At 36.9% G+C, this 288358-nt stretch overlaps 1 long non-coding RNA gene across 1 annotated transcript; it reads right to left on the bottom strand.

Annotated features, from left to right (window-relative positions):
• Nucleotides 1–234130: 234130 nt before the first annotated feature.
• Nucleotides 234131–234985, bottom strand: LOC149140415 (uncharacterized). The gene is made up of 2 exons (XR_016264636.1): nucleotides 234634–234985; nucleotides 234131–234561 (listed from the first exon to the last, which is right to left on the bottom strand). It is a non-coding gene; the product is annotated as an uncharacterized LOC149140415 (long non-coding RNA).
• Between the last annotated feature and the right edge of the window lie 53373 nt (nucleotides 234986–288358).

Raw genomic sequence — 288358 nt, 5'->3', positions numbered from 1 at the left:
ACAAGAAACAGATCTAAAACATACAAAATAGCATATAAAAATATGTCTAAACAAGAAATAAAGGTACATATGCATATATAAGACATAAGTATAGGAGAAACAATGCACTTTTCTATTAATAAAGACAAGAAAATATTATCTAACTTTGTAACTGGAGAACCCACAGTAAAAACCATTTTTCTGTCAATGTTTCAAATCCCAACAGGGATCCATCATCAAGACTCTTATTGAATGTTGATAGTAGAAGAGCTCAATTGCGAGATAGAAATAGTTATGAGGTAAGTTGTTTTGAAGAAAATATTACTTCAACCCTCTTAGGCCTTGACCTTGTAAATCTCTCCCAGCTATATTTTCCTTCCTTTGCCACAATGGTAAGGCTTCAATCACACCTAAAGCACATGGATGGATTATGGACCTCTAGACACAAATGAGAAACATAAGGGCATAATTCAGAGTCTGTGAAAGCCAACCAAGACTCCATGGTAGGTGTTGGATTTATAGGGTAAATGAGGTGGTTTGGGTTTTACCATCCCAACGCCTAGATCCACTTTAGAGGGATGTAAGTTCTAGGATATAAGAGATAAGACCTCAATAGTAGGATTTCGAGATATGATCCAACAGTGAATAGTTAAAACCACCTTCGAAGCTTCTAGAGAGAGAAACTTCAAATTTTTTTTTTTACTCATTTCTACCTATCATTGCACTTTTTGTGAAAGAAACCTACAATGATTACCGCAGGTTGTATGTATGCCAACTACGCCATCACAATTTGTCTTGAAGGTAAGTGTGATGATCCATAAAATTAGGTTCTTTTTCCAATGCATTCCATAATTCTTGTAACTTCTGGAAAGAAGATGCTTTTGTCTCTGTAGGGGATTGATGCAAGGTATTAATGGATGATGATAGATACAGGTTCAAGGCCATTTGTTTGAATGCGAAAAAATGATTTGTAACACCCCAATTTCTAATATATTCCATTGCTTGATTCAAAGTTTTAATTCGTTTAACTTAAGCTACATTAAATACATTTGGGAGTTTCCTATGACTTCTATCTCATTCCACTAACCTTCCAGTTTCTCCAGAAATATAGGGTGTTGAAGATAGAAGCTTTTGAATCAGAATGGGTGATTGTGAGGGGATATTTTCAAATCAATCTCCAAGTAGATATGACAGTAATACGAACCCTCTCTAGTTGTTCCAAGTATGCTTTCCATTTATTATATCAATATCCACTAGTTTTATATCTTGGATAAAATATTGGAGGAGGAAGGATGTTAGTTCTAAGTGTCATATCCTGCCCTTATTCTCTTCCAGGCTTGTAATCATGTTGAAATAACCACCTAAAACCAACTTTCGCTTCTGGTTTTTTGATGCAGCATCCTGATATCATTGAAGAACCCCTCCTTCCCATTTGGAACCACTAGTGAGTAAACTATAGAAATCCAGAGCTCTTCCCCAGATCCCAAGCATCTAAATCTTCCTATTAGGGTGCTATGTCTGGCCCACCAATCGCCAAATGTGATTCCCTATGACTAACAGGTGATGGCTAACCCTCCTGCACTCGCACTCGCCCTCTCTAGCACCTATCTAGGATCTCCTCTAGCTTGAAACTAGATACCTTTGTTTCTTGCAAGAGGATTATCTCTGTTTTCTTTTTTGTAATTTGGGCCTTTAAATATTGTTGCTTGCCTTTATTATTTAGGCCATGAATATTCCATGATACGTTCTTCATAGCTTAACTGATTCTTGGTGAAGAATATAATCCAATATCTTGTTAACCTATCCTAAGTTTAGGAGAAATTCCCCTGCTTCTCTAATGACTTCTCGGGTCATCTTCCTTCCTTTAATCCTTGCAGGTAGTTTATTCTTTGGCCTTAAATGGTTTCGAAGATCCTTTATGTCCAACTCTAGAGCTCTAGGGACCTCCCTCTTGGCTCAGGTGAGATTTCCTCCAAGACCCATAAAGATGTATGTAGGTTTTAACCCCACACAGAAATTACCTGCCCCGATTCTAAAAACAGAAAATAAACAATGGCGAGAGCATAGCACATAAAAAAAATATACACAGAGATTTTCCCCTGGATCCCAAAATCAGGACTACCAGATTGATTTTTCATTATGTTCCTTTCAATGTTACAATACATATATATACATGCTGAAGCATCCATAAACCCCAATCCATTAACCTTGGATTAGAACATAACCATAGTTCCCTTGATCAGATCTACGAAAGAACATGGACCGAAAACCATCGCACCCAAAACTATGTGAAAAATCCATGCACAAAACCATAGGTAGGTCCTCCCACCTAATATAGGGTTCAAAAAAAAAAATCCCTAGGGCGCTGCCCCGGACCCCATAGAGGGGGGTTACCACCCCCCTAAAACCCCTCGACAAGGGGGCCTGCCGCCCCCCCATTGCACATCAGAAAGAATATAACACAACCCAACAATGTAGAAACATATGAAGTTGAACCTTTGGAATCGCTTGGGCCTTTGCGCGAGCCCAAGTCCTTATGAAATATAGCATGGTTCTCTCATCACTATTGAGGTTATCCTAAGAGTCCCCTTCCTCCAGGATCGAAGAGGTATTGACAAGTAGTTCTTTCAAATCTACATGGACCACAAGATCCACTGTAGGTTTTCATTTTGGTTGTTTTTCCCCACTATCCTTCCTAATCTTCTACCTCCATCCTTTATTCCTCGCTTGCTATTTCCTCAACCATGATTGTTCCTTTTGGAGTATCTCCTTGATTCAAGATTGAAAATGGGTTCTTGTCTTCATTTTCTATTGGCAGTTCTTCCTTTGATCCCTATGACGACCTCTCATGTTGAGATTTATTGTTGCCCCCTCTTCTCCTAGAAACTTCCTGGAAACCCTTAGAGTCGTCTTGCCCTTGAATGGCTTTCTGCTTTACAATAGCTAAAGGGAAATCCCTAAGAAAATGCTCGTACTCGTGGCATCGACGACACTTGAAGGGAATGTGTTCATAATTGATAGGTTGTATCCATGTTTCATTTTGACAATCCAACACAATAGATTTTGGTAGTAGATTGGATATGTTCATGTAGACACAGATCCTTGCATATGATTCATGCCTCCACCATTTTGTGATCTAGTAAATTTTGACAAAATCCCCTATGGAAAATTCCCTATGCCTTCCAAGATGTTTGGTTCCCAAAAGTCATCAGGGAGGGAGAAGAGACAAACCCAAACCAAAGCTACTATTGTTCCTTATCTGGATTGTAGCATTCCTCCTAGAAACACATGTATCATGTCCCCAATAAATAATTTTCTATGTGAAATACTCAATTTTTCAATTTTGGCATTACAAATTATTTTTACAAATAAAACTTAGGAAAAGTGGTTTGAGGAGCCACTCACTTTATTTTTGGAGGAAAGAAGAAAAGAAACTTTAAAGAAAAAGGAAATATTTTTGGTTGAGTGGAATATGGGGACCATCAAAATGGGAAATCAACCCCCCTTGAGAAATTCACACTAGGAGGAAGAGAAAAAGAGGAAGGGTTTGAAATTTTGGAGAAAAGGGGACCGACCAAGGAGAAAGGAACCAACATCTATAAATAGCACATGGGGGATCCATTTTGGCACTTTTTTCATCTATTTCTAGAGATTGAACTCTCTTGGAGGTTGTTCAACACAAGAGGAGTAGAGTTGTTTAGCTCAAGGGTTTCAAGCGAAACTCAACCTCATTTCAAAGAACTTCAAGTGTCTCCATAGTGAGGCTTAGGGGAATATTTTATAGGACTTACATTGGGGTTTATTGCAGATATTTCATTCAAAATTTCACTCTTCTTGGGCACAGAAGGAGAACCACAAAGTATATTTGGAGCAACTTCCTTTTATTACAGCTTCTGAGCTTTTGTAGAAAATTTTCTCTTAGTAGGAGGAAGATTTTGGAACAAAATTTCAAAACTCGGATTGTGACCATTTTCTAGGCCAAAATTGTCTTTTCCAGGGCTTGCACAAGGGTTGATAGGTCCGAATTTTGCTGGGGTTTGGAGATGGTGTTTCGTTGGGATTTTTAGGTGGGAATAGATTCCCAATTATGGAAGAAATTTACTAAATAATTTCTTAGTTAAATGCAAGAGGAATGAGCCAACATTCCAACAATTTCTCTATATCTGGACGTAGAATTGGTTTACTGGGAAATTTACACTTTTTAGGGAACTACAGGTCAGCTAGAATTAGCCCAAAAATTTCTAGGTTTTGTTGGATTGGGTGTGAGGATCCTTCAATTATTTTTTCAGATTTTTTGGATAAAATTTGAGGGCCAAAACTATAGTTCACCTCTAGTAGCAATAACGTTTGGTCAAAGTGTATTATTAGATTGATCCATTTGTAGATGGGGTTTTCTCACTATTCATCTAGGTGTTTGCATGCTTGTATTTGCAAGCCTAGGTTCCCTTTTCTAGTTGCAATGTACTCATATTTCCAAATTAATGCAATTTCTCATATCCTTGGCTCCCATTTTTGTGTTTTCTAATTGTGGTTGTGTTAACAGAATTTTAATTTTTGTTGTAGCTATTACATATATTTGATATTCCCTATTATTTCTAATTAGGAACATTACAATGGTATCAGAGCAAGTTCTTGGCTAGTTATGGTCACAAGATTAGGTAATGTCATGGCCTTTTGGTGGAGCAGTCTATCATTACAAAGGCAGAAGTAGAGGTAGAGGAAGAGGATGTGGTAGAGAATAAGAAGCACTTGACCCCTTTTCTGACACATAGCTTGACAATGTCAGAGAAAATGTGGATAACAGAGAGGGATATGAGTATCTTTTAAGGCATAATGTTAGAGACCCATTTTCGGAGTTAGTGAGATCAAACCAGCAAATGATGGTGCAAAACCAACAGGTCATAAATATGATGAGGCAAATGATTGGGTTGAAACTAAAAAACATGCAAGGAGGGCTACAAGGAGGGGCCAATAATGGAGAAGGGGGGTGTTGTACTAGAGAGGGAATTCATGTGCATGCACACCAAAACCAATAGAGTACCCATACCTATGGCTAGATAGTGAGACCCACCATGCCTCACTTCCTTGAAGATACAAAGAGAGAGAGTGAATCGGATGCATTTGCTGAGCTAATGAGATATTTTAATAATGGCGTTAATGAGTACTAGGCATTGGATCCCAAGGTCTAGAGGGTTTTATCCTTTGGGGACTATTTCCACCTAAAGGAAAAGCATATATCTGGGGTAGGGATTCCTTTTAGAGGAGGACAACACCAATAGAACCAGGACACTCAGAATATGGTAGGGAAGATAATTCTCCCCTATTTTGATGGATTAACTAGGAGCTCAACCAGGGTGTGAATTTAGAATTTAGAGACACATTTCCACCTAAATCCCATGGATGAGACATACGCGATTAGACTTTCCACAATTCACTTGGAGGTAGATGCGTAGGAGGGGTGGTATCATGGGTTGGTCACATCGATCAAATCATACATTGAGTTCATGAGGATATTGGTGGAGAGTTTTGACAAGAAGGACCCTGAGCTGCACTTTAGGGAGTTGTCCAACCTGCAGAAGATAGGCAACACTGAGGCATGGAGTTCCAGAGACTAGCTTTTATGGTCTCTGACATCTTAGAGACAAGGTTGATCATGTTGTTCATTGAGGGGTTGGAAAAGCCACTACATGGTTGGGTGTGAGCTTATAATCGGATATCATTGCAGGATGCTAGTGAATGGACTAGGGACATGCTTGCTGTGATTCTGAAGACCATGACACCTATACCTTCCAGGCCTACCTTTCCCCAAAAAGGTAAGGACATTATACCTCATTAGAAGGACTGATTAGGGTGAGGATAGTTGGATGATGAAACTAGGAGAGACCTTTGGAGTAGGAAGCTATGGTTTACTTGCTAAGATCCATCGGAACTGGGGCATCATTGCACCAATTGAAAGGCCCATTACATAGAGGTGTTATCTGACAATGAGATGGAGGACATGGATGAGCTAGAGACAAATGGAGGTGATTGTGGTCCAAAGACTATGGGAGGGGGCTCACCCCTACCACCACTTGGAGGATGAGGAGAACCATTACCAGTAGGAGGAGTTATTACTTCACTCGAGGAGTTTCAAAGTATCTTACATTGAGGATAAGGGGCACAATGCAAGGGCATCGAGTGTCAGTGTTAGTGGACAATGGGGTTACCCACAATTTCATCATGCACAGTTGGTGGAGTGTATAGGCATACACATAGTGTCTTTCGAGGGATTTTCACTACTAGTGCCAGGATATAGTACCATGCAATGCACGAGATATGTCCCCAGTATGACTCTAACCATGGGGAATTACGCTATGGCAGACCATTTCTTTATTATTGATGTTCTAGACACCAATGTGGTGATGGGTGTCCAATGGTTATATTCTTTAGGGTGTATCACTATAGATTAGAAGAAACTGGTGATGAATTTCATTAGGCTATATGGGAAGCCGGTGGTACTGAGAGGAATGCATTCATACCCACCACAAACTGTGTTAGCTTACAAGATGGAGGTTGATTTGATATATGGAGATATAACATGGGAAATAGAGTTATGCATTTCAGAATTGAGGAAATAGGGGAAGCCACCACACTGGTATATTTAGGAATTATTGGAGAAGAATTAGGAAATGTTTGGAGACCTCCCACCAGGTCATCGACTAGATAGGGGTTTTGAGCATACTATAAATTTAGAGGAGGGAGTGAATGCAGTAATTAACACTCTCTAGAGACATCCCAATCCATATCGAGATGAGATTTAGAGGGACATTCAATATTTTTTAGCATTGTGGAACATTAGGCCCAGTTCCAATCCCTTTTCTTCTTCAGTTGTGTTGATCAAGAACTAGGATGGGACATTATGCATGTGCATTGACTACAAGGCACTAAACAAGAAGACACTAAAGAACCAATACTCAATCAAACACATTGAGGAGTTAATGAATGATCTCAGAGGATCCAAATACTTCTCTAAGATAGAATTTCACTTGGGATACCATCAAATTCAGGTGAGAGAGCAGGATGTCGTGAAGACTACATTTTGATGCCACTATCGACACTTTGAGTTCTTGGTGATTCCCTTTGGGCTAACCAATGGACCAACGACCTTTCAGTATTGCATGAACCATGTGTTATGTAGGAAGTTGTGCATATTTGTTTTAGTATTCTTCGATGACATCCTCATATATAGCAAGACTTGGGAGAATCATTTGTAGCACTTGGAGGAAGCCTTGCACATCTTGGGGGAGCAATAATTCTATGCCAATATTTCTAATGCGACTTTGGGCTGATGTAGATGTTGTATCTTGGGCATGTGATTAGGGAGGATGAAGTTAGAGTTCATCAAGAGAAGATTAGGGCTATCCTGGATTGGCCTAAGCCTAGGAATGTGACAGAGTTATGGGGATTCCTAGGTATATGCACCTATTACAGGTAGTTTGTGAAGGAGTTTTCCCAGCTAGTAGCACCCTTGTTTTCATTGTGACAAACAACCTCCAAAATGTTTCCTACACTTGAATTTTGGAGGAGCCTTTTGATCTTATGATCTTCCATTTGAAGTTGTCCATTGTCATTTTATGGTCGGTTGTTGTTTTCCTAAGTGATTAAGTCTCCTTCTCAGAATCTGAGTGTCGAAGCCACTTGCTTACATATGCTTAGAATTTTGATGCATTCTCAAGTGCACCCTCTTCCAGCAAGCTCAGTATTGAATGTTTATCTGTGATGATAGGCATTGTGCAGTCCTTGAGAGTAGTGCTTGTGCAGTCTCTAGAATTATTTCCTATGCAATCCCTAGATAAAATGATTGCACAATGCCCAATGCCAATGACTACACAACTCCCAATGATAGTGATTATGTAACCCTTTCTAACAATGATTGCACAGTTCATAAAGATAGTGACTAAGCAATCTATGAGGACAATCAGTGTGCAAATTTAGGCAGCAGTCTCCCTAACTCTTAGTTGCAAGTGTACCATCATCCTAGTGAGTTTTCTCAATTGTCATTTTTGCGCGCTTTTGCTTCCATAAGTGTTGCTTTCACTTTTGCAACTACCATTTTTTCTTGATTTCACTTTGACAAGTGTTGCTTTTACTTCTTTTAACTTTTGAATGTGTCTCTTTCACTTTATTTAGCTTTTTCAAGTGTCGTTTTCACTTATTCTTGTTGTTGCAAGTGTCATTTTCTATTGTTTCCAGTCCTACATGTGTCACAGACTGGAACACCACTAAAGGTAGCTCTCAAACACTATTCTACATAATTTGATCTTATATATCATAAGAATATGTGTTAGACACTCTCCCACATCTTAGTGCACTTCTTGGCTGTAGTTGACACTTGTGTCTCAATTGTCGTAAAGTTACGTTTCAAGTGTTGAACTTGGAGGTAAGTGTTGTTTTGTTGTTGTCTCAATGGATGCATGTTAGTTTTGGGTGCTAAGTGTTTCATCGTCATGTGGTTTATCATTTAGGAGTGTGTGATCATGTTTAAGCCTTGTTCATGTTCTAGGCTCATCATTATGCTTTTTTAATCCCACACTTAGTCAATTCTTGAGTTTTCTTGCCTTTACAACTTTCCCAACCAACCACCCATCTCCTTGTATTATTGAACTATGCACTGTGAAGTAATAAGACCCAGTAAGTAATCTTTGCCTCTTGGAACAATGCACTGTGCAATCACTGCCTCCAATAACTACGCATTACACAATTTGAGTTTCCAATCCCTACCTCTTGCACTTTCTCATTGCACAATCTTTGCATAGTTAGGCCTCCATCGTGTACAACGCATTATTAGTTAGCATTCAAGCTCTGTATGAGTCCTTGAATTGCTCAACTATGCTATCAACTCTTTCAATCCTTCTAGAATTTCCCATTATGCAATCACTACGAGAAAAACTACCTAATTACATCCCTGACTTCCTCAATTGTGTAATATTTCCTTCTTGTCACTACACATTGTGCAGTATTAATGATTAGATATTCATCACTACCTCATTTTTATGCACACTACGCAATCCCTAAGCCTTATATTTAATCCTACACTTTTTCCTAAATCAATCAGTGAGTTGCGTAATAAGCAAGTTAGATTAGAAGATTTTCAGATCGGCCTTGCCTTTTCATGATTTAACTTCAATTGCAGTTGTACCATCTCAATGTGGCAAGGTGACGCTAAATGAATATGCCAAGTAGGAGTTACAAGAGAGAAATTGCGAAGGAGTAAAAGGAAGAAATATCATGAAGGACACGAAGGAGTATTGGCCCAAGACAAAAGGATGGAAACTCATGTTGACTTGGAAGGTTCCAACGCTTATCTAGACCCTTTGGTGGGTGAATATGAAGAAAAAACAAAGATCGATCAAGGAGAAGTCAAAGTCATAGCAGCAAAGAGAGGAGCTTGGCATTGATGAAATGATGTCTTATGTCATTATCGCCAAGTCATGGCTTCTCAAAATGTCATTAGAAATTCATATGTGTCAATGTGTTTTTCCACATAATTTGTGGGATGTAATTATGTAATTTCCAAAATGAGAAAATGTAAAATGTGTGGGAGCCCAAGGGTCCATCATGGAATGTTAAAAGTCACTAGTAAGTTCTAAAGTCATGTAGAAGCTCAAAGGTCATTCCGAAATTTGAAAAGTCGTAATAAAAGATCAATAGTCATGAGGTAGGTGAAGATTCACATGGGCGGGGGAGAATCACCTCATTTGTTATAAATACACCCTCATAGCTCAAGAATAGGGACTTTTCACCTTGGATTCTATAGCTTAGCATAGGAGAGAAGATATTCCTTTAGAGGAGAAAGTAGTGACTTAATGTTCCACTATTGGGGCTAGTGTGGCACCATTGTAATTGTGTATTTTGGGGTTTTCACTTAATATATGAAGCTCTTAGATTCAACACACTTTCATGCATATGTCGTGAATAATTGTGAGACTATTCTTTCATTGTTTGTGGTGTATGTTTATGTTAACACATACAATGAAAATAAACTTTTTTGTTGGCTTTGGTACACATGTGATTGAATGTGTTGTTACTTGATTTTATGATCATTGTTATCTTGTGAACTAATTTTCAGGTTAACTAATGATCCTCTCATACTCTTTTGTGTCTCTTTTAGGATATTAATATTATGTTTCTTCTAGATGCTCACTCTCTCTTTCCTTACCATGAAAACACCTTATATACATTCTAATTATATGCCTCATAGTGTCAACTAACTTTCTTATTTCAAAGATTGTTGTTATAATATCTTATGTTGATGATTGTAGCCAAAGAAAATTCCTAAGGATAATGGCAACCAACCTTGTTTTCTGGTTTGGGCCCCTACTCCAAAAAATGTCAATTCAGTTGGGACTTCATACTGGGGACACGGGGGCTTCACTAGGGGAGAAATATCATATCACATGCATTCATATTGGGGGATATATATTGAGGAAAAAATGACATAATATATTGAGCATATAATAGGGGGTAAAGGGTTTTATATAGGAAGGTATAAAAAATGGACCTCAGAATTAATAAAAAAATATAAAGGGGTATAAAAAATGTTAATGAAAAAATGGATGCTTACAATATCTAATTAAAGTAGGGGGTTCTTAAATTGGGAAGGTGTATTGGGTTCGTATTGGTATGGGGTTAAATAAAATTATTTTTAGAGGTATTTTTCAATATGTAGTCAAATTAGGGGTATTGTTTAGTATGCCACGAACGCACATGATATGTCAGAGGTTGTTGAACTTCCAACACCATCAACAGTTGGTGCTAGAAGGAGGGTCATATGAAAATCGTAGCTCGTTGAGTCTGTTTGAATCTATTATGTGGAATGGCTCATTCCTAAATCATAATCCTAGGATGCTTTTCTAATAGAGGAAATATTTCGATCCCCATGTAACTTATTTATAACTTGTATAAATTAAAGTTTGATGGTGAGAGTGGAATATCCATAACTGAGCATACATCTCAATTTCTTAAGTTTTGTGAATTTTATGAAGTGGATTGCGAAGATATTGCTTGTAAATTATTCACCCTCACACTCCTAGGTCGAGTTAAACTATGGTGTCATACCTTACCATTTGCTTCTATTCATTCATTTAAACAAATTTTCAAGGAGCTTCTGTTATGAAACCAGCTCAAGAAAAGATAGAAAAGATAGATCAATGCCTTAGAATTTAGCCTCTTCGAGGGAGCAACCTCCTTTACATTACATAAATGAACAATTCTTGGATGATTCAAATGACAAAACCTCCTTTCTATATATAGGAGTCTAAGGAGTCACAATATAACCCAGCCGACCTAACAATAATAATATAAAGCCACAAAAATAACAATAGAGGGATTCTAAGTGGCACAGTAATAACAATATGGGGATAATAGGGGCACAACAATATTAATAAGGGATGCAACTACAATAGTAATGGGGTAATTACTAGTATTATAGGGACCCAACATGCCCCTCTCCTTCAAAAAAAGTGTTGTCCTCAACACTTGAGTAGTTCTGGATGCTTCTGTATAAAATTCTCATCCTCCCATGTGGAATCTTCAGCGGATAAGTTCTTCAACTTGATAAGATACTCTGAAATTGATCGATTTCGTAGCTGTTGAGTTCTTATTTCTGTGACTGCTTCCGGTTCCCATATAATTTTTCCTTCCTCGTCAAGTTCTGGCAATATTGCTTGAACTGGGAGCTTGTCGCCTATAACCTTCTTTAAACATGAAACATGGAAAATTGGGTGCAATCGAGAAGCTGCAGGAAGCTCCAATTTGTATGCCATAGTACCAATCTTTTGCAACACCTTGTATGGACCATAATACTTTGGTGATAATTTATTATCCTTCTTAGCTTGCTTGAGGGACATTTTCTTATATGGTTGTAGCCGTAGGAATACCCAATCACCTACATCAAAACTTCTTTCACTGCGATGTTGATCTGCCTGTTGCTTCATTCTATTCTGTGCCAACACGAGGTTATCCTTTAAGAGTTGGAGGACTTGTTGTTGATGTTCGATGTGATGTTCCACTGCTTGAACCTTAGAATTTTCTCTTAAATATGATGTGATGGATGGTGGCTGATATCCATAAAGTGCCATAAATGGGGTCATTTTTGTAGCTGTATGGAAGGAAGTGTTATACCACCATTCAGCCAGAGACAACCATTTGACCCATTGTGTCTGTTTATCAGATACAAAGCAACGGAGATATCCTTCCAAACATTTGTTTACTATCTCAGCTTTTCCATCAGATTGAGGATGATAAGATGAGCTATGAGCTAACTGAGTACCAAGACAAGAAAATAATTATGTCGAAAAATTTCCAGTGAAAATGGGATCTCTGTCACTTACAATAATCTTTGGGTTTCCATGTAGCTTTTGAATTGTTTCCATAAATGCAGTAGAAACCGTACTAGCTTTAAATGGATATGATAATGCACAAAAGTGTGCATACTTGGTAAGTCTATCAACTACCACCATGATGACACTCTTTCCCTCAGACTTGGGTAAACCTGTGATAAAATCCATTGGAACCTCCTCCCAACATTGGCTTGGAATGGATAAAGGTTGTAATAGACCCGGTGTCTTAATTGTTTCAACTTTATTTTGTTCGCAAACCAAACATTCCGCCACAAATTTTTGAATATCTGATTTAAGGCCATCCAAAAAAAATTCCTTCTTAACCCTGTGGTAAGTTTTTAAAAATCCTGAGTGCCCTCCTAAGGGAGAAGTGTGCAATTCCATAAGAATCTTTTGTTTTAGTTGGGAATTCTTACAGAGGTATAAGCGATCTTTGTACCATAAAGAATAATTTTGCCAGCTAAATGTATCAGACGTACTGGAATCTTGTTGTAACTTTCGAATAAGTGCCCATACTTCTTCGTCATTCTTCCATTCCTCCCTTGCTTCGTTTATCCAATCTGGTTGGATAATAGAAATGGCGCACAACAATGTTTCCACATCCTCATCCTTTCTTGAGAGTGCATCTGTCACCACATTTTGCTTCCCTTTTTTGTAGATGATTTCAAAGTCATAACCCAACATCTTTGTGACCCACTTTTGTTGCTCTTCAGAGGATAATCTTTGTTCTAAAAAGTATTTAAGGCTATCATGATCCGTTTTTACCTTGAAGTGTCTTCCCATTAGGTAGGGTCACCATTTCTTAAGTGCATGGAGTATTGCCAAACATTTCCTTCTCATAAATAGCTTTGTGTAAAAACTTTCCCTTGATTGGAGGACTTTCAAAAGCAATGGGTCTTTCATCTTGCATTAAAACAACACCAATTCCATTTCCTGAAGCATCGCATTCCACAATAAAGGTTTTTGTGAAGTGCGGTGTAGCTAAGACCGGTGCTTGGCACATTGCCTCTTTAAGATGTTCGAAGGCCTTTGTTGCTTCTGGAGTCCATGAAAATGCATCTTTCTTCAATAATGTTGTTAGAGGTGCTGCTATTCTCCCATAATTCTTAACAAACTTGCGATAATACCCTGTCAACCTGAGAAATCCTCGCAGATGCTTTATGGATGTGGGGATTTTCCATTCCTTAATGGCTTTAATTTTGCTATGGTCTACCTTAACTCCTTCATGAGATACAATATGACCCAGATATTCCACCTCTTGTACTCCAAAGAAACATTTGGATCTTTTTGCATATAATTGTTTGTCCTCCAATAGTTGTAGCACCCTGTCAACATGTTCAACATGATCCTTCCAAGACTTGCTGTAGATGGCATTCATCAAACCTTGAAATGTTGAAGGTGCATTGGTAAGGCCAAAAGGCATGACCAAAAATTCATAATGACCATCATGAGTTCTAAATGTTGTTTTCGAAATGTCTTCAATCTTCATTCTCATTTGATGATATCCTGAACGAAGATCCAACTTGGTGAAGTAAATTGATCCATGTAATTCATCCAGTAATTCATCAATGATGGGAATGGGAAACTTATCTTTAATAGTGAGCTTGTTGAGCTCCCTATAATCCGGACACATGTGCCATGATCCATCCTTCTTGTGCACTAATACTAATGGAGCAGAGAAATAACTTTGACTCGGTTGAATTATACCAGCCTCTAGCATTTCTGCAACCATACGTTCAATTTCACTCTTTTGGGCATAGGGATATCTGTACGGCCTGATGTTTGGAGGAACACTTCCTGGAATCAAATGAATAGCATGATCATGATCCCGAATAGGTGGGAGACCTTTGGGAGTCTCAAATACCTTGGAATGATTTTCCAAGACTTTTTGAAGATCTGGAGAAATAGATGATTGCAATGTGGAAACATCTAGCGAACATAATTGTGCAGTTACACCCCTTTGTTCCTTTTTTAGAAGCTTTGTCATACCATTAGAGCTAATTATCTTTCCTGGTTTCCCTGCAATACCCCTTAATTCAACTTCCTTTCCTTCCACGGAAAATTTCATGAAAATTTCTTGAAAATTGAAAGCTATTGTACCCAAGGATTGTAGCCATTGTACCCAAGGATTGTAGCCATTGTACTCCTAGTACAACATCAGCACCTCCCATTGGAATGGAAAGCATTAGGCTAGTCAATACATATTCTCCCATCGATAGCTTGATATTATGGCACTTTCCAGAGCAATTTATTGTTCCTCCATTTTCAACCATCACTTGACACTCTGGTGCTGGGTATAAGAAGCAATTCAATTCTTTTGCTACCTTACAATGAATAAAATTGTGGGTACTTCCTTAATCAATCAATACTAGTACCTTTTTCTTCTTGATTTGTCCTTCTATCTTGATGGTTTGAGGAGTGGTAATTCCCGCCAATGCATTACAAGATATGGTCGGATTCATTGCTTCTTTATCTAGGCTTTGTTCCTGGATTATATCCTCTTCTTTTGACCTTTCTTGCTCCTTCTCTTCTTCCTCTTCACAATCTATGTAGAATAATTTCTTCTCAGCACACTTATGACCTTTAGTGTATTTGCTATCACAACTATAACAAAGCCCTTTTGCTCTTTTTTCTTCCAATTGTTGTGGTGTCAACCTTATAGGTTGTGGAAGACTAGGAGCAACCACACTTCCATATTTATAGTTGTGAGTGGTATGCTTCCTGGTTGCCATAATTTTTCTTTCCATTTTTCTTGCTAGCCTGAATGCCTTCTCTAATGAATCAGGTTCCCAAAGGCGAACATCATGTTGGATATTATCCTTTAAAGTCCCTATGAACACATCAATCCTATGCTCCTCTGGAATATCTTTTACCCTTATGTTCAATTTTTGGAACTCCTCAATGTGCTCCATTATTGAACCCTTTTGTTTGAGACTTATCAATTGGCTAAAAAAAGTGTTGCTTTTTGTATCCTCATAATGTGCTATCAATTCTTCCGTAAAAATTGCCCAAGTGATAATTTGTTTACGAGAGCAAAGCCATTGATACCATACAAATTGATTTGGTTCCAAATATAAAGTTGCAATACATACCTTTTGTGTGTTTTGCACATTAATGAGATTGAAAAATTGCTCCATTTGTAATATCCATGTTGCCGGATCCTTGCCATCAAACTTCCTCATATCGATTTTTGGAATATGGTGGGTTTTCAATCCCACATTAGAGTCTAAGAAATCATGATTAACATTTCTTTTGTTCGCATCATGAGTTTCCTTTACTACCTTTTCACAATTGGTAAGTATTTCTTGTAGAAAATTTGTCAAATATGTCTTCAAATCTGCCATGCCTATCTTCAAATTTGTGTTCAAATCTATCTTCAAGTTGTCCATCTTAGCTTCCATGCCATTCATCTTAGCTTCCATGCCATTTATCTTAGCTTCTGTTAGCTTTTGTGACAGTGACATTTGTTGCACTTGTTCTTGTAATTTTGATATATCATGTAGCATTTCTTCCTCTTCTTCATGAGTCATGCTAGAGCTTTCAGGTTCCTTACTAGGTGTTTTCATTTTCTTTCCTCGGGGATCAGTTACCGATAATAATTCTCTACTATGCCCTTCGAATTCCTTCAAAATAAATTTTCAAACCAAGCTTAAGCAAAAATTTAAGAAAATCTACACACCTTTTTCCACTTTGTAGGAGTTCGATATTGCCTCTGATGTATCTCTGTACTTTCCAATCATCTAGTCCTAAATTTGTGACCTGCAGTAGACCCCTACGTCCTCTTTCCAATGCCACAAGTCTGACCCAAATTGGATTCTCCAAGGAAGAGTTATGCGAAATCTCCCACAGTGACTTGATTATAGACTAGTTCAGTAGAGCGAAATTGTACGACGTGCCACGAGTCACTGTTTCGACCTTTGGATCTGAAAAATGCATACAAAAAACTAAAGTCCATCCTCTTTCTGTACCTTCTTATGAAATTTCAATCCTATCCCCAAAGATAAAGTTATGACGATTTTCCCCAGGTCACCTGTTCGGAATGTAATTCAGGAGTCTGCAAAAAGACCAACTTCCTCAGATCATATCTCTGCAAATATAGCGCAAAAATCTCTGAAATTCAGACCCAAGGTTCAGTGCGATTTCTTCTCAAATGGGTTTTTTTGCAACTTCTGAAACATCACAGAAAAAAAATTATAGCGAAAATTCCATGATGACCTATTTGGAGCAGCGAAACCCTAGAATCCAAAGCTCTGATACCAAATGTTATGAAACCAGCTCAAGAAAAGATATAAAAGATAGATCAACGCCTTAGAATTTAGCCTCTTCGATGATCCAGGTGGATTTTGGTGGCCACCCACCTATCCCATTTGGACCCCCACAACTGTCTCTTTTAGTTTTTTCTGTTTCCTTAATTATAGCATAGTTTACTATTTTTAGCAGTTTTCGGGTCCTAAACTTCCGGAGCCGTTTTGAGGCCCTAAACGACGTTTTTTTGGAAATCCACCGCCAAAGATTTTTTTGTTTAAAAATTGTCTTTTCCGTCATAGTTCTCGGAGAGATCTTTCCAACGGGCTATCATGCCCGTCAAACAGAGATAGTACGACCAATTCGCGACCCCGGGAAGTTGATGTACCAACTTACCCAAAAACGGGGCCCACAATTTGGCGTTTCATCTTCTAGGGTTAGGTTTTGGAATGTGAAGGGTTTTCCATTGTTTCTCAACAATAAATAGGCCCTCGAGCCTCATTGTAACACAGTTCGAAACAGTTCAGAGGCATGTAGCCGACACATCTCTTCTCAGAGATAAGCTACCATCGCCTTAGCTGGGTTATTTCTATTTGTAAGCATATTTCAGTATTTTACATCAATGAAATGAAGTATTATTTCCGCTGCATCTCTGTTTTTATGGTTATCGCATCTCTGTATTTATGGTTATCTCTGTAATCTATTGCGTTCTTGCTTAAATCCGGATCATTCGAGGGAGCAACCTCCTTTACATTACATAAATGAATAATTCTTGGATGATTCAAATGACAAAACCTCCTTTCTATATATAGGAGTCTAAGGAGTCACAATATAACCCAGCCGACCTAACAATAATAATATAAAGCCACAAAAATAACAATAGAGGGATTCTAAGGGGCACAGTAATAACAATATGGGGATAATAGGGGCACAACAATATTAATAAGGGATGCAACTACAATATTAATGGGGTAATTACTAGTATTATAGGGACCCAACAGCTTCATCAAGCCTTTAATAGGTATGTCATTACCAATATGTTTATAAAAGGATCAATCAACATAGAATGAAACCTGATGAATCAATACGGGATTTTTCCAATATATCTCTTCACCTATGTTATGAGTTTCCTAAAGAATATGTGGATTGGGTTTTCGTAAAGGAAAATTTTCAGCGTTTGGTTCAAATCTCTTTGAAACATTGTGAATTTGAATCCTTAGTTGATTGTGCTCTCCCAACTTTGATTAATCGCGAGAAACCTCTAATTTTAGATGTGGAACCTACTATCCCTTTTGTCCCTTGTCCTTCTCCCTTTTCATTTCCTAACAAGGTAGTCTCTAGTGCTATTGTTGAAGTTGGGAAATATGAAAATCAAATTTTTGATCCTCCTCTTCCACCTTCTTTTTCTTCCGACGGTCAAGATCTTATTCAAGAAAAATTTCAATGTTCTAATAAATCCATGGAGCCTAAGGTGAAGATTGATCCTTTGCTTCTTAAAGATCAGTGAAATCTTGAATCAGATTGTTGGGCATGGAATCCCCCCACAATAGGTTTTGGGGCTCAAAGCCCAAGTTTTGGTCAAAGGTTTTGTAAGACTTCGCAAATTGTGGGTGCAGAGTGCGAAGACGAGGTTAAGTCATAGGGTTGTTTGCCCTAAAGTAATGTAATGTAATGTAAAGTCATGTCGGCCTACCCATGGTCTGCGGACCATGCGATTTTTTAAACAAAGCGAGGCTCTAATTTGTAAAGATAGTTGATGATAAAGTAAGTAGCGAAGGAATCGATCGAGCTTAGAGTAGGATTTGAAGTGTATTGGGTCGTAGTAGTAGGAAGAAGCTCTGCAGCTAAGTGCGCAGAGGCCTAGTAGAGTCCGCAGCTGAGTGCGCGGACCCCTGCAGCTGAGTGCGCAGGGCGGAGCTGAGATTGTAATTGAAGGAAGAATTAATAAAGATAAGATTGATTCTAAATACCGTGTATCTAGGTTTCCTCTTACTTTTATGCATTTATATTGCTTGATGATTGTGTGCACTTATATGAATGTTGAATGATAAATAAGAATACTGGGCTCACATAGATAAGTTAATTACTATAATAAATAATGTAGTAAGTATAAGGAATCAGTGTAATACCTTCTTCGTACTGCAAACAGAGCTGTGCAAAGGCAGCTTCATGGTTGAGAGGGATAGATAGTTCCGCGAAGCAGCATGTGTAAAGGGTCGAATCGCGAACCTCCCAAAAATCATCAAGAAATCCCTAGGGTGCAGAAACCTAGTTCCAGTACCCCCCCATGCTACCTCGGGTGAGACCTCAGTCCATGCACCGTGGACTGTTGCTGAAAGGGCCATCCCATACAAGCCAACAAATGGTTCCATTTCCGGGACCGGGATCTACATAAGGGATGTCTGATGTCGTGCCACTGGAACCCAATAAAGAAAGAAATTGAAGAGTGGTTGGACAAGAAGATTCACGAGTTCGCGACACAGGAAAACAGAACTCCATGAGTATCTAAGGAATAGTGGTTGGAGCACTACTTGTATACAGAAATCCACAAAATTTTCTTTGCATCCTTTCCTTCTGAGCTGTATGAGTGGATTGCGAAGTTAGCATACAACCAGGGAAGGTGTAGGCTCGACAAACCAATAGTGTGGACTCCGAATTAGTGCGCAGACTAAAAGCGTCAGAAGATAAGATCACACAAGCTGTGGACCATTGGCTCGACCGAATAATAGGAGGATTTATCACTGAGTTTGCGATAGACATGACCGTTAGCTATAGTGAGGCAGAACGATGTTTTCTCAAAGGACCGCAAGGTAAGTATATTAAATCTTTGAACACTTGGATTAAGATGCTATTGTGTGAAAAGCGAGTTATGCGAATAAATTAATGTTTGGGACTACGCGGAGCGAGAAGATCTACAAAAGCAGAAGTAGTGAGGAGTTGGAAAACATTCCCTTAATTTCACCCTCGCGGGAGAGCGAGGAGGAGTTCACGAAAGTCTCTTCGAGAAGCGTGGTCAGTTTGATAAGATAAAGAATTCCACATTTACCACCCCCACCCACACCGCCACCCGTTTCACCCTCCTCACCTCCATCTCCACCCACTCCACCTCTGCCACCACCGCAGCTCAGTATGGAAAGTGCGATCAAACTTCTGGTGTTCAGAGGAGTAGGAAATGAAGATCCGGACCAATTCTGGTTCATGGTAAGAGCAGTATGGGAAGTGTTAGGATTCCAAGAAACTCTCCTAGGTTGTAGCTTGGAGATTCCTGGTAACATATAAATTCAACTATTGTTGCAGGTTTAATGGAAGGACTGATGGTTTAGTTCAAGCCAGATAACCACTTCTACTTTGTTTCACTCCAGACATGCGTGAACACCCCCAGACTACAAGGCTTTAGACCACCAATGCTCACAGTTTTAGATATATGATGAGTATGGAGAATACTAACCACACCAGCAAATGCACTGTTACATAGTAATTTGTCACCGTCCCTATTACCCCTTCTCCCGCACCTTGGAGGACTTATTCCGGGACCTGTGAGAAGTGACATAACCTGAAAACACTTGCATTGTATCCCCTTGAGTATGTACTTCATATGCCCTGAAGACACCTTCTGCAAAATACCCATAAAAATAGCCCTTTTTCCATTTGTGCGGTTCCACTGTGTATCACTCGCGCCAATGGGGGAAATCCTCCAAAGAGGGCGCACCAGCTGGCGCTCTGTCTCAGAGTTGCACTCGCGCCAACCCAGTTGGGTAAAGTTTTTAACAAACAAACTTACGAAGGTTCTTCCTAACCTATTCATGAACTGATTCCGTCTTGAGTTAGTTCAGTTGGGCTTCGAATCTCCATAGAAGGGAAGTAGTTCTCCACCTCTCATGGAAGCTTCTTAGTGATAAAGCCAATCCCATGAATCTTGTGGATGACCCTAACTCCTTCTCCTCTATCTATAAAAGCTTGTCCTTTTGCCTTTGACAAGTTAGAGTCTCCAAGTTCCAAATTCTAAGTCTCAAAGTCTGAGAATTGCCAAGTTCATGCTACAAGGAGCCTTATTCATTCCCATGAGGCTAAATCTAAAGTGAGGAGATTCTTGTCCAAGTAACCAAGGAGAGAGAGGCTTGTTCCCCATTCCCAACAAGCTTTGCAAGGCATGTGCTGCTGATCACCCAGCCAAAGGAGGATTTGACGTCAGAACTATGGTTGTATTCTTCTTTGTTTATCAATAATAGACGACTATCATTATGGTTCCACTCTTATTGTCTTTGTAATGATGTTGAGTTATATCCTTTCTAACTGATATATAGTTGCATCTATTGGATTTTATGCTTGTGTTTGTGTCGTTATTTGCATGTGCAGGTGTCCGTTCACGAGGATCGTGGGGATTGTGACCAGCCGGAGCAAAGGAATGGGAGCGACGACTCTTCTACAAGTACTAGCATTGGAATCCAGGTAGGCCTTCGTAATCGGTCTTTAAGTTGCAATTAGGAACCTGCGTGTTAGCGTTGTTTGATTGTTGCTAGACCCCATTTGGGCTAGTAGGGATCGCCTCTGTCCGCAGAGGGGATTTACCTCCACAACAATTTGGCGACTCATCCTAGAGGAACGAGTGGTATAAAGGGTAGCAACTGGTTCCGGCAATGGTGGAACTGCTCAAAACATGTAATGGTCAAGAGGCTGGCTAAGAAAACCACTCATCGCTGCTGTCCCTCAGGAAAGGAAAAACAACCAAGTGAAAGCATATGATCGGCCAAAGAGATGGTGGCGATGGAATGAAACAACCAAGGCTCATCTAGCAGAATTTAGCGGATAGGTGGCAATCACAAGATGTGAATTAGGTATGGGTTCATTTTTACACAAGCTTGAACCATGGAGAACTCTGCTTGGATTCTGTTTCATGTTTACACAAGCTTGAAACAAAAACTATGCTTGTTATGAGTTCGCATGCCCCCAGCATAATGACGCAAAACGAGGTACATGCCCCCCAAGATTCATTGCATTCAACGAGGTGGATGGAATGAAGGTTCACTTTCGAGATCTTGGAAAGACTCAACTTGGATTTTACGAGATCTTAATCAAAGACTCGATTTGGAAAGGGAGTTGTTTCATTTTTTAATGAGGTTGACACAGTAAAAGAACTATCCTCATAACCCTTGTTTCATTTTTTTAACGAGCTTGACACAAGATTAGGAACTATGCTCGACCAGACCTAGTTTCATTTTTTAAGGAGCTTGACCTAGGAAAGCAAACTATGCTCCGGACGAACTTCATCATAATGAACAGGAAGTCATCGCTTCTAAGAATGGCACTCCCAGTGGAAGGACAACATCTTGGAAGTCAGGACCCAATGCCCCCAGGACATTATGCACGACGGCATCATCATGGGATACAGGCACGGGGTAGGTAGCCACGTAGTTGACCTGCGGTGGGGCAGACACAACCGGTGGATAAAAACCAGGAGGGGTGGCAGCTGCGCAGGAGGCACCGGGGGACTAAAGAACGATAATTGATCTATAGTCACGATTCTTCCATTGTGTGGAAAGCAAACCACACGGAAAAGCGAAGAGACAAGGGCCCCCATGGCATAAACATAGTCACGGCCAAGGAGAAGACTGAAATCTAAAGCACCTTGGACAACCAGCACGTCCATATAGACGGTTTTGCCTCCCAAAGTAATAGGAAATTTCGGGAGGACCCCTAGAGGTTGACTGGTTCCCCTATCAAATGCTAACAGATTCTGTGCGACCGGCCCAAGCTGCGGGGAACCTAAAGCTTGCCAAGTAGTGGACGGCATAAGACTGACAGACGCACCTTCATCCAAAACAGTGCCAGGTACTGCCTTATCATAGGAAAGTACTGTAATCTGGAAAGGCACATGGGATGGAAGGCGGAAAGTAGTCAAGTGACTCCAGTCGAAGGAGATGGCCAAACTACTTGGTGGGGGAATCGTATGATTGCCCCCATGCTCTATAGGAACTGAAGAAGGACTTTTGGGAGCAGCTGGGATAGGAGAGTCATTTCTGGACTCAGGAGAATCTGAGGAGACGAGAAGAACATGGGCATGATGCTCTTCCGAAACAGAGTGATCGACGGGTGGTGAGCTCGAGTTGACACTCTTTTCGACCAATGGTTGGTCTGGAACAGGCTTGGCACAGCCTGGTTCGGGAAGAGGAGCCTGGACAAGAGAAGAATCTAAGTCAATCTCTTTGTCAACAGGGAGAGGGTCTGAAGAGAGCCTCTGATAACCAACAGGAAGTTGGGGTGAAGAAGCTGTAAGACTTTCCAAAACAGCGGAAGCTTTATCCATGAGCGGACAAAGGTGAAGGGGATGATTGCCCTCACATAGTCTACAGGGGATTCGAATCTTCCCTTTCTTCTGAATGTTGTTAGTTGATAGGGTGGCATCACCATGAGCTTTAGAGGACGATGAGGGACGAGCCAGATCGCGAGACCATACTTCTAAGATCCTGGGAATGCCAGGACAATCACGAAGAAGGTGGTCATCCTTGCACAATCTACAAGGAAATTTGACCTTCCGCGGAGGAGCAGAAGGTGGCTCGACTTGAGTTGTACTTTTAACCTCTCGCTTAGAAGACTTCTTCTTCTTCGTATTCTTCTTCTTCTTCTTAGCCACCTGGTTACTTGAATCCAGACTTTCACGAGGTGAAGTAGAAGATGAGGATGCAGAAACAGGCAAAGAAGGGGAGAGGTCCACCTTAGAATCAACATGATGTTGTTCGGGTGGAGGAATTGATTGAACAGCAGTTGAGACGATAGGGACCAGAGAGGTTGAGAACAACCAAACAGGCACCCAACATTTAACCCAGGAAGGGACAACGTTGCCATGTAATGAGCACCAACATTTCCGAAAGGAAGGAAATGACCAGGATTCCCATCAGAGGGGATGCCTGGGTTGGTAAACTCCAGAAAAGTTGCCATCACAAACGAGAAAGAACCCTACTCAAACTAACGCAAACAAGATCTAACCGGGTAGATGTGAACGTAGTCGAATAAATTTTAGGACGCAAGGACATAACTTGACCTTTTCATCTTTCAAGAGTCGAGAAAAGGACAAAAAGATGACTCTAGTCGCCTTCAAATGTTTAGTAAGCCTGAAGTGACAAGTGCTCAAATGAGCCTTTTCTTTTAGGAAGTCCGAAAAGGATCAAAACTGACTACTCTGGAGAACTAGGCAAAGGGTTTACCAGACAATCCGTAAAACTGCATATACACCTTGGCAATCATATGAAAACCAAGGACTTTCCGTACGGCAGTCAATCTTCCCGAATGCTGTGTTCGGTGCATTACGGCTTGTAAGGCGGCAGACACGGCTTCCTATGGATAAAGGATGATAACCTAGTGGGGTCTCCCCATATACTCGATGATACGTGGGAGCTCAAATCCGTGCTAGACCACTATTGAGTCACGGAAGGAGGAATCACCCAACCTTGAGTGAAACAAAAGTGACTAGGTTTAACGACGCCGGAGCACGTCTCTAGCCTAGACCTCTAAATGTGTGCGTTATGTTCCAATGCGTTGTTAGATTCATTCAGTTCATTTTAAAGTTGATCTTGTATTAGGTTTCAGTTTTCAGGCCTTACTGTATGTAATCTCTCAAAAATTCCTAAATGCAAACTATATGCCAAAATATGTCATTTCATTCGATGAATGCTAATTACGAGAGGGTTTGAGGGCTTTCACGCAAACAAAATGATCACAAAACAACAAAGAACTTCCCTAATGCAGCTAATGGAAATTAACAAACTTTTCTTTAAGATCACTAATCACTAATCAAAATGAAAAGTTCTAATTCTCATTAACTAATACAAAGCAAAAGAGATTTTTTCTTTTGTGTTGATGGCAAAATGCACTAAACAAACTTTGAGAAATGATAACAAACAAATTCTATTCAATACAAGCACATTCAGTTCCCTAAATCACCAAGCAAACCTCCAAAGAACAAGAAAAGTCCCAAAGAGACCAATGAGCCGTGTAATCTAGGCTCAAAGTGAGACGAAGCAGAATTCAAGTGAAAGCGAAGCAAGTCACCCAAATAACGCAATAAAACGATTTACAACCACCAAACAAGTGCAAGGGAGTAATCAAAGAATCGACTGGACCACTAGAAGATCAAAACACCTGAGGAAGGCTCGACACACAAAGCCACTAGATGCCCTAGGGCTAGAAATGTGAAATCGATAGAAAAAAGCAAACACCCAAAGGGTAACGATCAAAGCCAGTCAAATCACACTCAAACACACTCAAGTAGTCTAAAAAAGGTACCTAGAACAAAAACCAAGCTCAGAGGGCTCACAGCCAAGCAAACTTCAAAAGTTCCCAGGCCTGGCGCGACTGTCAGGCCGAAAAAAGCGCCTTTCTGGTATTGGCGCGGGTTGTCAATGTGCAACATGCGCCAACTGGCGCGACTGTAACGCTATAAAACAGCACCAGCCAAGTTTGCTATGGAAAAATAAAAACAAACGAGCCAAAGCTAAGTCAACAGTACCCAGGTACACCAAGGGGCAAGAAGCAATACAGGGATTCAACCCAGAAAGCTAATCAAGTAGGAGAACCCAAGAAACAACCAAGAAACAAGGCAAGTTCCAAGTTGTTCAGCTTGTAAACCAAACCGGAGATGGACTGAAGTGGCGTTGATCTACTTTGCTAATGCGGAGCAATAGCGTTTCGAAGGCTATCTGGCCGTACTTCAGACTCCATCCAAAGTTTACAAATCAAACAACAAGACAAAACAAACAACAAGGCAAAAAGCCAAGTCCCCAGCGGAGTCGCCAAATTGTTGTGGAGGTAAATCCCCTCTGCGGACAGAGGCGATCCCTACTAGCCCAAATGGGGTCTAGCAACAATCAAACAACGCTAACACGCAGGTTCCTAATTGCAACTTAAAGACCAATTATGAAGGCCTACCTGGATTCCAACGCTAGTACTTTTAGAAGAGTCGTTGCTCCCGTTCCTTTGCTCCGACTGGTCACAATCCCCACGATCCTCGTGTACAGACACCTGCACATGCAAAGAACGACACAAACACAAGCATAAAATCCAATAGATGCAACTATATATCAGTCAGAAAGGATATAACTCAACATCATTACAAAGACAATAAGAGTGTAACCATAATGATAGTCGTCTATTATTGATAAACAAAGAAGAATACAACCATAGTTCTAACGTCAAATCCTCCTTTGGCTGGGTGATCAGTAGCACATGCCTTGCAAATCTTGTTGGGAATGGGGAACAAGCCTCTCTCTCCTTGGTTACTTGGACACGAATCTCCTCACTTTAGATTTAGCCTCATGGGAATGAATAAGGCTCCTTGTAGCATGAACTTGGCAATTCTCAGACTTTGAGACTTAGAATTTGGAACTTGGAGACTCTAACTTGTCAAAGGCAAAAGGACAAGCTTTTATAGATAGAGGAGAAGGAGTTAGGGTCATCCACAAGATTCATGGGATTAGCTTTATCACTAAGAAGCTTCCATGAGAGGTGGAGAACTACTTCCCTTCTATGGAGATTCGAAGCCCAACTGAACTAACTCAAGACGGAATCAGTTCATGAATAGGTTAGGAAGAACCTTCGTAAGTTTGTTTGTTAAAAACTTTACCCAACTGGGTTGGCGCGAGTGCGACTTTGAGATAGAGCGCCAGCTGGCGCGCCCTCTTTGGAGGATTTCCCCCATTGGTGCGAGTGATACACAGTGGAACCGCGCCAATGGAAAAAGGGCTATTTTTATGGGTATTTTGCATAAGGTGTCTTCAGGGCATATGAAGTACATACTCAAGGGGATATAATGCAAGTGTTTTCAGGTTATGTCACTTCTCACAGGTCCCAGAATAAGTCCTCCAAGGTGCGGGAGAAGGGGTAATAGGGACAGTGACAAATTACTGTGTAACATATGATCTTTGGCCGATCATATGCTTTCACTTGGTTGTTTTTCCTTTCCTGAGGGACCGCAGCGATGAGTGGTTTTCTTAGCCAGCCTCTTGACCATTACATGTTTTGAGCAGTTCCACCATTGCTGGAACCAGTTGCTACCCTTTATACCACTCGTTCCTCTAGGACGAGTCGCCTTTAAGCTCTTTTCTGACTCGTAAAAGATGAAAATATTGCCGAGTATTTTTTCCTTTTTGACTCGTTAAAGAGAATAAAAATGGAGGTCTTCTTTCAGCTCTTTTCTGACCGTTTAAAGATGAAAAGATTGTCGAGTTATTCCTCTTGACTCGTTAAATGTAAATAAGAGGTGGTGTGCCTTTAAGCTCTTTTCTGACCATGTAAAGATGAAAATATCGTCGGGCCCTTGTCGTTTCAGGCTCGTTAACGGTTACGAAACGACGTGTTTTCGATCACTTTTTTACTTTTTCAGGTCGAAGTCACTAATTATGAAAAGTACCCCTCGATCGTCATGGTCGGGTGGTTCTTTCGAGCATTGTTTTATACTTTTTCGGGCTCGAGAGACACAACTTTACGAAAAAGGACCCCCGTGGAGTTTACTTTTCTGCTGTCTTTTCAGACTCTCTAAACATGAAAAGATGCCGAGTTTTTCCTTTGTCAGGCTCGTTAAAACTTGATGGCATTGGATTCTGTCGAAATGACGCTCACAAGCATATGTTATCCCCGTCAAGCTTGTTGATAAAAATAACTAGGGTACTCGCTAGCAATGGTGGGGAAAATGGAACCACAATTATTGTCGTGTCGGCAATATGTCGCTCTTGAACATGGCACTTGTCTGCATTCGTGTCTGGGTGGGGAGATCTCATCTTGTTTTTACACTTGCCTCCATGGGTTTGGGTTATCCTATTTGACCTCGCATCTGCTCAATACCTCGTCACCATGACCCTTGATCATTTGATGTCAAATACTGCCAAGTCCACTGTCGTGCCGCCAATATGTTCAACAGAAGTTGACCTCTGCAGAATGCTCAACCTCCCTCTGATACCTCACACAAAACATCTTATCCTTCTCTGTCTCGTGTCGATGATGTGGGAAACATTATGGCCCACCTTCGATCAAGGTCACTTCCTATCGACTTCAGCTCATTATCCAGGAAGTTGACCTAGAGACTCCCTTCAGGTGCCTTGGAGCCTGCATGCCTCAATGGTAGGTTCTTCGTGTTCGACACGAGGTTTTCATCATTGGCCTCCGATCGAATGATTCTACGGGTGTTCGATGCCGACTCACTGATTCGCACGTCGTAGATTGTACCTATAGTGCCTTGAGGACCATTGTCATTATTGGTGGTACCTCTCGCGTCTGTTAACAGTTTTCATCATTGACTGGTAATCAGACGTTGTTCTTGCATGTTCGACTTCGACTCCCATATTCGCATGCTTCAACTTGTACTTTGTTTGGGTCGATATGGAGCGCAAGACCCTGGATTTTGTCTGTTGGGATCCAGGTTGCGATTTTGTGGATTATTATGATCATTACATGACTCATTCACTGGATGGCTGTGACCATGCCTGAGTCTGTTTATCGATCCTCACTGGATGGCTACGTCCATACCTTGGATCCAGATTTCTATGTACTCTGCTATGGATGGCTGCGCCCATACCACATATATCATGTACTTGAGATATTAGTTTTACTTCTTCATGCAGGTTCTCCGGCGGCAGTGTTTTTCAGTTGGCCATGTTCTTGTAAAGCATTTCACCCCTCTCTCTCTCTCGGGCCTCATGCTTTACAGGGCATCTGTTACACAGTAATTTGTCACCGTCCCTATTACCCCTTCTCCTGCACCTTGGAGGACTTATTCCGGGACCTGTGAGAAGTGACATAACCTGAAAACACTTGCATTGTATCCCCTTGAGTATGTACTTCATATGCCCTGAAGACACCTTCTGCAAAATACCCATAAAAATAGCCCTTTTTCCATTGGCGTGGTTCCACTGTGTATCACTCGCACCAATGGGGGAAATCCTCCAAAGAGGGTGCGCCAACTGGTGCTCTGTCTCAGAGTCGCACTCGCGCCAACCCAGTTGAGTAAAGTTTTTAACAAACAAACTTACGAAGGTTCTTCCTAACCTATTCATGAACTGATTCCGTCTTGAGTTAGTTCAGTTGGGCTTCGAATCTCCATAGAAGGGAAGTAGTTCTCCACCTCTCATGGAAGCTTCTTAGTGATAAATCCAATCCCATGAATCTTGTGGATGACCCTAACTCCTTCTCCTCTATCTATAAAATCTTGTCCTTTTGCCTTTGACAAGTTAGAGTCTCCAAGTTCCAAATTCTAAGTCTCAGAGTCTGAGAATTGCCAAGTTCATGCTACAAGGAGCCTTATTCATTCCCATGAGGCTAAATCTAAAGTGAGGAGATTCTTGTCCAAGTAACCAAGGAGAGAGAGGCTTGTTCCCCATTCCCAACAAGCTTTGCAAGGCAAGTGCTGCTGATCACCCAGCCAAAGGAGGATTTGACGTCAGAACTATGGTTGTATTCTTCTTTGTTTATCAATAATAGACGACTATGATTATGGTTCCACTCTTATTGTCTTTGTAATGATATTGAGTTATATCCTTTCTGACTGATATATAGTTGCATCTATTGGATTTTATGCTTGTGTTTGTGTCGTTCTTTGCATGTGCAGGTGTCCGTTCACGAGGATCGTGGGGATTCTGACCAGCCGGAGCAAAGGAATGGGAGCAACGACTCTTCTACAAGTACTAGCGTTGGAATCCAGGTAGGCCTTCATAATCGGTCTTTAAGTTGCAATTAGGAACCTGCGTGTTAGCGTTGTTTGATTGTTGCTAGACCCCATTTGGGCTAGTAGGGATCGCCTCTGTCCGTAGAGGGGATTTACCTCCACAACATGCACAAGATCATGTGATGGTCGCTGAAACTAGTAAATAAGTTTGTAAATCTAATCTACTAATGCAAAGACAGGATGACAGCTCTCCTACATTCGATAGAAAGAAACCTGGACAACCTATTCAATGATGCATACAGGATTCTAGCACAGAGATAAGATGACAGTTATCTAGTGCTAAACATCAAGAGATCAAGAACATAGCATATTAGGCATAGCTTAGAACGGAGGAAAATGGAAAGTGAGCAGTTAACAGCAAAAGAAGCTTGTATTAGCTGAAAATGAAGATGAGACGCTGCAAGTGACAAAATATCTACAATCTCCAGAAGTTGAACCTTACATCAATTTCCAACCTTGATTACATCTTATTTCTGGGTATTTATAGATTTACATTTCAAGGGCACTTGGCCGCTTAGGTATAGAGTGGTCATAATTGACCACCAATTGCATTTAACTGCGTGATGCAGTCTCTAAATGCGTTTTCTTGCTTCAGTGGATAAATCTGATTTGTTCAGGTGTTGTGTTGTCCCTTTAGACGGTTGGAATGCTCGTACCAATGGAGTCCATGACTGATAAATTTAGTTACAGGGTCGTGCTTGTCCTTTTCTCCCTTGGCCATGCTTTCTGTTTAATATGGTTGTTGGGGGGTCTGACAGTGACTGATGATGGCGGAACTGGTCATCTCCTTCTTCGGGCAAGCAGAATGGTGGAGGATGTGGAATGCATGGGCAGGTGAATGATTTGGATGAGCAGGAAGAATAGTCATCGGATCGAGGGAATGGACGGTAGAGATGGCTTGGCAGAGGCTATCGGCTGAGGTGAGAGCAGGGTGATTCATAGTCGTTGGATCTTCAACGGATAGATCAAACGGTGATCAGGCTATGGAGCTGCATAGTCATTATCGGGCGGGCGGATTTGTTGGGCGGTAAATGGTATTCATCGCACTGCTTTTGGGCCCTAAGCAGTAAAAGCCAGAGGTCACGCGATTCCATTCAGTGATCGACACGTAGCGGCGGATGAGAGAGAAAAACCGCTCTCATCGCGCGCTATCATTCGATCGAGTTGCTGGCACGATGAGAGCGAATGTCGTCGGATCTTTACGGAGATGATCTGACGGTGAGAAATGATCAAGCTGGTCACTTTATCGGGTGTGACGGGAGCCATTGGACCCACGAGGTTATCAATGGTAAGGATGAAGTGTGATGAGTTGTGAAAGAGCAGAGTCATATGGGTGAGGTTTTATGGCGGGTTTGTGGTTTTGTGCTCAGGGTTTAGGCCAAAGGGAGGGTTAATTTGTCGAGTTTAGGAGAAAAATAGAGGAATGGAGGTGGCGAAGAGAAAGCGAGGTAGAAGGAAAAGGGAAGATGACCCATGAGGGGCCCCTTTGAAGACACCATCATACAAACCAAGCTTTCCTCTGTCCTTAGAAAATCAGCGTTGCATAACAGAGCTAACAGGAAGCACAAGGCATCGTGGATGATAATATTAAAAAGGCTACACTGGTGAGCACGCTGCAGGATCGCGCATTAACGTGGTATATCAAGCATTCTAATGACCACCCGAATGCAGGAATTGCAGAGATCCAGACCGCGTTGAACAGGGAATTTAGCAGGCCAAAATCAGAGACACAATCAATCATCGGGTTTAAGGAGATCACAATGCTCCTAGGCGAGACCCCCTGGGATCTGGACCAAAGGCTGAAGAGTATGATCTGTGAAGCCAATATGACATTGACAGATGCACAACATTGCACATGGTTTGTGACCTCACTTACGCCACAATAAGGATGATGTTGTCAGAGCAAAAACTTTCCACCCAGGCCGAAGCATTGGAGATGGAAATGAGGTTGCATGAGACCCCTATACAAGAACCTGGGTTGAAGGTCCAACAAATCCACGCACAACTGCAGAATCTATTTATAGAGATGCAAAGTTTGAAACAGGACAGGACAACTCGGCTGAAGGTGTGCGAGGAAGTATGGTGCATAAAATGCAAAGGCCAAGGGCACGATAAGGACCACTGTCCAGTGTTCGCGAACTACTTGGCAGGGGGAGGGCCAATGCCATTAAGACCAAAGGCACAAGTGGGGCCGAGCGCGGCGTCTGAATTATGGTGTGCGATCTGCCAGATAGGAGGAAAACATACCACGGATAATTGTCATATGTTGCAGAAGTATATGCAAACGTCCCAACAATTATTTTGTAATTTCTGCAGGTCAGTAGGCCATGACGAACGCACCTGCCGAAGCTATGAATTAATGATGGATCAGACTCTTGCCTATAGGGTGCATACTGAAATGCGAGCCCTCGACCCAAATGCAAGGATGGCATGCACTGGGTTTCAGGGGCGCGGTCAGGGTCGAGGTGGAATGGGACCAGGAAGGGGTCGCGGACAGATAATTTGTTACAATTGCGGAGGGCCAGGGCATTATGCCCGCGATTGTATGAACCCGACTAGGATATCATGTTGGTATTGTAATTAATTTGATCATGAGGCAGAAGATTGCGTGAAAAGGGGGTACTCCAGCCCCCTCCAACCCAAAATTTACAAATGATGAGGTCTGAACTGCACGAAGAAGACCCAAATGTAAACATGATGCTCAAGAGTGGTATGGCCATGGGAGATGATAAAAGGAAGCAGCCAGAAGACAGCGCATGGGTTCGCAAGGCTCCTATAAAGGAACTCGAGTTTGACTAAGAATGTACGAAGGAGACATTCGTGGAAGCTAAGAAGAGCTTCACAGCAGCCTCCACTTCAGGTAGTAAGGATCACCTAGAACCAGGGATGGATCCTTCAATGCTCACTACCTTTCTGGAGACCTGCATGAAACTACTACACAACAACAAGGTAGTCAAAGGGCTATAGGAACTTATCACTAGGTGCGTGGGGTTAGGAGAACTGTGTGTGGTCCGAAAACTTGGAAAGCATGCATTGCGCACAGGAAGGGAGATGAGGTTGACTGTGCAAATAGGGGAGTACGAAATGCATTAGGTAATCCTGGATCTGGGTTTAGACGTGAATGTATTACCAAAGAAAACATGGGAACGCATGGGCAGACCCACGTTACAATGGTCCCCTATTCAATTATGAATGGCGAACCAACAAAATATTTTTCCCATGGGGAGATTACAAGGGGTAACAGTAGATATTGAGGGTGTGAGAGCGTAGACGAATTTTGAAGTAATAGAGATTGTCAATGACAGTAACCCCTATCCCACGTTTCCAGGGGTAGACTGGGCCACCAATATGAATGGAGTCATAAATCTGAAGAAGCGCAAAATGATCTTCGAGAAAAATTCACTACACGTAGTATACCATTGGATCCAGCTGAAGGAGCGTGATACACTGAATCGGTGTGCGACGACAATAGTGATGACGATCTCGACTATATTTACAAGATAACTACGCAAGGAGAGGATTGGGTGAATCCAACTGCAGATGGAAGGATTTCATGGGAGCACAGAAGCTCCTGCACTTCTGATTCAGATGAAAAGATAGAGAAATGGCAGGATCGACTGCACGAAGTAACAACGCTGAACTGCAATGTGATGATCAGGTCATTGCGTTGCGTGAAAACAGAGGCAAGGGAGCTGCAGACATATGATGGATTGTTTGTGGTGGATGAATTTCAGAGCAAATTTGAAAGCGCAGTACAAGAACAGCAGCGGTTAGATGCACTGAAATGGGCACTGCGTGCAACACCCGCACGATGGTGGGGTATGCATCAAGGAAATTTTGAGGACTGGTGTGGATGCAGAAGGATGATGCGCCTACATTTTGGGAAACCACAGCTTCGAATGAAAGTCGGTCAGCAAGGGCAGAAAAACTTGTGCACCCACCTTTCTCAATGGGTATAGACATATGTTGTACAACCCACACAAACGCACCCCAACCCCAAAATAGAAAGTTGGAGCAAATTGCAGCGACAGGAAAGGCAACGCGCACTACAAATTTTCCACGGGGAAGCATTCAATAGGGTGTACGGAGTCCTGAACAAGGTTCACCGGGCGAGACAAACTGATTGGGACTTGCGTGTGCCAGCGGTTTGATGGGCCTATAGGACCATGTGCAAAAAACTGAGCACGGAGATGATTCCAAATATGCGGAATAGAGTCGACACCGTAATTTCGAAAGAAAGGAATCCACACGTAATAGCTCCCATAGTTGGGACAGTATGTGAAAACCAGGATGAAGGAATCACACAGCTATGCGAGGACGAACATATAAGGATTCAGGAAGCCATTTGGTGAGGGAACCTTAGACTTCGTGAACTCGAAGAGGATCGTACGATTGAGGAAGAAAAGCATGTTGATGGACACTGAGATCAAAAAACTGGAAAACGAGATCGCACAAACATGTCTCATCGATAAACTAAGGACGACAAGGCAAGATACGAACAGCCATACTACTGCATTAGAAGATTGTCACCAAGAATTTATGACTCTACTACCATGGCTGCGACCGCACCTTACCAACCATAGTAACCAGGGGAGTGCACCACATAAGGTAGAACACGTAACACTGACTGTCACGAGGGTAATTGAGGAGTGCCCGCAGACTAAACGAGAAAGTGAATTGAAGTCTCGCACAGGTGGTGTGACCACTTGACTAGCCGTAGGGAGCACAGTCTCAGCGCTCCAGGCAATTGAAAGAGAGTGTGGGACTATAAAATAGTCTGTGTGGGCGCTGCGGGATAAGGGGGTTGCGCGCAGGATCAGCCTGTCACAAGGGTCGCACCTACGCATAGGGGGTTGTGCTGCTGGGTGGGTAGATTGGGAAGTGACCATTAGTATCACTATTCATGATGAGATTTCCAATTTAAGGTAGAAGGTTGCGGGCAGCGGGCAATTAAGACACGAATTAAGAGCTAGATTTGGGACGATCTGCTGCCAAGAATGCGTTAATGACTCAGAAGTGGGGGGAATGGTCGAATTCAAATTCAAAAGATGCTATAAAGCTCCAAGGGCTAGCCACGAGACAACACTTGTTCATTTGAGATTTGAGCTACCACAAAGAGCACAGAGTGTTGAGCGCTAAGCGATATTCGAGGCCCCAAATTCGTAAACAACTATAGACAGTTCGAACAAAATGACAACTACCAGGATAAATGTGGGTTTTATAGAGAGTTCCACCAAGGAAGCCACGCAGAACCCTACGATATAGGTTGGGGATGCGCAAGAAATTCCGAAATCACCTCGAATGCTGAGGCCCAAGAAGGATAAACAAGCAGTGGGGCTAGTCAGCATGTCCCCGTAATATCCATGGTTTGGTAAACTTTCCATGGAAGAAAAGGGCAAGGTTGTCACCATTGAGACAGACGATGAGGAGGAGGACCTACAAGCTCTCATAGATGAGATAGAGGTGGATGAAGAAATGGTAGAAGACATCCAATCGGTGCGCGCTGCCGCAAAATTGCCCGAGTACGTTCCTCCGTGGAAAGGGAAAGCTAAGGTACCCAAGGATTTGGATGCCGCTAAGAGCACACTCCAAACCCTGGGCCATGTTCCCACAATGAAATTTTAAGATTGGGACCTCGCAGACAGTGAGAAGTTCCCAAATTTAGAGACTGAGAACCTCATGAAACAGAGCAAGGAGGGGTCCATTACAATGCTAGAGCCGCAGAAATGGCTGCGCAGCATGGAGAAGGCTAGACTACTCCACCTACTATGGATTGCGCACTTTCGCTGCACACCTATCACAATCTTTGTCATCGGGAAGTTGCTTGCCTAGTGCACAATGGGTACCTATGGCTGGAGGAGCCTATTCCCATCACGACGAAGCTTATCCACAGGATTTCCTAGCTTCCCTGTAAGGGAAAGGACCCCGATGGGATAGCCAGAAAATGCGGAAATTTGGCACTCGCAGAGGCCATGAAGAAGAAGTACAAATTTGAAAAGAAAAAGAGGGGCTACGCAATCAGTAGCATTAAAGATAAAGGGGTGCGCGTAGCCACCCAACTCCTGGCCGGGAAGGTGATGAGAAAATGCCGCGGGGACGAGGTACCAACGCTGGTAGTTGCACTGGCAAAAAAATGCACAGAAGGGGTCCAATTCAACTGGCCCGAGTTCCTCTATGAAGAATTCCTAACAAACTGTAAGGAAGCTCAAGAGTATGACAAGACATTCCACTACGTGTGGTTGCTCTTGTCTAATTTATTGGTGATAGGGGAACTGCCTGAGGACAGTTAGTTCCCTCATATTGAACAAGACTTGCCAGAGGCTGCAAAATATGCATCGCTCTGGGCTACGAAGGACGTCACATGGATCTGCGAGACTAAAATCTTCTGGGTGCTCATGGAGGTGAGCGTCCGTATGTGGATTAACAGCAGGCCGCACCTATCGCCCACAGTGTACAAATATTTGCGGAGCTTTGCGGACTTCAAGGCAGATATGCATAATGTGTATATCAAGGTGCATAAAGATCTGGCGCAAACCTGGACCAATCTTCCTTTCATCACAATTGATGACGCCATCTTCTCCGTGCTTGAATCATGGCCTCCCGAGTGACGCACCCCAGATTTGGTGGAGCAGGACAGAACAGTGGCACAAAAGTAGAAGAATGCAACCAAGTTGCACATCACCCAACTGGCCCAGCAAAAACGCAACGAACAGTTGGCCACGGAGGTAAGGGCTATCCACGAGGTAGTGAAGGCAGCCACAAAACAGGCAAAGGCCGCCGAAAAAGTAGTAGCGAAGGCAGTCGTACAGCAGAAAATGACCGATGCAGCAACAACAGCGCAGACAACAGAAACAATAATAGCGCAACAAAAGAGGTTGAGGAGGGCCATGAGATGTCCACAGGGCAAGGGGTTGAGGACATAGACCTGGCCAAAGAGCACACGGACCTAGAAACCACCTCGCAACAGTTGAAATGGCCACGCGTCCTTGAGAGACCGGTCCCCAGAAAGAAGGTTAAGGCATCGAAGACATCCATCAACCCGATCACGCTTACAGAAGGTGATCTTTTTGACATCGGCGAAACGGTTCACGATGTCACTAAGGATGCACTCCAAGAGGTGATGATGGAGCAGAACACTGTGTTGGGGGCACTAAGAGCACAATTACAGGAACTACAGGTGAAACCCCCACAAATAGGAATGATGGCCCCATATCTCGTAGCAGGTACATCATAGGCGGAACATATGTTGCGCGCCTGAATGACCAGCACTTTCGTGTTCCCCAAGGGTGCGTTAGTAGCAGCGAACAAAGTTGACCGAGCTGCGGTGGGCAGGATTAAGGGACTGAGATTAAACTTGGCTTCCCTTCCATAAGAAACCTTGTACCAGTTACAAGATGGGGTCATAGCTGAGCTCCACGCTAGAGAAGGCCACGTGCTACAGGTATTGAGCGAACAAAAGATCAATATGGAACAACTCAGCTGGAAACGTGATGAACTGGTTGCATAGACTCAAGGACTGGAGCAGGACATAGATAATACTTGTAGAAACGTCCCAGAATTGGCTGTCCCGGCAGATCTACCAGTGGCGGAGCAGATCCACCAATTAGCAACCAGAGTCCGCGAGGTCAAGGTCGAAATGACGAAGGTTCAGTTGGAGCTGAATCTACAGATTGACGAGCTGCAGTTGAAGGCACAACCATCCATGCCCCCAGAAGTCAAAGAGTAGCACGCCCGTGCTATCCAAATGGGATTGGAAGAAATTGGAAGAGTGGTGCAGGACTGCACTGGTATGTTGGACCAAGCATTCAGCGTCCTCACATCCTTAGAAGAGGACCCCAACATACAACACCTGGAAACAGAGGTGCGCGAACTGTAGCAGCAGTATGACAGTGTCAGGGGAATGGCGTAGACAATCATCCTCACCCAACAGCTGGCTAAGATGCAACAGGAAAGGGCACTGATGGAGCAGGTGGATGCTGTAAGACAGAAAGAGGCCCTTCTCAAAGTGTGCCTCCAATCATGGATTGATGAGGCCTTCACCATTACGGCCGAGATTAAGGGCAAGCTCGCACACATGCAGGGACTATATGTGCTAAGATAGATAGTAGAGCCTCACAAAGAAGCAACAGAAGAGCGTACGCAAAAGGTCCAGCAAACAACAGAACAGTGCGTCGCAGAGTGACTCGGGACGAATCAAGATGATTGTGTTGGGGGCTCGTTGGGCATGGAATCCCCCCACATCAGGTTTTGGGGCTCAAAGCCCAAGTTTTGGTCAAAGGTTTTGTAAGACCCTAAGAATTGTGGGCGCAGAGCGCGAAGGAGAGGTTAACTCATAGGGCTGTCCGCCCTAAAGTAATGTAATGTAATGTAAAGTCATTTCGGCCTACACATGGTCTGCGGACCATGGGATTGTATAAATAGAGTGAGGCTCTAAGTTGTAAAGATAGTTGATGATAAAGTAAGTAGCAAAGGAATGGGTCGAACTTAGAGTAGGATTTGAAGTGTATTGGGTCGTAGTAGTAGGAAGAGGCTCTGCAGCTGAGTGCGCAGAGGCCTAGTAGAGTCTGCAGCTGAGTGCGCAGACCCCTGCAGCTGAGTACGCAGGGAGGAGTTGAGATTGTAATTGAAGGAAGAATTAATAAAGATAAGATTGATTCTAAATAATGTGTATCTAGGTTTCCTCTTACTTTTATGCATTTATACTGTTTGATTATTGCGCACACTTATATGAATGTTGAATGATAAATAAGAATATTGGGTTCACACAGATAAGTTAAGTACTATAATAATAATGCAGTAAGTATAAGGGATCAGTGTAATACCTTCTTCGTACTGCAAACAGAGCTGCGCGAAGGCAATTTCACGGTTGCGAGGGATAGATAGTTGTGCGAAGCAGCGTGTGCAAAGGGTCGAACCGCGAACCTCCCAAAAATCATCAAGACATCCCTAGGGTGCAGAAGCCTGGTTCTAGCACCCTCCAATACTACCTCGGGTGAGACCTCAGTCTGTGCACCGCGGACTGTTGCCGAAAAGGCCAATAGTTTCGGGATTTGTTTGGCTAAATCACCTTCGAACCTGGTGTTGAAGCCCCGAAAATCAGGTCTACAACAAGGGGGATACCCACCCGATCCGAACCTTCATTAGCAGCTCATTTTCCATTTGGTATAGTGGGTCCGACAAGGGATTTGGGACCAGTTTCCCAATTCATGTGTGTCTGTGAAGAATTGATATTTCCTTTCTAAAAAGTTCCTAAGTGAGATGCTCTAATTCTAACTCTAATCTAATAACATGAAAATTGTATTCTAATAATCAGAAATATCTAAGTCTACAATAACCCGGGGTGTAATCCTTCTGTTATGCGATCTAAAATGATTTCAGATAACAATTGGTAATAAAAATCATTCAACTGTTATGAGAAAAGAATTCAATAAAGATGAACCACTCCATATAAAAAGTTAGACGAAACAATTGTGAAAGGCATATCGCATAGTAAGCTACTCATACATTAAGCATAAATAAATAGCTATCACCTTACAAAAGTTCCAAATGATAACTCAAGCATTCATGCATCAATATATAAACAACTGAACATGAATATCACTTTTAACACAAAGGTAGAAATAGTTAAGAGATAGAAGTACCATTTATAACTAGTTCTACTCATGAGCTTCAAGCGATAATGATTTATCTCTTTTTAATCCAACATCCACTAAGAGTACAGAAGTGCAACATCAGTAGCAGATATTAAATATAGATATCCATAAATCCTGTTCCATTCATTCATCAAAACCTCCTCAGAGGGTACAAAAGTGCATGTTCTGGGGATAATTTTTTGATAAATTTCAGGACCCTTCTCTAAATGCATGAGAAGGGTTTAAATACTACTAACTAAATCTAAAAATAACTTATTACAAAAATGTAGGATATGGTTTAAATGACCGTCCTCATTTCAGGCAAAAATAAAGAAAAATTAAAACTAAAACTGAATTTAAAATTAAAACTACTAACTAATTATTTCTATATCTGCTCCTTGAAATCACACGCGTTCAACATTTGTTTGAGAAGAGTCAACTGTCCGACTTCCGATTTTAGCTGTGCTGTGAAAATAGAATCGGCAAGAGCTGGCGCCATCTTCTCGGCAGAATTGATGATACATTTGAGAGTCATGCACTTGCTATGTGGTTTTACCGAGTATGCCCAGTAAGAATCCCAATTCAACTTGGTTAACCTTTGGATTGATTCTGCCTTTTCCTGAGCTTTCTGTCTCCAGCGTGTCTGCAGTTGCTGTGCATATATACATACCATTTTGAAGATATTTTTGACAAATACCACTCGTTTTAGGATTCAAATATTACCTTTTTACCTCTAGCGTTGCTTTTTTACAAATTTCTAGGCTTATAGGTGACTGAGCAATTTGAGGTTTTCCTTTTCAAGAAGTTTTTCCCAGCGATGCGTGATTAGCGCTAATCGTGCATCAGAAACTGCCTCCGTTTCTTGATCCGGGCTTCCTTGGTGTGTTTTTCGCCTTTTGCGCATTTTCTTTTAGTGGATATAAAGCTCAAATTTTGTAAAAATAATGATTCCGTAAGCTCTTGACCCTGAATTTTGTTTGTGATGTCACTGCTGTCCAATACCCATTTAACCATGTCCGTGTATGGAAGAATTTTGGGCCTCGCCGCTATCCGATGTAAGAATGAGCAAGCTAGCTCTGTAATGGATGCCTCAGAAGAACCATGTGAGCCTGCAGTAGCCGTAACTTCCATCACTCTGGGATTATCTTCCTCAAGTAGACTATACATGCTTTCCCAAGTAGCAATATCGGCGTCTCTGTTACAGGTAGTGTCTGTATACAAGGGCGCCATTTATTTCTCTTCAGAGCTCGGGGCTTTGCCTTTCTTTCCCATAATATCCTGGGTACTGCTTTGTATATTGCTCTGTTCTCTGTTCCTGCAGTTTACAAGTGAAGTGAGAATAATGATAAGGAAAGGTGACGGGAAAGTTTTAAATGCCGAAGACATATAAAATACACCACCTTACGTGAAATGGCTTTTAGATAAGCACAAAACCATATTCCATTAATGACTGGCAACTAACTTATTAATTAGCATTAAAGCGTATAACCAGGTCTCAGTTTATGGAAAATAATTTTTCGAACCACGAGCCCCAAAGATCCGCAATGAAGCAATTTTGTGATTTGCTTCACAATATCGCAGATCACAACATCGCAAAATCACAACATCGCAGAATCGCAACATCACAAGGTTGCTAGCTCGTTATATCACAATATCGCAAAATCGCAACATCGCTATATCACTATATCGCTATATTGCAAATCGCTAGAGCACAATATATGTCATTCATTCGTTAATCTATTTTCTGCAAAATGCGATTTGCGATATGCGCCATCGCATATCGGCAGTTTGAGGTTTTTCAGCATAAGTGATTTTTTAGACATGCGATGCGATAAATTTTTTCTTAATGTGTAGTTTCGCATCGCAAACCAACAATCTTAGACTCTTGCTTGTAAGGAGGTATCCATTATCTTTTTTCGATGTGATATTTCTTAAGGCGTGATTTTATCCTACCTTACCATAAAACTTAAGCTTTTTAGACTTTTCATGGATATTCTTCTAAGCTTATGATGGTAAGTTTTATTGAAAAAGGAAATTCAAGCACTAACTAATTGTTAAATTTCTTACTAAGGGTCCCCACTTATTTAGTATTAGTAATAACACAAAATAAAAGGGGGGTTGTTGCTGGCCACAACAATTGGTGATTCACTTGGAAGAACCAGTTATCTCTGCTTTTCTTTTGGATTTTCTAAACTTCCAAAACAGAAAATTTTCCAGAAAATCAAACTTTATTGTAGAAAGACAAAGTACATCGTGCTTTTACCTATCAATGATATTTGTTTCTTCTATTTTCAACTTTGATTATTTACTCCCTCAAGCTAGTCCTTGTATCTACATCAGTCATTACTTGGTTTATAAAGATAAAAACAAAGCCTTCTCTGTAAATCAGTTTTGAATATGCTCATTTGTCGTAGGTAGAGCCTTTGCTGCCAACAAGCGTTTATAGCCTCGACAGGGTTACCCGTTACCCAGCAATGATCCTGTATCCTACTTAGATAAATTTACAACTTTCAAAGAGAAATCCATATCCACACTTATTGCTTTCATTTTTACCCTTAAAGAACAATGTCTTGGTTTGGTAGCCAATTTATGACAGTGTCATTGACTTGATTTATAACTTTGTTGAACAAGTTGGCTCGTGATGAGACCCCTTGTCTTTTGATTGCAACAATCTTAAGTCATTTCCCTGTTGTAGTGTGCAGTATTGGAAAAGTCAGCAAGCTATAATATCTATGATCATGATAAGTCGGCTCGTGATGAGACCTCTTACTGTTTAAGTTAAAGTGAATCATTGGATCATTCCCTGAACATTGTAGTTTCCTAGGTGGGGAGGAAATCATTGTTTCCTTAAGATGGCTCTAGACGACAATAGTAGAGTTTTTGGAAAGAGATTTTCTACAAAGAATCTTCATTTTTGTTATTGATACCTTTCATTAGACTGATACAAAACAATTTCCCACTAAAGGTCGTTTTTCGTCAAAATTTACAAGGTCGAAACTAGTATCATTTCTAGGCGTAGAGCCTTTAGTTGTATCTTTCAATAATAATGATCAATTTTCTAAAATAATTCTATTTATACAAGTGAAAAAACAAAATCTAAAAGAGAATTTGTGTCTTTTTCGTGAATTCCTATTGTAACCATTTACAACTAGTTTTATTATGAAACTAAAACAACTACTCTACAAAATAGAAGGATGATCTCCTATGGAAAATATTTTTTGAGGATCTGTCCGTTAATAGGTAAAGAATCTCTTTTTCCTGTTAAATCCTGTAACGTAAAAGTGGATGGACCTATGACTTCTATGATTTGGAAAGGGCCAAGCCACATTCTTTGAAATTTTGTATGTTTCCATTTTTCCTCATGAGCATTGTCCCATTTTAAAACTAGATCTCCCATCAGAAAGTTTTTTCTGGATATCATGTTTGAATCAAAAGAGGCTTTTACTAATGCTTGGTGATGAGCGTGAGTTATTTTGGCCTGTTCTCGTTGTTCTTCTAACTTAATTATTTCCAGCTGCCTTAGTTGTAAGGAAGAAGTTGGTGCTTCATCAATATATTGAACTAAGGCCAAAGAGGGGATTGCTAAATGAGTTGGAAGAACCACTTCTTTCCCATAAACTAAATTAAAGGGAGAAGTGCCAATGGAGGCTTTCTGTGTTATCCGATCTGCCCATAAAGCATATATTAAAGACTTGTGCCAATTTTTGTGATTTTGATCAATGGTTCGCTTAATGATTCTGATTAAATTCTTATTTGTAGATTCAGCTAATCCATTCCCCTGTGGATAGTAATTGGTAGAGTATTTAAGCTTGAAACCCATTTTGAGTGCAAATTCAGTCATCGTATTACCAGAAAAATATGATGCATTATCAAACATTAAAGCAGAATGCAACCCAAACCTAGTGATTATGAACTGATCTATGAATTCGATGATATGTTCAACATTAGCCGTCTTGAGTGGAACTGCTTCTACCCATTTAGTAAAGTAATCTGTTGCTGTAAGGATATATCTATGCTGTTTAGAAGAGTGGGGAATGATCTCACCTATTATGTCCAATCCCCACTGATCGAAACGCTGCTCAACGTTAACTGGTTTTAGTGGCAAGGATGGTTTCTTTTGTCTCCCAGCAGCGGTTTGACAGACTTAACATTTCCTCACATAGTTATGTGAGTCTTTAAATAATGTGGGCCAGTAATAGCATGCACGTAAGATTTTATGAGCAGTAGCATCTCCAGCATAGTGTCCGCTTGCTGGCCCATCGTGGAGTTCCTGCAAGACTTTTTCAGCTTCAGATTTCTCAAGACATCTAAGGAGAACAGAATCATAATTTATTCTAAAAAGAACATCGTTCACTAGCTGATATTGTATGGCTTTCAACCTTAGAGCTTTTTTCTTGGTATGATCGAGGTTTGAAGGAGCGTATCCATTCTTTAGATAATAAATGATATCAGCGTATAATTACTCAACATCATTTAGGCTTACCTTGTACATTTGTATCTCTGCAGATGGAACTTTGGACATAAGCAATGCTCCGGCCAGCATTTTGAAAATGCCTTGACCTTTTACAATACTTGCTGGTTTGATTTCTACGTCATATTCCTATAAGGAAGTAACCCAATTGGCTCTTTTCTCACCCACATCCTTCTGTACTAGAAGATTTCTTACCACTGGAAACGGTACTATGATTTTTGTATGTGTTTTGAGTAAAAAAGGTCTGAAATATTTAATTGCTTTGAAAACAGCATAAGCTTGTTTCTCCACATCTGAATAATTTAACTCAGCCCCTTGTAAATTGGAACTGAAAAAAGCAATTGGGGCTTCTGCCTTTTCTTGATTTGCTTGAGTGAGTATCGCAGCATATGATCTATCAGAGGCAAATGTATATAAAATAAAAGGATCAGAAAAATTTGGAGTTGCTAAAGATGGAGCATTAACAATTGCTTGTTTGATCAGATTGAATGCCTCATGTTCATCTTGGCCCCATTTAAAGTTTGATTTCTTTTTAATCATTGCTTGTAAAGGAGACACGATTCTTGAAAAATCTAGAACAAATCTCTTAACAAAGTTAATCTGGCCAAGAAAAGATTGCATGGATTTCTTGTTGTGAGGTAGGGGTATTGCGGAAATCTCCTTGATCCTGTCAGGATCAATGTGAATTTCAGATTTTGACACTATGAATCCGAGAAGTTTTCCTTCACTTAATGCGAAAAAGGATTTTTTCGGGTTAAGTGAAATTCCATACCTTTGACAACGTTGGAAGATTTGTTTTAAATCTCTAAGATGATTGTTTCATTTCTTGGAATATACAGTTATATCATCCAAATAGATTACCACTGATTTATTAACTAACCCCTTGAATGCGATGTCCATGGCTCTCTGAAATGTGGCACCAACGTTAATCAAACCAAATGTCATCTTTTGATATGCATATGTGCCCCATTTAGTTCTGAATGTGGTTTTTAATTGATCATCAGGATGTACCAACACTTGATTATTTCCTGAGAATCCATCCAAGAATGACATTAATTCTGGCCCCGCGACTGCCTACAGTATTTGTTTCATGGGAGGCAAAAGAAAATTATCCTTTTGGCAGGCTTTGTTAAAATTTCAAAAGTCAATGCAGATTCTAATGTCTTCGTTTTTCTTTCTAATAAGGACCATATTGGAAACCCATTTGGAATGTCGAACCGGAAAAATTATTTTGGCTTTCAATAACTTATTGAGTTCAGATTTGATCTGGTTTTCTAGATTGGGATGGATCTTTCTCAACTTTTGTTGGACAGGTTTTTCATCGTCTATCATTGGAATAGTATGTTCGATGATGGAGGTGTCGTACATTTTGAGTTCATCGTAATTCCAAGCAAAGACACTTTTGTCAAGAGACAAATATACACTAATTTTTCTTCAGGAGCTAGACCAAGGCCTAGATTGATATTCTATGGTTTGGTATCAGTTCCTAGATTTACTAATTCATAGTTCAAAGTTGAAATTTGGAGTTTTGAATTGGTATATATTTTAAACCGATCTTTCGAATCATAAAGGTCTTCTAACTTGACTACTGACTTAGGTATGGCATTGTTAGTGCTATCTTGTTGCAATTGTCAGTCATGTTGGTCTTCGTCAATTATTTGATTGGTGTAGGATCCTTCAGATGTGAGGAAACTCATGATATCGGGATCGTCGTTGAAAATCCTCCAATTAGTAATGTTATCAGGAATAGATGGTCTAAAAATTAATTCAATTGAAAATCGATCAGGGCTAAAATCTTCTGAAGGAATGAGCTTGGAAGCTACGTTAGCTAAGAGGTCTGCACTAGCATTCTGGAGTCTGGGAATTGATGAAATATTAAATGCTATAAAGTGTTCAGTTAGATCTTGAACTAAAGATTGGTAATGTTTTAAATGACCTGATAAACAATGTATAGTATTACGTACCTGTCTGATTACAATTTCAGAATCTCCGAAAACTTGAAGGTATTTGACGTCTAATCCGATTGCTTTGTATAACCCTTGGACTAAAGCCTCGTATTCTGCAGTATTGTTGGTGCAATCAAATTTGAGTCTGCAAGTTAGCATAGTTTTATCTCCCTCTGGACTTATTAACACGCATCCTACTCCTGCTCCTTCATTAGACTTAGAACCGTCAAAAAATAATTTCCAAAATAAAGATTTATTTACAGGACTATCTATAAAATTAATACATTTAGAACTATCTGTTTGAGAGAAATTTTCTACTTGAGATAAAACAGAATGTTCTAAGTAAGGTGAAGTATGAGCATTAAAATTTCCTAGGAAAGAATCTACTGAGTAGTTTCCAATGATGTTATTGTTGTATGCTACTAGTTCATTTTCTCCCTCTAGTTCTGTTACTATGTATTTCTGATGTCTTTCTCGCTCAACTTTTATTTGATTTGGTTTACCATTGTAAGGGAGCCACATGTGCGACCAGTCAGTTGCAAAGTATCCATGAAGTTTTTTTTACCAATCTCTGCTAAGTATTAAGCCATAAAATTCCGGAATATCAACAACTAAAATGTCGATAACTTGACATACCTTTGGGTTGGATGACAGCCTTATGGTAACCTGATTTAATTTGCCAATCACTTTGACTTGCGATCGATCTAATTGAACTATGCGCACAGCGGATTTTTGTGGTTGAACGTTCAATTTTGCACATATTGACTTTGGTAAAATATTCGATGAAGCTCCAGAATCCACTAAGCAATTATGCAAATTTTTATTGAAAATTTCATAAGTAAGAAGAAATGGGGGAGTGTGAGATCTCAATCTTCCTCCAATTAAGGCGATATCGTTTGGATCAACTTTATTAATTGCATTAGTTGGAGGTCTTCCCATGTCATGGGAAGCTTGAGAGATTATAGCGGCGGGCAAAGGTGCAACTGGTACAACATGTAATTCTTTCAAAAGTATCTTTTGCTGGTGTTTTAACTTGCTCAATTCGTAAAAAGTGATATTGGCCCTAGTCTTTTTCATGTCTTCTATGATATTATACTCCATTTCATCCGAAATGATCAGCGTTTTAGATGGAGTTGATGGGTCTATTTGGACTGGGATGGTTTGAGTCACTTTAGGTGTCGTTTTCTTGGCTGCGACTTTATCCTTAGTCATCGAGCTTGCGCTCTTTGGCTTAGGTGTAGGTTGAGGAGGATCAAGTTGATTTCTACTGCGAGTACTAACCGGGGATGCCTCTTGATCCTCTTCATCTGGGAGGATGAAATCCCACATACCTTGTAACTCTACAACTTCTTCTTCATCGGTATGTTCTTCAGTAGCGATTTCCTCTTCTTCTTCTTCGAATTCAACACTTGTAATAGTGTTAGTGGGTTTGGAATCGGTCGAAGGGTTTCTTTTAAAAGGTCTATATGGCTTTTTAGAAGAAGTTTTGGCCACTTGTTTCTTAATGTCGACCATCTCGTTAGAAATGGTCTTCAAAAATTTTTGTAATCCTTCTAAATCGAATGGATCTTTCGATTGTTTTTTCTTGGGATCTTCCTTGAAAGAAACCTTCTTGGATTTTTGTTCTTCTATCGCGTTTTTCTTTTCTAGGGCTATAATATGTTTCTCTACTACTATTGCTTCTTTCATATTTTCAGCTAAATTTGTTTTGTTAGCCCTATCAACGAAGATTGCTATGTTTGATGGTAAAGCGGTCATGTACCACTCACTTCGCACTTCTTCGTTGGGCTTGGAAGCAGTAGGAATTTTGATTAACAGTTTATTGAAATGTGAATTGAAATCTTTGATAGGTTCTTTTGACTCAGCCCTAAGGTTAGACAAGTCATTGATCAATGTTGCCGTAGACCTATCATCACCAAACTTAGTCAGGAATTGTCCTTGGAAGATATTCCAACTAGTGATAGATCCAGATGGTAATGAAAAATACCATGATCCGGCTGCTCCTTGCAGAGTATAAGGAAAAAGTCGAACAACAGTGTCTTCGTTGGTAACTCCATTGAGATTTATGGATAGCATAAAGTTATTTATATGTTCTTCTGCTAGCATGCCTACCTCAAGATTAAACTTAGGCAGCCATTTTTCAGGATGGGCAAGTAGCTGACTCAAGGGTGTAGGCATTAAGACTGCCACTGGGTTATTCCATGGAGATTGGGCCATTGCTGATCTATTAACAGAGGAAAGTGTAGAAGATGATCCCTACGGTTGAGAAGATGAGGATATTACGACTCCAGATGATTGAGAAGGAGATGTGGGAGTACCGGTGGACTGATGGACATTGATCTGAAGTGGAGGAGTGGATGGTTGACTTCGCGGTGGATAGATTGAGATGGATGATGATGATGAAAGAGTCTCGCTATCGGACCCTTTAGGAGATTTCCTTGCTCTCTTCCTTGTGGGCAGAGGTAACTCAGTTGGTTGAACACCAAATTTTTCACTCTTTAATCTGGTAAGAGGATGAGCAAGGTTATATTGTGAAGTCACGATGCCTTGAGATTTATCAGATCTTTAAGGAGATATAGAAAATCACTGAAGTTTGTGAATCAAAGATTCAACTTCAGGAGGTTCAATAGTAGATTGTTCTGAAATGTTAGGGTTTGTAGCAGCGGCTGTTGCTCTCGCGACTTCTGGCTTTGGATTTAAAGATTCTAAATGCAATGGAGAAGTCGGGGGAGATGGTGAGGGCGATTTACTCTCAGAATGGTATTTATATTTAGACTTTCTTTCCATTCACAATTCGAGGCCCTCCTTCTAGTGCCAAATATGTTGAAGCCCCGAAAATCGGGTCTACAACAAGGGGGATACCCACCCGGTCCGAACCTTGGTTAGCAACTCCTTTTCCATTTGGTATAGTGGGTCCGACTGGGGATATGCGACCAGTTTCCCACTTCATGTGTGTGTGTGAAGAATTGATATTTCCTTTCTAAAAAGTTCCTAAGTGAGATGCTCTAATTCTAACTCTAATCTAATAACATGTAAATTGTATTCTAATAAGCAGAAATATCTAAGTCTACACTAACCCGGGGTGTAATCCTTCTGTTATGCGATCTAAAATGATTTCAGATAACAATTGGTAATAAAGATCATTCAACTATTATGAGAAAAGAATTCAATAAAGATGAACCACTTCGTATAAAAAGTTAGACGAAACAATTGTGAAAGGCATATCGCATAATAAGCTACTCATACATTAAGCATAAATAAATAGCTATCACCTTGCAAAAGTGCCAAATGATAACTCAAGCATTCACGCATCAATATATAAACAACTGAACATGAATGCCACTTTTAACACAAAGGCAGAAATAGTTAAGAGATAGAAGTACCATTTATAACTAGTTCTACTCATGAGCTTCAAGCGATAATGATTTATCTCTTCTTAATCCAACATCCACTAAGAGTACAAAAGTGCAACATCAGTAGCAGATATTAAATACAGATATCAATAAATCCTGTTCCATTCATTCATCAAAACCTCCTCAGAGGGTACAAAGGTGCATGTTCTGGGGATAAGTTTTTGATAAATTTCAGGACCCTTCTCTAAATGCATGAGAAGGGTTTAAATACTACTAACTAAATCTAAAAATAACTCATTACAAAAATGTAGGATACGGTTTAAATGACCATCCTCATTTCAGGCAAAAATAAAGCAAAATTAAAACTAAAACTGAATTTAAAATTAAAACTACTAACTAATTAATTCTGTATCTGCTCTTTGAAATTGCACGCGTTCAGCATTTGTTTGAGAAGAGTCAGCTGGCCGACTTCCGATTTTAGCTGTGCTGTGAAAACAGAATCGGCAAGAGCTGGTGCCATCTTCTCGACAGAATTGATGATACATTTGAGAGTTATGCACTGGCTGTGTGGTTTTACCAAGTATGCCCAATAAGAATCCCAATTCAACTTGGTTAACCTTTGGATTGATTTTGCCTTTCCTGAGCTTTCTGTCTCTAGCCTGTCTGCAGTTGTTATGCATATATACATACCATTTTGAAGATATTTTTGACAAATACCACTGGTTTTAAGATTCAAGTTTTACCTTTTTACCTCTAGTGTTGCTTTTTTACAAATTTCTAGGCTTACAGGTGACTGAGCAATTTGAGGTTTTCCTTTTCAAGAAGTTTTGCCCAGCGATGCGCGATTAGTGTTAACCACGCATCGGAAACTGCCTCCGTTTCTTGGTCCGGGCTTCCTCGGTGCGTTTTTTGCCTTTTGTGCGTTTTCTTTTAGTGGATATAAAGCTCAAATTTTGTAAAAATAATGATTCCGTAAGCTCTTGACCCTGAATTTTGTTTGTGATGTCAGCACTGTCTAGTACCCATTTAACCATGTCCATGTATGGAAGAATTTTGGGCCTCGCTGCTATCCGGTGTAAGAGCAAGCTAGCTCTGTAATGGATGCCTCAGAAGAACCATGTGAGCCTGCAGTAGCCGTAACTTCCATCACTCTGGGATTCTCTTCCTCAAGTATACTATACATGCTTTCCGAAGTAGCAATACCCGTGTCTCTGTTATAGGCAGTGTCTGTATACAAGGGTGCCATTTCTTTCTCTTCAGAGCTCGGGGCTTTGCCTTTTTTTCCCATAATATCCTGCGTACTACTTTGTATATTGCTCTGTTCTCTGTTCCTGTAGTTTACAAGTGAAGTGAGAATAATGATAAGGAAAGGTGACGGGAAATTTTTAAATGCCGAAGACATATAAAATACACCACCTTACTTGAAATGACTTTTCGATAAGCACAAAACCATATTCCATTAATGACTGGCAACTAACTCATTAATTATCATTAAAGCGCATAACCAGGTCTCGATTTATGGAAAATACTTTTTTGAACCACGAGCCCGAAAGATCTGCGATGAAGTGATTTTGCGATTTGCTTCGCAATATCGCAGATCGCAACATCGCAGAATCACAACATAGCAAAATCGTAACATCGCAAAGTTGCTAGCTCGCTATATCGCAATATTGCAAATTCACAATATCGCAAAATCGCAACATCACTATATCGCTATACCGCTATATCGCAAATCGCTGGAGCACAATATATGTCATTCATTTGTTATTGTGTTTTCTGCGAAATGTGATATGCGATATGCGCCATTGCATATTGACAATTTGAGGTTTTTCAGCGTAAGTGATTTTTTAGACATGCGATGTGATAAATGTTTTCTTAATGTGTAGTTTCGCATCGCGAACCAGCAATCTTAGACTCTTGCTTGTAAGGAGGTATCCATTATCTTTTTGCGATGAGATATTTCTTAAGGCATGATTTTATCCTACCTTACCATAAAACTTAAGCTTTTTAGACTTTTCAAGGATATTCTTCTAAGCTTATGACGGTAAGTTTTATTGAAAAAGGAAATTCAAGCACTAATTAATTTTTAAATTTTGGACTAAAGGTCCCCACTTATTTAGTATTGGTAATAACACCAAATAAAAGGGGGGGGGGGGGTTGTTGCTGGCCACAACACCTGGGTCAGGTCCATACAAGCCCTTTTGTGCCTTGTCCTTCTCCCTTTTCATTTCCTAACAAGGTATTCTCTAGTGCTATTGTTGAAGTTGGGAAATACGAAAATCAAATTTTTGATCCTCCTCTTCCACCTTCTTTTGCTTCCCATGGTCAAGATCTTATTCAAGAAAAATTTCAATGTTCTAATAAATTCATGGAGCCTAAGGTGAAGATTGATGCTTTGCTTCTTAAAGATTAGTGAAATCTTGAATCAGATTCCATTAAAAGTGTTGTTTATTCAAGGAATACCTGTCATCATCTATTATCTACATCTCATGGTCCTTTGTACCTTAATTCATTTGATCAATTCACTCCACCAACAAGTCCTTTAGACACTCTAAATTCTCAATTTGTTGGTCCAAGTTTTTATCAGGTACAAGGTGGTCACGTTCCACAAGTAGAGGAGCAGAAGGGTGGAGATAATTTTGATCTATCTTCTTTATTACAAAATCCTCCATGTCAAGATGTTTTTCTTTCATTCTTGGCTGATCTAGAAATTTTTGGTCTCAGAAATCAGTTAAATGAAATCAAATATCTTAACTAGGAGAAAGCCTTGGACAATCATCATTTTAATGACCATGATCCCATTGATGAATCTCGAATTATATCGACCAATCTTTTGATTTCTCAAGGAGATCTTATTATAGGAACTTCTTCAACTTACTTTCCCTTGTGTCCTACTGCTTGTTATGAATTAACTTGTGATGGAAATATTCCATGATCTTCAAATCTACCATCCGATGAGATGAATTTTGAATTCACCCAAGTCAACAAGGTCATCCATGATGAAGAAGAAAACAATGAAATCGTATAGGATCCATTTCTTGACTTGCAAATTCGAGCCTTGCATTAGGATAAATCTTTAGTACAGGTTGGTCATGAGGTTTCTTCGATCTATACATCCTTAGATACATAATCAAAAGAATCTTATGACTTGAGTAATATATTCCTTGAGGTTAAAAAAATCTGATCAAACCAGTGATGTAAATGGTTGATATCTAGATAATAGTGTGATTCTATGTTTAAATAAATGATAGTATTTGTCCATATACAAGTCGTGATCTAACTCAGCTCTCAAAATATAATTATCCAACATTTTAAAGTTTCAGGACTTGTCAGGGAGTGGAGGCACTTCAACTCTCGTTGATGGTTATCTCAAGTTATCACTACCCTAATAAGATCTCCCCAATGGGTTAGATATGAAATTTCTTTAATTATTCTCTTCTCCATGTTGTTTCCCTAGTTGCAAACTCATTCTTGAAATATTTTGGGTTTTTCTAAGACAAATTTTCTAATTTTCAAGATTGGGTTTCTGATCAAATAGAGGATTCTTTTTTATTTAATTTATATTCATGTAAACCTTTTTCATTGTACATGGTATTGTAATGTATATCTTTCATGGATTCACAGAGCTATGAAGCCTATCAACCCGATTATTGTGATAAAACTTCTCATCGGCCGAAGGGTTCTCATCTTTAAAATGATTTTGTGAATAACAAGATTCTAGTATTTCCTGTAAATGTTATAAAATTATTGAATTATTCAGTGGATAAAAATCCTCATGTCAATACAGATATAGGATTTGATTTGACACATGATTCCAATATTTTGTCAGCCTAGTATCCTGATTTCTAGTTTCCTAAATTTATGATACCAACAATTGTTTTAAATTTCCTAATATATCATGTTGCTTAATGTGTAATTCGATGCAAAGGGAACCAATTGAGAATCGATAATCTCATGCATTAATTAATCCACCGAATCGTAATACTGGCCTTAACAATTTTTTTTCAATGTATCATTTTCCCACTGGTCTGCCTGATGTTAGTTGTTTTAATTTTTTTGATCTTTTCAAGGCCATAAATTCTTATGATCCATCATTTCACTATTCAGATCCTTGTCAAGAAGTTGAGGCAATTCATCCTTAGCTGATGATTATGGAAGGTCCTAACAATATTGACAAGTCTTATGAACAAGATCAAATCAAATTCCCCTCACAATATTCTCTTTATGATTCCAATGCATGAATTGAAAGCTCATTCTCTGAAGAATTTAGGGTTTTCAAAAGTATTGTTTCAAATTTCATAATCAAATGTATGATTGGCTAGAGAAAACTTATAAATATTTGTTGTTACTGATAAGTTTCAATATTTCCTGATTCTTGCTAAGGATGAAACACATACAAAGCCACATTCACGAGAAGATTTCAAGGTTTGTATGAATGTTGTTCAGATAAAAAAGTTACTAATGAAGACTGGTTAAAGTTAATTGTTATGGCACATCTTTCTGCCTCTGGGAAAGACCTTCCATTTTTGTGCACGATGTTCAAGTTGTTACATTCACTTTTGCACACTGCTTTATATTATTTTTAATTTCTTTCATCTTTGTTTTTGTAGGTCAGGAACAACGCCGGTGGTTACACTAGAAATTTCACTTCACTTAGCCATGAACCTCTAGCCGGTTAGGTTAGGTTTAGGCTTCGGTGCATCTCAATTTCCTTTTTCATTTCATCATCCTTGTATTTGCTTTTCATTGTAGTCTTTTCATTTTCTTTGTTTTCTTGTTTTTTTTTCTTGTTATGTCGTGTCTTTTCCTTTGCATTTGGTTCAATAAGACCGCACATGAAGACTGCTCTTGTCTGGCTCAAAAGAACAATGTGGAAAATATTTCAAAGGGAAATTGTGATGACGAACAATGATTGATTAGTTTGTGATCCCCTTGTTTGTTTGGGTTTACATATCTTTAAAGGTTTACGATGTTTGAATGGAAAATACAATCCATTCGAATGAAAATATTTGAGCAGAACCATGACACTCATCCATTTTAGTATCTTCATTCCTTGGCTTGGTGTTGTAATTGAATGGTGATTTTCATGTCCATCCAATCGAGTAGAGAAGGGAAAGGGGAAAGCTCATGGTGAGCATAGTAATTTTAGAGGTATAACAGTCTCTGAAGGAACAATCTTTCTTACTCTCAATAAGTTGGGATCCCTCTTCCACCCTTGCAATATAAACAATGATAAAATACCAATGAGCAAATTGAAAATAAAATAAGGGGTGAAAGAAGAGAAAGGGTTCTTGTGCAGAGAGGTGAAGCAAGCAACTTTGCGAGGGTGCTGAACAAACTCGTTGGTGTAGAAAATCCTGTAGATTCACAAGCTCATGCAATTTACTAAAGCACAGGACAAGAATCTACTTCTATTTTCAACTAGCGGAAGCCAATAGATCAATGAAAACAATAAGAACAAGAAGAAGACAAACTAATGGCACATAACACAAGATGTATCAAGGGAAAGCCACTGCTCAAAACCCTGCTATCTATATTACATATATCAAAAATATGAGTGAAGATACAAAGATTGTTCTCACTAAAACAATTCCGCACAAGTATGCTCAACTCTCTCAGCTCACAAGAAAGATATTGTCCAACATTTAGCCAATTATGCAGCTCTCCAAGCCCCTATTTCCTTGCGTAATTCCTATGGATGAATAGACCATATTAATGGGAATCCAGTGCATCCAAAACTACTCAATCCAAACTAGGTCTAGTTCCTGATTGCATGCATGATCTATACAACTCAGTAAATCATACAAATGATAGTATATTGTCCCTGCACTCTAGTCTCAACTGGGGTCTTTCTATGAACTGGCATGCACGAGTTTCTCATGAGGAAATATTCAGTTAACTAGAGTAGCACTAGTGGATGCATTAGTGCACCAATTGACTATTAGTTCCAAAAAAAAAATTAGAACTAATTTAACTAAACTTAACTCAGTAAACTAAGTGATCTAATTTCCAACTCAATTTAAACTCATACTGTACCCCTAAAATTTAGGGAGAACATATACATGACTACAGAAAGACTTCCAACTCAAAATTCCTAAGCTAATTAAGTTAATTAAACTTAATTAACTATTTACAAGTTGCTAAGAGAATAGAATTCGATTTTAATTCTCAGTTTCATTTAAGGACAAATTAAACTAGAATTTCTTGTTGCCATTTCTCAACACTCCCTCTCAGCATGAAAGGGATTGTCAGCGACCTCAATCCTGTCTCTGTGAAACTAAAATTTACATATTGACAATGCCTTTGTCAAAATTTCAGCATCTTGATCCTCCATGGGAATGTATTCTAACAACATAATCTGCCTCAATAAAAAATATCTAGATGAGGATATCGGATATCAATATGTTTGGACCAATCATGAAAACCTGGATTTTCAGAGAGTTTGATACAACTCTGATTATTGTAATAAATCACAGTTGGATCCATCTGCTGACGAAACAAACCAACCAAGATCTTCCTCATCCAGATGACCTCACATGTTGCCTGAATCGAAACCATGTACTATGCCTCTGCTGAACTGAGTGCAATTGATCTCTTTTTCTTGCTTTCTCAAGAAACTACTGTTGATCCAATACTGAAGATCCCTCTTGATGTGCTTTTCCGGTCGGATGGACTCCCTAACCAATCTATATTGATGAAGCCTTGAAGCTTCACTCCTTCTATCTATTTTTACCATAATCCATACTGAGAAGTGCCCCCAAGGTATCTCAACACATGCTTTGTCACCTTCCAATACAACTTGGTAGGCCTAACCATCGCTTGACTAAGCTGGTTAATTTCATAGAACATACCTAGTCGCGTGTTCACCAAATACATGAGTGAACCCACAAGATGCCTATAAACAATAGCTTCCAATACTTCCCCTGAAGTAGCATCCTCCTTCCTTTAGTTACCTTCTAGAGGAGTCTCCATGGGTTTGCTACTCTCCATGTGGAATCTCTTGAGTATCTCGTTGGCATACTTTCCCTTAGACACAAATAAATCCCCATCTCCCTGCCATACCTCCATGCCAAGAACATGATGCATGAGCCCCATGTCCTTCATCTCAAACTCTCTTCCAAGGTCCTCCTTGCAATATTTGATGAGCTGATTATCACCTGTCAATATGAGATCATCAACGTAAAGTACAATGATAAAAAACTTACCTTGAACCACTATGTGGTATAGGTTCGTATCCGCTTCACTCTTCGTGAAGCCCAACCTAGTGAAGTAGCTATCTATCCTGGTGTACCAAGCACGGGGTGCTTGCTTCAACCCATACAACGCTCTCTTGAGCCAACACACATGCGACTCACAGTCAAAGGTTTCAAAACCTTCAAGCTGATCTATGTACACCTCTTCCTCAATCATGCCATTAAGGAAGGTTGTCTTCACATCCATCTAATGTATCTTCCAACCCATCTGTGTTGATAGTGCCAATATAGATATGATTGACGAGTACCTTGTAACAGGAGCAAAGGTCTCATCATAGTCAATCCCCTCTACCTGTGAAAAGCCACGGGCCACAAATCTAGCCTTATGCTTCTCCACACTACCATTTGCAACTTTCTTTACCTTGTAAATCCAACGGGAGCTCACCACTGACTTGTCCTTTGGCCTCGGGACCACATCCCAAACACTATTACAAACTATGGAGTCATGCTCCTCCAACATGGCATCAGCCCAAACCGGTTGTTGCACTGCCTCCTTAAAGGAAGATGGCTTTGTCATAACACATTCGCCCATAAGAGCCATGTATCTAGTGTACCTCTCAGGTGATCTCCTTGGCCTACACTGAGAAGTGGGTGCTCCCACATTCTCCCGTGCATCATCCAACAATCTGTCAACCTCTCTAGTGTGATTTCTTCCTTCTCTGGAAGACTCTGCCTGAGTGGATGTCTCCACTCCCAAATCCTCTGCATGTGGTTTCTCCACATAAATCTAAGGCTCCTCAAACTTCGGAGCTAAAATCTCCTCATCCGCATGTATCTCAAGCTCCCTATCAATGGAAACTCGCATGGCCTTCTCCTCGTTGAATCTGACATCCCTGTGAACCACTATCATCCTGCTGGCTGGAAAGTACACTCAATAGTTTTGAGGTGTATCAGTGTACCCCACAAATATCCCCAACTTTGTTGTTGACTCAAGCTTCTTCCGTGCATATTTGGTCACATGGAAATATTCTTATGACCTAAAAATCCTAAAGTGACCAACATCTAGCCTCTTACCAGAATAAGACTCCTCTAGTGTCTTCATCTCAAGTATCCGATGTGGGCTATGGTTCTGAAAATAAACCGATGTTTTGCATGCCTCAGCCCACAAGTGTAGTGGCAGGCCCTGATCATGCAACATTTCCCTCGCTGCCCCTGCTATGCTTCTGTTCTTCCTCTCAGCCACCCCATTCTGTTAAGGGTTATGGGGTGCCATCAACTCCAGTTTAATCCCTTTCGCTGCACATAAGTTCTTAAACTCCTTTGAGACATACTCACCACCATTATCACTCCATAGAGCTTTAACCTTCTTCCCCAACTCTTTATCCACCAATGCTTTAAACTCACAAAACTTTGTGAAAGTTTGATCCTTTTTCTGCATGAAAATTATCCAGCATTTACGAGAATAGTCATCAATAAATATAACATAATACCTATTTTTGGTCATGGATTCTGTCGAGAATGGTCCACACACATCTGAATGTACTCTTTCTAGAATAACCTCTGCTCGACTGTCTCTATCGTGAAAGGAAGACTTGGTGTATTTTCCTAAGGTACGCCCCTTGCATGTATCAACTTGCTCAAGCATACCTTTGGGAAGACTGGTAGAGATATATTGCAATATCTTCAAAGCTCCATGATGCAAGTGGCCTAATCACCTATGCCACAACTCGCCAACATCTCAGCTCTATACCCTTTCTTCTTTTGTACTCAAAGTAGCACACTCCTCTACCTCCAACTTATAAATATTCTTCACCTGAATCCCTATATTCTTTACTTGACTCGTGGCTATGTGTCGAAGGAACACCTTTCCTTTCGACAACATCACATCATAGCCTCTATCCTCAAGCATGGAAACGAATACCAAATTCTTCTTCGGCCCGGGCACATACATAACATTATTCAAGGAGAGTGGAACCCCAATCTCACTCTTAAAAGTAATCATGCCTAATCCAATAACACTATACTTCCTGTCATCACCCATCATGATATGCATATGGAGATCGTTCTCCTTCAGGTTAGTAAATAACTCTTTGTCGATAGTCATGTGGAATGAAGCTCCACTGTTTAAGTACCATACACTTCCCATCATTGATGAAACCATGCATGCAATGAGGGAAAAGTCCAATTCAAATTCAGAGGCCAAAGCCTCACCGACCTCTCCTCCTTAGGACTTCTTCTTGGACTTCTTGAGTGGACAATTTGTAGCAAAATGTCCTAGCTCATGACAATGAAAGCAGTTAACTTTCGTCACATATTTATTCTTACCTCCATGATAAGAATCCAATTTGAAATGGGAATCTTTTCCTTTCCCCTTCTTCACCTTAATTGCTAAGGCACAGTTCTCTTCATCATCAATCTTTGATGAAGAGCCATCCCTAGTGTTCCTATTGATCTCCTCCTGCATCAAATCCGACCACAGTCATTCCCAATCTGGAAGCTTCTCCTGACCATTGACAGATTCTTGATAACTATTCCAACTCTTTGGGAGTCCTTGAAGATCAAGACTCACCATATCATCCTCATCTATCATGATTCCAACACTTCCAAGTTCATCACGACATTGAGTGAACTTGGTCAAGTATTTTGGAATAGTCTCCCCTTTCTCCATTTTGATTTTTCGAAGTTTGTCCTTCAGTGCCAATTTCCTTTAGTCACTGATGTTATGATACAAGTCCGTCAATGTTTTCCACATAGAATATGGAGTTTCCTTGCCATGGAAACTCGAGACAATGTGGTCTTGAACTCCCTCAAGGATTATGCACCTTGCCTTTGCCACACACTTCTTCCATTCAGCGAAATTCTATGCATCCGATGTTGTTGCCTTAGGCATTTCTTGATCAATGAATTCCTTCAAGCCATTATCCTCTAGCACAACCTCCATTCTGTCCCTCTGGGCTATAATATTCGAGCTTCCTTCCAAGGCATACTCGAGTCGCAAACCGTAGAACGCCATCTGCTGATCCTAAAGTATGTATTGCAAATTCAAATTCACATGTAACCCAAAACTGAAAACTTTGAAATCTCCTTTAGTATACTATTCTCGGCTCCGATACCATGTAGAAAATCCTGTAGATTCACTAGCTCATGCAATTTACTAAAGCACATGACAAGAATATACTTCTACTTTCAACTAGCGAAAGCCAATAGATCGATGAAAACAATAAGAACATGAAAAAGACAAATCAATGGCACATAACACAAGATGTATTTCGGGAAATCCACTGCTCAAAGCCCTGCTATCTATATTGCATATATTAGAAATATGAGTGAAGATACAAATCTTGTTCTCACTAGAACAATTTCGCACAAGTATGCTCAACTCTCTCATCTCACAAGAAATCTCTGTGCCAACACTTAGCCAATTTTGCAGCTCTCTAAGCCCTTATTTCCTTCTAGAAAATTTGATGTAGGTTAACCCGATAATGCAATATAAATCAAAGCAAAATACTAAGACCTACTTCTACTATCAATTTTCGGAAGCTTAAGGATCGAGCTGAACAATATAACCAGAAGAAGAAGAATCAATGCACAATACACATGAAAATACTTTGGGGAAAGCCTCAGCTAAAAACCCCACTATCTGTATTATCATACAAGGTGGAAATACATAGGAATCATACAAAGCCTTAGCTCTCACAGCTAGCTAGCTCTCAGTACAATCCTCACAGATGCTCACAGGAAATCTTGGCTTTTCTCAAGCCTTCCTCTCTGCCCTCCAAGGTCCTATTTCCTTGCGTTGTTCCTTGTGGATGATCTTCACCTCACCAAGTGGAAAACCCTCTCACACACTGTCAGAACAGTGCAATCCTCAAGGAATGATTCCTTGACTGCATGAGTTTTCTTTATAGTAAAACATATGCAACTAATAGTACATTGTCCTCGACATTAATCTCAACTGGGTCTTTCTCAGAATAGACATGCATGTGTTTTTGATGAGAGAATCTTTGAGTGCATGCATGCATCAACTAACTGTTAACTCTCTATTAGTTCCTCAAACAGTTTGGAACTAATTTAACTGGACTTAACTCAGTAAACTGAGTTAACTAATTACAACTCAAATATATCTCAATCTTATCTCCTTAATTTAAGGGATAACTCTTGCATGACTTCAAAAAGACTTCTAACTTGAATTTCTCCAACTAATTAATTCAAAATAACTAATTAATTATTTCCAAGTAGCTGTTAAGACTAAATTCGATTTTAATTCACAATTTAATTCAAGGACAAATTAAATTGGAATATTCTTGTTGCCATATATCAACATTCCTTGCACAATTCCTATGGTTGAATAACCCATATTAATGGGAATCCAATGCATCCAGAATTGCACAATCCAAACTAGCTCTAGTTTTTTATTACATGCATGATCTATACAACTCAATAAATCATACAACTGATAGTACATTGTCCCTGCACTCTAGTCTCAACTGGGTCTTTCTCTGAATTCACATGCATGAGTTTCTCATGAGGAAATCTTCAGTTAACTGAAGTATCACTAGTGGATGCATTAGTGCACCAACTGGCTGTTAGTCCTCTATTAGTTCCAAAAACAATTTAGAACTAAAGTAACTAAACTTAACTCAGTAAACTGAGTGATCTAATTTCCAACTCAATTTAAACTCATACTGGACCCCTAAAGTTTAGGGAGAACATATAGATGACTACGGAAAGACTTCGAACTCGAAATTCCTAAGCTAATTAAGTTAATTAAAATTAATTAACTATTTACAAGTTGCTATGAGAATGAATTCAATTTTAGTTCTCAGTTTAATTCAAGGAAAAATTAAACTAGAATTTCTTGTTGTCATTTCTCAACAATTGGAAATGAAGCAATGCTTGTGTTCCCATAGTGAATCTATTGGGGTTCTAAATAGGCCCGTTGGAAGCAAACCAACACCAGAGATGGAATTGAAACTATAACCATTTCAAACTCGCGACTACATACTACCCTTCTCCCATATCGAAATAATTGTGATGTGGTAAGATTTTTAAACGTGTTTAGCCAAAAAAGGGAATGGAAGAGACTACATCTATAACTAGGTTAAATGGGGAAGCTGAGGTTATCCACACAATTAATCAATACTTCTTGAAAGACTAGACCCTGTGCATAAAGGTATATCCAAGCAAAGAAGTTGGATTTCTTCCAGTGTTTTTCCAAGTGTTTTCGTTGCAACAAACACGCTCTAAAAAATTTCTTGCACTTGAATTTTGGAGCCTCCTTGTGATCTTACGATCTGCCATTTCAAGTTGTCCACTATCACTTCATGGTCAATTGATGTTTTTCTAAGTGATCATGTCTCCTTCTAAGAATATAAGTGTCCAAGCCACTTGCTTACACATTCTTAGACTTTTGATGCATTCTCAAGCACACCCTCTTCTAGCAAGCTCAGTAGTCAATGTTTACCATTGATGACAGACATTGTGTAGTCCTTGAGAGTAGTGCTTGCATAGTCTTTTTGAAGTATTGCCTGCGCAATGCCTAGTGACAATGAATGCACAACTCTTGAGGATATTGATTGAACAACCCTTGTTGATTATTGATACATAGTTCATAAAGACAGTGCCAACGCTATCCATGAGGATAGTCAGTGCACAATTTCAGTTGATAGTCTCCCTCACTCATAATTTCAAGTGTACCATCATCCTAGTGAGTTTCCTCAACTATCTCTTTTGCACGATTTTTCTTTCATAAGTTTCATTTTCACTTTCGTGACTGTGGTTTTTGCTTGCTTTCGCTTTTTCAAGTGTCACTTTCACTTCTTTTAGCTTGCACATGTGTCACTTTCACTTGATTTAGTTTTTGCAAGTGTAGTTTTCACTTATTCTTGTTGTCGCAAGTGTCATTTTTTATAATTTCCACTCCTACATGTGTCACACATTGACGCACCACTAGAGGTAGCTCTAGCACACTTTTCATTAGGTAATCTTATATCTCATAAGAATATTTGCTAGATACTCTCCCATAATTTACCACACTTTTTGGCTATAGTCGACACTTGTGTCCCAAGTGTCGCTAAGCTATGTTTAAGTGTCACACTTGTTGGTAGGTGTTGTTTTTCTATCATATCAATGGATCCATGTTTATTTTGGGTGCTAATTGTTTCATTGTCATGTGGTTGATCGTTTATGAGTGTGTGATCATGTTTAAGCCTTTTTCATGCTCCAATATCATCCTTTTGCTTTATTGATCCCACACTTAGTCAATTCTTTAGTTTTCTTGCCTTTGCAACTTTCTTGACCAACCACACATCCTCTTGCCTTCTTGAACTATTCACTTCATAGTCATAAGCCCCATTCAACGATCCTTTCCTCTTGGAACTACACACTGTACAGTCACTACCTCCAAAAACTACACATTATGCAATATCAGAGTCCAATCCCCAGCTCTTGCACTTTCTCATTGTGAAATCTCTACCCACTGAGGCCTCCACTTCCCATAGTGAATTCTATGTGAGAATTCAGGCCCTATCTCAGTCCTTGACTTCCTCAACTACACAATCAACTGTCTCAGTCGTTCCAGAACTGTGCATTGTGCAACCACCATGAGCATGTCTTCCTCATTGCATCCCTAACTCCCTTAATTGCACAATCTTTTCTTCCTCTCACTGTGAATTGCACAGTCACAATGATTAGATCTTCAACAATGTCTCCTATTTATGCACACTATAGAATCCTCGAGCCTTCTCCTCAATCCTGCACTCTATCTTGGCTCAATTAGTGAGTTGCATAAGAAGTAAGTGAAATCTAGATATTTTTGGACTAACCTTGCCTTTTCATGGGTGAACTCACTTGCAGGTGTACCAACTCAACATGGCAATGCGATGTTAAAGGAAGATGTGAAGTAGGAGTTACAAGATAGCTCTTTCAAAGAAGGAGCAAAAGGAAGAACCCTCATGAAGGACATGAAAGAGTCTTAGACCAAGACAAAAGGATGGAAAGTTATGTTAACTTGGAAGGATCAGACACTTATTTAGACCCTTTGGAGGATGAAGATGAAGAAAAAACAAAGATTTAACATGAAAAAGTGAAATTCATAGTAGGAAAGAGAGGAGCTTGGCATTGATGAAATGAAGTCTTATGTAACCGTTGCCAAGTCATGGCTTCTGAAAGTGTCATTACAAAGTCATATGTGTCAATGTGTTTTGCCACATCATTTTTGGGATCTAATTATGTAATTTCCAAAATGAGAAAATGGAAAATGTGTTGAAGCCCAAGGGTCCCACATGGAATGTGAAAGGTCACTAGTAATATGACCTAGAATCTTAAAGGTCATATAGGAGTTCAAAAATTCATAATATAAGTTAAGCAGTCATGAGGGAGTTGAAGAGTCACATGGGAGGTGGAGAGTCATCTTATTTGTTATAAATGCACCCTTATAGCTTAAGAAAAGGGACTTTGGACTTTTCACCTTAGCTTCTCTAGCTTGGCATATGAGAGAAGGCCTATTTTTGGAGGAGCAAGTAGTGAGTTAATGTTCCACTTTTGGGGCTAGTGCGGTGCCATTGTAATTGTTTATTTTGGGAGTTTTACTTAATATATGAAGCTCCCAGTGCAGAGGCTCTTTCATGCATATCTCATGAATAATCGTGAGACTATTCTTTCATTGTTTGCAGTGTATGTTTATATTAACACATACTAATGAAAATGAACTATCTCATTGGCTTTGGTATGCATCTTATTTGGATTGTTACTTGATTTTATGATCATTGTTATCATATGAACTACTTTGTAAGTTAACTAACGATCCTCTCATGCTCTTGTGTGTCTATTTTAGGACAGTATTATTACTTTTCTTCTAGAGGCTCACTTTCTCTTTTATTGCCATGAAAACATCTTATATACATTGTGATTGTAACAAAGTTACCGATCAAATGAGAATTAATACCTCAAAATGAGAACTCTATAAAAAAAACCCCAAAAAAATCACGAAAAAACAATCCGAAAATGAAAAGTGTTGATGTTGCATTATCCTTTTTTTGGGGGGTAAATTTTCAACATTTTCTAAAAATGACACTAAAATCCAAATTTTTTGGTGCAAAAAACACCCTGAAAACAAAAAGTGTTGATACTGGAATAACATTTTTTTTATGGGTAAATTTTCAACATTCTTTAGCAATGGCGTTAAAAATAAAATATCATGACTCTGAAAAACCTTAAAATTCCAACAATTTTCAAGCATGACATTAAACATAAAATATCATATCTTTGAAAAGTCTTAAAATTCCAACAATTTTCATCCATATCATTAAAGATCAAATATCATGACTCAGAAAAACCTTAAAATTTCGACAATTTTTCAACCATAGAATTAAAACCAAATATCTTGACTACAAAAAACCTTAAGTTTTCAATATATTTCAACTATGACATTATGGAAAAATTATATGACAAAAAAAATAATAATGAACACATGAATGAAAGAATCATTATACTAAGTAAAATTTATTTTAAATGATAAAAATATAGCTATTTTAAAATACTAGCCTAAGACAATTTGACTCATTGCAACGAAAATTTAAAAATCAACCATCAAATTGACATGCATTGTAGGAAAACTCTACGTATTATAATGAAATCTTAAAATTCAACCATGAAATTGACACAATGTGTGGGAAGACTTGATCCATTAAAACGAAAACTTTAAAATCAACTATCAAATCGACACATAATGTGGGGTCAGATGACTAGTTGAAGATCAATACAGACCCTATAGAAAAAAATAAAATAAAATAATAAATAATAAATGAATAGATAAAAAATAAAAATGAAAAATACAAAACAAAACAAAAATTAAAATATTGAAAAAAAAAGTTCAAAAAAAACTGATAAATAAAAAACTAAGTTAAAACATAAAAAATAAAAAACAGCCTAAAAACAATTCAACATAAAAAATATATACAAAATATCTTACAAAGACATCACAAAGTAGATTTCAGGGTTCCACCCAGTTACTATAGATATAAAAAAACATCAAAAATAAATGAAGCATAAAAATTGTTAAAAAAATAAATTAAACTCATAAAAGATAAAAACTTAAACAAAAAGGTAAAAAATAAAAATAAAAATAAAATAAAATAAATCATAATTTAAAGGAAAAAATTTAAAATTTAACACTAAAAAAACAAAGAAATAAAAACAAATCACATAATTAAAAAATAAATTAAATAAAAATTAAAACAAACAAAAACACTTATAGCAAATTAACATTTATAAATTAAAAGAAAAAGGCTAAAATTAAAAATAAAAATAAAAAATATTGTTAAAAAATAGTAAAAAATATAAAACACACACACACACAAATTGGCGGTCATTGGACTCAACTAGAAGAGAGGGTCAATTCCTAGAATTGGCCCTCCGCCTACCGAGGGTCGAACAGCCACTGCGGGGCCAATGGTGTGCGCCTTGAAGTCCCTCCGCCGACCCTATAACAACCCTTTGGCCCATGACTGGTGGAGAGTCAATTCCTAGAATCGACCTCTGCCAAATGAGGGCCACGAGCTGTCAATTCTTTAAAATATATATATACTTACTTTTGTTTTGTTTTAAATGTTTTTTTTTCAATTTCTTTTAATGTTATATATATATATATATATATATATATATATATATATATATATATATACTTACAATTTTAAGTGAATAATTTAAATGTCATTATGTTTAGATATAAAATTAATAAAATTTGTTATTGTTTCATCTTTTTTAATTCAAATTTTTCATAAAAATTGTTTATTTAACATGTCATTTTTAAGAAAAATGTACCGAAATACATATTTTCTTAATTATAGCTATATGCAAAATGTGTATTTTTTGTCAAGTGTTTAAACTTATTATTTTTTAGTGATGATTATTTTATGTGTATTGAAATATTAATTAACAATATATAAAAAAATACTAACTTCAAAATATTATTTTTATTATTTTTTAAAACTTTGCACAAAAAAAAAAATTTAAATCATTTTAAGAAACATTCAAAAAAAAAAAACACAAGCTTGGAAAACCCTTAGAAAACAAGCGTTTTAGAATTGAAAATAAGAAGAGGAAGAAGACAACTTGAAAAATAGTTAAAAATCAACATTTAAAAAAAACCGTGCATATTTAATACATAAGAAATGTTAAAGTGTTAAAAATATGCTTAAAAAAAATTGATGTTATTTTCAAAATCTGCATGAAAATAACCAACATTAAATCTTTTTATCCATACTTAATATATCAGAAAAATTCAAAGCGTTAAAAATAAGCCCAAAAAAAGGGGGTTAATGCTACATCAACACTTTTCAAAATTGACATCAAAATCACTAACATTTAAAAAAATGTGCATACTTAATACATAAGAAAATTTAAAGTGTCAAAAATATACTCCAATTTGTTTTTAATTCCAAATCAACACTTTTCAAAATTGAATTATTTTTTGCAACTTTAAAAATGTGAAAACTCGATACAAACATAGTTACCAATCAAACGAAAATTGTACTAAGTTCTCACTTTTTTAGAGGATGCAAAAATTGTCTGATTTTGAAAAGTGTTGATTTAGAATACACATCATTTTAGCATATTTTTTAGACTTCAAATTTTCTTGTGTATTAAGTACGCATTTTTTTTTAAATGTTAGTGATTTTCATGCCAATTTGAAAAATGATGATGCACCATCAACCCCTTTTTTTGAGCATGTTTTTTTTACACTTTATACTTTTTGATATATTAAATATGGATATATTTTTTTTAAATGTGGGTGATTTTCATTTGGATTTTGAAAAATATCAACCTATTTTTTCAGGCATATTTTTGACACTTTAAATTTTCTTATGTACTAAGTAGACACATTTTTTTTTAGTGTTGATTATTTAACCGTTTTCCATGTTGTCTTATTCCTCTTCTTATTTTTCGTCTTAAGCTATTTGTTTTTTAACGGTTTTCCAAACTTGTGTTTTTTGTTTTTCTTTTCAATGTTTTTTTATAATGAATTTTTTATCCTTTTTTTTTTCAAATTAAAAAAAAAAAATAGTAAAATTAATATTTTAAAGTTAGGATTTTTTATATATTTATATATCGTTAATTTATACTTGAATACACATAAAATAATTATCATTAATAAATAATAATTTTAAATACCCAGCAAAAATTACATATTTTACATATCCATATAATTAAAAAAATGCATTTCAGGATCTTTTCGCTAAAAATGCCATATTAAACTAAAAGAATTTTATGACAAAATTGAATATGAAAATTTGGAAAATAACAAATTTTATGAATTTTATATCCAAAGGAGATCACAATTGAAGTTTTTATCTTAAAAAAAAGGATTCACATGAAATTTTAGGTTAAAAAAATGTTAAAATTAAAAATTAAAAACATAAAAAGACCTATTAAAAAAAAACATTAGCAAAAAAAAAAAAAAACATTATTCTTTTTAAAATTAAAATAAAATAATAATAAAAATTAAAATTACATTAAAAAAAATTAAAATTAAAAAACAATAAATAAATAAAAACACACAAAATTAAATTAAAAATTACAAAAAATAAACCACGCTCCAACCAAATAGGGGCTGAAACGCTGACCCAAGGCCAGCAAAGTGGCGTTCAATGCTACTCCACCGGCCCTAGGTTTGCCTTCTGACCCTTGATTGGTAGAGGATCGATTCTCGTAATTGACACTTCGCTATCTGGGAGTTGAAAGGCTGACCCAGGGCTAGTCGAGCAGCTTTGAGCACTGCTCTATTGGCCCTGGGTTAGCCTTTTGGCCCCTAACTAGTGAAGGGATGATTCTTGAAATTGGACCTCACACAGTCGGGGCCTGAATGACCACTGAGGGTCGGTAGAGCACCATTGCTTCGCTGACCCTAGGCAGCCATTTAGACCCTGGCTAGAGAGTTTTTCTATAGGCCCTGGATGGCAGAGAGTCGATTCCTGGAATTGACCATCCACTAGTTGAGGGTTGAAACGTTGCCTAGGGTTAGTGAAACCCGCTTTAGCACAACTCTACCAACCCTAAATATCGCTCCCCTAACCAAGGGCAGAAACGTTGACCCAAGGGTGGCGAAGCAACATTGAGCATCGCTCTATCGGCTTTGGGTCGGCCTTTCGGCCTTGTGCTAGTTGAAGTGTGCATTTTTATTTATTTATTTTTTAATGTAATATTTTATTTTTAATTTTATTTTAATTTTTTTAACATTTGTTTTTTTATAGTTTTAATGTTTTTTATATTGTTATTTAATATTTTTTTTTCATTTATTTTTTTTAATTTAATATTTTTTTCTTTAATTCATCTCTTTTTGTTAAATTCATTTTAATGTTTATTTTAATATATGTATTTTTAGTTTAATAGTTATTATTATTTAAATATTTTTTTAATTGTTTTTTATTTGTATTCAATTGGTTTGTTTGTCTTATTTATTTGTTTGTTTTTTATTTTTATTTGTATTTTTTTATTTTTATTTACATTCAAGTCTTTTTAGAATTATATATATATATAATATGGGTTTGTTTTATTTTATTTTAACATTTTTTTTTGTTATGTTTGATTTCTTTTTTGTGTGTTTGTTTTTTTATTTTTTTTTTATTTTTAATGTTTGATTTTTTTTTTAATATATATATATATATATATATATATATATATTATTTTTTTAAATTTAAATTTTTTATTTAGTTTTAGTTTTAGTTTTAATTTTATTCATTCTTTTAAATTTTGTTTTGTTTTGTATTTTTCAATTTTATCTATTTATTGTTTTGTTTTTTTATTTTTATTTTTTATTTTGATTCTCAGTTAGCAACCCAATCCCATTATGTGTCAAGTTGATAGTTGATTTTAAAGTTTTCATTGCAATGGGTCGAGTTCGCCTCCAGTGGGTGTCAATTTGATGGTTGATTTTTAAATTTTCATTACAATGTGTTAAGTTGCCTTAGGATAAAATTTTAAAATGATCGTACTTTAACATTTAAAAAAGAAATAGCACTTTATATTCTTTCATCCAGGGGTTCATTTAAAGTTTTTCTTTTAGTCATATAATTTTTCTACAATGTCATGGTTGAAATATATTGAAAAGATAATGTTTTTTGTAGTCATGATATTTGCTTTTAATTCCATGGTTGAAAATTTGTCAAAATTTTAAGGTTTTTTTGAGTCGTGATATTTTATCTTTAATGCACTGATTAAAAACAGTTATAAGTATTTTATCTTAATGCCAGGGTTCAAAATTGTTGGAATTTTAAGGCTTTTTAGAGATGTTATATTTTATTTTTAATGTGATACCTGAAAATTGTTGGAATTTTAAGTTTTTTTGAAGCCATGATATATTTAATGCCACTACTAACAAATGTTGAAATTTACCCCAAAAATAATAATAATAATAATAAGGCATTCAAGTACCAACACTTTTAGTTTTTAGGTTATTTTTTCATGTTTTTTGTGCAAAAAAAATGGATTTCACTGTCATTTTTAAAAAATGTTGAAAATTTACAATGAGAAATATATATATATATATATATAGTGTTAACTCACTTGATTTAAATATTATTTGTATAATATATTATGTTTTTTTTTGCTAGTGTAAGAGATGAACCTTTCATTAAGTCAAAACTGATTTACAATATTTACACACCCCCACTAGCAGAGTGGGCCCCAAACCATGGTGAATTCAACCAATGGTACGGAGAGAGAAACAACCAAAACCCACGGAATACAAACTCGGGAAAAGAGCCCCCAAAAGTGCTCAGAGAAAAATAAACCGACGTGGCGCTTGTAACGGAAATCTAAAACAGCAAAACTTTAACATAACCCGATGGTCTGCCCTAAACCCCAGGGCCCCACAAACATGCCCGAAGAAAATTGACCGTAGATCTTCATCGGCAGATCCAACGACGGAGATGGATATCGCGGAACCGTAAATGCCGCCATTTAACGTGCGATCACGGCGGTTTTACAAACTATACTGCTGCCACGCGTCCATTAATGATTGTGATCACTGCGAAAAGGAAGATACCGCTTACCACTCGCGGGGCATGCGAAAACCCCCCGGGAAACTGGAAGCTAGAAACCACGCACCAAACCAGATTGCCGGAGGTAATGTGAGAAGAGGCCTTGGTTAGTCTGTCTGAAACTCTAAGAGAATAGCTACCCACTTTGTCGTCACCGAGGCTGTGAGTGAACTTGCTTCTGGGACCAATAGACCGCCAAAGCATGCTGAACCCTGTAAACCTTAGAAAGTCTACTTCTCTGCTCATGCCGCTCCAGGGTTGTCAGTATTACATTCCAGGGTCCTGTTTCTGAATATCAACCTATCTTCTTCGACTTGATCATGGCATTTCGCCTTAAGAACCAGACCAGTTAGCTCTTGCCAATTTGTTGCAAACTCTTCCTCTGCGCAATTCACTCCTTGATTGGCCAGAAGGTCCGCCAGCTTGTTGGCCGTCCTTCGAACATGTTTGAAGGTAATGGTACGGAGGCCTTGAAGGTGGTTGTGGATCCTTAGAAATATCTGATTGAGCCTCCAGTTCTTAGAGACCTTTTCTGGAGTAGTACCCCAGCTGATCTTCTTGACTGAGTTTATGATTAACTCAGAATCCGCTTCCACTATCACATTATGACGATTATTTAGAAGCAAGTATTCTAAACAATGTTCCATAGCCATAATTTCTGCCACATTGTTGGTGGCTTTTCCAAGATGGCCATGGAAAATAAACAAGATATTCCCTTTTTCATCCCTTAGAACGTCGCCATGACCCGCAGAACCCGGGTTGCCCTTTGAGGCTCCGTCAATGTTGAACTTTAAAAATCCTTTGGGGGGAGGCTGCCAATAATCCAGCTCTGAGTCTTTGAAAAGATTCTTCCCTCCCAGGGTTCGAGGAATCAACCTTTGTAGTCCAAGCTGACAGAGAATCCTTCACTCGGAGGCCGAGGGAGGATTCATAGGAAGATTCCAGACAATGGAGCTTACAGTCTCCTGAAGTTGTTTTAGGATCTAATTAAGAAGGTGCAGGGGCAGTTTTTTTTCCTCCTTGAATATCCTGTTATTCCTTTCTTTCCAAGTATTCCAGATTATGAATCCTGGAGTAAGAGCCTAGGTAATGCTAAGAACTTCGTTATTTGTGAAATTGCTCCTCCAATTGTTCAGGGTGTTGGTGATGCTTCCAAGGTCTCTATCCTACTGCTGGAATATGGAGGCAAAGGAATCCCACAGCTTGGAGGGAAAGGAGTAGTTGTTGATAATATGATCCAATATTTCCTCTTGCATTTCACAAAGCTAGCACCTGGAGGGCCCCAGAATAACTCTTTTCCTAATATTGTCCCAAGTCAAAAAAAAATTGTGTTGCACCAGCCATGTGAAGAGTTTAATTTTCATCCACCCTTGTTGTCTCCAAAGTCTTTGCCAAGCTTTATCCGGAGCCTGGGAAGCCAACCCAAGGAGAATTGTTTTTGCCTCCTCAAGATTGTAGGCACCCTCATTGTTATTGCCCCATCTTAACTGGTCCTTCCCTTCAGAAGCTAAAATTTTCCTTCTATTTAACCCTTGCATTATTATATCAACTTTGTCTTTTAAGGGGTTGTCATCTCTAAGATCTAAATTCCTCCATTGTCTCCACTTTCCTGCATTGTTGGTTCGATCCCAAAAATCCTTGACTTTGATTAATCCTTTAGCGTCTGTCTCTGCCTTCAGTTCCTTTAATTCTTCTTTCAATAGAATGGGTTCTTGTTGCCATTTGTCCTCCCAAAACAGAGATAAGTTTCCCTCTCTAATTTCCCAGAAGCCATTCTGTTGAAATAGACATCTATTGTCCTAGGCCTTGTTCCAGATGTGTGATCCCTTGATGTTACAATCCATTCTTATATGATCCTCACTAGGCCATGTACTGGCATATTTTTCTTTCCAGATTGTAGCCCATTGAGCCTTTGGTTCTTTTAGCCAGCGCCACCATAATTTGGCCCCTAAAGCTTTGCTTAGAATTTCAGGATCATCTAATCCTAGTCCTCCATAATTTATGGGCTTGCAGATTTTTTCCCAAGCTACCAAGGCCCATTTTTCTTTGCTTCCCCCTTTCCCCAGAGGAAGTTTCTTTGAATGCTTCTGATAAGGTGCAAAACTCCTTTGGGAGCTGGGAGAACCGAAAGCATAAAAGCTGGGATTGCTTGTAGAACAACCTTTGTGAGAACTAGTCTGCCTGCCAGGTTTAAGGATCTAAATGTCCATTTTCTGATTTTGTCTTGCAGTTTGTTAATAATTGGCTCCCAGATGCTTTTGTGAAGCGGCTTAGAAGTAAGGGGGATCCCCAAATATTTAGAGGGAAGAGAAGCTCTTTGAAAGCCCAGAATTGTGGCAATATTCTTTTGAATGGAAATATTAGTATTAAAGAAAAAGATCTTGGATTTGGTGAGATTAACTTCCATACCTGAAGCCTTGGCAAATTCATTTAGAATCTGTTTGAATGCATGAGCTTCTTTGACAGTAGGGATTCCTTGCAGCAATGTGTCATCCACAAACTGTTGATGCATCCACGCCTGGCCCCTGTCAGTAAGTTGGAGACCTTTGATCTTTCCAACTTCTTTGGCATGATTGATATATCAACCCAGTCCTTCCATCATAAGGATGAAAAGGAAGGGAGAAAGTGGGTCCCCCTGTCTGAGGCCTCTTGAGGGAAGAAAAGTTTCAGAGGGAGAGCCATTGACCAGAATAGAGAAACTGGAGGAAGTGACCAGGGCCATAATCCATCTTACCCAGTTGTGATCAAACCCAAAGGCTATAAGAATTTTTCTGATATAGTTCCAACTTAGTTTATCATAGGCTTTAGCAATGTCCAATTGCATGATCATACCAGCCTTTCAGTTGATAGTCAGAGAATGAACCACCTCGTGAGCTTGAATAATATTGTTGAGAATTTTCCTTCCTTCCACATAACCGGCTTGTTCCACAGAAACCAGAGATGGAAGGAGAGGTTTTAGTCTGTTGGCCACCACTTTTGAAATTATCTTGTAGACCACATTACATAAAGCTATTGGTCTAAACTTGTCCAGAGTTTGAGCAGTCTCCTGCTTGGGGATAAGAGCAATGAAAGAAGTGTTCAGAGCTTTCAAAATAGTTTTATTCATCCTGGAATCTTCTACCACATTTAAAATATCCTTTTTAACAATGCTCCAGCAGGCTTTGAAGAAATCAACATTGAAACCATCCGGGCCCGGTGCTTTGCCATTTTGCATCTCTTTGAGCACCTCGCTAACTTCCTCTTCGGTTACTGGCTTGTTGAGGTTGAAATTTTCCTCATTGGACACTATCCTAGGAATGTGTCTAGTGAAGTTCCTGATGGAGTTCTCTCTATTATAACAAGTTTCTTTGGCAATGTCGTGAAAGTGCTTGACCAGAGCTTCTTCAATTTCAGCATGAGAGTTGTGAAGAATACCTCTCTCATCCTTGATCACTGAAATTCTGTTATGAACTCTGTTTGCCATTGTGGATCTATGGAAGAAGCTAGTATTTCTTTCTCCCTCTTTGAGCCATTGAACCCTCGATTTTTGCCTCCAAAATATTTCCTCTTGTTTGCACAATTCCTCCCATTCTTGATGGTATTTGGTGACCTGCTCTTTCTTGATTTCATCAAAGCCATCTATGATAATGGCTTGGTTGAGTTCCTGCATTTTTCCTTCTATTTCTTTTTTGGCTGCAAAAATGTTTCCATGTTCCTTCTTGTTCCATTCCTTGAGCTTAAGCTTAATGTGTTTTAGTCTTTTTTGAAGAATGAACATATTGGTGCCTTGGATATTCAAATCTTCTGCCCACCATTTAGCTATATTGCTATTGAAGTCTGGATGAGAGAGCCAGATGTTTTCAAAGCGAAAAGGTCTATTTTTTGGAGTACCAATACTCTGCACCTCTAGATAAATCGGCCAGTGGTCAGATCCTCCAAAGGGTAGGATTCTTGCTGAGATTTCCTTATTATTGAGCATAAGATCCTCAGATATCATGAATCTATCCAGTTTTGAAGCCACCTGAGACTCTCCTCCTCTTTTGTTGTTCCAAGTAAAAATTCCATTACTGGTTGTAATGTCCACTAACTTCATGATGTCTGTGAAAGACTGGAACCTTAGGGAGTCTTGACTTTGAGTTCTAGTTCCCCCTTTTTTCTCCGAAAGTGATTTAATCATATTAAAATCTCCTCCCAGTATCCAAGGCTTACCTGCATGTCTATCCCTAAGCTCTTCTAGAGAATCGAGAAACTTTTGTTTTCCTTCCAATCTTTGGGGTCCATACACATTGGTGATTAGATAAGTTTCCTTATCTCCAACAGGCTGGATGACCACCGAGAAATAATCTCGAGATGCTTCAGCATCTAAAATTTCTATTTTCTTAGGATTCCAAAGGGTGAGAATACCTCCTGCTGTATTCTCCGCTTTGACTTCCAGAAACTCATAGTTATTGAGCCACTTGCTGTGAATCTCTTTTAATTTATGAATGGAACATTTGGTTTCCTGAATGAAGATCACATCCGGAGCTATTTGTTTGATTCTGTTACTAATCAGTCTTTGTTTCCTTTTACTACCAAGACCTCTAATATTCCAAGAAGTAAGCTTCATTATTAAAGATTAGTGAAGGAGTAGCTGGTTAGATCTTTCATCTTACCTGAGTCTATCATTAGCTTTCCACATTCCATTAATAGCTCGTTCTGCTTTTTCCTACCTCTTTTTTTTCCTGGGTTTCTAGGTGCTAATATAGGTATGGGTTTTACCGTTTTTACCCCCTCATTGCTCTACTTTTCCTTGCTCCTTTGCCTCTCTGATCCTTTATTTTGAGTTTTCCATAAATATAGCTGCTGGACTTTGTTGAACTCCTCAGGAGGTAAAGAATCTATACCTTCTTTAGTTCCTTGAATCAAGAAATCTTCCAAGTCAAGATTCTCTTTCTCAAGAATTTCCTGTAGTTCTTCGTCCTCCGTTTCCATCTCACTAGGGGTCATCTCTTGATCCATTTCTGTTTCAGCATCGCTCACCATTGCTTCTGTCTGCAGAATCTTATCTCGTGTTTGTTCCTTGTTGTCTACTTTCATCCCTTCCATTAATTTTTCCCCTTTCGTCTGGTTTGTTGTATTATCTTCTTCTTCCACTTCCAAGACTCAGAACTGTTCTGGTTGTTTTGTTGTCCTACAGATTTATGTGCTTTTGTTCCCTTCTTGTTTCCTTTTCCCTTGTGTGCCATTTTGTGAAAGCCTTCAGAGTCTTTCATAGCATTTTCTTTACTCTTAATCTCTATTTTGGAGAAAGGGCAATCCCTGAACAAGTGTCCATGTTCATGACATTTGCGGCATCTGAACAGAATGTGTTCGTAGTCTATGGTTTGAACCCATTCTTCATCATGAAATTCCAAGATTATCTCATCTGGAAGAGCTCCAAAGAGATCCATCTCCACATAGATCCGAGCAAAGGAAGTATATTTTCCCCTCCTAGTGGCTTCAGAAGCTTTAACAAACTGACCTAGCTTATTTCCTATGGCTGTTAATGATTCTGTTTGCCAATAATCAAGTGGAAGAGAATAGAGCCTTACCCAAACCGGGACTAAAGTAAAGGTCTCACATTCTGGGACAAAATTCATGATCCAAGGTCGCATATAGAGACCCGCAGCAACAAAGAAGTATGGCCCACCTTCAAAAACTTTGTCCTTGTCTTCGATATTTGCAAAAACCACAGTAAAGAATCCCTTTGAACCTAAGTGTAGGTCAATGTTTCCTTTTGGTTTCCAGTGGTATCTTATCCACATTTGTAAGGCTTTTTCAGTGGGCCATAAACCCATGAATTTGCAGATGATTGCATAGGTTTGCATATATTCCCTGTGCTCCTGTAGAGCAAGCTCATTTAACGTGACTCTGGGAGTAACTGCAGCTTTGGGCTTACATGGGCCCATGTGTGCTTTGATTTTTGTTCCTTGTTCTTTGTCTTCTTCCTCATTCTCTCTAATAATACTTTTCACCTTGTATTCCTGTCCATTTTGTTCCTCTTCACTGTTCTTATTCCTTCCCATTGAAGGTCCCATGTCATTTTCCATGGGTTTTTTTCCTTTGCTGATCACGACTTGCTTGAAGGAGGGAGTACAGCTCCCTCCTCTGCGCCCCTCCATGGAGCGCTGCCTCCGTAGCTACTCTGAAACCTTGTTAATTTTTTTCCCACCTTCATTGCCGACTTCACCTAATTTTTTTTTCTGTATAATATATTATGTTGATAATTGTAGCCAAGGAGAATTTCTAAGTCTAATTGCAACCAACCTTGTTTTTTGGTTGGGAATTCTAGTCCAAATGGTGTGAAGTCTCATTGAGACTTCATACCAAGGAGACCCTCTCTGTTGGTGGACTTCCAACACCATCAACAACCCCTCACAAATTTGACGAAGAAGGGAGCGTTCGAGTGGAAAAACATGGAACAAGAGGCTTTTGAGCGCCTCAAGAGAGTGACGAGTTGTTGCCCAAATTTTGTCTTATCATACCTTTTTCAGCCTTTTGTTTTGGTGTGTGATGCATCTGGGGATGACATTAGAGCAGTTTTGATGCAGGGGGGCCATACAATTACTTTTGAGACTTGGAAGCTACAGATCGATGAGAGATTATATTCCATATATGATAAAGCAATGTTGGCCATTATGCACGCTCTGGCCAAATTCCGACAATATTTGGTAGGAATCAAATTCAAGGTGAAGAATGATAATAATAGTATTCAATTCATTTTGGAGTAGAGGGTGCTACAAGAGAGGTAGCATAAGTGGGTTAGTAAGATCCAAGCTTATGATTTTGAGATAGAGTATGTCAAGGGAAAGTAGAACATAGTGGCATATGCACTCTCAAGGAGGCTCACAACACACTCTCTCATGGAAATTGCTCAAGATTGGAAGACTCAATTGTTTGTTGAGTACTCCAAGAATCAGCAAGCATGCGAGATCTTGGATGGTACTTTTTTGGATGACAAATATCGGGTGATGGACGAGGTCATATAATACAAGGACATGATATATTTGGTGCCAAGATCATAGTTGAGGGAGAAAATATTGCATACATCTCATGACTCACCCATATCCTACCATCATGGATTCTTCAAAAAATATCGAGCTATCAGGTAGCATTTTACTTAGAGAGGCCTCAAGGAGGATATTATGAGTTATGTATAGGAGTGTTATGTTCGCCTAGGAACAAAGGGGAGAAGACACATTTGGTCGGAATACTTCATCCCTTCCCAATTGTAGAGAGGAAATGGGAGAGTATCTTGATGGATTTCATCATAGAGCTTTCAAAAGTACAAGGGCTTGGCTATATCTATGTGGTGGTGGAAAATTTGACCAAGTTTTCTCATTTCTTCGTTATTGCATCTAGGTCCTTAGATTCTTAGATAGTTGATCTCTTCTTTAGAGAGGTATTCAGGTTGCATGGCCTTCCAAAGTATATCATCAATGACCGAGACAAAAAGTTTATGGTGGAATTTTGGTAGGAGTTATTTAGATTGGTGGAAACAAAGATCACTCCTAGCATTAGCTACCACCCCCAAATGGATGGGCAGAAAAATATTGTGGATAAATCTATGGATGGATATTTGCAAAACTATTTAACATGAAAAAAATGCACATGGGTGAAATGGATACACTTGGGAGAGTACTACTACAACACCACTAACCATATGCACATCAAGATGTCACGCTTCCATTCTCTTTATGGTTACGATGCATTACCTTTTACCGACATGATTATTCGATATAATCGTGCCCTTGGGGAAAAGTATTTGATACAAGAGAGCGAAGAGATTTTGAGGGCTCTCAAAGATAACTTGCAAAGAGTACAAAACTAGAAAAACATGTATACAAACAAAAACTAGGTTGATATGCATTTTCATGTTAGGGAATTAGTTTTTCTACGTCTCGAACCTCATAGGTAGTATACACTGAAGCATAAGGGAGTTGAGAAGCTCAAGCCATGATTTTATGTGCCATACAGAGTGACAAGGCAGGTTGGAGGGGTAGCGTATGAGATAGAGCTTCCACTGAGGAGCAAAGTGCACAATGTGTTCCATGTGTCTTACTTAAAAATTGCCTTGGGAGAACAGGTGATAGTTGCTATAGAGTCACCACCTTTAGATGATGAGGGGCACCTTAAATGGTTAAGTGGAATGTTGGGATCGTCAAAAAGGGAAATTGAACCCCCTTGAGAAATTCGCACTAGGAAGAAAAGACGAAAGAGGAAGAGTTCAATCTTGTGGAGAAAAGCGGACCCACCAAGCGAAAGGGACCAACATCTATAAATATCACATGGGGGGCTACATTTTGGCATCTTTGTTCATGTATTTTCTAGGGATTGAACTCTCTCTTAGAGATTTTTCAACACAAGAGGAGCAAAGTTGTTTAGCTCAAGATTTTCAAGCGAAACTCAACCTCATTGCAAAGAACTTCGAGTTTCTCCCTAGTGAGTATGGTGGAGATCCATTTTATCACTTCCATGAGGGTTTATTGAAGAGATTTCACTCAACATTTCACTCTTCCTAAGTGCAGAGGGAGAACCACGAAGTATATTTCGAGCAACTTCATTTTATTGCAGGTTCTGAGCTTTTGCATACAATTTTCTCTTGGTAAGAGGAAGATTTTGGCACCACGTTTCAGAGTTGGGATTATGAACATTTGCTGGGCCAAAATTCTCTTTACTAAGGCCTACGCAAGGGTTGATATGCATGAATTTCGCTAGGATTTTGAGTTGGTGTTTTGTTGGGATTTTTAGATGGGAATAAATTGCCAATTCCACAATAAATTTAGTGAATAATTTATCAACTACTTGAAAAAGGATTGAGACAACATTCCAACATTTTCTCTCTGAAAATACACATAACTGTTTTACTAGGAAATTCACACTTTTTAGGGCATCGGGTCAGCTGGAATTATCCCAAAATATTTTTGGGTTTTGTTTGATTTGGTGTGAGGAGCCTACAATTACTGCGGAAGGAGAGTACCTAAGTCCCAGAGTCCTTCACTAGGGAAGGATCTATCACTGTCATGTCGCCGACTGGAGTTGAGTGATCGACCTCGCTAAGCTGAACAAGGTAAGGTGAATCAAATGAATGTTATTTATTACTAGTTGTGCACATATAACATTGGTTATGCATCATTCCTTCACACTATACATTACTAAGTTAAACCATCAAATTCCAATTACAGTTTTAGACTATCCTCCCTTTTAATTCGACACACATTCTCTCTCTCCACGTAGATATCGTTCAAAACACATAACTCCTATACTCCCATCATCCTTTCCATTTACACCAATCATCTTCAACTTTTATTCCATACAAGTAGGAGATTAAATTTTTTTACAATTTCAAATTCAAGGGATTCAAATGATTTTCATTTTCCTAAATCTCCTCTAGAGAAATCTCTGCTAGAATAACTACTTGCTTAACAACATTGTTCACTCAAACCCTAAAGAGACATATGTATTCAATAAATTTCCACTTGATCCTAAATCATCAATGTAGACCAGAAAATGCAATCAGTGAAATCTTGTGGTTTTCATAAGACTGGAATCAAAGGTTTTAAATCCACTCTAAAAGGTTAATATGAATCTTTTTGAAATTCCTGATAGCCTTCCCATTGTTGGCCACCCTTCCCCTCAACATCTCTAAATTGGACACTTCACCCACTTTAATTGCCCTCTTCAACTTTGTTGGTGTTGAAGACTTCTTATCTATCTTGTCACAAGACTTGGGTAGAAATGCTCCACTCAATGGCTACACAATTAAAGAATAAAGCATAATTTGTCCGGCCCCCATAGTTGGGAGTAACAATTTATAAAGCAAATAATTCAGACTAATTGAAATTGAATATTTCTTAGTTAACATCTTTTTATCATATATATATATATATATATATCTATATATATATACAAAATGTGACTTCCAAAGCCTTTGGTCCAATATATCTAGTTCATATATGAAACCTATAAAATCAACATTAATGGTTAAAGATCATTTGATTCCTGCAAATAAAGACAGGGATTGCCAATAGTTCTAGCCAATCTTGTTTCAACAATGTTTCGTTTAGGATGATAAACCATAGAAAAGCATATCATGGAATGAAAAAACAACATTTTATCTCAAGAACCAATATTATTTTATTCAGAATAATCGTTCTTTGATTGAGTACCATTACAATTACAACCAGAATAGTTAGGAGCTCTTCTTTTCAGAGCAGATCCCCATAACATTGACATGATAGTGACAGAAAGAGATACCAAAGGTATGCACTAGTAATTGAGAGATTAATCAGAACCCATGAGCAAAGCAAATGACTCATTAAGACCTCAAGAAGTCATTGCATCATCTGGTTCAAGAAGGCCTTTGTGTTGTGGGAGACAAGGCAGGATAAATAAAATCAGTTGTACATGTATAAAGGTATATCATATTTACAAGAGGTGAATGAAGAGGCTCTATGGGCTTTCTAATTCAGTTGTATGGTGACAAGCAAGGGTTTCATAAGAATACCATGAATGGGGATGGCCATAGAGGGAGGAGGCCATATTTATTTACAAGTAAACTGACATGGATACAATTTATAATGAATATCTAATCAAGAATAAATGTTAATGTGAGAAGAATAATCAAGGGTTCCATCCCCTTCCCATCCCATCCATTCTCCCCAAAAATCATCATCGTCTCCCATCAATTCCTCCACATAGTAATCAACTTGATAGTTTTTCTACTTTGTCTTTTCCAAACAAGACATTATATTACAAACATTCATCACAAACATAACCTATAAGAACCATTGGCATGCTTATGGGTACTCCAAATGTTGTCGGAAGCTCTTAAAAAAAAGACTATATGAATATTAATTAATTATATTAATGGACCTAACCAATACATTAATATTTCTATTAAATAACATATTGACACTATTCTTGGACACTTCCATAATATTCTCTTTGATATTATTAGTTTTCAATTCTACATGAAGGAACATCTGCAACATGTGAAAATTCTGAGATACACTATGGAGGTAAAAGCTTCATGGGAGTTCAAAGAAAAGTTCATTTATTACTTTCTATTTTACATTGTTGATGTCAATAAGTTGAACATTGACTTGGGAATGTTTGAGTTGTGGTGTTATAGCACAGAGAAGGTAAATGTGCAAGACAAGCTATCGGTGTAATTCCATTTCTCATTATTCCTACAGAGCATCCCATTGAAATAGCATAGTGTTGATAAAGAATATGATATGCAATGCATCGCACTAATGTTGTCAACCTTCTAACTACCATATAAAATTAAGGAAAATGTATCATGTTACTATGTTGGGTGCCTTGATTACTAAACAAAGAAAAGGAAATCAAATTTTATTCAAAAAACTTTTCCAAATTCCTTGAAAGTACTTGACATAGGACAAAAATATTTGTTCCATATTGCAAGCTCTTAAACATTGGTGATATTAATTGTTTGGCAAAGAACCTTTGGTGGATGTGATTACAAGCAATTGCATAATTTGTAGAGTCAATCCAAGATATATAACATAAAATACAGAGTGGATTACCTACCTTCCATAGTTCAACTTGGTAAAAGGATATTACCATTTTTTTTCTAGACCTTTAATTTCTACAATAAGCAATTCCATCATTATAAAATCTTGGGGTTTGATAAATTTAAGCCAATTGTATGGAAATAACAAATATTTTGGGAGATGTTTTCTTCTGTTAATAGTTCATGTAAACATAAATAACAAGAAGAGGCTCATAAATATCTTAATCTCTGAGAAGGTAAAAATAAAGTCTTGAATAAAACTGAAATTTAAAATTTTAATCACTTTTATTGTATATTTGGGTTATCTAAGGGTTCAACTATAAACTCAACTAATATTAACATCATTATATATTTTGGTCATGAATATTTGGGTTATCTAAGGGTTCAAATATAAACTAACCTAAGCTTAACATCATTATATATCTGGGTCATCACAAAGTCCAGTTACGAAGTCAACTACCAAAAGATCTTAACATGATTGTAGATTTGGATCATCAAAAGGTCTAATCATAAAGACAAATATTGAATTTGTAACTGGACCCTCTGTTAATCCCAATCTACAATAAATTTAAGAATGGCCAAACCCTTCACAATATTCTTCTATGTAATTTCCAAGTTAAAGTATTGCAAGGAAAAACTTTGCTTTTGCTAGTTGGTTTGAGAAAAACACCTTGAAACCTAACACTCTCATTCTCTTAAGTCTTAGCCAAAGCAATTTTGGAAGTCGCTTTGAGAAACACATCTTAAACCTTTTACAATCTCCTTTTTTTTTTTTCAAGTTTTGAATCCATATGATTACAAATAAATTCTTTTGGGCTAGAAAGTTACTTTGAAAAACACACTCCAAATTCAATAGCTGTGCTAGATAACATGGTATTCCTTCAAATGAGGTACCAGTTTTGTGTGATAATTATTCTGAAAAAATTGTTTGGAACTTGCACTTGTACCAGTTTTTAAGATACTCTTTCGGAACTTCAATCTACCTTCATCCCTTTCTGGGACATTCCATTCGAGTGGGGCATAGTTTAAAAGGAATATGCCTTCATCCTTTTTCGGGAAATTCTATTCGAGTGGGGCAAAGAATAGAAAATTAAACCTTGATGAACAACCTAATACTCTATTGACTTTACCAATTAACTAAAACTTTTTTGGTAAAGAACAAAAACAAATTTGGAACAATTGAAGTTAGTGTTTTAATCAATCTAAAACATTGCATCCAATTTTATATGTACTCCAAGAATGAGTAATCCACCTCAATATGAAAGAAAATGGAGCAACAAAATGAGTATTTGGTTGTTGCAGGTAAAGCTCTTGGGCTTACACTCAATAATGAATGACCTTTTCTTTCCATTGAACTTGATTATAGATTTAGATTTCAAGAATACTACGATAAGAGTTGAATTTGATTGTAGATTTTTAAAATATTTGGACAAGAGTGAGGTCAAAAGAGGTCAATTTTACATTTATCAATCAGATTTTGAAATATTTCTAAAATATGTAATCCAAATAAAAATGGCTTTTCTAGACCTCTGAAAAATATATAGATATATGTAAGGAAGTTTCTTGAGCTTAGGTGACATATATCTAAGGGCATTTCTTGAGCTTAGGTGACATATATTTGTAAGGAAGTTGCTTTACGTTGGGTGGCACATAATATAAGTTTTTTGGAAGTTGTTTTGAGAAACACACCCTAAATTTAAATTAGATTATGTCTGAGGTATCATGACATAGAGTTACTTTCGCTCAAGTGCCAAGGTTTATGGATAATTGTGCTTCATAATACTTCTCAAAACAACTTTTCTTATATTTCCATGTTTGGTTAAAACCCTCTTTGGATCATCACTGCCTCTATGACCAAATTTGGTCTACCAAAACTAGATTTGGAAAAAGCTATAATTGGTGAAGTTGAGGACAATGGGGGATTAGATGATATCACAATTGAATCTTGGTTTACTTGGCCATAAAAAGGGAATATTTGGGGATATAGGGGGCTTATGCTTATGGGTACTCAAAATTCTGTTGGAATCTTATGAAAATCAAAACTTGTTGCCTGAAACTGTTACATTCTTCATTTTTGGGGTAGAAAATTTTCACCTTCCAAAATGTTTGTGTATCAGGAAAGTACTTCACAATCTGACATATAATAGAAAAAACTTATTAATTCTAGTGGAATAAAGAAGGATGATGAATCAGATGGTTGTATCAACATAATGAAGAATGCCACCTTCCAAAAAGCCTTGAATATCCCTATATTAGAAACAAATTAAATGATCTTTGGTGTGATCAAAATGAAATATAACTCAACTGACTGCATTAGAAAAATGAATAGTGTCACCTTCCAAAAAGCTTGAAATATTTGTGGAGGGTTGTATAGAAGAGTTGCAACAAGTCTCTCAGGATAGTGATTTTGTATAATATTTGTAGTTTCATAAACTATTCTTAGAGGCACATAAGTGGACAATGACCACCCATTGAATTATATTATCCAAACCATTAGCCATTAGCCATTAAAGGTTTCTAAGTTGGATTTATCCATTGAGAAAATCATGGGGGAATATCGATATGCAGATGGTTCTGATGTATATCTATCTCATACTTTGGATTCTCATTATTAAGTTGCGGGAATCCTTGAAGTCACTGGAACACATGAAAGTCATGTTTTGTTAATCAATCGTGTCTTATCCAAAAATGAGGACAATGGATGATAACAGAGGATATTTATCAAATGATCCCTCTTCTTTATATTTTTGCTGGCAGGATAGAATTACCTAAGGCTTTTTTTAAGATGGAACTCATTTCTAACAAAAGTGGCATGTTTCCATTGGTTTTTACATATAATTCAGAGTGGAACATTACGACATGAGTTTTCAATTCTGTTGTATCACTATGTATGTTTCTACACTTTTTTTAATGATGCGATCAACACCCTCCAAATTTTTTCTTTCACTTCAATTTTGGATCCTACTGAGGATCTTACGATTTGTCACTCTATGGTTACTTCATGGTCGATTGATGTTTTGTAAAATGTTCAAGTCTTCTTATCAAAGTTTTAACTATCAAAGTCACTTGCTCACACATGTTCATTTCATAATGAATTCATAAACACAATTCCTTTATGCAAGCTTGAATAGGCATAGTGAAGTCCATCTAGGAAGTGTCTGTGCAAGGTTCAACTTATGTTGACAGTTAGTGTGCACTTTCATTAACAATCTCCCTCACCTTGATTACAATTGTACTTTTATTTCAGTGATTTTTCTAATAAATTATCACTATGACGCACCCTTTCTTTCACAATTGTCACTTTCACATTCATGGTTGTCACTTTTTCTCACTTTCACTTCAATAAGTCTCGTTTTCATGTTATCTTCACTCTAGTATGTGTTGCCTTCAATGTCGTTATAATTTTACAAGTGTCGCCTCCATGTTTTCCTCTTGTCTAAGGTGTCACTTTTTTTGGTCTGATTAAGAATATTAAATTGATGTGCTAAGATCCCCCTTAGATTAGAAACAAAAGGATTTTCATGTGCTTAAGGATTCATGAGTTTTGAAAATGTAAAATGAGTTTTTATGTTAATTTTATGAGCGATTTTAACATAAATAAGAGACTGAACAACAATATAAAAATGTATAGAACATCACCAAAAACATATCACAATAGGAACATGATGGAGTTCACCCCTCCTTGGATACATCTCCTTGGTCCAACTTCCAATGGCTTGGGCCTCTCTATTATACTCAAATGTGTAAAATGATGTGTTTACAATGCTCAAATGCTTCTGAAACCTACTCCAATGAGTCCAGCCTATTGAAAAATGGCTACCTAGCCTCTTTCTGCATCCAATTTGGTCTAAAACTGGAGAAGTTATGACCTCTCCTAGTTTTCCCACTATTTGCTCTATGTTTCCCCCAAAATCAACATCATCCTACAATTTCACCCACCAAGCACTCTAACGGAGTGACGATTTTTCCAAAAATTGTGAAAAATTGTCGGATCATTAAAAATCCCCCTAACGCTTCAGTTTCAAAAATTCTGGCCACGTGCCTGGGGGCTAAGGTCAATGGCCCGCCCACCCCAGCCGACCCCCCCACTCCATCTACGTCATACTTGCTCACATCAGGCAGTCAGGGTTTTGGTTAATCGGTGATGGTTTTTTTGGGGCCTTGGTTAGTCCCTAACCATGGTCCATGGACCGGGGTTAGGGGTTAACCATAGTCCCCATCCCACAAATGAATAACATATAAGCTTTAAATAAATGTGCCTCCCACTATGGTTAAGAACCAACGAGTAGGCAATCTGGTAAGGCTTTTCATTATGTGTTGGGAGGTGTTGGTTTCATATCCTGTGGCCTCCATCTTGGTCGTTGAACCAACATTTAGTGGCCTCCTGGGCTGCCACGTTGCGACCTTCGACTGGGCCATGTGTCAGCTTGTGGTTGGCCACTGTCCCAACCAATAAAAACACACCATTTCTAACCAATACCAAGGTGCCACTTGGAATGATTTGATTATCTGAGAGAACATTGACCAGTTAACTACCACATAACCTGCCCAGTCGACACCACATCAGCAGTACGAACTACTGATTGGGCTGTCCATTTTTTTGAAATTTTCCAGTTTGACAAAGTGAACATAACGCTTTTGTGGGAGCATACGGTGTTTGTTTCGCGCGAAACAATTTGCACCGGATTTAGGATGATGAGCACTACGTAGGTGTTCAAGTTTCACACCATTCTAATGACTTGTATTTTTTAGCATAATTTTGAGCACCTAATCATTCCTCCCCACTTGAAGCCTTTTGGAGCCCAAAAGGTCACTTCCAGTTGTCCAGCAGATGAGGGTACAATTCCCTCACCTTTCCAATCTCTATCCCTTTAGATTTTGAAGGATTTTTTCCCTTGAGCCCCACTTGAAGATAATGGACACTTCCCCTATTCGATGTCCTTGTTTTTATATCAAGTATAGCGTCTTGTTGAAGCTCATCAAGGAATTCTAGAGAAAAGTCTTCAATAGATGGCATTTGAACATTCTTTCCATGATCTTCAATCAAAGGATGCTCATACAACCTTAAATTCTCAACATTAACAACAACATAAATTTTCATATATGGACCATAACCAATATTTTCCAAAATTCTGAATGGACCATATCCAATTGGTTTTAGCTTTTTACCTTCTCCTTGGAGCCTCTCTTTTCTAATGTGAAGCCAAATTTCATCACCGACTTGGAATTTGTGATCTACACGATGCTTGTCATGCCTTGCTTTGTACTTGCCTTGGCTCTTTTCAAGCTATTCTTGAACTTTTTGTGTACCAATTGGATTTGTTCAATGAAATTTCTTGCTTTGTCTATGTCACTATGACCATCAATAGCAACATCTTTGCCAAAAATGAAATCTAAAGGAGATTTAGGCAAGTATCCCAAACAGTCCTCAAATGGTGATGTTTGAGTTGAAGAATGCTTGGCTCGATTATAAGCATGTTGAATATAGTGAAAATGTTCATCCCTCAACTTAGGATGCTTACTGCAATACCCACGAAGAAGATGTATCACGGTTCTATTCACCACCTTTGTTTGACCGTCTGTTTGTGGATGAAAATTTGTACACTTTTTCAATTTGGTGTCTAGGAATCCCCACAAGCTTGACTGAAAATTCCCAACAAAGCAAGAATCTCAATCACTAACAATGGATGTGGGCAATCCAAAATGAACCCATACATTCTAAAAGAATAATTGAGCAGTCTGTTCAACTGTAACTTTCTTTTTACATGGCATCAAAATACACATTTTTCTGAACCTATCCACAACTACCTACAAATAATCATGAACTCCTTTTGAAAATGGAAGACCTCCTACAAAATCCATAGAAACACTCTCTCATTGTCATGAAGGAACCAGAAGTGGTGTGTACGATCCTAACTTCCTATTTCTATTCTTACTGATTGCACATAATGAACATCCTTTAATAAAATGTGACACACTTTCAAGCATGCGAGGCCAATAACAATACCTTTGTAGATGTGCCACTATCTTACTTAAACCGAAATGACCAACAATAAGAGAAGTATGTGCCTCTCTTATGATGTTAACTCTTTCTCCCTATGAAATACAGATCTTGCCAAGATTACCAAGTGGAATTGTTGAAGAAAACCCATCCATTGAAAGTGCCTTGATTGCTGCAACTATGATTGAGATTGCAAGTATTGCAATGGTTGATGATCAATGTGAATGGTTGTTTCCTTACCCATCAAGTAGTGTTTCAACTTTTTCAAACTTTTCACCAATGCATACAATTCCTTTTCATATGTAGGATAGTTAATCACTGCACCATTAAAAGTTTCTAAATGAATATAGATAGGCTTACCATGTTGCATGAGGGCTGCACCCATGTTGTAGTCACTAGCATTAGTCTGAATCTCAAATGAATGTATCTAGTCTGGAAGTGAAATTATTGGAGGTGAACTGTTCTTTTCCTTCAATGCATCAAAGACCTTTTGTTGTCTGCCTCCCCCCTGAAAAACATATTTCACACTTGTCAATGCATGCAAAGGAGTTTCTATAGAAGAAAAGTTAGTAATGACTTTCCTCCAATATTGGGTTGCTCCCAAAAAAATTCTTACCTCAGTAACTGTCTTGGGACTTGGCCAATTCAAAATGACCTCAACCTTGGAGGGATCTATTTTCAACTCACCTCCTCTAACAATATCACCCAAGTAAACTAAAGAAGTTTTTCCAAACTCACACTTTGACATCTTAAGATACAATTGTTCTTTCTTCAAGACATCAAGTACTTTTCTTACATGCATGACATGTTCATCACGAGATTTATTAAAAATTAAGATGTCATCTAAGTATACTATAACAAACTCATCAAGAAATGGCCTCAACACATCATTCATCACACACATGAATGTAGCAAGAGCATTGCATAAACCAAAAGGCATAACTAGCCATTCAAACAAACCGTGTTTTGTTTTGAATTTTGTCTTCCAATTGTCTCCTTCATCTATTCTAATTTCATGGTAGCCACTCCTTAAGTCCAACTTAGTAAAATACTTTGAATCTTTCAATTGACCAAGTAAATCATCTATTCAAGGCAGTGGGTAACGGTTATTTACCATAATTTTGTTCAATGCACAGAAGTCCACACACATGCGCCATGTTTCATCCTTCTTTGGCACCAAGACAATAGGTGAACCACATGGCGAGGAAGATGGCTTGATGATCCCTTTATCCAAAAACCCTTGAATTTTCTTCTTAATTTCTGCACTTTCCATCACTAACATCCTATACATGCCAATGTTAGGAAGAGGACAATCTTGTTGCAATTGTATCTCATGTTGGATTCCTCTCTTGGGAAGTAATACCTTTGGTTCCTGAAACATCTCAGCATATTGGTTAACTACATCAACTAATTCAGATTTCAATTTTGAATCAAAACTTTTAAAAGCTTCATTATCAACATCATTCTTGGGCTTGATCATTAGAAGCACAAAATTCTTGCTTGAATTCACTAGTCTTTCCCTGCATTAACAAGTGAAAGATTTAGTTTCTTGCTATGAGATCTCACAATATATTCTACTCCATCTTTGAACAAATGGTATTTTTTTCCTGGCTATGGAGGATATATTTTCTGTCATAGAGGTACGGGCTGCCAAAAACTATGCCACATATGTCTAATGGCACAACATAAAGCTCCACTTCATCTATGAAATTTGCAATAATGGCGAATTTCAGTTTACACTTTCTAGTAACCTGCAATTGTGCATTGTCATACACCCATCCAAGTGGATATGGTTTATGATGTGGAATGGTTTCGAAGTTTAAACCTTTGACAATGTTTTTAGAGATAAGATTGGCTTGAGATCCACTGTCGAAAAGTGTATCAATATTGCTATGTTTTGAGATTACCCTTATGTGAAAAAGTTATATCCTCCTCTTTCATTTGGAGTTTCATTTTTTGAATTTGAACTGGTGCTAGAAATAGATTCTTTTCCTTTTATACCCATGGCTGTAATTTTAGTTTCATCACCTGAATCAGATCCCAAATCCTATTGAGTGGTTGAAGTTGTCTTTTGTTTTCCCTTGTTATTGATTTTTTTTGGTTTCATTTCAGGATGAAGCTTCCAACAATGAGCTTCATCGTGACCCTCTTTGGAACAATGTTTGCATGTTAATTTCTATCCTTCTTTCTTTATAGATGCATTTTTCTTTCCCTTCCCTTTGAAACCCTTTTCTTTTCCTTTACTCTTAAATGGCTTTTCACTTCCTTCTTTTGGAGTTTTTTTCCCTCTTGCCTCAAGCTGAGTGGCTTGCACACACACATCATCTAGAATATTTGGATTAAACATTAATATAGTATGCCCAAGGTAATTGTGCAAACCCCCTATGTACTTCAACAACGTGTCTTGTGATTGAAAATCTAAACCTAACATTCAAGACCTTTTTTTGAATTCTTGAGTGTAATCTCGCACAGTTTGACCTTTAAGTTGTCTAAAGTTCTGCCAATTCATGATGGCTTTCTGCATATAAGCTAGAGCGTAGAATTGTCTTTTGATTGCAACAATGAAATCAAACCAAGAAATTGAGATTTTACCATTTTTTTTTTATCTCCTCTTGTGTATTTGATTCCTACCATACTAGTGTTGCACCCTCCATTCTCAAGGAAGCTAACTGAATCTTTATGTCATCCTCTTGAAGGTTTTGAATTCTGCAATAGACCTCCAACTGACGAATCCAATTATCAAGCTTATCTACATTCACTTCACCATTATACATGGGTAGCTCAAATTTAACATCAAGTTTTAAAAAGGGTGATTTACCAGTTCCTTTTGAGGTATGTTGATGAGTATGAGTAAGGGTTGTGTTAGTGGAAGAGGGTGAAGATTCTTGTGAAGAAGAAGATGAAGAAGATGGTGGAGAGGGTGGAGGTTTGTCTCCATTTCCATTACCTCATTTTCCATTACCTCCTCCTTAAGAACCTTCTCCTTTGGGAGGTTTGGAACTTTCACCTTGCAACTTGGTATTCCTCTCCTCATAGAGGACCTTCACCATCTTTGTCATATCAAAGAAAGCCTACCTAAATACCTTCTCATCTTTTGTCATGTTTGTAGGTTCTCCTTCATGAGACATGCTCTCTGGAGTTTCAACTGCAACTTGAGGATGAACTGGTGTTGGAGATTGTGGCAAGCTTGCCCTTCTTCCCCTTGATCCAACTTTAGGGCTTCCAACCAACTTCCCTTCTCCTCTTTTGAGTTTTAACCTTGTAAGCATGACATAAACTTGCAAATAGTTAAATCCTTATTACACAAAGAAAACCTAGTGCTCTAATACCAAAATGGTCTGATTAAGAATATTAGATTGTTGTGCTAAGATCATCCTCAGATTAGAAACAAAATGCTTTTCATGTGCATAAGGATTCATTAGTTTTGTAAGTATAAAATGAGTTTTTATGTTAATTTTATGAAAAATTTTAACATAAATAAGAGACTGAACAACAAAATAAAAATGTACAGAACTTCACCAAAAACATATCACAACAGGAACATGATGAAGGAGTTCACCCCTCCTGGGCTACGTCTCCTTGGTCCAGCTTCCAATGGCTTGGGCCTCTCTATTATGCTCAAATGTGTAAAACGATGTGTTTACAATGCTCAAATGTGTCTGAAACCTACTCCAATGACTCCAGCTTGTACAAAAATGGCTACCTAGCCTCTTTCTTCATCCAATTTGGTCAAAAACTAGAGAAGTTATGACCTCTCCTAGTTTTCCCACTATTCACTCTACATTTTCCCCAAAATTTGGCATCATCCTACAATTTCGCCCATCAAGCGCTCTAAAGGAGCAACAATTTTGCCAAAAATCAGGCGAAATTGTTGGAACATTATAAATCCCTCTAACGCTTCACTTCCAAAAATTCTGGCCATTTTGGGGGGGGGCACGTGTCCGGGGGCTAAAGCCAACAACCTGTCCCTGCCGGCCACCCCCCCCACTCCACCTCCATCATACTTGTTCACATGGGGTGATCACAGTTTTGGTCAATCAATAATGGTTTGTTTGGGGTTGTGGTTAGCCCTTGACCATGGTCCGTGGATCAGGATCGAGGGTTAACAATGGTCCCCATCCCCTAAACGAATACCATATAAGCTTTAAATAAATGTTCCTCCCACTATGGTTAAGAACCAAGGGGTAGGCGGTGTGGTAAGGATCTGCCTTGTGTGTTGGGAGGTGTCAGTTTTGAATCCTCTGGCCTCTAGCTCAGTCATTGAACCAACTTTTAGTGGTCTCCCAGGTTGCCATGTGACGGCCTCTGGATGGGCCACGTGTCATCCTATGGTTGGCCACTGTCCCAAATAATAAAAACACACAATTTCTAACCAATACCAATGTGCCACTTGGCACGATTTAATTCGCTGAGAGAACCTTGACCAGTCAACTACCACATAACCTGCCCAGTCAACGCCACATCAGCAGTACGGACTGCTGACTGGGCTGCCCATTTTTTTGAAAATTTCCCTGTTTGACAAAGTGAGAACGTGTTTCTAGGAGCATACGATATCCGTTTCATGTGAAACGAGTTGTGCCAGATTCAGGATGACAAGCACTACGCGGTCATTCAAGTTCCACACCATTCTGACGACCTTGATTTTTGAGCATATTTTTGAGCACCTAACCATTTGTTGTTTTCACTCCTACATGTGTCACACCTTTGCGTATCATAAAGTTAGTTTTAGTACACCCTTTTGCATCACATGGTCCTACATAGCATTTGAATATGCACTAGATACATTCCTAAGCTACCTTTTGGTCACAATCATCACTTTTGTCGTAACTTGTGTTTTAAGTTTTGCAATGTGTCATTTCAACTGTCACACTTAGAAATAGGTGTTACTTTGTTGTCTTTTTAAGGTGTGGTTGTTTTTCATGAGTCATTTTCATCCCCTTGGGTTGTATTGATGTAATTTGTGTGTGTGATCCATGTTTGAGTCCTGTTAAGATGCATTTCTTTCTCTTAATATGTTGGTCCCTCACCTAGTCATTATGGGGACTCTACTTGGTCCTCATGGTTAGTGTAAGTTACGAAAGTATTAATCCTCTAACCAAGTGATGAGCATAATCTATTCATGGATCTCAATGATGCAACCTTACTCACCAATATTGGTGCACTAATTCCTCCTCAAGATCACCTTAAAATTATTGCACATTAAGAACCATCCAAGGATAGTCACCTAACCCTTCTTGTTCTTACTAACTCTTGCACTAAGTTTTTATCTCCTCTACCTTGAATGAAACATATATCACTCCTAGCTAATAACATGGACTCCTTCCACCTTCTTGTAAAGGAAAAATATACATTACAACGACCCTCCTACCCTCAGAATGCAATGAAAACCATCCTAGGAAAGGTGGCTTCCTTCCAATGGACTCCCTTAATGAAAAGAGCATTCCAAACGTCCAAGCACCCATTTTTGGGTCAAATTGCACTAGTCTAGAAGGAAGAGCACATTCTAAATCAATAGTGACCCCTTGTTTAGTCACACTATGCTAGCCCTTGATCTTCATCTTTCTCCCAGTGTGTGGCGCTCAATGAAGCATCATTGAGTCCCCTTCCATCTTCCCAATGCACTCTCCACTCAAGCCTCATCCTTGAAAAGTATCCCTCAGTGCATGGCATAGTCTAAAGAGAAAATGATCCTTTGACCAATCAAAATACACTTTCCTAAATACCTCCTCGTTTTAACTAGCGTTGTCGTAGTCTTAAGAATCAAGCCTTCATCGTTCCCTCTTCCCTTGTGCATTGAACTGAACACCTGCCTAATCCTCTCTTATTTAGTGCATGGCACAGTAAAAAGGCTCAAGGAGACCCTCTCTCAGCCTTGACTAGTCAAACTAAGCTTTCCAAGTCTTCCTCTCTTTCCTTCTTAGTGTAAACAATCTTAAGCAACAAGCTCACCACCTTGTCCCGTTAAATTTCCCACTATGTTGGACCAGGAGAGCTCTATTTCATAGTGCATAGCACAACACTGGAGCCTTCCTAGGCCACTGATGAGTTCAACTGCACTTTCCTTATCAAGCCTTCTCCTTTCAATCCCCCTACATGCCTATCGTGAGTTTTTCATTCCATGAGCTAGGTAGTGATAGAATAAATGATTTTAAGACTGATTTTCCCTTGTCATAAATGATCTTCATTGTCAGGAGTACCTTCCCAGCATGAAAAGGTGATTCTCAAAGAAGGAAACAAGGAGAAAACATAAAGAAACACTTGCAGAAAAACAACACCAAGGAAAATTATCATGCAAACATGAAGTGTATCATGGATAATTTAGAAGAAATAAGACATTTCATGATGACTCAGAGGATTCCAATATTGATCCAAGACCCTTTGGAGGGTGAGGACAAGAAACGAAATTGATCCTTCATGGTGATGGAGAATAGATCAAATATTTCATGAAGTACGAAGACAAAGAATCAAAGAGAACAACTTTCCATTGCCACCTCATCATGAAGTCCATGACATCATTGTCAAGTTGTAAATTGTACAAGTGTCATCTCTATGTCAAATTTTTATGTGTGTCATGCCACATCATCATGTGGAATGTATTGATGTTTTCTCAAGAAAATGACAAAATTTAATGTGTGGAATTCCAAGAGTCATATATGGAATATGAAAAGTCACTTAGTCATATATGGACAAAAGATTCTTTAGGAGAAGTCCAAAGGTCATTTAGAGAAGTGCAAAATTCATTTATAAGTTCAAGAGTTGTTTAGAAGTCTAATGGACACATTATAAGTCCAAGAGTCATGAGGGTAATTGAAGAGTCAAGAGGAGATGAAAGGTCATTTATCTTGTTATAAAAGCAACCTCATAATTCAAGCAAGGGGCTTTTGGAGACTTTAGCTTTGGAGAGGTAGCCTTGGCTTCTCAAATTCGGCATAGGAGAGGAGATTGTTCTTTGGAGAAGCAAGAAGTGACTTAATGTTCCACTATTGGAACTAGTTCCTCACCATTGTAACTATGTACTTGGATATTTCACCTAATATTTGAATCTTAATAAGCCAACACATATTCATGCATGTATCGTGAATATGATAAGACTATCCTTTTGATGTTTGTGGTATATTTTTTTTCTATATGTACTAAAGAAATTGAACTATTTCAGTGACTTTGGTACTTATCTTGTTGATTGTGTATTGTATTTTCCTTCATGAATCGTTATTATCTTGTGAACTAATTTGCAAGTTAATTAACAAATCTTTTCTTGCACTCATGTCTCTCTCCTAGGATAGTACTTTTACTTTCCTCGTAGAGAATCAATTTTGTCTCCCCTCTTGAAGGTCTCCTCTTACACGTTGCAATTGGTGTTTCACAATGTCAACTTATTTTCTTGTTCAAGGGTTATGTATATAATCTCTTATGTTATTCATTGAAACCAAGGCAAACCTTTGTGTTATGGTGGTTGGGTCAATACTCCAGAGGGGCTCCTACTCCAAACCATGTGAGGTATAATTGGGACTTCACATTGGGGAGACCCCCTGTATTTTGGTAGTATCCAACACCATCAACAACTTCATATTTCATATGCAATGAAAGCCTTGGAAAAGGAACATACTTGTTCTAATAATTTGAATTCCAGTATCTGATACATCTTGATGACAATGTTTTCTTACACATAATTGTATCTACTAAGATACAGTCAAAGCATGAAAAAGTCACTAGTTAGTGTGAAAAGGGGACTATATCAATTAAGAAGTTAAATATATTCAACTTTTCATAATTCTTCATGTAACACACCGAAACAAATAAGGACATGTAGGGAAACATCATTAATTGAATGTTATTTTATGTTTCTAAGGAGATGTATAAGCCAAATTTGTTCGAATGTTTGAATGTATGAGCCAGATACATGCCTGCTTTTCTAATATGAATTTATTGTTATTTTAATTGCTAGGTCTTCTAAGCATAGACAATGGTGGAAAAGTGGACATTGTGCATTGAAGTGTCTTTTCATCCAAATCTGGGTCAAGAGACCGTGAAATATGTGCTTCATAATATGACAAGAAATCATGTGTTGTATATAAATATAAAAGTGCATGGAAGGACAAAGAATAATGAAGCCTACTATATTTCCCTTGTAAGGGGGTTAAAAGAGGTGAGAAATTGTGTTTTCAATGATATTGCAGCCTTCACAAACTCGCTACTCATATGCAATTATATCAAAGGCATCTTTGAAGTTTGAAAAGAGAATTTAAAATGAATTTACAAATAAGCAATGATGTGGATTTTGTTGTATCATTTCTTGAATTTAGTTGTTATCAACCTATTTTACCCCCTGTATCAGTTACCCTTAGTCCTCATGGATGTTTGACTTTTTCCAAACCTAGGACCTACGTTTTCTCTAGTTTGACCCCTAGATGATGGAAGGAGACCTATGGGAGCATGGGGAGCCTCCTAGGATCTCCTAGCCTTTATTTATGCGAGCATCCAGGGTATTTTTCAGTTCTTTCTATGCCAGCATCTGGGGATGACTTCTAGAGTGCCTTAGTCCCTAGGAGATCAGTTCAATTTGTCACCTATTCGAAATGGCCAAGACTTATCAGTTAGAAGTTTCCATGACTTCTTGTCACCCTGAGCATCAACATACATCCTCTTGGGACCTCTCTTCTTCCTATTTATACTGATCATTTGAGAGGGTCAGACTAGCTTTTGAGAGACAAAGTTTTAGAGAGTTGAATTTCTGGGCTAGAGATCTTGAGTCTATGTTGCCATCTTGCTGCTAGTGAGAGAGCTTGTGATATATTTGCTACTTGTGGGTTTCTCTTCATGCTCATTTCCTAGATATAGTGGGGAATATTGTATAATCATAGAGAGGAAGCTTTGAGATGAAGGTATAAGTATTGTAATCTATTTTTCAGGATTAATGGAAACACCTGTTCCTACCCTCTATGAATTTGTATTCAACATGCTACACAGTTGATTATATTATTGTTTGATCTAACGATATCCTGTTGCATCTAATTTTTCAAGGAGTCATTTCTCCATGATCTTATGTCCAAATCAAATCACTAGATTACTAGTTGATGAGGTAGAAACCACCTAATTACTAGTTTATGAGGTAAACCAGTAATAGATGTGAGGGAATCCATCAATGAGTAAAATGGACCCCAAGATACCTTGTACAATCCACTAAGTGTCAATAGATGAGTTGGCATCGAACATCAATGAACTCAACCAATCAGAAGCCAATGATGTAAACCCACTTTCGATTGTGAGGAACCCTGCCACTAAGGTCTGCAAGCTCCAAGGTACTACTAGTACCTGGATAATGAGCTGAAGTTGACATGAGAATATTTGTCAAAGGAGGGCCTTGATATATCCCCCATCAATCGACATGGAACAAAATAGGATGATGTGATGTATGGATGAAGTCATGAAGCGATGAAGTACAACTAGCACGGGGGTGGCTGACACAAAAAGGCCAACGGGCTACTGCAGATGCATGACACAGGCTAAGACTTCTCTTAAACACATAGCGGCAGGACACAAGAGTGACTTGGAAGAATGACTAATGAGCACCATGTGATATCATGCAATGACGCAAGAGGCATTGAAGCACGCTCCATATGACTAGAAGAGTAACCAATTGGAGGAGTAAAGAGACTCATATGGATGGTACGGCTCCTAGGCAAGCTAAAAACCAAGTGTGAGAGAATGAAACAGACAGGTGTCATGTTCAAGGGTGACATAATTGATGCTTCCATTTCAATGAATAATGGAAAAATATGTTCCCTCCCTTCTCTTTTTCATAATTTCTTATTTCATAAAGTTGTCACCCAAGCTCGAAAAACAGATAAAATTATATAAGGGAGAACCTCCTAGCCATAGTAGACTATGGTATTCATTTTTTTAATTATTCTATCCCAGTCTAGAAAAGGGTTAAACTTATATTGGGTAGACGACACTTCAGGTACTTTAATGAGCATGAAGTACACAAGTTCACTCGACAATCTTTTCTAAATTAAGGAGTCTAAAAAGAGTTTAAAGAAAAATCCTCTTGGAGGAACGTGATCCGGATTTAAACAGGAACACAACAAATTACAGATATAACCATAAATACAGAGATGCAGCAAAAATAATACTTCATTTCATTAATGTAAAATACTAAAATATGCTTACAAATAGAAATGGAAATAAACCAATGAGGGCGATGGTAGCTTATCTCTAAGAAGAGATGTGGCGGCTATGTGCCTCTGAACTATGTTACAATGAGGCTCGAAGGCCTATTTATTGTTGAGAAATAATGGAAAACCATAAACATCCAAAAACCTAACCCTCGGAGATGAAACGCCAAACTGTGGGCCCCGTTTTGGGTAAATTGGTGGTACATCAACTTCCCAGGGTCGTAACTTTGGCATACGATCTTCATTTGACGCGCACAATATCTCGTTAGAAAGATATATTAGAGGACTACAACTTTAGGAAGAGAAGCATCGGTCCATGGACCCATGTTGCTCCTAGGTTTCCCAGAAAACGTCGTTTAGGGCCTCAAAACGACTCTGAAAGTTCAGGACCTGAAAAACTGCTAAAAATAGTAAATTGTGCTACAATTAAGGAAACTGAAAAACTGAAAGAGACAGTTGTGGGGGTCCAAGTGGGATAGGTGGGTGGCCACCAAAATCCACCTAGATTAGAACAAGTGGTATAAGGGATAGCAATGGGTTCCGGTCATGGTGAACTACTCATGAAAAAATGAGGACAAGAGGCGAGCTAACAGGACCACTAACTATAGCGGATCCTCCAAGAAAGGGTAAAACACCAAGTAAAAGCAGATGGTAGGCCAAGTAGACAATTATGGTGGAAGAGAGAAAACAAGGCTCATCATGTAGAAGTTGGCTTATAAAAAGTGGCAATCAAAAGGGACAAAAATGGGTGAATCCTCCTAGGGTATAGCCAGAAAAGAGACAAAGAAGAGGACATGTGGCTCAGACTCTAGGTCATGGTGGGTCAGAAGGATAAATTATGAAAAGGATTAAACACAGTTGCATGGAAACCAAGATGACAAAGAGGTGCTAGCTAGGGTATCCATGATTAGGTAAGCGCTACCGCCAAGTGAGGACACACATAAAGGAAAGTGGATAAAGCTATAACTTGACGGGGTTAGACCTAAGGCAGAAATAGGGCACTGATGGTCAAAATGCAACGGAAATGGAAAAAATAACCTACCCCTATATGCCAAGTTCAATAGAAATGCATCTAAGGTCCATGGATGTCGCAACAAAAACACCATCCTATCCTGTAAAAACCATGCATAAAGACTGGACCTATGGTTAAATCCCGTAATGAAAGAAATACGCATGGATGAGGTAAAAACGGGACCATATATTTTCAATTTTTTGAGTTTTGTATTTATTTTGGATTGTTGTCATAAATAGGGCATGAAAAATACTCGCCTCACACACCAAACCAAAAAGGAGATAAATCATCACACTCCTATGTACAATATGTACAAAAGAAACAAGGTCCAATAGGTCGCTAAAGTGTTCCCACACCCGATCATAGGCAAAGGTTTTCTATACATGAACTCATGGAGGTTAAAGGTGCCATATGGTTCACCAATGTGGGTACATGCCAAAGGAAGTCAATCTTCCCAACTCGGAAATATTGACCATGCTAGGGACATTCTAACATAGTTGTGATCTCAAAATTAACCTAAGGACATAACGAAGGATCAAGACATAAAGGGGGTACATGATGCTCGTCAACAGGTGGTAAGGAGCTGGAAAATTCATCAACAAGTTTGGTAGTGGAATCCCAAGACCTTACTCTGTCTATGGGTGGCATGTCCAAGGAAGGACGAGGAGGTGCCCCCTGGGTCGATTCAAGATTTATATTTCCAAGCTTGACTTGTTCTGTATCGGGGAGACCAGAAGAAAAAACAGGCATAACCTCCCTATGATTATCAATGGGTAGATCCATGAACTTCAAGATAACTTGTTGAGAAGAAGACTCATCATCAAGGGAGTCATGTGGAATAGGTGGAGTGATGGCCCGTGTGGGCAAAGAAACCTAGTCATATTCCATATTATGATGGAGTTTTTGACCAGCGTCAGAAGGTAATAATGTGACTGTCGAAGAGGCAGTCTCCTCCACCACAGGTGGCAAGGGATGCTCACTAGCTTTATCAACTTTCATAGGAGTAGGTGACACCACCCAAGGATCACGAGGTCTATGGGGTCCACAGGTGTGTGAAGAGATCATATGGAAATGAGAAATGGTAGGAGTAGAAGGAGTGTTGGGAAGAAGGAGTTGAGGAAAAAATCACATAATATATGAGGTTTTAAACAGTCTAGCTCCAACATTCTGAAATTGAACAGAGTAATCTCCCACAAGTTGTACAAAATTCCCTATGGTGGAAATCTGGGCCGATGATACACAATAGTAAAGTTGATCGATAGTGAAAATTTTTCCCTCGTGAGGAAAGAAAAGTCAATGGAAGATAGACGAGACGTCTGAGGTCATCACATAAAACCAACTACAACCAAGGAGTAGGTTGTAATCTAATGAGGTGTCAACAAATTCAACATCAACATATACAGTTTGTCCTCCTAAATCAATGGAAAGATTTGAAAGAACCCCTTTAGGTACAAAGTTGTGACCGTAAAAGACTTGGAGGGTAGTGTTGGACATGGCGAGCATCAGAGATCTAAGAGCCTTCCAACAAGACACTGACATAATATATGTGGAAGAGCCTTCATCCACCAAAGTGAAACGAATATTCTTGTGGAAAATCTGCACAATGATTTGAAGATCAATTTGATGGGAAAGGTGAGGAGCAGCCTTGTCGGCATTAAAGGCGATGAGACTAGAGTCCGACAGATCGATTCAACCAATGGAAAACAACAAGGCCTTGCGCTATTGAGATATCTTTTCAAGACCTCCAAGGATGGCATGGCATAAGGAGCATGGGAAAGATCTTCAACAATATTGTAATGTTGAGCAACCTTGGCAAAAATGTTGGGTGTGGAGCCTGATTATCTTCTTTATTCAGAGGTATCGCCGCATTGGACCCTAGTTTGTAATGTGGCAGCAACACAGCCTGTAAAATGTGCACCACTAAGGGGGTCCAGGGGGGTGACAATAATTATTTGGAGCCCACCCTAGCGGGGGATCGGGGGCAGCGCCCCCAAAGCAAAAAATAGATGTAAATTTTCCTTGTAAAATGTTGTAATTTCGTAGTCAAGCTGGGTTGTTCATTAGGCGGAGATTTGACGATAACAGTTATGTTTAATTTAGGGGTTTTCTCCCTAGAAGGAAACCCATCGCTATATATGAGGGAATTGTATTGCGGCTATGTAGATCTGTATTCTTAGCGAGAAAGAGAGAGGAGATTGTACGAGAGAGGAGGGAATTACAACGGATCTGTTGTAGGTTGTATCTCTTCATTTTGCTAGATAATATATTAGGAATTATTGGCTATTTCTCCGTGGGCATAGCCCAAATTGGGTGAACCACATATATCTGTATCTCTCTTGTTTTATGTGTTTTTTGTGTTTATATTTCTGCAATATATTTTATGTGTTCCATTGCTATGTAATATATATAATTTTCTAACAAGAAGGATTATGTTACATCTTACGAAGAACACCCTTGGGGGGGCGATAGAAAAGTTCCACAAGCTTATCCAAAGTGAGAGGTCTAGTGGAGGTAGGTGGAGCTGGTGAGTCCTTAGATAGAGAACTCGACTCAAGATCATAGGATTTAGCTCACGTAGTCACATTTACATATTCCTTGCATATAAAGATGGATGAACTATGGGGGGGATGAGAAGATGACCCCTCATTTCCCCCTTGCAAAGGTAGAGGAGGTTGAGCAACCATTTGTTGTTGAGGATGTGCATAGAATAGATGAGTCAAAATAGCTAGTTGTTGAGTAGATAGTGGTGAAAGAAGCCTATGGACTTCACCCATTCGAGGTAACTCATGAGTGAGGTGGTCACCTTGACAAATTTTGCAAGGGAAATTGACTTTATGATGACATTCACTGGTTCCCCGCGCCCCCCCCCATAACCCCCCTCATTCTGAGGGTTGATTTGGGATTCCTAAGAATTTTGGTTCTTTTGTTTATTTCTCTTGTTTTTCTTACCACTAGATTGTTGGTTGTTCTTCGGTTGAGTGGACTTCACTGTTAGAAAATCGATGGATTGCTAAGGAGAGGGTGCTTTAGGAGATCCAAACACACTTGTTGGGGCTTGAGATGTTACAATCAATTTCCCGAGATGGGAAGCAAGTTGGCTTATGGAATCGGAAACAGACCCAATCACGCCATCGACATGCGGGCCAGGAACAGGTTTGGGAGGGTTAATAGAAGGCATAGGGGCATTAGGCAACACTTCGTAAAGTGTACCCAACTGTGAATAGATAAGGTCCAACTACTGGGTAGCTAAATGGCTTGTTCCTCGGTAACTTCTAGAAACATGGACACATCTTTGGCCTTCTGGGGTCAGAGAGAACGGATTAACCATTTATGTAATATTTCATCAGGTAACTTGGTTCTCACTAACCTCTTGCGATGATGCCAGTCATGAATGTGATCAGAAATTAATGTGGCATCATCTTGTTTTGAAGTTAGACAAGAGATTAAAGTCAATATCATGCCAAGTAGGAAAATGGAAGTGTGTGAAGAAGGTTTTAGCTAGGGAGGCAAAGTCATCATAGTATGCATTATCTAACTCCATATACCACTTTGTGACATCCCTAGTTAACGTACGTTGGAATAAGAAAATTTTAATAGAATAATCCACCAAATAATTGGATGAGCACCATAAGTGATAGGTGGTAATGTGAGTGGATGGTTTCTCCCTAGGCTTCCATTCAAACTTGGGAATATCCAATGGAAATTTGGCGAGCAGGGGTCATCAACCAATTTCACCAAGTCTGGTAAATCAAGAGCGGATAGGAACATATTATGGATTTGACTAAATGGATCATATGAAAGAGAAGCCCCTGACCAACCCTGCAGTCCCCCATGTAAGGATTATAATGATGCATTTTCTACTTAAAGAAAGGGTTTTCCCTGACATAAGACTGTTGCAGGCCAGAATGACTGGTAAATGGATGTTTCCCCCCAGGGTATGCGCCTCCAGAGAGAAAAGGACCCCCAAGAGAATGGTTTCTTATGGGGTTGTACCCAAGAGTAAAAGAAGGACCATGCTACGTAGTAGGACCGACATAGGGAGGATAACCTGTGTGAGAGACGAAATTGGTAGCAGGGTTTCCCCCACGTAAACTAGCCCCGCCAGGAAAAGTATTGATAGGTGTCACCCCTCCAAAGAGAAAATTGTACCAAGCTTGTGACATACTAGAAGCAACGTTTCCCCCAGGATGACCAAGAACAACTGATGATCCCCCCCACATATTTCCATAAGTAACCATGCCTAAGTGAGGAACAAGAACCATTGGTTGAGAAAAGTTAGGTGAAAAGACTCCTGATCCTACTGACTGAATAGGAAGAGGCACCATGGCCGACATAGGAGATGGTGTGGACATGGAAACATTTGAGAAAGTTACAGGAGTTATAGATGAGCCTAGTGCAATTCACCAAGAAGAAGTGAGAGGTGTGGACAAAGGAGTAGGTATAGCCACACTAAGAGGCAGTAATGATGACATGGAAGTTGACTCTACCGATACAGAAGGTAAGGAGGTCTTAGACTCCTCCATAGGATAGATAACTGAAAAAGGTGCGTAAGTGTAGGCTAGTGTAGAACCATTAGGGTTCAACTGCAACAAATAAGGTCCTAATGGATCTATCAAAGGCAGGTTAGCAGGAGCAGTAGAATTGTCCACCAAAGTCTCAACATAAATTAGATCAGTACCAGAAGGACCAGGTATAGACTCCAAAACTATGTGTTGGTCTAAGTCTTAAGCATCGATAGGCACTCTCTGTGCAGGAGTAATAAGTCCACCTTGTTCAGGAGGCAAACCATGAAGATGTCGTGGCTGTCGATAGACAAATTCAGCCAAGGTGATAAATTATAAATTAAATACGATTATGGTAGTGTAAACACCTTAAGGAAAAAAATACTGACTCGGACCAAACAACACACACTAGAAATGTCCTAGAAGATAGCATACATAAACCAAAATACAAAGAATCTAGCGGTGGAACAATTATACTAGCAATCTACTTCCCAACCCTTTTAGATGTGAACTCGGCATAAGTGCCCTCACAAGATGTGGAAATCCCCCGAGGGGACTGAGAGTGTATGAAAAATATATGTCCCAGGTACAGATAAGATGACCCCAACCCTACACCTGTGTATGAACCCTAAGAATATAGGCTACTATGGTCACCATCAACAATAACACGTCCTGTGGGACAATCACACATGCAAGGTCAGGACACTTGAACCCCAAAAAGGAGCCAAGAACGAAACCCCCTTGAGAGTTACCTTCCAAGTGGTCCCCAAGTGCTATAACAAATCCTAATCACATTATTTGTATGCGTGCAATTTTCTCTATATCACGCCACCCAAAACCAAGCGAAATGGGTCATGTCACCCGCCTAGCCCAAGTGTGACCTCGTGCTTGACCCTTTTGTGAGGAGGGCTTCCCAGACCGCACTACTGCAAATGGATTTAACTCTCTACTGCAAGTTGCTAAGTTGATTTTGTAGTCTTGGAGTAGTTAACCCACACTCCTATCTCCAAGACCCTAGCTTATGCTAGTGTTGGTGTACTACCAGTAAAAATAAAAGACAAATTTAGTTAATTTTACTATCGCATTGATTTTAAGTGGTTGTTATTTAAACAAATGAGATGCGGCGTGAAACTGAGATGGTGTGAATGACTCTTTGTTGTCACCCTAATGCAACTATATGCAATTTTCATTTTCACTTAGATGAATGCTAACTACAGGAGGGTAAGAGTTTACAGAACACTCCAATGTCTATTATGATGCACCTCTCACTAAATCTTCATAAATGAAAAGTATCCCAAATTTTGTGAATTAATGACCCAAAAACAAACCAAAGGAAAATCAAAGTAACCGAGAAAATACCAAAGAAAATTTCCCAAGCAAGAACACAAAGCACTCCAAAAGCGTCACAATTAGGAAAACAAATCCCAATCAAACAAACAGACTCAAAGAAATCAAAAAGAAAGTTGAAAGTGAAAGAAGGAAGGAAATGTCAACAAGCTATGGGTGTAGCATAATGGCAAAGCTAAGGCCAATGTTCTACAAAGGTCAAAACCATACCCTAGAGGCAGGAAGGCCTAAACAAGATCAAACGAGAGTGATATAAAGTAATAAAAACACACTCAAATGAAATTTTCTAGATGAAAGTTTCACAACCAATCACAAGATTTCCAGTTGTGAAAAAAACAAACAAGATAAGAAATAGATCACTCAAAAACAGGTGACAAAAGTGAGCAAAAGCCACAAAAGTCTGAGAGTAAAATGTAGATCAAATCTAAACAGTCACTGAAAACAGCCAATCAAATCTGAAAACAAGATCTAGAAGCAAAAATAAAGCCTCAACCTAAATCATCCAACAAAATTTCAAGAGAACCTTAAAATATAAAGGGTAATGGAAGATCTTGGATAAACTAACCAAAATGGATCATATCAGACACGCACAACAACTGATCAGCAACAACAAACCATAGATCAAACAGATCTCCAATAGATAAGTGAAATATAAGAAGATCAATGCTCAATAAAAGACAAAATCTCCTCTCAATGAAGAATGACCAATCTAAGGAAATCAAGCAGACAAAAATTGATCTAGACCAGATCCAACTAGTAAGTAAGAGGCCCAAAATGAGTAAAAACAGAAGTAAAAAATTCAAGAAGCAAAATTTATTTTTTCAGGGCTAAAATTCTAGATTGACACACAACACAGGGAACATAGTGGTTAGACAGTTTCTCGATAACTGCAAGAGAGCGACCAGGATCTCCCGAATGCATGGATGACTCCCTGTGGGAGCATCTAGGGAAAACAATTCGCCTAGCTAACTTCAATCGGCCCTAAAATACTCATACAAAGTTCGTTTTCAATGATTTTTTTTGTTTTGGGGTATAAATCTGAGAGGAATCCAGATATATGGTTATTTTTTATTAAATTATGTACAAAAAGGAGCATAAATTGATAAAATATCCGTAGCCTATAATTCTCTCATAAAAAACAAAAAAACAAAACTTCAAATCTAAGATTCGGTTAGATCTGAAGCAAGTAAAACCGATGGAGATAAAAAAGTAATCCAAAAATCCACAAAGAACTCAATGGGAGACCAAGAAAAACCATATCCAAAGCAAAAAAGAAAAGATCTAAATACAAAGAGGGCAAAAGAAAAATGCTCGCATTGAAAGCACCACTTTTGCCGCATATAAATTTGCAAGGAGTTGTTTCTCTGTGATATTGTGTCCAAATCAGATACCAGATAGAGAACAAAATACCAATAGAAATATAATAAAATCCCAATCCCGAATGATCAATCATGCATCAAGCATTTGATTCTAAACTACAAGGAAATAAGGGTGCGCCTGGCCTCCTCGCAGGTTGGGGAAGGGTTTTGAGTCTAATGCAGATTCTCACACTCCACTCGACGATCTACCTCATCCGCACCTGATCTCAATCCCTACACACAACCACAACCAAGAAGAGACGATAAGTGACCTTCCTGAGAAGATCGTTAGATCAAACAATAATAGAATCAACCATGTAGCATGCTGAATACAAATTCATATAGGGAAGGAACATGTGTTTCCATTCATCCTAAAAAAAAGATTACAATGCTTATACATTCTGCTCAAAGCTTCCTCACCATGATCCGACATATTTTCCCCACTATATCCAGGAAATGAGCATGAAGAGAAACACACAAGTAGCAAATATCTCACAAGCTCTCTCACTAGTAGTAAGATAGCAGCATAGACTCAAGATCTCTAGCCTAGAAGTTCGGATCTCTAAAAATTTGTCAACAAGATAGCAGCATGGACTCAAGATCTCTAGCCTAGAAATTTGGATCTCTAAAACTTTGTCTCTCCAAAGCTAGTCTGATCCTCTCAAATGATAAATATAAATAGGAAGAAAAGAGGTACCAAGAGGATGTATGTGGATGCTCAGGACAACGAGAAGTCATGGAAACTTCTAACTGATAAGTCATGGCCAACTCGAATAGGTGACAAATTGAACTGATCTCCTAAGGACTAAGGCACTCTAGAAGTCATCCCCAGGCACTAGCATAGAAAGAAATGAAAAATACTCTAGATGCTCCCATAAAGAAAGGTTGAGAATGTCTAGGAGGCTCCAGATGCTGCCATAGGCCTCCATCCATGCATCCAGGGGTCAAACTGGAGAAAAGGTAGGTACCAAGTATGGAAAATGTCAAACAACCATGAGGACTAAGGTTCATTGATCGAAAGGTGTTAAATAGGTTGATAACAATAGTTCTTAGCTGTGAAACTATGATGAGAAACCAACTCGACCAAACTTTAGGTTCAAGATGGACCTCAAACTAGAGGAGTATCCCTCAAGCGTTACGAGGATTTTTAATATTTTTCACTATCACTAGACATCAACCTATGAAGCACAATGGCTATATATAGGATTTGTTGTATATGTGGTTGTTGACGAGTCATAAATCAATGGTTAACAAATAAAACCCTAGCTACAAAGATCTATTAAGAGTGCCAGCATTTAGCTATGGCAGAATAACATAGCTTGAAATATTTGGATAGAAGAATGGAGAAGAAATTAAACAATTAAATATCATTCCTGGATGTCTAATTTTCTAACTAAGATTAGAAGCGTGTAGAAGAATTTCTACAACTAACAACAATATATAGAGATGACAAAAGGCAACAATTTACCATTGTAGAGGAACTAATCTAAACATATTATTCAATTAGCTAGTCTCAATTAGATAATAACTTTGTAGGGGCTATCAGGGAGATTAAAACTTGATCTAACCTTACCTCGAACTTCTATATTACCTCAAACATACGAAGAAATAGATTATGAAATCTCTAGAAAAGACACACATAAGAAATAAATTTTTTCATGCACTGGAGCTAGAAAACTTTAATTAAAAATTTTGCAATAGAAGCCTTTATAAAAAATATCATGGTTTTGGCATCAAAATCCAACACTTTTACATTACAAATGAAATAATATATAGAAAATTACATCAAGATAATTGTTGTTAATTTTCTGGAAACAAAAATTGAAAATAGAATACAAAACAAAGTCTCGAATAATTTCACAAGGAATTTTGAACTGAAAGATAATTAAATGTCCTCGCAGTATGGAGTCTGTTGCTAGTTTCCATTGAATTTGAAACCAATTATTCAATTTGACACTAAGAATTTGGGATTGCAAATAATATTTTTTTAAATTGTTGAACTATTGATTTAAATTTAGTTGCCTTGATCCATGGAAATAACTATTGAATACCCTGGATGTATGAAGTTATTTATATCTGTGATTCTCTATTTAATGTGTTTCTCATCTTATGCCACTTGTCATCAATCTTTAATAACCTTGTAACTATCATATACCCCGTCGTTGCCTCTGATGCAAATGTGGATTTGGTAGTCACTAATCTTCTACCATCTTCCGAAAATGAGAATTCATTGTGTAGCTTTTTATTTAGGCTAATGAATGGCCAGTTTCTATCTTGATTTTGTCTTCCTTCCATTTGAATACTACTAACACCATGTTTTTGTATGCCTTATTCCATTGTTGCTGAAGGAGAAACAATTCCACTCATACAAGGATTGTCTCCTCCTACTATAACATCATCATCAAGGCTAATTATCTTAGTTTTTGCTTCTTGAAATAGTCATGAGACTCATAATATGACACTCTAATCACGAACATTAAAATCCTCTCTAATTATTGCCTCTCAATATTCCAATTCATTGATAAGTCCACTGCGATGCCATCAATAAAAAGAGTTTCCCTAAAATCTGTCATATTTGCAACAATAAGTTTTCTTTCTTTGTTGAAACCCTATTTTCTTTATAATTATCTTTAAAGAGAGGGATAGCCAATAATCTAGGCAAATATCCCCAATAACAACGTGGAATTGAAATTGGTTTTCTTTAGCAGCAAACGATACAAATTTTTCAGATTTGTAATCTTTTGGAAAAACATTATTTTCATGATTAATTTGAAATATAAGAGTACAAATAACTTTAGAAAGGATTTCCATTGATAAATTTATCTCTCCCATATCATCTTGATCATCAATTGCAATTGATATGCTCTATGCATATCCATTGTTTTGGGTGATGGGACTTTTCTTCACTGCCTAAGATTTCATAGATTTCACAAACATCTAATGTTGGTGAACCAAAAGTTATTTCGTGTCTTCTTTATCACCCCATAAAATTTCAAAATATGAACCTGTTTCCATAAGAGTTTAGAACCCAACCACAAAATTGTCTTTGCATTCTCTAAAATGATATATATTTGGTAATCAAACTTCCTATGCAATTTTAAAAGACCCTTTACTGACCAAACTGAGGCTTGATGTTGAATTACAAATGTAGCCATTGATTGAATTCTAGTTTGTAGTCTTTCCTTCAGACTAGGCTTGACATTTAGAACAGTCGTTGCATCTTAGTTTACTTCAAGATATTTTTTTGGTCAAGGGTATCATTCTTGAATATACATTCCATTCACAACTCTTGTGATGCCAACTTTATGAACAATAGATTCCAATTCTACTCCCTTATCTAGTCAAACAATAAGCTTCTTTGCATAATATGGAATCATTGTAAAAACCCTATCATATTCTAGTATTCCAAATTTTATCCAAATTATTTTCCTTCCTTTCACTCGTTTGTTATACCCATCTATAAAATCAAACGAATCTTGAATATATCAAGGAGATTAGGGAGAGAGAAGTATGAGAAATAAAATTTTCTTTGATAAGATATATTGTATATGCAATATGTAACCTTGGAATTTGTGAAATAATTGACAAGATTGCAGATACTCTTCAGGGAAAAAGAAAGAAGAATTGTATGCCAATCATTGGCAATGAAGACAACATCCTCCCAATAAGGTTCACTAAAGTTTCAACTGCTTGAGAGATTAAGAATCCTTGGAGCTTCAATAACTGCCTAACATAAGAGGCTAAAGCAAAGTTCATTGTCTTCGTAGTCCACTCTTGTTTGAGAACCATAAATCTTTCAGCATCTAACAATTTTTATATGACCATTGCCACAAAGAAATTTGTGTTCTCGCTCGATAGAAAATTATGACCGAGGGTTTTATTTTTGTTGCTATACTTAGGTATGCATCTAATATATAAAAATTTATAATCTATGGGTGTTGGGATACTCATCCCACTTTCCTGCTTGTATGTATCTATAATATAAGTAGACAAGTTCCCTTCATAGTCCAATCTCCCAAACAGACCATTCCACTGATTATGGCGATCTGCGGTGTTTGGCAGGCACCATGGTATCAAATCCAACAGTTGCCCCGTTGAAAGTTTCACCTTTTTTTCTAGAAGATTATGCCAATAAAAACTTGGACATTTGAGAATACACTAGCATCATATATAATTCAACTCATTCATTTCATTATGTTCTCCATTTTGCACATTTTTTATGCATGGTATTGGTGTTTGTCTTAATGTTTGTTTATAGGTGGCCCACTTTTTTGTTGGATTAACTTTATCAGACATTTCCCCTAATCACATTACCTTTACTTCAGAATGATTTCATGATCATCCCCATTTTTCAATCCAAAAGGTAGTACTTTTTTATGGTTGTACAATGGTTTTGTCTAAATGAAAACCACAGTGTCCTTGTGCTGCAAATTTGATCCATAGCTCAAACTTGTTCATATTCTGAAGACATTCAAAATTTAATAGCCTTTAATTTCTTCCCAGCCATGTCTTCTTCTTCATGGCTCAATTTACACTTGAATTTAATAGTGACCATTGCAACCACTGCCATAAATGTCGCCACTGGTACTCTAAACAAACAAGTAGGTGTTCTTCCTCAGATATTTTCCAAGAAGCTGAGAAGCTATTGACACCTTTCACTCTACAGGACAACCTATGGATAATTCTACCTATGTTTCTCTGTTGCAATGTTACATTGAGAAAAAATCTCTCTCACATGGAAAACCTAGTGCACACCCACATGTTGAGCAACAAAAATTCTATATGATATAATAATACTTTTCTACTCAACACATTTCTTAGCATGTATGCCAAAAGTAGGGATGTGGTGAATGCTTCTATAGACATGTCCAAAAAGCGATCAACTTGAAATCCTCAAAGGAGGAAGTGTTCTTCTATTATATCTATTTCTTGAAGGGCCTTCTCCTTTTCCTCGAATATTTCAAGCTCTATTATTGTGTCTTGCTCTTATTTTGGTTAAAAAACAAATTTTACCATTGCAATTCGACTACCATGTTTCATTGTTTATTTGAATGACATATGACATGGGTAACTGCCCTATTTTTGCATTGCACACCCATTTTTATAATACCAATCATGTTTTGGATCCATGTATGGCACAAAAATATCTTATATAAAACCTTTGTACATAACACTTTTGAATTTCCCCCTCCCTTCATCAAACATGTATGTTGTAGAGATAACAAGTTTGTCTCTCAACTCAAAAGCAATATGAAATTTACATGAAATTTACAGTTAGCCCACTCCACCATCTCATCTGCATCGATTTCAAAGTAACACACGTGAACAAAATTGACAATTGACTTTCACTTTCATCTCTAGCTACATCCAGAACGAGGAAAATATATTATTGGAGCCCTAGGAAAACATGCACTCGAGAGACATATTGTACTTTGTGATAGCGAAGGGGGCCTTTTGAGCTACCTCTCATGAATTTTTTTCTATTGAGGCAATATTATCCACAACGAACTTTACAAAATTACTCCTCTGAACTGCGATTAAAAAATTACTAATGGATTATTGTCTATGATGTGTCTTTGACTTTAGGAATCATCAACAAAACAAATGAACCTACACATGTAGTAATGAAATGTCCCTGCGGAAAATGCATTATTTCTTTCCACCTTACCTAGCAAATTTTAAATCCCACGTTGTCATTAAAATTAGAATTGGATTTTGGGGGAGGGGGCTCCAGATGGTAAGTGGTTTCAAACTGGGGGGTGCCGCAATCTACATGTAATTGCCACGTAATGAAAGGTTGTTTTCTAAAAACAACCCATTGTGGACCCCCCCCCTTTCATTAAATGTCAAACGACTTGGGGGTCCATAATTTATATCACAAATGTTAATTTTCGACTACCAAGGTCATACGTTGAGAGCTACAAACGATTTATTGTTAGACGTTGTCACCACTCATAAAATTTTGGCGAAAACCACATAGATTCTCCTTTATTCTGCACCCCTTTTCAATAAATGGGAATAATCCCACATCAACCACTAAAATAAACTACCATGTGTTAATATACATAAACGTGGTGAGGCTTATCCGATGTGTTAGTGCAAATACAAAGCCTCCTAAGTTGTTCTTGTAAATTGACTTCGCATCCATGATCGACATGGAACGTTGGGTTGTGAATTATGACGCTCGTTGAACTTGGAGATTGGGCTTGGCCCAATTATTTTTAACAAACAGTTTTAAAATGTTTACATTTTAAAAGAATTAAATTTTATAAAAGTAAAAACTATATTACTATAAAGTTTCAATTATTTTTAAAATCAAAAACTTCTATTAAAATAATACCATTTGCCTTGAGAGATTTGTATATGTCCATAGAATCGAAAATTTCAAAAAAAAATGGTAACTTTTAAGGGCGTTAGAAAAAGTTACCACAGAGTTATCAATTTCAATCTTTTAACACACATTACCTTGCAAACATTCATAGGATGTCCACTGATATACTATTTAAAGCAATGTCAAGTATAAATGGAGGTGTCAGAGATGACATCATATCACCATCTATTGCAAGAAAAGGCATTGATCAACATCAAGATATGATGACAGAAAAGCTGCCTCTTTATACAATTCACGCGTGGACCTGTGGGTTATGGGCCCACGTATACATCGGAAGACTTCAAATCAGCGGACTTCACAACAAACCTAACCAATCATCAGCGGTCCTTAGTTGACTTCTCCTTTTATCAAGCGCTTCAATCCGTGCCATTGATCTCACCTCTCCAAATCCAACGGATATCGCGTCGTTCGCTCATCAACTAACTCGGATGATCTCTACCATCGATCTGCTCCGTCCGATCTGACGGTTGTCATGAAACCTCGCGTTCCAACTAGCACGATAGTTAATACTCCAAAAGCACGCGAGAAAAGTTATTTTCCCGTGCTACGTGTCAACCACTAAGGTTAATCGTGTAGAATTTAGAAATACCACTTCCCACCTTTAGGGCGTGTAAGATACCACTTCCTGTCTTTGGAAACTACCCACGTGCTCAATACGGAACTTAAAGAAACTTGGCTTAATAAAGGGTTAGCGCTTAATCTCAATTTAATCCTTCAACGCTAATTGACTGTGATTATCAGTAAAACACATAAATAATACATGAACCAGAATACATAAAAATACATCGATTTCATTAATATTTCGAGCTCGATTACAACGATGTGGCCTCGATGGGCACACACTTGGCCTGGTATTACATTGAATCAGCCTCCCATCACAACACACAGGTTCACAATTTATAGGAATAACTACAGAATCATGGATCATTCTAGATCCATGATCTTCTCCTAAGATCGTTCACATCTCTCAAAATCTGCGTAAAATAACAAATTACAAACAAACTCAATCATATTTGGAGGAAATCTCGTCCTCATGCCATGCATTCTCCTTTGGAAGGTTCCAAAATTCGATTTTGGATTGGGTCGTTGATGCTCCTGCATCAGACTCCCGAGGTACAAAAACTTTATGACCTCTTGGTCATATGCTTCTCCATCCCTTAGCAATTCTACCCACATCCTCTGTGGAATTGCCTTTATGATCTTTCCGTGAGCTGCAACAAAACCTTTGCAGTAACAAGTCCTCCTTGCTACATGATACCTCACCAATATTCTCTCCTCTGAACTTAGTCTTTCAGCATCTCTCTGGTTCTCTCTTCTTTGGAACCAATTGAGCACTTCAAGCTCTAGGCTGCTGCAATCTTCTCACCTTCTTCTGCCGCTATCTGTACGACAATATAAAGACCATAAAGTCTCCAATATTCAACATAACTATACCTCCTTCTTTTGCACTCGAACTTTTTCTCACATGAAACCTTTCCCTGCTCTAATACCAAAAATGGTGACAACAAAGCTACCTCTTTATGAAATTCGCGCATGGACTTGTGGGTTATGGGCCCACGTATACATCAGAAGCCTTCAAATAAGCAGACTTCACAACAAACCTGACCAATCACCGTTGGTCCTTCTTTGACTTCTCCTTTTATCAAGTGCTTCAATCTGCGTCGTCGATCTCACCTATCCAGATCCAACAGATATCGCGTCGTCTGCTCATCAACTAACCCGAACGATCTCTATCGTCGATCTACTTTGCCTGATCCAACAGCTGTCGTGCAATCTCGTGTTCCAATTAGAATGACAGTTAATACTCCGAAAGCATGTGAGAAAATTTGTTTTTTGTGCTACGTGTCAACTGCTAAGGTTAATTGCGTAGAATTTAGAAATACCACTTCCCACCTTTAGGGTGCGCAAGATACCACTTCCCGTCTTTGGAAACTTCCCACGTGCTCAATACGAAACTTAAAGAAACTTGGCTTAATAAAGGGTTAGCGCTTAATCTTGATTTAATCCTTCAACGCTAATCAATTGTGATTATCAGTAAAACACATAAATAATACATGAACCAGAATACATAAAAATACATCGATTTCATTAATATTTCAAGCTCAATTACAACGATGTGGCCTCGATGGGCACACACTCGGCCTGGTATTACATTGAATCAACCTCCCATCACAACACGCAGGTTCACAATTTATAGGAATAACTACAGAATCATGGATCATTCTAGATCCATGATCTTCTCCTAAGATCGTTCACATCTCTTAAAATCTGCGTAAAATAAAAAATTACAAGCAAACTCAATCAGATTTGGAGGAAATATCGTCCTCATGCCACACATTCTCCTTTGGAAGGTTCCAAAATTCGATTTTGGATTGGGTCGTTGATGTTCCTACATCAAGATAGGTCCCCACTATCTGAATGTGTTCTTGTTATAATTTCCCTTGGGGCTATCATGACATGGTTGTTTTACTAAAGAAGAACCTTTCTCCAACCTATAATGATTGGGGTCGCTTGTATGGGTGACAAGTTTATGGACAAATGTAATATATTCCATGTATATGAACAAATGTAATATTTGCATGGTTTGTGATATAATAGTTGAATTCTTTTGAGGTTATGATTATTTTATTTTGTGTTATTTTATCATGTCTCATGAACCTTTTCAATCACCAATTTATCAACCTTGCTTAAAGGATAGTATTTGCCACTAGGCATTTCATTAGTCAATGTTGTCAAAATGACCATGCAGGTCATACAAATTGCTAGCCATCACTTACTATCATGTCTAAATGAAGTTAGTGAAGACATTAGTAACTTTTGACATATATATAGTGAACCTCGAAGCATTAATGGAAATGATTATTAAAAACATTTAATATCAAAAGCATTGATAACATTGTGAGGGAATTTTGGAACCAATGCCAAATATGCTTTACTATAGTTACATTCAACACTATGTGTAGTAATTTGTTGCAATGAATACACCTTCAATCTATATTATAAGATCCTTTTAAATAATTTGTTGCTGGAAAAGGGTGTTGAGTGATTGTCTTCTTCATTGTGTATGTGGCATCTCATTTTATATAAGAAAAAACTTATTGTTAAACAATATTGTGTATATGAATCGTATGAGGAAAGCGCAGTTCAATTGCAACAATTTAAACCTTTGGCAAAATGAAAGGAGTGTTGAGTGATTTTCTTACTCATTGTGTATGTGGCATCTCAATTTATATAAGAAACAACTTATTGTAAAAAAATATTGTGTATATGAATCATATTATGCAAGTGCAGTTCAATTGCAACAAGTTAAAGCCTTTGGGGCACATTTTTCCATGCATATAATATATTTGAAATCACTTTATTACAATAGAATTTATAACAGTAAATATTTCCACTTATCTTCAAGATATATGCTAAACCACTAACAATTTCAACCTTATGTCATGCCGAATTGGCATTATAAACAAGTTCCAGAAATTACCCAATGAAGAAAGGGAAGACAAAATCAGAATCAAATCTACAATTACTTAATTATTCGACCACTGAAACATTTTATTTATATAGAAAATATGAAGTACATGTACATACATCACAAGTTGGAACAATTTCAAGCTCTCCTAACCCTAGCTAGGGAAACAAAGAAAACCCTAACAACCAACTCCTCTTGGCTAGGAATCACACCTAACCAAAGTTGGTCACTCCACCAGGAATCCTAAACAACCTAGCATCATCAATTGCAAGGACATTCATGGCATGAATGTTGGTATGTGGGAAATTAAAGAAGACTAAGTTGGTATATGGGTGGTCGGAGGTTCTAGCAGAAGTTTTTTTTTTTTTTTTTTTTTTTTTTTTTTTTTTTTTTTTTTTTTTTTTTTTTTTTTTTTTTTTTTTCAGTGCGCTTAATGGAACAAGTCACACCGATACACTACATACATAAAATCACCAGAAGACATACATAACTAAAAGCACCAAGGCATTGAATGTAAAGAATACTAGTGTGTAATATATATCGCACCGGTCCTAAGAGATAAAAAAAAAATCTCGGGTCGTGATTCTGAGGAATGACACTGTGGCACGCAAAAACTAATTGTTGTGTCGGTGCTTTTTTAAAACTTGCATCGTTGATGGGTATCATTAGTATAAAGGCACTTGTTCGTTAGTTATACAAAAGGACTGGTGCAGTTAGTTTTCACTAGGCTGGAAATAATATTTTGTAGGACCAGGGAGTTAGTTATATGAAAGCACTGGTGCCTTAAGAATTACAATGTAGCGGGGAATCAATCTCAAACATGACCAATGATTTAAGTGATAAATGCACCAGTGCTCTCATTTTCTTAAAAAGGTAGCAGGCATGCAAAAATATGTCGTTGTGGTGCTTTTTATATAACACAATGCACTGGTGTTTTTTTATGTTATAGACGCACTGGTTTTTTAAATGAGATTTTCTCCTTTTTAGAAGGATCGACCTGTGATAGTGAAATTATTGTACTATTTTAAATTCGTTATTCATTGAAAATTTGACATATATCTTATAATAGTATTCATATAAATTTAAATTTTATTGATGCATTTATATATGATGTTTGGATTAATTTTTTATATTATCAGATTTCACATCTCCTCGTTATAATATTTAATCATCCATATATTTAATCGGTGGTGTAACATTTCACAGCGACATTGGATAACACAATAAAATAAATTAAAATGTATTTTATTATATATCAATAAGAGGATCTTTGTCATACAAAATGGGATTGTTATTGGTAACCCCTTGTCTTTCAATTGGGACACTATGTCCATTACAATAAAAAAAATGTTTGATTTTGACAAAAAATTATTTCAAAAAATACAATAGGTTGCATTGATATCCAAATCGATCATCATTCTTCTTTGGAACTGTTGCCACTACTCGAGATACTTCCATGCCTTGGGTTATTTGGAGGAATGTTTTGTTGATTGTATCAATTATTTTCGTCTTCTTGTTCTTGTTCCATTTGCAAATATAAAAATAAAGTGTAATGAGTGTATCTACATTGGTGAGAATAATGAAAATTGAAATAAATAATATACATCAATGTAAATCGAATAGCAATGTACCAGGGCAAGAAGTGACTCATAAACTCTGCATATGGTTTCGAAACCAAATCGCATGCTGTGTTGAAACAAGTCTTTTGCTAGCGTAGTTCCATACTTTGTTTCCTGCATGTTTTAAACCCCATTATAAATCATAGATTTAATATAAAGGATTTCTTTGTTTTATTAATTATAAACTCAGAGAAGTAAAACAACATATACTTACAAATTCCACAATTAATTTTTGATATGCCAACATATACTCATAACCCTTATTTAACCCAATTTCAAACAATTCTTTTAATGGATCTTCTTTGTATGTTAACACCTATTTCAAGACATTCAAGGATGGTTGTTGTAAATTAGAGAACTTAAAATATACAAAAATGAAACCTTGAGTTGTGATAAGGAAACGTTAACAATTACTCACAAACTTTGAAATCAACCATTTTCTTCCTTCTCGTCTTGTTTTATGTGTTGAATGAGTTCCATCTTGTTTTCTTTTCTGCAAGAAAATACCTGAAAATTAATATTTAATGCTAAATTATTTTTTTATATGTACAAATTCAACCATGATTACATACATTTGAAGTGGTTGTTGTTGAGATGACTTCTCATGTGATGCAATTATATCTGTTTCTTTGACCATATCCTTATACACTTTCTTGGACATTCCTACTGGCATGTTTTGCATATCAACGCGTTGATCATTTGGGATTTTCATAATTTTCCTTAAAAAAATATTAAACTATTTTTATAATGATATATGAAAACTCAATATAACAAAATCAATATTTATAAATGAATATTTGTAGTAATATATACATATAATTCTAAAAAATCATTTTATATAATTTTTTTCCGAAGAAGAAAATTCATAATTTCTATTGATAAGAAATTACATGCTGTTGATGCCCATAGGCATATGCTGTATTGTGGTTTGTCGCCACTGTTCAAAAAGCAAAAAAATAAATACATAAGGTTCCCATTGGGATACTGAGATAGGTATTGTCCATCATAAAAGGTGCATAGATGTTGTACATAAGATCATACTGAAATATACTGAGGTATATACAAGAGTATAAGCAAAAATAAAGTTCATCAAAATTTTCAGATTGAGGCCATTGCCTCACTGTAGAGGTCCATCTATATATGGTCTGTGATAAAATCTGTGCGTCCCTGTGGGAGTGAATTCCTCGATCAGCCAATCTCCTAGAGGATGATCCGCCGCTTCTTTCGAAAGCCGGTCAGCAATTGCATTTCTTTCCCTGTAGATATGAGAAACAGTTATCTGGTCAAAATATGTTTTGAAAAAAACAATTTCTTCCAAGATATGTTTCAAAGAATATGCATGACAAATGGACTTGTTGTTAAACCAATCAACCACAGTCTTTGAGTCTCCAAAAATTTGTATTTGTTGGCAGTTTTTGGTCATGGCAAAATATATAAGATGACGCAGGGTCATAAGTTCAGCATGGTTGTTTGTTCCGGGTCCCAGACCCAAGCTCATCTGGAAGTAATGTGAGTCTGTTAGATGAAGAAGGATGCCACCACCACATCCTTGCCGCTGGGCTGCCCCGTCAAAGTATGCCCACGGCACATCTTTGTTTATGTGTTCTGGGGTGATGTTCTTGGACTGTATCTGTTTGGTCACATTTGGTAATTCTGCATATGCCGCACAAATGATGGGGGGGAGGAGGTTCCAAATTACTGTACAGTTCTCAAATATGATCGCATTCCTCCTGTTCCAAATATGTCAGGCCACCAAGAGGGGGAGATGCCGGGGATTTTCTGACGCCACTGATGTCCACCATTGATCCCACGCCGATTGAATGTCCACCCCTTGCCAATTCGCGTTGATGTTTAGAGTCTGAATGACCTGTGCCCAGATATCTCTGGTGGTCGAACAGGTAAGGAATAAATGGAGGGTTATTTCTTCCTCTTTCCTACATAAAACACACCAGGATGGGCCTACGAAGGCGCTTTTCATAAGATTGGATGCCGTGGGGATTTTGTTCGCTAGTATATTCCACATAAGTAGTCTGGTTCTTGGTTGGGCCTGCAGTTGCCAGATAGTGGACCACCAGCTTTTGTGATGTCCGGATTTTTTGCTTCGATCAATTTGTTGTATCCTAGCTTCCACTCATATGGCAGATTCCATTGCCGATCAGTTAACCATTCTTGAGAGTATATAGTGGAGTGCTGTTGGTCGCCAATCTGAGAGAGATATTTTATGCCCCTGTTGTTTAGATGGAGAACCAGCCCTTCTGGTAAGTTGTGGGCATTCCCTGAACCTGGCCATGGGTCAATACCAATGCGGACAGATGAGCCATTTCCAATGCGCCATAAGAGGCTATCTCTGATTAGAGGCATGGCATTCAGAGTGGCCTTCCAAATCGCTGATATACCCTGTCTATTCCAATTTGGCCGCCGGATCCAATCTGTGATGGTCAAAGGCCAGATATACTTGTGGTGTATGACTTCCGCCCAGAGACTATTCTGTTTTAGTAATAACCAAACCTGTTTAGCTGCCAATGCTTGCGCAAATTCCGGGAGTGATTTTAGGCCCCACCCCCCCATTTTTTTGGAGTAGTAATCTTGGACCATCTTGCCCAGGCGAAGATCTTTCCTTTTTTGTTGCCATTCCATAGAAATCTGTTACATGATTGTTGTATTCTGTTAAGGATTCCTCTGGGAATCCAGGATAGAGACATCCAGTATACAGGAGTGGCTTCAAGGACTGTTTTTATCAGCATAAGCCTGCCTGCTTTAGATAGGAGCCGATGGTGCCAGCAGTTGATCCTCTTTTCAATTTTTGTGATGAGCCAAGTCCAGTTCTCAATCTTGTAACCATCTGGTTTTAGTCTAAAACCCAAATATTTGATGCCTTCCAACAGGTTTGTTTCCTGGAAGGGGAATTTCTGATTTGCAAGTTGAGTTTCCTGATTTGTACACCCCGAAAGGGAAATAGTTGATTTCCCTCTGTTAATCTCCATGCCCGTAGCACTACAGAAAAGCTGTAGAATTTCATTTAGTGCAGTGGAATCCCGGACACTCCCATTAATGAAAATAAGGATATCATCTACAAAGAGAAGATGAGTGAGGAAATAGTGCTCCATGATTTTGAGGCCACTGATATCCCCACTCCTTTTGGCAGATGCAATGAGCCTGCTCAGCCCTTCCATAACAATTAGGAAGAGGAGTGGGGATAAAGGACATCCTTGTCTGATTCCTCTGTTGATGTTGAACGGTGATGAGGCCGAGCCATTGATGAGTATGGCGAAGGAGACGGAAGAGATACATCCCATAATCCAGTCGATAAGTTCAAGGGGGAAGCCCAAGTGAGTGAGGATCATCTTCAAGTAGAGCCAATTTACTTTATCAAAAGCCTTTTCTAGATCAATCTTGAGGGATATACCTTTGAGGTTCTTATACTTTATGGAGTGTAGAGCTTCCTGGGCGGTGCCAATGGCCTCTTGTATGTGGCGGTGATGGAGGAAAGCAAATTGTTCTGCGGAGATGTGAGTAGATAGGATGGGTTTGATACGGTTAGCTATAATCTTGGATATGATTTTGTAGAGGTAGTTGCATAAGGAAATAGGGCGGAAGTCATTATAGGACGATGGGGCATCTGATTTAGGGATCAGGGCTATGAAGGTGTAGTTCATAGGGGGGTGAATGTGCCCGGTGATCCTGCTTTCTTCAATGACTTCCAACAGATCCTCCCCCAGCAGTTCATAAAAGGCCAGATAGAACTCCACTGGCCACCCATCCGGACCCGGGCTCTTATCTTTTTTGAACCATTTGAGAGTACTTTCCAATTCCTGCATAGTGACTGGTTGTGTAAGATCCTCAAGATCCTCCTGTTCAACAAATCTAGGAAAGTGACCAGCCAGGTTGATGATATCTGGTAGATTTATTGCAGTCGGGGCAGTGAATTGCCTTTTGAAATGTGATACACCCAATCTGGCAAGTTGCTGGTGTGTTGTAGCCCATCCATCCGGTTCACAAGGCAGCTGCCAGATAGTGTTTGAGGCCTTTCTGCCATTTGCGAGGTTGTGGAAATATTTGGTATTGCAATCCCCCGCTTTAAGCCAAATGGCTCTACTTTTTAACCTCCACAGTTCCTCCTTTTCTTGCAGGATCTTGATTTTTTGCACTTCCAAATTGTTCAAGAGGGATTTTGATTCCTCAGATAAGTAACCAGTCCCCCTTTCATCCGTCAATTGTGCAATCTGAGTCTCTGTATCCAAAAGAAGCTGTTCATCTCTCAGTCGTTTCCTCTTTGCCCAGTTCTCAGTCAATTTCTTGAGTTCATTGAGTCTGTCACAAAAATCTGCTGCCTTTCTCTGTGCTCTTAGAGGTGGTTGTGATCTCCAGTATTCCGTGACCATATTAATAAAATCCAGGTCTTGTAAGTATCCAGCAAAAAAATTGAATGGGGATCGGGGCTTTTTTTTTCCCCACTGACTTGTAGGAGGATGGGAAGATGATCAGATAGGCCACCCGAGCTTACCCATTGTCTGTACAGGGGAAGTTTTTGTATCAGGTCCTCATGCACCAGGAATCTGTCTAATCGCCTTCCCAAAGCTGCCTCCCATGTTCTCCTGTTGTGCCAGGTGGGGACTTTCTTGTTCATTGGAAAATCAACAAGCCTGTGAGAATCTATTAACATGCTCATCTATTCAGATATGGGATCAAGCTGAGCATGGTGTCCCCAGGATTCCCCGACACCCAGGGAGAAATTAAAGTCACCGCCCAAGATGGTGGCTCTAGTGATGAGGTTGCTTCCCAAAAAAATTTGCCAGAAGGCCAGTCGATTCTGATTCGGGCCATATATATTGATAATGCGGATAGGGAAACCTATCTCTCCCATGAAGATGTCCATACCCATAAATCCTCTTCCACCCCAAGAGTATAAGAGCTTGACCTTTCTAGGGTTTATGCCAATGGCGAGACCGCCAGAGCGTCCATATGCGTCCATACCCTGAAATATCCATCCTGGAAGAAGGGCTTGTAGGGTTCTCACAACCAATTCCGAGGTGCAAAGGGTCTCCTGTAGGAAGAGGATGTCACATCTGGATTCATGGATCAGTCTCTTGAGAGCCAATCTCTTTTTGGGGTTGGCTAATCCCCTACAGTTGAAGGAGAGCCAAATCATGGGGAACCAGTGGCCAAGGGCTCAATTGCTCTAAGTGCCCGTTCGATTGTGCATTGGCGCCCTCGGGCAACATCTGCCACTGCATTTTGTATGGCCGAGTTGATCTTAGATGGTCGGCCTCTTTTGGGTTTATGGTTAGAGTATCGGCCAGGGGAAGAACCAAGGCCCAGGAGTTTGGTTCGGACCCGAGGTCTGAGGTGGTAGGGGTGTGATCCAGAGCCGGTGGGGGAGGAAGAGGGATAGGGGAGGGCAGTGTCCATCCTATGAGAGGAGGGAGTGGTGGAGAAGGTAGGGGGGGGCGCAATGGTGCAATGAATAGAGGGAAACGGGCCCGGATCAATAGGTGAGGACTGCAATGTGGAGTGCATAACAGAAAACATAACTTCTGATAAAATAGCAGAGGTCATGGGGAGAGATTCATTACCCGGGGTAGATGATGCAGCCTCCGCTGTCTTGGACCGGGTGCGAGGTGGTGCAGGAGTCGATGAAGCCTTCCTTCTGTTGTTCGTCTTCTTGGTGCCTTCAGGTTCCACATTCGCAGGGGCCTCATTATGTGTCAGATCTCCTTCTCCTTGATTGATATCACCTCTATTTTGTTCCACAGATGGCTGTTGTCTAGTACCTTTAGTATTTTCCGAGGTCACTCCAGAAAGAAGAGGACATTCCTTGTACAGATGGCCGAATTTGTGACATCGACGACATCGGAATGGAACACCTTCATAATCCAGCAGCTGCTTGCGCAAAAAATGTCTGCGATGCAGGGTGATTTTCTCCTCCAGCCCAGCCCTGGTGTCAAGATGAACAAGGATTCGAGCCATGGTCATAATTCCGGTTTGCTCATAGGATTTATCATGCTCAAGATAGGTGCCCAGCGCATCTCCTATGCGCTTGAAAACTTGAGGCGTCCAGAATTGCATGGGCAAGCCCGGTAGACGAACCCAGATAGGCCCGGCGCCCAATTGTTCTCGCTCCGGGTCAAACAGTGGATCCCAGCGCTTCAGCAGAACAGGAGCCAATTCTATATGCCAGAATTGGGATAGAATCCATTGGGTATATTCAGGTCTGTGAAAGTGTAATGCAAACCATCCCCTTGCTAGGACTCTGATAGCTGGTAATTCCTTAAGCAGAGATCCACAAATCTCCTCCGTCCATTGCTTTAATCTTTCCACAGAATATGTTCGACCACGAACCCGGCCGACCAGAACCTTACGGGCAGTGTCAATTGCATCCGCCATCTGAACGTCCTCTCCGAATGTTAGGTTGATATCTGAGTCTATGGCTCGAAGGCACCTCCCTTTTTTCTGTTTTTTAGAGCGCTTGTCGATGGGGAAATCCTTGAGGAGCTTACGGCATAGGTCAGAAGTACTATGCTGTGCAGACCCAACCGAACGAGCAGGTAGCAGCGGGGAGCTGAAGCATCCCGAGCGGATAGGGGAGCGGGGGTTCAAACTGCTAGAGCCGGGGTGAAAAGTGGGACGGGAGGGGCGCAGAGGGCCTTGAGGGTTTGCCGGCATCAGTGAAATAGATGATGGATTCGAGGGTTGAATGGGAGGCGGAGGCGACGGCAGGGTAAGCTGAGCAGCGGTCTGGAGAGGTGAATCGAAAGATGGAGAAGTCTGCAGGCAGGAACCCAGAAGATGGAGCGTGGCCAGCGAGAGAGGCGGGCATTCAAGAACCGGAAGGTCCGCCAGGTTGACATCCGTATGATTCTTCTTCCCTGAGCGCGGCGGGTGGGGTTGTAGGTTGGAGGCAACTGTCGCTGATGCTTGTTCTCTTCCCCAGGGTTCCATGGCTGGTCGGTTATTATATGCCCAAATATCCTGATTTGGCATGGGGTCCTCCTCGTAGTCCACGAGGTCCTCCTCTACCATAGCAACCCGACAAATAGTGACTCCCAAGACCTGTCGACCAGGGAACCGACAGTCAGTAGAAAGGGTAAACCAGCTTGTGAATGATCACCAGGAGGGTAGGAAACCCTAGGGTAAACCAGGAGCCAGGAATCCGGGGATAGCTGTACGCACGAAGGGCCCACGTAGGTCAGAGACCCGTGATCCATGAACTCGGTCTGAATACCACCATGGGGAGAAGGGCATGAACCAGGGTCGAATGTAGGGTTAGGTTATCGCCATTGCCGCCGATCGCCAGAGATCCTTCCGATGCATCCTAATTTTCAAATTAATATATATCAAATCATTTTATATAATTAGAAATATTACCTTTTGAATTATTTTTTTGGTTGTTGTATGTTTTTTCTATTGCAAGTCTAACATGTCTCAGTGACCATTTTTCTAGAAACACATCATGTAATTTAGAAACAATTTTTTTTCTTAGAATCATTGGATTGATTTTTGTATTGTAAATGGAAATTACATCTCTATGTTTGTTCCACTAGATCCCTCATAGTTCTCTAAAGTTTTTTCCCCTTTCATTAACCTCTAACACTACTCCAAATGAGCTAAGGATCAATTCATCATTATTTACATGTTCTATAATTTTTATTTTCTTAGAAGGACATTGATATTTTTCTTCGTTATTGTTCCCTATATAACATTAAACATATCTGAATTAATATATTATTTGAAACAAGTTATCTAATATTCTTAAGTATATCCCCGGCTGCGGGTGATTAGTCTGCCCATAAATGAACGGGCAGCCTCATTAAAAGGCAAGTGGCAGCCCGCTCCAGACGTGTGGACGGAAGCGTCTCGAAACCGCCTCCTTCGTCCGGCTCAGTTAAATGCAGCCATTACTCCGCATGGGAGAATGGTCACGCGGCATTCTATTTCATTCGGCTCCATCGGCTCGACGATGCATTAGGCAAGGGTGGTAATGGTGGGTATAGTCTGTAACTGGTCTCGGGGTTTAGCCTGCAACTTGCTCAGCTTGTGGATGAGATTGTTTTGGCCGAATGTGCCAGGCTTTAGACCTCGGCCCTCTGTGCAGAAGGCCTTGGTCTTCATCCTAGCTCGCTCTGGCTCTCTGGTTTATCTGCTTCAAAAGAATTTGGCACCTGTGCGGTCTCGTTGGCTCCAAAGTTTCTGGGCTCTGTGCCATACTCTCAGCGTCGCCCTGGTTCACTTCGGTCAGCATTCGGGGCTGGTAAGCTCTGGTTTTTCCCTGTCTGTCATTTCAATTGATATTTCCTCACCTGGTCGGCTTTTGTGTGGCGAAAGGCTCCTTTGTACACCAGGCAGCACGATACCAGAATGCCGCGAGAACGAATGCGGCAACCTTGCCGACGGGGAGGCTCAAGAGGTGGCGCTCGTGGACGAGCTTCTCCTCCGCGGTCCTCAGCCTCACTCGGTTCTCCTTCCGAAGAAATTAACTCTCCAGGTGCTCGGAGGGGCCGCGGCAGAGGACGAGGGCGGGGTGGCACAGCGATGTGCTCGCTCGGCTCTCACCCTTCCACGCGGTTCCGGTTCCCCTGTGTTTTGGATAACGCCACCTTTTATGTTACTGTTCGGCTCGAGAAATGCGAGCACACCGACCTACCAGCAGCTCCAGCGGAGCCACGACCACCCTCGCCTGTTCAAAGCTCTCAACTGCAACCTGCGGAGGCCTCGGGTGCGGCTGCGGGAGCAACGGCTGGAACAAGCGAGCCTGCACGCAATGAACCTCCCCACACGGATACGAGCGCCTCTAATCCCTACGCCTGCCGAGTGGTGGAGGAACAACCGTCCACCTCCATGGATGAGTAAGTCCTCTGCTTGGCTGCGCTTTCAATTCCAGAATGGCGGCTCCATGGTTTTTGCACGATACTTATCATCGTATGTAATGTCGGTCAAGTGTCTTGGGACGGGTATGAATGGTAGCTCTGAGTCTGTAATGGGAGCGGGTAGCATAGCTCAATGTTTGTTACGTGTCTTGTCTTTGGATCGTTGGGAAGTTCCGTGTCGTTTTGGCAGGGACAGAAAGCAATCTGCGTGTAACTAGTTTGTTATCTGCGTGTAACTAGTTTGTCATGTGTCCAGGTCTAGAGTCAGTGGACAGCTCCTTAGCTCCACAGTTTTCAGGTTTATGTTCAGTCATAGCGCGCTCAAATGTTCAGTGGCGGCCATCTTAGCATGGCGGTTGTACTCCTTTGTAACAATTTTTGTATAATATAATAGCAGTAGTCAAATTTACAAAAAAAAAAAAAAATATTCTTAAGTATATTAATAATGAAAATTTAAAAGAAAAGAAAAGAAAAACTCATATTGAATAGTATTTTTTCATTCACTTGATTCATCATTCTGCAATTTTTCTATGAGGCTTTTATACTCTTCTGCACTTATTAGTTAAACTTACATATAGCTCAAACATATTAATTTTGTAAATTTTCAAAGAAATTGCCTCCCTATTTTTTTTTATGTGTTATCACTGTGTCGATCAATATTTTTGTTACTTGAGACCTTATGAAACATTTTTTATCAATACACAACATGTAACATTCAATATAGAAGTCATTAAATATATTTTATACATAAATCAAATAATTCTCATCCAAAAAATTTCTCGTGGCCGATGCATTTATCTAAGTAAATGCATCCGTGCATTTAGAACATTAAACGCATCGAGCGTTTAAACACCCTCATGGAAATTTATTTATTTTAAATAATTTTAAATTATTGTGGTGCGATTTGTAAGGACGAATGCACCGAAATTATTTAACGATGCTATTTGGAAGAGGCATGCGTCAGTGCATTATATTACACCAACAACAACGACTAACAAACTAAAGAGAACAGAGAGTGCTCTAATATGTTGGTGCATTGTGTTACATAGGGAGAACCAGTGTGTTATATTACAAAGGGCACACCGTGGAACATATTTCGTTTTAAAAAAATGGAGACGACTAATAGGGTTTCGATCTAATTCAATAATTGACTCCCCTACTTTACATGTCAAATGCCCTATATATAGTAAGTACACAAACCCATTAAATCTAAAATCCCTAAATTGAAAAACCCTAATTGTGAAGGGGTAGAAGAAGTTGAATCCTAAGGTGAAACTTTGCAAGAAGAAACAAGGGTTTAAGGTAAATATTGAATTTTTTTGTTATTTGTATGAATTTTAATTAAATTTAAATAGGAAAGCGGATTGTAAAAAAAATTACTAGTAAAATCTATAGTAAATTTTTTATTATACGGGTTTTTAATTTTTAATTTTTTTTCTTCTGAATTGTAAATAAATCTTACAGAAATTGTAAAATATTTTAACAGTAAAATTTAAGATTTTTGTTATCTAAAGTTTTGAATGATTCACCATACCTTTCAAATTCTGATCTTTTGGCAGATCCAAAATATTTTGCAACTCCACAGTGCTCTCAGTATGTCTCTCTTGCAAATCTTCTCTCTTTTAACTAAACCCTAACAGAAATTGTAAAATTTCTTATTAGTAAAATAAACAATAAAATTTAAAATTTTTACTATGCAGGTTTTTGACTGAATCACCATACCTTTCAACTTTTAATCTTCTGAATAGTTTTGCTTCTCCAAAGTATTATGTTGATGCACAATGCTCCTAAGTATTATGTTGCTGCACAGTGCTCCTGGTATGTCTCTCTTGCAAATCACTCACTTGAAACCATGGGTAAAATAATGAAATGGTGAATAACATTTTCTATTTAAAAAATTCTGTGAAATTATATTTCGAAAAATCAATTGTCACTGGTTTTTAAATTTTAAAAAAGAAAAAGAAAAATTGCATTTTTTTATTATTTCTCCATGCATCGGTGCGTTTGATATTAAAGTGCACTGGTGTGTTTAGACAAAAAGTGCACCGACATTTCCAGGGTGACAAAGTTTTTCAATGCACTGACATGACACAAGTTTTTTTTCAAAAGCGTTGCCCATTTTTTAACACAATGGTGTGATTTCTATTTAAAAGCATTAGATTTCTAATTGTTATAAGAGCACCGAGTTGGTTGAATTCATTTTTATTTTTTAAAATCGAGAAGAAATTGCGTAGCGATGTTGTTTTTTTTAACGCATTGATGCATTTTTATAGAAGAGCACTGATATGATAACATATTTTTTTCAGAATGTCGAAAATCGGTGCCAGTATTATTTCAACACCTCAGTGTTGTTAATGTTTTAAATGTATCGACGCGCTTTGTTTTGATAAGCGCGCCGATTTGGTTTAAAAGTTATCTGGAATTTTAATTTCACATAAAATGGCATATTAATCTCAAATTATCTTTTAGAATGCATCCACATGAATTATAGTAGTTCATAATATACATTACAGTAGTTAATAGTATACATTTTCAACTTAAAGTCACCTTATTCTTGAAAAATGGTTTGAAAACTATATTGAAATACATATTGTGGTTATATGGTTGTCAAGATTAATTTTGGATATGCACACAAATTTTTATTTCCTTTTTTTCTCAAATACAGAGATAAAATCTCAATAATATCTACAAATGACCAATACTTCTAATCCCAGTTCATCCCATATTGTTGATCAAAGTCCTTCGCGAAGTTCCCTCTTTCCATCTCTAGTAAGTTTAGATTTTATTTATATTTTGATTATCTAATTGATTTTTTTTTAATCCATGTCAATTTGAATAAAAATGTATCCAAATTTGTAGGAACCCGATTAGAATCGAGTTTAGATGCAGAGACTATTACTCCATATTTTCAAAAACATCGAAAGCTCTTATCAGGAGCACCATATCGCAAGCACTTGGTAGATGAAAATGAACAACCTCTTCACCCAGATAATTGGAGCATGGCACATTCCAGTCACAATCCTCGATTTCAAAAAACCAATTGCAATGACATGTTCAACATGGGAGAGATGTTGTCACGTAACATTACATTTAAAAATAGTAAAATAATAATTTAAATTAAAAAATTAAAAATAGTAATAACAAAAGAACTTAATGTCCGTCATAATTAAAATACTTCAATTTACACCTTAATCTTATATTACTATATATAGAGATATAATGTAACTGAAAGTTAAAAAAAAAAATTAGCCTTTAGTATGAGGAATAAATGTAATGAGTAAAAAAATATAATTTACTTTTTACTACAAGGAAGAAATGTAATTTTTTCACATGACAAGAAAATAATATTATTGATATTACATTATGTATAATTCATTCTATGTTCCATTTACATGTGATATTTAAAACAAAAATACATTTATAACAAAAAATATTTTACTCCCAACCATAAGTAAAATATTTCAATGTCCATATGTAATATCTCCCAATTTCATGAACTTGAAATATTATGGAATAACTGCAAAAAGAACATATGCTAGTAGATGATAACAATAAGTGTGTAAATGTTTATATTTTGATTAATATAGATTGTTAATATGATATTTATGAATTTTGGAAAATTCATGGGCTGACCCCAGAAAAGAGGATGAAACTTGCCTGAGAGGTATCAGATTCACCACAATTTCTTTCCTAAAGCAAATTATATATAGAAATATATATAATTGTGTTAATCCAGTGGGAGATAAAGACCGGTAATAAAAGCATTGCAAGTGGAAAAGCAGACTTTTAGCTTTAAGGAAAAGAAAAACATGGAAAAATACTAGGTTAAGGGGAAACAAAACCCCTGAAGGCAGGAGGCTACCCAAGAAAAATCTGTGAACAAGATGATGCTAAATATGCAGTATCAAAGCAGAGTAGAGGTTACTCATGCAGAAGGAAAGTTGTCATAGCTCGGGGGGGGAATCATAGGATTCATGGTTGGGAGGTCTAGTGAAGTCAGCAAGTGATTTTCAGAGTATAAGAATTCTGATCAGAAAATTCTTACTATGCCTTTAGAATTTGGATTCGATGCATGTTAGGATTAATGTGTTGGATTTATAAATCACATGTTTTATTCATATAGAGACTAATGATTATTTCTTGTAATGGAAAGATTGTTATTCATCATATTCAGTAGGCGATATTACTAGCAACATATGTTTTAGTATTCTCCTTAATATATTATGTCTAAGCTTATTATATATTTGCAGAATTACTTTCCTATCAAGTTAAAAAAAAGGAATGAAAAACCATTTAAGAATAGCTCGATGAATGATGAAAGTTTGTAATTCCTCTTGGTAGAAGATATAATCAAAGGTATAGTTATGTTAGATAAATGGATAAACATGTTTCATGAATTGATCGTTACAGAGGCACTTTCGCTGTATACTTATTAAGGTTACCAAATTTTAATGGATGATTGAATATTATTGAAATAGACTATTGAGGCTTGTATACCTTATATTATCCTGTGTTAATATTGATCTTACAGGAGAAAATTATTTTCAGTTAGCGTGGAAGATTATGAATAGATTGGATGCATGTTAAGTAAAATAGGGAGTACTATAATAATTCTTAATACATGTGAATCCTACGGGAAGGAATTAATAAGTACCGACAATAAGAATCGAATAGTATGTACCTGCTGGTCAGCGGAGCTATCCATAGAAGTGATATATAGAAAAAAAGAAAGTTGAAATACAGGGACAATTAAATTAGTATCATCTTGTAAATAAATTAATGTTCTGTGAAGTGAGGGTAGATAATGTCTTAGAGTCGAGAAGACTCCGAGCTGAAATCTCGCCCCCAACCGGAAATCGTGGGTACAATCCCAGAGAAATTTGTATGCCAGATTCTCTGAAGGTTAAGAGAATCGAGCCAATGATCATAGGGTAAATAAAGGTATACGATATCAAAATTTATACACACGAATTGTTTTACCCATCAAATCAAATAAATAAAGAAATCTGAAACGATAATTCTGAGCATTCCTCAAACATGTATATAGTGAGAGAGCCTCAAATCATAGAAATCAATGCAGAGATTCATAGATGAAACAATAGCACATGATATGTTGTAGACCTTTTAAATGATAAGAAAAATATTGAAGTTGTTTTAATCCTAGATACAGAATGACAATCATAAAACAAAACAAAAAACAGCAGAACAGAGTATATATACGAGAGCGTATCCTACCAGACAAATATGGTATAACGATAAACTGCTAGATGGCAATCACACGCTCCAGTAATAACATGAACAAAATTAAAATAACTAACATATATAAATCAAAATAGACTCAAGTGTATTAAATATTCATGAGGATTTTCAAGATACATAGAGACTTCAAACAGAGTATGAGCATCTATGTGATTTCCTTAAATAGTCATATACAAATGTCTTATTAAACCGCTGAATCCTTCAGCCGAGGGTTAACAAAATCAAAATGAAGAAAAGAAACTAAAGATTCATGATGGTGGCAGCTAAGAGCCCAAAATGGCTTGCATGGGTCGTGGCCACCTTGAAGTCTGCCAGCCGCAGAACGAACGAAAACGGGGTAAAATCCGCAAGGAGAGTCTTAGCTGAGCGGAGAAGACCAACCTATGCAACGGAAAAATGCATGAGGGTTAAATGCCAGCAGCCAGCACACAGGTATCTTGGGGACTTTTGAGATTAGGATTACCTGCATGAGAAGAACCCGTAGGAATTAGTGTCATATGTAATATAATGCTAAACTTTAAACACACCATATCTAATAATAAAATGGGAAATTGATTACCTGTGAAGGATGCAAAAGCTGGAAGCCGACACCCAAACCTATTCGAATAGTTTAGGGTAAATGATAGTATGTCAGGGGAAGTAGAAGACGAGTATAAACGCAAGGAAATTGGTAAATCAAAAAAAGAAATGTTAACCAAACTGTATCATAAGGACTTACCTGGGTCAGAACAGATCCTTACCCAAAGGTAGCATGAAGGAAGAAGACTGATATAACCCCTTGCTCTGATGGAAGGGCGAAGTTCATTAAAAATATACAGAAAAAATAAAAAAATAAAATATAATAAAATAAAATAAATAAATATAATAAAAATAATAAAAAATAATAAAAAATAATAAAAAATAAAATAAAATAAAAATAAAAATAAATAAAAATAAAAAATATATATAAAACTATGAACTACCTAATTTCAGACAAGATACTCCCTCAAAATGGCGATTTCGTCAGTCATAGAGAAACTTACCAATGTAGAGGTTTGTTGTTTGCATGGTTCCAACACCCTACGGGCCGCATACCTTAACACCCATATTTCTCTGCAGGTGGGCCGAGGTAAAGGGCTGACGACCTTCTTCCTCAAAGTGATAGAGGTGAAGGGGACGAAACCCTCTTGCCTCTAGGGCTTCCACGAAAACAGTACCAGAGGAATGGTTTGAATTGGGAGGGTAGAGTAAAGGCGATGTTTAGGGGTTAGCGAAAATATCCAGATCCATGGATCTTAGAAAGGTAACATCTGGAGCGTTGATCGATTCCCAAATAACAAAAATAAATATGGAGGTGTGTGCCACGTTATGTGTGTATAGCCAAGGTATTGTAGAAATTAAATAAAAATGTAGGCACATGTGTCGTGTGAATTCCAAGGACCATAGGTCATAAATAGACACCTTTACGACATGAAAGGAGTAGAAACTTAATATTTATTACCGTGTTAAATGTTGAACAGACCTACGGGTAATAGATCTCCAGAGTTGTCATAGGTTTATTGTTATAATCATTGTACATAAATCGAAATCTATATGTTATATCCAATGTCGAACAGACCTATGGTTATCAAGTCTTAAAGAATCGACATGAGAATGTTTATTATATTTATTGTTTAGAGATCAAATGTGATACGTTGTATTTATGACATTCAACATATGCATATAACCAATAAAATTGATATGTTAAATAAATGCGTAAATGGGAAAATGCATTAACGTTGTGATGTTGTGATATTAGTAATACATTGCTTACTATGACCACTTAAGGAAGGTCGGTTAATGCACTAAGATGTGACTTTGCCTCTATAGTGGAATGATCGAGATAGGTATGAGTAAATTCCTTAGATATTCGGGTATGTTGTTACCCAAAATAAAATTAAAAAATTAAGGTGTTAAGAGGTGGAAATTAGGTTCGTTACAAATGGTATCGGAGCATAGTTCTATGTTGAGCCTGTATGGGGATAGCCACGTTAAAATGAACTATGAAAAATAAATAAAATATTAAGTAAGAGTGTGTTAAATTGCCTTTATCTATCTGAACAATGAATGTTGTTGTAGGTAGAAAAAGTTAACAACAATGGAAGGGTCTTTGCCACCAAATGCTGGAAATGAGGAATTATATGTGGATCTGGGCGAGGTTGGCAGTGCTACTGCCATGAACTCTCAGTTAGTAGAGATGGTAAAGACACTACACACGGAGATGGTTCAACTCCGTGACAGTAACCAGAAATTGTTGAAGGCCAGTGAGGATCAGGAGAAGCTCATCCGAGAATGGATAGAGAAGTCCAACCATAAGAGTGTAAATCAAGAAGGTACAGGGAAGATAGGATCTGACAAGTCGGGGAGCGAAGAAGAAACTGATCCTAAATCGTCAAAAACACACAAGAAACGAAGGAAGGCCGAACTACAAGGAGAATTTAGAAAAATCAAACCACCAATGTTTGATGGTGAAAAAGAGGAAGATGCGGAGGCATGGCTGCTAAATATGATAAAATACTTCCAGGTATACGAATATGAAAGCAACCTGAAGGTGCGATTGGAAATTTACCAATTGCAGGGCAAAGCTACTCTGTGGTGGGAGGAGTGGAAGAGTGTCCAAGCACTGGAAGAAAAAACAGTGTCGTGGGAAGAATTTCAACAACAATTCAAGGCCAGATTCCTGAGTGAAAGATATTATGATGATAAGGCTAAGGAATTTCATGAGCTGAAATTGGGGCAACTAACTATGGACGAATTTGTAAACAAATTTACCAATTTGTTGTGTTACGTGCCTTATCTAAAGGAAGAGAAAGCAAAAATTCAGTGCTTTCTGAACTGTTTGCCGATCCCTTACAAGGAAAGAATCGAGTTTGATAACCCAAAAACTATGGACGAAGTAATCAGAAAAGCAAGGCTATGCCATCAACAGCTTAAAATGAAAAGTGAAGGTGGCAAACTATGGAAGAATAAGGATGGTGGAAGAACAGGTGGAGGAATGAAGAAGAAAAAACCACTTTATTTGAAAAGTTTTGGTAGAGATCATCGGAAGAGGAAAGGGAATAGAGAAGAAACATTGCTACCAACTCAGTCTCACACAGGTTCAAGAGTGACAAAACAGAACAACAAAAAGAATGACACCACCAAAGAACCATTAAGATGCTGGGGGTGTGGGGGACCTCATATGATGAGAGACTGCCCACATAACTCTCAATCAATGCATAACATACAGATAGTACGGGAGGCTACCACAGTAAATGATATTGCAAGAAGCATGCCAAGGATCAGCGTTGCCCTGGAAAATCGGCAAGCGGATCATCAATCTACTATGTTAGAAATAGAAGGTAAAATCTCAAACCAGACTGTGTCCATTTTAATAGATCCTGGAGCTACTTTAAGCTATGTTAGCCCTCAAACTGTAGAGAGATGTAGATTGAAAACAAAAAAATTTAGGAATGCATGGCTAGTACAATTAGCCACGGGTACTAAGAGAAAAGTTACTCAGTATGTGAAATAGTGCCCTGTTGATCTTAATGGTTATTTCTCGACAATAGAATTGAACCTCCTTCCACTTGGGTCATATGACATACTAGTGGGAATGGATTGGTTAGAACAACAAGCTGCTATTATAAACTGTCTAGAGAAAACAGTGACCTGTTTAGGAACTGATGGGGTTATGATGGTCATTAAGGGAAAAGAAAAACCAGTGATGGTCAGACAAATTTCCGCCTTACAGTTGAAAAGAAGTGCCAGGAAAGGCTGTCAACTATATTTGGTACAGGTGGAGGACAACCTTCAGAAGTCCAAGTCAGAGAGGTTAGAAATGATCCCAGTCATTAAGGAATATCTAGATGTTTTTCCAGAAGAAATTCCAGGACTACCCCCATTTCGGGATATAGATTTCACAATAAACTTGGTACCTGGGGCTGTTCCGGTTTCTAGGACTCCTTACCGCATGAGCACTCCAGAATTATTAGAGTTAAGAATGCAATTACAAGAGTTATTGCACAAGGGATATATCAGACCCAGCATATCTCCTTGGGGGGTGTCAGTTCTTTTTGTAAAAAAGAAAGACGGTACATACCAAATGTGTATAGATTATCGTCAGTTGAACAAATTAACCGTAAAAAACCAATATCCCTTACCAAGAATAGATGACCTGTTTGATCAAGTCAGAGAGGCCTCAGTTTTTTCAAAAATTGATCTAAGAATGGGGTATCATCAATTACGGATTAAGGAGGAAGATATATAGAAAATGGCTTTCAGAACACGTTATGGTCACTACGAGTTCGTGGTGTTACCTTTTGGTCTCACCAATGCTCCAGCGACATTCATGTGTCTTATGAACAATGTGTTACACCAATACTTGGATCACTTTGTATTTGTTTTTATAGATGACATCTTGGTATACTCCAAAAATGAGGAGGAACACCAATAACATTTAAGAATGGTACTGCAAACCTTAAGGAAGAATAAATTGTACGCAAAGAGCAGCAAGTGTGAATTTTTCAAAAACAAGATACAGTACCTAGGACATGTCATATCCAAGGAAGGATTATCAGTAGATCCAGAAAAGATCTCAGCAATTTTGGAATGGCTAGTACCAAAGGATGTTTCTGCGGTTCGTTCTTTTATGGGGATTGCAGGATACTATCATAGATTTGTGAAAAATTTCTCCAGATTAGCATACCCCATCACCTCATTACAAAAAAAGGAACAAAGTTTGAATGGACCGAAAAGTGTCAGGAAAGTTTTAATGAACTAAAAAGAATGTTGACCACAACTCCGGTGTTACGGATAGAAGATCTGGAACAGGAATTTGTGGTATGCACAGATGCGTGCCTTGAGGGTCTAGGAGGGGTATTGCTACAAAATGATGTTGTGATAGCTTATGAGTCTCGTAAATTGAAAAAACATGAGCAAAATTATGTTGTGTATGATCTGGAGTTGGCGGCAGTAATCCATGCATTAAGAATGTGGAGACATTATTTGTTGGGTAAAAAGTTTGTCTTAATGACTGACCACATCAGTCTTAAATACTTTTTTAGTCAAGCTGATTTGAATGCGAGACAGGCAAGATGGCTCACCTTTCTCAGCGAATTTGAATTTGAAATTAAACATATCAAGGGAAAGGAGAATAAAATTGTTGATGCGTTAAGTCGGCATGCCCATGCTAAAGTCACACATATAGGAGTGGGAGTAAAAACAGATTTTGAGGAACAAGTGAGGTTGGCAGGACAACATGACCCCCAATACCAAGAATTGCACAAACAGATACAACAAGGTATGTGATCAACTCAAAGGGATTGATCACCTGCCGAGGTAGATGGGTGATTCCAAATAGCACACCCCTCAGATGATTAATATTGGATGAACAACATAAAGAACCATATGCAGGTCATCCGGGATACCAGAAAATGATAATTGCATTAAGGAAACAATTCTACTGGGCTGGAATGAAAAAGGAGGTAGCGGATTATTTGGCGAAGTGTTTGCAATGTCAACAAGTCAAAATAGAACACCAACATCCAGCAAGGTTGCTGAATTCACTACCTATTCCGGAGTGGAAATGGGAAATGATTTCCATGGATTTCATTACTGGACTACCAAGAACCCGGTATCAGCATGATTCCATTATGGTGGTAGTAGATATGCTGACCAAGGCAGCCCACTTCATTCCCATACAATCAACTTTTGGGACAACACAAATAGCAAATATCTTTATGAAAGATATATTCAGATTACATGGCATACCAAAAACGATTGTATCAGATCGGGACACCAAATTCACTTCGAAATTTTGGAAGTCCCTATTTGGGAATTTTGGTACCAAACTGAATTTTAGTACAGCATACCACCCACAGATGGATGGACAAACTGAGAGAAAAAATCAAGTCTTAGAGGATCTTCTGCGAATGTATGTGATGGATAGACCCACAAAATGGGAAGACTATTTACATTTAGCCGAGTTTGCTTATAACAACAGCTACCAAGCTTCCATCAAGATGAGCCCATTTGAGGCTCTATATGGCAGAAAATGCCATACTCCTCTCAGTTGGAGTCAACCAGAGGATAAGTTGATTCTTGGACCCGAACTGTTGAGTGAAATGGAAGAGATGGTGAAAAGAATTCAACAAAATATCTGGACAGCTCAAGACAGACAGAAAAGCTATGCAGATAAAAAAATAAGTTTTAAGGAATTTCAAATTGGGGAACATGTGTATTTGAGGATTAGACCTCGCAAGAGTACCTTGAGTACTGGCAGCTATGCTAAATTAGCACCACGGTACTGTGGACCATTCGAAGTGTTAGATTGAATAGGTCCAGTAGCTTATCAATTAGCTCTACCAGCTCATATTAAAGTGCATAATGTCTTTCATGTATCATTATTAAAAAAATATGTACATGACAACACTCATGTAATTGATTGGCATATTTTATAGGTGGAGCCCGAAGGAGATTTCTTGCCCAAACCACTCCGCGTGCTGGAGCGGAGGGAAACCGTACTGCGGAATCGGGTCATATCTCAGGTTAAAGTGCAGTGGCGACACTTTACTCCTAAGGAGGCGACTTGGGAAAAAGAAGAGGTTATAAGGGTTGCCTACCCTGAATTGTTTTAGAACTGAATAATAACACCGAGGATGGTGTTAAGTTTAAGGGGGGGATGATGTAATATCTCCCATTTTCATGAACTTGAAACATTATGGAATAACTGCAAAAAGAACATATGCTAGTAGATGATAACAATAAGTGTGTAAATGTTTATATTTTGATTAATATAGATTGTTAATATGATAATTATGAATTTTGGAAAATTCATGGGCTGACCCCAGAAAAGAGGATGAAACTTGCCAGAATCTAAGAGGTATCAGATTCGCCACGATTTCTTTCCTAAAGCAAATTATATATAGAAATATATATAATTGTGTTAATCTGGTGGGAGATAAAGACCGGTAATAAAAGCACTGCAAGTGGAAAAGCAGGCTTTTAGCTTTAAGGAAAAGAAAAACATGGAAAAAGCCTAGGCTGAGGGGAAACAGAACCCCTGAAGGCAGGACGCTGCCCAGGAAAAATCTGTGAACAAGATGATGTTAAATATGCATTATCAAAGCAGAGTAGAGGTTACTCATGCAGAAGGCAAGTTGTCATAGCTCGGGGGGAATCAGAGGATTCATGGTTGGGAGGTCTGGTGAAGTCAGCCAGTGATTTTCCGAGTATAAGAATTCTGGTCAGAAAATTCTTACTATGCCTTTAGAAATTGGATTCGATGCATGTTAGGATTAATGTGTTGGATTTATAAATCACATGTTTTATTCATATAGAGACTGATGATTATTTCTTGTAATGGAAAGATTGTTATTCATCATATTCGGTAGGTGATATTACTAGCAGCATATGTTTTAGTATTCTCCTTAATATATTATGTTTAAGATTATTATATATATGCAGAATTATTTTCCTATCGAGTTATAAAAAAAAAATGAAAACCAATTTAAGAATAGCTCAATGCATGATGAAGGTTTGTAATTCCTCTTGGTAGAAGATATAATTAGAGGTATAGTTATGTTAGATAAATGGATAAACATGTTTCATGAATTGATAGTTACAGAGGCACTTTAGCTGTATACTTATTGAGGTTACCAAATTGTAATGGATGATTGAATATTACTGAAACAGACTGTTGAGGTTTGTATACCTTATATTATCCTGTGTTAATATTGATCTTATAGGAGAAAATTCTTTTCAGTTAGCGTGGAAGATTATGAATACATTGGATGCAGGTTAAGTAAAATAGGGGGGTATTATAATAATTCTTAATACATGTGAATCCTATGGGAAGGAATTAATAAGTACTAGAAATAAGAATCGAATAGTATGTACCTGCTAGTCAGCTAAGCTATGATTCCATAGAAGTGATATATAGAAAAAAAATGTTGAAATATAGGGACAACTAATTTAGTATCATCCTGTAAACAAATTAATGTGCCGTGAAGTGAGGGTAGATAACGTCTTAGAGTCGAGAAGACTCCGAGCCGAAATCTCGCCCCCAACCAGAAATCATGGGTACAATCCCTGGAGAAATGTATATGCCAGATTCTCTGAAGGTTAAGAGAATCGGGCCAGTGATCATAGGGTAAATAAAGGTATACGATATCAACATTTATACACAGGAATTGTTTTACTCATCAAATCAAATAAATAAAGAAATCCGAAATGATAATTCTGAGCCTTTCCTCAAACCTGTATATAGTGCGAGAGCCTCAGATCATAGAAAACAATGCAGATATTCCTAGATGAAACAATAGCACATGATATGTTGTAGACCTTTTAAATGATAAGTAAAATATTGAAGTTGTTTTAATTCCTAGATATGGAATGACAATCATAAAACAAAACAGAAAACAACAGAACAGAGTATATATACGAGAGCGTATCCTAACAGGAAAATATGGTATAACGATAAACTCCCAGATGGCAATCACATGCTTCAGTCATAACATGAACAAAATTGAAATAACTAACATATATAAATCAACATAGACTCAAGTGTATTAAAGATTCATGAGGATTTTCAAGATACATAGAGACCTGAAATAGAGTATGAGCATCTATGTGCTTTCCTTAAATAGTCATATACAAATGTCTTATTAAATTGTTGAATCCTTCAGTTGAGGGTTAACAGAATTCAAGACGAAGAAAAGAAACTAAAGATTCATGATGGTGGTAGTTAAGAGCCCAAAACGGCTTGCATGGGTCGTGGCCACCTTGAAGTCTGCCAGCTGCATAACGAATGAAAACGGGGTAAAATCCACAAGGAGAGTCTTAGCTGAGCGGAGAAGACCAACCTGTGCAACGGAAAAATGCGTGAGGGTTAAATGCCAACGCACAAGTATCTTGGGGACTTCTGAGATTAGGATTACTTGTGTGAGAAGAAACCATAGGAATTAGTGTCATATGTAATATAATGCTAAACTTTAAACACACCATAGCTAATAATAAAATTGGAAACTGATTACCTGTGAAGGATGCAAAAGCTGGAAGCCGGCACCCAAACCTGTTCGAATAGTTTAGGGTAAATAATAGTATGTCAGGGGAAGTATAAGACGAGTATAAACACAAGGAAATTGGTAAATGAAAAAAAGAAATGTTAACCAAACTGTATCATAAGGACTTACCTGGGTCAGAACAGATCCTTACCCAAAGGTAGCATGAAGGAAGAAGACTGATATAACCCCCTGCTTTGATGGAAGGGCGAAGTTCATTAAAAATATACAGAAAAAAATATAAAACTATGAACTACCTAACTTCAGACAAGATACTCCCTCAAAATGGCGATTTCGTCAGTCATAGAGAAACTTACCGATGTAGAGGTTTGTTGTTCACATGGTTCCAACACCCTACGGGCCGCATACCTTAACACCCATATTTCTCTGCAGGTGGGCCAAGGTAAAGGGCCGACGACCTTCTTCCTCAGAGTGACAGAGGTGAAGGGGACGAAACCCTCTTGCCTCTAGGGCTTCCACGAAAACAGACCAGAAAGAAAATAGCAGAGGAATGGTTTGAATTGGGAGGGTAGAGTAAAGGCGATGCTTAGGGGTTAGCGAAAATATCCAGAACCGTGGATCTTAGAAAGGAAACATCTGGAGCGTTGATCGATTCCCGAATAACAAAAATAAATATGGAGGTGCATGCCACGTTATGTGTGTACAGCCAAGGTCTTGTAGAAATTAAATAAAAATGCAGGCACAGGTGTCGTGTGAATTCCAAGGACCACAGGTCATAAATAGACACCTTTATGACATGAAAGGAGTAGAACCTTAATATTTATTACCGTGTTAAATGTTGAACAGACCTACAAGTAATATATCTCCAGAGTTGTCATAGGTTTATTGTTATAATCATTGTACATAAATCGAAATCTATATGTTATATTCCATGTTGAACAGACCTATGGTTATCAGGTCTTAAAGAATCGACATGAGAATGTTTATTATATTTATTGTTTAGAGATCAAATGTGATACGTTGTATTTATGAACATTCAACATATGCATATAACAAATAAATTGATATGTTAAAAAAATGTGTAAATGGGAAAATGCATTAACGTTGTGATGTTGTGATATTAGTAATACATTGCTTACTATGACCACTTAAGGAAGGTCGGTTAATGCACTAAGATGTGACTTTGCCTCTATAGTGGAATGATCGAGATAGGCATGAGTAAGTTAGATATTCAGGTATGTTGTTACCCAAAATAAATAAATAAATTAAGGTGTTAAAAGGTGGAAATAAGGTTCGTTACACCATATAAATAACATAATTTTATAGATACTTTATATAGAAAGAAGTAAAGTAATTTAAATTGATAATTTTCTTATATTTTCACTTTAGTGATAAAGATTGAGAGAATTCTTATTCCATTAATAGTTGATTTCTAATTCAATGTATGAGGGATATTTGTAAATTTTTCAATGTTTAATATGGATTTGATATGTAATATTTTACAAAATATTAATAATAAAAATAATTAAATGTATACATATAAGAAAATATTATGAAGGGGCATATTTTAACATTTTAATGCGGAGAACATGAATTATAAATAAAATATTTCAATGTCAACTACATATATATTATACCAGCCTAAATCCATATCAACCTATTATATCAACCTAATTTTACAGTCATAGTTTCAACCATACTGAACTTTCTAATTTATAACAATATCTTTGCATTTTTTTTTAAAGTAAGTCATTTTGCATGCAATTTCATATATAAAAGTTTGATATAAGTTCACCAATACATAGTCTATAATAAATATTATTTCATAAAAATAAACATCATAAACATCATATAAGATACACATTCAAATTCACTACCATCATGTAATTAGATACACCTCTAAAACATATAAATGTCATTAGCTAGCACACAAATCTAATAATCTAATAGGGTATCATCATTGTGATCACATCTAACAAAACACAAACATCATAATCTAACATCATCACCACACACATCATCAAATCAATATAAAGCTCATGTCAAATAACTGTTATCACATACACATCTGTCTATAAGCACATTAAATGAACATATCTAACATGACCTAACAAGATACACATCAACACCAACATATAAATTAAGTACATAAACATGAACCAAAAAAATGCACCATATATATACAAACAAGTCAAATAACTACATCAACTCAAATAAGTACAATCAAATATTCGATAAAACAGACTTAGTGTCAGGTTGGTCTGCAGTAGAAGGAAATGGATGGTCACCTATTGTATGGTCAACGTTTGTCAAGCTCAGCTGAGGTGGAGAAGGAGGAAGTTGGTTTGCATGAGTAGAAGATGATGGATGGTCAACTACATTTGCGCCCTGAACATGGTTTGGTGAACTCTGAGGTGGAGGAGTAGGTGGCTGGTCTACTTTGTCAGGAGAAACATGAGGCACATCCTCTAGCTCCTGCATCTCATCATTAGGCGCCTGCGAGGAGGTGTACTACTAGAAGGATCACTGATACCCTGATGGCCATGATCCGATGGGGTGGTACTACCAGAAGCATCATGATCACCACCCTCATCATCGTGATCATTACCCTAATCATCATCATCACCACCCTCATCTGATGTACTCGTAGTTGCATGATGTTCGCATGTATCCCTCATCATTGTTAGTACCCTACTAGCTCCAATGATATGTCACATAAGAGACATCATCTTGCGTGGACAATCCTTGCACAGACCCAAAAAACTAGGATCTCTGGTGATATCATGAGTCCCTGTAGGGTGGACTCCCGCATCAATCAAAACTCTGGCCAATCTGTCGCAGTAGTCCATCTGAACTCATAGACCAGGCCTATGGCCCTGGATGCCCACACCCCCCTAAGGATGGGCCTCACCCTCTTGGGCCTTGCCCATCTCCTTATCTCCTCTAACATCCAATGGGGGGTGAGGCATGTCCCCATCGAATGTGCCAATATCTACAAAATATATAGTACAGATAAATAATTAGACAATTTAATAAAACAAGTTAAATAACGTGATAGAATAAGTTTTATTCTAATTCATTAAAACAAGAAAATGAAATTAGTTGATTAAATTAAAGAAAACACTAATGTTACCTCTATCATCTAGAGGCTTAGTCGTTGTGAAGAATGTTTTGGTACAGCCTCTCCAATCAATCCCCGCATACGAAAACACCAATGTGACAAATTCATGGTCATGCTCACTACACAGTAGTGCCAGTGCCTCGAGAGAAATCCTGGTCGGATACTCTGGCATGCCCCTCTTGGGCATCATCTGCCCCCACATGTGCATCTGGAACTCAATGATCGACCTAGGAGGGCAACGATCAAATGTAGGTTTAATCTCTGGAAAACTCTCAAAGATAAACAAAAAACCTCATAAGCAAAAGGGAAGGTCTCCCTCCCATGTCTCAATGCACGACATCTATCTAAAGCCATGCAAAACTGTCTCAAAACAATGGAATACCATCTAATGCAATGTGGCACCTGAATCAAATAATCAACGTAATACAAAAGAGGGAAACTTATGCACTTTACATCACTACTAGAGTGTGCAATCATGGTGACTAATAATGAGAGGCACCTAACCTCCTCTGTGGCAAAAGAAGAGATCTTTAGTTGTCCACCACGGACCTAAAAATATTATGGATGGACCGTATGAGGCCCAACATATCTCTGAGTGTATGCAAGCTAATTCCCAACTACAACCCCATGGGGGACATCAAGGCCAGTGATAAAGTATAGGTCCTCCTCAATGGGCTTATACCACACCGTAGGACTGACACAGAAATCCTGCTCCTAGACTTTCCATCGATGAATCAAATGTGCCAAAAAGAGATAGTGCGCCTTCAGGGATGTAGCCTCCTAATAATACTTGAGGAGGCCTACATTCCTTAAGAAAGCTTGGGTCACTACATTAATAGGGTGAGGATATAAATCCCTCCCCCTCTCTTTGGCCTTCCATGTTTGAGCCATATTGTATGGGTCTACCTGCTCCTCCTACTCTAGCTAGTGCTCCCTCTTCTAATGTCTCTGCTACATGTTTGACATATAAAATACATCAATCTCATAAATAAATACATTTTTTATTTATTAAATGAAACATGTTTATATATATATGGAAACATAAATTTTAATTATAAAAAAAAACACCAGTGTGCTCAAAACACAGTCATGCACCGGTGTCAGTGTGCTTTAAACTATAACTTCACATCTATAAGTGCACACATAAGCATAACACACTGTTATTGGTTCACAATTTTAACTTTTGATAGTGGTGCGGAAAACTTGTGCACCAGTTGATAGGTCCCTATAATACTAGTGATTACCCCATTACTATTGTAGTTGTATCCCTTATTAATATTGTTGTGCCCCTATTTTCCCTATATTTTTATTATTGTGCCCCATAAAATCCCTCTATTGTTATTTTTGTGGCTTTATATTATTATTGTTAGGTCGGCTGGGTTATATTGTGACTCCTTAGACTCCTATATATAGAAAGAAGGCTTTGTCATTTGAATCATCCAAGAAATGCTCATTTATGTAATGTAAGGGAGGTTGCCCCCTCGAAAAGGCTAAATTCTAAGGCATTGATCTATCTTTTCTATCTTTTTCTTGAGCTGGTTTCATAACATTTGGTATCAGAGCTTTGGATTCTAGGGTTTCGCTGCTCCAAATAGGTCATCGTGGCATTTTCGCTATAACTTTTTTTTCTGTGGCGTTTCAGAAGCTAAAAAAAGAAACCCATTTAATAAGAAATCACGATGAATCTCGGGTCCGAATTTCAGAGCTTTTTGCGCTATATTTGCGGAGATATGATCTGAGGAAGTTGGTCTTTTTGCAGACTCTTGAATTACATTCCAAACAGGTGACTTGGGGAAAATCGTCATAACTTTCTTTCTGAGCATTAGATTGAAATTTCATAAGAAGGTACAGAAATAGGACGGATTGTAGTTTCTTGTATATATTTTTCATAGCCAAAAGTCGAAACAGTGACTTGTGGCATGTCATACAAGTTCGCTCTATTGAACTAGTCTATAATCAGGTCACTGTGGGAGATTGTGCATAACTCTTTCTTGGAGAATCCAATTTGGATCAGACTAGTGGCATTGGAAAGAGGACATAGAGGGCTACTATAGGTCGCAATTTCAGAACTGGATGATCCAAAATTACTGAGATACATCATATTCAATATCAGGATCCTACAAAGTGAAAAAAGGTGTGTAGTTTTTTTTAAATTTTTGCATAAGCTTGGTTTGAAAAATTAGTTTGAAGGGATTCAAAGGGCATACTAAAGCATTATTATCAGTAATTGATGCCCCAAGGAAAGAAAATGTAAAAACCTGGTAGGCAACCTGAAAGCTCTTGCATGACTCATGAAGAAGTGGAAGAAATGCAACATGATATATCAAAATTACAAGACCAAGTGCAACAAGTGTCACTTGCACAAAAAGGAACAGAATCTAAGATGGATGGTTTAAAGAAAGATGTAGAAGCTAAGATGGATGGTTTAAAGAAAGACATAGAAGCTAAGATGGATTGTTTAAAGAAAGGCGTAGAAGCTAATATGAATGACGTGGAAGCTAAGATGGACGATTTGAAGATAGATTTGAAGACAGACATGGAAGAATAGAAGATAAATATGAATAAGTTGCTACAAGAAATGGTCACTAATGGTGAAAGGGTAGTAAAGGAAACTCATGATGAGAACAAAAGAAATGTTAATCATGATTCCATAGACTCTAATGTCAGACCCATCATATTCTAAAAATCGATATGAGGAAGTTTGATGGCAAGGATCCCGCAACATGGATATTACAGATGGAGCAATTTTTCGATCTCAATAATGTGCAAAACACACAAAAGGTACATATTGCAACTTTATATTTGGAACCAAATTAGTTTGTATGGTATCAACGGCTTTGCTCTCATAAACAAATTATCACTTGGGCAATTTTTACGAAAGAATTGACAGCACATTATGAGGATACAAAAACAAATACTTTTTTTAGCCAATTGATAAGTCTCAAACAAAAGGGTTCAATAATGGAGCACATTGAGGAGTTCCAAAAATTGAACGTAAGGGTAAAAAATATTCCAGAGGAGCATAGGATTGATGTGTTTATAGGGACTTTAAAGGATAATATCCAACATGATGTTCGCCTTTGGAAACCTGATTCATTAGAGAAGGCATTTAGGTTAGCAAGAAAAATGGAAAGCAAAATTATGGCAACCAGGAAGCATACCAGTCACAACTATAAAAATGGAAGTGTTGTTACCCCTAGCCTTCCACAACCTATAAGGTTGACACCACAAAAATTGGAAGAAAACGAGAAAAAGGGCTTTGTTACAGTTGTGATAGCAAATACACTAAAGGTCATAAGTGTGCTGAGAAGAAATTATTCTACATAGATTGTGAAGAGGAAGAAGAAAAGGAGCAAGAAAGGTCAAAGGAAGAGGATATACTCCAGGAGCAAAGAGAAAGCCTAGATAAAGAAGAAATGAATCCAACCATATTTTGTAATGCATTGGCTGGAATTACCACTCCTCAAACCATCAAGATAGAAGGACAAATCAAGAAGAAAAAGGTAATAGTGTTGATTGATTCAGGAAGTACCCACAATTTTATTCATTGTAAGGTAGCAAAGGAATTGAATTGCTTCCTATATCCAACACCATAGTGTCAAGTGATGATTGCAAATGGAGGAATGATAAATTGCTCTAGAAAGTGCCATAATATCAAGCTATCCGTGGGAGAATATGTATTGACTAGCCCATTGCTTTCCATTCCAAAGGGAGGTGTTGATGTTGTACTAGGAGTCCAATGGCTACAATCCTTGGGTACAGTATCTTTTAATTTTCAAGAACTTTTCATGAAATTTTCTGCGGAAGGAAAGGAATTTGAATTAAGGGGTATTGCAGGGAAACTGGGAAAGATAGTCAGCTCTAACGGTATGGAAAAGCTTCTAAAAAAGGAACAAAGAGGTGTAATTGCACAATTATGTTCACTAGATGTTTCCACATCGGAATCATCTATTTCTCCAAATCTCCAAAAAATCTTGGACAATCATTCCAAGGTATTTGAGACTCCTAAAGGTCTCCCACATATTCGTGATCATGATCATGCTATTCAACTGATTCCAGGAAGTGTTCCTCCAAACATCAAGCCGTACAGATATCCCTATGCCCAAAAGAGTGAAATTGAGCGTATGGTTGTAGAAATGCTAGAGGTTGGTATAATTCAACCTAGTCAAAGTTCTTTCTCTGCTCCAGTAGTATTGGTGGACAAGAAGTATGGATCATGGCGCATGTGTCCGGATTATAGGGAGCTCAACAAGCTCACTATTAAAGATAAGTTTCCCATTCCTGTCATTGATGAATTATTGGATGAATTGCATGGATCAATTTAATTCACCAAGTTGGATCTTCATTCAGGATATCATCAAATCAGAATGAAGACTAAAGACATTCCAAAAACGGCATTTAGAACTCATGAGGGTCATTATGAATTTTTAGTCATGCCTTTTAGCCTTACCAATGCACCTTCTACATTTCAAGGTTTGATGAATTCCATTTTCAAACCCTTCCTTAGAAAATTTGTGTTAGTATTTTTTGATGATATACTAATCTACAGCAAGTCTTGGAAGGATCATGTTGAACATGTTGATAGGGTGCTACAACTATTGGAGGAGAAAAAATTATATGAAAAAAGATCCAAATATTTCTTTGGAGTACAAGAGGTGGAATATCTAGGTCATATTGTATCTCATGAAGGAGTTAAGGTAGACCCTAGCAAAATTAAAGCCATTAAGGAATGGAAAATCCCCACATCCATAAAGCATCTGCAAGGATTTCTTGGGTTGACAGGGTATTATCGCAAGTTTGTTAAGAATTATGGGAGAACAGCAGCACCTCTAACAACATTATTGAAGAAAGATGCATTTTCATGGACTCTAGAAGCAACAAAGGCCTTCAAACATCTTAAAGAGGCAATGTGCCAAGCACCGGTCTTAGCTACACTGGACTTCACAAAAACCTTTATTGTGGAATGTGATGCTTCAGGAAATGGAATTGGTGCTGTTTTAATGCAAGATGAAAGACCCATTGCTTTTGAACGCTGTCCAATCAAGGGAAAGTTTTTACACAAAGCTATTTATGAGAAGGAAATGTTGGCAATACTACATGCACTTAAGAAATGGCGACCCTACCTAATGGGAAGACACTTCAAGGTAAAAACGGATCATGATAGCCTTAAATACTTTTTAGAACAAAGATTATCCTCTGAAGAGCAACAAAAGTGGGTCACAAAGATGTTGGGTTATGACTTTGAAATCATCTACAAAAAAGGGAAGCAAAATGTGGTGGCAGATGCACTCTCAATAAAGGATGAGGATGTGGAAGCGTTGTTGTGCGCCATTTCTATTATCCAACCAGATTGGATAAATGAAGCAAGGGAGGAGTGGAAGAATGATGAAGAAGTGTGGGCACTTATTCGAAAGTTACAAGAAGATTCCAGTACATCTGATACATTTAGCTGGCAAAATGATTCGTTATGGTACAAAGATCGCTTATACCTCTATAAGAATTCGCAACTCAAACAAAAGATTCTTATGGAATTGTAGACTTCTCCCTTAGGAGGGCACTCATGATTTTTAAAAACTTACCACAAGGTTAAGAAGGAATTTTTTTGGATGGCCTTAAATCAGATATTCAAAAATTTGTGGCAGAATGTTTGGTTTGCCAACAAAATAAAGTTGAAACAATTAAGACCCCGGGTCTATTACAACCTTTATCCATTCCAAGCCAACGTTGGGAGGAGGTTTCAATGGATTTTATCACAGGTTTACCCAAGTCTGAGGGAAAGAGTGTCATCATGGTGGTAGTTGACAGACCTACCAAGTATGCACACTTTTGTGCATTATCACATCCATTGAAAGCCAGTACAGTTTCTACCGCATTTATGGAAACAATTCAAAAGCTACATGGAAACCCAAAGATTATTGTAAGTGATAGAGATCCCATTTTCACTGGAAATTTTTCGACAGAATTATTTTCTTGTCTTGGTACTCAGTTAGCTCATAGCTCATCTTATCATCCTTAATCTGATGGGCAAACTGAGATAGTAAACAAATGTTTGGAAGGATATCTTCATTGCTTTGTATCTGATAAATAGACACAATGGGTCAAATGGTTGCCTCTGGGTGAAGGGTGGTATAAAACTTCCTTCCATACAGCAACAAAAATGACCCCATTTATGGCACTTTATGGATATCAGCCACCAAACATCACATCATATTTACGAGAAAATTCTAAGGTTCAAGCAGTGGAACATCACATTGAACATCAACAACAAGTCCTCCAACTCTTAAAGGATAACCTCGTGTTCGCACAGAATAGAATGAAACAACAGGGAGATCAACATTGCAATGAAAGAAGTTTTGATGTAGGTGATTGGGTATTCCTACGGCTACAACCATATAAACAAATGTCCCTCAAGCAAGCTAAGAAGGATAATAAATTATCACCAAAGTATTATGGTCCATACAAGGTGTTGCAAAAGATTGGTACTATGGCATACAAATTGGAGCTTCCTGCAGCGTCTCGAGTGCACCCAGTATTCAATGTTTCATGTTTAAAGAAGGTTACAAGCTCCTAGTTCAAACAATATTTCTAGAACTTGACGAGGAAGGAAAAATTATATTGGAACCGGAAGCAGTCACAGAAACAAGAACTCGACAGCTACGAAATCGATCAATCTCGGAGTATCTCATCAAGTGGAAGAACTTATCTGCTGAAGATTCCACATGGGAGGATGAGAATTTTATACAGAAGCATCCAGAACTACTCAAGCGTTGAGGACAACATTTTTTTTGAAGGAGAGGGGCATGATAGGTCCCTATAATACTAGTGATTACCCCATTACTATTGTAGTTGTATCCCTTATTAATATTGTTGTGCCCCTATTGTCCCCATATTTTTATTACTGTGCCCCATAGAATCCCTCTATTGTTATTTTTGTGGCTTTATATTATTATTGTTAGGTCGGCTGGGTTATATTGTGACTCCTTAGACTCCTATATATAGAAAGAAGGTTTTGTCATTTGAATCATCCAAGAATTTCTCATTTATGTAATGTAAAGGAGGTTGCCCCCTCGAAGACGCTGAATTCTAAGGTGTTGATCTATATTTTCTATCTTTTTCTTGAGCTGGTTTCATAACACCAGTGCCACGAATAACCTTTTCACACCAGTACAGAAAATTTAGGTTATCAAACACACTGAGCTATGGCTATATTTTTAAATATTAAATTTTTAGTGTGTTTGGTAAATATAAAGCACTGACCATGATGCACCGACGTACAATTTGTTGCATCAATTCTGATGTGTTTTAGTTTATAAAATGCACCACAATAATGGTGGTGTGTTATGTTCACGCACTGACTTGCGTTGCACCTGGTAAATTTACATGATGCAACACTATTGATGCGAGATGAACATATCAAACACACTATGCAGTGAAAAAAAATTTGAAAAAAAATTGTCGTCAGGAAGGCATTATGGATACATAATGGAGAAAAAAAAGTACGACAGTTTGAAAAAATTGAAAACTCAAACATTAAGCACTGTACAGAAAGATGGTGAGCAAGAGAAGCACTGATGTCAGGGCCCTTTCATGTGGCAAGAGTGTCACCAATGCCTCGGAGCTCTTTTGCACTATAGATTGCAAAAGGAAAGTTATGGCTAGGAGGGTTTTTTATATTTAACCCTCCTCTGGTGTGTTTCTCCAAACACACTGGTATGGGATATATCCAAAAGCACCACATTTGTTTTTTAATTAAAAAATATCATGGTGCTTTTCTTAAGACACCATGGGGCATTTCTATACAGGTACCACACTAGTGTTGTGTTTTTACTATAGCAACACTATTTTTTTAGAATTTAAAAACCCCCTAGTGGTGCTCTTTAGAATATGCCCCAAGGCATTTTGTTAATCATACCGCATCAGGGCTTCGTTGGAAATAACACCGCATTTCTCTGAAATTTAAAACTATAAAGGTGCTCCTTATTGGTATGCGTTGAGACATTTTACTATGTGAAGGGCACTGGTGCTATCAACTATTCAAGTATCAGTGAATCATGTTATGTAGCGCATTGTGTTTTTTTTGTAAAAATAAATTATCGATGGTGCACCATGTTATTTGCAGCACCGATGCTTTTATGTATAGTAAAGTGCCATTGCATTTGTATATTCTAGATGCACCATTAAAAAAACAAATGCTAAAACATCCGCCTACCCACCTTGCTAGTGACCTCCACTACAAATGGATTTTTGGGCTAATTTTTATAAGGGCTTCCGTAAAAACCTCTACTATAGGATCTTTTCCTTGTAGTGAGTTTCTCTCACAACTTGTTTGAGAAGCCTACAATTTGGCTAACCTTTATGTCTTTTCCTCAACCCTGCTGGTTTATTTTGTGTCCTGGTTCAATATGCAAGCATTCAGACACTACATTAACAACATCAACAACAACCAATGCACGAATTAAGAACAAAGATATAACAACAAATCTCACAAATCACATTAGAGAAATTTTGAGGTAAAAAATGGGCCTTAAAACAAAAAGGTACAACAAAAAATCAACTTTATAAGAACCAATAGGATTCAATATGATGATGTCAAACATGGGGGATGATTCACCATTTTTGGAGTAAAAATAAATAAATATAAATATATATATATATATATATATATATATATATATCAACTTGTATTTTTATCTTATATCCCTATGATTTTACTCAAATTTCGAATAGGAGCACTCATTGGATGCATAATTTAATTTTACATCCAAGGAGTACCCATGTTGCATACTTTTGATTGACACTACTACACAAAAAATGCGAAGTACATGAAATAACATGTTGCAATTATGTTTTTTCATATATTTCACATTTTTCGTGTAGTAGGGTCCATCGAAAGTATGCAACATGGGTACTCCTTGGATGAAAAATTAAATTATGCATCCAATCAATGCTCCTGCTCGAAATTTGAGTAAAATCATAGGGAGATAAGTTGAAAATATGAGTTGAAAAAATGGTTTTCTTTTTTCCCTCCAAAACTTGATTAGGTAATCTAATCTTAATTTATTATTTCCACTATTATTTTATAATATTCCTTAGGAGGCTCATTTTAAACATCAAAATTTCTCTAATGCTAATTTGAGTGTTGTCAAACAACTAATTATGTTCGGATGGAGGATAATCCATCGAACAAGTTGTTGTATCTATAAGATAACAATGTGATTTCCATAAGAGCAAATAATAACATGTGAAGTAATACAAGCATCAAAATACAAACTACATCAATTATGATTCCCATCAAATGCATCTTGACTAATGTGATAGCTAGAACGATGGTGCATTTGTCTATGTGCTTGAAGTGAAGGCACACCAGTGGGATGTTTCAACCCTACAAACATTCAAACGCTACATTAACAATATCAACAACAACCAGTGCACACAGTTAAGAGAGAATATATAGAAACAAACTTGGAAAATCATCAATTTGAGTGTTTTCAATCAGCTAATTATTACCTGATGAAGGACGATCCATTGAATAAGGTGTTGTATATGTAAGATAACAATGCAATTTCCATCAGAGCAAATAATAACATGTGAAGTAATACAGGCATCAAAACACAGACTACATCAATTAAGAGTCCCATCAAATGCACCTTAATTGATATGATAACTACAACGATGGTGCATTTTTCTATGTGCTTGATGTGAAGGCACAATAGTGGGATGTTGCACCCTTGCAAACATTCAAACACTACATTAACAACGTCAACAACAACAAGTGCACATATTTAAGAAAAAATATACAACAACCAGCTTGATAAATCACCAATTTAAGTGTTGTCAATCATCCAATCATGTTTTGATGGAGGATGATCCATTGAAGAAGTTGTTGTATATGTAAGATAACAATAGAATTTCCATCAGATAAAATAATAACATGAGAAGTAATACAGGCATCAAAATACAGACTACATCAATTAGGAGTCCCATCAAATGCACCTTGATTGATGTGATAACTACAATGATGGTGCATTTGTCTATGTCCTTGAAGTGAAGGTATAATAGTGGGATGTTTCACCCTTGCAAAAATTCAAACAATATATAAAAACATCAAAAAAAACTAGTGCACACAATGTAGAGCAAAGATATAGCAAAAAACATGGAAAATCACCAATTTGAGTTTTGTTAATCAGCCAATTATGTTCCATTAGAGGATGATCCTGTTGAAATATGGCAACAAGAATATTCCAATTTAATTTGTCCTTGAATTAAATTGTGAATTAAAATCGAATTTAGTCTTAACAGCTACTTGGAAATAATTAATTAATTCATTTTGAATTAATTAGTTGGATAAATTCAAGTTAGAAGTCTTTCTGAAGTCATGCAAGAGTTATCCATTAAATTAAGGAGATAAGATTGAGTTATATATGAGTTGTAATTAGTTAACTCAATTTACTGAGCTAATTCCAGTTAAATTAGTTCCAAATTGTTTGAGGAAATAATGGTGAGTTAACAGTCAGTTGATGCATCCATGCACTCAACTAGTGATACTCCAGTTAACTGAAGATTCCCTCACTAGAAACTCATGCATTTCTATTCTGAGAAAGATCCAGTTGAGATTAAAGTCAAGGATAGTGTACATCAGTTGCATGTGTTTTCTCAAAGAGAAAACTCATGCATGCAGTCAAGGATAAATTCTTGAGGATTGTGTAGTTTTGAAGTGTGTGAGATTGGGTTTTCCACTTGGTGAGAGGAGAATCATCCACAAGGAACAACGCAAGTAAATAGGAGCTTGGAGGGTGGAAAGGAAGGTTGGAGAGAAGCCAAGATTACCTGTGAGCATCTGTGAGGATTGTACTGAGAGCTGGATAGCTATGAGAGATAAGGCTTTATATAATTCCTATGTATTTCCACCTGTATGATAATGGAGTTTTTAGATAAGGCTTTCCCCAAAGTATTTTCATGTGTATTGTGAATTAATTCTTCTTCTTCTGGTTATATTGTTCACCTTGATCTTTAAGCTTATGCAAATTGATAGTAGAAGTAGGTTATAGTATTCTGCTTTGATTTATATTGCATTATCGAGTTAACCTGCACCAGATTTTATACATGGTATCAGAGCTGGATTTGTAGAAATTTTCTACATGAGATCAGAGCTGTGAACAGTATACTGAGAAGAGAATTCAAAGTTTTAAGTTCGGGGTTGCAGGTGTAAATTGAATTCATATCATATTTCAAGGTTAGCCAATGGCGTTCTATGGCTTGAGACTCGAGTATGCCTTGGAAGGTAGCTCGAATTTCATAGCATGGAAAGATAGAATGGAGGTTGTATTAGAAGACAATGGCTTGAAGGAATTCATTGATCAAGAAATCCCAAAGCCAGTTTCAACTAATGCACAAGAGTTGGCTGAGTGGAAGAAGTGTGTGGCGAAGGCGAGACGGGTCATCCTTGAGGGAGTTCGAGACCATATTGTCTCGAGCCTCCATGGGAAGGATACTCCATTTTCAATGTGGAAGACATTGAAGGACCTCTACCAGAATAGTAGCAACCAGAGGAAATTGGCGCTCAAGGATAAGCTTCAAAGAATCAAGATGGAGAAGGGCGATACTATTTCCACATATCTGAACAAACTCACCACCTGCAGAGATGAGCTTGGAAGTGTGGGAATAACTACTACCGATGATGATATGGTGAGCCTCGCTCTCCTTGGCCTTCCAAAGAGTTGGAATAGCTACCAGGACTCTGTGAATGGAAGGGAGAAACTACCGAATTGGGAACGACTGTGGTCGGATCTTATGCAGGAAGAGATCAGGAGGAGCACATGAGATGGTTCTTCATCCAAGGATGATGATGAAGAAAATCTGGCCTTGGAAAGTAAGGCAAGGAAAGGGAAGGGGAAGGCTTCCCAACCCAAATGGAATTCTTCTCATGGAGGGAAGAAGGGTGACATGTCTAAAGTAAGATGCTTTAATTGTCACGAGATGGGACATTATGCGACTAATTGCCCATCGAAGAAGTCCAAGAAAGGATCCTTGGAAGAATTGGAAGGTGAGGCATTAGCCTCTCAGTTCGAAATGGACTTTACCCTCATCGCATGCATGGTGTCATCGATGATGGGTTGTGTCTGGTATCTTTACAGTGGAGCCTCATTCCACATGACCAGTGATAAAAGTTTATTCAGTGCCTTGGAGGAGAAAGACCTCAAGATGCACATAGAGATGGGTGATAACGAAAGGTATAGAGTTTCAGGAGTGGGCACGGTTGCTTTTCAGAGGGAGCATGGAGCTCCTATCACCTTGACAGATGTGAAGTATGTTCCTGGACTGAAGAAGAACTTGGTATCAGTCGTAATGTTGGAGGACAAAGGCTATGATGTTGTCTTCAGTAAAGGAAAGGCGTTCCTAAGACACATAGCCATGGGTCAGACCAAGAGGATAGGGATTCGGGTGAAGAATCTCTATAAACTAGAGGTAGATTATTGTGCAACATTGAGTACGAAAGCAGAATTGGTGCAAAGCCAAGACATTGGCGAGTTGTGTCACAGGTAGTTGGGCCATTTGCATCATGGGGCTTTGAAGATAATGCAACAGATATCTACAAGACTTCCCAAAGGTAAACTTGAGCAAGTTGACACATGCAAAGGTTGTACCTTGGGAAAGTACACCAAGTCTTCCTTTCATGATTGAGACAGTTGAGCAGAGGCTCTCTTAGAGCGAGTTCATACTGATGTGTGTGGACCATTCTCAACGGCATCCATGACGAAGCAAAGGTATTATTTGATTTTCATTGATGACTATTCTCATAAATGTTGGATTTATTTCATGCAGAAGAAGGAACAAACCTTCACAAAGTTTTGTGAGTTCAAAGCTTTGGTTGAGAAAGAGTCAGGGAAGAAGATCAAGGCCTTGAGAAGCGACAACGGTGGAGAATATGTCTCTCAATAATTTAAGGACTTCTGTGCAGCGGAAGGAATTAAACAAGAGTTGACGACACCTCATAACCCACAGTAGAATGGGGTGGCTGAGAGGAAGAACAGAACTATTGTAGGGGCAGCATGGGCAATGCTGCATGACCAAGGCCTACCACTTCACTTGTGGGCTGAGGCATGCAACACAACGGTCTATTTGTAGAATAGAATCCCGCATCACATACTTGGGATGAAGACACCAGAGGAAGCTTTCTCCGTTAAGAGACCAGATGTGGATCACCTCAAGATCTTTGGCTCATCGGTACATTGCCATGTGACAAAGGATGCATGGAAGAAGCTTGAGCCGGCAGCAAAGTTGGGGATACTTGTGGGGTACACTGATACACCTCACAACTATCGGGTGTACTTACCTACCAGTTAGAGGACAGTGGTTCGAAGAGATCTCAAGTTTCATGAGCAAAAGGCCATGTGAGTTTCCCTTGAGAGGGAGCTCCAACTACAGGCCGTGGAGGAACTAGTGGTTCCTAAGGAGGAGGAGCCTCAGACTAATGCGGAGCAGCCGCATGCAAAGGTTCCAGGAGTGTAGACATCCACTCAAGTAGAGTCTTCTAGAGATGGACGGAAGCACACAAGAGAAGTTGACAGATTGTTGGAGGATGCGAGAGAGAATGTGGGAGCACCATCTTCTCAACGCAGACAAAGGATGTCACCTGAGAGGTACACTGGATACATGGCCCTTGCTGGGGAATGTGTTGAGACCGAGCCATCTTCCTTTGAGGAAGCAGTGCAGTAGCTGATTTGGGCTGATGCTATGGTGGAGGACTATGACTCCATAGTTCATAACAATGTTTGGTATGTGGTTCCGAGACTGGAGAACAAGTCAGTTGTGAGTTACCGTTGGCTTTACAAGGTAAAGCAACCTGCTGATGATGGGAGGATCATGTTGTTGCAGTATATTTCGACAGAAGAGCAAGATGCTGACATTTTGACAAAGGAATTGTCAAAGTGTAAATTCGAGTTCCATAAAGACAAGATCGAGGTGGTAGATAATCCCTTTCTTGTTGAGAGGGAGTGTTGAAATATGGCAACAAGAATATTCCAATTTAATTTGTCCTTGAATTAAATTGTGAATTAAAATCGAATTTAGTCTTAACAGCTACTTGGAAATAATTAATTAATTCATTTTGAATTAATTAGTTGGAGAAATTCAAGTTAGAAGTCTTTATGAAGTCATGCAAGAGTTATCCCTTAAATTAAGGAGATAAGATTGAGTTATATTTGAGTTGTAATTAGTTAACTCAGTTTACTGAGTTAAGTCTAGTTAAATTAGTTCCAAATTGTTTGAGGAACTAATGGTGAGTTAACAGTCAGTTGATGCATGCATGCACTCAACTAGTGCTACTCCAATTAATTGAAGATTCCCTCATCAGAAACTCATGCATGTCTATTCTGAGAAAGACCCAGTTGAGATTAAATTCAAGGACAGTGTACTATCAGTTGCATGTGTTTTCTCAAAGAGAAAACTCATGCATGCAGTCAAGGATAAATCCTTGAGGATTGCACAGTTTTGAAGTGTGTGAGATCAGGTTTTCCACTTGGTGAGAGGAGAATCATCCACAAGGAACAGCGCAAGGAAATAGGAGCTTGGAGGGCAGAAAGGAAGGCTGGAGAGAAGCCAAGATTGTCTGTGAGCATCTGTGAGGATTGTTTTGAGAGATGGATTGTTGTGAGAGCTAAGGCTTTGTATAATTCCTATGTATTTCCACCTGTATGATAATAAAATAGAGTGAGGTTTTTAGCTGAGGCTTTCCCCAAAGTATTTTCATGTGTATTATGCATTGATTCTTCTTCTTCTGGTTATATTTTTCACCTCGATCTTTAAGCTTCCGCAAATTGATAGTAGAAGTAGGTTATAGTATTGTGCTTTGATTTATATGCATTAACAGGTTAACCTGCACCAGATTTTCTACAGATCCATTAAATAAGCTCTTTTATCTGTAGATAACAATGCAGTTTCCATCATTGTAAATAATGACATTTTAATATAAACATATTGATCTCATCACTCTATGGAACTTACTTGGGACAATAGAGGGTGAATTGTTGAAGCAAGGATGACCTCACTTGTTGAGGTGTTGAAACTGAAATGGTTCATCTTCAGATGCAAGTACATTCAAATCAATATCCAAGCTGCCATTTTTTTTCTTCTTTTATTTTTCCTTCTATGGCTAAGGAAACTCTTCTTCCTCTTCAAAGTTGACTCATAAACACCCAACCCAAGCGTGAAGTCATAATCCATAGTATGAAGATCATTGGCATCGTCCACCAATTTTTTAACTAAATCAATCAACTATTTTTTCTTTCTCAAAGTAGCAAGAGGACTATTCCAAAACATGTCTAGGTAGCCAAACAACTCCTCTCTACCCAACTTAAGTTCTTCAACATTGTCATCAACCATAATAGTTGTGCTAGCATCTACATCAAGGTTTGATGCCTCTATCCTTATCTTAGGAGGGGCATTGAATGTATTGGGTGTGGTATCATGATCCAATAAAGGGTTTGAATCCATTGAGGGGAAATACAACCAATCTACCTTTATGGCATGCTTGCAAGTGTTTCCACAAATAGATGATGGACAATCACAAGTGATAAAATTTGTGCGATGCCATATGATAAGATATTGCTTATCGAGTTTATTTTGACGCCTCACCTAATAAGCATGAGATATGCTCTCATGAGGGATGCAATCACTATATGGAATTCTTCTAGGCTTTTCCATTATGATTCAAGTTGCTTCTCTTTCTTGTGATTGTTCAAATATCCTTCTTTTTTTTCAGAATTTCCTTGAATTGGTAACATGGCTCAACATTTTTTAGGAGAGTAAAGAATATCCAATCCATCCTATGAGAACATTTCTTTCGTCTATCACATAGAAAGGTTTTCTTGAGATAACCGTAGTATGACTGCACAACATTATTTGTCTATTCATTTACTTGAGTAGAATTCCAGCAGGATTTAACCCACATCCCTAAATGTAAAAACTCAATTAGTAAATATATTTTGTCTTTATGAAACAAAAAATGTTTGAATGGAACAAGTAGTATGTGAACTTATGAATCTTGTCACTGGAAACCCAATTCTTATAGAAATAGTCTAAAATATTCTCCTCGGTTGCAAATTTGGTGAAAAATACATTGATTGCATTATCCACTTCATCACCAGAACAATTTTTCATGATATAACCAAGTTCATTGAACATCTCTTTTTCATTTTATGAACTATTGGCCAACTGATTAACATTCTTTGGCCATGCCATCCTTGTGTATCGAATATACAAGATCACTTCACATATGGTGATTCTCCTACCATATTTAATTAATTTTAACTGATAAATATTTAGAATAAATGGAACTCACAATTTCAAATAAGAATATTGAAGTTACCTCAAAGCAATGATTTCAGCCAATGCATCATCAACCACAAAGGCATTGACCTTACAGTCAAGATGAAGCTGAAAACACCTATGCATGAGGTGCTCCAACCATAGTGCTATATCTTGTGATGTATTACATGACATCACCACCCTACATGCAACTAGCACCCCACTTTTTTTCTCATCAAACACCGCAAGCATGTACAATTGATACTGTCATATAAAAAAATGAAGTTAATTTTAAGTCATTAATCATATTGAATCATTATAACCAAAATTATTTTACTAAAGAAATCATTGGCAAAATACTCACCCCATATTTATTTGTAATGAATGTTGAATCCATGGCTATCAAGCTATTATGGGACTTGACCATAGTTTCCATCATCCATTTTGTTTGTTTCCATCTATAAAAGGGATCTCTCCACCATTGGGCTTCTGGTAGAAGAAGAAATCATTTTGGTATTTTTCATATAAGAGATTCACACTCATTTCATCTTTATTATGCAGTTGGTAATTTTCTTTCATCAGATGATTATAGAAGGTTACAACATCTTTTTGTGTAAGAAAAAAACCCTATCTCGAGTTGTGGCATCTATGTCAACATATTTCTTAATATGCATTTTACAAGCAAAGTCAATTGGCACTTGAAGAAGAAAGAAATTTTCTAAATAAGAAATCATGTCCCTTGAAAGTCTTGGCTTCTTTTAAGGACCATCATCACTTAAAGTGTCATGTGTACCATGACAAGGCCATTCTTTCCCACCTTCATGATCATACATGTTGTATGTTATTATTGGTTTGTCAAGGCTCTTAACCATAACCTTTACAATAAAATGGCATTGGAAACCCCTCTTTTTGGAAAAGGAACGCTTGGTTTGGTTTTCCATTCTTCTCTCTTGTCCTCTGGACCATATGAGCTAGTATAACTACAAAACAATTTTGAAATGTCAACACATATGAAAAAGGATAAAATGCTATTAATATCAACATCTAAACAAGGCTTTTCTAAAATACTTATAGTTCCCATAGTAAGTCAACGCTATGCCTTGAGCTTGGAGGTTTGCTTTTTCGATGCTGGAAGGTACATGGAGCATATGGATTCGATTCCCCTCCTTTAATAAAGTCAGGAACTCTATGTGTAGGAATTTTTGTGACCCGATCAATATTCATTTTCATTTTGTATACTTCAGACCAAACTAAATCTTTACTAGATAATATGATTTTCTCTTTAGGGTCTTGCACCTCAAGGCTCATGATAGTATTCCATTGCTTTTCCATGTTGTCTCAATGCTTGCAAAAAATGTGGAAACATATTAGGAAGCTCAATGGATGCAAATCCATAACATATGTCAAAACCCGCTTTAAACAATTTCAAATTACTTAAGTTTATTTTGCCAAGAATTCATGATCAAAATTAGCGTACAGTAGTATCTAATGGTGCTTTAAGAGAGCATAATTTTTTTTATATGCATTTCTTTTTTCACTAATTCTTACCTTGGAGGTTGGTTTTCCTTCCCAAGGAATACAATACTGTATTAGTAGCCCTAGTAGATAGTAGGAATGTGTCAATTCATCATATTCCTAGTTTCAGTATGACTTTATTTTGTGAATTTGCATGAAGTTGAAATATCCTTCATTGTTTTTTTCAATTTTTAGAAAGCACAAAAACTAGTAACAACCTTTAGGAGAAACTAATATCTATTAGGTATATGTTTGATTTCGTAGTGATGTGATAGAGCTATTTTTGTTCTTTTATATGACAACATTTCCGATATTGATCTTAAAAAGACAATCATGCATGCTTAATAGAAAAGGTCTAAATGTGTATACCATGTAAACATTCAAGTATTTCTCAAAAAAAACTTTAGTTAGGGTCTCCAAAATTGGAGTATTTAATATTGATCCATCCTATCATATTCCTAGACAACCAAGCTTCCCTTTAGAAGAATTTGAAAAAACCAAATCCTTTGGTGCATATTACAAGATAGTGGATCCGACTTTGGTTTTTTACCTAGTAAACGAATACATTTAAGTTAATCTGGTCTATAAGATGAGTGTCTAGATTTTGTCAATTGGAGACTACACAATGACTGGGTGATTTGAAGTGGAGCAAGTCAAGTGTCCATTCAATTTTGGGTATATTATTAGATTTTCAATGTGGGTGTACATTTGAAAAACCTATTAAGTTATCTTTGATGATTTTAGCTGATAATATAATTTCTCTTCAAATATGAAGACCTATCTAATATAGAATTATTATCAACTCAAATTTGATTCTTGGCAAATGGAGTAGAAACATGGATTTCTATGAACTCATTTTTTGATTCAATAAAGAAAGGAGTATTTCCAATAATTTTAGAAAGGTAATCACGTGTCATGCACAATTATATGTTGACGACATCACTAACAACATATTTATAACACAACCAAGCATGTTACTTCACTACACATAGCTTTCCTCTTGTGTTCCAATTTTAGATTTCAATGACAATATCAATTTTATTGATTCATACCACACTGATTTATTTCATGTTGGGTGTTAATAAATAGTTCCCTATGAGGAATGCTTGTCGATAGTGCAAAAAATAATAGCACATATTACCAGGGACATGATTGTAGATGGGAATTATAGACAACTCCCTTTAATAAACATGTCTATATGGGTTGCACTACAAGGAATGGACCTCCTTTAGATCAGGTGCCTGAAGGATATATACTCCATCAAAATCACCTACATCTTCCACCAAACCTTTGTATTTCTCAGGCTTCTACGATTTGGGTGCCAGAGAAGACCACAACTAACTAGAATGGTGACCTGACCAATGGTTTAATAATATGTCAATCTTACCAGTGAAATGACTGCAATGAACATAAGTTATTGTTTATGGTGCCTTGATTCTTATGTCCTCCCATTGTTATTTTAATTTTTCTAATGATTAAGAGAGTATATGCAATGTTGACCATTATGAGGAGTTAACATGTATTTGTGTGGTATTTCAGTAAGTGAAGAACACTTCTCTCAAGTTTTCCTTGTATCATCCACATTTCTAGTTTTGTATCTTGAATTATAGATTTTTCTATCTTAGTGGACTGCTTTTGTGACCTTTTAAGTTCAACCTCATTATACTTTTCACCCAGAATTACATGGTTTAGAGTTGGAGGGACATATATAGACATTTATTTATATGATCATAATCTGCCCTAAGGGCTTTTGTTTTTCACAGTAAACATAGATGCCGTTGTTTTTGTTGAAGGAAAAACTTGTGGGAAACCAAACGGATGCTTCACCACATTTGTGGATGCCATCCAAATTCCTTAATAATCTCATTTGCATAGACTAGTGCAACTTACGAAGTGGGGTTCAAGCAAGGCACTTGCTACCATGGAACTAAACAAATGCTCAACAACATGGTGACAAACAATTGAGATATAAACCCTTGTGTCAAGATAGTGCCCACTATCACATAATACATTGATGGAATTAGGATTTTCACAAGAAATTCACAGAGGAAACCCTTCCTTTCCATCTTATACCAAAACTTTGAAGAAAATGAAATCACTCCATGAAGTATAGTAATGGATTATTCTATCTTTCTAGGACTTGAATTCTAATCTCATAAATTTTAGATTACAAATCCTCAAACATAAAATGATTTGATTCCAAGTACAATGTTGAAGGATTTCTCCAATCCTACTAATTGTCAAGTATTCCATAAATAATTATTGCTATATACAGTTGCAAGCGTGGGATTTTGTTAGGTCCTAAAAGGGAGAGGATATTATACTCAGTTTTATCAAATAGACAAATCACCTCTTAATTAGTATTTTCTCTATTTTGTAGGCACTCATCAATGTCCCATGGTATTTTAGTGCAATGTACTCGATTTTGATCCATTTCCTAACACAGCGTACAAAGAATTTTTTTTGTCATTGCACGTGAAGGAAAAGTTACAAAGACCTTCTATAAGTATGTGCATTTCCTTCATTGATGAAGTGAAAATATGCTCAACCTCAATTGAAGACTTTGATTATATAGGATAGAATGAAGGATGGATATCTATATATATATACATACATACATACATACATATATATATATATATATATATATATATATATATATATAAGGAGAAGTAACCCCATTTTAATGGTGAAATAGTTCACATGGGGTCAAATTCAGTGCTCCACATTTTTCCTTTTTCGAAGTAGCTAACCTCTTACTCATTTCTATCCATATATTTTCAAAACAAGATCACCGTGAAAACAATGGTAAGGAGTTAATTATCACCCAATCAAGATATAATAGATAGTGGAGATTAGAATAAACCCAACTTTAAATATTATTTTCATTTCGTATCTTATGGTTGAATTTCCATTATCTGTTATAAATATGAGTCTCTTCTTACCTTTTTATTTTATTTCGCTTGATGTAATTCATTCTTCCATATTGATGTAATTTTTTCCTAAGGGTTTATGGATGGTAAAATCTCTGAGTTCTCATCCATAGAGTAGTATTGTCGAGAGGCTTCCCAAAGTATTGAGTACAAATTGCAGGAGCTATTGAATAATAAAACCAACTCTCTCATGGAGGTCACAGAAGGAGGAAAATATGGATTTAAGGAGAGCACCAACGTGACAGACAAAATCACCCCATTGCAGTTGAGTACAATAAGTAATGGGACTGTGCAACACTTTGCAGGTCCAAACTCTGATGGATTCAAAACTTGGGTACAAAAATCTTTGTGGTACAGTGATTCTCGTTATGATGCATGGTTCAATGTTGTATCTGGTCAAGTACCAACAACATTCTCTTCAAAAAAATTAATGGAATTATATGTTGATGGAATAACCAAACTACCTAGTGTTCATAACTTGCAACACTTTTCCCTTAGTGACATATTGGGAATGGATTTTCTAGACATGACATAATTCTCCATGTATTTTGGTTTACGGGTTACTCTCCTTTTTTATTGTCAGTTGTCTATTATAGCCATCTAGTAATTCCTCCTGGGGGTTAGCAAGCACTACCACAAAGTCCCCATTTCAGAGATATTTCATTTGAGGACAATTTTCCTCTAAAACTACCCACATAAATCGTCTTCTCATGTGAATGTATGTCTAGGTCTGGAACAACCAACACGGTTTTATAAGTTTCTATTTACAAGATGCTGTCATTATATGGGGTCTTAGCAACCTCAAGACTCTGAATGTATGTTACTAGTCTAGTTTCCATTTGGGCAAACTAGTAGAAACAAAATTTTGGTCTACGTAATCCTCATTTGATGTAATGAAAAGTGCCTAATCTCTCTCTCTCTCTCTCTCTCTCTCTCTCTCTCTCTCTCTCTCTCTCTCTCTATATATATATATATATATATATATATATATATATATATATATAAGTCCCATCAAGCTCTCGCTTCCAAGTTGGCTTTAATAGTTATGATCACACATAAAAAAACAAGAATAATAAGGTGAGACTGTTAAAGTTGCCCACTATATCTCAATGTTTTTTAGCCAATGATAATATGTAGCAACATATTTCGGTTTCTAACCATGTTTCATGTGGATCAATTACGGATTAGATTAGGAATAACTCAAAACCAAAAATAAACTATTCCAACTAATGGATAGCTCTCACACTATATTTTCCTGTAGTGTGGATACATTCAGGATGGAAGGTGAGTTTGTGGCCCTAGATCTAAATTGGAGCTAATCCAATAATGATATGTAGAGAAAACATATTCTTCTTGGAAAATCTTATACTCCATCTTCGAGATATGGGAAACTATACACTCAACAAGATTGTGAATCCAACAATAACTACAATACAGAGTCGATATTGAATCTCATGTTAAGAGCCAAACTTAGATGTGATTTGGCATCACCATGGGTGGTTATTCGTTTTTGAAATAAACAAAGCTCATGTCAAAATTCATGATAGAAATGATGAACTAGTGTGGGAGTATAATCCCATAGGTGGAAAAAAAGCATGGAAAATTTGGGTAATAAATAATTGTGGGAGATGGATCCAATGACAAACCAATGGTAACACAAGAAAATGTGGAAAATGATGCCCTCAACAAAAGGAATACTCATTTTTCGGTTAATCCTCAATAATTGATTTCTCTCTTGTGATACGATCTAAAAGAGAAATCTTGAGGGTCCTGATTTATATTATTTATGTTCATTAGAGGATTTTTTATGTATAAAATAGAACTCCTAAGAAAAATAATAAAATAAGAGATGAATTTTTAAAGGAAAAAAAAAATACTACTTTCAATTGTGTTTTCAACTTATCTCCTTATAGGTTTACTCAAATTTCAAGTGTGAGCATTCAAGAAAAATTGAAAATACATTAAAAAAACATGTTTCTTTCAAGAAACAAGTGTTTTCATGTATTTTCAAATTTTCTTGGTGTGAGTCTACTCGAAAGTATGCAAAGTAAGTAGTTATTGGATGTAGAATCTAATTTTGAATCCAACAAGTTCCCACACTTGAAATTTGAGCAAACCTATAAGGAGATAAGTAAACAATACAATTAAAAAAACTAGTTTTCTTCTTTTCCCTCAAAAAATATTTATCCCTTGGGATGACATTATCATCTTGAATCTTATCGATTCTTTTAAAGTTGATTTTGTTAATAAATTTTTCATTTTGACACCAATTTTTGGCCTCAAAATTACCCTAATGATAATAAGGTTGAGCCAATTGTTAAAAATATATATACCCTTATCCATTATAGTTGGTTGGGGCATTTCTTTGGCCCATAACAAAAGTTTATTTGAGTACAATGTAACACCTCTTGCAAAAGTCACATTACAAGTAATCACCCTTCTTAATGTTTTTCAAAGCCTCCAACAAAATGAAAGCTCCTTGTATCATTGATCAAGTGCATATTAAAAAGGATATTACATGGCCCTTTTAAGGCAAAGCAAGCCAGGGGGAAGCTCCTCTCTATGGTGTGGAATTCATGCTACACTTCCTGGAAAACCACTTTCTCATTGACAAGGCCAATTTGGGTATTGATGTTAACAATATGGGGGGATTTAGTGCAGTGTTTGCAATGCTTAAGTGCATATTGAAAGAGACATGCAACAACTACATGTATTTGATGATTCAAAGTTGGTTGTCCATTGGATGTTGGATAGAGTGTAGGTTAGAAATCTAGGTCTTCTTCAAGTTGGGCAATAATTGAGATTGGTTATAGAACAGTCTAGGAGATCTCCTTTACACATATATTTAATCTTCAGGGTGTTAAGTATGCAAGCTAATGCTATATATAAGAAGGCTTTGACCCTTCTTATGAACACATACATCTATGAGGAATTCAAGGATGATCAAATCATTGCTCATCATGAGAGAAACTTCATAGCCTAATGAGCCACATTCTTATGGTAGATTTCCTGAAAGCAAATATGTGATTTTTTTCTTTTGCTATGGATGTAGCTTCTAATTTTCAAACACCATAGTCAAATGATCTTAGCTCGAGTGGTTTGGTGAACAATTCGTTTCCCCAACTATATAGGTTCAAGGCTCTAGAAACATGTTGTAACTTGCCAATTTGTGACATCTATGAAATAGTTGTATATAGTTTAATAGTAGCAAGCAATATTTCGAAATTACCAATTCTCCACAAATTCTCATTCCGATTAAAAACAATTGAGACACTCTAACTTACTTTTTCATTACTTTAAAATAATATAATTACATGCATATAATGCATATAATTCTTTTGGAATGCATCTTCATTTTATTTTAAAACATAGTAAAATAATGGAAAATATGTATTTTTCCATGCAAATATTGAGATAACTTGTATATGCATGTTTAAACGATTATAGCAACGCCTTAACTATTACAGTAACAGGTATAATTAGCAGCAAGTAATCCGCTATCGATATTACATTAATTATGCTTCAAAAGTTTATCGATATTACATTAATTATGCTTCAAAAGTTTATGAGAAATGTATTTACTCGAAACAAATAGTCATATTTCGTGATAGAGCAATGTTGAATTCTAGTATGAAATATTTGTACCTTATATGGTGAGGACCAACAAGTGAGATGTAACATTAGTCTTGCTTGAAATAGAGGGCTTACATGTAATCTTGCTTGCTTGAAATGGAGGGGCTTATAAGTATGGTTTTAAGGAGATGAAATAATAGACCTAAACCTGCTTGAGGTAGTGAGAAAGGGAAAGTATTTAATTATATATTATATATTTAAAAGAGTGTGTATCTTTGTTTATCTTATTTTTTTATATGAATATAATTACTATATATATATATATAGTGTTTTGGTATATAATATTGAAGAATATATAATGTAATTGTAAACTAATTAATTAAATAATTGATATGTTATTTATAAAATTTTAAATACAGTAAACTTATTTATAAGTTAATATTTAGTTATGAGGTAGGTTTGATTTATATTTTAAATATGATATTTTAAAAATTATTAAAATAATTATAAAAGTTGTTAATAATTTAGTACTTATTTATGAGTTAAGTTTGATTGATATTTTTTTTTGTATGGGGTGATATAAAATGAGATAGGGGGAGGGTGGTATGGCAACGATTTCATTGAGCAATAATGTGAAGAGACATGTTATGTTGTCCTCCCACGAATGACACCAAATCATAGACCTCCATATGCTTTTTCATGATATGCCGTAAGTGTGACAAGATGTGTTTGTCTTTTAACTACCCTTGCCATGCAAATGTGGATTATAAAGTCTAATCCTGCATGTAAAATGATGATGCAAAATTTATGTCTAGTGGTCATTCTAATGGGGACTTGCCTCTCACATTTGAAACCACTTGGAATGATGTCTTTCTCTACAATCTAACTTTGTTTGTGATCTATCCTACAAAATTGAGTAACTCTATTGACTCTTGGAGCTATTTTTTCTCCCATTTCTCTTGAACTTAGATTGCCACTATTGGGTGTCACTTTTGGTGCCCTTCCTTTGGCCTAGTGGTTCCATAGGGAAGAACTTTCTCAAGAAAGATCCTTCCAGTAGAAATTCATTACACCAACATTATCTCTATTGATGCCCTATGAAGTTTCATGTATTTCCTTTGTTCATTAGATCAGATTCCAATCTTAGCCTCAACCATAATTCATAGTCATGCCACATCAACAAGCACATTTTCTTTGAGGAGAAACATCCTATGAAGCTAGGAGAAGATTGAGAGCTCAACTTAGGGAATAATTCTCTGCTTGAAAATTCTAGGAGTAAAATTTTAAATAAGGGGAATTTTGAGGTCTAAAATGGGTCTTGTAAGGAAAATAATAAAACATTAGTTAATATAATAAAATAAGAGCTATATGCCCCAAGAGTTAGCTCAATTGGTCAAGTTTGTGTCGTTAAAGAACCTTGCTAATGGGAGGTCACAGGGTCAATTCTCCTCGACGCTCTTAGGGTTAGGCTTTGTTAATGAGCTGGTGGGAAGTGATTCCTTTGAATGGATCTTGCCGGATAATTTTTGTAGACGTAATGACCACCAATTTCTAGTGTCCATGAACCACACAAAAAGTAAAATAAGAGTTATGGATTTTTAAATAAAACGAAGGAAAGTACTTTTTTATTGTATTTTGTTTATCTCCCTATGTATTTACTCAAATGTCTAGTGTCGGCACGTGTTGGATGTGGAATTAAATTTTGTATCCAACGAGTACCCACTCTACATACTTTTGAGTAGACCCACATAAAAGAAAAATGAAAATACATGAAAAATGTGTGTTCAACATGCTTTTTTCATGTATTTTCATTTTTTTCTGTGAGCCTACTCAAAAGTATGCAGGTAGGTACTCATTGGATGTGAGATTTAATTCCACATCCAATGGGTGTCTACACTTGAAATTTGAGTAAACCTTCAAGGAGATAAGTAAAAAATACAATTAAAAAAAGGTAGTTTTCTTCTTTTCCCTCCAAAATATTCTCTCCGAGGGATGACATCGTCATCTTAAATCTTAAAGGTTCTTTTAAAGTTAATTTTGTTAGTACATTTTTTGTTTTGAGACCTATTTTTTACCTCAAAATTCCCTTAATGGTCGACCATCTTACACAAACTCCATGAGGATGAACATGAAATTGTTGGAGAGAGAGGTTGCCTCTCATATATAGATAATGCTACTAAAGGATTTGCATGGAGCCTAAACATTGGCAACAATTGAGGGAGGAAAAATCAATACTTGCATAAATAGATTTTTATTGGAAAATAAAATCCTTCATGGGGAAGGTGTCATTTGACAAAAGGATGTTACAGATGAGATCTTGCTTAGGGTGGATGAGTTACACCTTTAAATGATGGACATGTACTATAGAATGGAAAGGGTTTAGGCCCACTTGGGTATCCTACTAATGATCTAGGTAGCTCTAATCAACAAGGCATGAAACCCAATGAGGTGAAATCATCTAAATCCACTTATCCTCCATGATTTTATCCTACTTCAGTTTTTCTTTTCCTTTATCTTCAATCTGTTAGTTTGAATATGTTAGTTGGTTATATGTCATCTGGTTTGGGACAACACCTTACATATATTTTGGTTTATATTTTGAATCTCAAGTTGTATGAGTTAAGAGCTTGGTGCATTGTTTGTAGTTTGGTTTCCCTAATGACAAAGTAGAGTATTCTATGACTATTTAGATCTGTACTTTTTTATAATTTTAAATGGAAAGCTTAACTTCACAAGAAAATAAAAAGTTTGATTAATATTTTATATTTGCAAGTTTAATATCTAACTATGGCCATTGATATTAATCTATGTACCACGTCTCAAAAATAAATATAATTTTTATAAACAAAAAAAAGGGGAAAAAATTATATATGAATTTTAGTTACACTATGTGTTTTAAATATTGAGTTTTAAAGTTATGTTTCAAGGTTTTGTTTGCAATAATATTGCTTTGTAGAATTTTTTTGTGTTTGTAAGGTACAAAGTTCTATTGATCAATAGCAAAGAGTATATCAATACATATTCGTCTCCTTTCTGCCACGGTTTGCCACTAGGGAAACCAAAACAACAACGAAAGAATAGGCTTTTAGTCCAAATTAACACATGGATGAATTGTCTCAACATAGCATGTGCTAAACATAGAAAAACATAGAAGCTAACATATTACAAAATTGTAGTCTTGCGGCCAAAACTTTGATAATGGTGTAGACATCAAGTTGGAGTGTTACTGCCAAAAGTTGCGGGAACCATGGTGGTGACTAAGTAGATATAGACAAATCTACTTAGTGGGCACCCTGTTTGAGGATTACTACTTTGTAGATTGAATTTAAAAAATATTGTAATTTTAATCTTGAAAAAGAGAGCACTACTACTAAAACATTTTTTTATTACCTAGGGAATGATTTTAAGAATCTGGTTATAATAGCAATGGTTTTTAAAGCCATAGTTTGAAACAAATAGTGATCCTAACCCTATCCAAAAATGCATCTACTAGTAGTAGCCTTGTTTTTAATCTGTGGGTTGATTTTATATATATATATGGTCATTATGTGTTTTTAAGGTCATGATCGCAATCGGTTATCACTCATAGTACCACTTTTTATGTTGCTCATAGCACCCATTTTTATTGGGGGATTGATAATGAAATTCATTAATGTAAATACAGGTTTTCAAACGTAATGTTCTCGTTTTTAAGTTATAATTCCTATGACATTGGTTATTCGTGTTCATTAAAGAATCTGCCTTTTTTTTGGTATAACTATCATGATTTTAAAGACACTCCAATAAAATACATGGAATTAAGAATTGAATTACAATTAAATGTGTATCATGAATTCAATAAATTAGATGAAGGTGAAAGAAAAATTAAACAAGTTATTAAATGGAAGTGAAATTTACCCTCGTAACAAAAATAGGAAGGAAAGACTTAAATGAATGTATATTTCTAAAAGTAAAGATATAGTAATAATTACAGCTGGTTCGTTTTTTCTTCTACTTATAATGGATTAGTTTTTTCTTCTACAAATGTTTCATTGTGCATTATTTTGTACTTTTGAATTATTTTCCTTCTTGTATTAAAATATTCCAATCTTAAAAAAACTCGATTGAGAATGCTTCATTATTCATCTTTTTGTACTTAAGAATTATTGTCACATTTAGCTATTCCAACTCCAATAAAACTCACCTTACAATGTTTAATCACTAGTCATATCTTTCATTATACATCTTTTTCTACTTTGGAATTATTGTCCTTTTTGTATTCAAATATTTCAACATCAAGAAAACTCAATTCACAATACTTTATGTCTAGTCATGACATATGAAGTCCTCCCTAAATATTCAATACTATAAAAATTATACATTTTATTAATTAATGAAGAAAACAATTATAAATGGTAAAAATTCCATTTCTAAATACCATTTAATTTAATAATATATTTTATATTATAATTTTCATTTAATTTATATTTATGAAAATATAATGTCATTAAAAAACAAAAGTAACATTTTAAAATAATTCAAAAATTAAATTAAATTAAATTAAATTAAAAATTAAAAATTTTCAGCCATAACAACCACTGAAAAACAACAAATCACCAACCAAAACTAAACATTTCTAAAAACACCATATCCGCTCTCACAACGTATTTAATATAAAATGAATTGATGGTAAAAAAACTTAAATAGGTAAATATTCAAATACTCCACCATTAGCCATTTGATTTTAGGTAGTTACATCAATAAATCTTTATTGCTATTTTAAGCCTGGTAATAAATAAAACCAAACCCCTCTACATTATAAAATGAAATTCATTGTAAATAAATATTCAAATGCTCCACCATTAGCCATTTGATTTTTGGTTATATTAATAATTGTTTAGGGCTATTTTGAACTTTGTAATAAATATATAATTTTAATATCCTTCAAAATTATGAAGGAATGTTTTATGTTTTATTAATTATTTTTATATTTTAATTTATAATTTAAAATAAACAATAATATAATTATCATCCTAATAAAAAATAATTAATACATAATAATGGTTGATTAAAAATTAAAATAAATAATAAAAATAAAAAATCATAAATGAAAAATCAATTTACTTTATTAATTATTTAATGCTTTTTATTTACTTTATCCAGAGAAATATTTAATGTTTTTTATTTACTTTATCCAGAGTTAAGTGTAAGTTTAAATTAAATATACGATCAAATTTTTATGGGTATTTAATTAAATTTGAAATTTAATATTTTTTAAAAAACCAAGTTAATAGTTTCATTTTATTATATTTAATTAAAACCAAAAAAAAATCTTTAAATTTTATTTTCTATTTTTCATAATCAAAATAAAGATAAAACTTATTTATAATTAAATTTAATAAAATTCATAATCATTTTTCCTCATATTAAATATTATATAAATTTAACAAAATAATTCATTAAAATCTTTACTTAATCATTTATCACCTTTATTTTATTTTATTTAAATTTAAAATTTAAAATTATAAACCAACTTTCTCTTTTATTGTTTTATTAAAATTTATAATTTATTAAAAAAAACTAAATATGAAATGTAACACCCTTTAAATTTCACTTTAATATTTAAAAAAAAAAAAAAAAAAAATCTAAAACACTCCACTTTCCCTTAAAATTCTACCTTTACAAAAACTTTAAAAATCTACATTTACATATCTTTATAATGTTAATATACATTAACCTAAATAAATAAATAAAACTTTAAAAATCTACCTCTACGAAAACTTTAAAAATCTATCTTTACACATGTCTATAATTTTAATATCGGGTTAATGTTTCTGCATGTGTATAATGGGTTTAATGCTTTTATTATTTAATATTTAAGTTAATGCCAATTAATCTTATAAAATAAATATTGATTTCATGTATAGCCAGAGAGTTACGTGGTGACAATATCATTGTTATTTGTTTTGCACATTGGCGTCACATGGCTTTTGTTTAATAAACTAATGTAACAAAATGTAATACTAAAAATACATATAGGTATTTTGTCTTATAATATGACATAAAGAAAAAGTTGATGTTAGAGATCATATTGTTATAAGTAATATTGAAGAAAAAGTTGATGTTAGAGATCATGTTTTCTGAATTAACTGATGTAGTTTATAGATTTTTAGCTTATACTTGAGAAGATATTGTGACATGTACAATGTGTTCATTTTTTCTGTTGACAAATAATTGGAAGTTGAAGTATATGAAACATGAGTCAAGAGTATGTAGGAAATCTGAACTATAAGCATTCCATGCAAAATTGGCAACAAATTATATTACCTGATTAGGAGGACCCATGGTAAAAACAAAATGCACAATACAATTTAGAAAGCCTAAAAGTAACCTAAATTTATAATAATTCTTGTATAGGAGAGTAATTTAGTATTTCTAACAAAATGAAAATTAGTAATTATTGAGCTTCAAAGCCATTATGCTCATGGTGATACAATTTGCATGGACATCTCAGAAACAAGTATTAATTTCCATTTAGAGATAAGGAATTTGACATGCTACATTATATGACTTCGACTTTTCAAATTGTATTAAAGATAAACTGTAAAATAATAGTTAATGAACTATCATGAATCTAGATAAGGAATTGTAATCTTTGGACATTTATTTGTACATGATACACGTTGCATAAAATATTTTTGCAAAAAAGTGTTTTAAATAGATCTATTGATTTTAAAGGGAGTTTAATTTGGCATTTGTATCAACTATCTCTTTAGTGTTGTCATTGCATCAAAATGAGCATCAAGTTTAGTTCGAATGGGCAGATGTGCAAGGTCCTATTGTCGCTTAGGCTTACTGTTTAAGATAAAGTTTGATGATGTTAATATCCAAAATTTAGAGTCTCGTTGGTGCAGAGGCTTCAATGAGCGTTTATATAGAGAGAGAGACAGGTTGGAAAGTGTAATTACATAAATAACCATAGTGCAAAATTTGGTTGGCAAGCCGAGAGTCTATGTTCGAACACATAAAAATAAAGAACCTATAGCATTGTCAAACAAATAGTTGAAGATAAATAACCAGGGTAACATTTCAATAAATGTAGAAAACGAACCGAACATATGGTTGATCCTCAAAATGGTTATGGCTATTTGCATGCAACCATGCTACTGTGTACCATTAAACATAAGAGTATGTATGACTGAATCAAATAGACATATTCTTGATAGGATAGAGAAGGGAGAACAAGTCCCAATGCTATGCAAAGTCTAGAACTAACCTAATATTCTTTATCCAGAATGGCTTCTCGAGCAACAAATTTTCCATATGCCCTTTTATGTGAGTTGTTACAGTCCTGTTTAGAGGTCATGATTTATGTTACTAGAAATAGGACCTGAATATCCTTGCCAATTTCTCTTCTCATTCCTATGTTAATGCTACAGTAGAATATTTGAAATCAATTATAGTTATATCTTTGTGTATTTGGTGGTTAGGTTGTCATTTGGAGGCATCTTGAGGCAATTTGGTGTTTTCATGTATAGAAGACCCAGATTTAGTTCTCGGCAGTCTTGTGCTCACGAGGCATGATAGATGGATGGATGTGGCTTTGTTGCGGGCTTGTCAGATTGATTATAGCATATTTGTAGTCAATATTGCATGGACCGGTATATCAGTGATGATAATTGTAATTGTGATCTAGTTTCCAATTAATGAATTTTCGTAGTACCATAGTGTGACTCTGCCTCAACACACACATAGATATAAATATATATATAATTAAGGGTAGGCCTACTTCTCGTTATTATGTTAACACTACACTAGAATGTTTCAAATCAATTATAACTATGTCTATTTATGTTTGGGCGTTGGGATGTCATTTGGAAGCATCCAGAACCAATTTGGCGTGTTTTCTATGTAGACATTCGGGTTCAATTCCTGACAGTATTGCGCTCACCAGGCATGACAGATGGCCAGAAGTGGCTTTACTACGTGCCTGCCATATTTATTATATCGCCTCTTTAGGCAATACTGTATGATCTTTCATATTAATGATGATAATTATAATTGCAATCTAGTTGTGAATTAATGAACCTTCGTATTGCGAGAACATTATTGTGCCTGAATACACACAGATATAAATAAATATAAAATTAAAGGTAGCCCTGTGATCAAAATAATTCCCAATAACATGAGTGGATCCTCTCAAGTTCTAAATTTAGAGCAGAGATCGATTCAAATTCTGGGGGAAAAATAACACTACTCAATTAAAAAAAAAATATCAACTCCCAACCAATACAAGAGATTAAAACCTTCAAATTTTAAAGGGCATTGTCCTATTCACATGTATGCACTGGTAGCTAAACCCTGTTAAAAATGCAATCATGTATTGTTAAAAATGCATTTGTTTCTATCATAACTCATGGATGCTTAATGAAACAAACTTGCTATAACTTCATTTTCTCATTTATGTTAAGAAAGTTCAAGAAAAGAAAATTTCAATCAAAAAATTTCTAATTTTACAAGACCTTCTAATTTTAAAATGTGTGGCCACTAACTCTTTAGCATATACATAAAAAAAAGAGTTTTATGGTAACAAAGTCCTATGTTAATTTTTGAAACTGCGTTCAAATTCCACCTTGGACAACTCAAATGACCGAGATTATTATTTCATTAGATTCCTCTTTTTAAGAGGACCAAAGTCAACCTAAATATCAACTTATTTGGACAAGAGAAAGTTGAGTTTTGAATTATTTTATTCATACATGTATTATGGAATGGGTTGATCCTAACCACATGTGTAACTGCTTACGTCAGCCTCAACCCCAAGTGGACCCTCAAGAAAGCCTATAAATAGAAGATATCTCAAGCTCATTTGGACACATTTATCAAGCCATATTCTCATATTTTATTTTCTTGGTTCATACAAGTCTGTAGGAGGAAAGTTCGCACAAGGGTTCGCAATCTTAGGGTCGAAGCTCACATTGATCTAGGGATTTCTAGTTCCTAGACGTTGGCACAAAACTGAGCATTTTAGTCCCTCGATGTTGGCACACAAGCTTATGAGAGCTTCCATATACCCATAAATGTTGGCACGGAAGCTTATGAGAGCGTCCAAGATTTTAGACACAGATATGAAGGTATCAGTCCCCGGACGCTCACATAGTGTGGTCCTAAGAGAGTCTAGGCCATCTCGAATGCACGCATAGCAACTGGAAGAGAGTGTCTGAGGGTTTTGAAGTAGATATGGTGATTGTGACCCTAGGCGCATGCACATAATAGACCAGGAGTGTTCGCGCTACCATAGATATTGGCATTCAGTTCACAGAGAGTATCTAGGTCTACTATAGACACTCGCACAACTCCTCTTGCTTGCTTCCAGGACTCAAAGATGAGATTTCAGTATTCCAAATATTCTGCACAATGTTCAACAGTGTTTGGCATAATGACAATCGTACCCAACAGTTTTCTACAGTCAATGACAGTATATTATAGTCATCAGAATTAGGGTTTTGTTTTCAAGCATGATTATATATGTTTCATGGATATCATAGTTGTTTTGCTACATAGATAAATTTATGGATAATTGTACTCTCTTTTGTTGAATCATTTGATGACGATCTAAGAAGAAGAAGATTTGCAATGGTTTTCCCCATAGTGGGTTTTTCCCTTGTCTCGGACCAATCTTGGTGTCTCTATGTGTGTGCAAGTTTTTCTTCTATTGTTCCTTTTATGTTCTGTTGCATTGATGATGATGATGTTGTTCTTTCTGTATAATTGCATATGTTGATGGATAATGGTGTATTTCTAAATAATGTAATGATGATATGGGTTGAACTTATTGTATTAATGATGAAATCCAATTATCAAAGCAAAGAACAATGTAGCCCTATGAAAGACTAACATGGTATCAGAGTTGGGTTGAAGAAAATCCATGGAGCTCACCCCGATGATGACACCTTTGATGGAAGCAATAACAGGATTGTCGAAACCTAAAAAAAATTTAGGGTTTGAAGAAAACCCTAGGCAACTTGATTATTATGGTTTGATGGATTCTATGAGGTTAGGGTTGGAGAGAAACCTTGGTTTATGGAAACAATATGAGATATGAAACCTAGTATGGTCAATGTGAAGATACTCAAGCACTTGTGGGAGATTTGATGAAGCCCTAGATGGGATAATCCCTAGCATACCTAGTTGGACAACTAAAGGCAACATTGGTATATGGACCATGGACATTGATGGCTCTTGAAGATTGGTTCAAGAGGGAGAGGATCACCTCTCATTAAAGATAAGTATTTCTTGACTTATGATGCCTCTTACTTGTGTCTAGATTTATAGATCTAATGATTATGTTTATTGATTATACTTACTGCATATGTATTTGAGTATATGGATGTTTCTCACCTCCTTGATGAGATGTGATAAGTGGATCCCTCTTGAGGATCATTTGAGATGCAGGAAGGATGGCTAGATTTGGAAAGAGGTAAAGAGGTACTTGATGAAAAGGTGACAAGCACTACAAGCTGCTTATAAAAAGGTGCACAGGTATTTGAATACCACAAGGTATGCATGGTATGTTGTATTTCAGCTATAACTTTGGATGGCTCGGTAAGCCCTAAGGTATGATGAGAATGTCTATTTCTTTGATGGCCCATACATGCATATGAAAGTAACTTGGATCTATGTTTCCTATGATGAAATGATGCACCTGGTGTTGAACATTTTGATCTTCTTAAATTCTATGAGGCTATCTAATGTTGATACATTGATACACTTGATGATTGGCTAACATCCATCCGTTGGACATCTTGATCCTATAAAGAAGGCTAGCACCTTGGCTCTAGTAGATGATACTCTTGATACTTGTCATGCATGGGTCACATTGGATTTCACATAGAAGGATAGCTCATTGACTCCTATACATGGGTCTGTTGATAATGCTTGTGATAAGCATGATGAAAGAATATGGAAAGAGAGATTGACACTCTCGTTGTTTTGATGAAGTTTTATTGAATGACCTTACTTGATCTTATTGATAATGAAGAGCATGGTAACCTTGATGTTAGAGGTATAAGTGTAAGATTGATATCTAGATCTCTTACTAACTATGGTCATGTCTTGATGTGATGAGTAACTATGGCATATCTGATTGTCCTAACTTGATGGAGTGACTTGATAGAAAGTGTCATTGTGTTCATAGCATCTGAGATATGATGTTGCATCTATAAGTTTTTTTGAGTCTAACCTTTGATGAAATATTGATGTCATGATGTTGATATCCATGATGGATATGTGTTTATGATCTAATAGATATGTTGTTTCTTGACTCTAGCAAAGACAGGCTGATGACATGAATAAAGATGAATGAAGTGGATTCCTAGTCAGAGGGAGAATCTCTTCTCAAGATTCTTACTCACACAACTATTTGCATTATGTATTGTTGAAGTATGAATTATGTGCATCTAACATTATTGAACTGCATCAGGTCTGAGATCTAAAGCCAATACAAAAATTAGGGTTTTTGCTTTGGACACAATCACAGAACTAGGAAATCTCGTGCCTGGACTCATGAATGCTAAGGCCCAGACCGCATCCAGGCAGCTAAAGTCGCTCCCATGCTAACCTGAAGGGAGTGTCTAGGGGTTTGACTACAGTTGACCATCATGTGAAGCTTTCTGAAGCTGTCTGAACTCTGAATCAAGGTGTCTCTGATAGATTTTGCCACTATAATCTGATTTATGAAATTGTTGATCACTATACATGAAATCAAATGTTCACCTAGGAGAGGTCAGTCCTATAGATGTGTGGCAGATAACAACAAGATCTGCAAGTAGGAAAAGGTTGAATGTTTTCCATAATATGGACATGCAGACTGAACTTGTGTTTGTAGGTGTCTAGGACATACATAAAGATATGTCACTATGTTTGTGCTACAAGAGATTGGCATGATTTGGCTTACTGATATATATGAACAATGTTTTATCATGATGCTTGAAAATAACTTTGAATTGATGATTGAGAGATGCTTTGACTATAGATCTCTCTACGAAAGTGAATTTGGACTTGACCTGATGACTAATGATATGATTTGACAATTGTTGATTTTCCGTGATATCAATGCTATGTGGGCATAATGACTTATGTGAGTATTCAGAAAAATGATTTTTTATTGGCCTCCTTGTTCCTAGCAAAACGGTTGAGGTATTGATAGTTATGATTAAGCATGAACATGGAACCTGCATGACTCATCCTTGGTGTATGAATTTGCACCTAGCGACATAAATGAGTTGTATTATGATTATGAGAATGACTTTCTAAAGTTCATATTGATAATGCATGGTTGATTACAATTTTTTGACATAAATGAAGTCACAACTTTATATGAGCTCCACCTGTCTCGTGGTTGAAAGAATTGATACTCTAATGTTGATGACTTTGATAATGGTTGTGATCTGACTTCTAAGCTTTGATAAGATGACTCTATTGATGTAATAGTACAACACGTTTCCGTCTACGAATTGGTCGACATTTTCCACAAATTCTACGAATAGAAGCACAAATTTTCATATTTGTGACCCTCCAATTTGCTCATATTACATTTTGTTTGATGTAATAGTACAACATTGATTTATGTAAGGCTAATTATGTTAGCTTTGTAATAAATTATGCGTGTAGAGAGCATTACATGACGCAAGCTCCCTGATCCAGAGTAGATAGTTATCTGATGAAGTCAGGATGATGAGTTCCAAGGTATGGCTTTGATTTTAACTATGGTTTTGGTTTTATAACCTAATAGTCTACTCTTGACAGGTGATGAGCCTTTGTTGATCTAAGTAAGAGGGAGATGGCCTCTTAAGCTCGAAATTATGTATCATGGCATGTTGAGTCAATTTCTGGAATTTGGGAAAGAAATTAAATATTGAAACTATATTGGAAAAATGTTTATGAATAATGGAAATGCAAATCCTTGGACAATCCTATTTGAAGTTCAAAATATTGTTGAACTTAACATGACATTCGACTATTGTTTGAAGCATTGACGTTTAGTTTTGAAAATCCATCTATATATGTATGATGTGCATAGAACCTGAATAAATTTGCAATTGAGCTACTTTATTCACATAGAGTTCCAACCAAGCATGCTTTGAAATATCTACTTCAGGTGTTCTACTTTTTAGGATGAGATATTTCTCCTATGATATGTGACTGTTGATATTTGATATTATTGTTGTTAAGCACATTTGGATGTTTCTTTAGTATGAGATCTGCCATGATATCTTAGATGATAGGTCCATAGCATGACTAAGGTTGAACATGATGTTGCTAGCATGGAAAGTTGTGAGCATGGGGGATTCGCTCAATGAGCCTATCATATATCACGTGCGTTCATGGCATATTAACCAATACCCTTAATTTGATTGCATATTGGAAAATCCCTGTAAAAATCACATTATTTAACTCCCTACCAATATGAGCCCAATACAACTACTCATTTTAAAAACCCCTACTTTCAATAGATATTGTACATCCATTTTTTCATTGAATTTTTTTATACCACTTTATATTTTTTTATTAACTTTAAGCTCCATTTTTTTATATTTTTCAATATAAAAAACCTTTACCCCATATATATCCCCCAAGACATTATGTCATTTTTTCCTCAATATATATCCCCCAATATGAACCCATGTGGTATGATATTGCTCCCCCGGTCAAGCCCCCATGGCTATGAAGCAGGATGAAGAAGCACCTTAGAGAGTTGTCCGAGCATGATCTGGATATGACATGGATACATTGTGAGATCTTAATGGTATAAAATCCCATATTTATAGTTGGGACCAAGATACTCTCATATATTGAGACAATGCAGTTGTTCGAAACAAGCTCAGGCTTGTGGTTGGCACCTCCTTGAGAGGGAGGATGATTATGGTATCATTTTGTGATTTATATGATTATTTATGTTTTGACATGATATTTGATTTGATGTCCTATATGAAAAAGAAACAACTTCTATTGTGACAAGTTGATACTATATTTGAGTATGATGATAGCAGCGTTGATCGAGGACATTGAGCCAATTCTTCTTCCTTATCTGAGCTCCCAGGGTGAGGAATTGAGATGGAGGGTTCCTAGGGTTGATGGAACTTTGGACAATAGGGTGTTACCCCTATCTATTACCCATAGGGTTGGACAATATTGCTCCCCTATCTTCATGGGATCAGAGAATGTTGCTCCCCTGCTTGGTCTTTCCAAAGTATACCCAGTTCACATCATACCCACAAGAAGGTCGACTAGTCGGGAATAATGATACTCGTTTGGCCAACAATTTGAGAGTGTACTTGGGGTGTACAACCCAAGTAGATTATGATGCAGGTGTTCTACCACATGACTATTCAGGGTCATCAATGGGAAGATCAGTAAGCAATAGGATGGGTTGAGATAACCCTATGCGACTCTAGGTTGAGATTCAGCTCCCTGATGAGATCTTAGGGTAGATATGTGCTCCCTTCTGTGTTTGGATATCCTATTGCTCGATATGGGGTTGTATATGTATATCTCCCCCATGAGATTCTGGATCGGGATGTGCTTCCCGATGTGCTTCCAGGTTGAGATGTGCTCCTTGATGATATGCTCTCCGATGACGATTGATGATGATATTTTGGGTAATAGGCCACTGCCAGAGATTCTAGGTAGCAGTCTGATGGATAGAGGGTGGCAGCTTAAGCTCCACTTAGGGAACAAATTCTTCTTCTTCTAGATTCGAGAATGATTAGCATACGAGCAGGAACAATCAAGAGATAAGCAAGAATAAGAAAGGAATAGATCAAGATGTACATTGATGATTTGTGATGATGAGATACTTGATATGGTCACGGGATGATTATTACTTGATAGAGATGATACGTGTTGATATGTGATGACACTTGAAGATTCCATAATGGCATTGATCAATAGACAGATATTGGCAGGTGGAATTCTCCCTAGTTGAGAGGGAGTGTTAATTTTTTCAACTGGAATCAAATTCCACCTTGGAAATCTCAAATGACCGAGATTATGACTTCATTATATTCCTATTTCTGAGAGGACCAAAATTGACCTAAATATCACCTTATTTGGACAAGAAAAAGTTGACTTTTGAATTATTTTATTCATACATTTATTATGGAATGGGTCGGCCCTAACCACATGTGTAATTGCTTAGGTCGGCCTCAACCCTAAGTGGACCCTCAGGAAATCCTATAAATAGAAGAGATCTCAAGCTCATTTGGGAACATTGATCAAGCCATATTCTCTTCTCTTATTGTCTTGGTTCACATAGGTCTGTCGGAGGAAAGTTCGCACAAGGGTCTCTAATATCAAGATTGAAGCTTACACTGATCTAAGGTTTTCTAGTTCTTGGACGCTGGCACAGAACTGGGTATTTTATTCCCTAGAGGCTAACACACAATCTTATGAGAGCGTCCAAATACCCATAGACATTGGCACAAAAGCTTATGAGAGCGCCCAGGGTTTCAGAGGAAGATTTGAAGGTATCGATCCCAGACGCTCACACAGAGTGGTCCTGAGAGCGTCTAGGCCATCTCAGATGGATGCATAGAAATTGGAAGAGAGTGTCTGAGGTTTTTGAAGCAGATATGGTGAGTTTGACCCCAAACGCATGCGCGGAATGGTCTGGGAGTGTCTAGGATGCCATAGACATTCACATTCAGTTTCATAGAGAGCGTCCAGATCTATTATAGATGCTCGTATAACTCCTCCTACCTGCGTCGAGGACTTAAAGATGATATTTCAATATTCCTAAGATTTTGCATAGTGTTCAATAGTGTTTGGCATAGTGACAGTAGTACCCAGCAGTTGTCTATAGCTAGTGACAACATTTATAGTCATCAAAATCAAGGTTTTATTTTCAAACATGATTAGATATGTTTCATGGATATCATAGTTGTTTTTTTACATAGATAAAGTTATAGATCATTGTACTGTCTTTTTCTGAATCATTTGATGACGATCTAAGAAGAAGAATATTTGCAAGGGTTTTCCCCATAGTGGGTTTTTCCCTGGTCTTGGACCAATCCTGGTGTCTCTATGTGTGTGCATGCTTTTCTTCTATTGTTCCTTTTATGTTCTGCTGCATTGATGATGATGATGTTGTTCTTTCTATATAATTGCATATGTTGATGGATAATGGTGTAGATCTAAATAATGTAATGATGATATGGGATGAACTTAATGTATTAATGATGAAATGCAATTATCAAAGCAAAGAACAATGTAGCCCTACGAAAAATTAATACCCTATATATTGTTGTTGTGCCAAAATGTAACCATGTAAACTACTAGAGTTAAAATTCCCAATGATGTAAATTTTTTTGGAATTTCTATGCACTTATCAAAATCGATTAAGTGTTCAAGATATAGATGTATGTTTTTTGAAAAAAACAAAATACAAGTGGTTTTCTTACTATTTCAAATATGTGATAAAGCCTTTGTAAGAAAAAGCATAAGTGGCACAAAATTATGTAGCAACGATACTTTGAACTCAGTAAACATGATACTTATGCCAAGATTGACAATGTGCTTTTGAATTTGAGCCAATATTTGCAAGTGACATTGTGAGAAAACCTGTTAGATTGAGAAATTGGGAAAATATTAGCAGAAGCAACAAAGAAGTATGACATAATAACTATGGTGTGCAAAATATTGAGTAAATAAAGTTATTAGTGTTACAATATTTTAGGAAGAAATGTACACTGGAAACAAAGAAGTTATTGTAATTGGTATTGCATAATAATTTTTTCGAAGTGATTTGATATCAGCAATGGTGTTGTTGATTGTCAATGTCAAGATTCCATGCACAAAGAGTTTTCGTAGTTCAAATACTGCTAGTGATATGTCTTGAATGTACTCCCAAAAACTTGTTTTTGCAATTGTTGGACAATGTTGTTGTAGTTATGGCATCTGCAAAGTGTACTCTATATTATTGTCACTTATTTCCACTGTGTAATCTACATTTGGATAGTAGGTACTTGATATGCTTTTTTGGCAGAGTTTGCAATTTGATGAGTACGGGAGCATGGGATCTGAACATTTTTGATAGATTTATTGATAGGGTGGTCCATAGACATTTTTTTTTCTTTTAGTGTTCCTTTGACCTATTTCAAAAGTGTTTAGAACAATTAAGTATTAATGTCTTTTGGTAAACAAAATGTAAATGTTCTGAGAACAATGTAGCATCTATCTAAAATGGAAAAAAAAAAAACAAAAATATAATTGAATAACTCTATTTTTTATTTGATGAAAGATTGTAAATATTTTTTGCACAGGTGTCATTTAGAACATCGATGAAAGTTGCTACTACAAATCACAGTAGTTGACATCCTTTTGGTCCATTTCTGACAACATTTTTGAATATGTAGAATGATGTGTTTTTGCACGCTAGCTCATGTTGTATTTCCAATAAACTTTCTATGTAATTTTCATTTAGTTGTAACTAACATTCATTGCAAATGGACAATTTTCAAAACTACAAAATCATGTTGATACTAAATCACATTTTTTTTTCTATTTCATTTGACATGCAAAAACACACCATAGTAGTAGAAATCCATCAAGTTTGTGGCTTGAAATCATGAATAGTTTGCAAGAAAATTTGACTTACAGTGGTCATATCATTTGTTGTTTCTCCATCTTTGATGGTTAGTTCAAAAAGTCTATTATTTTGGTGGCATGCCACTACCACAATAGCAATGGAACCAATTGGATATGGCTCTATTGATAGAATGAGTTATTGTATTGTTGTGTCTAGAGGAAGTCTTCGATTATTGTAAACTTGAGGCATTATTTGCACCGTACTATTTTCATGTAAAACTGTACAACTTTTTTCATCGCCTCTTTTGTAGATTCCTTTGTTTCTTACTGCAAATTCTCTAACACGGATAATTTTTCTAGGACAAAATTTGTCACAGAATTTGTTTATAAGGTTGTTCCTTACATTTACTATGACAGTTAGTTTATTGCTTTTGTCAACAAGATCTACATGTACAAGTTGTGCTTTGAGAGGTGAGTTTGAATTTATGTTTTGTCATGGGCCATATACTACAAGAATATCACCTTCAAAAGAGATTTGTATGTGCAACGATGCACAATTGTATGATTGAGCATGTAGATGTTTGTTGTGTTTTTAACCTATAAATTCACAATACTAAAAGGATTTAGTTGTCATAAGTTTTAATTTGAAATGGTCCAATAGTAATTTGCACATTTACAAAATGTTATAATGGACTAGTTGGCCTACCTCTTTGTACTTTGGTCCTTTGTTGTTTGTGCATCTATGCTTTGAGAGCTAGTATTTTTGTCTTCCATGTTTTCTTTCAAAGGTGTTGATGATCTTCTATCATTATGTACAGGTTAACAAATCAAACTTTGATATCATTATATGGAAACAAATGCAAAAATTGCAAATCAATGGAGAAAAGTGGTGCATATTTAAGAATAACTGATTTTTTTTTTAAATGCAAAGAACATGAAGGATTATTGTTAATTTGTTATCCATGTCATTTGTATAATATTGTTTTATAAGCATATAATGCAATTTAAGTTTGTTGGAAAATAAAGCATTCTCATGTTGAAAAAAATGTTTGTTATAGTAAAAGCAAATGCAACTTGGTATTTATTTTGTTATCTAAAGTTGTAAAATCTAGATTGCAATTATGTACAATGCTCACAACTACAAGAGAAATACCATGAACCAGGTTTTGAATCAATTTTTAAGAAGAGGAAAGAAAACATTATGTAGGTATAAAATAGAATCGAATTATGTTGGAAAAAGAAGCATTGCTACACTGCAAAAAAAATATTTGTTATAGTGAGACAAGAAGATACCTAGTATTTGCTTTGTTGTGTAAATGTGTAGAATCAAAATTGCAACGGTGCACAATATTTACAGCTACAAGAGTAGGGCCATGAACTAGGTTTTGAATCAATTTCTAAAAAGAGAAAATAAAACATTTTAAACAATTATGTCCAAGGTTAGCATAGTGCCCAATATGCATAATAGCATTGTCGATCGAGATAGTGGAAATGAAGCCAACAAAAATAATCTTTGTTGTTGTAGTTGTTGCAATATTCTTTGTTGTTCAAAGTTTTTTTTTCTTTTCAATTGTTGTAATGATTTGTTTTTGTTTAAAGCTATGATGTCTATAGTGCAAAGGGAATACAAAAAATAGCAATGAGAAGCTAATGATGTTGGAAAATCGTCAACAAACAATTATGGTTTGTTTTGATTCAAATTTCATGATAACCATAGTACATATTGAACAAATAAGCTTAAGTATGCAAAGATCTTGTTGAAACATACATGACAGTAAACAATAATTTGAATATTGATGATTGATAGAATTGTTTGACAATTCTAAGAGGGTTTATGGGAGAAAAATAAATAGCAATACAATTGTTCTTTATTTCAGAAGAAAAAGAAAAATAAAAAAATGATCAAAGGATTTCGCGCACAAGATTTAGCATCCAAAGACCTTTTTCAAATATAAGTGCACATTGTAAAACAGACAAGACAAACACTAGAAAAGTTAGCAATTATTTCAAGGATGGATAATTTTGTCTAATGATCTATTGTGATTATATACAAGCTAATAAGTCAATTTTTGACATGGTTTTAGACATTGGTTGTGAATAGTTAATTTGTTTTTGTTCTTGTTGTTTTTTTTTGTCAAAGATGCAAAGAACATGAAACACCAATGTTGGTTTGTTTTATATGTCATTTGTATAATGTTTTTTGACAAGAATAAAATACAATTCAACTTTGTTGCAAATCACAAGGATAGCTCTACTTTGAACAAATGTATGTTACAATGAGAGAAAAACCTATTTACTATTTCCTATGTTCCATAAATTTCTAAAATCCAAAATACAATGTTGCATAATAATTGGATCTACAAGATTGGAGCAATTAAACAGGTATTGAATCTTTTGTTTAAAATAGAACATATATATATATATATATATATATATATATATATATATGAAACATGTAGAAGATTGGTGTGGTAGTCAATATGCATAATGGTAGTGGAGATGGCAATAATGGCAATCAGTCCAAGAGAAGTAGTCCTTGTTTTTGTAATTGGTGCAATATTGCTTATTGTTCAAATATTTTGTTCTTAAAGTGTTGTTACAATTTAGCCTAACTTGAATCTATGTTTGTTATAGTGCATAATGAATAAAAAAAAGTAGCAATGGGATGCCAATGTTGTTGGACAGTCCACAAATAACAATTATAGTTTGATCTAGTTTGAATTTGATCATGACTGTAGTAGATGATGAAGAGTTGACTAAAAAAATTATACAATTTTTCAAAGAGTTTTGTAGAGAGTTAGTTGGACAAAGGATCTATAGTCAAAGAGCCTAGAACAAGAAACAATTGCAAGTGTAGAAACAATGATTTTTACATCTTTAGGTTTATGGGGTCTCAAACAATTTTTTTTGTTATAGGGTTCTTATACAAAAAAAGAATTGTGATTCAAAATATAACTATGTTCTATCCATATATACAAAGCCAATGAATAAAATGTAAAGAGATTCAAATAACTATCAATAATAGAATACTATTTTAATTAGAGTACAAGGACAAGTTTTCATATTGGTTGTGCTCCTTCAAAATTCTTGCACTAAAGGTTCTCTTTATATTATTGTGACAAAATGCCTAGCATGTGCATGTATTTGATAAACTAGGAAGATTAAGCGCAAATGGATTATTGTTGATTCCAAAAGTACGAATCATTGTATAATCTAAGAGAAAACTTGTTCTTAACAAAGTGGGTTCTCTACCATGAGCAATGCAATGATGGTTATCAAAGCACAATATGACACTAATTACTCGTGTATTTTTACTATTTTGTTTGATTTTTGAGCCATGTTTTATAAATGATATTGTAAAGATTCTTTTTGTAGTTTGAATGGAGATATTGATTGAGCATAGAGCAATTTGGCATATTGTCTATACATACATTGCCAATAGTTTTTTTTTAACAATTGTGAAAATTTGTGATGAGATTGTCATGTTCAATTCAGTTTATAGGGTTTAAGAGATATGGATTAAGTCTAGGCTATAGTAGTTGTTGTAAACGTGCATGACATGAGTATGGAAAAAGAACATGCTTACTTGTGATTCATGTATCTGTATGTTTGTTTTTCTAGTGATCAAATCTTTGAAGATAGTTACTAGTAGTCAATAGTTTGTTGTAATTGGCTTGATATTTGTAGGGCACGTCAAGTGTATGGTAGATACAACTTATTATAAGTGCAATATCACGATGACTTTTACAATAAGCATCAAAAATATTGGATGAAAGACTATTAATTGGAATATTTGTCCAACAGTGATCAAGCATTGAGCCATAATCAGTTGTTGATGTATTTGTATGCAATTTGAAATTGTTTTCTTGCATAAATTGAGATAGTTTTTTTTGTGCATAGTTATTTTGTAACATGTCGAAGTTGAAGTCACCAACAATTGAAATTTTTTGTTTGTGTGACACATGCACCAAGATGTCTTTGATGTAATCAATTATCTCTTGAGTTGATGTGTTTGGTGCACAATAGGCATTTGAAATTGTGATAACATGTACTTGGATATGAAAACTAATGACTATAGATTTTGTTATCACCAAAAAATTGATCATCTAGCCTAATTTACTATATGGATCGAAGTACACCAAGTAAAACTAATTTTACCATAGTAAAATTGCTTTCACTGTGAGAAATTACCTAATAAACCACCTTTATTAAGTAATTTATAGTTAAACCCACGAACAATAATTAAATAAATCACTATTTATTTGATTTTCTTCTAGGAATAATTAATTAAACCTTTGTTTTTTATTATTCCTTGTTAAATTTGACTCAATCATGAAAAATAAACAGATAAATCATTATTTGTTTATTATTCCTTAACTAATTCCTTGACATAATAAATAAATCATTTATTTATTTATTATTTCTAAATAAAAGTTTAAATACTTTTTCCCTCTTAAACAAATATAATAAAATATTCCAAGTGTTAATTCCAAGAATGGGATCAAGAATATTTTATTATTGCTTATTATTCGAGGATAACTCAATATTTTGTTATAAATAGGAGGGTTTTCCATTCATTATTCACTTTTTATTATTTTCATTGTTGCACTCATTGTTGTAACTCTGATTATTTTCTTTGTCGCACACCATAATTTTGTTGGGTTTATGCATTATAGAGGAGAGAGACTCTACAGGAGCTAAAGGCGTTTGAGGATAGCCAAGAACCCATCCCTGTAGGTTTCAACCCCGTACAAAAATTACCTGCATACGAATTCTAAGAACATAAAATAAACAATGCGAGAGCATAACACATAAAACACATATATACAAAGATTTTCCCCCAGATCCCAGAACCAGGACTACTAGCTTGATTTTTCATTATATTCATTTCAATGTTACAATACATATTTATACATGCCTAAGCATCTAATACCATGGACCGAAAACCATCACTTCCAAAACCATAGGTAGGTCCACCCAACCTAATATAGGGTCCAAAAAAAAAAAATTCCTCAGGGCGCTGCCATGGACCTCGTAGAGGGGGCTACCCGCCCCCCTCAAACCCCCTGTGACCCCTCCGCTGCACAATCGGCGCAACAAAGGGGGGGCTCCACTGCCCCTCTAACCCCTCGGTTAACTACATAGGCTAGTCGTGGAAAGAATATAACACAACCCAACAATCCCATAGAGGGGAACTGGTAACATTTATCTGTTCTCTTCATAGGTGTTATTATAAAATTATTATTTACATATCTGGTTTCCATTGGATGTTTGGGGTTGCTACTCTTTCTTTCACTCTTTAACTATGATTTCAGAATATATCAGAATTTTGGTAGGTTTTGTTTCTATCAATAGTTGCAGATCTACAATGTTTAGCAATCATTTCTATTGTTGATATTGTTTGTCATCCACAATCGTAAGTGGGTTCTTTTCATACATCATTTAGAACAAAAAACTACAATAAATTCAATGGGGTTTGTCTTATAGCTAAAATGCTCCTTAATTGTCATATATTTTGTATAGTGTGTTTGTATTCCGTGTAAATATAATAGGCTTATGTGCTTATATTTTTCTGTGAACTTTGGATTTGATGGGGGTGCAATGGTTCTTGTTTCTTGGAAACAAATGATGTTAGAATTCATTAGATCATAGTCTACAACAATATCTTCTTGATTCAAAGAAAGACTATGAGTGTTCAATGAGCATATTTTCAAATGATACTTTGTTCTTATTGATTATAAACTATATTTGAGTTGGTAACAAGAATTTTCTTTGTCTTTGTAACTCAGTAGCAGCTTTTTCAGATAGATTAAATTTTTCTTGTTTTGATTTGTTTATTAGGTACATGAATTTGAAATCTTTGACATGTGATATTATTGTATAGACAAGTCCATGTTGTCTAACTCCTTTTGAATCAAAAGCCAATTTATCCATTGTTAATCCCTGTGATTGGTGTATTGTTTGTGCATATTAATGTTGAACAAGATATTGTTCTCTTGTGTAATTTGTAGTGTTTTTCTATTGCATGCTTATACAGACTTTGGTGATAGCTATCCAATTAGGCATTATTCCATTTTTTAATAGATGTGCATTTTTGTTTGTTACAGAATACCAACTTTTGGGTCAGAAAATTCTATCCAAATCAAAGCATTTTCAACAAATTGTTGATGCTCTAAAGATTCCTTCTACACTATTCACCAAGCCATCTTTGATATCATAATTTCCACCAATTAATTCAATGAGCATATCTTGTTTTAGCACAATGACAGCTGGAAATTTAATTTTTGTCTTATTATAGTCATCTGTGTTGAGTGATTTGTTTTTTTGTCATTCACAATCAATATTATGGTTTTTGTATTAATGATTAACAACATTTTTTCATTATGTGTTTGTATGCCTTTGTTTAAGTAGAACATATATGGGAATGTTAGATCATTTGGTGGACATTTGTAGCAATTGTTGTTTAAGTAGGCAAGATGTTCTTTTGTATGTGAACAAGTTCTAATTCTATTTAACACAGACACAAATTCTTTATTGTCTTGTCACATTACTTGCTTTAGTTCAAAGCTCTTGACATTATTGTTGGCATTATGATGTATGTGTTGTACTTGGTGGCAACACACTTGTAGCATAACAACTCACCTGTATATGGTAACTAGATGAATCTACAAAAGAGATATCAGATGTGACAGAATGCATGACAGTAGTGTTTACAGAGGTGATGAAATGCAGGGCAACTTCAAGGAATCAGTTCAGAAGGAAACTCACTCGGATGAAAGTATAGCAAGTAAACAACAAAGAATTACAGATCAGTCTTCACACAATGAAGAAAGAGAGGTATATGCAGGTTCACCATTGACCAAGCTGTGTATACATGCAAGTTCCCTATATACAAGCTGCGTATATGTACACACGCACTTTCACAAAAGGAAAAGCACGTATACCTTGGAAAACTAAATTTTTTGGTCCGATTTATTTGGTCCATAGTATTTTGATCTATGGTATTGATCCAAGGTATCTGGTCCGAGGTATTGACCCCAAGTATTTGGTCCAAGGTATTGGTCCTAAGTGGTTTTAGTCCATGGTATTGAGAAAGGCCTAAGACTATAAAAGGAGGAGAAGATCATTAGGCCAATGTGTGCAAGTATCGAATATCTGATGAAGTGTGAGATCTAATATGCAGGTTATTGGCTTATGGTGCTGTGCTTGAGCTGAACCAAGGATGAACCTTAGCGTTTGATGAAGGATAAGATCTAATGATGTATAAAGATCTTAAGGATTGAAGTGAATTATTTTTATGTGGTTTGATCATGTATCTGAATAACTGACGCATGTTGTAGTCTATAAATATGATGATATGGGTATGACTGAAGTCTGGAATATTTGTAATATTTAAATCATGATTTACAGATCTATACGCAGGTTCACTTTAGCAAAGAAGCATATACACGCGGGTTCTGCATATCCAAGCAGCGTATACATCATAAATTTGATTTACAGATCTGTACGATGGTTCTCTTTGAGGAAAGCACGTATGCACGCAGGTTCGACACATGGAAGTAGTGTATATCTTATAAAATATGTTTTAGTTGCTTCTGTTTATTGTTGTAGTGTTCTAGGTTCTGGCTTGGGTTCTGGTGACAGCATTCTGAATAATCAGATTAATGGGTTGTCAAAGTGGTTGATCGAATCGGTTGTGGCTGGTTCAAAAGGAGATTGGTTGATGCAGATATATTTGATGATTGAATGATGTTGTTGATGGGTCCAGTCTAAAAATTTATGAAACATGGTCCCTGGAAGAAAAAAGAAGGTTGTAGCCTTCTGTAGGCCGGTACCTACGTACTAGTAAACATATCAGCTAGTACAAGAGCTAGGGGGTTGTAGCTCCCTTCCAGTAGAAGCTGGAGAATGAGAGAAGGTTGTAGCCTTCTACAGGTAGAAGCCTGCGTACTGGTATAAGACTGCACCAGTACAAAATTGTAAACATAATTCTCTTATTATTAAAAGAAGACAGAGACGATTGCAGTAGGTGGTTTTCACCCACATTGGGTTTCCACCTTATATCTTGGTGTTCATGTGTGTTACTTATGTGTGATGCTTTATTCTATTTTTACTGCATTGTCTAATGAATTCTTGATATACTGGTTAAAGTTCAATGCATGATAATTTGGGTAAATCAAAAGATCTCTGCATATACGCTGGTTGCATTAAGTACAGTTGCATATACACACTAGTTCACTAAGCTGAAGTAGCATATACAAATCAGTTTTGAAAATTAAATTATTGATCTAATAATACTGATTCACCCCCCCCCCAGTATTATTTCCAACAATTGGTATCAGAGCAGGGGATCCATCATCATGAGTAATCAAGAAAGTAGGGGATCCATTAGACCGCCAATCTTTGATGGGAGAAACTTTGTTTATTGGAAGGTAAGAACCACAACCTATCTTCAATCTCTTGGAACAAATGTCTGGGAAATTGTGGAAGGAGGATATACATTTCCATCAGCAATTCCTACAGATACAGCAGGTAAAAAGCAATATGAAACCAATGCCAAGGCTGTCAATACATTATTGGGAAGTCTGTCACAATTAGAGTTTGTCAAAGTTATGCAACTCAAATCAGCCAAATAAATATGGGACAAAATCGTTCTAAGCTACGAAGGAGACTCTCAGGTAAAACGTGCTAAACTGCAAACTCTCAGAATTCAATATGAAACTCTCAAGATGCACAATGATGAAAGTATAGCTAGTTACTTCTTACGTATAGATGAGATTGTTAATTGCATGAAGAATCTGGGTGAAGAGATAAAGGAAGTTACCTTAGTTGAAAAAGTTTTAAGATCCTTATCTGCTAAATTTGAATCAAAAGTATCTACCATAGAAGAAAAGCAGGATCTACAGACTATTACTATGACACAGCTTCACGAAATCTTAACTGCCTTTGAGATGAGAAAAGGAGGTCCATTAGATATGAGAGAAGCCGCATTTAAAGCTTCAGCAAAAGGAAAAGAAGAACTCAATGAATCAGGACATATTTCAGAAGAAGAAGAGGAAGCAAACTTTGTCAAGAAGCTTCAACGGGGTTCCAGAAGATTCAGAGGTAAACTACCTTTCAAATGTTTTGCCTGTGGTAGAGTCGGTCATTATGCTGCCAAATGTCCTCATAAAGATAAATATGATAAAGGGAAGGAATCTGCAAAATGGAATAGAAAACAAAGTGTAAGTAAAAAGAACTAGTATACTCATGAAGATAGCGATGGTTTATCAAATAGTGATGAAGACGAAAACAGTAATGACTATAGACTTCTGATGGCTTATGAAGATGATGATTTTTTGGATGCTTTAGATGAAGATGATCTTTATGAAGAAATATCTAAACTCAAAATCTATTTAGAAGAAAAGAATATGATTATAGATACCTTGACATACCAACTTGCTGAAAGAGAAAAACACAATGAAAAGCTAGAATGTGAAATTGTGGGTATAAGAAAGGATATTGAGAAAACAAAAGCTCTCAATATTAGATTTGCTAAAGGATCAGAAACATTAAATGAAATTATCAAAGTGCAGCGCTCTCCTATGATAAAGACAGGTCTTGGATATACTAAAGAAACATCTCAATCACAGAAGCCGTCAACCTCCACTAAAAGCTATCTTGATGCAGCAAAGAGCAGTGAACAATTTGACAATCGTTAGCAAAGGCATAAAGTAGATCACCAGGTGAATCAGGCTCAATTTACTTCAAGGATGAACAGAAGCCACAATCAACCTCAGGTAAATCGTACTCAATTTGCTTCAAAGATAAATATCAATAGAAACTACAATCAACAGGTCAGTAGATTCGATAATCGCAGGAACTTCTTTAATGGTCAATGTTTCTCATGTCATAATTTTGGACACAAAGCTGCTCAATGTGTTTCTTACAAAACTATCATGACTAGAGAAGCACGAAATCAAAGGAATGTGACAAGGATCAAGAAAAGTTCCTATAATAACTTTTATCTTCTTGAAAATGAAATAGAATGCTCAATTTGTAACAACTTTGGCCATGAAGAATCTGAATGCAGGAGTAAATTTAAAAGCTCAACAGGAGCAAACTCCATTGAATCCCAAAATATGGAGAAAGAAAGAACCGCAAACTAAAATATGTGGTATAGCCTTTTATGCAGAAGGACAAGAACACCGGTGGTACATCGATAGTGGATGATCAAAACACATGACAGGTGACAAAGAAAAACTACACTCATATAATGCCTTAGAAAAGGAAAAGAGTGTCTCATTTGGAAACGACACTCCTACTGTCATAAAACGTAAAGGCTATATTTTCTTGAAAGAAAAAGTTAAAGCTGGGAATGTTATGTATGTTGATGGCTTAAAGCATAACCTGTTGAGTGTGAGTCAAATGTGTGATCAAGGAAATGAAGTAGTATTTCGATCAAATGGATGTGTTGTTCGTGAGCTTGATATAGGAGAAACCGCGATCAAAGGGACAAGAACTCCAAACAACCTATACATACTCAAGGGAGGACAACAACAATGCTATCTAAGCAAAAACGATGAAAACTGGCTATGGCACAGAAGATTGGGACATCTAAGCTTTTCTCAAATAAGAGAAGCATGTAGATTCCATGTTGTTCATGATCTTCCAGATATCAACATTCTTGAAAATACTATATGCAAATCATGTCAATTCGGTAAGCAAACCAAATCTCACTTCATCGAAAAGGAAGGATCAGCTAGTAAACCTCTTGAACTTGTTCATACTGATTTATGTGGACCATCAAGGAAAAAGTCACCTTGTGGAGAAGAATACTTTATATTATTCATTGATGATTTTTCCAGAATGTGTTGGATAGGTCTTCTAAAGCATAAATATGAAGCACTTGAAAAGTTCAAAGCCTTCAAAGCTTTGGTTGAAAATGAATCAAATCGCAAAATCAAATGCCTCAGATCTAATTGAGGAGGGGAATTTACCTCGGATGAATTCTTTGACTTTTGTGAACAACATGGAATAAAAAGGCAATCCTCCACCGCAAGGACTCCTCAACAAAATGGAGTGGTATAAAGGATGAACGGAACTAATCAACAAATGGCTCGTGCTATGCTAGATGAATCTGGAACTCCTGCAACTTTCTGGGGTGAAGCTGCATTCGTCACCGTCACTATTCTCAACCAAGCAAATGTTTGGGTAAATAATGCTCAAACTCCACATGAACTTTGGTATGGTAAGACTCCTACTATAAAATACTTCAAAGTTTTTGGAAGCAAATGTTACATAAAAAGGACTAATGAAAAACTTGGTAAGTTTAAACCCAGAGCAGATGAAGGTATTCTTCTTGGCTACTCTTCCCGAAGTAAAGGATATAAATGTTATAATAAAAGACTTGGGAAAATTATTGAAAGTATTGATGTGGTGGTTGATGAAGCATGCAAAAATCCAAAACATATGAAAACCGAAGATTATGACAATGAAGAAGATGAGGATCATTTTCCCACATCAAATCACACTGATTCTGAAGAAGAAACCAATGAAGCAATAGAAGAAGAGATAACAATAGAAGAAAAGACTCCGTCCAGGTATGTTTAGAAAAATCATCTAGAAACTCAAATTTTGGGGGAAAAATGGGTAGGTGTGCAGACAAGAAGAACCATTGCCGAAGCCTCAAACTATCTAGCATTACTATCTTCCACTAAACCTCAAAATGTAAATGAAGCATGCAAAGATGAATGTTGGGTCAAAGCCATGAATGAAGAACTTGAGCAAATTGAAAAGAATAATACTTGGGAATTAGTTCCTAGACCTCATGATAAGAATATCATATGAACTAAATGGATATTCAAAAACAAGCTGAATGAAAATGGAGAAGTTATTAGAAACAAGGCCAGACTTATTTGTAAAGGATATGCTCAACAGGAAGGTATAGATTTTGAAGAAAATTTTGCACCTGTTGCTAGACTTGAAGCTATAAGAATGTTTCTTGCTCTTTCTAGTTTTCAGAAATTCAAGGTATACCAAATGGACGTAAAATCGGCCTTTCTTAATGGAGACTTAGAAGAAGAAGTCTATATTGAACAACCAAAAGGATTCATTCTTGGAAATGATGCAAAACTTGTATGCAAACTCAAAAAATCTCTCTATGGTCTAAAACAGGCTCCAAGGGCATGGTATTACCATCTTGACAAATATCTCCACCAACAGGGTTTTTCAAAGGGGTCAACAGATAGCAATCTATATACAAAGATGGACACTGATAAATTGCTAATAATTGTTGTGTATGTTGATGATATCATTTTTGGTAGCAATGAAGAATCCATGAGTCAAAATTTTGCTTTAGTAATGCAACAAGAATTTGAAATGTCCTTGCTTGGTGAACTTATCTATTTTCTTGGTCTACAAGTTCAACAAAATAAAGATGGTATTTTTCTCTCACAAACAAAATATCTCAAACAAATCCTGAAAAATTACGGCATGGAAGATTATAAACTAGTATGTACCCCAATGGTAACAGGATGCAGTCTTAGCTCAAATGATGAATCAGCAGCAGTACATCAACCAACTTATAGATCCATGATTGCCAGTCTTCTTTATCTAATAGGTACTCGACCGGACATCATGCATGCAGTGGGAATAGTTGGAAGATTCCAGGCAAATCCAAAGGAATCACACCTTCATGCAATCAAAAGAAATTTCAAATATATTCAAGGAACACATAACTTTGGCTTATGGTATCCTAGAGATACAGATCTTACACTTCATGCATATACAGATGCAGATTGGGCAGGAAGTGTTGATGACAGAAAAAGCACTAGTGGTGGTGCATTCTATATGGGTTCCAAGTTAGTGTCTTGGTTCAGCAAGAAATAAAGCTCAATTGCATTATCTACAGCTGAAGCAGAATACGTGGTTGTTGCATCTTGCTGCACACAACTACTTTGGATGATGTAAACCTTGCAAGACATTCAAATCACATGTACTCCACCCATCTCCATTCTATGTGATAATACAAGTGCCATCAGTATTTCAAAGAATCCAGTCATGCACTCCAAGACCAAGCACATACCCATCAAATATCATTTCCTACGTGAACAAGTGCTTGAACAAAAGGTCAAATTGGAGTATGTTCCCTCCAAAGAATAGGTTGCTGATATATTCACTAAACCACTACCCAGAGAGACATTTGAATATCTCAGACAAAAGCTGGGAGTAGTTTCTGCATCATCTTGCTATTAAATCCTGTTTTTCAGAGAAAGGTGGTTATACGCAAGTTTCATGAAGTGTAGTCGCGTACATACACGAGTTTTTGTGGGCACAATCGCGTATATGTTGGTTTAAAGAAAAGCAGTAGGCCAGACTCAGGAAAAAAGGGGTCTGCTATGGTTCTATCAATTATCTACTCTGTTTGATGATGGTTTCAATCTGCTGATAACATGTGGAAATATATTGGTCCTCATAAAGTTGTTGATAACTTGATGTATATCTGATTGATGATGATGCTTTGATATCTCTTACTGACATATGCAATGATCAGATCTAACAGTGAACAGGTGGAACAGGTTCAGGGGGAGAACATGGTTGATGATATTTTGGGAACTAATGATGGACATATACAGGTTGCTAGTCTGGATGTTGTTGACAAATGTTGCTGATGGTGCAGATCATATGATAGTTGTTGATGACTATCATGGTCTTGTTTAAGATATTTGGTCTCTGTTATATATGTCATGTATATCTTTTAATGTAACGGTCATGAAAAGACCTAATTTGTAACCCCACTATGCATGGGATGGATGATGTAATGTTTCTTGTTTTTGACATGTATAAACAATTGATATATCCCCACTTGGTTGGGTGGATGAGTCAAATTTGGTATATCCCCACTTGGTTGGGAGATGGATGTATGTATGAGTCATTGGTGATAGGAAGGTCATGTTTGATGTATGTATAGAGTCATGTTCTTCTTTTAGAACATCTTTTTGCAGACTTTGCTTATGCTCAGGGGGGGCATGGACTCGAACATGGCAACTCAATCAGCACACTTCAGCATATCAGAGAATTCAGCATGCCCTCAGGGGGAGCATGACCCTTTGCCCTTGATGTCAAAGGGGGAGAGTGACTTGGTGTGGTTGTTGCCATCAAGTCCAAAGGGGGAGATTGTTGGCATTATGATGTATGTGTTGTACTTTATGGAAACCCACTTGTAGCAAAACAACTCACCTGTATATGGTAACTAGATGAATCTACAGAAGAGATATCAGATGTGACAGAATGCATGACAGTAGTGTTTACGGATTTGATGAAATGCAGGGCAACTTCAAGGAATCAGTTCAGAAGGCAACTCACTTAGATGAAAGTATAGCAGGTAAACAACAAAGAATTATAGATCAGTCTTCACACAATGAAGAAAGAGAGGTATACGCAGGTTCACCATTGACCAAGCTACGTATTCATGCAGGTTCACTGTATACAAGCCACGTATACGTACACATGCACTTTCACAGAAGGAAAAGCGTGTATACCTTGGAAAACTAAATTTTTTGGTCCGAAGTATTTGGTCCATGGTATTTTGATCTGTGGTATTTGTCCAAGGTATCTGGTCCGAGGTATTGACCCAAGGTATTTAGTCCAAGGTATTGGTCCTAAGTGGTTTTGTTCCATGGTATTGAGAAAGGCCTAAGACTATAAAAGGAGGAGAAGATCATTAGGCCAATGTGTGTAAGTATCGAACATTTGATGAAGTGTGAGATCTAATATGCAGGTTATTGGCTTATGGTGTTGTGCTTGATCTGAACCAAGGATGAACCTTAGCGATTGATGAAGGATAAGATCTAATGATGTATCAAGATCTTAAGGCTTGAAGTGAATTATTTTTATGTGGTTTGATCATGTATCTAAATAACTGACGCATTTTGTAGTCTGTAAATATGATGATCTGGGTATGACTGAAGTCTGGAATATTTGTAATATTTAAATCATCATTTACAGATTTGTACGTAGGTTCACTTTAGCAAAGAAGCGTTTACACGTGGGTTTTGCATATCCAAGTAGTGTATACATCATAAATTTGATTTGCAGATCTGTACGTTGGTTCTCTTTGAGGAAAGCACGTATGCAGACAGGTTCGACACATGGAAGTAGCATATATCTTATAAAATATGTTTTAGTTGCTTCTTTTTGCTGTTGCAGTATTTTGGGTTCTGGATTGGGTTCTGGAGACTATATTCTAGTGACAACATTCTGAATAATTAGATTAATGGGTTGTCAAAGTGGTTGATTGATTCGGTTGTGGTTGGTTCAAAAGGAGATTGGTTGATGCAGATATATTTGATGATTGAATTATGTTGTTGATGGATCCAGTCTGAAAATTTATGAAACGTGGTCCCTGGAAGAAAAGAGAAGGTTGTAGCCTTCTGTAGGCCGGCACCTACGTACTAGTAAACATATCAGCTAATACAAGAGCTAGGGGGTTGTAGCTCCCTTCCAGTAGAAGCTGGAGAACGAGAGATAGTTGTAGCCTTCTGCAGGTAGAAGGTTGCATACTGGTATAAGACTGCACCAGTGCAAAATTGTAAACAAAATTCTCTTATTATTAAAAGAAGACAGAGACAATTGCAACAGGTGGTTTTCACCCACATTGGGTTTCCACCTTATATCTTGGTGTTCATGTGTGTTACTTATGTGTGATGCTTTATTCTGTTTTTACTGCACTGTCTAATGAATTCCTGATATACTGGTTAAAGTTCAATGCATGATAATTTGGATAAATCAAAGGATCTCTGCATATACGTTGGTTGCATTAAGTATATTTGTGTATACATGCTAGTTGACTAAGCTGAAGTAGCGTATACATATCAGTTTTGAAAATTAAATTATTGATCTGATAATACTGATTCACCCCCCCTCTCAGTATTATTTCCAACAATTATCTCTCCAAAATCTATAAGGAGTAGTAGTTGCTTTAAGGCTTGGATGTTCAAATATCCAATGGTTGTGGATAGGTTGTGCTTGATATAGATCACCATAGAATATTATATCAAGGTTTCCAAATGGTGTTGTTGGTAAGTGCATAATTTCACGAAGTCGTCTATCAATGTTATATAGTAACTGTGAACCAATCAATGATACTTCATTTATAAACAAAAGTCTAAGTTGTTCATATTCTATGCTTACTATATCCAATGTGCTAGAAGTCAACAACAACATTTTACATGATGATAGTGGCAAGCGCAAGTTGAGTGTATTGTGATGCCATTGGAAATATATGAAGATCTGACAGTAAATGCAACTATGAGTCCCTTTGTTTTTAGCGGGTTTCTTTTTTAATGTCTTTAGATTGCATTTTTTCGTATTATATCATGGTGGATATCATATTTTTTAGTAGGGAAAATGTTACCATTTTATAATGGGAGATTAACTACAGATATGTATTTTTTTTTCAATTTTACTATAGTTGAAGCAAGGTCAATGTCACCCCATTGCAAAATTGTATGAGAGAATTTTTCTTCAATGACAAAAACAATGTGTTTTTTTCACAAGTATGCTTTTGTCCATGTTTCATGGGGATTTTTTAGTGTGTATTCAGATTCTCTGTATGGGAGATAAAGCATCATTTTTTCTCTATAATGGTTTTCATGGTTTTTTGTTCATTGTAACAAATAAATTGTATGCCATTTGGGCATTTTATTTTTTTGGTTGTTGTGTTTGTGATTGAGCATGAAGAAACATGTTTTGCTAAGCAAAGCTTTTCAAGTTCTAGTGGTCGAGCCACATATTTGTCAATGATTGGCATGCACAAAATATATTCATATGTGTCTTGTTCATGTTCGTATGTTAAGAACGTATGTTCATTTAAGAAAGTATTTTTGTTTAAGAACATATGTTCATTTTTGAGTTGGAGGGGTGTTAATGAAAATTGTTCTCCTAGAAAATGAGTACAAAGGCAATGAAAGTATAATGTGTATTGCTTTTCTACTTGACATTTGTTGTAAATTTAATAATGTGTTTCCAATTTTATGAATAGTTTCAATTTTACTATGATCATTGGACAAGCAATCTTCTTCGATTCGTTTAAATGCAGATGTCATTGTATGATCCATTTTTGTCATATAGGAACTACAATAACTTGTTGCAGCAAATGCATCCAAGATAATACAAGAGTGAAGAAGCAATATATATTCTTTTTTTGAAATACAAATATCAGTTAGGAAAATATCAAATGCCATGTCTTTTGAATAGATATTGTTGTGTAAAAGGAAATAAAGTTTCTTTTTCTTTTGATCATTATCATTTTAATTGTTGCACAAAGGTTGCAAAATGAAAGTCCAAATCTACAATTGCAATTCTATTTTTTTTTTGCAAGTTTTTGTGTGATGATGAGTTTGTATTTGAACCATTTGATCTAGTAACAATGTTGAGTCACAAGTCAAATAACAATCAATGAAAGAAGTAAGGTCAGTTTAAGGAGAGTGTTGATATATGGGTGCATCTTTAATCCAAATTAGTCCATGGTCATGTTCCGTTCCCCTACTCTGAAAATCTTTGACAAAAAAAATCCTTGACTTGTCCAAAAAGATCATTTTTTTTGTGATCAATTGACGTAGCATTGAGATTCTATGTCTATAGTATCAACTACATATCAGTGGGCAACTTATGATCAATGTGTTAATGCATTCATTGGAATCAGCGCCCAAAATTTTCATTGAATTAAAATAATTGTGTTTCTCCAATGCATTTGTCAATGGTTTCCATAGATGCTCAACACTAGTGAATGTTACAAAGAAATTTGGGGGCCCAAGTTGTCATATCATTACAAAAATATATTTTCTCGCGTTTTCAAAGTAGTTAGGAGATCTGTGGATGCTTTGGAAACATTGATATGCAATTGTTGAATGCAATATTTTTGGCAAGTTGTTTTGGTACTTGACATCATTTGCGACTAATTTCTTTCTTTTTAGTTCTCCTTTTTGTATAAAGATCCAAGCCAAACTTGAGACCTGATTTATCAATATATGAATTGCTTTGAAAAATATGTTTGTGATGTGTGTTGAGAAATCTTCTTACTTGTGCAATAATTCCCATTGTGTAATTTGTTGATATGAAAATTGATTCATGACATCATTAGGTCGACCATGGCCATAAAACAATGTGGGGAAATTAAGCTCCTCAGAGAACTTGTCTTGGAAGATACCTAGTGGGTGAAATTATTCAAAAGGAGAAATTTGTATTATTTTTGTTTCAAGATCATGGATTAAATGGGCATCTGAGTAACCATGTACAAGTGTTTCTGATTTTGGTTCTAAATCATTGTCAATTTGTGGTGGATCTTATTCATCAATTACTAGAATATTATTGTCAATATTTTGTCTACATTGATCAAAATGTTTTTGTTATTCATTATTAATTACTATTTTCTCATTTTTGTAAACATTTGTATTGCATAGGTCACTTAAAGCAAGCATCACTTTGTTTGGTCGAACATTTCCAGACAAATAAGCATTTGTGTATTCTATTTTTCTTTTTAGCATTATTCCAACTATCATGGAATCATCAATATTTCTAGGGAGAGCAGTTTGTATTTTGTTTAAATTGGAAGGTACATTTATGATTGTGCCCATCAATCCCATTTGTGAATTTTTGTACCCAAGTTGTTGTATTTGTGCAAAGGTCATTCGTGGTGTCACCAATCTCTCTTCCAAAGTTGTTAATTCTGCAACAAAGGACAATGTATGATTTCGTTGAATATGTATAAGTGATGCAAATCAAGGCAATTCACCATTTAGTAACGCAATATTGCAACCTTTACATATTTGTTCATTGATTTTGATTTCTTTGATGTTAGTTCCAGTTGTCAAATTATGATAAGTTGACAAAGTGTTATTTTTGATGAGACACATTTTCTATTCTAAAATGCAATCTCTCACAAATATAGCATGGATGTGTAGGTATGTCTTGAATCAATTACAAATATGTTTCAATTGCTTTAATTGATTGCAAATGTTTTTTTCTTGCAAGATAAAATTAACATATGAACGTATTGCATTTTTCAATTGATGCACGGAAGTATATTGGTTACTAGGTATATCATTAATACAAATAAGCATAAGCTTGATATGTGCCTCACTTGAAAGCGAGCAAAAGGAATTTTGTTTTGATAGGTTGCAATGTTTGGGCATGTCAACAAGTTTTATTTTCATTAACATTCTATCATTAGTTGTTTGGTTGTTGATTTTAAAATGGCTTATAGAAGTAATATATTTCTTTCGTTCAACTTCTGCGGACCGATCATAAGAAATGGCATTGGAGTTTGTTTCTCCAGAGATTTGTTGAACAATTGCTTCGGCATGACTAGTGTTGTAGTTATTACAAGTATCTTCAATTTTCAAGAGTGCATGAAAATGTGCATGTGTTGTTGACATTGGTAGATGCATAAGATTTTGGATGAAGTAATCAAAGAATATAATTGCAAGGAGATGTCTCTAACATTTTCACTCCATATGTAGATGTTAACATTAAGTATTTCACATATCCATTGTATTGTAAAATATTTTCCTTCTATATGCCTATTTTCATATGGAATTGATAAGTTGATAATATAACTTTTCCAATCATTTACACATTGTTCTTGATGAATCATTTTTGTATCAAGGTGTTTTTGCAAGCATGTTATTTCTCTTATATAATTTTGACAATAGCAATTATGGAAAGTCCGTGCAATTGCTTTTCTCTTTGGAAACATGTCAAACCATGGTGCAAGTGTACATAGAGAGCTAAATAGTGAGTCATGAAAATCTTCAAGAGTGGTGTCCTGGATCAAAAATCCTTGTTCTAATAAGGTTTTTTTAATTGATGTCATGTCAAATGACAAAAAGGAGCATTGTTGTCCAACTATGCATTGAGAATTTGGTCTAGAAACTAGATAAATAATGTTTGTTGTGTGATAAAGAAAAGGTGGTTCAAAGTGGCCACATATAGGATTTTGGTTATGTAACAAAATATTGTATTGATAGCCGCAAATATGCTCATTGAAATGAAGAAATGGTTGTCCATTTGTAAATAGCCAAATATTCAATGGAATTGAAAACCAATTAGAAAACCATTTTATACAAAAATCGTTTCCCCATAAACTAGGATTTGAATCACTAGAAGCAAAAGCGAGTGTAGACAATCCTTTGAAATATGTCTCAATGTCAGTAACTTGATGAAGATCATTGAGGTATTCATTGAGGTATTACAAAGAACTGGCATGCCCATGAGCTAAGCAATATCAGAAGTGATTTACAATTCCTTCCCTTATTTTAATTGATGTATAGTGGAGTGAAGGAGAACAACAAATGAGTCAAAAACGCAATCGTCTAGATTGTAGAAGAAAAATTGCATTCTATATAAGTGAAACCTAGATAGTTTGTGATCAATTTCTTGGACATGTGTTTCATGCAATGCGAAGATATTTTTTATTTCCATGAATCTCAATGAGAAAACTATGATATTTCGTTCAATGTAATTGATTGCTACATTACAAATAGAATAGCTTGTTTGAAGTATTCAATTGACAAATTCTATTGTGCAAGACTATTGAACTTGCTATATAGTATGCAGTTTGCTACTGCATCCTTTTTTTTCTTGATAGCAAGATGATTGTGTGCAGTTTTCTCTGTCACAAAGAACATGAAGAACAAATGATAGGTGGATAAGAAGATATTGTGTTGTTTTCATTTATTCAAATACTAGAAAATGAGCAAATGAAGACAACAAATAAAAAAAGAAAAAAAAAGAAAAATAAAAGAATAAAAGTCAAAGAAATATGAAACAATAATTCAAGAAAAAATAGCACATGAGACATAAATCAAAAGCTCAACAATTTTTCTATTATTTTTGGAGAAGAGCAAAAGAAAAATAACTTGTGAGCTAATTAAATTCTTGAATATCCTAGCAAAGATGCGTTCTTTGATTACAATTTATATGTTGAACAATAGATAGAATAATGTGTATGAGACATGTAATGAATATTTTAAGAGAAACGAACAAATTGAAGTATGCTTGTAGCAATCCACTTGAAGTTAGTGAGATAAAACACAATATGCCTAGTGGTGTGCTATTATTGATCCTTTTTACTATTGTCCATAATGATATAAGAAATAGTGTTTGTAAGAATGAGTGTCAAAGAATTATGCATTCATTGTCTCAAAGAATTATGTATCCATTGTCATATAAAAGTGTTTGTATGCATTGTTTCAATGCATTGGTTGTTTCAAAGTACTATTGCCAAAAATTTGTTAAGACGCTATAGTTTTTGTCTTCTTGAGACAAATGTGTCTTAGAATAAAATGTGTTTTCAATTTGACAATGTTTTGTCTAACTTGTTATGAATATAGATACAAATAGTATGAAAGTTTCCCAGGGGTTTGATTTGATATTTGTAGTTCCTTGTTGTTTATTGATCACTGGAATTTGTTTTCGATTCTTTGTTCCAGGTGCTTGCATTAGTTCTAAATGTGTTAAAGTGCACTTCGTGACAAAGAACTATGTGGCTCATTAGATTGTTTGTATATAGAGCAAAAGTGTGATCAATGCTACATATAGAAACAAATGTGCTAATTATAGGAAATTTTGTTCTTAGGTTATGGCAAGGAATTAAAACATAGTTACGAGATCATTTTTTTTTCGACAATTGCATCCATGACTCTTAACACATACATATATCTTGAAACCATTGAGAAGATTGTAAATGTCTATCTTTTTTTTGCAATCCATAATATGTTTTCAATGGAGAATAACATCTTTAAAATAGATCTATTTACTTACTAAAACCTATAATAACTACTATATACGAGAAATATGAATTTACCATGAGTAAATATAATGTGTGTACCTAATCAAGTTTTCAAGTAACAATATAACAAGTTCGCCACAATTGTCTATGCATTTTATGCATTGAATTGCACAACTTTAGAAAATACGAATATGTTTGTATGCATTCAACCAATATATTGGTTGGTTGGAAATAGTATTGTTAACAATGTGCCAACATGTTGTAGTTTTTGTTTTCTTAAGACCAATATGACTTCAAGTAATATGCGTTTGCAATGTGGCAGTGTTTTGCTCAAGTTTCCATGAGCACGAATATATATGATATGAGAGTTTAATGGCACTGTTGTCCGATATGTGTAATTCATCATTGTTTATTGAACATTGATATTGTACAATGTTTTTTTATTGCAATCTATACTTTGTTTTCAATGTACAATTCTATCTCTTCAAAGATAGATTTATTTAGTTCGTAAAAAATATAAAAATTGTGCATGCAAGCAATTCAAATCTGATATGTGTAGTGACAATATTTTGAGAAGAAATTCATCTCATCATTGATAGCAGTAGTGTACTTTTCTACTTTGTCTCCATGATTGTATATTTGACTATTAGACCTGCACATTTGCAATAGCCACTACGACAATTTGCATACTTGCATCGTAGCATATTCTATGATTGCCAAAAAAATCATACTTGGTATGCTATCATTTGCCAATAGAACTCACTTGAACCAGTAAACAAAATTTGATTTCATTACACCATTAAGACCAAAAAAACAACATAGATCCCTAATAAATTTTCCTCTTGAAAGTCTTCCAAAATGTCAATTAAAATAAGTACTACTAGATACAAAGTTGCAGAAATTAGTGCCACCGGTGGAAGTAATTCAAATGTCAATAAACTAGATATTTTATTTGCTATGGGACATTAGTAATCAATCAAAAAATTTCAAATTGCCTTGGACTATTTGTACACATGTTAAGAGTATTTCACCTTGTATCATTGCTCTAAAAACCACCATGTACTCAAAGGTTTTGATCAGATCTTTAATTCTTGTACACTATTTTCAAAGATAGAGACTTATTAATGGTTTGCAATTAATAAATTTAATGCAATTCTTGATCCAGATAAGTATGTGTTTTTTTGAAGTTTTGCACTATTGTAAATTCATTTAATATATGCTTGTTTAAATAATTTGAAAGCTATCTTTTAATAATGGATCTAATTGTTATCAAGTTTAATTATGAATTCGAATAAGTAAATAGAACATACTTGTTAACTATTTAGCAAATTCATGTCAATTTTATCTTGGTTTTAATAATGATTGTTTTATAAGAATTATTTCCTTAATACAATCATATCTTTTTAGTTTGTATTCATTTTATTTGAATTTGGATGTATGTGTACCAGAGATGGATATTCATCAGATAATTGAATACATATACTTACTTGAACTAGTGACAAGTCTTGGAACCATTTCCTTATATTATTAAATTTTCAATTCAGATTTTATTAAATTTTCAATATATATATTTAATCACGGCTAACCAAAACCCAACAAAATCAACTCTCATCCATTTTCTAAATTCACCGGGAAAGAACGTATTGAAAACGAAGTTCAAATTTTACATTATTGTTAATCACAGATACTAGAGCCATCGCCTAGAATTGGTATTGAAATCAAAACAGATATAAAAATCAAGTAAACCGCAACCTGCACCTAACCTCGCCAAGTTCATCGGAATTTCGTTATTTCATACTGTAGTGAAAGTCGAACCCTTACACAAAAAAATCATTAAATAATTTGTATGTTATTTATAAAAAAAATTAAGTACAGTAAAATTATTGATAAGTTTAATATTTAGTTATGAGATAGGTATGATTGATATTTTAAATATGATATTCAAAGTAATCTGGCTTGAAATGGAGGGGCTTATAAGTATGGTTTTAAGGAGATGAAATAAAAGACATAAACCTGCCTTAGGGGGTGAGAAAGGGAAAGTTTTTTAATTATATTTTATATATTTAAAAGAATGTGTATTTTTTTTTATCTTGTTCCTTTATACGAATATAATTCTCATTTATTTACATATATAGTGTTTTGGTATATAATATTAAAGAAAATATAATGCATCTGTAAATTAAATAAGTAAATAATTAGTATGTTATTTATAAAATTTTAACTATAGTAAAGGTAGTGATAAGTTTAATATTTAGTTATGAGTAGGTTTGATTGATATTTTAAATATGATATTTTTAAAATTATCAAAATAATGATAAAAGTTTTAATAAAGTTTAATATCTATTTATGAGTTAAGTTTTGATTGATATTTTTCTTGTATTGGGTGATATAAGATGAGATAGGTGGGAGGGTGGTATGGTAGTGACACCAAATCATATACTACCATATATTTTTCCATGATATGCCATAAGTCTGACAAAATGTGCATGTTTTTAAACTACCCTTGCCATGTAAATGTAGATTATGGACTTTAATCTTGCATGTAAAATGATGATGCAAAATTTATGTTTAGTGGTCATTCTAATGGGGATTTGCCTCTTGCATTTGAAATCACTTGCAATGATGGCTTTCTCTATAATCTGACTTGCTTTGTGATCCATCCTACAAAATTCATTAATTCTATTGACTCTTGGAGCTATTTTTTTCTCCCATTTATGTTGAGATTAGATTGCCATCGTTGGGTTGGCACTTTTGGTATCCTTCCTTTGGCCTAGTGGTTTTAGAATGAAAAATTCTCTCACGAAAGATCCATACAATAGAAAGTTATTGCACCAACACTATCTCTAATGATGCCCTATGAAGTTTCATGTATTTCCTCTGTTGATTGGATCATATTCCAATCTTAGCATCAACCACAGGTCACAGTCATGCCATATCAACGAGCACATTTTCTTTGAGGAGAAACATATTATAAGGCTAAGAGAAGTTTGAGAGCTCAACTTAGGGAATAATCCTCAACTTGTTCTAGGAGTAGAATTTCAAAATAAGGGGAATTTTGAGGTATAAAATGGGTCTCCTAAGGAAAATAATAAAACACTAGTTAATATAATAAAACAAGAGTTATACTCCCCAAGAGTTAGCTCAATTATTCAATTTCTCATCATTACAACACCTTGTTAATCGAAGGTCACAAGGTCAGTTCTCCTCGATGCTCTTAGGGTTAGGCTCTGTTAATGAGACGTTGGGAAGTGATACGTTTGAGTAGATGTGCCCAGATAGTTTTTGTGGGTGTAGCGGCCACCAATCTCCAATGTCCATGGACCACACATAAAATTAAGTAATAGTTATGGTTTTTTAAAGAAAAATAAAGGAAACTACTTTTTTATTGCATTTTTTTATGTCCTTGTAGATTTACTCAAATGTTTAGTGTCAACACTCATTGGATGCAGAATTAAATTTTGCATCCAAAGATTACCCACTCTACATACTTTTGAGTAGACCCACATCATAAAAAAAAATGAAAATACATGAAAAATGTGTGTTCAACACACTTTTTTCATGTATTTTCATTTTTTTTTTATGTAGGTCTACTCAAAAGTATGCAAGTGGGTACTCATTGGATGTGAAATTTAATTCCACATCTAATGAGGGTTTACACTTGAAATTTGAATAAGCCTTCAAGGAGATAAATCAAAAATACAATTGAAAAAAAGTAGCTTTTTTTTCCATCCAAAATATTGTCCCCTGTGGATGACATCATCATCTGGAATCATAATGGTTCTTTTAAAGTTAATTTTTTAAGTGCATTTTTTTTGTTTTGAGACCTATTTTTGGCCTTGAAATTCCCTTAACGGTCAACCATCTTACGCAAAATCCATAAGGTCGAACACGAAATTGTTGGAGGGAGAGGTTGCCTCTCAGATACAGATAATGCTACTAAAGTAGTTGCATGGAACTTGGACATTGGTAACACTTGAGGGAGGAAAAATCAATACTTGCATGAATCGATTTGTATTGGAAAACCAAATCCTTGATGGGGAAGGTGTTATTGGACAAAAGGATGTTACATATGAGATCTTGCTCAGGATGGATGAGTTACACCTTTAAATGAAGAACGTGTACAATAGAATGGAAAGGATTGAGGCCCACTTCGATATCCCACTAATGATCCAGGGAGATCTAGTCGACAAGGCATGGAACCCAACAAGGTGGAACCATCTGAACCCACTTATCCTCCATGATTTTATCCCAGTTCAGTTGTTTTTTCCTTTATATTTAACTTGTTAGTTTGAATGTGTTATTTGGCTATATGTTATCAGTTTTTGGACAACACCTTACACATATATTTTGGTTTAAATTTTGAATCTCAAGTTCTATGAGTTGAGAGCTTGATGTATTGCCACTAGTTTGGTTTCCCTAATGACAAAGTAGAGAATCCTATGACTATTTAGATCTATATTTTTTTTTAATTTTACCTCGAAAACTTAACTTCACAAAAAAAGAAAAAGTTTGATTGGTATTTTATATTTGAAAGTTTAATATTTAACTATGGACATTGGTATTAATCTATGTACCACATCTCAAAAATAAATATAATTTTCATAAACAAAAAAAAAAAGGAAAACAACACTTTATATATGAATTTTAGTTTCACTGTGTGTTTTAAAAGAGTTTTAAAGTTAAGTTTGAAGGTTTGGTTTTGCAATAACATTACTTTGTAGATTTTTTGTGTGTTTATAAGCTACAAAATTTTATTGACCACAAAAAAAAGAGTATATCAACAAATATTAGTCTTCTTCCTACCACAGTCCACCACTAGGGAAACCTGACCAACATTGAAAGAGTAGGCTTTTAGTCCAAAGTAACGCATGGATGAATTGTCTCTACATAACATGTGGTAAACATAGAAAAACAGAGAAGATAGCATGTTACAAAATCACAGTGTTGTCACCAAAACTTTGAGAGTGTTGTAGATATCAGGTTGGAGTGTTACTGCCAAAATTTGTGGGAACCATGATGCTAACTAATTAGATATAGACAAATCTACTTATTGGGCGTCGTGTTCAAGGAATACTACTTTGTAGATTGATATTTAAAAAAATTGTAATTTTAGCCTTGAAAAGGAGAGCATTACTACTAAAACATTTTTTTGATTTGGGGATTGATTTTAAGAATTTGGTTGTAAAAGTTGTAGCTTGTAGAGCCATGGTTTCAAACAAATAGTGATCTTAACCCTATCCAAAAATACATGTGCTAGAAGTAGTCCAACCAGTGGATTGATTTTAAGGTTATATATATATATATATATATATATATATATATATATATATATATATATATATATATATATATATAATGTGTTTTAAGGTCATGATTGCAATTGGTTGTAATTTTAACCTATCTAATCTACCCACCATCCATCCTATAAATCATGATGTTGCTTATAACACCATATTTTTATTTGAGGATTGATAATGATATTTTATATGTAAATATAGGCTTTTAGGGGTAATGTTCTCATTTTAAGTTACAATTCTTATGACATTGGTAACCATGTTTAAGTAGTCATGTTCATTAAAGAATTTTATTATTTTTATTTTTTTGCACAACTATCATGATTTTAAAGACTCTCCAATAAAATACATGGAATTAAGAATTGAATTGAAATCAAATGTGTATTATGAATTCAATAAATTAGATTAATATAAGATGAAGGTAGAATAAAATTTAAACAAATTATTGAATGGAGGAGAAATTTACCCAGTAGCAAAAAAATAGGAAGGAAAGACTTAAATGAATGCATATTTGTAAAAGTGAAGATATAGTAATAATTATAGTCCTTTCATTTTGTCTTCTACTTATAATGGATTAGTTTTGTCTTCTACATATGTTTCATTGCGCATTATTTTGTACTTTGGAATTATTGTCCTTCTTATATAAAAATATTCCAATCCTAAAAAAAATTATTTCAAAATGTTTCATTATTCATCTTTTTGTACTTAAGCATTATTACCTTTTTTACATTTAAATATTTCAACTCCAATAAAAACTCACCTTACAATACTTAATCACTAACAATATCTTCCATTGTAATTTTTCTACTTTGAAATTATTGTATTTTTATATTAAGTATTCCAACCTTAAAAAACTCACTTCATAATACTTTATGACTAGCCAAAGGCTCCCTAAATATTCAATACTATCTAATTATAGACATCCATAATTAAGCAATAATTAATTTAAAACATTTATAAATAATAAAAATACAATTTCTAAATATCATTTAATTTAGTAATACATCATATATTAATAATATAAAATTTAATTTAATTTATATTAATAAAAATATAATATCATAAATAAATAAATAAATAACACAAATAACATTTTTAAATAATTCACCTTAAAAATATAAAATATAAAAAAATCAACAACCACTAAAAAAACAAAATCAACAACCACTTACAAAACATCAACCAAAGTCAAAGCGCTCTAAAAACACCATATCCATTATCACAATTTATTCATTATAAAATGAATTCATTGTAAAAAGGTAAAGCGAATAAATTTTCAAAAACTAGACCATTGGCCATTTGATTTTCCATGGTTACATCAATAAATCTTTATTGCTTGAACCTTGAAATAAATAAAACCAAACATTCCTAAAACACCATATCCATTATCACAACTCAATTATGAAAAGAATTCATATATATATAGATATTCTAACACCCCACAATTAGATTTTCAGTGGCTACATTAATAAATGTTTATTGTTATTTTGAACTTTGTAAAATTATGAATGAATGTTTTATAGTTTTAAATCTAAAATAAATAATAATACTATGGTAAAAAATAGTAGATAGATAATAATTGTTTGATGGGAAAAAATATATAAAAAAATAATAATTTTAAATTAATTTATTTTATTAATAATTAAATTGTTTCATTATGGTAAGTGGGAGAAAAAATGGCTCTGCGGTGCATGGGTTCACAATTTCTACTTCTGAATCTTTGTTTTTCGCTAAGGTTTGGGTAAGGAGACCAAGTGTTAACCTACAGACGGTCTAGGCATTCATGAGGAGTAGGTTTAGCACCAGGCGAGGGCATATGACCGGGGTGGTTTTTCACCCGCGTGAGGATCTCATAACTACAAAGGGTATTAACCTGTTGGGAGGTTCAAGGTTATTGTTATTGATTATGGCATATAGGGCAGTGAGATTTTTGGTAATTCATTGCTAATACAAATTGTGATTATGTCTTTGGTGCCAACATGGAGGAGGAAGTGATTGATTACTTAATGGACTCGTAGGAAGGCTACAAGATATGGTCGGAGCCTCCACATCAACATTCAGGAAATGACTTGAACCCGACATCCGGCTTTCCCTCTCCATTTTTTTTCTCATCTCTACTGAACATTTCATAAGAGAATGTGTGTTGCCCTAGCAACCCCCTGTAGCATTTCTTGCATAAAATTCCCCAAATTTCAGCTCTAGAGCAGTTTTAGGTTACCAAGGATCTCTAGGTTTCTCGTCGACACAGTTAGGGGATGGACTTAATTGGAAAATTTCCCTAGGGAAAGACATTAATGCATCTGGAATATCTTTGGAGGCCCTAAATTTTGCAGAGGGATGTATTCACCAGCTGGAATTTGGTGGAAGAATTGTTCTTGATGAAGGGTCTTTTGGGGGGAAATGGTACGGGTAATGTCCCAGGTTTTTTTCCGCATACCTTGTTAATTAATCAAATTCCTTCACTTCTAGCTAGAGTGGATATAAGGGCAAAGGAAATTTTGGCGGGGGATAGAGTGCCTGGTTATGGACAGCCAGTGTCTAGGGTTTCAACTTGTTGTGCAGAAGATGGGTTGAAGGACTTGAATGGAGTTGAGACTAGTGATGGGGTATCAAAACAATCATGGATAAAAACAAAGTGCGCTAAGGTCAGGGAAAAGAACAAATCACTTGTTCTAGGGGGAGGTCTCAAATTTGACGAGGTTATGAACAGGACAAAAAGGGTCTTGGTTGGAAGAGTCAAAGGTCGAACATATTCTCCGGCTAGGCTCAAAAACTGGGCTCAGGAGAATTGGAATAGAGATTTGAAGTTGATTCTGGAAATTTGGACTCTTCCTCAGGGTTGGTTCACTTTCAAGTTTGGCAACACTGAGCAGACGTGTTGGGTCTTGGCAAGTCATTTGAATATTGAACATGCTCCTATTTTATTTAAGCGATGGTCTCCTCTTTTCAACCTTGAAACGGAGAAATTGGGGGATAGCCCTATTTGGCTAAGGCTCCCGAGTTTTCCTATGCATCTATGGACAGAAGATATTTTCTGACGTATTGGTGATGACTTGGGGAAATTCCTAAACTATGATCGATCACTCCTGGAGACTGGGAAAAGGACATGCGCTCGTGTGCTGGCATTCCTAGATACCAGAGAAGGATTGGTAGAAAATATTATTTTACAGTACAAAGGATATTCACATACTCAAATTTTAGACTACGAGGGGGTGCCTTTTCATTGCAGACGATGCCACAAAGTTGGTCATATTTATAAGGATTGTCCTCTGGTTATAAAAGAAAAATAAGCTAAATGGGTAGGTGGATTAAATATCGATGTTGGTTTTGTTAGGAAGAAAGAGGTGGGGGAGACTGACCATCCGAGGGTCCATGCATCTCCTGTAGGATGGGATAACATCTCGATCGATAAATCCCTTATTCAGTCAATGGAGATAGGGTCATCAGCTCGATGAAAAAGCTCTAGGACATACCCTTTGTTGTCAAGTACTTCTTCCACCCCTCTCTCTTTTCCTAAGCATTGTAATTTTTTTCGTTTATTCATATTATTGAGCCTACATGTTCATTACATTTGGGGTGAGGGAAAAGAACAAATCACTTGTTCTGGGGGGAGGTCTCAAATTTGACAAGGTTATGGACACGACAAAAAGGGTCTTGGTTGGAAGAGTCAAAGGTCGAACATATTCTCCGGCTAGTCTCAGAAATTGGGCTCAGGAGAATTGGAACAGGGATTTGAAGTCGATTCTGGAAATTTGGACTCTTCCTCAGGGTTGGTTCACTTTCAAGTTTGGCAACACTGAGCAGACATGTTGGGTCTTGGCAAGTCATTTGAATATTGAACATGGTCCTATTTTATTTAAGTGATGGTCTCCTCTTTTCAACCTTGAAACGGGGAAATTGGGGGCTAGCCCTATTTGGCTAAGGCTCCCGAGTTTTCCTATGCATCTATGGACAAAAGATATTTTCTAACATATTGGTGATGACTTGGGGAAATTCCTGGACTATGATCGATCACACATGGAGACTGGGAAAAGGACATGTGCTGGCATTCCTGGATACCAGAGAAGGATTGGTAGAAAATATTATTTTACAGTATAAAGGATATTCACATACTCAAATTTTAGTCTACAAGGGGGTGCCTTTTCGTTGCAGACGATTCCACAAAGTTGGTCATATTTATAAGGATTATCCTCTGGTTATAAATGGAAAATAAGCCAAATGGGTAGGTGGATTAAATATCGATGTTGGTTTTGTTAGGAAGAAAGAGGTGGGGAGACTGACCACTCGAGGGTCCATGCATCTCCTGCAGGACGGGATAACATCTCGATCGATAAATCTCTTACTCAATCAATGGAGATAGGGTCATCAGCTCAATGAAAAATCTCTAGGACATACCCCTTGTTGTCAGGTACTTCTTCCACCCCTCTCTCTTTTCTTGGGCATTGTAATTTTTTTTCATTTATTCATATTGTTGAGCCTGCATGTTCATTACATTTGTGGTGAGGGAAAAGAACAAATCACTTATTCTAGGAGGAAGTCTCAAATTTGACAATGTTATGGACACGATAAAAAGGGTCTTGGTTGGAAGAGTCAAAGGTCGAACATATTCTCCGGCTAGGCTCAAAAGCTGGGCTCAGGAGAATTGGAACAGGGATTTGAAGTCGATTCTGGAAATTTGGACTCTTCCTCAGGGTTGGTTCACTTTCAAGTTTGGCAACACTGAGCAGACATGTTGGGTCTTGGCAAGTCATTTGAATATTGAACATGCTCCTATTTTATTTAAGCGATTGTCTCCTCTTTTCAACCTTGAAAGGGAGAAATTGGGGGCTAGCCCTATTTGGCTGAGGCTCCCGAGTTTTCCTATGCATCTATGGACAGAAGATATTTTCTGACGTATTGGTGATGAGTTGGGGAAATTCCTAGACTATGATCGATCACACCTGGAGACTAGGAAAAGGACATGTGCTCGTGTGCTGGCATTCCTAGATACCAAAGAAGGATTGGTAGAAAATATTATTTTACAGTACAAAGGATATTCACATACTCAGGTTTTAGACTACGAGGGGATGCCTTTTCGTTGCAGATGATGCCACAAAGTTGGTCATATTTATAAGGATTGTCCTCTGGTTATAAAAGAAAAATAAGCCAAACAGGTAGGTGGATTAAATATCGATGTTGGTTTTGTTAGGAAGAAAGAGGTGGGGGAGACTGACCACCTGAGGGTCCATGCATCTCCTGCAAGACGAGATAACATCTCGATCGATAAATCTCTTACTCAGTCAATGGAAATAGGGTCATCAACTCGATGAAAAAGCTCTAGGACATACCCTTTGTTGTCAGGTACTTCTTCCACCCCTCTCTCTTTTCCTGAGCAATGTAATTTTTTTTCGTTTATTCATACTGTTGAGCCCGCATGTTCATTACATTTGGGGTGAGGGAAAAGAACAAATCATTTGTTCTGGGGGGAGGTCTCAAATTTGACAAGGTTATGGACACGACAAAAAGGGTCTTGGTTGGAAGAGTCAAAGGTCAAACATATTCTTCGGCTAGGCTTAGAAATTGGGCTCAAGAGAATTGGAACAGGGATTTGAAGTCAGTTCTGGAAATTTGGACTCTTCCTCAAGGTTGGTTCACTTTCAAGTTTGGCAACACTGAGCAGAAATGTTGGGTCTTGGCAAGTCATTTGAATATTAAACATGCTCCTATTTTATTTAAGCGATGGTCTCCTTTTTTCAACCTTGAAAGGGAGAAATTGGGGGCTAGCCCTATTTGGCTAAGGCTCCCGAGTTTTCCTATGCATCTATAGACAGAAGATATTTTCTGACGTATTGGTGATGACTTGCGGAAATTCCTGGACTATGATCGATCACACCTGGAGACTGGGAAAACGACATGCGCTCGTGTGCTGGCATTCCTGGATACCATAGAAGGATTGGAAGAAAATATTATTTTACAGTACAAAGGATATTCACATACTCAGATTTTAGTCTACGAGGGGGTTCCTTTTCGTTGCAAACAATGCCACAAAGTTGGTCATATTTTATAAGGATTGTCCTCTGGTTATAAAAGAAAAATAAGCCAAACGGGTAGGTGGATTAAATATCGATGTTGGTTTTGTTAGGAAGAAAGAGGTGGGGGAGACTGACCACTCGAGGGTCCATGCATCTCCTACAGGACGGGATAACATCTCGATCGATAAATCTCTTACTCAGTTAGTGGAGATAGGGTTATAAACTCAATGAAAAATCTCTAGGACATACCCTTTGTTGTCAGGTACTTCTTCCACCCCTCTCTCTTTTCCTGAGCATTGTAATTTTTTTTCATTTATTCATATTGTTGAGCCTACATGTTCATTACATTTGGGGTGAGGGAAAAGAACAAATCACTTGTTCTAGGAGGAGGTCTCAAATTTGACGATGTTATGGACACGACAAAAAGGGTCTTGGTTGGAAGAGTTAAAGGGCGAACATATTCTCCGGCTAGGCTCAAAAACTGGGCTCAAGAGAATTGGAATAGGGATTTGAAGTCGATTCTGGAAATTTGGACTCTTTCTCAGGGTTGGTTCACTTTCAAGTTTGGCAACACTGAGCAGACATGTTGGGTCTTGGCAAGTCTTTGAATTTAAGTATGGGGTTTACGCAGTGCATTATATTAGATATCATTTTGGGATTCAACTCCGTTAAGTAAGTCATTCATGTATGACCATTTCCATGAGAGGTAGTCGTAACTGACTAATTTCTCATGATTTTTTTAATAGTTCACTTAGCACTCATTGCATCGGGTGATGCTCATAGGGGTGAAGAAGTGGGATTGAAACTAGTGAAATGAATCACATAGCATCAATCATCACTTCCGGGACTTGCACCCGGTAACCAGGACTTCCCAGGAGGTCACCCATCCCAGAACTCCTCTGGCTCAAGCGCGCTTAACTGTGGAGTTTTCCCCACAATCAAGCCCACTTAGCTTGCTACCCCATTTGCAAAACCTTAGCAAGTATTGTGCCTCATGAACCATTCAAGTAGAGATCCCTTGACTCTTTTTGAATTTAAGTATGGGGGTTTACGCAGTGCATTATATTAGATATCATTTTGGGATTCAACTGCGTTAAGTAAGTCATTCATGTATGACCATTTCCATGAGAGGTAGTTGTAACTGACTAATTTCTCATGATTTTTTGAATAGTTCACTTAGCACTCATTGCATCGGGTGATGCTCACAGGGGTGAAGAAGTGGGATTGAAACTAGTGAAATGAATCACATAGCATCAATCATCACTTCTGGGACTTGCACCCGGTAACCAGGACTTCCCAGGAGGTCACCCATCCCAGAACTCCTCTGGCTCAAGCGCGCTTAACTGTGGAGTTTTCCCCACAATCAAGCCCACTTAGCTTGCTACCCCATTTGCAAAACCTTAGCAAGTATTGTGCCTCATGAACCATTCAAGTAGAGATCCCTTGACTCTTTTTGAATTTAAGTATGGGGTTTACGCAGTGAATTATATTAGATATCATTTTGGGATTCAACTGCGTTAAGTAAGTCATTCATGTATGACCATTTCCATGAGAGGTAGTCGTAACTGACTAATTTCTCATGATTTTTTGAATAGTTCACTTAGCACTCATTGCATCGAGTGATGCTCACAGGGGTGAAGAAGTGGGATTGAAACTAGTGAAATGAATCACATAACATCAATCATCACTTCCGGGACTTGCACCCGGTAACCAGGACTTCCCAGGAGGTCACCCATCCCAGAGCTTTTTATTTAAGCGATGGTCTCCTCTTTTCAACCTTGAAAGGGAGAAATTGGGGGCTAGCCCTATTTGGCTAAGGCTCCCAAGTTTTCCTATGCATCTATGGACAGAAGATATTTTCTAACATATTGGTGATGACTTGGGGAAATTCCTGGACTATGATCGATCACACCTGGAGACTAGGAAAAGGACATGCTCTCGTGTGTTGGCATTCCTAGATACCAGAGAAGGATTGGTAGAAAATATTATTTTACAATACAAAGGATATTCACATACTCAGATTTTAGACTACGAGGGGGTGCCTTTTCGTTGCAGATGATGCCACAAAGTTGGTCATATTTATAAGGATTATCCTGACTGGTTATAAAAGAAAAATAAGCCAAACGGGTAGGTGGATTAAATATCGATGTTGGTTTTTTTAGGAAGAAAGAGGTGGGGGAGACTGACCACCCGAGGGTCCATGCATCTCCTGCAGGACGGGATAACATCTTGATCGATAAATCTCTTACTCAGTCAATGGAGATAGGGTCATCAACTCAATGAAAAAGCTCTAGGACATACCCTTTGTTGTCAGGTACTTCTTCTACCCCTCTCTCTTTTCCTGAGCATTGTAATTTTTTTCGTTTATTCATATTGTTGAGCCTGCATGTTCATTACATTTGGGTAGGGTTTCTTGTTTGGATTTGGGGATTATCACTTGTTCAATTGAGCCATTCACTATCCGTAGCCCCTCCCCTCGTTCATCTATTTCTAGATCTAAGAGCTTATCCTCCTCCGACTATAGACAACACTGGTATAACCTTAGATCTAGAATCAAACCTCTAGATCAGGGCTTCTCTCATTCTTCCTCTGGGGGTGGGTTGGGTCATATTTTTCCATCAAAGTTCCCAGAAACCAAAGAGGAAGGAAATCACATATTTCGAAAGCTATCCTTCAAGCTAGTCAAGAAATTGTGGTTGGTCTTCAGCTATCTTTAGATGGGGCCCTTAGAGCACATAACGCCCCACCATCTGTTCCCAAATGAAGTGTATTTCCTTTAATTGCAAAGGTTTTTCTAGTGCCTCTAAAAAACTAGCATTGCGACATCTGATAATGGAGGAGCAGTTGGCTATCATTTTCCGACAGGAGACATTAGATTCTAGCCTGGATATTGTCCACTCCCTGAATGGGATGCTTAAATATTAGGAATTTTTTTTCTATTGATGCTTGTGGACGCTCTGGGGGTTTGGCCTTGGGAGTAAATAAGAAATCTATGATGATTCTCAATTCTTGGGGATGCAAGGGTTTGCTTGTTGCAGATTCATTCTCTGAAGAACTTGGCTCGGAGATTATATTGGTAAATATATATGGCACCTGTGCAGATAGGGTGGGTTTTGGGAACAGACTCATGTCTAAATAATTCATGCACGCTACCAATATTCTTATCGGTGGGGATTTAAACTTCTCAATGGGAATGGAAGAAATTTGGGGAAGCCATGCTCATTCCGAACCTCTCTCTGACTTCTTCACTCATATGATTAATGCAAATAACCTGGTTGACATAGATTTGGTAAAGCTCTAGCATACCTAGAAAAATCGTAGGGTTGGTGAACAAATGGCAGCTAAGAGATTGGATATATTCTTTATCCGTGTTTCTTTCTTGGAAAATATTTCAAATTTTAGAAAGTGGATTGGGAGTGGGGGTGTATCGGACCATTTTCCTATGTTCCTGGAGCTGGTTAGACTCTCCTACAAACCAAAAGCCCCATTCAAATTTAATGCCTCATGGTTGAAGGAAGAAGAATTTAAAATTTTGTTTTGGGACACATGGAGGTAGCTAGTAGATGACGAGCAGGGATTTGCGACCAGGTGCTTCGTTGAAAACTTGAAAGATCTCAAGAAAAATACAATTGAATGGGTGAAGTAAAAAAGGAAGTGTGATTGGGAGAATTTAAATAATATCAAGGATGAACTTGGGCAGTTGTACTAGTCAGGGGGGAGGGGGGATCTGATAATCGAAAATGAGACTCATTCAATTGGAATTGGAGAAGTCTAAGGTGCTTAAGGAAAGGGAAGAAGGATGGAGATTGAGAAGTCGTGCTATATGGTTACAAGCTAAGGATGACAACACAAAGTTTTTTCAACAATATGAAAAAGGAAAAAAGGCCATCAATACCATATGGTCTCTGAAAGATGAACATGGTGAACAGACATCAAACTTCAGGGACTTGGCGAGAGTAGGAGTTAGACATCTTTGTACCCTTTTCAAGGTCGATCAAGTGGTCACTCTTCCAGAGATGATGCAAATTGCTCGATTATTCCCCAGGTATGTTAATGAAGCTAAAAATGAAGAGTTGTGGTCTCCTGTAACTGTTGGAGAATTAGAAGAAGTTCTACACTGGTTTAAAAAGGATAAGAGTATAGGGCGAGGTGGCTAGCCTGTTGAATTCTATTTTAAATTCTATGAACTAATTGGGAATGGTATTCTAAAAGTGATTGAAGAATGAATATTGTCGTATAGGATGTTTGATGCTTTCAATTCCACTTTCACAGCTCTAATTCCTAAGATGGAGAATCCACAAACTTTCAATGACTATTGGCCCATCTCTTTACATAATTGTATATACAAGATCACTACCAAAATTATTGCAAACATTTTAAAACCGATTCTTTCCAAGAACATCTCAGAGGAACAATTTTATGTTTTGGAAGATCGTCAAATCCACGAATGTAATACCCTTATCATTCATAATGTAATTTATTATTATTTATTTAGGATGGTGAGTCGTATTGATATTATGAGGTTGAAATGCCCACGTAACAAAGTTAAACATAGTGTGGGGCTAACGAGCCTAGATACTTATAAGCTTGTAAAGGTTGTGAGGCCTTAGAGCCTGATATATATATATGTGTGTGTGTGTGTGTGTGCGTGTGTGTGTGTGTATGTGTATGTGTATATATATATACATATACATACATACATACATACATACATACATACATACATACATACATATATATATATATATATATATATATATATATATATATATATATATATATATATATATAAGGCTAGCTACGAAGCCCACTCCACGAAAAGAGTATGGGGGGCACAACTCCAAAGAAAAATGCAACATTCATATTCTTTGAGTGAAAAGGTGTTCCTGGGACCTACATGGCCTAGTGAGTGCCACTTAGCTAGTAAAGGCCATGCAGTTATAAAAATACATTTATTCATTCAATTATCCATCATCCAGGGATGGCTGGAGGGGGGAATTGGTCGTGAGTCCTAGGGAGAAGGACTCTGAGACTGACTAATGGCTAGTGGGTCTTGGGATTGGATCTGGACTCGTTTGGGTGCGGTTATTAAGTTAACTGTGCATTATGGATGCATCCAACTTTTATGATATGAGCCCTAATGTTGACAGTTTATGGTTTAGAGTATGCCTGGAGCCCTGGAGCAGCACTGTTGTTGGGCTGGCACCTTGGCAATTAGCCTAGAGGGTGTCTGGAGCCCTGGAGTATTGTGATTGTCGGGTTGGCACCTTGGCCTTGGGGGTGTGGATATTTTTCGGTTACTGTTGCCTTTGGATTTGTCGTCCCAGCTCATGGGTGACTCGGTGGTTGAGCTTATGAACCACCAACTCTATGGCTGGGAGGAACATGGACAACCTACAGCTATTCAACTAGTTATTACATATAACTACCATATTCTTGGATGTGTTTATGTGTATTATTTTTATGTACAATTATGCATCTCAGTGATAAACCCTAATTGGGTTAATTGTTGTGTTATATATATTGTGTGTTTGTGTTGTGCCCTGTAATTTGTGTATTAATGGGCTGAATTAATCTCAGTTGGGGTTCCACATAATTACATGAATGCTTCCACTATGGTGTTTAACAACTATAATCTGTGATGTGGAGAATATATGGTAAATTGTGCTGCATAATTAATTATAATTGCATGGCACAAGCTAATTATGTTGTAAATGTTTTCTGCATTTTCATGTATTTATTGCACAATATTATTGGTTAGTGTTTCCCAGCTAAGGCTAGGGACATTACAACAAGGCTATTGGAGTAGCATAGGAAGAACTACATAGACTAAAGACAAATAATTTGAAAGGCATGATCCTAAAGATTGATCTGAAAAAGGAATTTGACAAAGTAGGTTGGTTATATATCAGAATGCTCCTCACGCATTTAGGTTTCCACACAAACTTCATAAATTGGATCATGTGTTGTATTAATTCATCGTCTTTTGTGTTATTGATAAATGGCTCAACCTCTAATTTTTTCCACGCGGACAGAGGATTGAGGAAAGGATGCCCCCTCTCCCTGTTATTATTTCTCCTCATTATGAAAGGTCTCAGCAGATTGATTATAGATGCGAGGAATATGGGTCTTTTGAAAGGTGCTTCGCTGACAAAAAACATAAATATTACACACTTTTTATTTGTTGACGATGTGATGATCTTCCTCAATGGTACAAGGTGTGACTATGCCACTCTACACGAGATATTAACATTATTTAAGAAAGCAATATGCATGGAAACAAACCCTCAAAATTCCACTATTTCGGCTTTAGGATGCACAAGAGAGGAATTGTCATTTGTAAGGGGAGTATTCCCATTCTTATTGACAAAATTGGAAGAAGGTATCAAACACCTGGGCTTTCGCTTAAAACCAAACAAACATTAGCATCACAATTGGATGTGGCTCATTGTGAAAATTGAAAAGAGACTAAATGTATGTAGTCATCGATGGCTTTCTCGGGCTGGCAGATTAGTTCTTATAAAATCAGTTTTGGAGGCAATCCTTGTATTCTAGATGGCTTTAGCATGGATTCCAAAAGGCATTATTAACACCATTCAAAAAAGATGTTGTGAATATTTATGGAGGGGGAAAAGGAAGGAAGGACTTTTGCATGGGTTAAATGGGAGTGAATTACCCTACCAAAAAAATGGGGAGGACGGGGCATAAAGGATCTACTTCTCTAGGGCACTTGCTGCAAAGGTAGGGTGGAGGTTCATTACTTTGAAAATCCTCTGGACAGAGGTGGTTACAAGTAAGTATATCAACGCTTTATCTATGATTGAGTGGATTCTATTACAAAACAAAAGCAGAGTAAACATTTCTTCAATTTGGAAAGTTGTAATAACATCTTTTCCCATCATTGAATCAAGGTTGTCTTGGAGAATCGGTGTAGGGGAGGAGGTTCTTGTTGGAATTGATCCCTGGTCTGGTCGTGGAGACATGCATAATCTTCCTCTCAATCTTATTACCTTTTTAATTAACTAGGGAATCAAAACCGTAAATCAAATTGCAGCCCCAGAATCCTCCTCAATTTGGGCATAAGGATTGAAGACTGCACAAGAATTAAATATCCTGCCTCAATGACATCAAACCTGGGTAGATTATAAAAATTCTTTGAAAACTTCCCATGTTTGAATTTCAGATCAAAAGGATGAACTAGGATGGGAAAAATAAAAAAGGGGCATCTACAATCCAAAAGAGGGATATCTAGTTGCACATGAGCACAAGAAGCTAGCAGACACCTGCTAGTGGTGGAATTTATTATGGAAATTGAAGAGCCCTCTGAAGGAAAGGCTCTTATTATGGTGTCTTTTAACAAACAAAATTCCTACAGAAGACAACCTCAAGAAAGGAGACTTTCAAGCATGGTGCACCTTGTGCAACAACTTCGAAGAATCGGTAAATCACCTCTTCCTAGGATGCCCAATCGCAAATTTTATTTGGGAATCGATCTATAGGATCTTGGGCTTTCATTTCAAATGGCATGGAGCATCAGTCAATGATGCATGGCAGTGATGGTGTAATGAAGTAAAACCTCAAAAACTCTAGAATATCCCTCTTCTTATTTGTTGGGCCATATGGATAAGTAGGAACATGAACATTTTTTATAACAAAATTTTTGCACCTGAAAAAATGGGAGCACATATTATCGTGATATATGATTTTATTCTGGAAAAGGAACAAATTGTTTCTATCCACACCATAATTGTTGAAGCTATCGATTCCACAAAACCTTGGGCTTATTTCGACAGATCTTCAAATCAAAACATCAGTAGTGCTGGTGCAATCCTTTATCTAAAAAATGAACTCTACTTCAAAATGAGTTTTGGGTTTGGCCCTATAACTAATAATTTTGTTGAATTATACAGTTTGAAACTTATTCTCATATTTTCTCTAGAAAAAGAATGCAGGAAGGTTCAGGTATTTGGCAACTCCAAAATTGGCATTCACTGGTTCAATCAAACATCTCAATTTCACACACACACACACAGATATATGTTGGAAGAGATTTTTATGATAAAAGCACAATTTGAACAAAGTTCATGTTGTCACATTTATAGGGAGAGGAACAATATTGCCGATCAACTATCCAAAGAAGGTGCACAGCAAGCGCTGGGCACATGGGTGATACACGAATACAATGGATTAGAACATTATCAGTATTATCAACATCCTTTCATCGACCTTGTCGAGAATGCAAAGAAGGACTAGTACACACGAAAGACAAAAAATGCAAACCAAAATTTTAGTCTCTTGTTGTTAATTTTTGTTATTTTCTACACAGTCTTTTTTGAAAATATGTATATATAAGCAATATGGTAACCGATGGCAACGATACATGCATATTTATTTATATTTTTGTTTTTTGATTAGTAAGATCTCATTGCTACTATGGATAGATCGTTACTATTTTCAGAAATATATGGATATGCTATATCAACATCTACTACATGTAATTTCCATTTCTTCACTAATAGAAATTACGAATTTTCTTTAAGAAAATATTGAATTGTTTCAATTACTTTATAAGAATTAAGTGCAAGTTTAAATTAAATATATGATCAAATTTTTTAATATAAATTAATATATGAATTCCAAAAAAATGATTCATTGAAACCTTTACTCCCAAATAAATTGAAGAATCATTTTTTTTTAAATGAATCTTACTTTATTTTATTTAAATTTATAATTTAAAATTATAAACCAACATTCCTTATCTTATTTTTTATTTAAACTTATAAATTATAATAAAAACTACGCGTGAGATGTAACCCCCTTCAACGTTTAAAACACATTACTTTCCCTTTAAAAAGCTACCTTTACACATCTTTATAATGTTAATATAACTTAATATTTAAAAAACTTCAAAAATCTTTGGCCATGTCGATAATGTTAATATGGGCTTAATGTTTCTGCACGTATATAATGGATTTAATGTATTTATTATTTAATTCAATGCTGCAAAATAAATACACGTTCCCTGTTCACAAGCACGCTGATTTTACTTTATGCAGTAATTTGTTTTCAGTATAGTTCTATTGTACTTGGCTTGCTGTTTAGGTTGACCGATTTAAAAAACGAAATAGCGAAATATAAAATTAATGGGTTTTGTCGATTCAAAGTGCTTTGAAATTTATGGCAGAATCTGGATGCTGAAGCATTTTTGGAACTTGTGAATTAACCTCTACTTTCAAATTTGACAATTTCAATTCGTTTATAAGTGATAAACGATACAGGAAAGCCATTTTTTTTTTTTTTTCTTTTTTAATGATTTGAAAGTGATTTGAATAGAACTTTATCAAAATCCCCCGGAAAATGATAACCAGTTATGAAACTCCGTTTAAAAAACTTGCACCATAGTTTTTTTCAAAAACAAAAGAACAATGTTCTTTTTTTGGGAAAATATACATCAGCACATACATAACCAGAGTTCATAGATTCTAGGTTTTAGGTAGTCTGAGCAAAAAAAATATCGGCTAGATCTCTGTGTTTGTTCTTTATCTCAGCCAAAACAGTCGAGCGAAACACAGAGGATGCAAAGGATGCACATATGTGCAGTCCAAGATCCAAATTCAAAACTTGTAGACCGACCATGTCAGTCATATCCATCCTATCAGATAAGAAGTTGGGTGCACAGATCTGTCAACGAAATAGAGTGGGAGATGGAGCATGTGGAGAGAAATAGACTCAATCTCAATGACAGCCCTCCATATTCAATACAGTTCTAATAGAGACAATCCTAATAAGGTAACAGAGGATGCAGATACAAAAAGAAAACAGAGTTTGGTAGATGGCGTCTTCGGTCAGCATCTAGATCATAAAATGTCCAATCCCATGCAGTGAACCAAAGTCATAAAACTAGAAAAAAAATTATTGCGTACTCTAAGGGGCAACCTTCCTTGGATAAACGATTTGCTTCTTCATTTTGGATCTCGTAGATATGCGAAATAGAGTGAAACTCTTTGATCAAAGACTAAACTCTGCATTTCCAGACATCAAAATTTGGAGAGTTGAGAGAGCCTTTGTCGTTGGACGAGTTGATGAAAGATTTGGAGTCTCCAAAAACTGAAAGATCCATGAAGCCAAGTCAAAAAGCACAGTATAGAACTCCCTAGAGTGCAAGTAATTCAGCTTTGGTGTTGGATCCTTGTCCACAGTGCCAGTGGAATCTGTAAAAGGTCCCAGGGCCAAGATGGATGACCATTCTGAAACCGCATAGTCGGAAGGAGGAGGCCTCATCAAAAAAAACCCAACCGAAAAGTTAGACCAGATGTTACGAGGAGGTGGCGAACATTTAGGAACAGGGGCAGGTTGGTAGAGTGTTCTAGACCAGATGTTACGAGGAGGTGGCGAACATTTAGGAACAGGGGCAGGTTGGTAGAGTGTTCTAGATAGAAGCAGATAATTATGCCACTGGGCTCCAAATGTCGGGCAACACACAGCAAAAAATGAGGGCATTTCTCGTCCGCCAAATGCCCCAGATGATGAAGAAGGCCAGAGTGCAATGTGATTGGTGTTCCGCGATCCTCTCTGATGGGTGTTCCGCGATCCAACTACTAACACAAGAGACAATATTAGAACGGTCCCAATCAGTAGGTGAGTTAATTAGATGTAGCACACAAATCCAGACAAAAAAGGAGAGTGTTCTAGATAGAAGCAGATAATTCTGCAGCTGGAGAGCTAGATGTCAGGCAACACATGGTAAAAAATGAGGGTAGTTCTAGTCCCAGATGATGAAGAAGGCTAGAGTGCAATGTGATTGGTGTTACGTGGTCCAACTACTAAGACAAGAGATAATATTAGAACGGTCCCAATTAATAGGTGAGTTAATCAAATGTAGCACACAAGTCCAGACAAAAAAGGCAAAGGGACAGTGAAGGAAGAGGTGGTTGGCGTCCTCTCCAGCAGATGAGCAAAGACAACACCAACCCAGGCCCTGATAGCCTCTCTTGATAAGGACTTCCCATGTCAGGATCCTGTTGTGTACCACCAACTAGGAGAAGCAATTGAGTTTGAGTGGAAAATTGCATTTCCAAGGTCGAGCCAGCCAAGAGAAAAAGGGATCTGTTTTGAGGGCTGGTGGATGATCCAATAGGCCTCATGTATAATGACCTTTCCATGTTGTGGGCCACCGAACCAAATGAACCTGTCTGCTTTTGATGATAGGACAATTCCGGCAAGCTTGAGGTTTGTTATGTATGTTTTCCATTCCAGAGTGTGGGCCTCAGGAATTTCAAGCTCAGTGGCATCTTTCCAATGAGTGAAAGATGAAGAGGAGAGATGTGTTGAAGCAATGTCTTTAATCACATAATAACCATGAAAGTGCAGGAAAGTAATGAGATGTGGAGAAAGTAAATGTGGGCCTGTCAGGTGAGAGAGGGAGTCCAAACCAATCTGAGGAGAAGATCCCGAGCCAACCTCCCATCGAAGATTCTCGAAAAACCAATGTTTGGTAAGAAGAAGGTTGCACCAAGAGGCAGAGATCTTGGGAGGATCTGGGCACCAACACATATCCAGCCAATAAGATCTCTGTTCTGAAGGTAGTTGGCCTTGATAATTTGACTCTAGAGACCATCATTTCTAACACCTCGCCAAAGGAGCAATGCTAGATTGAAGGAGGAGGTGTCTTTTATACCCAGCCGCCTTGATTAACCAGAAGGTTGAAGGAGGAGGTGTCTTTTATACCCCAGCCGCCTTGATTAACCAGAAGGTTAAGAGTCTCCAGACTGGCGAGGTGAAATTTGCGCTTTGATTGTGTTCCAGCCCACAAGAAACGAGAAATGATTGAGTTTATCTTACGAATAACTCCTTTGGGCAGTCTAAAAATATGCATCCAGTAAATAGGAATGTTGTGGAGGACATCATTGATTCAAATTAGACGCCCACCCAATATGATCCATGAATGTGACCATTGAGTTAGCCGATTACCGGATTACCCAACTTGAGAAGAAGCCAATCCCAATCCTTGTTTTTTATCCATTTGGCTTTAGAAAGAACCCAAATATTAGAAACCATCATCCAAACGGGAGACTTTAACCCCAAAGGAACTGGCAATCTCCACAGACCATTCCATCTCAGGGTCACAAGAGATCAATAAAGACTTTTTCTAGTTCATGAAAAGTCTCGGGGCGGATCCAAAATAAGCAAAGATGTTGTGCAGCACCTTCCATTCATTAAGATCTGATTTCCCAATTGCCAGCAGGTCGTCCACAAACATTAAATGGGTGAGGGGGACCCTGTCAGCGATTTTGCATCCAACAATGAGGCCGCACTCACGAGCATCTGTAATTTTTTTGGATAGACCATCCATGATGATGAGGAACATGAGGGGGGACAGTGCACAGCTTGGCAGAGTCCTCTGGAAACCGAGAAAAATCCTGTTAGGAAGCCATTAATCAATATTGCAAATGTTGCACTCTTGACACAGGGTTTTATCCAGTTTATCATTTTGAGCCCAATATTGCAAATGTTGCACTCTTGACACAGGGTTTTATCCAGTTTATCATTTTGAGCCCAATACCCATTTTATGTAGGACCATCCACAGTAGCTCCCAGTCCACACAATCAAAGGCCTTGTTGAGGTCATTTTCATTATGTAGACCTCCAGTTTAGAGATCTTAATGGAGTGAAGACACTCCTGAGAGGTTGCAACAGCATCATGAATCTGTCGATGCTCTAAAAAAACCAAATTGTTCAGCAGAAATATGTTTGGATAGGAATGGTTTGAGCCGGTTAGCAATGGTTTTTGAGATGAGCTTGTAGATGGTGGTGCAAAATGAAATAGGACACAAATATGTGAAGGTCACAGGGGTTGGAACCTTCGGGATCAGGGTAATGGAAGAAGTATTTGTTGCACCAGAGACCCAACCCAGACAGCGAGATTCTTGCACCATTTTAGTTAGCTCTACGATCATGATATCCTGAAAGTGTGTGAAAAGTTCAATGGCCCATCCGTCAGGGCCAGGGCTTTTCCCCATTTGTTGCTCCATAGTTCCCAACAAGTACATTACATGGAAATAATTCAATTAAAAAAAAATCAATTTTCAAAAAAATCATCAATATACTTTAAAAAAAATCACTTATATGAGATTTTAGGAATAGCATTGTGTAATATGTGTGATCCGTCCAATTTTTAAAATGGTGACTCCATCTATCATCAAAGACCAAAGAGAGTCTTGTGAAACGTTGGATTGTTCACATATATTACACAGTAATATTCCGGAAATCTCTACCAATATGATTAACTGTAAAAGCCTCCAATCACTCACACATATATTTCAAAATCTATCAAATTTACTTATAATCTAAATATAAATACATCTTGTTTTAGCTTGCCCCGCCTCCCTCTAAACTGTTTGGAATATAAGCTGCGATCCAATAATGTTTTTTTACAATTTAAGTAAAGAAAAAGCTCATTAACTCAATTAAACATTCTCCTTATTGATGAATAATTCGGCCAAATCCAACAAATTAGCCCAAATTTTAACTATAATGGACTATAATCTAATTATTATATTTTTTTGAATTTTTGCTTAATATAAGGGAATTAATTTTAATTAAATCTATATATACAATATTTAATTTTTAAAAATATTTTTTATGATTATTTAATTTTTTATTTTTTTATAGATTTAGTAAGAAATTTTAATCTCTGGACAACTCAAAGAAATCCTAAAAAAAAAATATTCAAAAAATAAAACTTCAAAAACATAAACAAATAGATAAAGGCCTTTCAGACAGAAAAATCATCATAGATTTATATTAAGATAATATAAAGATCACAAGACATTGTCATAGGACAGTGGGAATTGCCCGGCTATAACAGCATATAGAACAGAATTGAAAGATCCCCAAGAGATCAGAACCAAAGACTCAAAGTTATACACAAGTATTCAAAAGTTTGAGCAGCTACACATCATGGACAGATATTAAAAAAACTAAAATGCAAGTCATATAAACCAGATTGAAAGAAGTCACAATCCCGTGATGCTGAAGATCTATATAAGAGCTGCATAAGCCGAAAATTGAAAGAAATCACATTCCCTTGATACTGAAATCCTGAATAAGAAAGGAAGATCCATCATGAAGAACTCTCAATGACCAAGATCCCGGCTCCATCGCAAGGCCTTCCTTGGAGAGAAGGTCAGCCTGGACATTCCTGGAACGAGGGATATGCTGGATTGAAAACTGCTTCATAGAGTTTCGAAAGTGCATGATTCTGCTTAGCCATCCGAGAAGATGAGGACTGCTAATGAGGCCATCCCCATTAACATGATCTATCAAAGATGTTACACCAGCTGTTACACCAGCTGGATTTTCATATAAATTCAACGAGGGTTTTGCCAGGTTAGAGTTGCAGCAGCAGCTGGATTTTCATATAAATTCAACAATGGTTTTGCCAGGTTAGAGTTGCAGCAGCTGGATTTTCATATAAATTCAACGATGGTTTTGCCAGGTTAGAGTTGCAGCAGCAGCCGGATTTTCATATAAATTCAACGAGGTTTAATTAGGTATTTGGTTACAGTTGCAGTAGCAGCTGGATTTTCATATAAATTGAATTTCATGGTATTTATGATCAATAACTCAAATATCCAGTGGGGTTTTTATATCTTTTTCTGCGGATCAGATCGTACAATTTTAATTTTTTAAAGATAGGAGAAAATTTATAATAATTTAGTTTTCAAGTCAGTAGGGGGATAATCATTAATATTGATTATTTTCAAACTATTATTGGAGATAGTGGATAGCTATGGTTCCCTGGGATAGCTATTTTCAAATTATTATTGGAGATAGTGGATAGCTATTGTTGGCTGGGATAGCTATTTTGGATGTTATAGGTTAATGTAGACTTATTCATCACTTTATCTTTATTCATTGTTATCAGCTAATGCAATTGCAAGCTTACTTTTGCCAATATAAGAAAAAAAGATTCAGCTAGGTAAGGGGTAAGATTTCACTCCTGCCAATCCCTCTAGGTAAAGGGTAAGCTTTCCCTGTTAAGTAAGGGGTAAGCTTTCACCCCTGTCAATCTAGCTAGGTAAAGGACAAGCTTTCCCTGCTAAATAAAAGGTAAGCTTTCACCCCTGTCAGAAGCCTTTGCTGTTAAACTCTTTACTTACTTCCCAAGAAAACAAGTTGTGGTCTTAATTTTAATCTATGAAAACTGTAGAAGAATTGAAAAAAACTATAGAAAAATTACTGTTTTTTAAAACAAATTTGAGATATCTCTTCTTTCATCTAATGCAATTTAGAAATTAAATATGATGATCCAGTAAAGTACAAAAATTGCAGCATGCTATTCAAATTGCACATTATCATTTATACCAAGTATAATGATTCAGTGAGTACACCAATAAAACTCTTACAAATTAATTCCAAACACCAAAAATTTAAACTAAACCTAATAATTTATAACCATGAAGATCTATCAACCTCAAAAATACATACCTAACCTGATAAAAGCACACCAAACTAAACTTATGGAACAGATATCTAATAGTGCAGGTAATATAAGTCCTTGCCGGCCATTAAAACTTTATAAATTCATCCAATATGGACCCACTGGCACACGCACAAGATTATTTCCAGACAATATAGTGCAGGTAATATAAGTTCTTGCCTGCCATTAAAACTTATAAATTCATCCCATATGGGCCCAGTGGCACACACATAAGATTATTTCAAGACAATAAAATGTATTAAGACAATAAAATGTATTATATAGAAAGGGAGCAAAAACAAGGAAGCCAAGTGAAGCTTAGCCAGTGTAACGCCTGCACCTAGTGATAGAAGTGCAGCGAGAGCAGCAGCAGCCCCACAGGTGGAATTCTTCAGGAACGATCCATTGCGAAACCAAGAACAGGTTCCGCTTTAATTTTATTAGAAGAGTATGAGAGCGCACCGCCGGCCGGCAGGGCAGGAAATTCAAATCTGAAACACCAGTTAAAGTATTCGTTTAGATCGTTTTAACAAAAGATCTTCACGGTTTCAGGAAAAAATTACCTGTATTTCACGAGCAAATCAGCCCATGACGGGCAATTTGCCCCCTCAAATTCCATCCCAGCGCGGCGGGTGAACCTGCAGAGAGAGGGCAGTTAAATAGGGAAGGGGAGGACACTGATCAAAGGATTTAGTGACCTCAGGCTCTGGATTTAGGTAATGTTGAGTTGGCACGATTGTAAACATGTTGGTTTTTCAATGTCTAACTCCGGCTCTTAACTCTCGGCAGCATCATATCTTGTATAGTTCGGGAATCGGCATCAGCATATATTATATAGTTAGGTGTCATGTGAATTTATTTGATTCCTACAGCAATCGATAAAGTTTTATTCATGTCTGCACACGAGTGCATGGATCAATGGTTCGGGTAGTGGGCTGTCACGCATTTCACCAGCGAACTTCATTTGTATGGCTGCACAACAGCATATATAAGTTTCAATGTGGTTGTAATGTGAATGTAATAAGATGTGACTGATGTCAACTTGTCTGACACGTATATATGTACAAAAAGAGGGTCCATAAATGCTGCTTCTGGGAACTAGCCCCTCCCATTTGAAAAAAAAAAAGTTTTATTCATGCAGGGGCAGTGTATATTATTTATTAGATTTTGTGCTTGTGTAAATGGAACAAGTGGCATATTCTCATTAGTGGTATATATTATTTTCATGATACCACTTAATATAATTGTTTTGGACATCATCAACTACATCTTCAACTATTACCTCCTCCCAAGTACATGGATTAGGCTCCACTATATCATGATGTAATTTAATATAATTTCTTTGGACACAACCGCACATTCAACTATTACCTCGTTCCAAGTACATGGTTTGGGCTCCACTACGTCATGATACCATTTAATATAATCTTTTTGAATGCAACCACACCTTGAACCATTACCTCTTCCAAAGTACATGGGTTGGGCTCCACTTATGTCATATGAAAAACTCCATGTTTTTTACCATTACATCTAAATCTTTTGAGTCCTAAAATTGAAGAACATAAAAATAAGTTTAATTTATTTATGTGTGCATAAACTACAATAAAATGGTGTTTTAAAATATATAAATACATTCAATTTAAAAATATATATATATATATATATATATATATCTAAATTATATAAATTCAATAACTCAAAATACAATTCCAATAAATTTTAATAAAATTAATTATATATATATATATATATATATATATATATATAACCTAGACCATCATTTATTTTATTATTATAATAAATATATATTTTACATAAACAATATATATAAAATATAATAATAAATTATTCCAACAAATTTTTATAAATCTAATAACAAAATCATCTTTAAAATAATTAAAATATAAAGCCATATTAAAATATAAAACATTGAATATAAAACCATATATTATTTGTGAAATACAAAAATATGAATTAAAAATAATCAAAGTATAAAACATATATATTTTTTGAAATACATACTTATTATCATCATATTTATTATGTATTTTACCTAGAATTTATTGAAAAAGTATTAAAATAAATTTAAAATAATATTAATTTAAAAAAATTATAAAAATTAAAATAAATTTATATAAATTGTATGTTAAAATTATTTTTTTTTGAAAAAGTTTAAAATAATTTAATTTTAAAAAATGGAAATTACAATATTATAATAAATAAATTTTATTAAAATATAAATCCATTTCAATAAATTACATAGTGAGAATGGACATGGAATCATTAACAAAACGCCATACTATATTAAAATTTATTATTTTTGTGATATTAAAAAAGTCAAAAGCAAAAAATACTTTTTACTAAAATAATTTGATTACACTTAGATTACAATAATGACTTTATAATATTCTAAGTCATCAAAATCAGAGATTTCACAATATATTTTTTACTATTTTTAAATATAAAAATAATCTTAAAAAAAATTACACAGTGAGAATGGACATAATTACATAGTGAGAATGGACATGGAATCATTAGCAAAACGCCATACTATATTAAAATTTATTATTTTTGTGATATTAAGAAAGTCAAAAGCAAAAAATACTTTTTACTAAAATAATTTGATTACACTTAGATTACAATAATGACTTTATAATATTCTAAGTCATCAAAATCAGAGATTTCACAATATATTTTTTACTATTTTTAAATATAAAAATAATCTTAAAAAAAAATTATAAATAAATAAATAATATTTACCTTTTTTAAATCTAATAAATTAATTATAATTTGAATAGATTGTTGAATTTAAGCTTCTGTGATCCATAAGTTTAATGAGAACATTTTTCCGCCGAGATCACATTATAATATTTTTGTCGACGCGTTTGGAACCAACAAGTGTGGTTCATCGTCAAGACAAGTTGAACAGTTTAAATAGGGAGAACAGAAATTCCAACGGCTATATTTGACTAGGAAACAACTATTTTGACAAAGAAATGGTTAAAATTATTAAAGTTACGATTATTGTTGAATTGAGGCTTCTGTGATCCATATCAAGTTTAAGAGAAGATCTTCGGCAAAAATCACAAGATAAATCATTTGTCTACGCGTTTCGAACCAGCTAGTGCGGTTCATCGTCACGACAAGTTATCTAAATTATATGTTAATTATTATCAAAATTATTGTTATATAAATTAGGAGCATTTGAATTTTATTTTATTTATTTATTTATTTTAATGTGATCTCGGCCGAAAAATCTTCTCATTAATTTTAATAGATGTTAATAATGATTATTTTCATCATAAAAATATTAAATTTTATTTTTTAAATATTTATAATAAAATTATTGTAATTAATTCATCTATAAAAATTAAAAATAATAATAAATAAATAAAAATTAATTTAAAATTTAATAAACCAAATATAATTATAATAATTAATACTATTATTAATTATTAATTAAAATATAATTAATCAAGAATTATATACGTTAAGATCGTTATAGGTTATGTGAGCAGTATGGAGACATAAAGGAACGAAAATAGTAGATATATGTCTATCAATATACATATTTTACCTTATTTTTTATTTGTGATGATGCTAATATGTTATTTATATATATGGAGAATATTGTGATGTTTAGATACATATGGAAAATATTGTGATGCTGATTGGTTTGTTTGGATATATGTATTATATTTATAAAAAAATATATATATATATAAAATGTAGTTAAGAAATGGAAGAAGTTGCAAAGTGAGGTTTGACTTTAAAATGAAAAAGAAAGCATCGTTTAGAAAGATAAACAACTTCTAACTACTTTTGATTTCAGAATTTTTTATTTAATTAATATAGTTGTTAATTAGATTAGTATTATTGTTTTATTTTAAAGTTTGAATTTGAGATGATATTATGATGATGATAGTGGTGGTTAACGTTTATTGAGACCAGATTTTATTGAGGGGAAATATTATATTAGTGGGTGGATTTATATTAAGGGATATACATTGAGAAAAAATGACATAATATATTAGAGGATATATGTTGTGAAAAAAATGACAAAATATATTAAGAGATATATATTGAGAGAAAAATGACATAATATATTAAGGAATATATGTGAGATAAAAAGTTTTTATATTAATAAGTATAAAAAATAAAACTTAAAATTAATAAAAAATAAAAAAAATGTTAATGAAAAAATAAATACCTACATTATTTAGTAAAAAAATTTAAATTAACAAAATATATTAGATTTATATTAATAAGAATTAAATAATATGATTTTTAAAAATATTTTTCCATATATAATAAAAAACATGTAATACATTAAAATTTAATTAAATAAATCTTCACCCTTAAACACAAGACCTTCGCAATTATAATATTATATTATTATAATATAATATTATTATTATTAGAGAGCTATTATATTATTATATGCATGCTTCACGCAATCCTTCGCAATTTCATTCACTTTAAGAAATACGTGGCATTTCATTAAATTTTATTAATGCATTTCCCTCTTACCTAAAATATATCATACAACTTCAAATTACTTTTAAAAGAAGGAAAAACTAATACACAATATGAATAGATTCATTACAAAATACTATTTTCATCCAAATGAGGTAAATAATTTGTTGCATCATTATAAAGTGGGGATGTAAATAATTTATGGCATTATATGATATTCGCAAAAGGTAGAGGATGATTGTTAAATGTGGATGGTTAAAGGATGATGGGTAAATGTGGATGTTTATAATTTAAAGATGGCTTATTACTGAATTTTATATTATGGATTTGAAAGAAATTTTTAATACAAGTATGATTATGATTTTAGAAGAGATATTATTAAATTTGTAGTATTTAAGTTTTTGTGGTTGAAGTTTTTTTAATCGAGGAAGGAAGGTTTATAAATGAAATTTATTTTGGATGTTTCAGTCATTAATCAAGTCTATTGTTAATGATGTTATTCTTAATATTTTTGAAAATTCAATGGTACTCTAAAGACTTTACAAGTTATTATGTAAATACACATTATTTTTGTTTGTGTAATTTCTACTAGAATTCTCTAAAATGGCTTTCAAAAAACAATCCCCTCTACTATTTCTCACATCCAATAAGCTATAACATAAATACACAATATTCTTGTTCTTGTAAATTCCACTGGAATTTTCTAAGATGTCTCTCAAAAACCAATTCCCCATTATATTATTTTCCACATCTTTTAAGCTATCATATATATACACATCATTCTTGCTTCTTTAAATTCCATTAGAATTCTCAAAGATGGCTCCTGGAAAACAAAACCAGTCTATTTTCTTTTGGTAGGAAAACCATATATCCTTTGTTGCATTAGTTGTTGCACTGGTTTCTAGGATAGAGGGATGGACCCCAGGATGCCTAGATCATGACCCTAATCTTTTCAATGGATGGTTGGTTGAGGACCACCCACCCCCACACACACAAATAAATATAAAAAAATCTAGAGGTTAGTGTAAACATTCATATATGCTTGTAAATATGATAGTCTATAATTTATACATAGTAGTGTATGCAAGTCTTTAAATTTAACTAGTTTTGAAAAAGCTCAAACATTTGAGAAAAAGGTTGTGTGGCATCCCATTATTAGCACTTGGAGATGAGAAAAATGCAAATTAGCTTTAGGAAACTGTAACTATTTTCAATTTGTAATAAGGTCCATGAAGAGGTTATGAGATGAACATTTTATACCAATTTTTCTTATTCAAATCTCTTATTTATGATTATTATGTTACAAGGAATTCAATATTAAACATGTATTGTAGAAGAACAAGATCCATAGACCTTGGAGATGTTGAATTGTTTGGTTTATTTACATGGACGATTTCCTTATCATAATGTTGTTACTAAAAATACAATACTTAAATCACCACAAGCCCAAGTCAAAGAGCATACCTTTAGTTGCAAAATATATAGATTGATATTCATATGTGGTACAATAGAAAATAAAATGGATGCAAAAAATAATCATATTTCCCAACCATTGATGTATATTGTCAAAATTGAACGTACATGCTTGAAACAATCCTGAAATCTGCAGCAAGTCTCCACATCCCTTGTGACGTACTTGGCAGTTTGGGAACATTTGGTAGATGAGTCTCTTAAACGTTGGAATGGGTAGATATGAGGTTTCTATTTTTGGGGAATGTCTCAGTGCGTATCATAGCATATATCCTTCTTTGACGTAGTAAGCAACATTTCCTTCCTTGTTTTAACATAAACTACCCTTTCGTTCCTTTTGTAGATTTCTTCTCTAGGACAAGATAGCATTAATCCTTTTTTCATCAATTTTGATGGGCCAAATGAAAAACTTTTTCAAGGATAGGTATGGATCATATGGATCTCGATTCTCCTCTTAATATGCAATGATGTTGATCCATCCTATCTTTTCCATTTTTGTACATGTATTGTTCTATCCTTCACAATATTTAATAGGAGGTTGTCATTCCAATGCTTATCCAAAATTAACATCTTTACCTTCCAAAAAGTGAATTCAGATATTGATTTAATGTTTTTTGTAGTTTTATTTTAGATAATTGACAATTTCAATAGATCTTTGAAGATTTGGACTCCTTAAACACTAAGTATTTTGATCTTATTTTTTTGGCCCATAAAGCATCGAGTTCAATGGTTGTTCTTTAGGACAGTTTGGTTATCAGGGCTTGGATAACCATGTCTAATATTCTAACTTCCCATCCAACTTGTAATGCAACAATCAATGTGATCAAGGGCATTAGGGTTAATGGAGACAACAAGTGCTACTTCATAGGACCAATTTTGAGTATTCATCGGCTTGTCCCATGGGAATTGCAACTAGAAAGATGGTAGGCTATCTTATCTAGTTACCTCTCATCTCAACTTTGATTTATTTTTCTTCCAATTCAAGCTTTTCCATCCATATTGAAAAATAAAAGAAGTTTTAGACTAAGAATTTCAAATATTCTATTGCTCTGATATATAATAAGAAGGTGACTTTGGGATGAAGTATGTTGATAAGGTCATTTCATGATTTGGATTCTCTCAGCTACTGTAATTAACCATGATCTTTTACTTTTGTGATATTAGCAGAATTGCATGTGAAAGAGTATGAAAAACCACATGTGCATACTTTAAAGAAGAGGAAACAAAATGGCAACCATCAAATCAAATAACACACACAAGTTTATAATGGAGTTCACCTAGTGTGGTCTACGTCTCCAGGCCCTGTGTCAAGAGTGTATAGGTTTCTTCGTTAATTTCTGCAAGATGATGATGAGTACATGATGTGTTTTTTATCAAATACAAGGAAAAATTCCCTTAACTAGAGTGGCATGCCTCTCCATGAGACGTTATTCTATAATAACTCTCACTCATATAATATCTCCTTCAGCATGACAAAATATCAAACTCTCACATGAAGTGGCATACAAGGATCCTCCAACAAAATGGAAAACAAGGATCTCAACAACAAATCATCAGCTTAGCAAAAATCAATGGAAAACATGGCATCAATACATTTTATACCTCCACTTTCAGGGATGGCCTGAAAATACACACCTCTACTGAAGAAACGGATTGCACGATTGAATTCTTGGCCAAAATTCATGAAATATGACTGTCAACTCGACCCCCTTCTGACTCAGTCAAATTTTGGCTCCTCGAGAATCTCAAATATTCCTCAAAGATTCTCTTCCATGGGCTTATTGAAATTCTGCTGCTCAGACAAAGAATATGATCACACCATCGCGTTCATTACGAAAACTGAGAAAAATGAGTATAACTTCGGTATAATCCTAACATATTCAAAAATAGAATCTTAAAGATTCCTCATAGAGAACATTGTTTGAAATATTCCCTAACATATGCTCTAACAATATTCCTAGAATTTGTTTGAGATTCATGCCTTCATTGCCCTGCTTGCACCATCATCTCTCATTTATTCTCCATGGTTCTCCATGGTTCCCTTGGAACTATTTGAATGACATTTTATAACAAAATGTGAGGGTGAATAAGACAAATGTGTGGTTGGCATAATCATATTAAGTTACTTGTTGTTAGGGAGGTTTTGGGTTCAAAAGCCATGGACTCCCAAATTTTATTTTAATACGGTTTTAAAGCCCAATTTTGGTTTTAATATAGTTTTCAAACCATATAATATATGGTACACATATGTCCATATTGTAACGACTCAAGCATGGGCTAGCGTTTTCAGGGTCTTGCAGGCCCTGAGCCATCAACGGAGGTAGCCACAGTGGTAATTTACCAGTGACAGTGTTAGTTCACTCTTGGGGATATCATTTATCCCCTTTTCCGAAGACTCCATTTGTTTTTTCCCCTCTTGCTCACGGGATTGGGACGTGGCCAGTACATGTTTACAATTTGGAAGGGTCCTTTTTTAACTAGTAACCTCATCCTTGGGGTTAATTTTCTTGGTTTTCACTGTCAGCGATTCGGAACGACCATGGTTTTCCTAGGGTTTTTCCGTTTGATCCTTTCGTAGCGGTTAGGGGTTTTTTTACTGTCGCGACGACTAAGGATTGTAACGACTGTCGGTCTTCAGGAGCTTTAAAAGATTTCAACATGGGTCAACGCCTATTGGGGGTTTCGCCCAGTTTTCTCAGAACAACAACTGACTCTTCAACAGTGTTGGGTTTATGCATGGATACGGAGCTGCTTGATTATTCCTCCAACACCTTGGACCCATTAGATATCTAGGTAGAAGAAAAATGCATTTCAAGTGTGGGGAAGGAACCATAATCAACCCTTCTACCAAATGTGTAGGTTTCCGAACTCTTCGTGTTAATGGAAGACATGGAGGTAACCCTCCAGGGGTTAGGCTACTCACAACTGGCCGCAATGGTGTTGGATGGGCTATTATTTCTGGGTGAGGATTCTGACTCTCTTTTTCTTACCATCCTCTCACCCTTGGAGCTTCAGACCTAGTCACATGCTCAGTCGAGTACAAAAACTCTTTAGGGTTGCACGAGTGTATCGACTGCTAGGGTTTGTGGAACGGCTCTGAAGTGCAGAGTTTTTTTCCTCCATCCTACAACACTCTTGGGACTGCACCTGATGGCTATACTCATCCGGCTCCTACCACAAACTCCCATTCCTCGGGTTTCTTCGACAACATCTCTAGACAGAACACAGGGTCAGAAGAAAATCGGGCCTCGGACTCAGATGAAAACCATCAGGTTGAGGAAGCACCCTTAAACCCGCAAAAAATACCTAGGGGAGGAAAAAGAAAAAATCTATCCAAAATCTGGGAACGTGGTCGGCTCCTTGTGTTCGGGGTTGGGACAAGCATGGCCCAAGTTGCACTAACGAAGAGCACGGTTTTGTTGGGCAGGGTCCGTGGCAGGAATTACACTCCAACTCGCCTTATGAAATGGGCTGTGAAGATTTGGGGGAACCTGATGGAGCAACTATCAGTCGTCATCACATTGTTAAGGGGCTGGTTCACGCTCATCTTCCCGCAGCCAGAAATGGTGGATTGGGTCTTGACATGGCACTGGCACATCAAAATGACTCCAATCCTGCTAAAATGTTGGTCGTCGTTGTTTGATCTAGAGAATGAAAACATGGGAGACGGACTGATCCGTGCTCACCTCCCCAGACTCCCTCTCCAATTCTGGGCAGAGGACATTTTTCAGTGCATTAGCGATGACATGGGTGTGTACCTGGACCATGACAGAGCTTACGAGGACACTGGCTGCATGGCTATTACTAGAATATTGGTGCATTTAGACACCTGGGAAGGACTGGTGGAGAGTTATCGCTTATATATGGGCAAGACCACTAGGTGGTAGATCTTAGACTATGAGGGCATCCCATTTCGCTGCAGGTGGTGTCACGAGTTAGGGCACCTGTGTAAATATTTTCCTCTACTTTCTGGGAAACATCCAGATCCTCCGAGGTCTCTGGTATCGGAAAGCACCCAAATGACAGAGGTGGATTTTCCTTCACCGACGGACCTTCCTAGTGTTACTATGCTGAGTTGGGACGTTTCAGGGGTGATGTCTACACGATCAGACTCTGGGACCTCAGTGCCACCATTCACCTGATCACGAGCCAGAGAAGCAACTCCTTTTTTGGGTACTCTTCCTCCCTCTCCTTTGTTTTCTCATGATTGTCTATTATTTGGTATTACATCTGCTTCTATGTTAATGTATGGTCTGGGCTCTGGGGTTAGCAAACTGCGTCCCTTAAATTGTCTTGTGGTATCAACTCCTCCTCCGACCCTCATTTCTATCCCCACCATTATTCAGATTCCCCCTCCTCTGGCTCCTAGAGGCAGCCCGAGCTCTAGTGGTTCTCCCCGCTACAACCTGCAATCCTTACCTAACTCTCAGACCTCTTCTTTCAGCCTGGATGAGGATCCCCTCCCTTACTTTCCCTCGAACCCCCAGGGGTAGACAATCCCATTTACCCAATGCCATCATGAGGGTTGGCATTGAGGTGGCTTCAGGAATTCAAACTCTCATTGGCTGGGTCCTTAGAGAAAAGGGAAACACTGCAAAGGTTACCCCATGAAGTGCCTTTCTTTCAACTCTAGGGGTTTGGCCAACCTGGAAAAAAAATTGGCACTAAAACGGTTATGCAACTCGGAGAATTTCGATGTCATTTTCCTACAAGAGACCCCGTGGGAAGGAAGCTTGTTAAACAATGTGCTCATGAAATTTCTTCCAGATTGGGTCTTTCATTTTTTGGATGTAAGAGGACGATCGGGAGGTTGTGCCCTAGGCTATAACAAAAGATCGATAAGATTGTATAATGTTTGGGGAGGTGAGGGTTACCTGGGTGTGGACATCGTCTCTACTGATATTAACCTCCTCCTCATGCTCATAAACATCTATGGGCCTTGCCATAACAAGGAGTCTTTTTGGGAAAGACTCTTGGATGCTGATTCCATGCAATTTGAAAACTTGATCATTAGTGGGGACCTAAACTTCTCGTTAGCGCTCGTGGAATCTTGGGGCAATAGGGCCTAAACCAACCTGTTAACGACCTTTTTTGAAGTTTTGATGGATTCCCATGACCTACTGAACATTGAAACGGAAAATATTGTGCCGACTTGGAGGAATAGAAGGACTGGGGAGGATGCTTTGGCCAGACGGTTGGATCATTTTCTTATAAAGGCTCCATTGTTAGCGAGATTGGACCGCATTCATAAATGGGTGGGATTAGGAGGACTATCAGATCATTCCCTGATCTTCTTGGAGATTCGGGATGACAACCATAAACCTCATTCGCCTTTCAAGTTCAACTTGACCTAGATTTCTGAAGTTGAATTCCACAAATTAGTAAGATAAAATTGGTCTCGTTGTAGCCCTAATGGTTGTTCCTCCCCGACTGAAGTAATTACAAATAAATTGGCCCGTTTAAAATAAAAAACCATCAGTTGGGCGAGGATAAAACTGCAAAAGGATGAGGTAGAACTTTGAAGGATTGAAGGGGACCTCAAACATTTAGAAATCACAGGCTTTCTAGTTATGCATCTACTGAAACAAAGGAACATTTAATCAAACTAGAAATAGAGAAGATCAAGCTTTTGAGATAGAAAGAGGAGACATGGCGCTTAAAGAGCAAAGTGATTTGGCTAAAAGTGGGAAATGAAACTCCAAGTTCTTTCAACAATATGCTCATGGGAGAAAGTCTATCAATACCATCTTGGAGCAGCAAGATCATTCGGGCAGGGAGGCTAGCACTTTCAATCAGCTAGTTGATATGGGAATGTGTCATTTTTCACATATTTTCAAGGGTCGTAGGGGTGCCACCCTCCCTGAGATTCACCGCATCATTAAGGTTCTCCCTAGATTTCTTGAGCTGGAAGATGTGGAGGCTATAAATGAGTCTGTTTTGCTGAGGGAATTGGAATCAGTGCTGAAATTCTTCAATAGGGACAAAATCTTGAGGCCGGACGAGTGGCCCATGGAATTTTACAACACTTTTATTGAGATAATTGGGTCAAATCTACTCTTGGATATTGAGGAATGCAAAATTACAGGCAGAATGCATGAGGGTTTTAACTCGACCATCCTGGCCCTCATCTTGAAAGTTGACAAACCCCTCACCTTTGATGACTATCATCCCATATCCCTCTGCATTTGCATCTATAAAATTACATCCAAAACTCATTCGTGTAAAACCAATCTTATCCAGGATGATATCCAAGGAGCAGTTTGCTTTCCTCAGTCACCATCAAATCCATGAAGCCATTGGGACCACCGAGGAAGGCCTCCACTCGATCAAGAAATTGAACAAAAATTCCATTATCCTTAAGGTAGATCTTTCCAAAGCCTTTGGCCAGGCTAGTTGGTCCTACCTACAGCTCATTCTCACTCATATCAGTTTCCCTCATTCCTTCATTAACTGATTATGTATTGTTTCTCTTCCGCATCCTATAGTATTATCATCAATGCGGCGACTTCTAGTTTTTTCCATGATGAATGGGGGTTGAGACAAGGATGCCCACTATCCCCCCTATTTTTTATGTTGGTCACGGAAGGCTTAAGCAGACTGATAAAAAATGCTCGCTCGGTGGGAACTCTGGGGGGAGTCCCAATATCAAACATGACATCCCTCTCTCATCTTTTGTTTGTAGACGATGTTCTTATTTTTTAAAATGGTTCTTTCTGTGACTCCTATTGTTTCAAGAACATTCTATCACTTTTTTGTAAAGATACAGGTATGGAGCCAAACTATGACAAATCCACCATCATTTTTGTGTCATGCCTTCAAAATGAGGAAAGGTATGCATCTCAAAAATTTGCTTTTGTCAGACAAGAGATGGATTCAGGCCTTAAATACCTAGGGTTCAGGCTGAAGCCAAATGGGTATCGCATCGCCGACTAGGCTTGGCTTATTGCAAAAATTGAAAGCCATATAAACATCTGGTAGCAACACTGGCTCTCTAGAGCTGGCAGGCTCACTTTGATAAAATCAGTGCTAGAGGCCATTCCGGTTTACTGGATGATCCTTGCCTAGATCCCTAAAGGCATTCTCAACAGGATTCAATAGATTTGTTGTAGATTCCTTTGGCGAGGTAAAAATGTGGGGTGGACTTTTGCCTGGGTCTGCTGGGACAAGATTGGAAGGCCAAAAAAACGGGGTGGATGGGGAATAAAGGACCTCCAGATCTTTGCCAAGGCTTTGGTGGCAAAGATGGGTTGGAAAATTATCAAATTTGAAAGCCTATGGAAAGAGGTGGTCTACTTTAAGTACATCCATCCCCTATCAATAATTGATTGGATTCGCAAACCCAATCAGTCTTTATCTGGAGCATCCATCATCTGAAAGGCCATCACCCAATCTTTAAGTATAATCAAGGATGGCTTAGCATGGAGTATTGGCAATGGAAAACAAGTTAGAATAGGCATTGATGTCTAGACTGGATGCGACAATGCTCACATTCACCCGAGGGATTTGAGACAATTTCTTTCAGGGACTGGTATCACCCAGATTGCTCAAATTGTTGAGGTTGGGCAAGCCCAATGGGCTCCTCAGCAATGGCTGGATTATAGGATACTGGGTATTCTAGATAGATGGAGTAGAGTCTGGCATCATTTCATTTGTGCACTGGAGGAAGCCAACATCAAATTAACAACGAGGGAGGATGAGATCATATGGGCCCTTGCCCCTCATGGTTGGTACACCCCAAAGATGGATATGTGGCTCTTATGAATGCCCATGATTTTGGAATTATCTTCTAGTGGTGGCACCACCTTTGGAAACTAAAAGCCCCCCAGAAGTCGCGGTTGTTCATGTGGTGTATCCTCTTGAACAAAGTTCCAACAAAAATAAACCTTATGAAACGGGCCTTCCAAGGTCCCTCTAGACACTGCCTTTGCAAATCCAACATAGAGGGTATGAACCATCTCTTCCTCCATTGTTCTGTTACAACACAATTTTGGTCCGTCATTATTATCTCCCTCAACATGAAGAAAAATGGGAAGGTCAAAATATTTAGGAAGCTTGGCTTCGTTGGTGATCCGAGGCACCCTCCCAAAAAGCCAGGAATATACCTGTGATAGTAAGTTGGGTAATTTGGTTAAAATGAACTGCCTTATCTTTCACAATGCTCAGATCAACTGGTCCGTCACCTGTAACAACACTATTGCCATCTACAACCTGATACCAGACAATCCTGACAGTCAACCTCCTCGGGTTATCACTCCTGAAATTATTGATAAAAGCTCCCCTTGGGCTTATTTGATGGCTTGGCCCAGCCTGTGGGCTGTGGGGGGAGTTGTCCTCCACATCAATGAGCACTTGTCTTTCAAAATCAAAATGGGGCTTGGGAGGGGCATAAATATTTTTGTTGAGCTAAACAGCTTAAGGCACCTTCTTCTTTTTGCACTAGAACAAAATTGTCATAGGATACAGATCTTTGGGGATTCACAACTTGTTATAAATTGGATCAACAATGTATATCATTGTCACTTGCACACACTCATGGATTCATTGGATGATGTCATTACTCTAAAATCACATTTTGATTTTATTGTATGCTCTCACATATATAGGGAAAGGAATGAGATCGATGATTGTCTTTCCAAAGAGGCTGTGAAGCTGAACAGGGGCAATGGATAATTTAGGAATTCAGAGATGGTGCCTTTTTCCAGTTTTTCCATCATCCATTCATTGAGATAGATGGAAATCTTTCGGAATGATCCTCACGATCATTCCAGGGTTTTTTTTTTCTTCACTCAGTTTTATGGACTCCTTTTGGATTATGTTATTACTGCTTATTTTCTTTAAGCAATTTATGCAGATATCTGTAAATATGATATTGAATAATGACTGTTCTGATCACAAGTCACTGCATCTCATACATGTTGATGATACAATATGTAATTTTCTTAATTTATTAATGAAAATTGTGCCTTTTTTCCTTGGAAATATTGTAACGACTCTCAAAACCTTTAGAATAAGACAAAATGAAGGTTTCACCACGTCAAGGCCACTTGGGCCTAATTTGAGGTGCCATGTGACACCAAAATATTAAGCAATGTGGCATGTTCTCATTGGTCCATGTCATAAGCCACTTTTGTCACCTACTTGTCATGTGTTGACTTGTGGTGTTGCAACATTACCTACTTGTGGGTCCACCTGGTTTGCGAACTGTACTGCCACATTAGCTCTATGGGTCCCACTAGGATTTTTGACTTCACTGCCACATGTCATATGTATGATCTTCCACATGGCAAAAAGTTGACTTTGAATTTGATTTTTTCACTGATTGGTACAAACTTCAAACTGCAATAACTTTCTCATATGAACTCGGATTGAGGCATTGTTTGCATCGTTGCAAATATATCATCAAGATCTATGAATTTGTGCTAGTACCATTGAAATCCAAGGTATTTTATTTTTGAGCTTTTCCCGAGCCCTCTTTGTTTTCTGAACGTTTCTGGAGCCACTTGGATCATTTCAGATACTTTTAATGTTCTTATTGGTCCCTTTTCTCTTTCTATTGACAATGATAAGGATTCAATTAACCATTACAACATATACTTAAGTTAGCAAAGGAGAAGAATTTGCTAATTTGAAAATTTTCTTATATCTAACTTTGCAGATGTTTTTGTGCCATTTGTGCTTTCTGACCAACATACAATTTTGGAATAAAAAGAATATCGCTATTGGAAGCTCATGGGAATAATTTTGTCTAGACATAAATGGAAATTTAAGAGATTAAACAATCCAATTTACATTCCAAACTAGCTCATTTTGAAACTATTATTCATTGAATTAATGTTATTATAACTCTAGAAATCATTATTTTTTTTAAGACAACTAATAATATTTTTCTATTCAGAATTTATCCATACTTTTATCCTAAAATATTATTATTTAGTTTTAAATTACCAATACAAATGTTCTTTACAAATATAAAATGTTTTTTTTTCCAAATCCTATTCCTAATTTATCCATATTTTTGTGATAAGATATTATTATTTAGTTTTAAATTACTCATACAAATGTTCTTTACAAATATCAATTTATTTATTTTTTTCTACTTCCGATAAAGAATTTGTTTCATGGTGTTATTGCCGTGATGGAATTTTATACTGGATTACAAAATATTAAAAAATATTTATTAAGTTGTGATCCAAACAAAATGTTTATATAGCTTCACGAAAACAAAAGAAAAAACTTGAGAGATGTCATAGAAATTACCTTGAAGAAATCTTAGTCTCAAGTACATGTGAATCACAGAGTAGATAAATGGTGAAGAAGAAACCGTGTATCATTATAATCAAGGGCAATATTCACAATCAATGTGGTAAGTTTGAGAAACTAAAATAACTTACTTTTGCCTCGTATCATTGCTCTAAAATCCTTATATCACCTTTATGAAAGAATTTTTTTCCTATTCGTAGTTTATTCATTATTTTGTTGTATGATACTATTACCTAGTTGTAAAGAACTAATATAGTGCAAAAAAAACAATTTTTTTAATAATATAGTACAAGTTTTAATAAGTGATTTGTTTAAATGAGTGAATTTAATAATCAAATTTATGATGGAAAAATATATAATAGGACTTTTCCATTCAACATTGTGAGGAGGTTGTTTTACCGTAAGTTAATAATAATATTCATAATAAATGAATATTAAAACATGGAAAAGGGAGTGAATGTTTTTCTATTTTTTTTAATATATATAAGTTTGTCGAATATATGATGAATCCATATTCATCAGATATTAGATGTGAATATTTATTGGATATCTAATTATTATATCAATAAATATTTATTGGATAATCTGATGCACTTATGTTGAATTATCTAACATTTTTTATTAGAAATTTGACAAAAATGTTCATTAGTTATTTGACACACTTCTAAAAAACATTCTCCACGTATGTAATGATTATGTGTCAAAAATAATTATTAATTTTGATGAGGATATTCAATAAAGAGGTGTTGGATATTCAACGACAACATGTTTTTTGTATTATTTGATGAAATTTCACCTACGAAACTAGTGGCCCATGTTCCTTGGGGAACCTACGTAATTTCGTTGAAAAACTAATGTAAAACCATCAAATTTTAGTGCATATGTACTAGTCTCTTATCATGTGCTTTTATGCACTCCCTTGTCTCCAGGAAACCCTTGTTTCGTTGGTTTGACATTGAGAAATCTTATCCCACATCATTTTTCCACTATCAAAGACTTGAGGTCTTCAGTGGCCCAAGTAGAAAGGATCTGGTGGAGGGTTCTATCAGTGCTAGCATCCATGATCGTGTTGTATCATAACTACTTTTCTACTATTGTTTTCCAATAAAGAGACTCATATTCCATTGTTATATATGTTTTTTATCTTCCGTGAATGTGAATGTCTAATAGATATGATTATGGACTAACTTGATTTACATGTGTATATACTTTGAGTTATGTAATCTAATCTTGGTTTCTTGTCTGTCTTGTAGGTCTGCAACCTTGGAAGAAGAATTTAGAGTTTAAACCCAATTGATCTTCATCAACACTAGGAACTATGGATGAGTACCTCATACTTACTTTTTGAATTTGAAGTTGTATGCATGCATGTTTGAGTTTATTTGTTAAATTTTATGTTCCTTTGTCCAGGCTTCTAACCCTAGCCCTAGGGAATTTTTCTTGCAAATAAAATTTGTAACACCATTGGGAAAAGTACTTTTAAGTATTTTCCTCAAGGGTTGTTTTGCTTGATCTGGGTGATTGGGAAATTGGTTGAATTTTTTTTCATTCTTTTGGTTTCTTGTTGGATCATATCTTCCATCTTGATATTTCAGATCTTATCATTTTTTATTTTATCTTAGTTTCCAATGTATGTGTTGTTTGTTTTGAGAATAGTCACGTATAGATGTGACTTGTCTATATACATCTTGCATACCTACAAGTTCTTTTTGTAAAAATTGCATGTACGAAGTTGATTCAGATTTATAAATGTAATGACCATCTCAAATTACAGATAGAACATGATTATTAGCATTCATACGAGGCATGCATATGATAGGTACATATGCAGGCATCACATGTACTACACTAGTATGCATATTAACTTATTATGAAATTACCCAGTAAAAGATAAACGAATTAATTATGGAAAGTTCTAAGCGAATAACTAACTCACAAAATACTAAATGTAATGAGTGAGGTACTTAATGTATGTACAGCCACCATAATATGTGTGTGTGTGTGTGTGTGTGTGTACAAAATATAAAGGAAAAACAATGCATTATATAAAAGAGGATATAATATAAAAATAAAATGAATACAATACATATTATGTAAAACATACAAAGGAATTATAGAATATATTAATATAAAATAAAAGAAGAATTATATTATACAAACTAAACCAACTAAAAAGAATCCATTATATATATTATGCAATAAAAAGGAGCATAATATAAAGTGACGAAGAGTTTTAACAATGAATACAAATAAGATATAGATATTTTATTAAAAAATGATTTCTAGCAACCATTTACCCAAGTGGTGGATGCTAGCTCAATCTAAAACTAAAGATTATCCTTTACCCCTCTCTAGAGGAACCTCAAACATGGGAATCATTGTTTGGAGGCAAGGAGGAATTCTATTTAAGAAAGGCAAAGGAGGGATGTGGGGGGGAAGAAAAAAGAACACTGTGAGACCGGAGGAATGAGCTAGAGGTCTAGGAAAGTTTGAAAAATTGAGCATATGTTCTTGGAATTTTGGGCATGGGGGCAGAGGAATTTGACTTCGAAGTCCTCTAGATCAGGGAACCAAAGAGGTTAAACCTAGGTAGGCAAGTTGGATTCGATCTACTTGCTAATAGGAGCAGATTAAGAACAACATCCGAAATCATTCAAACGAAATATCCAAGTAAGTATTTGTATTTAATTTTGATTTCAGTTCAATTTCTTGTTAATTCTCTAGTTTTGTTTATTTCATTATTATAAACTAGGGCATTTCAATGAAGGAACAAAGTGAAATACAAATTTGGACAAAAATTCAGAGATACAACAAAAAAAAAACTCCAATTAATAAACAGAAACTGTCAAAAAATGTTTACGTGCAAAAAAAGAAACAAACTAGCTCGGGCGATGGTAAATTATCTCTGAGAAAAGATGTGACGGCTACATACCTTATGGATTGTGTTACAATGAGGCTTGCAGACCTTTTTATCATCAAGAAACAATGGAAAAAACTAAACATCTAAAAAACCTAACCCTAGGAGATGATGTGCCAAAATTTTGTGGGCACCGTTGGGGTTAGTTGGAACGTCAAGTTCCCGAGGTCATAATTTTGGCATACGATATCCATTTGGTGTGTATGATACCTTGTTAGAGAGATCTATATGAGGGAAACAGATTTTGACTAACAAGCCCTACCACAAGCTACTTGGTTTGCTATTTTTCCCAAAAAACATTGTTTAGGGCCTCAAAATGGTTCTTAAAGTTTAGGACCTGAAAAAACTACCACAAATAGTGAATTGTGCTACAAAATGGGAAACTAAAATGAAACAATGTTGGGGGTCCAAGTGGAATAGGAAAGTGGCCACCAATATCCACATGGATTAGAAGTTTGTCTCTTAAATAGTTGCATATGTTTCTAAAACTGAAATTTTTCACTTTACTAAGTGCCTAGTTTGTTTGAAAATCCTAATTTATGTTCCCAAATGTATTTTTGAGCCTCATATGTACTTTAATATTTTATGTGAAAGAACCTTTGTTTCAACTTATGGCTCTTTGTTTTCAAGTGTTTTTTGTTCTAAGCTGGGTTCTTGTGCTTAGGTGCTAAGTGTTTAACTATTTTGAGTCTTTGTGGCAGTCCTTTGCCATAGTTTTCTTGATAGCATTGTAATCCCTCTCATTGATTTTCACTTCTTGTCTCCCTAGTAGTTGAATCTTTCATCAAGCTTCACTTTCATTAGTTTGAATTTATTGGATTTCCTTTGTTTGAAGTACCAAAAACTCATTTGATTAGAATTATTGGATTTAATTTGTTTGATTTCCTCGGATTTATTTTGCTTGAAGTACTTGGATTTATTCTACTTGAACTTCTTAGATCTTACTCCCTTTCATTTGCTCAGAATTCTTAGATTTATTTTTGTTTGGAATTCTTGAATTTCACTTGCTTGAAGTTCTTGCATTTCACTTGTTTGAAGTTCTTGAATCTTAGTTGTTTAAAGTCTTTGGATCTCATTTGCTTTCACTTGTTTCGAACCCTTGTATTTCCTTTAGTTGAATTTCTTGTATTTCCTTGTTTGAAGTTCTTAGATTTCATCTTGTTTGAAGCTTTTGGATTTCATTTTTAAAGAAAAAGAAAAATAAACCTTGTTGTTTTTACCTTTTCATTTGGTTCTTTCTCTTTGCACTTGTTTTCAAAGTTGAAAAAGAGTCCTTGTACTGTTTATAGCTTTGGGATTTTGTTATTTGTTGAGTTTTTCTTATTTCTTCAAGTTTGTGGGTTGCAATTGTGCATCATAGCACTAGTTGCTTGTCATTTTTACAGGTAGCATTTTATTTTGCCTTCATTTTTACTTGCATTGGGACTTATTGATTCATACTTAAATATTTCAGCTGAATTAAGGTTACCTGCATTATATAAAGCATTGAGTTTCTTTTTTATCCTTGAATTTTTTAGTATACATTTTCAAAATTAAAAATAAAATAAAATAATATATATATATATATTAAATAGGATCTCATAAAACCCTATGAGAAGTTACCTTTTCATCGAAGAAAGAGGGTTGCATCTCATGTAGCTAGGAGTTCTTATTTGGTTTATTTTACATGATAACATAATTATTTGAACTTCCTTAACCTATGACCTAACCAATAGACAAATAAAAGTAATGATTCATATAAAATCAACTAGGATTTTTCTTCTTTTTCATAAAAAACCAACTAGTCTAGGAAATTTAGGGCCTTGGAATAGGTGTGTGGAGAGTAAGATCCCCAAGGCCACTAAACAGACAAGTTGATTGAAGAGTGGAAATCTAGTGTCACGTAGGTTTTCAGGGAAGATCCTCTCACACATGACTCAAGCACTAGGTTGTGTAATGATAAGGAAAGAGAGATACCCCCTGCCTTACCTTGTTAGAGTACCTACCCATGAATGTCCCCCTTGGCTTCTGATTGTGAACTAGTGGCCTTAGTTTCCTTTCCTAGGGACCACCTAGTTGACTAAGGGGGAAATACTTGTGGTACATGAGACAGATGTTGTATCATTGTCATACTTCTTCTTTAGGGTGCCCTGTGAAGCAAGGGTACTTGCATTGGTCAAGGTTATTGTTAGGGGGTTAGCATAACTATTTATATTACCTTCAATGGTATGAATTGGGCCCTCATCATCCCAAGGTTACGTTTGAAAGGCCCTTTATTTTATTTCTTTTATTTTTGTGTCCGGTCCTAATTACCCAGAGTGGAAATACCTTATTATTATTTTCTTTTCTATTATATTTAGGATTTTTATAGTGAGTAATCTATTCTCCTAACTTGAATTATGGTATTTTTTCATTATATCTTTTCATTTTTAAAGGTTGTTGATTGACCAGCTCACTGGTGTAGTAGGCTTCACAAGCTTTCACCTACAAGTGTTGAGCCTTCATCCTGAAGGCATAGGCAAGACTCTACTAATTATTTTGAACTAATTAAAACAAACAAAATAGAATCAAACCCTCCCTTGAGGGGGTTATCACTATACAATAGCCCAAAGATAAAAAAAACTTCATGCTCTTAATGAGACTGTTTTGTTTCTCACTCAATTATTTTTTAGTTAGGATCTTCAAAAGATTAGGTTGAGTAGAGGATATCCCAGATTCATCTGAACTAGATTAGATCCCATTCCAAGAAAAATTCCTTATGCAATATCTTTTGTAGGCACTTCAGTTTAGAGAATTCCTTTGAACTCTCCTTCTTTTGGTATCGCCAATATTAATGACACTGGCTTAGCTTATGATACTATCAGTTTTCATACACCATCTTATTTATTTACTAGGGGAATATTTTCCTTCTCTACTGCACCTACATCTACACCCAATATAGTATTTATTGGTCCTATCTCCCCTCCTCACCTAAGTGGGGAAACCAAACCTTCTACTCTTTTCATTCGTGCCTTTTCATTTTGGATGTCGTCAGTTAGGATTTCCATAATCCCTTCTACTTTTTCATCTATCATTCCTTCTACTGTGACTTCTATGGTAATTTTCTCAACCACTTTGCAGTGCTTTTTTCTTGGAAGTGGACATGTTCCTCCTTCTAGCCCCTCTTTAAGAGGCAGATATGTTATGTTTCCAAATTTTTCTTAGTTTTCCAACCCTTTCCAAGGATAAGGGGGGTAGGGTGTGGTGTATTTATATGTAAGTGGGTCGGCATTGAGTATCTCTTATTAGGTGTTTGGTCAGTAGGGGATTGGTCCCTTCCCTAATGGTAGTTTGTCAGCGGGCTATATGCCCTTTACTAATGTTTGAAACCCTTATCAAGGGATTTCAACTTCGTATAATACACCAATCGGGCGAAATAATTTTTTAACTCATAGTTCTGCCATAAGTGGACAGTTTCCTCCGTTTGTTCTTGGAAAAGAAGGTTTGAATTACAATATGGGATATTCTAAAATTACTCCATGTGTTTATAGTGTTTTATGATGCTAACATATAAGGGGTCTAAATATTTTCCTTGGTTGCAAGAATTAGCACAAGAGAGAAACACACATGTATTTTCAAATGAACAGGTAAGTAAGCCTTGTGAATTTTTCAATTGTAGTATGTATCAAGGTTCTTTCACCTAAAGGGAAAATGAAAGTGATTCTTTAGAAGAAACATAGTAGTACTAATAAAGACACATGCACATACATACAAAAGAATCGTTAACCATCTAGTGAAATATTTCACATAGATATAATGATCATTAAAACAAATACAACACACATTCAACAAGATGATCACCAAAGCCAATGGAACAGTTCAATTTTTTTAGTACATAAAAACATAAACACATACCACAAACATCTAAAGATTAGTCTTACAACATTTACGATATATTCAAGAAAGTTTGTTGGCCCAATGACCTTTTGTTATTAATTGAAAATTTCAAGATACATTGTTACAATGAAACACCACTAGCTCCAATAGTGGAGCATTGAGCCACTACTTGCTCCCTAAAAGAACAACCTTCTCTTTAATGTCTTGTTTCATAATCCAAGGTGAAAAATCATTTTCTTGAGTAATGAGGCTTCTTTTATAGCAAGAGGGATGACCTTTTGTGTCCCCATGACTTTTGAGCTACCCTCATGCCTCTTAGACTTCTAGTTTGTCCATTGGACTTCCACATGACTCTTGGACTTTTCCTAGCGACTCTTTTGTCCATATGTGACTCTTGGACTTCCACATATTTGCATTTACAATATTTTCAAAAATTATATCATCATGTGACGACAATAAGACAAGTAATTAGAGTTGATGACTTGGAATCTAGTGACTTGTAACATGAACTTCTATGAGAAGTGATGACACTACCACTAAGTCTTCAATACTTGTAACTGATCTTGCATTGTAGTTTCCTTCTACCCTACAAAGGGTTTAGAAAGGTTATGGAGTCTTCATGGGCCACTATGACCATCACAATCCAATGTTCCTTCAACTGTCGCAACATGGTTTGTTTGTGCCTTTGTCTCCAAAATGCCTCCTTGGACAACTTTCTTGAAAGATATCCTCAACATATTTTTCCATGTTTACTGAAAACACCTATAGGTAAGTATCACTCATGGAAAGGAAACATCAACCTGAAAATATCCTACTCTACCATGATTCCTGTAATGTATTAGTTTTGGATCAACAATGTGTAAGGGAGAGGAAGGAGTACCTGCATTTTTCACTTGCAGGAGATAGGAGGGGTAGGGACTACTCATTGAGACTACACCATGCGTAGCTCTGGAGGAGGAGGAGGAAAGTTGAGTGCATGACATAGTTCCAAGAGGCAAGGTTGCAGGGATTATTCACTATAGCTATGCCATGCACCAAGGAGGAATACCAAGGCCATAGGGAGTGTGTAGGGCTCATTTTCAAGGCACAAGGAAGGTCACCACTTCCGATTGAAAGTGCACCATGCGCTACACTAGGAAAACATGGCCAGGGTGAGTGCAAGGAGGAAGATTAAGAAACAAGGAGAGGGGTCTTATTAACTAGAATTATGCAAGCATAGGAGAGAGAGGAAAGACTTGGGATGGCGCAGTTCACATTTCTAGCTGGAAAGGAGGCCACCACTAGGCTCTAGAAGTGTAGAGTGTGCTCTTCCTAGCCAAAAGTGTAAGTTACAAGGTCAACAAAATGATAAGTATAGGAGGATGAAACATGGAAAAACACAGTGAGTTAGGAGCAATGTCAAGCTTTACACACATCAACTCATTGATCAAACTTAGACAGGACTCAAGACTAAGAAACATACATCAAATCACCAGTTTACAAACACTCTCCAATTGCACAACCAAAGCATGAGAAGTTACAACACTTTAGTGTCGCTTTGTGACCTAAAAGTGTGATATGACTCAAAAGTGTGCTATATCTATTTCTCATGATTTAGAAACACTTAGGAACAGACATGGACACTTGAAATATGTGTAAAAATATAAAATGACAGTTGATGACCAAAAGCTTCACATAAATTAGGCAGGGAGGCTCCAAAATTAAATCATAGCCAAAATTTTGGAGGGTGTTGTAGCAGCGATAACACCCTAGAAACATGTTTCTAGTTAAAAATCTAAGGTATTATTTTCCTAGCTACAACCTTTATAGATGATTTCCTTCTTGAGGGTGGAATCTCGTAGCATAACTGTGTTTAGCATTCCTGGAAACTTTAAAGTTTCTAGAGATTTTGAAGTTAATAAACGACCTAGTTCCCACCAAACTTCCCTTATACATTCCTAAATTTGAAGGGATCCAAGTGAGGATCCAATATATTATATTACCACCTTTCACCTGTGGTGTTCAACGAACTCCCTAATTGATTATTAAATTAGGTTGAGCCTTTTTTAGTACACCCTAAATAAGAATGCAACAAAGTGGTATAATGAATTAAAGGGGGGTTGTTTTCAAGGTTCTATGACTTGACTACTATGTTTCTTAACCATTTCCAATTTTCTATCTAACACGATGTCATGATCAAGCTCTTAGTCAATTTTAAATAAGATAAGGCCACCTCCATCTATGACCACATCCAAGAATGGAAAAGAAGGAACATGATGATTAAAGTAAATATTCTGGATGATTATTTTCTTGAATGGATTTTGAAATCATTGCATCCAACCATCTCTAAGGATGTGTCGCTTTCTAGGATTTATACAAAAGAACAATCTATCTTTAGGGCCAAAAAATTGGACCTCATTTATTCTCAACATGGCGTCTTTTATAAAATATTTCCTGTCTCATTAAGACTACATATGGAATTGTCTAAGCTAAAATTTAGGCCCCACATTGATGTGGTAGTAGGGTCATTCTATTCAACTACAACTAGTTTGCTACTAAATAAATTACAATAGAAGACCTTGCACTATGCATCTGCCAAAAACCTATGTCATCTACTCCTTCTCCCTTGGAGTATTTTTTGGTTAATTTAGTCCAATCTTTGACTCCCAAAGAAAATCAACAATGCAAAGAGAAAACAAAGAACATTTTAAGAAGAAAATTAAAGGGGGTAAGGATAGTACAACTAAACCTAGTATTAATGTTAGGAAAGGAAAGAAAGAGTAGAAGAAGAAAGTCAAGTTCCCTTGCAAGTTATGTAAGGGAGATCATCTTTGTTAATTTTTCATATTTTTCTATGTTGTATCAATTACTTTAGCTCAATTCAATACTTCAATTAGCAATCTTTTCAATTTCAATTATTCTTTCGAATCATAACCAATAATTGAAGATAGAACAATGAATGCAATGACAAAGGAGATAATCAACACATCAACAAGAGACACCGTTTTGATCAAATACAAGGGAAAATACCCACAAGGGGGAAAACACTTTGAAATTATTCTTCTATTAGATTGTCATAAAAATTTCAGTAGAGAGTACAATGAGCCCAATATAATATCATCCAACAAAATAACCCAATAAAATTCATAAAGATGTTTCCATCATCAATATATATCATAGACAACTTTTCTTATTTGCGATCAACTTCTATCAATGATCAAATTTCAGTCCAAATTTCTAGTCGTAGGGAGGAGGAGTTGTGCGAGTGATTGAGAGATTCCAATTTCTCCCTTGAGCCTATGATCCAACGACTACGGCTGAATCTATCCTTTGACATGTCAACCACTATAGGCCAAAATCCTAGAAATAGATGTGAGCTTCGAACCTTGTAATTTCGAACCTTTGTAAACATCTTTCATTGACCCAACCTTAGACCTGTGCGAACCAATCAATGAAGAAGAGAAGAAGAAATTTTTTGGTGATATCCAAATGAGCTTGAGGTCACTTGTATATATAGGCTTCCAAGGGTGACCAATTTACCATTAGGGGTGACCTGTCCAATGTTCATATGTAGGCTTTTCTTCATATGTACACTTCCCTTGTCCAAATTTGATGATCCTTAGGTCAATTTTGGTCCTCTTGAAAAGAGGAATTCAATGAAATCATCATTTCCATCAAATGATTTTTCCAAAGTGGATTTTTTCCCTCGTTTCCAATTTTAACACTCCCTCTCAACTAGGGAGAATTCTAGTTGCATCATGTCATGTGCATACTATCATCATATCATGTCTCATCTCTACTCAACTCTATATGTTGAAAAATTCTGAAATCTAAAGAAGAAGAATCATCGAGGAGCATCATCTACCACCCTCTATAATATCGGAGAGAATATATCAATCTGAAACAACATCATGGAGCACATATCAACCTGAAGCCACATCGGGGAGTACATCTCAACCCAAAATCTCATGGGGGAGCTAAATGTCTCTGACCCCATATCGAGCAATAGGTGATATAGGGGAGAGCATCTCAACCCATCTTATATTACCTTTCAATATTCCCTATAATGATCCTCAAGAGTCATGTGGTAGAAAAACTACATCATAATCCAATCTTGGGCTAGATACCCCACTTACCAACAGTTGAGGATCTCATGCCCCAAGCCTCCTTAACCCATTGGCCACAAGGGGAGGTACAATCCCAATAAACATGGCTTATGGATAAAATTCCAACCATGGTATACTCTACAAAGACCAAGATAAGGGAGTGACATCTCCAACCATATGCATAATAGATAAGGTTGATACCCTATTGTCCAGAGATCCCTCAATCTACGGAACCCTCTATCTCAATTCAACACCCTAGGAACTCAAACAAGGGGGAAGAGCTGGCTCAGTGTCCTCGATCAGCAATTACCGTTATTAGGAGGGGTCACATTTGTCAATCTAAGTTACTCTCTAAAGACCAAGAACTTCCCTTTCGCCAAAGCATTGATGAGGATATATGTAATCTGCTCATCTATTGATATGTGATGGGGTCTAACAACTCCTCTTTGCACCATGTATAGAATGAAGTGATATTGAATCACTATGTTCTTGGTCTTGCCATGAAATATTGGATTATATTCCAGACATATCCCACTCTTGTTGTCATAATATATCATTGTAGTTTCTAGGACCTGCTCACATATCTCTCCAAAGAGCTTCCTCAACCAAATTTCTTCGCAGCTAGCCATGCTAGCGGCAATGTACTCTGCCTTTGCGGTAATCAATTCTATGGACTTCTGCTTCCTGCTCATTGAAGATAATATGACAGATCCAAGGCTAAAACAACATCCAAACATATTGTTCATGTCAAAAACATTTCTTTCCCAGTCAACATCAGTGTGTCCATAAAGTCAAACATCTCCAGCAGAATATCTCAGACCAAGTGTGATCATCCCATGAAAACATATCAAAATGTATTTGACGGTGATCCAATGTGCATGGAGAGGCTCGGTCATAAATAGACTCAACTTATTCACTGCATTACATATTCTGACGAGTGTTTAGTAAGAACATCATAGCCCTAATCAACTGTCCATACTCACATGGGTTCGTCGGATCGGGTCCTCCAAACTCTCCACATAACTTATTGAAATTCATATCCAGCGGTGTGGGTAGGGACTTGCTTTTTCTCATTCCAAATATCTCCAACAACTTCACAACATATTTTCCTTGTGAAAAAAAAACTCGTCGGGCCTTTGCCACACCTCAAGGCCTATAAAGTAGTGAATGAGTCCAAGGTCCTTCATCTCAAATTTAGAGGCAATCTCCCTCTTACACTCGATCATCAAGGGCTCACTACCAGTCAATAATATATCATCAACATATAAAACGAAAATCAATGATATACCTTGGACTACCTTGAAGTATAGGTTGGGATCGACATTGCTTCTTGTGAATCTAGGCTTCACCAAATAACTTTCTAAGCAAGCGTACCATGCTCTTGGTGTTTCGTTCAAACCATACAATGTCATGTTCAACCTAAAAACATGTGTCTTTCGATCCTCTACTTCAAATCCCTGTGGGTCTTCAATGTACACTTATTCCTATAACATGCCATGGAGGAATGCAGTCTTCTCATTCATCTGATGATGGGTCCATCCTTGACTTTCAGTAATGGAAACTATAGAATGAATGGTTGTATATCGAGCCATAGGTGAAAATATATCATCATAATCTTCTATGTCTTTATCGGTCATCCGAGTTGACTCAACTTCCAGATTTAACCAAGATCTTTTGCTTCTGTGATGTTGTTAGAATTGCATTTTATAAGAGAATAAATGCACATATATGCATTCTTAAGCAAATGGAAACATAATGATGAACAATAAATCATAAACAAGAGACATTGATAATGGAGTTTGTCCAGTGTGTACTACGTCTCTGGGCGTCAATATGGCATTGGCCGCTTCATTCAGTGTTGGAAATGGTGAAGATGTACATGGACTATGTTTTCTATCATACAAGGACATGTTCCCTCTACATTAGTGGCAAAGTATCTCCACGAGTCGTTCCGCTACAGGTAATATCACTTATAATAGACCTCCCATCAGCATGACATAATCTTACACATGCTGACAATGAGTATCCCGCCATCATGGCATCAAAGGGATCTCAACCAAAACACCCATGGTGACAATGAGTATCATTCCATCATGGAAACAAAGGGATCTTAATCAAAACATACATAACAATCCACGATGAATACATCTCACATGAAATGAACACAAAGATTCTAGATCATACATCAAGAAGGAATCGAAACAACATAGTACATCTCACAAAAAAATGATCAAAGAAGTCCATGACAACCACACTTCATATACCTCAACTCTCAAGTTGGTTGAAGAATAGAATACTCACTCCTGGATCTGAATACACCATCGAAATCGTGGCATCGCATGGCATAAGGTCAACTATCCACACTTTGAAATCTTACACCATCACCCCAATCCGGAAAATGGCCGAAAATTAGAAGGCTCAACTGCAAAAGCTGACTTCACCACTAAATTTTTTTCATAGAGAGGTGTAAAATCGACTATCGATTTGTCGAATTTTGACGGCGTCAAAATCTGGTCCTGTAGGAATCTTTTAGATTCCCCGTGATTCTCCAAAGATTCTCTCCTCTGGGTTGACTGGAGAATTGCAACTCAAATAAGAAAACTAACCTTGCCATTGAGATCCTTGTGACATTCTGAGAAGAATGAGTATAAAGTTAGTTGCATTCTAGATCTAAAAAATTTCAGCCTCCAAGGAATCTGGAAGGTTCCCTCAAAAGTCTCGAAGATTCTCCTATGCTGGGAATGTGTAAATCCGTTGCTCAAAATATTAATCTGACCTTAGCATTACATTCCCTACGAAAATTTGAGAAAAATGACTGTAAACTTGATTACATTCTTATCAAATGAAATTTTACCGCCCAAGGAATCTTCGGCATCAAAAGAATATTCCTTGTCTTGAAAAAAGTGTCAAGGTTTTGCCTCCTGAAACTACGTCATGGTTCCACCTGGGTGCGGTTCCACTGCATGGAACTTCGTTCTCGGGCACCTCTGTTTCATTTCACTCTCTCTCTCTGTTTCGTTCTCTTTGCCTAGTGCACCACGGAGAAATGTCTTTTATACATCCCAACGGCAAAGTAATCAGCGAAGACGTTGTGGCACGTTGGTGGTGGAGGAATTCAGGAGGGTAGAGGTCATGGTGTTGAATCCCCCGCCCCTACGAAATTGGTAGATGCGTTTTTATAGAATCGTGGCATTTTTTATAACTGTCGAATTTGTATGGTCATATGATTAACGGTTCCATGTGGTGGAGTTATCGTTTATATAACAATTTGTGCGCATTGCCACATGGGGCCACCCAATGGAGGCCGGCCCATGTGGGCCGAGCGGGTTCAATCCCTGTCGGCTCCACTTATCTAAGTTTCGTTGTATTAAACACGTCGTGGGCCACGGGGCAGGGTTCCCGGTCAACCAGACCCTGACCCCTCTTGTATAGACATATGAACACGTTGTTTTTGTATGGTTACGGGCTTCAGCCGGGGGTGGCAGGGTTTGACCGCCTACCACCCCATTCTTAATACATTTTTAATAATACATATACAACCGATCGGTGGGGGTGGCGGGGGTGGTGGCCCCCCACCCTTATTTTATGTATTTCTTTATTTTTAATATTCATTATGGCCATTTTTAGTTTCAACGAAAATAAGGGATATTGGGTAAATTAAGTAGGCCACAATTTTTCCCATCCAGTGGCCAGGTTCTGGTGACCACTGTCGGTGCAATTTGTAGGACCATTAAACCTGGCCCACATAGAAACTTTGACCAAAATTTTGACTGGTTCTTTCTCCCTCATATCAGCTCAGATTTGAGTGTCATTCACACCATTAGAATCAGGGTGATGAGCACTTTGATCTGATGCCGACATTGAGGAATTTGACCACTTTGAATTTTAACCATTTTAGAGCCCCCTTGGGTTTTTGCATGTGTCTGGAACCACCTGGATCAATCCTCCCCACTGAGGAGCTTTTGGTCCTCCAAAAGCATGAAGAATAATCTACAACTCTTTTGTACCTTGTATGCACTACAAGTGTCCTCACAGGTCACCCTTCCTTCTCTTTCACCTTTGCCCTTCAGAGCCATAAGCAATGAGCCGACACCTACAACCTCTGTAAACATGTAGTAAATTGTTTTCCAAATTACATGCTTGATTTACAAGACCAACTAATGACCCAAGCATCCCATACTTGCCACGATTTTATAACACATACTCGGTGGTCAAGTTTATATCAAAATGGAAACAATACCCAAGCTTTCAAAACAAGGCCAAAATATCATTGTTGCTTAACAAGTGATGGTAACACATCATCACTTTTACATTTTAAATTGCAACAAATGATTTACAAAAACACAGCCATGACAAACTAACATATCTAGAAACCATTTTTCACTTATCAATGTGAATGGGTCATCCCCCTGTGGTGGTTTTGCTTGTCAAATGAATTTTTCAACTGTTTCATGCACAGACGCTTTGTCTTTAAGGTGCTACTCTGGATGGAGCCTCCAACACGTGGCTCTTTGATGGCCACCTCTATCGCAATGACAGTGATAAGTCTTCTTCCTCCAGATCTGCTTAACATGTTTCTTCCTCTGCGGTGGAGAAGGCCTTTCATGCCTCATCCTCTTTCGTGTTGTCATTCTCTTCCAACACTCAGCAAATATATGGTTATGTAAACCACAAAAAGTATATGTTTTTCGATGCCATGATTTATGTCCATCATTAACAACATGATTGTAATCGAAATGAACATTCAAATACTGAGACTTTTTATACCTCTCTCGGTTGTCTCTGGTGAAATTATGGTGATGAGAGCTTGCCTCAGCTCTTTCTCTGCAATGTGCACTATCATGGGATGATGGTGATGAGTTCCCATCATTCTCTTTCCTCGGCGCTTTCAACAATATCATGGAAGCATCTTACACCTTTGAGCTCTCTCCTTTGGTGTATCCCAGTCTTGTGAATCGAGGTCTCTGCACAACCTCCAATGGCTGAGTAATGCCTTGGCCATTAATGCCAAGTCCTCCTCCTTTGTACCCCATCTTGGTAAGGAGTCTCATTCCAGTTCCTAGAATAAAAGCCTCTGCATTTCCAACAGAAATAGTGTCATGTGAAGATGAAACTTATGAAAAATTGCAGTTGTTTACCTCAACTGTCAATTTGGAAACAAGTGATGAGGGCTTCTTTAAGCCTTTGTTGCACTTCAACTCCTCTAAGGCCTTGGTCGTGTCTTGTAGCTGAATTTGCAATCTCTATTTCTTCTCTTTCTCTTCTCGTAGAAGCATCTTCAATTAAGCGCTATCTGGTTGTAGACTCTATTTTTTGTGCTTCAATTCTTCTAGGTCATCTTTGGTGGCTTGCAACTGAAGATGCAATGCTTTTCCTCTGTCTCTTCTTGCAAAGCTTCATACATTATGTCCATGTTTTTGGAAACTCTGAGCATAGCCTCGTACATCTCTTTTTCATCCTCCATTGTTGCATGTTCCATTGTTCACACTTGCAATTCACATCCACACGAAGACCGCTCCAATACCAAACTTTATCTGAGTTGACTCAAATTGCAGATTTAACCAAGATCTTTTGTTTCTGTGATGTTAGAATTGCATTTTATAAGAGCATAAATGATCTAGATTTAAACAGGAACGCAACAAATTACAGAGATAACCATAAACACAAAGATGCAACAGAAATAATATTTCATTTCATTAATGTAAAATACTGAAATATGCTTACAAATAGGAATGGAAATAAACCAGCTAGGGCAATGGTAGCTTATCTCTGAGAAGAGATGTGGTGGCTACATGCCTCTGAACTACCTTACAATGAGGCTCAAAGTCATTTTTATTATTGAACCATAAGATCAAACCCTAAACAACCAAAACCCTAACCCGAGGAGATGTAACACCAAGAGTTAATGGGCCCCATTGGGGTGAGTTGCAAAACCAACTTCCCGAGGTTGCGACTTGGTAATATTATCTCTGTTTGATGCACATGATAGCCCGTTGGAAAGATCTCTCCGAGAACTACGACAAAAAAATTGATTTTAGACAAAAAAAATTGGTGGTAGATTTCCAAAAAAACGTCATTTAGGGCCTCAAAACGGCTCCGGAAGTTTAGGACCTGAAAAACTACTAAAAATAGTAAATTGTGCTACAATTAAGGAAACTGAAAAACTGAAAGAAGCAATGGTGGGGGTACAAGTGGAATTGGCGGGTGGCAACAAATATCCACCTGGATCATTCCTCCCCCCTTAGGAAGTAATGGTCCCCATTGCATTGAGTTCCTCCATGAGATGAGGGAACTTCTGCTGAACTTGGTCCCTAGTGAGCCATTTGCCCTAGTGAAGGAGTTGGCCTGCTTTGACAACTCGATACAGTTGGATATTCTACTGGTGAGTGTGCTTGATCTGTGTGTCCATGATCCGATCAGTTGCAGCTTTATCCATGCAATCTGGATTTAACTTTGTGGGTGTGAGCTATTCTGCAATGTCGAATGTGTCTAGTAATGGTAGAAAGTATCGCTGAAGGCGGTCCACATTGACCACTAGGTGCAGGCCAAGGAATGGTGGAATGCTGAGCTCAAATGCATTGTCTCCCACAATATTGGTAATGGTGTAAGGACCTATTGTGATGTACAACAAACCCCCATTTCTAAAAAACTTTTACACAAATTTTTTTAATAAGAAATGGGTCCCTTTTAAATAAACTTAGTTAGATTTTTGAGTCGATAAATAAAACTGGTATTGACCTCTTTACAAGAAAAATATTTATCAAAAGGCCCGATGTAAATAATTCATTTTATAAAGCCTTTTGAAAAGAACAAAGTGTTCCTTTAAAAAACATTATAAATAACTCTACATTGTGATAAAGTGATCGAAGATCGCATATCACAATGACAAAGGGACACACATAAATAGGGCCTCAACAAATCCTTCGATCTGATAAAGGTAATCGCAATCGGCAATCATAGATATCATATGACAAAGGGATAAAAGCGCAACCCAAACCCCCGATTGCGATCAATTAATAGGGCACGCATCTCAAGAGGAAAACATACGCTAAATGGTTTGCATGCATAATACTCCACTTTATTATAATATCACTTTATCGGCAATCAGAGATATTCATTGCAAGTGATGAAGCCTCTCCCTTTGAAACTCTCGATTGTGATTTGCGATTTATCACCGATCGCCGATCGGGGAAATCCGAAGACACGCTTGAGATAATCATTCATATATGATCAACGAGATGAGTATTTATGATATTTATTCATCACGATTGCGGTTAGAACGGCTATTAAATTTCACAGTTAAGAGTAAAATCCTTCAAAGATTTCACTCGTGGTGGTTCTTAACTACATTTTACTTATCATGTGTTAACTGCCTTAATTCTATTCATTTTCATATTAGCTTTCAGCGGCATATCCTTGTATTACGGTTTGAAATTGTCTATGCAGAGTTTCTTCGAACCCATGAATCTAGAGAAGATGGGAAAGAAATCTAAGAAGGCTAAAGCAACTCTTGTAGCCAAAGAACCAGGACCGAGTAAGAAGGGATTAATATCAGATACAACATGTCTCGGTCTGGGAAATGCTAGCTGGGAAAGCATTTATAATTTGATAGAAGCAGAGGAGCCCGAAGAATTAGAAGAGGAAGCCACAACCGATTCAACCAACAAGTCAGAGGGAACTCTCAAAGAATTGGCTTGTTCATACCTTCACAAAATAGCAGTGTGGGCCAAAATTTTGCCATACACTGATGTGGTTAGATGGGTTGTCGAGAAAATCCCAACTTCAGATAGAACATTTTCCACGGCTGATGGAAGGATATTCGGGTCATTCAAACCTGAAGATCTCAGGCAAATGTACCATCTACCTCCACCGGAGAAGTGCCATAACAAGGCATTCCTGGAAGCATTTGAAAAGGAAAACAAGTTGGAATCAGACCCGATCAAGCACTGGAGACATTTCCAGGAAAAACATAAGCACGAGTCATCAGGTAAGTATTATGTCGACTCATTAGCTTCTCCTTATTGCTATGTTGGAGCTATGATGTGTAGACTGTGGGGACAACATGATTCTGCAAAATTTTCTATAGATATGGTCCCGTTAATGGAAGCTGCGATTAATGGTTATGTTATGGATTGGGCAAATATTTTATTTGATAGACTAGCCACTGAGATATTAGAATACAGAAGGAAAGCATATACAACTTCCTGGATCATTCCTCCTTTCTACTACAGTGCATATATTCTGGATATTATTTGTTTTAATTATGAATACCCAATACTCAGATGGAAGTGGACTTCCCAAGATCCTAACCCTATTCATATCTATCACAAACAGTTGTGGAAGGCACACTATAAAAATCACCTGTACAGAATTTGCAATGGTTTTGTTTTACCTGTATATTATTCTATTTTCAATAAGCCTGCCCCCAGGATATCTCAGGAAGTAGCAATTGACCTGACAGCAGTAGGTAGCTAGTTCGGAGAGGAGAAATTTACCTATGTGAGGCTTTTTGGCAGTCTCACTAAACCCCATGTTCTTCCTCTATATGTTCCTGATAAATTGTTAGCCCGAGAATTGGCATATCAGATAACAGTTGAAGGAACATCAAGAACCCTTAAGGATTCCAAGAAACATATGTGGCCTATATTCCCCCTACGATGTGGCATTTTTACCTTACATGATTATAAGAATGCAGAGAAAGAGGCAGAGAAGATTCAGATGCTGAATCTTGCCACCATTCTAAATAAGCAATATGACCCATGGAAGGTTGCCTATAACGTTAATGCTCAATCTAAACTTGCCAAATTCAATCATGAAGCACATGACTTTGATGATTTATTTGCTTCAACTGAAATATTTTTTCAGGTTAAAGGATTGGCTAGGATCAGGTATGGAGGAGAGGGTTTAGAAACATTCAACAGGCTCAGAGCCCAGAGGTTGCAAACTCTGCCTTTGGACCTATTAGCTACAGCCCCGACAGTTCAGCCACAGAGTCAAAGTGAACAGAAAGCTGCCGACAAGACTCTTGTAGTGGAGAAGATTCCCGAAAAAATTTCCAGAGCAGGAGCAGCGACAAGGAAAAAGTAGTGAACTCATTGATTCAAGCATTTATGTTGATCCTAAACTGATCAAGGAATGGCAGCAATTTGATTCCATCATTAGTAATACTGAGAGCCTTCAAGGATTCAACACACCTGAGGTGACAACTAGTCAGAAATCAGTAATCAATACAATTCTGACTGAAGGAACTAGCAACCCACACATAACTCACAAGGATGTAGAAGTAATCCCCGAAAATCCCTCCGATGAAATTGTTTTCCATGTAGAAGAAATACCACCACTGGATGTCTTCTACAGCCCTAAGCATAGGGCTGTAATCAAAATACAAAGGAAAAAGAAGAAAGTTGATCAATCTTCTCTTTTGACTTCAAAATGGAGATAACAAACGTCGTATGGAGAGAAGAAGTTAATCCTTTTGAAGATCTCACTAAACTTTCTCAGTATGCTAGAGCATACACAGTAGCCACAATGGACAAAGCATCAGAGGTCAGTAACTTGCTCAAAGAAAAATACCAAGCAATCATTTTGCTGGAAACACAGGCACAAGAGAAACAACAAAAGATAGAGCAGTTGGAACAACAGTTAGCAGTCCAGAGGCAGTTAAATGACCAATTGAACAAGCAATTGCTCAAAGAAAAACAAAGGATTGATCAACATGCAATTCATAAGCAATAGGAATTATCCCAAGCATTGAGCAAGTTGCAATCATTAAATGAATAGTTGAGTAAATCAAAGGAAGAACAGATCACTCAACTATCACTCCAGATAGAAAGATTCAAAGAATATCCCCAAGTGGGAGAATTCAGATTGGAGGCTCTACAAATTACCAAGGCATTGTCTAGTCAGTTGAGCCTATTATGTCATAATATCTCACTCGCTCTTCCTCTGTGTGAAATTTCATCATCCATGGTTGATAAATCAGTTGATGCGAGACTAAACTTGGAGCAAGTAGATGAAAGATTAACAAATTTTCTCTCTTGGCAAGAAACCAAAGAAGGAAAAGCTGTTAATCTACCACAAATTCTGGAATCGCATAAAGAAATCCTATTTGTTGAATGGAAATCTCAACTAATGAAGGCAGAAAGAGTGACATCAAGATGAAAATCGGCAACAAACAATCTGGTTGAATTGATTAATGATACTCTTTATTTATCAAATTTAATTACAGAGTGTTCTCCAGGGAAACTTCCATCAGTAAAAGCATTAGAACAGATATGGAAACGGGAGTTGGAGCAGAGGGAAAGATTGATTGCAGGCATTCAAACTTTAACATGGGAAACCTTTTTTTTTTCCTTGTTAAACCATATAGTCAGCAGACAGCGATGAAATGGCTCACTGATGCAATCAGCCTGATGATTCCCGAAATTACTGATGCCACATACACTGCTCAGTTACACTTACGCATGAGTCATCCACCAGAACTTCAACCGATGCTCGCCATTTGTCAGCTCGAGTCACAATATGATTAGCCAATACAGTGAACCATCCTAACCGACTGCAACATGCCTATTTCAAGAAGATCTTCACATTTTTTGTGATTTGGTTATACCAGCACATAGCATTTTTATTTCATAGTTCGTTAGTTTAGATAGTATTTATAGACCCTTTCATGTTTTTAGAAAGGGTCCTCAAATTTTTGTATTAAGACTTCGATCGGAAGTTACACTACTGTACTTTTGATATATTTATTTTATAAAAACTAGACCTGAATTCTGAGTTTTGATGAAGAATTATTTTATATGATATGCACTATTGCTCCTTGTGAAAGCATTTACAAGTTAAAAGGCGGGATCTGAATGTGATTTATATCGGAGGAGACTCAAATGCATATGGTACTACTATCTATGTTTTTGTTTCATGCTTTTATGTGAATCAACATTTATTTAATTTTGCTATTATTGATATATGTATATGCTCTTACAACAATTCTTTCACTTATCACTATTGAATGTTTAAGAGTTGTTATTTTTCATATGTATGTGTATCAGTAATATATAAAGATTAGTGTGATAACGTTTTAATTATTACTTTGTTCAACTACTTGAACAAAGTAATTATCATATGAATGAATATTTTTGTTTATAAGTAGAGTCATCTACATGCCTACTTGTCAATAAGAACCATCAAAAATTGCACTAAGAGAAAGACTTCCCGGGATAGATTAGTTATTTATATTGTTGAATTTTAGAATAAATCATCCATCATTCCCATTAGATATTAGAAAATCAATCACTTATCCATCCCATTTATAAATCATTGGGAAACTAGTCCCATTATATCCAGTCGGAGCCACCACACCAAATGGAAAAGGAGCTGCTTTTAAGGTCCAGACCAGGTGGTTTTCCCCGATGTTGATGTAGCGATTTTAGAGGCATCAACAGGACCATATCGGAGTGGTCTGAGTTTCTGATAGGCTCCAGTAAGGCGTTCCTTTTACAAATGCAACCAGACTTTGTCTCCCACCTGAAACTTGTGTGGCACCCGATGTTGATCATGTCATTGCTTGTACTTGGCATTTGATTTCTCCAGAATATCATTGACCTGTTGAAGAATATATTGGATGTGCTCAATGAAGTTGTTTTCCTTATCTGTTTCAGACTGGACATGAGCCAAATCTGCGTGAGTAGTTGCAAATGGCATGGCCACATCAATGGGACATAGTGGCTGGAATCCTAAGCCCACCTGAAAAGGGTTATGGCCAGTTGAGTTGTGGAGAGCCCGGTTGTAGTTGCGATGAACATAGGGGAGGCTCTTGTCCCATGTGTGTGGATGATTTGAGTTGTACATGCGCAGAATGTGTACGATCATACTGTTGACAACCTTTATCTGGCCATCAGTTTGAGGATGGAAGGTTGTGGACTTAGTGAGTTTGGTGTCCAGCGTCAACCAGAGACTGGACCAAAATGTACTAAGAAACCTGTTGTCCCAATCTGAGATGATAGACTATGGGATCCCAAAGTGTACCCACACTCATTCAAAGAAGAGTTTAGCAGTGGCTTCTGCTGTGATATTCTTCTTGCAGGCCGCCATAATGGCCATCTTCGAGAACTTGTCGATGACAACAAAAACACAGTCATTTCAATTCTTAGTGGAAGGAAGGCCTGACATGTAATCCATGGAGATGGATTCCCAAGGTCGACTAGGGGTAGACAGCGGGGTATAGAGGCCTTGCTTCTTGATGGTCGGTTTGGCAATGGCGCAGGTAGTGAATGATCTAATGTACTTCCCGACATCTTGTTGAGGGTTCAGCCAATAAAACTATTTCTGGAGTACTGCCACCATTTTCTCGACCTTGAAATGCCTAGTAGCCCGACTGTAGTGTGCTTCCCAAATCATCTTGGCACGCTCGTTTGAAGGAACACAAAGGTGACCCAAGTGGCATAACAAGGCATTCTGGGGGTGAAAATCTGGAACATGCTGACCCTCCAAGAGTGTCTAGTATGTGTGGCTGAATTCTGGGTCACTTTTGTAGAGAAGTGGCCACTCAGAAGTCTCGTGCCCACAAGAGTTGAGCACGATGGTTAACGCCATGATCAGTGGTCGACTAAGGCAATCTGCAATATTATTGGTGTTGCCCTTATTATACTTGATATTCAAATGGAACTGTTGCAGGTATGTGGACCACTTTTGATGGCGATCATTCTGCAATTTCCCTTAGGTTTGTATGAACTGCAGGGGTCGATGGTCTGTGTGGATGACCGTTTCCTTCCCCAAAATGTAATGCGTCCATTGTCGATAGGCCTGCACAGTGGAATACATCTCTTTTTCATAAGGGGATACCTCTAGACTATGTCTGAAAGTGCCTCACTGTGATATTCCACTGGATGCCCGTGTTGAGTAAGGACTGCCCCAATAGCATAGTCAGACGCATCTATCTCGACCTCAAATGGTTGTTGCAAGTCTGGTAATGTGAGCACTGGTGCCGAGCAGAGGCAATCTTTCAACTCTGTAAATGCCTTTTGTTGAGATTCATACCAAAAGAATTTTGCTTTCGCTCCTCCCTTGGTGACTTGACTCAAGGGCCAAGTGATATGAGAAAATCCCAACACGAATCTGTGGTAGAAGTTGGCAAGACCTAGAAAGCTGCGAAGCTCTGTCAGAGTGGTTGGAGATGGCCAATCCCGAATGACTTGGATCTTGGTTGGATCCACATGCACCCCTTGTTCATCAATAATGTATCCCAGATACTGAACTTGGGTCATGCCAAAAGTGCATTTATCCAAATTGGCACATAACTTGTGTTGCCGTAGTGTTTGGAGAACCTGTCGGATGTGGTGGAGGTGCTCTTCCCAACTATGGCTGAAGATCGGGATGTCATCCAAGTATACTACTACAAATGAGTTGGTGAATGGCCGCAAGATGTCATCCATTAGCCTCATGAAGGTTGTAGGAGAATTTTTCAATCCAAAAGGCATAACCAACCATTCGAAATAGCCCTCCTTAGCTTTGAAGGCAGTCTTCCAAACATTGGAGGGTTTGATTAGTACCTGGTGATATCCTGACTTCAAATCAACCTTGCTGAAATATTTTTCCCCTTTAGTTGGTCCAGGAGGTCATCAATCCGTGGGATCAAGTACCTATTATAGACAGTGATCTTGTTCAGTGCCCGATAGTCAATACAGAGTTTCCAAGTCCCATCCTTCTTCTGTACCAACACAATTGAGCTCCCACAGGGCGATGAACTCAGACGGATGTGACCTTTTTGCAATAGCTCCTGAATCTGCCTCTTGATTTCATCGTTCTCCAGAATGGTAGCGTCAATAGATTGGTCCATTGGGCAGCGACACACCTGGGGTCAGATCGATGGAGTGCTTGACCTGATAGTGCAGAGGAACCCCTGTGGGGGAGGTGAAGATGTCCTCGTATTCCTCCACGACCTTGTCCATCTGCGTATCATCAGGAAAACAAATTTCCCGGTTTTGGAAATTAGCTTACTGCATTGTTTTGCAGTAACCAAAGAGATGGTAGTAGGCGGTGCTACCTCTGGTATCCTGTACAACTTATTTCCCAAAGTAACAATAACAACACGGGGCCTTAATTCATACACAGCATATCGCTTCCACAAGTATGGTTGTCCTAATAATACATGACAAACTTCAAGGGGAGCAATGTCACACAATACCTCATCCATGAAGGGCTTGATTTTGTATGGAAGGTGACACTGCTGGCTCACGCGAAGATCTCGACCTTGGTGAAGCCACCCGATGGTGTATGGTTGTGGATGTGTTGTGGTCGGTAAGCTCAGTCGCTTCATGACCTCTACCGAAATAAGGTTCTTTTGGCTCCCGCTGTCGATAATGAACTGTAGTGGGGAGCCCTTTACCCACATCTGAAAGTGGAAGAGACACTCCTCCTCCTCTGGATATTCGGGTTCCTCCTTCTGGATCTTCGTGGTGGCAATGGTGGTGTTCGGCTCCGCATCAATAATATGCTTCCCTTTGTCATTCCCCTTGTCAGGTTCTAACTTAGACTCAGAACATGCATCTGATTTTGAAACCTTTAGCCCAGCCACCAGTGACTGCTTGGCCCGACACTCACTTGTGTTGTGAGTGGAGCTCTTATGGAACTCACACCAATTTCCTGTGTCCTTTTTCGGCTTCACAACACTGTTATTTTCTTGCAATTTTGGCAGGTTGTCTGGGGCCACCCTGCCTTGGCTTTTTCCTTTGTTCAGCGGTTTGGGGGCACCTTTCCCTTGCTTCAGATTCGCAGATCCAAAGTCTAGCTTCTTCTGTTTAAACTTTTGCTCGACCTTGACGGCATATCGATATGTCGTGTCAAGCGAGGAGATGTTCAAGAATTCTATTTCTTCCTAGATGTACTTATGCAAGAAGCCGTGGTATTTGAGTACCAAATGCTGCTCTGTATCCTTGATACCCAATTTTGTGCGAAGGGTATGGAAAATATTGGTAATCTCGGGCACGTCTTGGTCCCTTCCCTGCCGCAGCGTGGTCCACTTTATGTATTGATCCTCATAGCTTCCTATAGGGTAGTACTGCTCCTTGATGGCATCCCAGAATGAATTCCAAGTGGGTGCAGTTGAAAATAGTGAGCCTATACTTTCATCCTTCTACTCGCAGTAGGTTTCCCACCAATCCTTGATGTGGGGGGCTGCTTTGAGAAGAGCGAAAATAAAATTTTCCTGACTGGAAAAATCATGAACAGAAAAATAACCCTCTAGCAGATTTAACCATTTATCGATGGCATTTGCGTCTATCTAACCCTCGAATATGGGGATTTTAAAATTAACTTGTACCTTAAATGGTGTGGCGTTCCCAGAAGCTGTTGGAAGCTGATGCATTGCCCCTAGGTAGCCGCTAAAGGATCTGGGAAATGTTGTCCATCATTGCGTTCCTTTGTCACTCGAGGGCTTCTTCGAGCAAGATTTTGATAGGATCTCTTGGCCCCTCATCTTTCTTTTCATCAACCATGGGAGGCCGTTGGGATTTGTGACTAGCCTTGTAAAGGTTCGACTAGTTCAAGCCCTAACTCCTTATATCCCGACCTTGTTGGGGACATGCAAAGAAAAACAAAGAAAAAAAGCAGACCACTCTGATACCACTGATCCAGAATTAAACAGGAATGCAACAAATTACTGATATAACCATAAACACAAAGATGCAGTGGAAATAATACTTCATTTCATTGATGTAAAATATTGAAATATTCTTACAAACAGGAAAGGAAATAAACAAGCTAGGGTGATGGTAGCTTATCTTTGAGAAGAGATGTGGTGGCTACATGCCTCTGAACTACCTTACAATGAGGCTCAAGGGCCTTTTTATTATTGAACAATAAGAGAAAACCCTAACTCGAGGAGATGTAACACCAAGAGTTTATGGGCCCCATTAGGGTGAGTTGGACACCCAACTTCCCAGGGTCGCGACTTGGTCATATTATCTCCGTTTGACGTGCATGATAGCCTGTTGGAAAGATCTCTCCAAGGACTAAAACAAAAAAAATGATTCTAGGCAGAAAATAGTTGGCGGTAGATTTCCAAAAAACGTCGTTTAGGGCCTCAAAACGGCTCCGGAAGTTTAGGACCCGAAAAACTGCTAAAAGTAGTCAACTGTGCTACAATTAAGGAAAATGAAAAACTAAAAGACGCAATGGTGGGGGTCTAAGTGGAATTGGCGGGTGTCCCCCAATATCCACCTGGATCAATAAATGAACATATATGCATGCTTAAGCAAATGGAAACATAATGACGAACAACATATTATAAACAAGGGACATTGATAACGAAGTTCATCCATTGCGGACTACATCTCCGAGCCCCGTGTCAAGATGGTGTTAGCCGCCTCATTCAGTGCTGGAAATGGTGAATATGTACATGGACTATGATTTCTATCATACAAGGACATGTTCCCTCTACATGAGTGGAAAGGTCTCTCCATGAGATGTTCCGCTACAAGAAATATCACTCACAATAGACCTCCTATCAGCGTGACATAATCTTACACATGGTGACAATGAGTATCACGCCATCATGGCATCAAAAGGATCTCAGCCAAAACACCCATGGTGAAAATGAGTATCCCGCCATCATGGCAACAAAGGGATCTCAATCAAAACATACATAACAATCCATCATGAATACATCTCACATGAAATGGACATAAAGATTCTGCATCATACATCAAGCAAGAATTGAAACAACATATCACATCTCACAGCAAATGATCAAAGAAGTACATGACAACAACACTTCATATACCTCAACTTTGACGCTGGTTGAAGAATAGAATACTCAGTTGCTGGATCTGAAAGCACCATCGAAATCGAAGTGTCGTGTGGCATAACATTGCCTATCCACACTCTGAAATCTGACACTATCACTCCAATTTGGCAAATGGCCTAAAAATAGAAGGCTCAGCTGCAAAAACGGGCTACACTACTGAATTTTTTTCGTCAAGAGATGTAAAATCGACTATCGATTTGTCGAATTCTGACGCCGAAAAAATCTGGGCCTGTAGGAATCTTTTAGATTCCCTTGTGATTCTCCAATGATTCCCTCCTCTGGGTTGACTGGAGATCTACAACTCAAATCAGAAAACTGAACTTGCCATTGAGATCCTTGTGAAATTCTGAGAAGAATGAGTACAAAGTTGGTTGCATTCTGGATGTGAGAAATTTCAGCCTCTAAGGAATCTGGAAGATTCCCTCAAGATTCTCGAAGATTCTCCTCTGCTGAGAATCTGCAAAGTCACTGCTCAAAAGGTGAATCCAAACTCGCCATTCCATACCCTAAAAAAATATGAGAAAAATGACTATAAACTTGATTACATTCTCATTAAATGAAATTTTACCTCCCAAGGAGTCTTTGGCATCAAAAGAATATTCCTCGTCTCGAAAAACGTGTCAAGGTTCTGCCTCCTGGGACTCCGTCATGGTTCCACCTGGGCATGTTTCCTTTGCACATAACTCCGTTCTCAGGCACCTCCGTTCTGTTTCGATCTCCCTCTCCTTTATGTTCTCTCTGCCTGGCACACTATAGAGAAGTGTCTTTTATACAACCCTACGGCGAAGTAATCAACAAAGACGTTGTGGCACATTGGTGGCAAAGGCATTTAGGAGGGAGGAGGTCATGGTGTCAAATCCCCCACCCCTTCGAAATTGGTAGATGCATTTTTATTGAATCGCGGCATTTGTTATAACCATGGGCTTCGTATGGTCATATGGTTAACGGTTCCATGTGGTGGAATTATCGTTTATATAACGATTTGTTTTGGTTGGTGCATTGCCACATGGGGCTGACCAGTGGGGGCCATCCCATGTGGGTCAGGTGTGTTCAATCCCCTTCAACTCCACTACTCCAAGTTCCATTATCTTAAACAAATCGTGGGCCACGGGGCAGGGTTCCCGATCAACTGGACCCCGACCCCTCTTGTATAGACATATGAACGCGTTGTTTTTGTATGGTTATGGGCTTCGGCTAGGGGTAGTGGGGTTTTACCACCTTCCACCCCATTCTTAATACATTTTTAATAACACATATACAACCGGCCGGTGGGGGTGGTGGCCCGCCACCCCTATTTTATATATATATATATATATATATATATATATATATCTATATATATATATATATATATATATATATATATATATATTGTTTTTAATAACCATTATGGTCATTTTTAGTTTTAACAAAAATAAGGGATATTGGGCAAATTAAGTAGGCCACAATTTCTCTCATCCAGTGGCCAGGTTCCAATGACCACTGCGAGTGCAATTTTTAGGACCATTAAACCTTGCCCACATGGAAACTTTGACTAGCTCTTTCTCCCTCATACAGGCTCGTATTTGAGTGTCATTCGCATCGGTTGAATCAAGGCGACGAGTACTTCAATCTGATGATGAATTTGAGGGAATTTGACCACTTTGAATTTTGACCATTTATGAGCCCCCTTGGGTTTCTGCATGTGCCTCGAGCCACCTGAATCAATCAGAGAATACTCAATCCGTGATCCTTGTCTCATATTTCTCAATTCTACCATCAACTTCATGCTTGATCTTGAATAGCCACTTTGAAGTCACTGCAGATTTCCCCTTTTGTCTCGACACAACATCCCATACATCATTCTTCATAATTTATTCACATTATTTTGCTATAGAGTCCTTCCAAACTTGTTCTTTCACGGGTTCTTATAAGGTGGGAGGTTCGTCTTGAATTGTAGTGCTTATAACTTCAACATATCCCTGATATTTGCATGCCTTCTTGCTTTCTCTAAATGATCTTCAAATGAGAACACGTCTCTCATCGTCCTGTAATGAGTCACGAAGTCAAAGTGGCCTATTCTTGGCGGGAGGATCACATGGAGGAGGATCTAAGGGATCCATGGGCTCCATGGGATCATCAACAATATCTTCCTTAGATTTAGGTATGGAGGGACCATCTAAAATATCCATATCATCATTCTTCTTAAGAGGAGGAGGTGGAGGAAGGTCCCTTGCTTTTCTAAGGGCAACATCTTCATCGAATGTAACATCCCTGCTAATTTCAACCTTTTTTGTGCAGGACTATATATTCTAAATGCTTTAGAATTTTATCCAACAAACATAAATTTTCTTCCCGTGTCTTCTAGCTTGCTTCTTTTGTCCTTTGGCATGTGGAAATATACGGGGCAACCATAGATATGTAGATGCCCAACATCGGGCTTGACACCTATGAACACTTCTTCGATGGCCTTGTTCTCCAATGTTGATGAGGTACCATGTTTTGAACATATAGGACGACTACTTTCAATCATGGAGCATGGCATAAGCAGCTTCTATAATGGACAAATTCTTTCTTTCAGCCACTCCATATTTTTCGAAGTATATGCCACAACTGTCTCTTTCTTGATACCTTCCTTCTTGCAAAATTCAATGAACTCCTTTGATATGTACTCTCCACCATTGTAAGACCTGAATATTTTGACTTTCTTCCTTGTTTGATTTTCGATCAAAGATTTGAATTCCTTGAACAATTTGAAGGCTTCATCCTTGTGCTTTAGATAAGATATCCACATCTTTCTTCATAAGGCATCAATGAAGGTGATGTAGTAGAGATGGCCACTAATATCATGCATGGGAATCAAACCACATATGTCTAAATGAATGATATGAAAGATGTTATTTGTCTTGTTCTCACTAGAGGGTAATGGTCCCCTTGTCTTCTTTCCACTAGCACAACCTAGACATAATCCATCATGTTGGGCTTGAACCTTGGGAATCCCAGAGACCAATTTCTCTAATTTTTGAAGGGCATCATAATGCAGATGGGCCAATATTTGGTGCCATAGCTTGCTTAGATTATTATTAGTATGGACTAATGCTAGAAGTGGTCTTCCCATGACTCTATAGAGCCCTTCGTATCTTTATCCCAACGGAATAACCTTTCCCTTAATGAAGGCAACCCTCATCCCTTTGTATTTCAAAGCGGATATTGATACCAAATTCTTCTTCAATCCCAACACATACATCAGATCATGGAGAAAAATAGATTTCGCAGAATTCAAATGAAATTTGACGATCCTAAAACCTTTGACTGGATGAGTGGAGTTGTCTCTAAGAATAATTTTCAAATTTGAATCCCTCTCTACCAAATTATTTAGAAATTCCTTATAACCATAGAAGTGATGAGTGGCCCCACTATCAACCAACCAACTATCCCACGAATCCTAAGGAGAAGAATTAATAAGGGAAGAAATAAGAATATATACAGGTTGATTTGCAACATTACTTTCATACCTAAAGAATCTTGACTTATTTTGTGGATGACGATATTCTTCATGATCACTTGGAGCATCTCTTATTCTTCTTTCATCTCTTCCATTGTGATCATTCCTTCGTTCATCTCTTCTTCTTTGATCATTGAACCTATTCTTGTTACTTCTAGTATTGTAGCATGGTCCATTGTTCTTCTCAGGTAAATCTTGAGCATAGTGGCCTTTCTTATGACAATTGTAGAATTCAATGTGCAATATTCCTTCATTCCATTTGAATTTTGAGGAGGAGGATTTCTTGAGGAACATCCTTTTCCTTTCTTGTTCTTCTTTTCATGAGTGATGAATGCAGTGGGCTCTCCTTATTCATGATTTTGAATCCTTCCTCTTGATATCATACTTGATTCTTCCTTTGTGAGCTTTCAAACAATTTCATCAAATGAATGGAGGACATTGTTGTTGCTTATAGTAGTAATATAGGCTTCCCAAATAGGAGGGAGACCTCTTAGGGTCACAATAACTAATTCCCAATTAGGCACAAATTCCCCTACTCTTTATAATTGATCTCTACGATGAGATATCCTCATTATGTAGGATTACACAGACTCTCCTCTATTCATCTTCGCGTCTTTGAATTGATCTCTTAAGGAGGTGATTTCATTTAAATTGTTGACTTCATACATTCCATCTATATTATCAAAAATGTATTTAGACTTCCTCAAATTTCCAACATAAGAAAGTAGATTATCTTGTAAACAATCAGCTATAATTTTCTTTGCTTTTAACTCACCTTTCTTTTATTTTTTCTTGCCGAAAGCGGAAGCATTCTCTGAAGGCTCAAGAACTTATCCCTTAATGTATTCCAAAACATCATTGTTATCAGCTATGATCTCCAACCTAACTTTCCATGCAGAAAAATTAGATGAGTCACACAACTTCTCATTTTCTTTGAAGAAGAAAGACATCTTGACTTGACTAGATTGACTCCTTCAACTTTCCCAAAGATGATTGCTTCAATGCTTATATCCTTTTGGACTTGTCCTTCCCCTTAGCTCTGATACCATGTTAATTTTTCATATTTTTCTATGTAGTATCAGTTACTTTAGCCCAATTCAATACTTTTCAATTAGAAATATTTTCAATATCAATTATTCTCTCCAATCATCAACACTAATTGAAGGTAGAACAATAAATGCAATGAAAAATCATATAATCAACACATCAACAAGAAACACCAAGTTTGTTCAAAGACCAAGGGAAAACCCCACAAGACGGAAAACCCTTTGAAATTATTCTTCTATTAGATTATCATAAAGTGTTCAACAGAGAGTACAATGAGCCAAATACAATATCATGTTGTAAAATATCTTTCCAGGATCAATATATATCAGAGACAATTTTTCTTGTCTGCGGTCAACTTTGATCAATGGTCAAATTTCAGTCCAACTTTCCAGTCATAGGGAGGAGGAGTTTTGCAAGTGACTTAGAGATTCCAGTCACAGGGAGGAGGAGTTTTTTGAGTGACTGAGAGATTCCATTCACTCCCTTGAGCCTACAACCTAGAAACTGCAAGCAAATTTATCCTTTGATAAGCTAGTGCTTGTATCCCAAAACCCTAACAACAAATGCGAGCTTCCGACCCTATAATTTTTTACCTTTGCAAAATTCTTTCGTCGACCCAACCTTAGACCTATGCGAACCAATCAATGAAGAAGAGAAGAAGGATATGTTTGGTGATATCTAAATGACATTGAAGTCACTTTTATTTATAGGCTTCAAAGGGTGACCAATTTACCATTAGGGCCGACCTGTCTAAATGTGCATATGTGGGATTTTATTCATAAGTACACTTTCCCTTGTCCAAATTTGATGATCTTTAGGTCGATTTTGGTCCTCTTGAAAAGAGGAATTCAATGAAATCATCATCTCCATAAAATGACTTACCCAATGTGTAATTTGGCCAGAGTTTCCAATCTTAACCATCCCTCTAAACTAGGGATAATTCCACCCGCATCATGTCATGTGTATCTTATCATCATATCATCTCCCATCTATGTTAAACTCCATATGTTGAAACATTATCGAATATAAAGAAGAAGAATCATTGAGGAGCATTAGATATCACCCTCTATAATGTCAGAGAGCATATATCAATCTGAAACAACATCAGGGAGCTCATCTCAATCTGAAACCACATCAAGGAGTGCATCTCAACCTGAAATCTCATGGGGGATTTAAATATCTCTAAACCCATATCAAGCAATAGGTGATATAGGGGAGCACATCTCAACCCATCCTATTTCCTATCGATCTCTCCAACAATTATCCTCAAAAGTCGTGTAATAGAACACCTACATCATAATCATAGCTTAGGCTAGATACCTTACTTACCAGTAGGTAAGGATCACATGCCCCAAGCCTCCTCAACTCATTGGAAAAACGGAGAGGGAAAATACCTATAAGCCTGACTTGTGGGTATGATACCAATTAGGGTATACTATGCAAATACCAATATAGAGGAGCGACATCTCCAACCCTATGGGTAATAGATAGGGGTTATACTCTATTGTCCATAGATCCCTCAACCCCAAGAGCCCTCTATCTCAATTAAACACCCTGGGAGCTCAAACAGGGGGGAAGAGTTGGCTTGGTTTCCTCAATCAGCAATGCCCATTATCAGGAGGGGTCACATATGTCAATCCAAGCTTCTCTCCGAAGACCAAGAAACTCCCTTTCGTAAAATCCTTGGTGAGGATATCTGCAATCTGCTCATCTTTCTATATGTGATGGAGTTTAACGACTTCTCTCTGCACCATGTCTCGAATGAATTTATATTGAATCTCTATTTGCTTGGTCTGGTCATGAAATATCACAATATCTACCTAGTGTTCGCAGCTAGCCATGCTAGCAATAATGTACTTTGTCTCTACAGTACTCAATGTTACGGACTTCTACTGTTGTAGCTCTGATACCACTTGTTGTAGATCTAACCCAAGAATATTATAGATCTGATATGAAATAGCTCTGATACCACTTGTTGTAGATCTGATCCAAAATATATATGAGAATAGAAATAACCCAAGAATAAGAAGATCAAAATAGATAGAAATTCTTCTTTATTATCAAACCCTTAAGGTAGGGCAACACCATACATTCACTCCTTAAGGAAGGAGAACACTCCACAAGCCATATGCCTGTTCATACAAGATTACTTCACTTCTTCTTCATATCTGGAGTCTCTAGCCTTTATATAGGCCTCATACATACAATACCATGCATCATTACCATGGTTTCCTCATACCATCAACTAATACCATGAGCCCCTTACATTATTATTAACTACTTGTGGTCCCTTACATGACATGGGTTAACCACCTTATTTATTACTATGGCCCATCCCATTATTACATTATTACCTTGGGTACCTCCCTTGGTACCCCATATTATCCCCCCTAGGTACATAACATTCCACCCCCCTAAACACGTTTCGTCCCCGAAACATGGGAAGAACATAAATAATAAGATCTACTCAAGAGAGTAGTCCACTGATACCATGCACGTGCATCTAGCCATCCAAGAGAAAGGTGAACCCTCGATCTCGCTGGTGCCTCGCTCGCTTGAGATGGAAGTTGACCGTGGCAGCTCTTCTGTGTTGATGTGCAGTGGGTGGATCTTTTCTCCTCGCGATCCGTCATGTGACGACTTGGTTTCCATCTTGATGGTTGTCTCGCTGGGTGATGTGGGTGATGATATGTTGAAGTTTTAACCCACGATGGCTTTTGCTTGACTTCACCCTGCTGTGGTGCCTGTTGTAGTGTCTTCTTTGTCAATATGACTTCAACCACTGAGCCCTCCTCTGATGTATCATCACCTGTAACCTTTTCTTCTGCAGCCTCTGTTTGTGTTTGATTGTCGATCATCAAAGGCTCATCATCTGATATGTCAGTCCCTTGAACATCTTCTGCTTCAGCCTCCATGTGCTCTACCAGTTTATGGATGGAAATATCCTATAATGTAATTTTCTTCTTTTTATACCATAGCTTCAGGAATTTCTTCTGCACATTAATATTGATAGTACCCACGGATTCCAAACAAGGATATCCCAAAACAACATCCATATTATCCATCTCTGAAGCATAAAAACCACCATGCAACACATATTTATCCATAGAAATCTTCAAATCCTTGTACACTTGAACCTCCTCATTATCAACTTGTAAAGTTTCAATGTGTTTTGCTGGAACTTGCAATCTTTTTGCCAAATTAACATTGATAAAACTATGTTTGCAACTAGGGTTTATAGAAACCATGATCTTTTCCTTTTGAATCAATCCATGAACCTGTAATAAGGATATACCAGTAGGAAATAGCCCTTTACGTGACTCATTCTCCTTTTTTCTAGTACGAGACCATTTGTCTAAAAGGACTTTTTCAAATTCTGCATCTGAGAGTTTGGTCAACTGCTGGTAGTCAAGTGAAGAATACCATCTGTCAGCCTCTTCTGTCAACTTAAGCCGTATCATATCTTTCCAACATATCCAATGTTTGGACTTCATTCTTTGTATGAATTCTTCAATAGTAGGACCATCATCTTTTCCTGTAAAATATAGATCCTTGCTAGAAGCCATGAAGAGAGTTTTGAAAAAATTCACTTACTTGGCGAAAAGTTGAAATTGTTGTAATTTAGTCAATATGGCTCAGAATTCTTATTATGACCTGTTTTTAGAAATGGAGCAATCATTCTGCATCTGCCCATGTGATAGAAATTCTGATCCAGGCACTAGAATTCCAGATCTGCGCTGCTACTCTCCCGCCGTCACCCAAAATTTCTGCAAAAAGAGCTGATTTTAAATCAGCGATATCTCCTTCATCCGGACTCCGATTCGACTGATTTTTTTTTTGAAGTTGGGTATTTTTTCCCAAAGAATCCAGATCTGCAATTAGATTTTGCAGATCTTGTTCCAGGACGTCTAGATCTGCGCCGCAAAATCGCTGCCCTGAAAATTGTCTACAACCCCACTGATTTTTAGATCAGTGATATCTCCTTCATCCGGACTCCGATTCGACTGATTTTTTTTTTGAAATCAGTTGTTTTTTCCCAAAGAATACAGATCTACAATTAGATTCTGCAGATCTGGCACCAAAACGTACAGATCTGATCTGCAAAGTCGCCGCCTCAGAAACCCTGCAAAAATGAAAAAAAAAATCTCCACGGTTTGCCCAAGAAAGTGCTCTGATACCACTTGTTATAGCTCTGATACCACTTGTTGTAGATCTAACCCAAGAATATTATAGATCTGATATGAAATAGCTCTGATACCACTTGTTGTAGATCTGATCCAAAAGATATATGAGAATAGAAATAACCCAAGAATAAGAAGATCAAAATAGATAGAAATTCTTCTTTATTATCAAACCCTTAAGGTAGGGCAACACCATACATTCACTCCTTAAGGAAGGAGAACACTCCACAAGCCATATGCCTGTTCATACAAGATTACTTCACTTCTTCTTCATATCTGGAGTCTCTAGCCTTTATATAGGCCTCATACATACAATACCATGCATCATTACCATGGTTTCCTCATACCATCAACTAATACCATGAGCCCCTTACATTATTATTAACTACTTGTGGTCCCTTACATGACATGGGTTAACCACCTTATTTATTACTATGGCCCATCCCATTATTACATTATTACCTTGGGTACCTCCCTTGGTACCCCATATTATCCCCCCTAGGTACATAACATCTACTTCCTACTCATCCTAGATATCATGGCAGATCGAAGGCTAAAATAACATCTAGATTTACTCTTACTGTAGACAACATTTCCTTCCTAGTCAACATTGGTGTATCGATGAAATCGAACATCTTCAGTAGAATATCTCAGATGAAGTGTGATCGTCCCATGCAAATATATCAAATTGTGTTTGGCGGTGATCCAATGTGCATGGAGAGGCTTTGTCATAAATTGACTCAACGTGTTCACTGCATAACATATGTATGGAATGGTGTGCACTAAGAACATTAGAGCACCAATCAACTTTCTATACTTAGATGGATTTGTCAGGCCGGATCTTGCAACCTCTCCACACAACTTCAGGAAGTTCATTTCCATCGGTGTGGGTAGATACTTGCATTAGGTCATTCCAAACCTCTCCAACAAATTCATAACATATTTTCGTTGTGAAAGAAAATCTCACTAGGCCTTTGCCACATCTCAAGGCCTAGAAATTAGTGCATGAGTCCAAGGTCCTCCATCAAAAATTGAGAGGATAGCTTGCTCTTACACTTGATCATCAGGGGCGCACTACCTATCAAAAATAGATCTTCAACATATAAAACCAAAATCAATCAAGCATACCTTGGACTACCTTGAAGTAGAGGTTGGGATCAAAATTGCTTCTTGTGAACAACAGCTTCAACAAATAATTGTCTATGCAGACATACCATGTTGTTGGGGCTTTCTTCAAACCATAGAATGCCTTCTTCAACCTGCAGACATGTGCCTTTCAATCCTCTACTTCAAGTCCTTATGGTTGTTCAATGTACACTTCTTCCCATACACATACCATGGAGGAATGAAATATTCACATCATTTTGATGAAGGGCCCATCATTGACTTGCGACAATGTAAACTATCGAACGAATGGTTGTATATAAAGCCACAAGTGCAAATATATCATCATAATATTCTCCCTCTTTCTGAGATAATCCTTGGACAATGAACCTTTCCTTGTATTTCTCAATGCGACTATAACCTCCATGCTTGATCTTGAATAGCCACTTTGAAGTCACCATGGATTTCCCCTTTGGTTTCAGCACAACATCCCATACATCATCCTTCATAATTGATTCATGCTAGAGGGTAATGGTCACCTTGTCTTCATTCCACTGGCATAACCTGGACATACTCCATCATGTTGGGCTTGAACATTGGGAATCCCT

The sequence above is a fragment of the Pinus tabuliformis genome, chromosome X (assembly GCF_031772625.1).
Source record: "Pinus tabuliformis cultivar Carrire ecotype Pingquan chromosome X, CPIR1, whole genome shotgun sequence".
Classification (NCBI taxonomy): domain Eukaryota; kingdom Viridiplantae; phylum Streptophyta; class Pinopsida; order Pinales; family Pinaceae; genus Pinus; species Pinus tabuliformis.
Note: the sequence above shows the minus strand (reverse complement) of the source record. Positions and strands in the feature narration are given on the sequence as shown.